The sequence below is a fragment of the Micrasema longulum genome, unplaced genomic scaffold (assembly GCF_059751315.1).
Source record: "Micrasema longulum isolate JH-2025_06_02 unplaced genomic scaffold, ASM5975131v1 h1tg000469l, whole genome shotgun sequence".
Taxonomy (NCBI): domain Eukaryota; kingdom Metazoa; phylum Arthropoda; class Insecta; order Trichoptera; family Brachycentridae; genus Micrasema; species Micrasema longulum.
This window is the reverse complement of record NW_028277667.1, coordinates 1,521,153-1,796,667: the sequence shown is the minus strand read 5'-3', so window position 1 is coordinate 1,796,667 and position 275,515 is coordinate 1,521,153. Positions and strand designations below refer to the sequence as shown.

Genomic DNA, 275,515 nt, shown 5'->3' with positions numbered 1-275,515 from the left:
TTAAAATTTTGAAATATTTGAAAAAATATTGTTAAACAAAAGACTCAAAAAGAATTTAAAAACATCTACTTAATTAATAATTTATAGTATTATTTTATTTGTTATTGTGTGCACTTGTTTATTTTCACCCATTTTACACAAAGTTTAATTATAGAAGAATAGTATATTATTTTGCATTACATATATAATATTTTTTATATTTCACTTTTAATTTGATATTAGAAAACCATGTTTATATGTAAGCATCGACCTATTATAGCTCTGAGCCCTCAAAAATGATGATATATGATATTGATGCCCAACGCATATTTATTTATTTTTTTATTTTTATTTTTATTTTTTTATTTTATTTTACTTTTGCACCACAACAGGCCAGGAGGCCCAATTACAGTGGTGAATTACATCACAGAACACCCAGGCTTGAGAATTTAGTTGTTCTTTGACCGCCAGCCGGGTGTGATGTGAGCTTGACATTTAGAATCGAAATCAAAATACCTGCTTGTGTCGTGAAAATGTGCACAATCCGTTCGGATAAACGTTGTTAAAATAATGGTGTTACTTTCATTGGGAAGTATTTGTTTATAAGTGATTGACAAAGCTTTTAATAATTCATATCCAAATAGAAGAATTATTTATTTTAATTGTCAAATTACGCCTAACAGCACAAAAACGACGCTCTTTTTTCTAACAGGGGTGCACTGGTAGGAATACAGTTTTAAAAATATAATAAATGTGAGTTAATATTATTTTAGAAATCCGAAAAAAATAAATAAATGGGTTAAAGGAATTTAAGTTTGTTTGGAAACATTCAATAAAAACTTTTTTATATTGTGAAAATGTGTATCCTCCCAGTTTTTGTAGGATATGCATTCTCGTGGAATGTAGCCCTGGTGTAAATAAACAAACTTGGTAACTATGGGTATGTTTTCGTGTCACTTCTTTTTAAAATATTTTATTCTTTATAGGGCATGTAGGTCGATGTATATAAGTCATTGAAAAAAATCTCGCATAGTTTGAAATACATTCTTTGAAAGACTTATGCACTTTGAATTGAATAATATCTTTAAATATTTTTATTGTTCTTAACTTATTTTATTGTTCTTAACTTATTTACTTATAATAAACTGACGGGCGGTGTAATTATCTAAATTAAAAAAAAATACATAACTTTAAACAATCATATACGATACATAAAAATTTGGCCTAGTTTGATAGTTTATTGACAAATAAAAAAAATGCAGAACTTCTTAATTGTCTATGAAAACATTTTATTCAATTTCTACCAGACTTAATTTTTAGCAAATTATTTTTAATGATTTATTTTGATCCATTAACTGTATGAAACAACCACACACTGAAACATATCGATACTCTAACAAATTATTTTATATGTTTTTTTTCTATTCCATATGATGTCATTTCTAATGTCTAATACATGAGGAGCAAACATTCAAAAAATGATTTGTTCAAATTTGAAAAAAAATTGGTTTATTTCAAATTTTATGATTCATATCTACGAGAAAACACACACTTCATTCAAAACACATTTTTTCCTATATAAAATATATTCAAACGAATAGTGCTGTTAAAAACAAGTTTTTTTTCATTTTTCAAGCTCTATATTTATGTGACAAATCACGTTTTAAATGTTTGCTCCTTACGTATAAATATGTTTGTATTTAACCGTAACATATTTCTAGCAGAAATTCCAAAGGCTGTTAGGGACAAAGTGTAAATCGTTCAAGGAAAAAAAAGAAAAATTATTGTAAAGTACAAAACGTTTTGAAATAAGCTGGACCGCGGGGCTAGTGTCAAAATGGGAGGAATACCTAGTGCTAGAATATTTTTTTTCTCTCCCTATTTTCAAGGATTTACTTAGATTTATTTGGTTATTTTAGAGATTCAAACAGTATTTATTAGTTGCAGATAATTGAAAATAAAAATATTTAATGGTAATATATTGAATATATTATCTGGAAGTTTATTCAACCCGTTATTTTATCAGTATTTTACAAAAATATACAACAAAATAAACATATCAACGCCCAATGGGCATTTTTAAGGACATAATTATACGTAGAAAATTATTATAAAGAAAAGTAGTAAGACACAATGGTATATAGTAGACTTGGTGGGAGTGGAAGCGGGAGAGAGGTGTTTATATTTTAATTTGATTCAGTGATCGTTTGAAAGAAGACAACTTGTTATCAAAGAAATAAAGACTGGTATGTTTGTTGGCAGACTTAAGAACTCTGGGCATAGGGTAATGAAAACCATAGTTAGTTCTATGGTTATCGGTATGAAAGAGTAAGTTTTTTTTGAGGTTTCTAGTTGGGATATTTAATTTTATCGAGCTCAGTAGTTCAGGCGCATCAAAGAGTGAGTTGAGAATTTTAAATAGGACTAGAAGGTCGGATTTATTTCGACGGTCTCGAAGAGAAGATATATTTAAGCTAGTTTCTAACTCATTATACATATACTGGTCTCTGGATAAGCCCAACCTCCAGCCTATCTTTCTTAAAAATCGATGTTGAACTGATTCAATATTTTTGATGTGAACATCATAATATGGAGACCAGATAACAGAGGAATACTCACTATATTACACTATGTAAAACACAGATAAAAAAACAAAAACCTAAAAGAGCCAAAACCTTTATCGATGTGGATTAGAGTTATTTGAGGCTGAATTATTTCACCTACTTAGCAACGCGAGAACTTATACTAGATGGTTTTACTATTTATATGACAAAGTGGTTTGTAAATATACCACCAGAATTGAGGTGTTTATTTTCTAATATTTTGTATTTATAATAAGTCTCATGTCACAAGAGTATCGTTATGACGTACACTGATAAATCAGTCTTCCACTCGGCTTTTTTAAATGAAATAAGTTTATTATCTTAAAAAGAACATACTTTTTTAGGTTTGCAAGATGTAAATCAACATAACTTATGTGTCCTATAAAGGGTTGATTGTCTTAATATTTGACAACCTTTGTATACAAACGTTTGGACGTACTAAAAATATTGTCAATTAACCCCTGTGCGAGCTTGGGTAACAGTGGACATTGTCACGGAACACTATTCTCACTACTGTTTTTAAGTAAATATGGTTGGGTTTCATCATCATCACCCAATAGTGCATAGGGCACTGAATTGGTACACCAATCGCAGTGTATCTTGATCATTTTTGTTACATGAAGATAAGATGATCAGCCTTACGTTTCAGGTACCAGTCCAGGGACTATTCTTATTCTTATTCTTAGAGGTGGGGGTCAGTGCTATTCAAGCTCCTCACGTCACTGCGACCTGTGAAGATCTATTGCGACAGGTCCCCGTGAGTCCAGGGACTATGAAATATTCTAGTGTAAAAACACCCTTTAAAATAAATATTTCATTTCAACCGTGTCGGGAATCGAATCTGATGGTTGCGTTTACTGTATTTTATCCCCGAAATATATGTTCTTCAGTATGTTGTCTGCTACAATGAAATAAACTGTGGTGAATTTTTCAGTTAAAAAATAGTTCATTTAAGACAAAGAAGGGTTAATTTATTAACAACAAACACAATTTATTTTTATTATTTTTTCCTCTCTGAGCGATTTGTACTTTTTTCATTATAGCATTTAAAATTTCTGCTGACAATATTATTTTTGACCAATTTATTTCTAATAGGGTTATGTTTTAATTTAATTTAGCTATACAAAATATTCTAGTTTTTGTTTGGATATTTGAGGCCCTCAGTATCAAAGATGGTCAAACAATCCCATACCTATTTTGGAGAAAATGACATAAATCTGCAATAGCAATTTAAATATTTACTAAAAATATTTTTTATTTGATGATATTTGGTGCCATTAACACTTTAAGCAATTGCTTATTAACCTAAAAATTAACATAACAAGAAACGCTATTTTTATTAAGTATTAAATTTGCTGTTGGCCGCTTTTGATACTATTTTTAGCGTTTGGCCATCTTTGATACTAAGGGCCTCATTTGCTGGTGGTAATTTTTTAACTTAAATATTTTATTATTACATGTTGTAAAACACTTTACACTTTACAAAAGTTATTCTTGCAGTACTAAATTGAAGTAAAACTTTCTAGTAAACAAATTATTTTGTCATTACAATACGTGCCAAGCATTTATTCAAACGTTTTCATGGAATATTTGCTCTGTATGTCCAAACCAACGCAGAACTCCTTTCTTGATTTTGTCAATAATACTTGTTCGATCTCGACATTTGTGCACCTGTCTTACATAATTGAGCAATTCTTATGACACATGCACAAATGCCTAAAAAGATTTACGGTGCGAATGTTGATGGATGCAGAAATCAAGGAAGACCTGCAAGACCGAATTCAACAAATACTCGAGGATGGACGTGTCGAAAGTTGGAATAATCGTTGTGTTAATTGTAATTAGATGGGCGTTTCAGTTATTTAAAAGAAGTACCAGTAACTGTGTCACGAATTAAACTGTTCTGTGAACGGTGTTTAGCAGCGTTGGTAAAAAATTTGGTACAATCAGCTCCTGAAACAGTTACTTGTAAAAAAAACTAGTCAGGATATGTGAAACTGTTTAAATTTTTTTTTTTGCCTGGTTTCGCCCATGGTACTTTAATTGTTCTTTTTTTGTCCAAATTTTTGTAGACAAGAACTGGATTCAACCCCTTAGGGAGCTGTTAATATCAACATATTAACTGGTGAATGTTACGCAAAAGTAGTTTAATTTATTTACAGTGACAGTTTAATTTTTTGTGAAACTGTTTTAGCAGTTTCAAGAGAAAAACTGTTTAATTTTTTTTACCGCTTCTAGTGTGTATGGCAGGTTATATGAATGTAGAGGAAGCGAGGTCTGTATGCAAAGATAGACTAAAGTGGCATTCTATCCTCGCTGTCTACCCGGACGGAAAATGGCATAGTGGTTTGTTTATTTTGTTTTTTGTGGAATATTCTAAAAATGTTATTTTTTGTTTTTAAATAACATGTTATTATAATATGAGCAATGATCAAATTTATGTTTATTTTTAAGCGTTGATAATATATACATACATTTTTTTTCTGGCTTAGTTTAATATTCCAATTAACAAATCTTTTTTATAAAAAAACCACTGAGTTTTCTTATTACCGATTATGAAAGGCATTTTTTTTTTTACTCTTGTTAAAAGTTAATTATATAGACATGGGACATTGTTATATAATGTGATATGTTGTCAATTTGTCGTTATATAATTTGACTCATTATAAAACATTAAAAATATTTACTGTGGTATTTTAAACTCTACACATTCTGATAACAGATATATAAATCTATATAAGCATAAAATCAACGCATAAATTGAGAATAACAATTTTAGGGGTATAAAATTAACCATATTTATGCAAATTAGTCAAATCTCCTTTAAGAATCGTAGATTATTTTGATTACATAAAATGTAAATGTACAAATTTATGTCAATATGAACAATGTTTTTCAAACCATGAACCCCATTTTTCCATATAAATTCTTGTATTTATGACCATTTACAAAAACAATCTGACCAAAACTGTCAAATTTAAAGAAAATGTCAAATTCTTTAAACTGTATAAAGAACTAAATTACAGAGAAATCTCCGCACAAAATACTACCAAATAAAGTTTACTATTTTTTATTCTAATATGCACAAATTTGATATGTACTCTTTTCTCATTTGTCTGAAAATACAAGTGTTTCCAGCAGAAAAAAATATGTAAATATCTAAATCTTAATTAGTCATTATTATTTGACAATAATTGAGGACCATTTTCACAAATATCTACAAAAAATAATATGCGTTTTTTTACAGAAATTGGGTTTTCTATATGAGATCTATCAATTGGTGAAATACAATTTTAGGAAAACGATATATGTGCGAAATTGCAGCAACAGAAATAACATACCTATACATCAGTGTTGAGCGGTGATTTTTTTTTATAGGTAATCTACAAAAAAATATTGTTAATTTGTACCATATAAGTAATACATTTATAAATGGCTATTTTTTCCGTGGTTCTGTGAAAATTACTCAAACAACATTTTTGTTAACTTAGCGATAAGCGCAGCTTTAATCTACAATATTTTATACAACTCTTGTACAAAAGTTTATTAAAAAATACCACAATGATGAAATACCTAGATAGGTATATTTCCATTATGATTGAAATATCAACACTGAGCACTGGCCGATCCCTTGCCGAGCCGCATGTTCTATGTGATACATAATATGTCAACGGTATCATATCAAATAAAAATAATGTTCGAAATTCTAGTTTCCAAATAGAGAATCTTCAAATAATATTTGTAGTACGAATAAACCACAACTGGGTTAGAGATGTAAAATATAATGTACTTTTTCACATGGAGGAATAATCTGAGGTAATCGTCTAGTTTCATCGTTCACTGAGAACGGGCTGGGCGCTGGGCGCACTTTTGAGAGTTTTTTGTTGGAAGATATTAAACGGTGGCAGTGATTTATAATAAAGAACAATTATTTTATTTATTTTCCCATTTACATAGTTACTATCGAAATTAAAATATAATGGTAAGCTGTGCATAATCGCTTATTTGGACGATTCTCCCCTGCTATACATAGGTATATGTAGGCATATAAAATCTGTACCTCAGAGGCAGACGGATGCAAATCCAGAATTTGATGAAATGACATTTCGATTTTCGTATCCAGTTTATGATCATGTCCATTGATTTTAAAGAAATGTAAGTCTTATAATGAAAGAACCAAAGTATCAAGATACTGAAAATACAAATTAATGTTCTGAATTATTAGAAATTACTTAGAGAAAGTAGATTCTTCAGGTTATTGTTGAACATTTGACGTTTGGATTTGCATCCGTGTGCTTCCGAGGTATGGAAATAAAACAAAAAAACAGTTAATACTGATTTTACGCAAAAGTAAACTCATGTTAACACAAATCAACTTTTCTATACATTCCTATCACAAAATATGTAGATATATCGTTTTTCTGAAAATTCGGACAATTCAGATTTTTTTAATGAACAGTTCCACTAATTCTATATTATTAATTTTCCAGTATATGAACTAGGATGTAAAATTTTTATTAAAAGTATCTTGTTTTTTTTTTTTAATCCTAGTAGTAATTTTTTTACTTTCTAGATATTTCGCTTTGTGAAAATGGTCCACAATTATTGTCATCTTACATATTTTATCCAGTTACAGATCAGTCTGAAGCAAATTGATACAAAAACTTTTTCACTCAATTCTTTAACTCAACCAATCTTTGAGATAAATATCTACTGAAGTTTGAAGTCTGCAATTATGTTTGTATTGTAATTATGTATTTTTTTAAAACTGAAGGTGGCAAAGTGACTTTTAAATAATCTCAAATTTATTGAAGTATTAATTGTGAACAATTGAACAATATTTGTGCTCAAAAATTGTATACTCAATTGAAATCTCGATAATGATAGAGATAATGTAGGCCAAAATTATTTGCAGGTATAAAAATAATAATTTGAAAAAAATATTATTTATAATTTCTTTGCATATTTATATATTTTCCATTTTACATGTATACATAATTCAATAATAAAACGGAAAAAAAAATAAGATTTGAATAATAGAGTGGTTTATATTCTGTTTAAAATGTTTTTTTTGCTAATGTAATATCTACTTACTTGATAGACTTTAGATTATGTTCAACTTTGTAGAAATATTTGTTTAGTCAATTAACGTTTTTGAATAAGCACCGGTTAAATCATGTTTAGGCAATTTTGATTGATTCTTTAAAAAACTGCTCAAAAAGAGTTGATTTTACTCTATATTGCGTGAGATTGTCTGAAGACTATGAACTTAAGTACAAAATATAATTGTTTTAAAAATTATCACAAGATGAATTCTAGAAATTTTATTTGTAACTAAAATTGTAATGTATTGTTGTCATATCTCATGAAAAAATTCCCCAATTTTTGGACCAAGAAAAGCTGCAAATGTCAAAAGAACTCTTTTTGTTTAAAGTTGTTCTTTTGAATTTTTTATTTCATAATATTGTCACCCTAATTTGTAAAACTCGTAAGTCCATAAATGGTCAAAAATTGTATTTTGTAATTTTTGTTGGGATCAAATAATCTACACATGTGTGTAAAACTTAAAAAAACACTTCACCACAAAACGCTACTGAAGTGGTTTCACTCTCCCCTGAACAAAAGTAGGTTTGGGATTTACGAGTTTTACTAGTAAGGCCGACAATTTGTAACTTTTTTCTCATATTTAAATAAATGAAATATACCTGGAAAGTATATAAAATATCTTGTGATTTTTTATAACCAATTAAAAAAAGATTGTGTCTAAGTTAATCTCTTTATAATGTTTACTGACATTATATACATGAATATATTATATGATCAAAATAAAGTATTTCTTTAACATTTAATAATAGTTATACACTTTTATACAATATTGCACAATTAAGGATAAGATTTTGCCAAACATTTAGCACCAATTCCTGTTTGTAATCTCAAAATTGTAGGATAATATATGCAGAATTAATCCCCTAATTAATTAATTAATGAGATAACAATTATCATATCTTGTGGAGCATGTTTGCTTATTTTTTATCTATGTTAAAATATTAATAATTATTCAAATCGCTTTATTTAAATTGAGAGTTTTCTGTGAAAATCGTTTGAAAACACTGCTAAAATTGTAAATTTGCATATACAGAAAAGTCATAGACAAATTATGTGAAGTGAAAAAATCAACTTTTTGAGGTTTTTGAATCCATTGAACTGTGATGATTTTTTCAATACCTTTAATAATTTAGAATGAGTTATCTTTTTTCAGATGTTAAATATACGAATATACACGTAATGATATATCGTAACGATTTCAAACTGCACACAACTGAGACTCTAGAGGCATTTGATTTAGTTGAATCAAATGCCTCTAGAGTCTCCACACACAACCGATATATCTGTCGATCGTCTGCTCTCTGCAAAAGCTCGCACGAGAAACATGTCATCCACAATTGAAGATAATGACGCACTTTCGATTTTTGGATTAATTTATGTGCTTAAAGATAAAAAAATTCTTAAACACTACCTCCCTAATTGGCATTTCGATCGATGTCTGTATTTTTTAACCAGCTTGTTGTAAGTGGCATCTTTTTTATTACGACTTTGATTTCATTTTTCAAAGGTGATTTTCGCGTCTGTTTCTTTCTTGTTGAAACGTGGCCTAATGCGCGTGGACGCATCCACCAACAGCAAGCTCCTCGATGAACTAAGCGATCGTCCAACGCCACCATCCACACGGTACGATAAAAGTGCACAAACGTAATCGACAATGATTTATCAAACAGAAAACACACCTGCCACCGTTGGATTGTGCAAACAAGATAATCTGCAACGATTTATCATACACACGATTGATAAACCTGCGCAAATCGCTGTGATATATCGCTTCATGTGTAGCCGCCTTTAGTGGTATAATTGAAATTTGATGTTTTAAAAAATAGGCTTCTTTCTTATAAACTTGCATTTTTACTTACCTGACAGCATACAAAATGTCCACCATGATTTACATTACAATATATTACAAAACATGTTTTTCTTCAATGATAAATAATATTTAATATTTAGGTTATAAATAATAATATATGGGTTATATTATAATAAATTAGTAATAGTGTTCACTTGTCAGTATTTTCCAAAGCCTCAATAAATGTAATCGTCACTTGTAAATATGTATTAGAATAAAGTAATAATCTAATTACTCAAAGTATGTTCATTTCAGGGTCTTCAAATTTCAAAAATCCGGGTTTAATAAAATTGTATTACGTTTTGAAACTGTGACTTTTATTTTACAGACAAGTATAGAGTATATATTGAAGTGACAGGGTTTGGATGCAGCCGGACGATTCTAGCTTTATGATTTGACCGCTACACGGCTTTATGCCATTCTCAAACAGAATTATTTTCACAATCAAGTTTTTTTTTGAAAAATTTTGAATTTTTTGAGAAAAATCGGAATGCATATAAATGTATTTGACATGGCTAAGTGTTGAAAAAAAGGTTGATTTAAGATAACATATTATTTAAGTTTTCGTGCTCTTACTGGAAATACCCCTTTTTTGAGTTATGAAAATTTTATTGGAGGAGTTCTTTGACTTTTATTTTTATAATCAGCATTTTTGTCCTTATCCCGCCCAATTTACAGTAACTTAATGTTCTTAAAATTAATATTTAAAAAATCTTTGATTATTGAGTACTTGAAAATAACATTTTTATATGTATAAATTGTATGTATTTATTTGATATGTAATATATATATTCTTTACTAACTTTGTATACTATGTGGAAATCTGTTATTGGTTCTGAGTTTATACACTATATCTGTTTGTTTACTAAAAATATGTATGTAGAACTGTTGATTTCCCTAATAAAATAAAAATAAAATAAAATAAAATAAAGATATTTAAGATTTGAAGCTAAACTACTCGTATAAACCTATTCAAATTGTTATACATATTATTATGCAGTTAAATCAAATAAATAAAAATAACAAAAAGGTTAAATCAGTAGTTCAGGTGCAGGTAAAACTGGCCAAATTCACGACTTAGGCAGTCTACACGAGGACGATATGATAGACAGGACATTAATGTCGTGTCCTGTCCTGCTGGCTCTGTTAACAGCCTTGACTGCGCAGGTCAGGACAGTGAGACAATACAACAGTACTACAAACACAGAACGCTGCAAATTTCCATATCCATTTGGATACACGCAACGACGCGCGTTATGAATGAGTTTGTTCCTACAAGTTAGGCAATCAATAAGCAGTCGTGGTCACTATATATGCTTATTATTGTTATCTTCCGGATTCCATAAAAAAAGGCCTTGGGAGGCACACACACGCTCGGAGCAAGTAGCAGTTGTCTCACTGTCCTGTACGTTCACACGAGGGAAGTGCGACCGCGCGCAGTGGTGGGTAGTGGGGATAGCTAGCCCTACCTCTAGGACAATGGCTCGGTCTATTGTACTGTCCTCTAAATTTCTGTTCACATCAGGAAAATAGGTCCGAAGCTGGGACGAGGCAGGGTCGTTCTTTCCTCGTAAGAACTACGCATTAGGCATTGGGCCCAATGATACATTATTAATATGGATAACTTATAAAGTGATTCTATGCGGTGTTCAATTCAATTTGTCTTAAAATTTAAGCAAAACAATTTAATTTGTTAACATGCTAAGAATATATTCAAATAATTTAGATGGGTTTAATTAATTTTTTGAAACATCACTTCTGCGTATGCTTATTTAGGTACATTTTTATATTCTTAAGCAGATAAAAAAATAAAAAGAAAGATCAAGTGTAAACGCATTTATTTCATCGAATGTGTGGAAAATAAAACACAAACATCAAAATGTCATTCCAAAATATGTGCATATTGTTTAACAACTGACATTCCTTCATTAAAACCTTAATAAATAATTCATAAAAATGGCATTACATTAACCTAACCGCTCTATACAATTAAAACTATGAAATAATGATAACTCCATTACCCTAAACAGAACATTACACAACTAATCTTTATCAGATAATTTGTCCAAAAAATAACAAATCAGTTCTTTTTCACTACTTACATTGAGACACACTGACTATTAATTTTAAATCTTCTATTATAGAGATCAATTGATAGTAAATTAACATCTCCAAAGCAATAATTACAATTTTATTAATTATTTACTATCTTCGATAATGTTGTTAAATAATTATTTTAAAATATGTGAAAATTATTCTGAATAAGTCACTGGGGATTTAAAAAATGCTATTTCCTCCGTTTGAATTGAGCATTTATAGTATAAAATAGATTTGCTGTTATAGCAGCGAGAGAAGATTTTTGAGAATGAAATATGGAACCTCTTTTTACGCGGTGGATAGGTTACACGCAGCAACCAAGTACATTAATTAAAGAACAATAGTTAGTAACTTTCCTCGTATAAATATCAAAAAATTGAAATTGTGTACTATTCGTACACAATTTAATGAAGGTTAATGAACCTTAATTTTATTCAGCGGGATAATTACCTCCACATAGTTCACGCCTGGGACTCTAATAAATGAGCAAAACTAGGCTTATGATCATTGATCGAGCTAATAACGTAGCGCCATTATCCTAGTTGCATAACTTAGAAAGAGTCGACAAATAGTTCTCGTCAGTGATGGTGGTGGGTGTGAAGGTGAAAAACGGCGACGTGTTGGTATTGCCAAAAGTGCTCCGAGATGGCTGATAAAGATTTGAAAGAATCACAGTATAACCATTAACAGGCGTCGTGGCGCAGTTGGTTAGACGGCTGACTGTGAAACTGGCGTCGTGGGTTCGATTCCCGCCAGTTGTAAGAAAATAATCCATGAAAGATTTTCTTCTCAATTGGTCTGGGTGTTGTGGTGAATTTTTCACTACCTCCTTCCATATCCCCTCTTTCCCATCTGCTGACAAGCCTCTAACACCAAAAAGAGATATACGAACTTTTATTTCGTTTTTTAATTATCACTTAAACTAGACTTCCATTGTCAAATAAAAAAAAATGTAAATAGGGGCTAGATTTCTTACTGTCCATGCGCTCTGTAGCTGCAAGACGTGCTGGGATATTTATTTATTGTACAGCACCCTTGAGGTGATTTTCACAAAAATGGCGCTACATAAATTATCCAAACATATATACCTCCAGGAACTGGACATAGGAGAAAAGAATCCTGCAGTTCTTTGGACATATTTCCAGGGGGAACTCTTGATAGTTTGAATAAAATTATTCTCCTGGGAAGTGTCGAAGGGACCAAGGGTCGCGTGGACGTCAACCGACAAGATGGAGCGGCCTAGTCACCGACGAATGTCTATAAAAGAGTGCAAGACCGTTCCAGATGGGGGGAGACTGTCCACAGACGAGCCATGTCTGGAGTCAGGCGTAATCAGACATGAGGCACGGATTGAAGAGAGAGAGAGAGAAGAGAGAATTTCAACTTTTTTAATTTGTAAAATAAGAAAAACAATGTACTTTTATTTTATGCGAAGGATTTATTCAAATACACAAATATCGGTTAATTTATACCGTCTCGATATCTACCGAAGAAGACAGCGTTCATAATTGTGGTGCAGATACATTATTTTAATATGTACTATTATTATTGAAAAAAAAAAATCTTTATAGGTTGTAATTATCTCATTTGGTTCAAAAGTTATGATGTTTTAGAAATTGCACAATCACAAAATCTTGCTTCCTGAACATTTCATTCAATGCGACTCCCGTGCATAAACATACAGATATTTGAATGCATCGAAACTTGTCCGTTTGTAGCATTCATAGACGATACAGAGATCTGCTTTAGTGGCTAACTCAAAAATCCCTATTTTGAAGTTATCTGGTTGTAGCAATTACCCTACGATATAATAAAATACTTTTAAAAATCGTAACAAAGATTTTTTACAATCACAACTATCACTCTCATATATTATGCCACGTAAGTAAAAGAGCGATGTAGAGAGTTCTAAAAACTAATAGTATTATTATATTACGCATCGTTAAACTAATGTTCCAAATTTTTTTAATGTAATTTTTGTACCATGTTATTTTAAAACTGCGTAAAAGAGGTTTCGGTGTATAGGCATTTACAGGGCTTATGTCTCAAAACCGTTTTCTATCTCTGTAGTAACTAACATCAAAATTAAGATAGAATATTGAGGTATGTATTAAAAATTATCAAACATCTTTTTTAAACAGTAGAGTAAAAGTAGACCAGATTCAACAGACATACTTTTTAAGTTCACGGAATGAATAACAGATAAAAAAATAGGAACCAAATCGTAACAGTAAAACAAGTAGAATTTCTGACAGCTGTTACATAATTTCAAGTTACACATATACGGTAGACAAAATAAAAGTTGTGAATTTATTTTTACAATCATCATAATAATTAGAGATTTAATTACCGATTGTAACTTGTTGATAATTGTAATCGAAGTTTCTCTATCAGTTAATCAATTTATTAAAAATGTTATCTTCAATTCTTAAAAAAAATATAGCAATTAGATTTTTTTGTTTAGCGTTTTCAAGGCAGAAGAAGTGTCCAGTCAATTCTTAAAATTTTCTAATTAAAATTATTTTATAAAATGGTAAAGAATATAATACATTCGTTACATAAAAATATTTTTTAAATGCAACAAACAAATCCAGTCCGTGTCTGCAAAAATTTGGCCTAACTCAAAATATCATTACTTTAACCAACTAGTCTAAGAGGTATAAAACTTGAAAAATATTTTCAAGCGTTGCGCTAGCAGGTGAAATAATTCAGGCAGATGAATCTCACCCGCATAAGTAAAGGTTTCAGGTCTTTAACTTCGAAAAACTCAACAGATGGAAGCATTGAAGGAATATGGATGTTTAAACTTAGGCAGAATGGTGAACTTTACACAGCGTTTACCCACATTTAAAACCAGCTACTGGATTTCCCTTGGGGGGAGATATTTAAGCAATTTTTCAATTATTGGAGTAGGTCGTTTCACGTAAATCAAATGTTTGTCTTTGTTTGTTCTTTTCATATTACAATTGATGTATTATTTTTTAATGATGCTCTTGTTAAACTATAATAATATTGTAGTTTATTTTTCATATTTGTTTTGTGTCTCAATAAATGCAAATTTGCGACTTTATAAATGACAGGTCACAAGCCCCGTAAATGCCCGGACTCTCGTATTCCCTTCTCTAAAATGTTCTGCATCTCTGTTGTAATACATTAAACATTATTTATGCAATTATTTACAAAAACAGTGTTATAAATAAATTAAATTTATACAAATTTGTTTCTCTATATGTCCGGGCGGATTAAGAACACAGTTCTTCTTGTCAAATAGAACCAGAATCCCGGATTGCTTTCCGCTCGATGGCTACTCTCGGGTGGAAATCCTAAATAAGGAAATCGAGTGGAGATAAGTTCGTCTCATAGTGTGGCTGTTCATGCATTCGCCTACCGAGTTCGAGGTGCCCGGTTGATTCTCGAGATGGTCAACATGAACTATTGAATTGAAAGGCGGATTTACATTGCAATATTTCATGTTCCTGGACTGGAACCTGAAGTGTAAGGATGATGTTAGATATGATTCATTCTAATGAAAATCATCTAATGGATTTGAAATTAGTAATCAAATGAATTAATGAATTAGTAATCAAATGAATGAATGAATTAATAATGGAATGAATAAATTAGTAATCGAATTAATGAATTAGTAATCGAATGAATTAATTATAATCAAATGAATGAATTAGTAGTGGAATGAATTAATTAATAAGTAATGGAATGAATGAACGAATGAGTAATGGAATGAATGAACGAATAAGTAATGGAATGAATGAATGAATCAGTAAATGAATGGTCGAATGAATAAGTAATAGAATAAATAAGTAAATAGATGAATGCACTAGTGAATCGAACTTAATATTTGAAACATCTTTTTGCCATGGGAAGGTTTGATATTTGTTTAAACTTGTTATCTTGGAGGGAAGGGGCAAATCCCAGATCTTGACCCTCCTAAATTTAGAAATTTTGAAGAATCTAAAAATATGGAACACCAGAAATGAATGTATTAGATTAATAAATTCATTAGATTATTTTTATCTTTAGTAAGGCTTTTCCTTTAGACCTTACCTTCATGTAACAGTGCCCTATGCACAGACGGTATGATGTATCAATGCTGCATAATTAGTGCCTTTTGCACAACATATAATCACCGTTAAAATTATAGATTTTATTCAGTGACAAAATACTTGCTGGTAGTAAATTTCTGCTGAGACATTAAAGACAGTGTTTTGAGTATGTCCAAATGCTTGTAGACAGGCTGGAATTTCTCCCTAGGGAGTTATTTAGATGTGTATTTATTGCAAGAGAGGGAAACTATTTTTGAGAAGGGAATATGTGGAGGAAGCCCAGGCATTTGCTTATGCTTGAATATAGCTTGAAAAATAAAGAAAACATTTTTTTAACAACACTAGTTTTTTTAATGTACGATGTACATATTTTATATAGGAAAAAACGCATTTCGAATCAATTGTGTGGTTATTTCTCATAGATTTAGATATGAATTATAAAATCTAATATAAACCAATATTTTTTCCAAATTTGGACAAATTGCTTTTTTGATATTTGCTCCTCATATATTTTCAACAGTTATGGAAAAGTTAATGAAATTCGGATGTTAAAACATAGGCAGAATGGTAAATGTTACACAGTGATAGCCGATGACAGGTCATACGTCCTGTAAATGCCTGAACATTCGTATCCCTCCCGTAAAATGTTTTCCCTCTCAGTTGCAATAAATTTAAGTTTTATAACCATTAAATTCACTTAAAGATAACACGTGTTACCGAATAACAATGCAATTATTTCCGGTAATAGGACTAACTGACGAGGAAATACGTCCGCACACACTCGGCCACTCGGCCCCTCGTACTTTCACTCAATGCACACTAACTTATACAAAAATAATCATTTTTTACATTTACAAATTTAGTTATATTTACAGGCGTTTCCATTACCCAGCAAGATGTCAAATTTCCAGTAACGAGAAAGTTAAGCGCTCCGGGCTGACACGCACGCGGATTCTGAATATTTAAAAAATGCGATGGAGACAGTTTTTCCGATTTTAATATAGTACTCGCATGCGTACACAGAAATCTGAGCGAAAAATTGTATCAGAATTAGGATGTTTGATTAAATTTAGCATTCATATACCGTCGCAGCTCAAGCGAAAGTGACTAACCCTAAAACTGACAGTTGTGACTTGAATATGGCCATTCGAAGAGTAAAATTATGTCTTTTCAGAGGCAAACATCACCGAGGTAACTACGTTACAAAAAAGTTGCGTAAATCTAAATTATTTCTTTTTTACCACGTGACCTTGTGTGTTAAAACATATTTCTTTAAATAAAAATTCATTTTTGGTCAAATAAACCAAAGTAGGGAAGGAAACGCCGAACACTTCTCTAGTGGAACGGAAGGCCTGTTGACTACTGCCAACGGGCCGGCTTCTCTCGAAGAGTTTTAAGTGGTTTCCTCTCCACGTGAGCAAATGCCGATAGGTTCCTGATTAGCCCATCCCTGATCCCAATAGTTTAGATACATTTTAAGATATTTAATTGCAGAAAAATCCACTTTTTGAAATATAAACCTTGTATATTATAAGCAAGGTAAATAATAAAGCAACTCCCATATAAAAAAATATATTTCCTTCCTTTCACTAACTTTTATGGCTTGCATTGTCCAGATTATAAACAACAAAAGGCACTTAACCAAAGCCTCGAAGGAAAAAGTTGCCAATGGAGTTAATAAAAAAAGACATGAAACAAACATTAAACACAAAAATCAGATTTTTCATTGGTCTCCATCAAACTTTCAAATTGCGATTTTGCAAAATGATGTTTTTTGGGTTGGCGACTTTTGCCTGAACGGCGACGATACAATATTTCAACTGAACGCTGGAACCTCTTTTTACATGGGGGATACGTTCCTCACAATACAGTATAAAAATAAAAAAGAACAATGGTGGAAAGGTTTCCTTGTATAAAAATCGTTTCAGGGTTTCAAAAATATTAAATCGTTTAATATTTAACATCAAAATACTTAAAAATTCATGATAGAGATTATTCATCATCACAATCAAAGTAAAGGAGCGATGTTGGGCATTCCAATAATGCATACTATAATTCTGTATGGGAGAGCTAAACTACGATAACTCCAAATATGATTAAATTAAGTTATTACTATGTTGAAATAAAATTTTTCGTCCTCTTTTACAAGGTAACAGTAACTCATAATTTTTTAATAACAAAGATTATTTATTTATTTTTTATTGTGACTCCACACCACATTAGAGGTAAAGGACAATAAGAAAACACACAGTACAAAGAAAAAAAATTACAGCATTAATTATTTTTTTGTTTATAAAAAAAACAAAATAGAGTTTGCTATTTCCTAAAAAGAAGCTTTACTGTTGGTTTATCAAAAATCTTAAGTAATTTTATACGACAATAAATGCACGAAATTTAAATTCTATTGTTCATGTATAGGCACCCTTTTAACATTTTATTATTTTAAAATAGCATTATTATCCCTGCAAAAAACATTCTCATAAATAATAAATAACACCGATTTTCACTAATTATAAAGGAACGTTTTTTTTCTTTTCTGGATTTTTAAATATTTATCGTTGTTTTCCCATACGACCTTTGATATTGTACCATAAAAATATTTAGGAGTAAACAAATGTATCTCCATTTTAGGCATTAAAAAAAGTCTAAAAACAAAATTGTAAAAACACATAAAAATTAACATATTTTAGAAAACAAATTTACTTAAAATAATACCAGATGTTTAAAGTATAAAAAGATCACTAATTTGTCTTTCCTGAAAAGTTGGGTTTTTTTATATTCTGTAGTTTACCTCTCACATACAGATATAGCAAATAGACACATCCTCTCGCATACAGAATTATATTTCTATTACGCATTGTTAAATGAATGTTCAAAAAAAATTTTCAACAAATTTTTGCAGTGTGTCAATTTGAAACCGTGTAAAAAGAGGTTCCAGTGAACACAATACAACATTTTTAGAGTCAAAATCTGATCAGATTTCAGCTTTAAGACAGACATTTTTTCAGCGCTTACAAGTCTATGTGGCGTGAGTAAAAGTTTATAATTCCTCAGAATAAAAATTCACTCCCGCTTACAGAGATGCTTTTTCACTCCATTGCATAGAACAAAAGCGTTCCAAATTTTTGGTTTGGTTTAACAGCAAACATGTAACGGACGGCTTTGGTTTGCGCTTGCAATTCTTGACCCGAGTACCTTCGCCCCGTTGTATTTCTAACTTCGTGGTGGATAATCATAGAATAATGTTTGTCCGTACGAGCGAGTCTATAGCGGGTGGTGTATTATCACTCTGAGTATAATTTCAACATTTTTTAATTAGGGATATGAAAGTCTATGCATTTACAGTTCTTATGATCTGCCATTGGCCACCTTACACACTGTGTGTAACATTTTTTATTCCGCTTATGTTTGAATATCCATATTTAATTGATTCTTCCATCTGTCGATTTTTTCACAAAATGCGTCACAGCCAGAGGTGAAATTTTATTTATACGAGTGAGATTCATCCGACTCCCCGAAGACAAAAATAAATTAGCCACATAAACCAGTCAATGAGAGCTCATAGCCCTGTATATGCCGACGCTTTCATATTTCCTCTTTAAAAACATTTTTATATCTCTTGTAATACGTATATCCCTTTCCTTGTTGAGTCCTTGTCGGCAAATATCATTTCTGAGGATTCCAAATGTATACCTTTCTCTGAGAATTTCTTCACCTCTGTGGAAACATGTCAAAAATACTTTCGGCTTAGTTAGATAGTGATCCAGAGGAGGCGCTAGCACGAGTTCTTGGTGATGAGGTAGGCGATCTTGTCGACGGCATAGCGCAGGTTGTGCTGCAGGGCGGGAGAGCAGCCGTTGTCGCGGATGGTAGAGAAGCGGTAGGTGGAGAAGTTCTTCTCCACGTCGATGTACGTGACGGCCGCCATCAGCGGACACAGGATCACCTTAGAGTGGTCTTGGAAGTTTATCTGAAATCATTTGCATTTTAATATCATTACAATTTTAAGTACCTTTATAGCTTCCTCGTATGGGATCTTTTGCCATCCATACTAAATATACATTTTCCATAATATTCATTTCCAAATTCAAATTGATATTTTCGTGTATTTAAGATTAAGTGCGTACATATAGTCTACACACGTGCGTTTCCAGAAATTCTCCAGCAGCCAGTGAGCACATGGTGACGGTATCTACCTACTGTCTACAAAAGATTCTCTTCGGACATCTATCTCCCTTTGTTAACCATAAAGTTGATACAGTGCTTTGTTTATTTAGTTTTTTATTGCTTACTTCTTGGCATGAACACTTGACAAACTTACTACTACGCTCTATTTTTTGTAAATTTATTGATATCATTCTAACTTTGCTGGAATTCCACTCATCCATGCGCTTTGTAGCTGCACGATGATTGGTTATCTAGCTTTCATATATCAACTTTAAAATACCTAAATTTTGTAAATGGGGTCTAGAAGTCCAGTCTATGCGCTTAGTAGCTGCAAGATGTGTTGTAATCTTACTCCTTTTTATTATTCATATTATTTGTTTTTTTTTAGTATCATTAATACACTAAATTTAATTGTCAATTTTTAAAATGTGTAAATGGGGGCTAAATTTCTAACTGTCCATGCGCTCTGTAGCTGCAAGACGTACTGGGATATTTATTAATTGTACAGCGCCCTTGGCGCTATATAAATTATCCAACTATATATATATATATATATAAAATTATGTAAAAATGTTTTTTTAATTCAATAAAAAAACACGTTGAGGTATTGATTGAAAAAATACATATTCTTAAAATGAAATCATAGGTAAATATGAATAATCCGTAATTATGACTGTTTTTGCAATTTTTCTGCAGTTTTTTATTTCCTCACTTTAGCGTTTTCCTCAGTTAAATGCCTTTTTTTACTGCTAAAACAGGTGTTTTACTATATGTGTAATTATATTACTATTACGCATTGTTAAATTAATAATAAACATGTTGTTTCAAAACCGTATAAAAGAAACATTTTTTTTTTTTATAATAATTTAAGTAATATTTATGTACATATTTACAATAACACAATTTGTATGACATTACTAATTTAACATTATACATTATATTAATGTAACAATTTTAATGTATTTGTGTTTTAATGTTTTTTTTTTCGCCACAACAGGCCAGGAGGTCCAATTACAGTGGTGAATTACATTACAGAATACCCAGGCGCGAGAAAAATCACATTTGATTTTTGTGTTCTTACCGGGAATCGAACCCGGAACCTTCCGTGTGCGAGTCAAGCACCACGGAGGGAGGCGGCCAGAGGGATAATAATGGTATATTAACATAAAAATTTCTATAATCTACCACATTTTTGTGGTAATAGATTTACTAGATTGTGTGTACTCTGCCAATCTAGGTACAACCTGTTTCGAGGCAGGCATTCCTTTGTCCGTTAAACGTGAGGAAAGGGCCGATTATGTCTGTTTACCTGTACAGTGCCGTTAGTCAGCTGCATGACGACAGCCGTGCTGGTGCGGTACCACTCGTGCAAGTGGGGGATGCGGGAGAGGGTGTCCGACTCACGGACCGGGATCGAAGCGCCTGAAAAATGGAACAGGAGGCATAACTATCAGGTAAAGAAGGAAAGGGTCAAGGAAATTGATATTTGATTCGTCAGTGTGTTTTGAACGCAGCCAATAAGGTATCATATACAATTCGTTAATATTAGTGCCACTGCGCTCATAACCATAATACAGATACCTTTGAAATTGGATTATTTTACATTAATTTAAAACAATATTAATTCTACACGCTTGATGCTAGAAAAGGTTTTAGACTCACAGCCAAAAATACATTTTTTTGTAAAAGTTGTCGAGTCTTTATATAAGGGAAAAGGATCTATATCAGTCTTCTGAGTTCTGTCGGTAAACTGTATGGGAAAATTAGAATTTAGAGAGTAAGAAAGGTGACGAAAAATAAAGTGTGGGATGTGCAAGGAGCCTTCACGAGTGGACATGGATGCACGGATCAAATTTTTGCACAACAAATGCTGACAGAGAAGTGTTTGGAAATAAGTCAAAAACTATTCTGCGCATTTCTTGATTAGCGTATGATAAGAACACGCCGCAAGGACAAAGAAGACCGGGAAGGGCCTAAATACGATGGATAGACAGATTCGGGTTGTGGTCCCGTGTTGTGGACTCACTATCAGAGGGTCAAATTCCACTCTATACCAACTTGATTTCTATTTTTGAATAGTGCGTTATTTACTACTAACATAATACAACAGAGATGAAGAACATTTAAGAGAAGGTAATATAGAAGTCTAGGCATCTACAGGGCTTATGACCTGTCAATGGCTGGTTTAAGTGGCCACTTTACACACTGTGTAACATTCACAATTCTGCTCATATTTGAACATCAATATTCCTTCAATTCTTTCATCTGTTAATGTTTAAGAAATTAAAGAGTTGGAGCCTTTATTTATGCGGGTGAGATTCATCTGATTGAATTATTTCACCTACATACTAGGCAACGCCTGAAAATGTTATTTTTTCAATTTCTTTACTTCTTCATGGACATAATGTTCTTCATCTCTGTTGTAATATGTTAATATAAACAGCTCCCCAGGGAGTTGAATCCAGTCCTTGTTTACAAAAATTTAGACAAACTCAAAATATTGTTTATTTACTACTCGTTGAAAATGCCCCTATTTTTACTGTGCGTAGATTCGGACAATACATGAGAAATGGGCCATTCACTGTCAGAAATCACGCTTTTTGTTTATTTGGAATTTCTAGTAAATCAATTCTTTACCAAATTTAATTTTTTTAACTTACGTAGCCTGATTTTTTATTATAAATATTAGATTTTTTTCCAACTCTGCAACTCTGAACCAATAATTTTCGGCCCCTAGTTGACGAAGGGTCGTTTAGTTGCATATGACCTCTAGAATAACCCCTTTTAAAGAATAGGTCAAATTTCCAATCGCCCTGTATATTGCGCAAAAGATGAATGAATAAAATAAGCACACTGACCGGCCTTCATGAGATGCTCGCTCATGTACCTCCGGAAGTAGCTGAGCAGTTTCATCTTCTTGTCCAACTCCTGCGGGTACTCCCTCAGGGTCATATAACACTCCTGGCCTCTATGGTTGATGTAGTGCACATTTCTGTTAATTATGTCAATTTATGAAATAAATACATTAAAACTTTGTTTTAGGATTTAATTTCCTAAGGTTAATCATCTTATGATTTCATTCACAAAAAAAAACACAGAAATGCTAGTTGAAAATACATACATCGTACAATCGTTGTTTGAAACTAAATCCAAAATAGGTCGTGAAGTGTAATGAACATTTTTGATTTACTATTGAAATTTGTTAAAATGCTTATTGTGGGTTTCTTTTCCAAAACTGACTACACGCTGCCCTAGTTTTTGTACATATGTTTAATAAACCATTTAAAAAAAATTGAGTTATACTATTTGTGTATCTGGGAAGCATGTTTTCAAGAGATGGAAGAGTAGAAAAAAATGTTGAAAGAAGAGTGAATGCGGGCAAAAAAATGAACGGAGCACTAAGCACAGTAATTTCAAATAAAAAATATGTCAACCGAAGCTAAACTGGCAGTGCACAACGGAGTTTTAGTCCCAACACTTATGTATGGAAGTGGCAGAGGAAGGATGAAAGCCGAGTGAACGCGGTTGAAATGCGATCTCTTAGACGAATGTGTGGGAAATCAATGTATGACAGGGTTACGAATGATGAAATCAGACGAGAGTGTAAATCTGAGACAAGTATAATTGATAAGATTAAGAAAGGGTCTCCGAGATGGTTCGGTCACGTAGAACGAATGGACGACGAAAGAATTGTAAAACAAGTATACATGGCGAAAATGAACGGCAATGTGAGACGAGGACGACCGAGGAAGACGTGGCATGATCAGATAAACCAAAATCTTAAGTCTGGTCATGTCAAAAGCAGACAGAACCGAAGGGTATGTATGAAAAGATGTATGAATGTGGAAGAGGCTAGGATTGCATGCCGGGATAGACGTGTGTGGCGGTCCATTCTCTCTGCCTACCCCTACGGAGAAATGGCGTGATGGTAGTAGTAGTAGTAGAGTTATGAATGCCAATATGTTCATTATCTTATTACGCCTTCATGTAGCTAAAGAATTATTATTTTTTCCATTAATAAATAGTATTTTCAGCATTTTTTTAGTGCCAATCTTCACTTACTGATTTTACTTATTTGACTTTAAAAACAAATAAAATGTCTTTTGTACAATTTGCATAATGATCTATTAAACATACAAGAACTAGGGCAGCGTACAGTTAACCCCCTAATTTATTTTTTTAAGGGCCCGGTCAAAAAAATAAATTCAGCAAACATTTTTTACTTAAAAGTTTGAACCATCGATATCATATTTATAAATAATAAATATCTGTAAAACACAAAAAACTGTATTTTAAAATTAGGACTAAAACAAGAAAAAGGCACCAATAAATATCGGAAAAACACAATAAACTGTCTGATGATTTCTACGTTTTCTCTATTGATTTAATTTACCAACAAGTTAGTATAATGATTAGATTGATTATAAATGACTTACACGGTGTTGTGAGCTAAGCGAAGATACATCAATATCTATTATACATAAAAATACTCGTTTGTAATCCCCATGCAGATAATAGTGACTGTGATAACTTACACTCCATTGGCGAGCATAATCAGCTTAGTGGTGTCGTTGAAGGTGACGCCGACGCTCTCGTCGCAGAGCTGGTAGCCGAAGCCGTACTTGTCCGAGTAGTCCACCCACTTGCTGATCCAAACTAGTGGCTGGGCGGCCGGGTCTGATCCGTCCTCTCCTGTCGCCCCACGCTGCTCCCGGGCGGGCTGAATACGACGTAACGTTATTTACAATAATCAAAATAAATTATTATGATAACATTACAGTAAAAAAAAATCTGAATAAAAAAACAGATTTTATTTTTATAGACTGAATAAAAATGAGAATATTTGGGTAAATCATAAAATGCTATTGTCTCTTTTAAAAAAAAAATCTTCTATGTAATTATGTTTTTCATTCACATGCCACTCAAATATTTTTCAATGCTTTAGCCAACTTGAAATCATTATCTAAAAACATTTAAAAAAAAAAAAACAACTTTTAACTAATTAAAATTATTATGTTTGTACCAATGTTTATTTTAGTAAATGCTCCTTGAATGTGAATGCATAAAATAAAACTAATAAAAATATTTCAATTATTTGGGGAAGCATATTATATGCCTAAACAATTTGGCAGAGAAAAATCCACGACAGGCGCCGTGGCGTAGTTGGTTAGAATAAAAACTAACAAAATTACAATAAGTCGTAAAAAGACATAATTAGGATTTTACATTAAAACTAAAATATCTATGCGAAAATATTGTAGGTTACAACAAAAAGCTGGCGGCGACCCACGTTTTATACCCGTGACCAATGTTCTTGGTTTAAATGTGGCAACATTATTTACTATTCTTCCTATGCTTAAACATCCATATTTCTTCAACTCGTCCATTTGTTGATTTTCACAAAGTATAAAAGTTGTAACATTTACTGAATATGGGTAAGATGTTCCCAAAAATTTTACCTTTGATTCGAGTAGTGTGACCAACTGATCCTTGAGGTTCTGAAGGTGTTCTCTGTATTCCGCCGCCTGCTTCTTCAGCTGTGCCAAGGTCGGAACGTTGCACGGGTTAGGTGCCGAGCTTCCTTTCTTCATCGGGGAGTCCGCAGACATAATGCAATCTAAAAATTGAATTATTTGAAAAAAATCAACAATTTAAGTGGAAAAATTGATCAAATATCAGTAATTCATCTTCATTATCTCTAGTGATGGTATAATTGGCATTAGTTTAGGTGGGGAATTCTAAAATTACAAAACTTTAAAAAATCATAGTAATGATAATATAACTCCCACATAAAAAAATAAAAAAACTAAATTGGTTTAGTTTGATAGTCTATGAAATTAAATTTAAAAAAAAACACCGAACACAGGGGTGGGCTGCAGGGGGCTCGAGCAAGCCCCTTGTTAAATTTAACTTGGGCCGGTGAGCCCCTTGTTAAATTAAGAGGAATCAATATTCTTATATCAAATCAGTACATAAATGCAATTTAAGTAAGTTCCTTTACCGCAATTGGGCACAAATGATTACACATATAAATAACATTTAAGTTAATACTTAATATTTTAAGTAAATGCACAGCCCTGGCAGTCTTAATTATGAGAACGACTTCAACACATGGTCATAAAAATACCATTCGAAAATAGTGTTTTGGATGGTTAGAACAAAATTATACACCTCCCCTCTCCCCCTTCCGCCCATCCCACGAACTTCCCTCCCAAACACCTCCCCCCGCGAGCCCCTTGTTAAAAAAATTGGCAGCCCACCCCTGACTGAACATTCTCATTGTCACCATCAGACTGGTTAGAGACTAAACAAATCTTATTGTTATAGTATATAAGAGAAAATAGGGGTTGACAATCATGATTGAAATAACAAATTTTACTTTTTATTCTCGTTTAACATGGTTTCAAAATAACACGGTGCAAATAACAGTTTTTTTTAAACAAAAATTCAATCTTGCATATCAGTAATACAATGTAAATACGACATTGCTATTTACATGGTAATGTTATGTAAAACATAACCCCCGTGTAAAATAGGATACAGATTTTCGAAATTTTCTCCAAAATATGTATGTACAATGAATTGTACTGTACAATGTTTTGAGTATGTACAAATGTTTGTAGAAAGACTGGATTTCCCTCCTAGGAAGAGAAAATGTGTGATGAAATGAAAACATAGGAAAAATGGTGAATGTTACACAGTGGGCGAAGCAGCCTCTTAAACCAGCCCAATTTCAATTTATTTATTTTATATACGTTTATGTACATAACACAAATATTTCAATGCATACATAACACGAAAAAATTGATACTAAAATTTAAATATGCAAAGATGGTAAAATAAAAATACCCAGCAATTATAAAAAACGGATGCTATCCTTTCTGATCTTTTCTGAAGTAAAGATATAAGAAAATGAGAGGTCATAAGCCTTGTACGCCCTGAGCTTCCATATTCCCGTCTCGAAAGTATTTTCCCTCTCCTTGCAACAAGTTTAGAATTATTATGTAGTTTTAAGTTTGAGAAATGCTTTTGAAAAAAAAATCGCGCAAGTTTTAAAAAAAAAATTAATGTAGGCGTACCTCCGTTGACCTCGCTTAGGGGCCGTCGCGCGGAGTCGCTGGCTTCGAGCTGGTCCAGGCGGGGGGCCATGGTGAGGCAGGAGACGGGGAGTGCCGCCGGCAGAAACCCGCAGCTGAAGAACTCGTGCCTCTGCAGACGCTCCACGGGCGGCCGCAGCGCCGGGTTCTCCTGCAGGGTGAGCATGATCATGGACGCCGCCGCCCGGTTCACGTACGACGGCATTCTGAAACAGGCAAATTTTAAATGTCAGGCAAAACATTATGATTTCTATATTGTCGTGGTGAAAAATACCCAAGATCTCTACTCTGCCTGCCGCATTATTCTGGTTATTATTTGTTACAGGCAGGCCGCCTTTGCTGGTGCGCTTATATCTTCTTTCTTCAAAAAAGGATCCAAACGGTTTTTGAACTGGTTGACCAAAATGGAATGGACATCTAGGCTTGGCAATTTATTCCAGTCTGGAACTACCCTGCTGGAAAGGTTTTTCTCGGGATTGAGGTGGAATTGGACGATAGAGCTTCTAGTTGTGAGACCTTGTGATTGTTGGGATTTAACTGATGTATCTCGTGCCGGGGGCAGTCATGGGGGAAGGGTTAAAATGCAGTAGCGAGCCGTGATTTATTTTATAGGTAATCTACAAAAATTGGAACTAATATTTATTTATTCATATTTTTCGCTTACAAACTATAATTAATAATAAAAATAATGTGACCTCACTGGGGTTTCCCGTGCCGATGACACTTAACAATATACTTTTTTGAAATTACATTTGAGAATAAACAAAGAAGACTAATTTAAAAAACAAACATAATTAACAAATATTCAGACAGTTTTAAAATAAGGTATTTATATACATCTATATTATTTATACTACAAAACACATAATGAAAAAAATAACAAAAACCTAACATTTATTTATTTATTTATTTATTTATTTATTAACGGACATAGTCCATGTATACAATTTATAAGGTTTAAATATTACAATAAAAGAGTAGTTTAAAACATTTAAAGAAAAAAGAAAGAAGCATTGACAAACATAAGGGACATCGAGACAAGATCTGGACTATTTATTTAGTGCTCGTTTAAATCGTTGTAAACTTAAACCAAAAAAGTCCAGATCCTGTCTTGAGTTAACAATACGACAAAGGCGGGTCATTGGAGAATTTAGGCCATAGTTTGTTCTATGCTGATCGATGAACAGTACTTCACTGTTTCTCAATCTACGAGTCGGAATATTGAATTTTACTTGTCCCAGTAATGATGGAACATCGATTATACCATTTAGTATGCCGAACATATATATGGAGTCAATATTAGTTCTACGTTTTTGTAGACTAGAAATATTTAACATTGACTCTATTTCAGCATAAGAATAATTATCTCTCTCTAGTCCAAGCATCCACGCTATTTTTCGAAGCAAGCGATGTTGGACTGATTCAATGTGATTTATGCGATTGACATAGAATGGAGACCAGACCACTGAGGCATATTCAAGAAGAGGGCGAACAGTTGAGCAATAAAGAGTTTTGATTGTACGGACATTAGTAAAATCAGAGGATATTCTGTTTATGAAGCCAAGTAATTTCAGTGATTTATTTACTGTATTATCTATATGCTCGTTGTATGTCAGTTTATAGTCCAAAACAACTCCTAAATCTCTGATGGACTTGACTACATCAATTTTGGAGTTTTCTAATAGGTACTCGAAGGAAATTGGTTGCTTTGTTCTATGAAATGACATTATTTTGCATTTTTTAATATTTAGTTCTAATTTATTGACTTTACACCATCGGTTAAAAGAGTTAATGTCTGATTGAAGAAGAAAGCAGTCTTGTAAAGTTTGAATTATTTTGAGAATTTTGTTGTCGTCCGCGAAGAGCCAAAAACGAGAGTAAGAGAATGATTTAGCAACATCATTAATAAACAAATTGAAAAGCAGGGGTGCCAAATGAGCACCCTGAGGTACACCCGATGTAACATCAATACTGGTTGATAAATAGTTATTTATCCGAACATTTTGTGTCCTACTAGTTAGATACGATTTAATAAATGATAGTAATGGATCTCTTATTCCCAAGGCATGTAATTTATACATGAGAATTTTATGATCTACTTTGTCAAATGCCTTAGAAAAATCTGTATAAAGAACATCAATCTGCTGACCATTTTCGAGTGCTTTGACAATAACCTGGGTATAAGCTATATACTTGTGGAGCAGTTGATTCAATATTGGTATGGGCGAATGAGACAATCCATTTTACTTCTACCTAGCTCCACTATCCATTTTTTTATAGCCTTTTTAAACATTTTCTCGTTACTAATTGTTTTAATATAATGATAAATGACTATTTTTTTCGGTCGTTCTTTAAAAAAAATCTACTCAAACAACAACCATTATTAACCACGCGATATACGATGCTTTATTCTTCACTATTTTAATACTAGTACAAAAGCGTATTAGCAAATACCACCATGACATTCTGCAGTAACTGTTTACACTGAGCACTGGCCGATTCCTTTTAAAATGAATAATGCCAAAAACGGCCACTGCAAATGCCACATGTCTTTTGTGATACATAATATGTCAGTAAACGGTATCCTTTCAAAGAAAAATAGTCCTTCGGAAATAATGTTCGAAATACTAGTTTCCAAATAGAGAATTTTCAAATAATATTTGTAATCTGCAAGCTTGTTTTAGTACTAAAAAAGCTGACTTGGGAAAAAGATGTAAAATATAGTGTACTTTTTTGTATGGAGGAATAAGCTGAGGTAATCGGCTAGTTTCATCGTTCACTGAGAACGGGCTGGGCATATAGACATTTTTCTGTAGGAAGATATAAACGGTGGTGATGATTTAAAGTGACTAACGATTATTTTATTTATTTATTTTCGCATAAACATTTTTATTGAAGGTCAAATATAATTGTAAGCTGTGCTAAATCTTTTATTTTAACGATTTGCTCCCGTTAAAATATGAAGATACAGCCGTTTTTGTGTTTGTCGTTCCTCAGAAACTACAACAACATGACTGTAAATAGGATACAAAAAAATTGCAACTCATTTTATGTAAAACTGGAGATGCCACTTTCTTCACAAGGACATAAGGCCTTTAATTGAACAAGCGTTTCAATGATGGAATCCGTATTTCGGAAAGGTCATCGACATGCTGGAGAGACCGCAAAGACATTTTACCAAGACACCGCATGTTTTGTGTAGATTTCCATATGAGGAAAGGCTTCGGAGCTTGACCTGACCACACACTAGAACGGAGAAGAGTGAGAAAGACACGACCTTATTGGAATATATAAAATGCTGCATAGGTATTATGACATATTTTAAAAATATTTAACCGGAATGTGCAACCGAGGGGACATTTTATGAAATTAAAAACGTTGAAGTTTTGCTTAAATCCAGCTAAACATTTATCAATGGTAAATATGTAGACGTGTGGAACGGTGGAACGGTCCGCCTCATGAAATAGTCACTAGGGACTGATTGTGTTTATGTTTTACCTGTAATCGCAGGCCTTGATTTTTTTATATGTGTCCCTAAGTGTGGCAGTCTCAAATGGCGGCTTCCCGACAAGGAGTGTGAACATGATGCAGCCGATACTCCAAATATCTACTTCGAACGAGTGGCCCTTTTTACCCAGAATCTCGGGAGCGATATAGTTTGGCGTACCACATAACGTTTTCTTTCTCTCACCTGAAATTAAAAGATAAATTAACGGTAACACGGCAAGAACGCGCTCATTGACGAATAATGAATTTCGCAAAAATCAGATAGATAAAGGTTTCAGATTTCAGTAATATAGAAGTCTAGGCATCTACAGGACTTATGACCTGTCAATGGCTGGTTTAAGTGGCCAGAAACTCAAAATATTGTTGATAAATTACCTGGTCCATGAAGAAGTATAGAAATTGAAAAAATAACATTTTCAGGCGTTGCCTAGTAAGTAGGTGAAATAATTCAATTAGATGAATCTCACCAGCATAAATAAAGGTTTCAGCTCTTTTACTTCACAAACATCAACAGATCGAAGAATCGAAGGAATATAGATGTTAAAATATAGACAGAATGGTAAATGTTACAGTGTGTAAAGTGGCCACTTAAACCAGCCAATGACATGTCATAAGCCCTGTAGATGCGTAGAGTTCTGCAGTCCCTGTTGTAATATGTTACTATTATATTTGTGAAAAACTGATAATTGATTACCATACCTTCATATTCAATCTTAGCGGCAAGTCCAAAGTCCCCAATCTTCACATGCAAGTTATCATCGAGGAACAGGTTTCCCAATTTCAGGTCCCGGTGAATGATCCTATTGCTGTGCAGGTACTGTACTCCTGACAGGATGTGGCTCATGTAGAACCTGGTCTCCGGCTCTGTTATGGCTTTTCGCCGCTTGTGGAGCTCCATCATGGACTGGAAACAAAACACAATGATATCACATCTGAAGAAACGTCTCCTTCCTCATCCTCGGTCTATCCTTCTTTCCTCTATAATCGTTTTACCAATTGAGAAATAATATTTGTTCCGGGTGCGAAATAGATAAATAAATTACTGAATAAATAAATTACCGTAAATAAATAATGAATGAATAAATGTAGCTAGCTAGGTACCCCGATATTTAATGATGTTAATAATTTTTTCCAATTTCTTTTTTTCTTTTAGATTTAGATCATTGTTTGTTTTCTGTTTGATAATTTAATTTCAATTACTGTGGTGCTATTTGTAAAAACCTGTAATTGGCTTATTTTTTTTCATAAATGTAGCTGTTGGTTATCCGAATAAAGAATAATAATTTGTTGGCTGACTGCTAGGCTCTCAATAATGACAAATGGTTCACTTTCGAGCCCGGCCTCAGCGGTACTGGGGGCAATAAAGCCAAGAGAATACCCTTTTGTAAATATATTTCATGTATATTTTATCTTGTCTCTATTATTATAAAGAAATGCATTTACCATTGATAAATAGTTTAATAAACAGATTGATAAAAGTCCGTAAATAATTAATAATATCACTGCATCACCTTGCTTACTGATTATTTCAACTTTCGGCATGTCCTTCATTTATCCTTCCTCGTTTTCTGAGTCCATCAACATACACATGGTAATTCTTTTAAGTCATTCTTTCGTCGTCCATCCGCTCCGCATGTACAAATCAGAGCAGAACTCCTTTCATGATTTTGTGGATAATGCTTATCTCGGTCTTACATTACACAGTAAAATTGATATGATGTAATAACGTATATTTACATATAAGTTATTAATTTAAAAAATACTTGGCACACTTCCACTTATTTATTTTGACCAATTAGCGCTTTCACCCTCTAATGGGCATCTTCAGACTGGTGAATATTATACAGTGTATGGATAATTTAAGTTATTACATCATTACAATGGCATTCCTTACATTACAATGGAATTCCATCAAGAATTGTCAATAAATAATTTAAATGAAAAAATTTATATATTTAAATTCTTATACATGATATGAGAAATTGTCATTTGGCTAATTATGAAATAGCAACTTCTTCCAACCATTCAATAAAATAAAAGTGTTATTTGTGTAATTTATGTTTCAGAAAGTTTCGCTTACAAAAGAAAATAAAACAAAGTAGATACAAAAATTCAACACTCGTAAAATGCCAGTGCTCCTATATGGGTGTGAATCTTGGCACCTTACCAAACCTTTAAACACCAAACTTCTGAGTTTTGAGAGTAAAGTGCTTGAGAAGAATATTAGGTATAAGGTGGTTTGATTTTATAACTAACATTGAAGTCCGAGAGCGGACGCAGCAGCCTCCTATAACGAGTATCTTAAGGATGCAGCGGTGGTCTTGGCTTGGACACGTGCTGCGCATGCATCAGGAGAACCTAAATCCAAGTCGCCTCTTCTTTAAACTTACGGGCTCACGCTGTCCTGGAATGCAGTCGATGACGATCTTTTGACTTTATTCGGCGGAACTAAGGGCCGCTGGATTGACGTGGGAGTAGGCGAGAGTGCTGGCTGGCAATAGGGTCTACATGCTCCACTTAGGAGCGGATGTGGAAAAGAGAGAAGAGAGAGATACAAAAATAGAAAAGCAATATTTGTAAATAAATGGAACAAGGGAATAAAGAGAAAGGAAATTAGGAGGTTAAGAAAGAGGAGATGTTTCTTCAAGCGTGATTTAAACAGAGATATTGCAGAAATATCTTTGACAGAGGACAGGAGATGATTCTACAGTTGAGCTGCATGGACACTACATGAGTTAGAGAAGAGGAATTGTTTTAGCAACCTGATATAGGTGGAGGCAAGATGATCAGTCTCACACTTCAGGTGCCAGTGCGGGGACTGTGAAATATTGCAGTATTAAGAATTGAACCCGGGTCCCGGGCATGGCAGTATACACTAACTGGCATATCGTGAGGATTCTTTCGTGACAATAGCTACCGAATCAAAAACACTCGTCGGTTACTATTGAACAGAAAATGTTTCTTTCCAAACAGACCTACCCTTTTTTTACACAATTCCAGGACTATGTAGATGTTGAGGTTGTCCTCGAAGAAGCTGTGGAATCCGACCACGTGCTTGTGGCAGAGAGAGCGGTGGATGGCGATCTCCTGGGACATCTTGTCCTTCTGGTTCGCCTTCACCATCAGCTTCTTGGAGACGATCTTCCCCGCGTACACCTCTTTCGTCGTCGTGTGCACGATTTCGTAACATTTTGCAAACCCACCCTGAAATAAAATTGCATATTTATTTGACAAACCGATTTGTGGGGCAATGGAAAGGCCTTCCCGGTAAAGCGAAATTAAAAAACCGCCTGGACGAGCATGTAAGTTTATAATGTTTCCTATATTTATGTTTTCGATGTTTAAAACACAGCGAATTAGATGTACGCACTACGATCGTTTACAAATAAGAGCTAGATTACAACATAAACTGCAGATACAGAGCATATGGACGGTTGGAATTCTGGACTATATTTATTTACAAAATTTATTATTAATTTTTAATAAGAAACACCTGAAAATATTTTTCGGATTTTATACTTCTTTGACCAACAACCTTTCGAGTTTGTCATGACCAAATTTTTCTTGACAAGGACTGGATTCAACCCCTATAAAATTATTAAGATTAACAAATTCCATAAGGTCCCTTCCAGGACACTGCAGATTGAACAAACGCCTTGCTAGAATGAACCTTTCAGAAACTTCTAGATGTAGGTTCTGGAGTGCAGATGAGGGAACACCTATACACATTCTATGTTAATGTGATGCTTTATTAATGATCATAAAAGGAGTCTTATCCTGGGGGGACCAATGGTTAAACCTAAGGATGTTAACCTTTCCCTCACTAACCATCCAAAAATTACACATGATCCGAACGGGGGGACCAAACGACCCCAGCGCCTAATTGTATATGGCATCAGGAGAATAAAACATTGGAAGTGTTTATGATTGTGCAATAATTTATTCATGTTTTCGCATACACATATTTTACTCATGCATGTATTTTATTTATTTTTGTTAGTTTTCCGAATGCTTATGTACATAAAGTGAAATTAACCAAATCCGTACATAGGGGATTCGAATCCCCCCGTTAAAGAGCTCGCCCCCTTCCTAATAGCCCAATACTTGACGGATCTGGGCTTGGAGATGGAGATTTAGCAAAATGTAAACTCTCGCCTTCCACACAGAAGCCAGGCTCTTTATAGAGGCCGAGAACTATTCACGGGGACTCGTCACAATAGATCTTCATAGGTCGCAGTGACGTTAGGAGCTTGCATAACAGTTACCCCCACCGCTAAGAAAAAGAACATATTACATGAGAGACGGATACCATTTACAAAAGGGGGATATGGAAGTTTTAACATTTACCAACCAGGCAATGACAGCTCACAAGCCCTGTAAATCCTTCGTTTTAACATTTTTTCTTTCTATCTCTGTTAAGATATTAAAAACCATCAAACCGTATCCCGGGGCAGGCAGAAGATAGCCACACCGCTCTGCTTAAGACCTTGTTTCCTCTATATTCATTACATGTACTTTTTTGCCCTATAGATCAACCTGTGTAAATTGCAAATCCCTATTCCCCATAAGCCGTCACGGCGCGCGATGAATATCGCCAGTACATCAGATTTGAGCCCAACAGTGTGACCTGTGTCGTTCGGCTTACTGCCATAGCCGACAGAGCTCGCGGCATTAACGTGAAATAATGCCAGCTGATCTGCGAGCCGGATTTAAAACTCCAGCTCGAGTTCTCGAGAAGACTGGCAGCTCAACAAATAATCTCGAGTTACCCACGCCTGCTATAAAGTAATTATATTATGGTAGGAGATATTGTGACCCTATAAAAAACAGTGACAAAAGTGTCCAGATAAGGTTTACTTTTATTAACTGCGGTCCAATCGGAAGTGAAATATTACAAAAAATAAGAAATAAGGCCGTTAACCTAGCCGGACTGAAGGGGGGGATTCGAATCCCCCGTAGACCGATTTGGTCAATTACACTTTATGTACATAAGCATTATGTAACTATGACTGAATGTAAGATTGTAGTAAATGGAGATAGTTTGAAACAGGTCGAAGAATTTGTATATCTGGGTAGTATGTTTACTAGAGATGGAAATATGGACAAGGATATTGAAAGGAGGGTTAGTGCCGGTAACAGAGTTAATGGTGCCTTAAAGTCTGTCGTAGCAAATAAGTGTCTATCGCAAGAGGCTAAATTAGCAGTTCATAATGGAGTTCTGGTACCAACCCTAATGTATGGAAGCGAAGCATGGAGTTGGAAAAAAAGGGACGAAAGTAGACTGAATGCTGTTGAAATGCGATCCCTCAGGCGAATGTGCGGAAAAACAATGTATGATAGGTGCCCTAATGTCGAAATTAGAGCAGAATGCAAGGCTGAGTTAAGCATTATCGACAAAATTAAGAAAGGTCTTTTGCGATGGTTCGGTCATGTGGAGCGAATGAATGATGAAAGAACGGCTAAAAAGATTTATGATGCGAATGTGTCTGGTTGTAGAAGTCGAGGAAGGCCGAGAAAGACATGGCATGATCAAGTACAACAAATTCTTGAAAGTGGTCATGTGAAAAGTCGGAATAATCGACGTGCGTGCATGAGAAGATGTATGAGTGTGAAGGAAGCAAAGGAAGTGTGCCAGGACAGAGTGTTGTGGCGTTCTATCCTCTCTGCCTACCCCTCCGGGGAAATGGCGTGATGGTTAGTTAGTTAGTTAGTTAGTTAGTTAGTTAGCATTCGGCAAACTAACAAAAATGAATAAAATACACAAATGAGTAAAATATGTGTACGCGAAAACATGAATAAATTATTGCACGGTCATAAACACTTCCAATGTTTTATTCTCCTGATGCCATATACAAGTAGGCGCTGGGGTCGTTTAGTCCCCCCGTTTGGATCATGTATAATTTTTGGATGCTTAGTGAGGGAAAGGTAAAACCCAACGTAACGCAGACTGTAAATATAAGTCAGAAGTTAGTGAATAGAAAGCAGATAGCTGCTAAACTGCCGATATGTACAGAGAAATAGATCCATCTTATCCGCAGAAGCTGTATTCAACAAGCAAATTGCCATATTAATGGGTGAATTCCGACTTGCATTTGTACGGCTCCTGGATGCGTAAAACAGTGCACGAGATCTCGCTCTAATATAATTATTGGGAACATACAAACTGAGCTCTTGATTATTTATACTTCCAGAAATCAGCTTATAGAAATGTTTCCCGAGAAGAATTTGACGACGAGATTTGAGGGTGTCGTAATCCAGCATACCTGCTAGAAATAGTGATGGATACAAGAATGGATAATTAATATTTTCTTTGAGAAATGAGCATCGCAAAAATCGCCTTTGAACCTTTTCTATTTCAAGGATGTGGTTTGATTCAGAAGGGTCCCAAATGATGGAACAGTATTCTAGTATGCTGCGGACTAGTGTATCATACAATGTGCCCAGATGAGCGGATCCTACGAGAAAAAAGTGCCTGCAAACGAATTAAGAATATATTCTTAGGTCTGCCAACAAACATACCAGTGTTGATTTCTTTGATAACAAGTTGTCTTCTTTCAAACGATCACTGAATCAAATTCAATTATAAACACCTCTCTCTCGCTTCCACTCCCACCGAGTCTACTATATACCAGAGGTGGTTCCTTACTATGTGCATAAGTGCAGTGCACTGCCAAGTAAAAATATGTGTGGATAAATTAGTCATTTTATTGATAGCAAAAATATGTTACAGGCACAAAAAAACAGGGATTCATTGTTATATTATACTCGTTAACATTATAATATTCAATACTAGCGCCAAAAGATCTAGCGAGATCGACTCTAGCGGACGATTTTCTCATCTTGTCTACGCATGCGCAATCGTCCCCGTGCATGTTCTGTTTTGCACAATGCTTTACTCTGAATTTGTATGAAATGTAACATATCTCCTAAAATCGTCATTTGAGCGAGATAGACAACGCTTCATACCGGTGAATCGTGCGTTAGAGGGAGAAGATAATATACATACTCCGGGCATTGCCGACGCATGCGCAGATTTGAAGTTCGTTTGTAATGTCACTTTGAACATGCGTAATGACATGATATTAGAACGAATTTAGTTGACTTAGTTATCTATAACGTGCGTATAATGTTAGGCAAATTTAGCGTTCCTGGCTCCGATGCGCGGACTGTCTGACTGTTGATATACAAGTTGACAAAATGTAAAAATGCACTGCCAATGTTTTCGGTCAGGAGCCGTTAGTGCTATATACCATTGTCTTTCTACTTCCCTTTTTAATAATTTTCTATGTATAAATATGTCCTTAAAAATGCCCATTGGGCGTATATATAAATAAATAGTTCAAAAGAATAAACGCAATAAGTATTTTTGACAATGTTTTAAGCTTGTCCAAATCTTTTTAGACGAGTATGGGATTTAACCCTCATGGGATTTCATCGAAGAAAACAGTCATCTTAGAACTACTTTTTAATAAAAGACTGTTATTATTATTTTGTACTAAAAATATACTAAATTTATTTCAGTTTTATTAAAGTGTGGTTGAGATATCTTAATTAATCTGAGATCTATTTAATGAAGACTGTTGAATGTATAAGCCATTTTTTATTCGTTTCCTGAGAATGCTAAGATTCCCGAAATCTAAGCTAACAATAATAATAATAATAGGTTATGGAAAACTTTTATAGCGCCATTTTGTTACAAAATAAGGGCGCTTCACGTAACTTAAACTTTGTAATAACTTTTAACTTTGACCAAATTAATATACCAAAAGCCAATTAGCGTGAGAAGTAACGATATTATTTGAAAGTTTACGAGAACAGTTGAGTTTTTTATTGGCCTAATATAAGAAAAATGTGGTTTTGATTACACCCGAGATATGTGACGGTTCTTTGTACGTGCATTTTGACAGCAAACATTTTTTTAACTGGGAGAAGAGTAGGAGATGATAATATGCAGTAAAACAACTCGAAATTATGACAAATGTTAGTATTGATCCTTTTCGTGCGCATAAATGCCAAATGCCAAGGTGTACAAGTATTCATATCGTAAGACTTATCCGCGCATCGCGCCGTAATACTTACGGATCATTTGCTCAAATTTGCAAACAAACAGTTATCAATTACTTCCCCACAAATCTTATCGTAAAAGTAAGATATTGATGGTTTAAATGAACGAAAGGTTGGCAGCGGTGGCAAGAAATGACAAAAACATGACTTAAAACTCATGTCGCAAAGTTTGTAAATAGCTTCTGCAATGGTATAGTCATTATTTCTATAAAGTTGAGAGTAAAATATTCAGGCAAACGCACAATTTAACACATTAATAACTGCAGAACACCACGGTTTACTCACTTTTCCAAAAAACCTGTTACGTTCGTACGTGGAGCGAGTTTGGCAGTCATAAATGATTTGAGGTATTTCCTTTTTATCGTCCGTTGTAGACGAAGACATCGCGAGTATAAATATATAAAATTAATAACACAGGTAAGAAATACACAACACCAAAAACTTAGCAATAGCAACAAATGGCAAAATATAATAACGGAAAATACACAGTGCACCCGCAGTACGTCCGGGCTTTCGGCAGTTTGAAAATTTTTAAAATTCATTTAAATTCAAACATCGACCAATCAAAAGCGTTGGTAGGGCAAGCTGTACCACGAAAAAAGGCTGCTCAGTATAAAATTTTGTGGTCATTTGTAGTAAAAAAATTGCAGCAATTATTTTAAGAAAATCGGCGATAGTTGTGAATATTTAGAAAAATGTAAACATTTTCTTAGTCATTCTGTATTTTTATTAAAAAAAAACAGTAAAGGTTATATAAAGCTTTTCTCATGATGAGATTATTTAGTACAAAATCAAAATAAAAAAATGTTCTGATTGGATCTGTTGGAAATTTAAAATTAAATGTATGTAATAGATATTAGTTTCTTTATTTTATTGATAAAATATATCAGACTTAATAAAATTTTTCGACATAAAAATGATATTCTTGGATCAATTAACAAATTTTTAGAAAGATACCAAAATCTCGACACATTCCGCCAATAACTTTTCACTCTCGGGTATAAAAAAAAAGTTAAATTTCAGTATAAGTCTATAAATTTTTGGATATACTAAAAATGTTTTCAAGTTTACGAAATGTCCCAAGGAAAATTAATAAGTTCACGATAAAAACAAACGGAAGTATTTTTACGATTTTCCTGCATATTTAAATTTAAGGCACCATTGTAAATAATCCAATTTTGAAAAAGGGAAGCAATTTGAGGTAGAGCAAATTTTAAATCTCAGACAACAATTTCAGGTCTGTGATACCACAAAACTACAGTTCGATTCTGAACGCTCTCTAGGGAGTAGGTAAAGCACTGATGGCCTGAATTTATTTATTTAAATTCTTTATATACATATACAGCATAAAAGCGAAAAACTTTTTAAGGTAGTTTCTTCCTACCTAACTAATTTGCCATGTTATATTTTTTATAAACAATTTTTTTTAAATCCTCAAATGATTTTTATACAAGGAAACCCATTTATTCACCTTCTTCTTTTAGTTTACTTTTTTTACAAGTTATTGTGTGGAACGTATCCCCTGTATAAAAAGAGATTCCTATGTGAGGGGGCTAAATGCAAAACTGCCACTGTCCATGATCACTGTTTTTGGGAAGACCAACAAAACCAGTAGCCAAATTACCATTTCTTTGTGGTTCAATGTGCACATTCAACTTAAATAGAATTGTCCTTTTGCTATCTGCTATACCATGCACAAGTTGCACATTTAACTTAAAATAGATATTTATATTTTTTTGCTGCTGGTTTTGTTGGTCTTCCCAAAAACATTGATTATAGACAGTGGCGGTTTTGCATTTAGACCCCTCATGGACTTATATCCAGTAATGTATTTAAAAAATAAATAAATAGAAATTTGCATTTTTGTGATTTACCCTAAATTTCAATAAATAATAGGTAATACAGTGAGTTCTGCTAGAAAATGAAAATGAGCAAGTTCGGTGTTTTTTAAATATATTTTTGTTATTTGTTAATAGACCATCAAAATAAGCGTAAATTATTAAAAAAGAATGTGGATCGTATTATCAGTGCTATGATCTTTCTCCACCAGTGGCGTCTGCTGATTGTTTAGTTGGCTTCTCGGTGACTGAAAATCAATCACAACATTCTATCATTGGCTGATTCAGAAGAACTTGTGAAGTAATTCAAAGTAGTTAGTTTTTATTGATTTTTTCATACATTTTTGAGCTAGTTCACTGTATAATTGAATGTTCTAATTTTTACCACGTCTAAGAAATCATTTTTTATATAAAAAATCTCCTGCAGAACTGAACTTCCTCATTAGGGGGAGCACTGTTCGATCCTTGGATCTCTAATCTGTGAGTGAGCAACACTATAATCATTAATGACCGTATTAAGCTCTCGAGGACAAAAACTACTTGCAAGAGAGTAGTTAAGGACTGGATTTTTCCTAGCAGGTGGGATTCGAGTGGGAAACTCGTCAATGATTTTCCGGATATATGACCACCCTTTTTCCTCTCTCTTTTTTTAAAAATGTAAACCAAATGTTTGAGTTTGCTGTTTACATATTGATGTGCCATATATTTATTTGAAAAAAAATATTATTATGTTTCTGATCCTATGTAATTTGTGGTGATATACTCGTATGTATGTGCCAAATAATTGTTCGTCCCAACTAAACACAAGACTTTTGGTCCCATGGAGTTAGGACTTACGTCTCAAAAAATGCGTAATAAACTGTTTATAAGTAAATAAATAAATGACAGCCAGAATGGTGTAATAGCTATGATACATGACTCACGCACGGAAGGTTCGGAGTTCGATTCCCAGTGAGAACACAAACATTTAATGTGATTTTTCTCAAGTCTTAATACTCTGGGTATTCAAAAATAATACTGGGTGGGGCAAAAAAAGAATAAAATTAACCTGGCTGAATGGACGGCGTACTAAGATGGAAAGCTGATTTTTTTTTCAACTGAAAATTAAGTTCTTTACATATTAGGCTTTGTTTTTGTTTTTAATTGACAAAAATATCATCAATGGCTATTAAACTGTCCTTTTTTTCTTTTTCAGTCTTGTTCCCTCCACTGCTGGATATAGGCCTCTCCCAAACGTTTCCACTCTTTTCTGTCCCCCGCTTTTTCCATCCAGGCTCTTCCTGCTGCAATATCGGGCCTTTTTTTTGCGGCATTCCAACACCTCTTTTATTTGCCCACAGTCTAAAATGTATTATTTTGGGTGTCCACCTGTTTTCATTTTGTCTTCGCCGAGTGTCCTGCCAGCTGCCATTTCAATTGTGCTGCACGATTAATATATATGACTCTCGTGACATATAAAAGATTTAAAATAAAGGACAGAAATTTTAAAAATATATTTTATTTCTATTACACACTTATTTACACAATTTGAATACCGAATACATTAAACTCAGTGCAGTTTCTCTACAAAAGGCACCACAAGATGATTACATACAGAATAAAATCATAATGCAAATTTACATGCTTGTTAATTTATGAAATACTTACAAAATACACACTTTGGAATTGGAAGTGACTATTATAAATAACTTTGGAACACAGTAAAATAATTGTAAAGTGAGACAAATCTGATCATTAACCTTTCATAGGACACATATTTTGTGGTGTTGATTTATGTCTTGAAAACCTTTTAAGATAATAAACCTATTACATTTGAAAAATCTGAGTGGAAGACTGATTTACCAGTGTACATCATTACGATACTACTGTGAAATAAAACTTATTATTAATACAAAATATTAGAAAATAAATACCACAATTCTGGTGGCATATTTATTACCACATTGTTTTAGGTATCCTATAAAGGGTCAGTATTGACTTCTTTTCACAACGCTTCAAGAACGGCGAAAGGGTGACCTGATAGAGACATACAAGATACTCAGTCACTATGGTTGCCCAAATTTGGATACCATGTTCAAACTTAAACAAGATGCTCATTTACGAGGCCACAGTCTCAGGCTGGAGAAAATGAGATTCAATCTAAATCCACGGAAGCATTTCCTGAGCAATAGGGTTGTTGATGGTTGGAATAAGCTCCCATAGGAGCTGATCTCAATATAAAGTCTCAATAGGTTCAAAAATGAACTAGATTTGTTTGGGAAAAATTCAAGTGCGCCAATAACTAACTTTCGTTAAAATAGATTTAAGCGTATCAGCTTTAAGTTGCTTGCTTAGAATTAATGTAATAATATCCTTAACAATAAAAAATAACATTTAAAAAAATAGGCTTGTGTGAATTTTAAACTTTTAACGGGTGGTATAATACGTTTTCGACGATACATTTCACAGATAATAATAATACAACAATTGTAACTTTAAATTTTAGTGACAATAAATACTTAGGCAATTTAAATAATCTACTTAAATGTGTTTTGTTTTTAGTATAGTGACTAGAAAGATATAGGAGTTATTAGCAATCCGATATTAAAAAGACTTTAGGAAAGACATAGGAAGAGGATATTATTTTGTCAGTTCCCAAATAAATACATTTGTATATTCACGAATCAAGATTCAACCAGTTTAAAATAGGAAGTATGTTTATCAAAAGTTAAATACAGAATAGGTATAACAATGTTATCAAAAATTATTACATCAAAAATAATAACATTCAGTTTGCATCATAAGGAAGACCTAGATGTAGCAGTGAAATGACAGTCAGAAATGAATATTATCTCATTTATTGTAAATAATTAATAGATTGCCTAAAGAGATCGATTGAAGAATTGACTAAATAAACAGTCATTCAAAACAAATAGAATTATACTACGATTATTTGAGCAATGCCATGTTTAAAAATAGCAAGTCGTGTTATTGGATTGAATTAAACAAACGAGTTGAATTTTTAAAAAGACAAATTGGTTTTTGGTATATGTTTGGTTATTGAATTTAATCACAGATTTCGTTCAAATTGTGTATTATACGACACAATATTTCTTGGGTCAAATCATCCACAAGAATTTGTGCCATTTTCCGACCAATGTGGTTTCCAAAGTAAATAAATTAACTCTTACGAAGACCATTTTTAGCCTCTTATGAAGCCAAAATATAAACTTTTCCACTTTGACTACTTTCACTTTTAAAAGAAACAACTTATATAATATGTAAATATTATATCCAGACACCGTGAACAGTTGAAATGCGTATGTAAAACTTCAATAAAAGTTAATCTTACCAAAATTTTTTTGAATGGACTAAATATATTTAAGAGCAAAAAAATAGACTAAAATCAGTACAAAAATGAACAAAACTATGTAATAATCATTACTAAAATTAATAAGAACAAAATAATAATAAGGCTAGCAGAAATATCGATAATATTTCTAATGACAAGAAAGGTAATAATGTAATATTAAATACATAATTTATTTCCACTTTCCATTATGTTGAATCCCAACTCAACACAGGGCTCTCGGCCTCGTAGAGTTTGGGATATGTTGTAAGTAAATTTAAAACCTTTATCACAGAATATAAGGTTGTTTTCTATTTAATAAAAACAAATACAGTAGAATCCGAATATTAGAATCGCAGTTAATGTTATCAATCGGTTATTGTTATCATAGTCGGTCCTCAAACCATCTATATATAAATAATCACTTATAAACATAGTCCTGCTTAGAACAGGTTCCCCTAGTGAGGAGGACTCTTAAATTAATTTTGTATAATTTTTTTTTTTGATAAAAGAGGAAAATTTAAGCGCTTCAATAAGTTGTCTAAAATGCGCCAACGGAATGTAGCTGTCCTTAACAATTTTGCACTCTCTTTCATGCAAAACTTAAAAAAATAAAGCAGTTTTTTTAATTTCCAATGATCGAGTTAAGACAAGGAAGTTGAGTCGGCATTAATATTTTGGTTTAGCAATATTTGTGAATATATATTTTGGTTCAGCAAGGTTTGTGAATATGTATATATTTTCAATCCTCGGCTTAATGTTATGAAACAGTTAAGCTATGGTTTCCTAAGAAAGCGGTGCTGTTATCTAGTAGCCGTGATATGCCGTGATGCGGTGGGCGTAACAAGATGGCTGTCATAACCGTGACCGGAGATGTTAACTTAAAGAGAGCGGTGCATCTAGCTACCATGATCAACTAATTTTACTATCTTATTTTCATAAAACTGAGATGTACTGCGGTGGAAAATGGGCAAGCATTATTGGAAGACATATTTGGAAGATGAGAAGTCATTGGAAGTTGAAAACTATCGTTTGGAGGAAAGCGAGATGTTTAAAAAATGATGTTACAGAGTGTGGATTTTAAGATTTAGGGGAAATTTCAAAATTTTCTTGAATATCTTACAAAATTAATAAAAGTTTCGTCATTTTTGATAGTCCAAATTACGTTTGCATTCATTTACAGACCCAAAAACATTCACTGCTACATGAGAAAAAACGTTTTGAAACTGTGACGACACTGCTGTTTGACATTCTCTCTAGGAAACCTGCGCTATCTGATTTGTACAGACGTTTTAATGGCATCATCCACCGCTGGATGACGGCACCACCCCCTTAGGAAACCATAGCTTTATTGTTATCAAAAGTAATATATTCTATAGTGATCACAATAAGTGGATTATACTGTATTTCTAATAAGAAAGTAAATAATATAAGTTTAAACACATGCGTATTTAAAACCTCAATCACTGTTGATGCATTGCCCCTTTTTTAGTTTACAGAGAAAGCAACTGGAGGCGCGAAGTCTAAATGAAGATTTACACGATGTTCATGTGGTGAGTAGTCACAAGGACTTGTCAAGAGAGGTAATATTATACATGATAGATATAGTAAAGGCAATAAAAGGTATCAATGATAACAGGACACCAAATGCCCAACACTCTTCGAGTGGATCGGAAGGTGTTTTGGGAAATGAAAACAGCCGCCTTCTTCTAATGAGTTTTCTGTGGTTTCCTCGTCACTAGAGCAAATGAGGAGAAGCTCCTAAAACAGGCCACAGCCGAAACATCCCAGCAGATTCTTACATATTATAAACATATCAAAAAAATAAATATCCCTTTGAAGTAAATATAAACCGTGTACATTATAAGGTAAAAAAATGCAACTCCCATACAAAAAAAAACATAGTTTAATAAGATTGTTTTCTTTGCGATAAAAACAAATATTAGCATTACCATGGCATACCCAAATATTGAAATTTGGCAGTCATTTTTCTATATTGAAATACTAATTGACTAAAATAACAATGTGGATGCAGTGTCTTGTGCAAATAAGGTAAATCTTAGTTGGTATAATTCACAGCAGTCAATGTGTTTTCGTTTAAAACAAGCACACGAAAAAAAAAAAATTCATTTCAGCATAGCTAATCTTGAGGTACACTAATTTTAAAAGTTATAAATTATAAATACAGAACTAAAAATATGGCACATTTGTACAAATTAAATTACCAATTAAAACAAACTGCGCTTAATTTTAACACAAGTAAAAGATATCAGTTTTAATGTTTTATTATAGATATTAGTTTTGGTTATTTTGCAGAGGAAAATATCAGCTGGTAAATGTGTTTAAATGAATATTCATTAAATACAATATTTTTTACATCCCCCCTTAATATATTAAAAACTGACACCGCATTTTAGCATAGCATGTGCTATTCTACAAGACAGTATGACACGGTAGTATAACGCGGCAGAATAATATCTATACATTTTATAACTGTGCTTCTGTCAAAACTGTTTAAGAATGTGTTCATTTCTGACGAGCAAGTGTCTAAATTTAACTATCTAGAACAATATCTGTATAATAGTAACGCAAATACAATGTTTTCTTTTTTCTATGTCATACAAAATGACAAAAATATCAAATCTATTACAAAATTTTATCTAATATCAATGTGAAATGATTAGAATCAGAAATTTTGAGCGGTGTAGATGGTGTTACACTCAGCAGTATGGTCAACGACAGAAACAGTACAGTCTCAGTGTCTCGTGGCCTATGCAGTCGGGCTGACTGCCATATTTGTTGATCCTATTTATATCACCTGCAAAAGAAATATGTACAATATTTTAAAAAGTAAAAAACACTTTTACTATATTTATATTGCATTGATAATTAGGTGCGAAGGTTTTCACGGTCATTGTTATCAATATTATGTATCTTTTTTGGGTGATACCGTGTATGTTGGATTTGATCCGCCGTTTCGCAACCAGACAAATCCGCAATAGCGGAACACTATATAGACACAGGACATTTTTTTGCCTTTGAACCAAAAATTCTACATAAACCTAGTAATTATAGTACACAAATAATAAAAGAGGCAATTACAGAAATACACAGACATCCAAATAATATAAACAAAGACGACGGGCTTAAATTAAATTCAACATGGTTCCCAGCACTACATATGACAAAAACGAATAGAAATGTGCCTACTGCCGGCTGCGACACAGTACAAATTACTAGTACATAAACATAATTATTCTTTCCTACAAAACTAGAAATGTGCCTACTGCTGACTGTGACACGGTACAAATTACTAGTACATAAACACATACATTTTTCTATAAAACACACAGTTTTCCCTGAAGATGGCTCCTGCAATGGTAGCCGAAACGTCGGATCAAATCCAACATACACGGTATCACCCAAAAAAGATACATAATATTGCATTGATAATGATTTCAATTTTGTTGCTGCGCAAATAATAATCAAGCACCATATAAAAGGCTTTTAATAAAACCCTTACAGTAGTTTATTTAATTAATAAAAAAAACATGGGGGGTACTTTCACTTCATTCTAATTTCCCTGTATGAGAGAGAAAAAATGAGGTGTTATTACAAGATTTGAATTAGAGACATTTGAAACATGATGGTAGTGCAGAAAAACCTTATTTAGACGTCATTATGTTCCTCAATTGTACATTTTCTCGGTTTTTACCCCGAAATGTTCAGGTCCCATTTTTCTTCATACATTCTCATACAAATGCTCCCCCCAATAGGGAAATATCACATACTACGATTACCGATAAAAATATGGGAAATGGATTTAGAATAATTAATTGTGTTTTCAAAATCAATATGGATATTGTAGAGAAATGTTTTCATACATAAAAATGTAAAGAAGAAATTCAATAAAAATATGTTAGAAGAAAAACTAGATTCAAGAAATTGTTCTACACAAATTTCAATGGCAGTAACAAATAAACAAGAATCGTGATGTGTTAGGGGCGTGGCCAATGAAATGACCGTTTTTGCGGGAATTCAAAATTACAAATTTAAAAGTATTTTTTATGCTACTAATAATTAGCGATTTTTTTTTTTACTGGACAGTATTTTATAGACCTTTATTACTTTGAAAGTGTAAAAAAAAAAGAAGATATTTCCCTATTAAGGTTTTTTACATTTTTCTCCGCCCCAGTTTTACGTTTAAAAAATTTCAGTATTTAAAAAAAAAAAATTAAAAAGGAATAACCCGCTAAGTCTCTATTTTAGAGGCTTGTCAGCAGGTGGGAAAGAGGGGATATGGAAGGAGGTAGTGAAAAATTCACCACAACACCCAGACCAATTGAGAAGAAAATCTTGCATGGATTTTTTTCTTACAACTGGCGGGAATCGAGCCTGCGACGCCAGTTTCACAGTCGGCCGTCTTACCAACTGCGCCACGACGCCTGTCATTTTATATGTTGAAAACATATGGTTGAAAAGCATTGACATGTTGAAAAGCCAAAATATCCTAAAAACAGTGCCGCAGCCGGCGTGCATTCTAAATGCCACGCCTAGCTGGCGGTCGAAGAATGGCTAAATACGCATTGGGCGTTTGGGCATGAGTTAAGTGTCATCATTTTTGAGGGCTCAGAACATGTCTATGTCCTTGAGGATTAGTTTTCATTCGAACAAAAACGTCATATTGACATGTTAGAAATCATGACACGCTGTAAAGCACAATACAGTCTTCATATCAATAAATTGCCACGATGCATAAAGTTTAAAAATGTAACAATATTAAAAAATAAAAGTTATGAATCATAAGCAATAAAAGAAAAATATATATTTAAAAAAAAAAGTATAATAATAAAGTAATAAAAGTATGATATATAATATTAAAAGTTATAAAAAAGGTGGTTTAAAAAGTTGACACAAAAGTGCGAAACAGTTGCCGCGACCTTATATGACAGTTGTTTTTAGTGATGCAATAGAAAAGTGATACCATTTTTATTTTCGTTTTTTAAATTAACTGTTCAAGTTTACAACCATTGTTGATAGACTGTTCAACTTTACGACTTTTGTTAATCAACTGTTAAATTTTGCAATTTTAGTTTATCGACTGTTCAAGTTTACAACTTACAACCATTGCTGATCTACTGTTTAACTTTACGGCCTTTGTTGATCAACTGTTGAACTTTACAATTTTAGTTTACCGACTGTTCAAGACTACAACCATTGATGATCAACTGTTTGACTTCACGGCCACAATCTGCGATTGGTTTTAGTGCCTGCACTAAACATGACCATAGCACTCCAAGCGTTTTTTAAGCCCTTCTGAGTTGTAAACAAAGATCAAAATGTGAATATCTCAACTTACCAAGAAAAAAAGATAGATAAAAAAAAACAGAGAATCCCGATAAATGAAACTGATTAAAACTGACAAACTTAAAAAAGAAACCATTGGATTGCAAAAGTTGACTTACGACGTGTTTATCGAAACAGACGATTACGATCGTAAGTCGACGACTATCTGTTTTTGTAAAAGCAATAGAGAAATAGTTTATCTCACCTAAGACGACGGCGGGGACTTGATAGCCAAATTCCACCGCGGCCTCAAACATCCCCCCGCTGGGGGAGACCTTGAACATCACTCTGATGAGCAGCGCACTCTTGTCTGCGGAGAAGTTTCTTATGGACATGGAGGCCGAGGATATTTTCTCCAGAGTGAGTGTAGCGCATCTACGTTTCTCTCCATTTCTCAAATGATGTACGGCTGAAATGAAATAGATAGATTATTTATTGATGGATATATATTTTACAAAGACAGAGAACTTTTTGAGAATGGAATATGTAAGTCGAACCATTCACATGGCTTTCTATCTGTCATGCACAAATATAATTTATATGGATAAATTTTTATTATGTGTTTTGTATATTGATATGTCATAATATTTATGAATGTAATGATTTAAGTCGGGACATAAAAATGGTGGTCCTGTGGCTAGTGTCTTGGACTCACAAATCAAGGGTCCGTGGTTCAAACCCCACTAACATAGGAGGAAAAAATCTTACATTCTTCTAACAGTAGGTTGATATGTTGCACGGCGAGCTCTGCGGAGAATCTAGCCTTGTCGGAGTCTGGCGGAATCTGGGCTTCCCTGTCACACATGCAGTACTCTGGTAGGATGCCAATCTGAGAACACCTGCGGAGAGTGAGAAAAAACGCATTTATTTACACGGAAATCTGATTACCAAAAATCGTTGATAAAATGAGCTATCTTGTGAGGACACAACTACTGACAACTAAAAATATATTATTCTGCGATCACTATTAAAACATAGACAGCGGCCTCCGTGGTGTAGTGGTCAAGATGCTTGACTTACACACGGAAGGTTCCGGATTCGATTCCCGGTGAGAACACAAAAATTAAAATGGTTGGGTGTTCTGTGATGTAATTCACCACTATAATTGGGCCTCCTGGCCTGTTGTGGTGCAAAAAAAAAAATTCACGCCCTATGGAGTAAAATATTTTAAAGGTAGTGACATTAAAACGTACCCATAGTTACCGAGTTTGTTTATTTACACCAGGGCTGCATTCAACGAGCATGCATATGCTACCAAAAGTTGGGGGATACTCATTATTGGTATGTAAAAAAGTTTGTATTTTAATGTTAACAATAAACATTAGTTTTTGGTGGATCTCAATCAGATTCTTTCCCTAAATTCCTTATAATTTTGACCTATTTATTTCTTTTCACTGGATTTTGGGAATGCAAAAATAATATTAACTCACATTTATTATATTTTAAAAACGTATTACTATCAATGCAGTCCTGTAACCAAGAGGAGCTTCGTAATTGTGCCGCTAGGCGTAGTTTGACGTTTAGTAATAATAATATTATCCTCAAGTCGAGCCATTTTTGGCATCTTCATAAGACTAGATGTGCTGCTCGGGCAGGCCAGGAGTCATCGATCGGAACAAGTGGTAATCAGAAGGAGCAATGTCCTGCGAATACGGCGGGTGAGGTATGACTACTTTCCGTTTGAGCGTTTCCAAGTACGTTTTGATTTTTTTATATATTTTTTTTACATTTTTTTTTTGCACCACAACAGGCCAGGAGGCCTAATTACAGTGGTGAATTACATCACAGAGCACCCAGGCTTGAGAAAAATTTATTGATTGACCTTGCAACATGCGGCCGAGCGTTGTCATGCTGCAAAATTACTTTGTCGTGTCTCTCCTCGTATTACAGCAGTTTTCCCTTCAATGCTCCACTTAACTAATAAATTGTAGTCGATAGTGATCTCCCGTGGTGGTTTCGTTGGGTTTGAGGAGCTCATAACACACTACACCGAGCTGATAAGGATGCAGAGCAAAAATTATGATGATAATGTTCGGTGATGTTCCGACAGAGCATGGCCATCGTAAAACTCCGCAAGAATTGTATGTGCTTTAGCTGCAGATTTTTTTTGAAAAAAAGTAATGTAGTAAAATTCCCTGCGTACTCTTTTCTTGGGCACAAAATTGAAAAAGGTTTAATTCTATGAAAAAGTGAGATATTTTTACTTCGGTGGAACAATATATTATTATATATGAAACAGGAAGAACTTATTCAAGTCACTATTATAATAATGATTCCACTAATGACACATATTTAAATGATTAAGATGACATAAACTTACGTTCTGTTATCATCGAACGGTCTGAGGATGGATTTTCCGACAGCCGGTGGTCGCAATTTGTTGGGCGTTTCTTCTAAGTTGTCTTCAGCAAGATCTACCAGAGTCTCATGTATATCGTACCAGCTGAGGAGTCTCTCTGTGTGATAGTCAAGTCCTACCTAGAACGGTAGTAATAAAAAACATTTTAAACACAGGTATAAACTAGAGATAAAACGGATACCAGATATTAGCTTTATTTATTTATTTATTTATTCATATTTTTTGCTTACAAACTATAATTAATAATAAAAATAATGTGACATCACTGGGGTTTCCTGTGCCGAGGACACTTAACAATATACTTTTTTAAAATTACATTTGAGAATAAACAAAGAAGACTAACTTAAAAAAACGAAGATAATTAACAAATATTCAGACAGTTTTAAAAACAAGGTATTTATGTATGTACATCTTTATTATGTATATTACAAAACACACAATGAAAATAACAAAAACCCAACATAAGCTATACACTTGTGGAGCAGTTGATTCAATATTGGTATGGGCGAATGAGACAATCCATTTTACTTCTACCTAGCTCCACTATCCATTTTTTATAGCCTTTTTAAACATTTTCTCGTTACTAATTGTTTTAATAGATAGTGGTAGTAGGTTATAGATTTTAATTGAATAATACTCAAAATCTCTTTGTTTTGAAAGTGGTTTTAGTTTGTATTTGTTTAAGTTGTCTATGTGTTGAGGATCTAGTGATTATATTATTTGTATGTGATGTATTGTGGGGGTTATGTCTTTCATTTGAGTAAGAGTAGTTTTTGAATCTATAAGTGAGTATTGTTTTAGCGTATAATTGTTTTGGTGTCATAAGTTGTGATTTATGGAATATTTCTTCAGTAGATGTCTGTATCGGGACTCTGAGTATTATTTTAATTATGGATTTTTGTGCAACAAATACACTATTTAAAACTGTGATACTAAAATAAAACTGTGATACTAAAATAAAACTATTTAATTGAAAATTAAACTGCGATAATGAGCCAGATATCCGGTGGCTGGATACCCGGTTTTCCGGCTTCGGGGCGCGCCGAATATCATGTCTTCGGTGAAACCACTATCCATTTCCTCACTAGCATAAACTCATTAGAGGCAATATTTTTTTTATTCATTACAATAGGGTATTTTCACAAATTGGGAATAACTTTGGATATTTGTTTATTTATTTATTTATTTATTTATTTATTTATTTATTAACATATACGGCATAATTGCCTTTTACAAATTTATAATATAAACATATAAGGTTTGATATTTTTTAAACTACATATTTGCACTCAAAACTGAGGAACAATAATCAAGCCTAAAAATTATATAACATAATATTTAAAAAAAAAAAAGTTTAAATAAAACAAAAGTTTGAAATAAAAAGTATACGAGAACTTTAAAAATTAATATAAAAAGTAAATCAAATTTTAAACATAATAAGGTTTATAATAAAAATATATATAAAAAAAAAAAAACAGAAAATCATATATGAAGTAACTACATTAAATATGATTACTGCTCATCTTTGAAAAAATTTATAAGGTTTGTTCTATAAGAACAATACCCCACATTAAATATATCCGATATGTGGGAACAACTATTGCCCAGTTCATGAAGTTGGCTCAATACGGCATTACAATCATACACTGTGCGTGAGTTACTACTGCAAAACGGTGGCACCCGCCTAGTTATCCTTCCAGGCACCCTGAAGTTGACGAGTGACAAAAGTTCTGGGCAATCCCATATAGAATGCACAATTTTATACAAATTTAACAGGTCTATAATTTTTCTTCTATCGTTAAGTTTAAGCAAATTTAATGTTTTTAATAAAAAATCGTAATTTAAAAATTCATGACTAATTCCAAGTTTAAAATTTATGTATCTTAAGAATTTTTTTTGGACCCTTTCCAGAGAATTTTGATGACAATTGTAGTAAGGAGTCCAAATTGTCGAGTTGTACTCTAACTGACTTCTCACTAAAGAAGTATACATCAACTTCAAAGTGCCTATGTTTTTGAATTCATTAGTCACACGTAACACGAATCCCAACATTTTCAGAGATTTACTAGTTATGTTGTTAATGTGACTAATGAAGGATAATTTTTGGTCGAAAATGACGCCTAAGTCGCGCACCTCAGAAGTTGAGATTAATTGAGTATTTCCCATCAGATAATCGAATAATATGGGATTTTTTATTCTAAAAAATCTCATTACCTGGCATTTTTTAATATTCAATTGCAGTTTATTAGCAGAGCACCACTGAAACATTTTATCTAAATTACGCTGCAGAATATTACAATCATTTACAGTATTGATTATTTTAAAAATCTTCATGTCATCGGCAAACAGCAATATCTCCACATCATCAAATACATCCATTACATCATTAACAAAGATGATGAAAAGTATTGGGCCCAAATGGGAGCCCTGTGGAACTCCACTAGTAGCACAGAAAGTTTGGGACAAAGTGTCACAAATTTTTACCGTTAATGTTCTATCAGTCAAGTAGCTTTGAAACCATTTAATCATAGGACCACTTATTCCTAGTTTAGATAGTTTGGCGATAAGAATTTTTAAACACACTTTGTCAAAGGCCTTACTGAAATCAGTGTAAATAGAGTCTACTTGTTTTCTTAATGTAAATGAATTAGTTATGACATTTTCGTATAATATTAAATTAGTTAGCGTAGATCTAGCAGACATAAATCCATGCTGAGAAGTGGTTATTATATGCTATTATATGACATATTTAAAGAGGATTTTTACAATTCTAATGATATAACATATAACTATAGGGTGAAATCTGCCTTGGCAAACGAATATTTGTCGCAGGAGGCAAAACGAGCAGTTCACGATGGAGTTCTAATGCCGATCCTAATGTATGGGAACGAAGTATGGAATTGGAAAAATAATGATGAAAGTAGGTTAAATGCTGTCGAAATGCGGTCTCTCAGGCGAATGTGTGATAAAACGATTTACGATAGGTGCAGTGAGTGTCCTGACGAAGAGAAGGGTACGTCTCGAAACTGGTAGATATAAAAAGTCGATAAGTGGTTAAAAACTAATATTCACTAACATTAATTAAAATGTTTGGCCACAAAGTTAATGCTTTGAACATAAATATTATAATTGTACTGGTGTTCAAAACTTTAGCCCCAGTTATTACATAATACCTTTATCCACTCGTGTCTTCAATTATGTATTTAAATTCTAAATTAAAATATCACATATTGCATTTTTTTATCGAACCTCGTTAAAAAGAGTAAAATTGTACCTGCAAATGTGGGTAAGCCCTCTTTAGTTTTTCAGGCAGAGATATCCCCAAAAATGGCATCCTCTCTTCGATTCTCCCGATGAACGTACTGCGGATCTCATCGAACCGGTGGCCGTGGTCTCCCATGACGAAGATCACAGTATTGCTCAGTTTACCACCTTCGTGGAGCCTCTTGAAGAAGTCCAACAAATCATCGTCCATATTCTGAAATAATATAAGAAGTTATTTCGGGTTAGGTTTAAAAAAAACGGAAAGAAAATGGCTTTCAGTTGGCATCACGTCATTTTGACGTCATGCGTTATGGCTGCCGACTGCACTTATAATGCACGCCTAAGCAAACGTCATATGTGCCGATTGTCCCACGGGGTACAAACGTCTCGTTTTCAGGTCATTCAAAATATGCTTATCTGAAACCTTTGTAGAAAATTTATCAGACGTCGCACGAAAAAAATATTAATACCGTTACTATCGTGCTTTTTTTGCTCATATAAAAATAAAAATAAATAATAAGAATATTGAAAAATGTGAAAAGACCTCAGAGTAATAATGCACTAGCTATAGAGGAGCCCTATCGTTATTTTTCATAGGTTTTTTTACTGCCTTTTACTATGTAGGTATTAACTACCCTTTTCTAAAAATATGGTTTTTAATTTGTTTTTTTATGTATCAGTTTTTATATTTTGACTAGTTAGACAGTCAAAGCAACTTTATATTAATGTATAATTATGTATATATGGTATTAAATTAGCTTTCCGCAAAAGTTTATGTTTTCAGCATTAAAGAAATCTTATTATTTATAAAAAAATAATTATGTGTATTGAATAATGTAGATATATATAACTTAGTATATAGTTGAAATAATTGTAAATATTAGTTGAAATACTAAAAATGTAATATTGACTAACTTAAGGAAATAAATAAAAACATAGGACTGTTAACAAAGCTGATAAAGATTTGTACAAATGTTTACCTTAACATCCGTTAGATACTCGTGGCTCATTTCAACGAAGAAACTGAGAGCGAAGTATTTAAGGTCGGCCATCTCGATGAGAAATTCCTCCGTGTAGTTGAGCATGTGTTTGTAGGATGGCTCGTTGCCCACGCAGTAACGAAACTTGGGCCTGTCCCAGAAGCGGAGCTTGTTGAAGTTCACGTTGGCGAGGGTCTGCTTGAGGCTGACGTAGGAGCTGCGGTAGTAGTAGTCCACGGGGTCGTGCAGGAAACCCACGTCCAAGAGGCTAAATGTTGCGTCCAAGTATTCTTCGGCATACCTGCAACGGTTTTATTTTGTTGTTCAACAGCAACAAACCACCACGCCGTTTCCCCGTGAGTAGGCAGAGAGGATAGAACGCCACGCCACTCTATCTTTGCATACATATCTCGCTTCCTCTACATACATACATCTTCTCATGCACGCACGCCGATTATTCTGACTTTTGACATGTCCGTCTTCAAGTATTTGTTGGATTTGGTCATGCCATGTCTTTCTCAGTCTTCATTTGAATTGCAAACATTTTTAGCCGTTCTTTCGCTGTCCATTCGCTCTACATGTCCGAAGCAACGAAGAGCTTCTTTCTTGATTTTATCGATAATGCCTATCTAAGCCTTACATAATGTACGGATCTCGATATTTGTGCGTATATCATACATAGTTTTACCACATGTTTGCATGAGAGTTTGCATTTCGACAGCATTCAGTCTACTTTTATCCCCATTTATGCAAGTCCATACATCGCTCTCATACATCAGGGTCGGGACCAGGATTCAATTGTAAATTGCTAATTTTGCCTCTTGCGACAAACACTTATTTGCCAAGGTTGATTTAAGTGCACAGTTCACTCTGTTCCCGGCACTCACCCTCCTTTCAATATCTTTCTCAGTCATTACATCCTGAGTAAACATACTTCCCAGATATACAAATTCCTCTACCTGTTTTAGTATAACCCCATTCACAGTGATTTCACATTTAGTCATATTTTCATTTCTTTCAAAAACCATTACATTTGATTTATCCACATTCATCAGCAAATCTCTTCCCTTGCATACATCGTAGACCTTTGTTATCAAGAGTTGCAGTTCCTCTTTGTTGTTAGCAAGAACCACGGCATCATCAGCATACAAATGACAGTTGACATTTAGATCACCCATTTCTTAAACCTTTCCTTTTATATTTCATAAAAACCAAAACACATTTGATTTGTGAGTTAACATAGAGTACAAGACTTGATTCATGTATCTTATTTTTTTAAATAATCAATTTATATTTTGATATGACAGGCCTAAATTAAATTATTATTTTTATAAATTATGGGAAAAAGATTATTAAATAGTACACCATATATGCGAGTTCAATGCCGCATATGAGCCAAAAAAATCAAAATACATTTTTTTGGCATTTTCAATGAGGAAGTTTAGCGTGTTTTTTTTATTTTTTTATTTGTTAATGAACAAACTCAGCCAAAAAATATTTTTTTATTTATTTATATATCGTATTATCAGCGCTATGATTTTTTAAAGTTTCATATATCTGAAATAACTCCGTGTGTGATGTCAGAGATTCTTCTCTGTTAGTCTCTGTTAAATATTATATTAATAATAATATATGAAGGGTACATGACAAAAATTGGCTCATTAATATTTTTATACCATTTTTTGATTATTTTTTTAAAAATCAAAAACTTTGTTCCAAAAATATCAGAAAAATATCATATGCAACCTTTCTCAAACGAGACAAGGACAGTTGAGACTAATACACCAGGGACTGAAATTATACAATAAACTACCAGACAAAACTAAGGAAAAGACTCAGGCAAACTTTTCAAGAGTTGTAAAAAATATTATCATCAACAACAGAGCATGAATAAAATATTACATATTATTTTTGTAAAATGAATGTAATAATCAGTAAGGATCAATAAATAAATTTTAAAATAAAAAAAAAAAATAATAATAAATCCTGAATGAGTTCAATAGCATAAAATATTTAAAACTTACAAAATGTGGCTCCTTATCTGACAAATTGAAAGAATCAAAAATATTGATAGAATCTTAGAAGGCAGCCTTCAAGTACATTTTATTTAGTTTGTAAATGTCATAAAATTGATAAGAGTTGTATTTTTTGTATATTCTAAGCTGCTGTTTTCTCGAATGAAATAAATAAACTTAATGCTTACATGGTGATGTACCCAGACTCCTGGAACGTCTTCCACACGATGGGCATATCATCATATCGCTTTATGGAGGAGTTTACTTTTACATCCCATATTGGAACATTGGTCAACCCATCCCTTTTGTGGGCCATGAGCCCAGACAGCAGAGCTACCATATTTGGGAACGTGTTGTCAGCCACCTAATTTAAATAGTAAAATTACATTAATAATCATTCGCTTTATTCCAGCTCGCCTGGGCGGGTAGCGCAATACCCAATCAGTACAAAGTATAAAGCAATCAGAGAAAAAATATAAAGAACAAGAACAACATAAATAACACAATGCACATGTAACTTTATAAAAATTGTGAAAAATGAAAGATATTTAGGAATCGAAATCGATTGTACCTTGGGCTGGACAATTCACATAGATAATGTTTCAGGAAAAGTAAAAAAAACCTGTTTATACAGGGTGTTCTTTAAGCCCTGTTACATCCGAAACCACGATGATCAGTATGGGCAAGAAGACATATTAGCATATCTAAAAAAATATTTAGAACGCAGAAAATTAAAAAAAATAAATATTAAAAAAACAAATGGTTGCTTATTTCTGCAGGGGAGAAGCGAGGGGGGCGCGGCCGCACGGTTGATGGTGTATCAGACTCCCCCCTCCTCGTTTCTCCCCTGCAGAAGTAAGCAACCATTTGTTTTTTTTAATATTTTATTTTTGTAAATTTTATTCGTTCTAAAAATTTATTTTAATGTGCGAATATGTCCTCTTGGATACCTTGGAAATAGCACAAAAGTATGCACTCAAGGCTCTGCTCGGGGTCCCTATCAGAACACCCACAATGGAGGTGTTTGAACGTGTAGGTTCTCTGGACGTCAGGCAACTGTACGCTAGGGCACTTCTCGTTCACACATATAAAAATGGTGAGAGTAAACATAATACAGTCTATGAAACAAGATAAAAAAGAGGCAACTATACGTGACACCTAAAATGGCAACATCGTTTGGTTAGAGGAGTCATATGTACCTTGCTCCCAAAATTTACAACACCATACCTCTTGATTCAAAATTAAATATAAGTTAACAGAAATTCAAATTATTTGTTAAAAAATGGCTTCTGGATTTGGGTCCCGAGAACTCCCTTGAGATGGTCACCCCACCAAAACAGTAGTCTATTTGAACTCGTCTGCTGTTTATGATTTATGTTTATTTATATATACAGTGTTATTTATTAAATTATATTTATTTATTATGTACTAGAACATCATATCAAAATAATGTAAATGAATGCCTCGACACGGGTTATGCCCAGTGAAGTGTTCATATATAAAAGAAAAAAAAAGAAAGTTTGTAAAAAATAAAAAGTCAAAAAATAAAGTTTATTTGCTTTACTGGTCCGTTTTTATTGGATGAAGATTTTTTTTACCTGACATGTCAAAGTGATTTTAGACTCGAGCCATGCAATCAGATCAATTAAATACACTTGGTAATTTTCCATCATCAAAATGCTTGTTAAAATAAGGATATTTAAGGGAATTTTGAAGAAAATGTGGACTTACAAAGCTTTATAGTATCGACTTAGCGACAGTGGACAAATTTTCTAGCTTACAATGGCATTTTTACTTTGAAATTCATAAATTTTGACATAGGACTGTTTAAAAAATTACTCTTCAATGTTAAATTACCAACATAAATCATTTACCTTATTAAGTCCTTTGAATACTGTAATATTCATGGTTTTTATCAGGAAATCATAGAGTTTCGGCAGGCTTCGGATAAAGTTCCCTCTAGACATTGAGTCTATGGTCAGAATCAGGACGCTCGGCCTGACTGGTGATATCTTTCTATTCCATTCTATTCTCTCTGGTTTCGGTGTGATGATCTGGCTGTGTATCATACTGTAGATTTCGAAGCCTCCATTGAAGCATACAACTTTGATGACCGGGGATTGGATCTTCAGTGGGAAACGAATTATGATCTTATCGCCATAGCTAACTTTGTAGTCATCTTCATAATCTCCGATGACTGTCTGATAGTGGCACATCAAATCTGAAAATAAAAAAATATATAGTTAAACTTTTTTTGTTCCTTTAAAAATAACCCAAATATTTTAATTATATTTATTTATTTAATAGTTTACTAGAATACATTATGTGGTTGAATTAACAATGTATTTCTCAAAGGGACATTTGTAACAAATGAACGAAATTTGTTTAAAACTGCCCTAAAAGGCGAAACAATTGTCGGATTTTTTTGTTTTTGTTGTAAATAAATAAACTAAATTAGTAGACGAAGACCTAAAACTAAAAAAAAATGTAGTAGATTTAGACGCAATACGTGAATATCAGAACAATAACATATTCAACATTCTAAAATGAGACAAAGACGAGACTAATAAACCAGGGACTGAAATTATACAATAAACTACCAGACAAATCTAAACAAAAGACTCAGACAACCTTTTCAAAAAAATGTTAAAAATATTATCACTAATAGAATATGAATTTAAAAAGAAAAATTGTTTTTTTAAATGAATGTAATCCGTAAAGGTTTATAAATAAATTTCAAATAATGAAAAATTAAAAAATAATATTATAATTTTTTTTTTTTCATCGATATGATATCTTCAAGTATCGGCATGTTGGTGGAGCCGGCTTCGTAATACCGTCTCGCATGTGTCTGGGCGGATGATAATACAGATCTGTGTGTTAAATCGGGTTGTGGTCCTGTGGCTAGTGTCTCGGACTTACACACCAATGGTCCGTAGTTCGAATCCCACTCTACTCCAACTTTACCATTTTCTAATAGTGAGTTATTTACAACTCGTTGAAAATGGCCCTAACAATGAAATATTTGGGTAAATTACAAGAATGCAATTAATTCTTTTAAAAAAAAAAAATAAATAAATAAAATAAAACTAGAATCCTGGACGAGTGAGTGTTTTTGACTCGATGAATAAATGATGAAGACAGATAAGAAATATTAATAGTGCTTAAACATTGAACAGATTTTTTTTTAAACTGTAAATCACATCATGTTATCTAGGTAAAATACTCAATATGAGAATTGTAGGAACAGATTAAATCATAAATCATTATCACACGAGCTACGTACCCATTATAAAAAACTAGACTTGGTTACCTAAATACATAATATTAAGATAAAACTGGCATGTGACTAGGTAAATTGAATGCGTTTGGAGCTACTGTTGAAAATGCTGGTTTTACGCAATCAAAAAAAGTTCAAACAAACAAGCCATAGGCTGAGAGGATAGAGCGCCATATCGCCATTTTTGCATACAGACAACGCTGTCTTTACATTCATACATCTTCTCATGCAAGGGCGCCGATTATTCCACCTTTTGGCATGTCCATCTTCTTCTTCTTTATTTATTTATTGGCTCTTTCAACTCCTTACTGGGGTGTTCTAGCCAGTGTCGAGTTTTTTGATAAATTTACACTTGTGTTGGTACTATATACGAGTTAGTGTGTTAGTATTTAATATTAAGCACACTATACATATGGATATTTCAATTTATTTATATTATAAACGTTTATGTACATTACAAAAAAGTTCTATGCATATATAAAACGAAAAAATTAATACTAAAATTTAAATATACAAAAATGGTAAAATAAAAATACCCAGCAATTATAGAGAAAGAATGCTATCCTCTCTGAACTTTTTTTCACTAATATGAAAGATGTCAATATCCGAAGAGATACGGTTGAGTAAAGACATTGCTCTTCCAACTGGCATTACCATCGGCAGGTTGGTTCTGCAAGCAGGAAGATAAAACAGTTTAAGCCGTCTATGTCTAAGGTAGTCATTAGGAACATAAAGAAAAATACTCTCCGTTACACCTATGTTGATCGTAATACCACAGATCAATCGGAAAAAATACATTATCAAGTATGCATTTCTTCTTTTCTCCAAACTATTGTAGCCAGGCATTCCCAGTATGAAGTCAGACGGGTACAACCGCGGATAATCCGCACTCCCTTAAGTAAAGATACCTCAGAAATTTCTTCTGAACCATCTCCAGCATAAGAGAGTACTTCAATTCGTGGGGTGCCTAGATCAGAGATCCACACTCAAGTCTGCTTCGCACCAATGAGTTATAAAGAAGCCTTAGAACACGAGTATTCAAGAACACCTTAGCTGTTCGGATATAGAACATATTTACCATTTGATACCATTTGGAACAAGATATTTATATAACATTTTTAATACATGTTTATTGGGTGGGGACAGGAGAGTTAGACTATGAGTAGGGAATGGGATGTTGATATCGGAGAGGTCGGATAGGAACTCAGGATAACAATAGTTTATGGGGCATTAAAAAAAACATGTTTTAAATTTTCCTCCTCAAGCTGACATTCATACGCGGCAGAGTCCCGGACATGGATTCTGAATAGGTGTGAACCATTACAGCAGTGCCCAATGCCCAGTTTTGCATATGGAGGATGTCTTAAACTTGTTCGGAATCACTTTGGAAAACCAAGGCTTTATTTTATATTTGGTTTTAGTAGGAAAATATGTTTTCCCTTGGATTGGGAGGAGGCTACCCAATATTCTTGCCGAGTGCGAAGTTGCTTGTCTTTCATCATAACCAGGAGATCACCCAGTGGTAGTAAATTACTTTGTTCTTGTTACTCTTTGTTATTATTTTTAATACAAAATTTTGTGACTTAAAAAAAAACGTAAAATGAAACATTTATCAGTGTGTAATAAGTTTATGTTCCTTTAATTAAGTTCATGTTATTATCATTTCAAAATTTTGAATCAGTCAACTTTATTATAAAAATCCCTCTCCTCCACTCTATTTCTTCATCCCATAACCTTCTAACGTGCTCTTTTGTTCTCTTGACTTATATAATATACGAGCTGAACCTGGCAATGCTCTGCTATTGCTAGATTTTAGTATATACTCGTTTATATAAATTAAATTAACACAATCGAAAGTTTAATGTCAATTATTGTATTTAGTTAAAATTAGATATGTATATAAACATCATAGAATTAAGAATAGTCCAGACACCGTAAAGTAGGTTTACGTTTTGACCCATTAGTTTCTTTGTAGACGTCGCTCAGTACACAACTCCTGATTTGAATTCGACTATGCCGTGTTGTGTCCTTTTAAAGTGTAGAAATACTGCTAGGATCTTAAAGAAACAGGATGCAATCACATTTCATGCGTAATTAGCAAATGCATGTGTAAGTAGCAAATGCATTACTTAAAAATTTAATTATTTTTCCATCTGTCAGATTGTCGAAGAAACAAAATGGTCATTTCGTTAGTGTTGCCAGGATAGTAAATTTTTTTATCCTTCTTTGCTCATCTAATGAGAGAACTAATGAAAATTGGACCTCGGATCAAACGACTCTGTGGTGGACATTTGACTGACATTATTTTTAAAACATCAAATATTATTTAACATGATATAAAAATATCAGTTTTATGTAAAATAAAATTTGTTTTATATTTTAAGTGTGAAGTTCATTGATTCAATTACTCTTATTAAATGACCCTTTACTTATACTGTTGTGTCAATCAATATTTCCGCGTGTACAATAAAATTTTAGAGAAATTAACAAATGGCTTTTTTTTTACATTACATTTGTGTTATGATTATATTTTTTCCCATCGTTCAACATTACGCGGCGACATCACGAATGCGCGCGATGAAAGTGGAGCATAGTGGGGGGATTTTTGGACACAGTCCGATGTTAAACATAATTATTTTTGTGTATCGGATTACATAAATTGTGAGGATATGTGGTGACAGGGAATTTTGATAAATAGGTATTTGAACATTGTTTTCTTGTTACTGTCTTGAAGATGCCGCCGTGATGCTATGCAAAAAAGACAACTGCATTTTGTATCTTTTATGCCTAGCCCAACTAAAGTAGACAAAATCGATGTTTTGTTGTCATGAAAAAAGATGGTGTAACTTTTCATTGATAAGTAGAAACCTTGGTACTTGTTTACGATTGAATTCCAAATCTAAAATTAATTAAAATCCAAAATTTGAATTTAAGTAGGTAACTAAGAACTTGTTTATGTTTGAATTCCAAAACATAAAATAATTCATTTTCAAATATAAAACTCTTTTTGCAAATGTCAAGCTCTGCTCTTCTCATCAACAGGGGTGCACTCTATTCAGGAATGTGATTTTCAAAAATGTATCGAATGTCAGTCAATAATATTTTAGTATTACCAAAATCCAGTAAAAAGATATCAATGGGTATAAATTATTCGGAATTTAAGTAAATATTCTGATTAGGGTTGTTAAAAAAACAATTTTGTTTTTATACATTCAAAAACAAAAAAAATTTATGCACTAAAAAATAACATCTTCATATTTTTTTATTATTTGCATTCTCGTCAAATGCAACCCTGGTGATGGATAAAAAAACATTTACGCTCCTAGTTTTTTTCTACTTGATAAATTGAAGATTTTAATAGCTATAAACACGCTCGTGGCAAAGATCTACATTTCGCATAAAACCACGCGTAAATCGGCCCAGTAGTCCATCGCGGACTTACAAACGAACATTGCTTTATATATATATTTACATTATTTTTTCTCTTTACTTTGTTACATGTTCTCTAATTATAATTTGTGAAAATTTTTAACTGGATGTATGTACTATTTTTTTATATTCTTATTGTAGTGAGATGGAAGAGTTGAGGAAATGTGGATATTTAAACATAGGATACATGAATGTGTATAAATTATAAAAATTCAGAGCGCGATTTACCCTGAGCCCTTTAAAATTATGGCACTCAACCCATGCCCAACGCGAATTTAGTCATTCTTTAATCGTCAGCCGTGTTTCGACGTGACCTTGACATTTAATTCGAAACTAAAAGAAAAGAAAGAACTAAGATAGACCAGATCTATTTTTTTATATATTTTTTTTGTCCTAGCTTTAATTTTATTTCGTTATATTTTATTTCATTTGTACCTGTATTTAGTATAAAAAAAAATGTTTACCATTGTTGGAATGGACTGTATAAGTCCGTTATAAATAAATATTAATAAAAGAAAAATTACTGTTTCGTGAAAGCGTGCAAAAACTTTCCGGATAAAAGAAAAAATACTTTTCATTGATATGTAGGTATCTAAGTACTTTTTAATGATTGAATTCCAAAACTAAACATTTTTATTTTAAAATATTGAATTTAATTACAAAGGCAGGTACCTTGGTACTTGTTTGTGGTTGAATTCCAAAACATGAAATAATAATTTTTCAAATAAAGAATTCTTTTTGCAAATGTCAAACTCTACGCTATTTACCGGCAGTGGTGCATTTTGTGTAAGAATCCGTTTTTCAAAAATGTCTCGAATGTCGGTTAATTTTTTTTAAACATTACTAAAAATTCATTAAAAATATGCTAACATGTAGAAATTAAGAAATTGTTAGGAAATTAATCAATTCAGTATCAATTGAAAATAATTGATGTTTGTAAACGTTGAAATACAAACTTTTTTAATTTACAAAAAAATTACATTCTCCAATTTTTTTGGAATATACATTTCAGTCGAATGCAACCCTGGAATATCGACGAAAACACACATATGCTTCTAACTTTTTTCTACGCAATATTTTGAAGATGTTATTATTTCTAAACCTTGAGTAAGTGAATTAGAAAAATTTGCAAAAAATGGCACGAAAATCTGTCAAGCCATTTTCGAGTTTTTGCGAGACAACACGGCGATTCATTTTTATATATATAGATAGATAGATAGATATAAGGAGAGGGAATATTTATTTAAAAATGGAATGCGCGATTTCGATCGGAATGCGCGCACGGCAGAAAAGCGATCTGTGATCTCTGAACTCGCTAATAAAACCAATGTAAAAAGACGTGATAAAAATCTTCACTTACAAAACGCCCAGTACCTACTCGATCTTTTTTATCTTCAGTAAATTTAGATATTACCGATAAAAATGATATGCTGGTGTTGTGAAAAAACTCTTCCTTGTCTAATCCGATTTTTTAAATAAAGATATTATAGTTCTTAAAATGTAACATGATTAGAATGACAGTTGTCAGAAAAGGTGACGACATAACTTTGTAGTAACGTCAAAGGAGTTATTTATATTGACACACGAAAAATCATTTGTATCTGGCGTGTTAATTAATTTTTTTATTACAATGCTTGAAACATAAATCAACATTAATATATAAAATCAGTTTTAAAACAAAACAAAAACTAAAATAAACCTAATTATTCACAACGTTCTTACAAGGTTACATTATTTTGCAAAAATGTTAGAGATAGGACAAATTGATCGAATAAAAAAAATATTCTTTTGATGTTGTTCATGAAAAAAGTATAAATGTATCATATTTTGGTGAACAGTTATGTTAAACGCACTATAAACTATAATAGGCTTTTTAAATTTATTTCAACAGAGAGGGAAAAAGTTTTCGAGAAGGGAATATGGAAGTCTAGGCATTTACAGGAAAACTTGGAAAATTGTTTCCAGGCGTTGCCTAGTAGGTGATTTGGTTCAGCCGGATGAATCTCACCCACGTGATAAAGGTTTCAGCTCTTGTACTTCACAAAAGTCAACAGATGGAAGAGTTGAGGAAACGTGGATGTTCAAACATGGGCAGAATGGTGAATGTCACACAGTGTGTAAAGTGGCCACTTAAACCAGCCAATGACAGGTCATAAGCCCTGTAAATGCCTAGACTTCCATATTCCCTTCTCGAAAACTTTTTCCCTCTCTGTTGAAATAAGTTTAAATACGAACAACTCCCTAGGGAGGAAATCCAGCCAGTCTGCAAGCATTTGGACATAATCAAACATTGTATATTAGGCTTGTTTTTTTCGTTTTTTATATCAATTTTCGGAAACAGAGTTTCATGATTGCATGAAATAACAGATAAAATCGATTTGATCTGCGATCAGTAATTTCCCATTACTAATGCAATTAGTTTGACAGCTGTTATTCTAATCAAGCTGCATTTTAAGGACTATGGGCATTGAATTTCTACAAAAAATATTTGTAGTGGTTGTGCACCCCTACAAAGGAATCAAAAAGGGGTATGTAATGTCTCCAAGGTAGTTCAACAGTCTACGATGTATGGAAGAAAAGCGATTTGCTTATAAATGTTGATAAATCGAAAGTGATGGTTTTTGAAAAAGGTGAAAATATATCTAAATGTGAGAACGGAGATATTCTGAATCAGGTAGAAGAATTTGTGTATTTGGGAAGTATGTTTACTAGGAATGGAAAGACAGAAAGATATTGAAAGAAGGGTGAGTGCCGGGAACAGGGTGAACGGTGCACTAAAATCTACTTTGGCAAACAAATGTTTATCGCAGGAGGCTAAACTAGCAGTTCACATTGGAGTTCTAGTGCCAACTCTAATGTATGGGAGTGAAGAATGGAATTAGAAAAATAATTATGAAAGTTGGTTCAATGCTGTCGAAATGCGATCCCTCAGGCAAATGTGTGGTAAAACAGTGTACGATAGGTGCACAAATGTCGAGATCCGTGAACTGTGTAAAGCTGAGACATGCATTATCGAGAGAATCAAGGGGTGCTGCGTGGGTTTGGACATGTAGAGCGAATGGACAGCGGAAGAATGGCTAAAAGGATCTACGATGAGATGTTGATGGATGCAGAAAACGAGGAAGACCGAGAAAGACATGGCACGATCAAGTCCATCAAATACTTGAATATGGGCATGTCGAGAGTAAGAATAATCGGCGTGCGTGCATGATAAGATGTATGAATGTAGAGGAAGCGAGGTTTGTGTGCAAAGACAGAGTGATATGGCGTTCTATCCTCTCTGCCTACCCCTATGGTGAAACAATGTGATGGTTTGTTTTTGTTGTTGGGCACCCTCTTAACTCATTTGGATATCGGATACGATAGTAAAGTCACAGAATTTAACTTAACAAATTACAACAGGGATGGAAAATACCTTAAAGAAGGGAATATGGAAGTCTAGGCATTTACAGGGCTTATGACCTGTCAATGGCTGGCTTAAGTGGCCACTTTACACACTGTGTAACATTCACCATTTTGCCTATATTTGAACATCTATATTCCTTCAATTCCTTCATCTGTTGATGTTTGTGAAGTTAAAGAGCTGAAACCTTTATTTATGCGGGTGAGATTCATCTAATTGAATTATTTCATTTAAACCAGCCATTGACGGGTCATAAGCCCTGTAGATGCCTATACTTCTATATTACCTTCTCTTAAATGTTCTTCATCTCTGTTGTAATATGTTTAGAAGAAAAAAAAAATGTTTATTCTGCTTTTCATACAGAAAACTTAATTTTACTTTGTAGATACAACTGAAGATAAATGTAAATTCCCCATTGTAATCGGGGCCCAGGACAACATGTTACGAGTACATGTTAATTCAAATATTCATTCCTGTTTTTTTTTAATTTTTTGACCTGATTTTTAATATTAATTCATGTTTGGCCCAAAGATTTTTTATTATAAAACGAAACAAAAATATATTTTTTTAACACTTGTTTTATTTTATTGCTAGTATTTCCAATATAATTAAATTTTACCCACTTTTTATTCTCATTATTATCGATATGTGCTTCCATCTATAGATGTTTTTATTCTCATTATTATACATAGATACTTATATCCTGGGGTGCTATTCTAAACCACTTTCGCGGCCCGAGAAAACAGTTTTTCTCGTGTATTTTGTATGTAAATAATACGGCCGATACTTCTGTACTATCTGTATCTTACCTCGGTATGTTCTACTTACTTGTCATATCGACATCATATGATCGAAACAAGCCAAAGGAATGACCGCAAACAATTAGTCCGCGTTCCTTACGCCATTAACATTTAAAATAGTTCTCATTTATAGTTTAAATAGGCTTCTGTAATAAAAAGTGCTTACTTCAAAGCAATTATAAACACCGATAAATCCCAATTCTAGCAAAAAATGCTCGCTTGAACATGAATTTTGCATGACTTTTGGAAATCACCCTGACAGTACGCTTAACGATCGTCTGTACGTATCTACCGATCGACTACAAAGCCGGCTCCTTTAACGTATCGATACATACACTCGGAAAGATAGTAAAACATATGGAAAAAATATAATAACTAAATTATTTTTTTAGAGTGGTAACTTTCTGATGCATATAATCTGTGTCTGACGTCTAGATACTCTTATTTGTTAATAGGACAGAACCTAGCGACATTATTTTCACATCTAGGCGATCGTTTTATTAAAGTGACAGTTATGTCGGAATTTAATTCGACTTTAAAACTTACTTGTTTCTCTCTCATATTTTTAATAGGATTTTAAGAAAAAAAAGTGCCGACCTCAAAACGATTAAAATTTTTAATAAACCATAAGTAAAGGGAAAATTGCTCGGTGGAACAAAATTTTTGAAACTTTTAATGCGTAGATAAACGTATCGAGGAGTTCTAGACCCGTCGGTATAAAATGATGTACTTACATCAAAACTTGATGGTGGGAGTATCGGTACTATACCTTTGTAGTCGGTCGGGAGAATTTTATCTACAACTATGACGTCATGCTGAAGCTATGTCATTTTAGAGCGTAGATATTTGTACCGTGACGTACGCTTCCCTTTGATTTATATCGATGTACATACCCAAAACTTTGCTAGAGGGAATTTATCTTCAACTATACCGTCAAGGTGAAGGTGTGACGTCTTTATCTTCCCATCGTAATCGAGGCCCAGGGCCCGTATTACAAGGGGAAACGTCGGCGTCGTGATGGTTGATTAAAATACAGGATCAATAAGAAGTTTTCGTTTTCTTATTTTATTTTATTTATTTGCATAACCAACAGCTATAACTATCTTATATATATATATATATTTATATATATATATATATATATATATATATATATATATATATATATATATATATATATATAACAAAACAAATAACAAATAAGCCAATTACAGGTTTTCACAAGTAGCATCACAGTAAGTTAAAAAAGATTCTCGAACATAAAATGAATAGTAATTTAATGTAAATTCAAAAGAAAAGAAAAAATACTACGAATTATTTCGAAAGCAAACGCCGTACGTCAATAAAATTATTTGCAAATAAATCTATGTTAAATGATTTATTTATTACATTAAAATTATTAAAAATCGCTATAAATATGAATTTTGCCTATAATTAGATGAAACACGAGGTATGTGAAGAAGAGGGTTATTTCTTAAAACTTTGGAAGGAACATTGATAGAAAGTTTGCATAGTAGTTCAGGACAGTCGATTGAACCTGGGGCAATTTTTAGTAAATAAATTATATCCGCTATTTCACGACGTTTTTGCAGATGTGGTGGTTTTTACGTATATGAATATACTGGTCGGATTTAAACTTAAGTTTCAACCGAAAACACATGAACTTTACGTTCTTTAAAAAATATTTTCAATGCGTGATATCTGCACATTGTACATAGGATTCCATATTTGTGATGCATATTCTAAGTTGCTTCGCACTAATGTGCAGTAAAGGATTTTAAGTGTCTTTGCCATAGTGAACGACGCGAGGTAGAGCTACGCATAACAAAGCCAAGCGCACGCGATGACTTTTTTATGATGCTGTCAACATGGGCGTCGAAAAGTTATTTACTATCATGGAAGACACCTAGATCCTTTACACATAATGAGCGTTGGAGATTTTGACCCTTAAGCACATAGTTAGTACGGAAAAAAATTACTTTGCGACTAAATGTAATAACTGAACACTTCGAAGGATTAAGGTCCAAGCAGTCTTACCTCTGTATCCATTCGTCTCCACCTCCGTCTGGTTCAAGTACAGGGTCCCGTCCCAATCCTGGTACGTGAGGTACGGCTGAACATATCCGCAAACAATGGGCGTCGGCGGCTTCTCTATGTACTTCCTGATCTTCGGGTCGTAAAGATCATACTGCGGGAGGGTGCAAGCCGTGGCGTTCAAGGCGTCGAAGAACTTCACATTTTCCTTGAAGAAGGAGAGGCTCTTCGCCGGAGCGCCGCCCCTCAGATGCACGAAGCAAAACAACACCGACGTCATTAGAAAGACACATAGTATTTTTAATTTATTGTTTATGTTCCGAAATACGCCGGTCCTCATTTTTTAACTTCACTAATGCATTGGAGCTGGTAAAAAAAGCAATTATTTTAAAACCGCCACCCGCCCGAAACAGTTTCACGAAAATAAATTAAACTGAAAGAATTGGAGGAATACAGATATTCAAACATAGGCAGAATGTTTAATGTTGCATAGGGTGTAAAGTGGCCACTTAAACCAGCCAATGACAGGCCATAAGCTGTCAAGGCTGGATAGGCCGGATACCGGATAGTTATCGAACAAATCTACTGAACAAAATTATTTTTTTACCCTTGAAAAAATACGCATTATGTCTGAATTATGCTATTTATATAAATTATTAAATAATAAAGCAGACTCTTTAAACCTACTCTCCAAAATTAGTTTTAATGTCCGCTTTCGCGTGACGAGAAATAAATATTTATTCCATCTGCCAGTCTGTAGCACTAACTATGCACATAACTCTTTCTCTCTCAATTATTTTTTTCCATCTATTGATATATTTAACATGCCCCTAAATTTATTAAAAATAAATTAAGACTCGTTCTATCTGGCTGCGATACACTCCTACTTGCTTTTTAACGATGCACACGCTTACTATTATTATTATGGATAACTTATATAGCGTCATTTTCGTAATAAAATACCTCAAGGGCGCTTTACATGGTGATTCTATTGTTAAGTTAATTTAATTGAAGCTTTTAAATTTGTAATTTAATTAAAATAATTTATTTTGTTATCACGTGCTACTGAACACTTCCTCTCACGCAAATACGCAAACACACCTATATATTTACACAAATACAAACAAACACACACTTTTACATATATATATATATATATATATATATATATATATATATATATACGCGTGCACACATATAAGAATGTACCATAATTGATTTTTATTTGGAAACTTCGCTGGTCTGTCTTTAAACCTTATCTTTATATGTAATTTAACTATTGTTGACTGTATGTTTCTGTAAAATAAATAATCTCTAATAAAAGTTACCTAGACTTCTATAAAGTGTTCTAAATGTATGTTGTAATGTTTCTAAATTACACTGTTTTAAAAACTAATATTAACTTAACTTAATAAACTTCAACTACATAATTGTTCAGTGATGGTAAATTGCAACTGCAAAAAACTGAGTAGTGTTCAAAGTATAAAATATCTTGGAATAATTATAGACCAGTATTTGAGATGGAATGAACAAATTGACACTATAACTGCAAAAATTAAGCGCTTAATACATTTTTTCATCCCACTTAGAAATATACTTAAAGTCCCGGACTTGAAACACCTATACCATGCACTGGCAAATTCTGTGTTGACTTACGGTCTAATTGGTTGGGGAGCTTGCACAAAAACCGCCCTTGAACCTGTAGCAATTGCACAGAAATCTTTAATCCGAGTCATCTTAAAAAAAACATTTCGCTATCCAAGTGACTTGCTCTTCAAAGAATTCAGAGTACTGAATATTATTCAACAGTATATATTGAGAACGGTAGTGGTTACACACATAAAGAGAGACATTTACCCAAGCGTCAACCACAACCATAATACAAGATACTCTAATAGGGATCTGATACAAAGTGAAGGGGTCAACACTGTTCTGGCATCGAGACAACACTATAACGTAGGCAAAAAGGTCCATAACCTTTTGCCAGAATCGTGGAAAGACGGGAGTGTTGTCAAGTTACGGAAGGTGTTGACCTCGCTCTTTCATGACATTGGTCGTAGGGAGTCAGAAAAGTTGATGCATGCCACGGATTGGAGAACCTTACTGGATGTCAAAAATAAAATATAAAAAATAAAGAATAATTTAAAAAATATATATTTATAGATGACAACCATGAAGTTTCGCATAAATAAATTGTCTATGTTTTTATGAATGTATGTATGTGTATGCGCATGGGTGTATGTACGTGTGTGTGTATGTACATGTGTATATATGTGTATATTTATATATACATGTGTGTATATATGTGTATGTCTGTATGTATATGAATCAAAATGTGTATCCGAATAAGTTTATATTTTGTTTGTCTGTGCTCTATATTAATTTGTTAAGTATTATAATATATTAAAATGTAATTGCCTAGCTTGGAACGGGGTATGTACCCTTGTTAGCTGGGCAAAGTGAATATGGAATTGTATTTTGATAAAGAGTGTGAATAAATAAATAAATAAATTAATTAATTAATCGCTAATGTGATGCATAATTCGCTCCACATTTGAGTTATTTGATCGGTATAAATAGAGCATTATCTGACGTGTTAAAGCATAGTAACGTATTACAGAACGGAGAATAATAAAATTATTGATGTTTTACTAATTTCAAGATACTGTTATAAAAATATATTTAATTATAAAGTCATACCCCATTATTTCCTGTTACTCACTATTTTATTGAGAGCACCAAACTGGCAAGTTCCAGAAGGAATCATGAAAGCCGCAAATAATAAGCTTAGTCAATATGACAATGTTTGAGTATGTCAAAATGCTTGCAGACTGGCTGGATTTTCTCCCTAGAGAGTTATTCATATTTAAATTTATTTCAACAGAGAGGGCGAACATTTTTTTATTTGCGGGTTAAATTATTTTTCTAGAGTATATACTGACCACAGACGAAAGTTTTTATGCAAATAAGTCCATTTTTAAAATAATGAAAATTACGTTCTTTTTATTAAACATGGTCGATATCAATAAATCAATTTAGTGACGTCGATTTCATGAAATTTTCGCTGTAATGAATACTAGGTATCCGCCGGATATTGAGCTACTATCAGGCTTCCGGCCGGATAATAAAATCAGGCTGGATAGGCAAGATTGCTAACTCTTTCGAGAATAAACTCAAAATTGAAAGAGTGGCTTTTAAGAATCAAAAGCCTGCTAGAAGAGTTGCATACTATATTGCTTTTTATTTTACATTTATTTTTTCAATTTGTAATTTCCCTTCAAATCTAATTTTAATATTTTTTAGATTAGATTTGTTTTTTTTTACATATTTTTTAGTGATTTAATATGTAACTTTAGAACAGGTATTTTTGTACCTAGTGACGCTGCTATGAATATTTCCTTGCAATTTCACACGTCAAATAGATTTTACTAACTACCTACTTTAACTATTACTTAATAGTTTATCGGGACAAAATATATTTTAATACTTTGTTTTCTTTATTTATTTTATTAATTTTTTATTTTCTTTTATTGAGGAAACATACAGTACAGTTACAAAGTTTAATATTTTACACAATTAGACTTAATTCAATGGACTAGTGAAGTTTCCATATTATAAAGCAATTATATGTAAGGTTAATTATGAAAGTATAAAAAAGAGAAGGAAAAAGAAAAACATAAATGAAAGTTGTTTAAAAATTAAAATTTAAGTGAAAAAAAAATATTTTAAAGTTTGTAGTTTGTAGTGAGTATTTACAAATGGAAATAATATTAAAAATGAACAAAATTTGTAAGAGTAATTAAAAATTAAGAATTGAAATAAAGAATGAAAAACATGCTCAGATGTAAAAATAAAATAAAATAGTAATAATTTTTTTAAAAAAAAAGGAAAAACATAAATATACAAATATTTATTTTAAGGGATTCAAAGAAACGATGAGAAGAATCTTTAGGTGAAATATAAGACAATAAATTTAAGTCAATTTTTTATTTTTTATTTATAATGTATTAATATTGTAATAATGTGTATATTTTATTGAATAAAGATCTATGAAAAAAAATACACACACCTGGACACAAAACTTATTTTCAACACTCAAATAGAAGCTATTTTATCAAAATCATTTTAAAAGTTAGGCTTTCAAATAAGAGTATGTAAACCATTCAAAAATTCAAGCACTGCCATGGTACTGTATACCTCATTAGTCAGAAGTAACTTAGAATAGGCATCCTGTATCTGGAATCTCAAAAGTAAACATTTACATAAACTTGATGGATAAAGTACAAAATAAATTTCTATATAAATTCTCTAGCTTCAACAATCTAAACTTACCTTGCCTTCACAAAAGGCGCATGATTGCGGATCAATTGTTTATCTATAATTTACTTAATAATCAGATCGATTGTGCTTATACAACGTTACCTAACAACAAAAACACAACACCAGAGCAACTCAGAATATTGTATTAAGAAGACCAATTAGTAATTTTTCAAAATTTGAGAAGATGTACAATCTTGACTTATTTAACGACTTAGGTCTCCGCTACAAACGGAAGCTGAGTCTTATTTACAATAATTATATTTAGCCTCTTTTAGAAAAAAAATAAATTGATATAAAACAACCATCACATTTACACAAATCACTTCATAAACCATAATCCTTATTCAAAACTATGGAGATACCAACACGAATGGAGTCACGTGTTATAGTATGTTACACATTTTCGTTACATTTTGTTGTCCTGTTCAGAAATTGTATTATATTGTGTTGTGTACGCAATTTAATGGTGCTGTGTTAGGTTTATGTTTTTTTAGTAGTAATTAATAAGCACTGTGTGCACAACAATAAACTCAAATAAATAATAAATACCATAAGCACTCATTAAAAAAAAAATAGTATTGCAAGTAAATTATAAGTATGAATTATTTATTTGCCAATAAACACCGTATTTTGGCACTGAAACTGAACTCACCCAAAACAATGTAAGAAATCTGTGGATTATTTTATAATATGTTTAAATGAGCGTTACTCTGTATAATGACGACATAAGAAACAAACTAGTCTGTAAATAATGACGACATAAGAAACAAACTAGTCTGTAAATAATGACGACATAAGAAACAAACTAGTCTGTAAATAATGACAGCATAAGAAACAAACTAATATGTGAATAATGACGACATAAGATAAAAACTAATATGTGAATAATGACGACATAAGATAAACACTGATATGTGAATAATTACGACATAAGAAACAAACTGATCTGTAAATAATGAAGACATAAGAAACGAACTAATCTGTGAATAATGACAGCATAAGAAACAAACTAGTCTGTAAATAATGACAGCATAAGAAACAAACTAATATGTGAATAATGACAACATAAGAAACAAACTAGTCTGTAAATAATGACGACATAAGAAACAAACTAGTCTGTAAATAATGACGACATAAGAAACAAACTAGTCTGTAAATAATGACGACATAAGAAACAAACTAGTCTGTAAATAATGACGACATAAGAAACAAACTAGTCTGTAAATAATGACGACATAAGAAACAAACTAGTCTGTAAATAATGACGACATAAGAAACAAACTAATCTGTGAATAATGACGACATAAGAAACAAACTAATATGCCGCAGTATGCCGCGCGGCGCGCAACATATAAGAATGCATAGAAATAAACACGTATTTATACAAAATTAATATCTAATATTTTACATACATAATACAAATTAAATTTCCTTTTACAACTATATTTTATCCTCGGTATTTATCAAGGCCGAATCCGAAAGTAAAAAAAACTTGTCTTTATTGGGGATTCGGCACTTGACTTTGATTACATATACCGAGGCCCTATACAAGTTAAATCTTTATTAAAACATACAATTCAATAATATTTACAATTCTCGGCGGTCTTGTTCTTCAGCCCGCGCGACCGGAACACTAAATACAATATATGGACGTAAAGTGAAATTACGATACGTTCGACATTCTGATAAGTATTTATCCAGACCGTCGCGTAACTTTTTAAACGTTTCGTAAATATTGATTTACAGAACAAGGTTGATTAAAACAATTGAAAGCTAAAGCGCGTCAATCAATGTATTATATGAACACATAACAATATTGAGTATCTCAAATACTCGAGACTGTCCGATGCTATGGCACGATAATAAGCTAGAATACTTTTCCAATCTACTTATCTCCTATTCCTATACAACAATACACATTATATACAAATTGATTATACCCGTGTCCAAGATTAAAATTAAGAATAAAATGAGAAAATTCAGTGCTACAAGAAATTGGATACAAATTGTTTTCTTACGCGCGGTAAAAAATATTTATTTATGTTTAATGTTATGCACACTGTGGCATATTGTTTTAATTGAGTATGTCTAAATTTTTGTAGAAGGAGTGGATTCAACTCCCTGGGAAGCTATTAATATTAACATATTACAACGGAGATGAAGAACATTTTAGAGAAGGTGATATACAAGTCCTGCAGATGCATATACTTCTATATTAATGTTTTTTTTTCTTAGGATTCGGTTAACACCTCAACCATGCAATTACGAGTACTATCAAATGGCGATTACGACGGTTAATTATGCGGGCTATTCAATAGCATTTTATTATTTGAAATAATTGTATGTTCCCATAAATGTAACGAAATTAATTATTTTTTGTTTATTTTCTTGCAGTTAGCTTTAAAGGCAAGTATTGTAAAAGTTAAATAAAACAAAAAATTAGGTTGCAAATTTATAGTGCATTTTATTACTTATTTATTGTTTAATAATTTACTTAAATAAATGTAAACTTGTATTTTATAAAAATGATAATTTTGTAATATGCCGGAATTCGTGTGTGTGTTTTTTTTACTAACAATTGTTTACTAATAACGATATATTTTTTGTAAAAATATTGTAAACTGTATAAATGTGTGAGTTTTGTGCTCTGATCCCTGACTTTATTTTTTAACAATTGCAAACTACTTTGCTTCATTATTATTTATTTTTAAAATCATTTTTTGAAATGTTGCATTTTACTAATTAAATCCCTTCCAAGAACTAGGGGCACATTAAATTTGAAAAATTGATTTTTTTTATCAATGTTTGATTATGTCCAAATGCTTGCAGACTGGCTGGATTTTCTCCCCAGGGAGTTGTTCACATTTAAATTTATTTCAACAGAGAGGGAAAAAATCTTTTGAGAAGGGAATATGGAAGTCTAGGCATTTACAGGGCTTATGACCTGTCATTGGCTGGTTTAAGTGGCCACTTTACACACTGTGTAACATTCACCATTCTGCCCACGTTTGAACTCACAAAAGTCAACAGATGGAAGAGTTGAGGAAATGTGGATGTTCAAACATGGGCAGAATGGTGAATGTTACACAGTGTGTAAAGTGGCCACTTAAACCAGCCAATGACAGGTCATAAGCCCTTTATATTCCCTTCTCAAAAGATTTTTTTTTCTCTCTGTTGAAATAAATTTAAGTATTTATATAAATAGCAAGATTTATTGTTTATCAATAAGTGCGTATACATATTTTCTCCGATATAATTTTTACTGTGCATTTTAATTACAGTCTGTTAATTATTATTGTAATGAACACAAAGAATTGAATAAAAAACATGCTTGTTTAAAAATAAATACTCGTAAATATATGACATTTTCTTAAGTATTTTTTTTTTTTTTGCTCTAATCCAAAAGAGATTTTTAAAAACATTTAATATTGTAACACGCTACCAGCTGTAGTTGCTGCCATCTAGAATGTGTACAAGACATAAAATATTAAGGATTTTTTATTGACTGGAGAACACATATTAACTATTTAGTAGGTAGAGTTAGGAAACTAATCTATATCTTTATAACACTGCGTAATATATTGTCCATTGTAGATACTAAACGTATATACTATGGTTTGTGCAACTCTGTTTTGGCCTACGGTTGTATTTGTTGGGGAGGAGCTGCCAAGACTATTCTTGATCCCTTGGTTAAATAAAATCAATATTAAGGATAATATTGCGAAAACCGTACAATCATCCGAGTGAAGGCCTTTTCAAATCCTTAGACGTCCTTGGGTTAAGGCAAATCTACATAAGGAAAGTAATACTCATATTATAATAATTGTGAGTCATGCGCACTCAACCAGGAGTACAGTAAGAAACGATTTGGCGATTCCAATAGCACGTACAGCGGTATTCCAAAAATCATTTCTATATAACGGGCCTAAACTATACAACCTGATACCGTGTTTTTGGAAATCTGATAAACTATCAGTACTGAAAAAAAGAATAACAATTTGGTTGACAGACATTGGAAGTAAGGAATCTGAGAATCTGAGCTTATAAAAATCCACCAGTACGTCACGGTACACATATCTACGCAATAAAATGACATAGGTTCAGTATGACGTCATAGTTGAAGATAAAATTCTCCCGACCAAATACGAAGAGACACTACCGATCCCGTTCCCGGTTCCGGAGAGGATACCGGGAATACCTCAGGTAAAATGCTATAAACACGACTCTAAAAAAAATAATTGTCATTTTTACTGTCGTGGTAGTGTTTATAAAACTGTTTTATAACATTTCGAGGTTTCTGCGAAATTCATAATTTTTTTCATAAAATACCGTCGCGAAATGATGCTATATAACAACGCACTCCTCGCTGCTACACGTTGAGTAACACTGATCTAAAGTCACTCACTCCGTTAGCTGGGAGAGGGGATGCAAGTCTAACGCAATAAATCCTGATTTTTCTGGTTATTGCTAGAAACAAGCAACCAAAAAGCAAGAAGCACACGTGCAAACTGACCAACGTATCGAATATCATTAAACTGTAGAGCGGATGAATGAGCAACTTTAGCCCTACGGGAAATTGGATACGAAAATGTTTTCTTGCGCGCGGTAAAAATTCGAGAATTAAATTGTACTGTAAAGTTTCCTTCCTTCCTGAAGAAGAACTTCCTCATCGTATTGTTTGCTGTTTGCAAAGAGGAAAAGCAGCGACAAATGTGAAGTATTATTGAAAGGATTTGGCAGAAAAATATTTTCATAATGTTGATACATTCTTAAACATTATAGGGTAGGATTAATCGAAAAAGTAATTGAAAAATAAATAATATGCTACCTAGGGGACCCTAGATACCCCTTAGACCCGGGGGGTTAAAAGCAAAAAGCAAAAAGCAAAAAGGGGGCAATGAGATAATAATATTTTATCTTTTATCCATATCTATTTATATATAAATAAATCGCCGCGTTGTCTCGCAAAAACTCGATATGGCTCGACAGATTTACGTGTGGTTTTTTGCAAAATTTTCTAATTTACGTCAAGGTTTATAAATAATAACTTCTTCAATATGTAGAGTGAAAAAAAGCTAGAAGCATTTTCAGCACATTAAAACAGTTTGTATTTTGACGTTTACAAACAACAATTATTTTTAATGGATACTAAATTGAATTATATCCTTACGATTTCTTAATTTGTACATACTAACTTACTTTTAATAAATTTTTGGTAGTGCTAAAATAATTTTAACTGACATTTTTTACATAAAAAAAACGGATTCTTACACAAAATGCACCACTCTTGGTAAGTAGAGTAGAGTTTGACATTTGCAAAAAGAATTCTATATTTGAAAATGAATTATTCAAACTTTTGGAATTCAACCATAAACAAGTACCTAGGTACCTACTTACCAATGAAAATCTACACCATATTGTTTACGTTTATCCGAATGGTTTTTACACGCTTTCACGACACAACCAAGCATTTCGGTTCCCAATTAAATGTCAAGCTCACGTCGAAACCCGACTGGCGGTTAAAGAACGACTAAATACACGTAGGGCAGGACTGAGCGTTTGGGCATGAGTAGTGTCATAATTTTAGAGGGTTCGGGTGCGTCTTTGTGTATTAATAAGTATATGGTTTTAATTAAGAAGACCGAACCTGTTTCTAAGGTTACATAAAAGCATTATGAAGTAAAGTTTTAAAAGTAAACTTAATTATGTTTAGTCGTAAGAGGAAATGCGGTCTGACTTTTCTTCATACAAACGTACTCCGTATTTTCTCTCTGGATTATGACACTAGACCAGTGAATTTTTTACACACTATAGATATTTACTTTTGGCGTGTCCCTATTGTTTCGTTTTTACAAAAATTATTTATTATGGGAACTAGACACAGTTTTATCTGTTGTCTTTGAGCGCATGGTATAAAAACTATTTTTGAAAATCGAAAAACGTATTGATACAGAAAATTTTATTCTGATATTCTGTCTAAAAACAATAACAAAATCGGTTTACTATTGAGGTGCGGAAAACGGGACAACGAAACGTATATAAATTTATGAAATATCCCGCAGCAGTCTCCTGCAATGGTCTCTTCCCTTAGACAAAATCCAGACTTGTACACTCTTTCTGAAAATGGCTTTCGTTTGGGAGAACTTAATATGCTCATCCAGGACTTTAAACACTCTCGGAGCCACAAAAGAAAAAATCCTTCGAGCAACCGCGCACGTGTTTTTGGAATCAAATAATTCAAATTACAGGAACACCTCGTACGAGCATTCTACTGGGATCTACTCTTGCAGCCGCATGGCCAGAAACGTGCCAATTACTCTTTGTCAATGACGACTTGACGTCAATGACGACTTGACGTCAATGACGACATGACGTCAATGACGACTTGACTTCATTGACGACTTGACGTCAATGACGACTTGACGTCATTGACGACTTGACGTCAATAGCGACTTGACGTCAATGACGACTTGACGTCATAAATGATGTTAAGCAGTAAATATGTTGTATTATTTTATGTATATATTATATTAAATACTAACTTGCTAATTTGTATATATTATATTACTAACACATGTGTAAATATGTAAAAAAAAAACAAAAAATCGACACTGGCTAGAACACCAGAGTTGAGAGGGGAAAAGGCCATGAAAAACGAAGAAGAAGAAGAACACGCGGTAAACATTATGCGTTTAAGTGGTTTTTTTTTATTATTTGTTATTCAGTCAACACATTTTTTTTATGTAATGTATTATCAGAGCTATGATTTTTAAACTTTAGTAATTTTGAAATTACTCCGCATGTGGTGTCACAAGTTTGCGACGGTGAGTTCTGCTGATTGGTGAATTGGCTTCCTGTAAGCCGGAAATCTATCACAGCACCCTATCACTGGTTGATTCGGAAGAACTAGAGACGTAATTCTTCATATTTATTAAAACCACTTTTATCATTTTTTTATACATTTTCAAGAAACTTTGCCTTACTAATAAATTCTCTAATTTTTAACGCGTATAAGATAAAATATTTAGCATCCAATTTTCCGTAGCATTGAATCTCCTCATTTACGAAGTTTACGGCGTACCGGCAAGTATTAACTAAATATAAATATATGTATAACTTAAAAACCGTATCGAAGATTTTCACAAGTATGGTTACATAAAGCTACGTTTATGTATTTATAGTACACGCATTCACTCACTTTATATTAAACTATTAGTAACCATAATTCACAGATGTATTTTACATATTATTTTCTTTGCTTTTCATATCGATTTTTAGACGCGCGCGTTGTAAATGTCAAACTACCGCTGTCAAAAATAATGAACTGAAATTTTTAAACTTTATCCCACAACTCTTGTTTTCTGCCATAAACAAATCATAGTCTATGGACAGTATTTTAGGCGCGTTTCGTAATGATGTATAGAACTTGTGCAGGACGTATGAATCGAACGTTGTTCTAAAGTAAATTATAAAAATGTAAAATATATAAGCTTGGTACTTCTTTTATCATATTTTTGTAGATACCGAATCATATAATTTATGTACCGTATAATTGGCAGGAGTGCTGTATTGTACATTTAAATAAATCACATTTTTTAATAACGTTTCGCAATGTCGGCCTCGTGGTGTAATGGTCAGCTCGTTTGCCTACCATTCAAGAGGTCTCGGGTTTGATTCCCGGCATGGTTGATATGAAATATTTATTTAAAAGGTGTTTTCACACTAGAATATTTTATCGTTCCTGGACTGGTACCTCAACCGTAAGACTGATCATCTTACCTTCATGTAACAAAAATTATCAATATACGCTGCGATTGGTGTACCAAAGCAGTGTCCTATGTACCATTAGGTTCGGAAAGGGAATGATGATGATGATTTCACAATAAAAAAAGGTTGATTGAGTTCTTTGTATCGCATTTCTCGCGTAAATATCAAACCAATAAATAAAAAATTACTAACTTTGCCGAATTATTTTACTGAAAATAATATCATACATCCCGAAAATAAAATATTCTCTTACTATTGGACGATATAAAAAAATTAAATGATTAGATAGAAGTAAAAAAAACATATATATATATTTCATTTGTCATAAAAAATAACTAAATATAATTATTTATTTATAAGAGGTTAATACAATGCAACACAGATGTTACAAATTATTAAAATACCGTAAAATAAAATACGGTTGGCCTGGCTATGTGCTAAGGATGCCTCCTGAAAGTCTTAACCACCTTTGTCTGCTTTACAAGGCATCAGGTTCTCGATGTCCTGGACGTCGATTGCAGACTGTTCGTAGGCAGTTCGTGTTAGAACTACGGGACGCGAACCTGACTTGCAAGAATGCACAGGAGCTGGCAGCTGACAGAGATGCTTGGAGGATCTTTGTAGACACCACCAACTAGGGAGCAGATATGGAATAAATAATAATAATAAAATATACTCGCAAAGACGAAGTGTTTGTTCATGCGTTGGCAAACTAATTATTTTGTAAATTCTTTAAGCAATAACAAAATATGAATCGGGTTGTGATCCCGTGGCTAGTGTTGTGGACTCACGGATCAGAGGTCCGAAGTTCGAATCCCACTCTACCCCAATTTGATTTCCATGTTCTAATAGTGAGTTATTTACGTTAAAAATGGACACCAAAATTGAAATATTTAGGTAAATTGAGAGAACGCTAACTTCTTTTTATTTAAAAAAATACATATGATATTTTACTTTGCACGTATAACAATTGCGTTGTTTGGTGTGACTTTCTTTTTTTTTTACTTCTTTTCAGCCGTATTTTTATCATAACAATCGAGCTATATGTTTTGTTCTAATTTTAGTAATATTTAGACAACATTTTTGTTTAAGCATTATTGCTTTATATTCACACAAAATATGTTTAAGGGTTTTTAATTCCATACTTAAATAATATTATTTGTATTTTTTAAAAAGAGGAATAACCGAACGACGCCAAATCCCTGACCCAGACCATAAACAGCAGCCGGGGTCTATCTTGTAGGTAGCGTCATCTATATTTCAAAATAATTATTGGCATGTTGCATAAAAATACAACAGATGGCGGCAGAGATAAGGACAACGTACAACTATAACAAGTCGAAGGCAGTCAAAACACTAAAAGCTTTTTTTCTTTATTTAGGGCATACATAGATTTAGGCCGTATTTTTATTTTTACTTTTACCAATAAATGCTGACTTCAAATAATATTTTTAAGAACCGGCTTTGAGTTTTAACTTACGGGTTTCTTTTCCGGCTGATATTATTGTATTAAATTTGGAATATTCTTAGTAGGTAGTGGTATTTCGGTAATCCGGCAGATATCGGTTAGATATCGATACAGATTACTGAAAACGCCGGAATACAGGAAATCACTAATAAAGACGCATTTACAGCAGACGCATCAACAGCAGAATCTAAGTAATATTGTATATGTATATGTAATACTGTATATTATACTACACACACGCAATTGAAGTGCGAAAAAAATAAACTTACAATGCAGTATCTATTACCGTAGTTTTGTATCAATAGTCTACATTATTGAATTGAAGTGAAAAGCCTCTAAAAAAACACCAGATTACTACTGGCAGGGCTGGAAAAGTGAAGTTCCGGATTATAAAGGAAGCACTGTATTACTTTTTTTCTTCTGTCTTCTCTATTACGGTTGAGTTTTGCATTCGCGTATTGAATATACATTTTTTTTATTAGAAATTTATTTACGAAAATAATATATCATTTTTTATTTATATTACGAGTATGTTGTTGATAATTATATTTTTAACGCCTTTCGAAAAGTTTGTTAAAGTCTTTTGTTTAGTTTTGTCTAGTAATTTATTGTATAATTTCAGTCCCTGATATATTAGTCTAGATTTTCCTTGTCATGTTTTGGAATGTTGTATGTGTTATAGTTTTGATATTTTTGTATTATGTCCATGTTTATTACAATATTTTTCCAATTTTAGTTCTTTGTCTACAATAATATCAGTGGCTAACTTATGAATAAATTTTAAAGGAAACGTAAAGTTTAGTTTTTTTAAAGAGTTCTTTAGTTGGTGTTAGATAAGGGAGGTCATATACTAGCTTCAATATTTCATTTTGCTGTCGTTGTAGTCTGTTTATGTCATTTTGGTGTCCTGTTCCCCATAGTTGTTGCATATAACATATTTTAGATTTGACATAGGCTTCATACATAAGATTTTTTTCCGTTTTCGGATCAAAATGTTTGATCTTTGAAAAAATTCTCGATAATGTTGCTATTTTGCTAATTAATTTATTGATGTGAGCTTTCCGTGTCAATTGTCTGTCTATTGTTAGGCCCTAAATATTTAACATGTTCAATTTCAATTAGCCGTTCTTCGTTTATGTAAGCATCTATTTTTTGACATTTTTATCTAGATTCAAAATTTTTGATATTACATTTTTTTTCGTGTAAGTAAGTTTGTATTTGTCTATTTAGACAACAAAGTTAGGTCATCGTTCACGTGTATTTGTTGGTAAATGCGTCAGTTTGATTTTTGTAAAATAATCCTACGTTAAACATACATCAGAATGATAATAACAAATTATTGATAAAAATAAATATTGTCAATTGTCACCTCTACTTGAAATCAAATGATCAGTCTTACGCTTCGTGTGCCATTCCAAGAGAATTAAATACTGTATTTCAATACAGTATTTTCAAATACATGTTTTTTAATCAATATTTCATATCAACCTCGTCAGTAATGGAATTTGTAAATGCATGGTAGCAAAATCCTTTAATCTTTACTTTAAGAAAAGAACCTTCATATTATAATATTGTTATGTGTTTGATAATCCAATTTGGTATGTAAGTACTTGGAATTATTTCGGCAAAAGCATTGGTAATAGAATAACACTAGAAACTATATAGGTACTATGACAGGACCAGATCACGTAGGCAATAAAAACTAAAATATTTATTAAAATATTGTGACTTACCTAGGACTCACAATGGACAGACAATTAAAATGGACAAAACACATAGACGGACTCACTAAAGTAATGGCATCACTACATAGCCTTTTCTACAAAATTAAAGATTTTATATCAAGAAAGGAAAAAATTATGATGTACGAAGCCTATGTCAAAAGTAAATTGAGTTACATGATCGCCTTCTGGGGAACTGGTAACAAGACAGACATAACAAGAATACAAAGACAACAAAATAAAATTCTTAAACTAACATACAACCTACCCTACCTGACCTCTACGACTGAACTGTACAAAAAAACACACCAGTTTGACATAAACTACTTGACTAAAATTGAGACCTTAAAAATTGTGCACAAAATAACACTGGGAAACATACAAGACGACGACATAATATTAGTCAAAAATGCTGACATACATAAATATAACACCAGACAACAAAAACACTATCATATTGAAAAAGCAAAGACAAACACAGGACAGTCAAAAATACTACATAATGGACTTAAACACTACAACGACCTACCTTACTACTTGAAAACTTTTAATGGAGACAAATTTAAAATCAATCTGAAAAAGCACATGATGACTGAACTAACTAGACTAGACGAGACATAAAATGACTAGACAATATTAAATTTCTAATGTAACCCTAACGGGTTTTTTAAAATTGTAAATAAATAAAAAAAAAAATTACTTATTTAATTTAGTTTGTTTTGATTTCACGTGATTGCAGAGTTAATTTCGCTTATTTTTTTTTTCAAAATGATAACTGTAGATGAATGATAGATAGATAGATTTGTCTTTTTATATACTTCTACTTTTAGACAGCCAGAATCTAAGCGCATCAAAATGAAGCCTACTAAAACTACTCGAAATGAGTAGTTTTACGTTTTTGCCATTAGTTACTCTGTAGAGTCTGTAGACGTCGCTTAGTACGCAACTGCCGATTCAAATTCAATTACGCTGTGTTGCGTCGTTTTTTAAGTGCTAAAATACTGTTGGAATTAATAGGGAAAAGGGTAGGAACACATTTCATGTGTAAGTAGCGAATCATATTATTAAACAAATAATATTATTTAAGAATTCGATTATTTTTCCATCTGTCAGATTGTTAAATAAAACAAGGCGTACATTTTGTTAGTATTGAAAGTGTAGTAGTATTTTTACCCGGCTTTCATTTCATAAGCCTAAGTATAATATTATAATGTATTAACCAATTACAATAGGGATGGAGAATACTTAATACTAATAAGGAGAGAAGGGAATATGGAAGTCCAGGAATTTACAGGGCTTATGACCTGTCATTGGCTGGTTTAAGTGGCCACTTTACACACTGTGTTATATTCACCATTCACAGTTTCAACATCCATATTTCTTCAATTCTTCCATCCGTTGATTTTAGGGAAGTTAAAGAGCTGAAACCTTTATTGCTGTGAAGAGATTCATCTTAATAAATTATTTCACATACTAGGCAACGCCTGAAAATAATTTTCCAATTTTTAAACTATTTCTTGGACCAGTTTGATTTATCAACAATATTTTGAGTTTGTCCAAATTTTTGTAGACAAGGACTGGATTCAACTCCCTAGGAAGCTGTTTATATTTACATATTACAATAGAGATGAAGAATATTTTTGAGAAGGTAATAAGAAGGTAATGACCCGTCATTGGCTGGTTTAAGTGGTCACTTTACACACACTGTAACATTCACCATTCTGCCCATATTCAAACATCGATATCCCTTTAGTTCTTTCATCTGTTGATGTTTGTGAAGTTAAAGAGCTGAAACCTTTATTCATGCGGGTGAGGTTCATCTGATTGAATTATTTCACCTACATACTAGGCAACGCCTGAAAATATATTTTCAATTTCCATACTAATAAAATATAATGTTTTTATGTTTTTTTCATTATGTATAATTTATTTTAGTACGTACTATTATTTGGCATGTGATTTATTGCTCCTATTTCTTACTATAGTATTGAGTGAGTTTTTATAAAACATATCTCAATTATCATTTCAATTATGCTTTTATATATATATATATTCTTTTTCTGTTCATTTAAATGATACTCTTATTTTGTTTTTTTTAATACTACTATATTTTACTATTATTTTGTCGATTTTAATGATACCACTATTTTGTATATTTGATTATGTGTGATTCTTAATTTGTGTAATTTATATTTTAAAAATTATTTCTGATTATCATATTTGCATGGTTTTCTTTGGAATTGGATTATTTATTACATTTACCTTTTTTTCTAGATTGTTATTCTATGTCATTATAATTTGATCTAATTAATTTTACTATGTATTTTTATTGTTATTTATTGTGGCTTGACACGGGCATAGCGTAAAAAGCCTTAATAAGTTCATAAATATTTAAACCAGTGTGGTTTTGAATGAATAAATAAATAAATGTATAAATGACGTACTTTTATCGAGTTAACGGAATAAATTCATAAAAATTATTTTTTTTAACACTCACCGGTCTAAGCTCGCACTGACACCAGTTCGGCTGGCCCAGCGACGAGGCTTTAATTGAAAAAATTGATATAATATGTACGGTTGTGTATTCTTTGCAACGGTTGTTTGGCTTCTTCTTCATTGGCAAATATTTTATATATTTTTTAAAAACTTTGAATCGTGTTATAAATTTATTTATTACTTGGAAAACGGCTTAAATACTGTAGTACGGCGGCCCCCGTGATGTCGCGGTTAAGACGCTTGACTCACATACAAAAGGTTCCGGGTTCGATTCCTATTGAAGACATAAAAATTAAAGATGATTTTTCTCAAGCCTGAATGTAATCCACTGGTCTGTTGTGGTGCGTAAAAAAACAAAAATTTAAGTACTAAGTACAACAAAAATGTTACGGGACGGTATGGTTCCTACTTTCAATTTTCTCCTGAAATACAAGTTCATATCTTGTCCCCAACAGGACAAGACTCCATTTAAAACTACACTTAATTTGCCGATACCCTGGACAAATTCAAGAAATAATATTTTTTTCTATAGAGCATGTCATTATTACAATACCGTTCTCTCCTGTCACGCAGACGATGAAAAACATCTCTTCTGTTAGTACAGAAAGAGTAATATTATTATTTAGTAATAGAGAAGATTCCTCATAGGCGTTGATAATACGCCATTAAAAATGTATATTCATGTTTATGTTTTGTACCTTCTTCAATATTTTTAAATAAGTTGTTCCTTTTTCTTATTTTTGAAATATATTTATAAATAAAGTACTTATTGATTATACAAGTGTTCTTTAAACCCTGTCACATCCGAGGCAAGAAGACATATTAGCATGTTAAAAAATATATTTAGAACAAAGATTTTTTTTTAAAATAAAATATTATTTAAATATTTTATTTTTAAAATTTTCTTGGTTCTAAATATTTTTTTAAATACGCTTATATGTCTTCTTGCCCATACTGATCATCGTGGTTTCGGATGTGACAGGGTTTGAAGAACAACCTGTATATACACATATTTTATTTGCAGTTTCTGAATTACTAACATTTCTTAATTTTATTTTATTTCTGGGTTATTATAATTTGTACATTGTTTAATAATTAACATAGCCGTGGAAAATGATTGTCGACTGTTTTTACAGTTTAAGTTCCAATGTTTTATCTCCCATATGAATTATCCATTTTAAAATACTCTGAAATGCACTGTTCAAAACTAATTTTTAATGTCGTAATGAAACTTTCTTTTTCAAACAATTTTTTTCTGTTTTTGATGTATTATCCTATCTTTTTCTGAAATTAATGTATCAAATAAATTTGTGTACCAGATATTATATTATTATCTCATGACAATAATTTGTTAATACCATTTTTTTTATCCGTATGAATATTTTTTTTTGTTTAAATTCTTTACAAGTTATTTACAATTTGCTTTTTAATTCAATTACTTTTCTTATATCTATATATTTTTTCTTTTTTACTATGTAAAGTTTCACTTTTTATTTTGCATGGCAGTATGCTTTTTATTGTTTCTACATGTATACAAAAAAGCGTTGTTTATTTTTAAAATTATTACTTAGTATCTTTGTATTTACCTGTATATTTTTTGTAACTGCCCCTTGGGCGTATTGTAAAATTAAATTAAATAAAAAAATAAAATGAAACACTTACAAACTTTTTTTCCAAATAAATAAATCCGTAGGTTTTAGTCGAGAGTCGGAAAAACAAGGAACATTCTGATTCTTGTAGTCAAACCGTGACTAAATTTGCCGGTTAATCTAAAGTGGATGTGCTTATTAATATGGATGGAGTGTCCCTACGTTACAAAATAAAAAACTCACGCATTCGTAGAAGCATGAGTGTCACAGATATAAACGGTAAGATGGAGGAAAGGCAATGGGGAAGTTCAGTGCAACGGAAAATTGGATACAAAAATGTTTTCTTTCGCGCGGTAAAAAATAGAGCATTTAATTGTACGAAATTTTTTATTTTTTACATTTTTTTTGCACCACAACAGGCCAGGAGGCCTAATTACAGTGGTGAATTACATCATAGAGCCCAGGCTTAAGAAAAATCACATTTTAATTTTTGTTCTCACCGGGAATCGAACCCGGAACCTTCCGTGCGTGAGTCAAGCGTCTTGACCACTACACCACGGAGGCCGCCAACATGACAGAATGACAGAGTGTTGCGATACATTTCTGGTTACCGGGAAGCCAACCCACCGATCAGGACAACTCACCGTAGAGAACTTGCGACGTCAGGATAGACAGGGAGAATGACGCTCACTGGGTAATGGCGCTCACCCCTGTAACTTTGTCAAAATGGAATATAGCAACACCGTGCGTAGCGTGAAGCGCGGGGGGCGGGGGTCCCTAATAGGCAGCGATATGTACAGGCGGTCAGCTCATGGCACGCGATCGCGAAATACATTTCTCCGTATACGACTGCGCTGATCTAATTTTTGGCTCGGTATTTTCGTCGGTAGGTCCAGACTTTTAATACTTATTTAATTATTGATGTAACTTTTCTGAATACAAAACTATTCTATTCTACGATGATTTAACCAATTTTAAAGAATTGCATGTGAATATTTTTAAATTTCAAGTTAAATACAAAACGACCATTCGGGGTTAAACCGCTCACCTGAACGCCATTAACTCTTATAGTGACTTTTTTTCTCTTCTTATAGATATGCCCAGAAATCGTCAAAAAACCACCGCGAAAGCGGCTTGGAACGAAAAAGACCTTCAATCTGCTAAAACTGCGATTGAAGAAGGGATGTCCAAAAGAAAAGCCGCAAAACAATTTAACATATCACTTACTACTTTAAAGGATCGACTAAAAAATGAAAATATGAGCAACTCAAGACTAGGTCAGAAGCCCATTTTCACCCCACAGCAAGAAAATTACATTACTGAACAAGTTAAGTTGCTGGGTTCACTATACTATGGACTCAGTGTCACAGATTTACGTAAACATGTTTATAAATATGCTGAACTAAACAATATTAAAAATAATTTTGATCGAAGCAGTAAAACAGCTGGTTTGGATTAGGTACACGGCTTTATGAGACGCAACCCTTCAGTTTCTGTACGCAAAGCTGAATATTAATGGTATAAAAATGATCTCACGCATACTAGTGATACGAAAATGGATCTTACTAGATATATTTCCAAAAACATGTTTGAGCGTCATTACCCCTTAGCATGAGCGGCATTACCCAAAGTCACGGGCAATGGCACTCAAAGCTGATATTTTATAATATTTTTCTATTTCTAATAAGTTAAAGATAAATACGTTAAGTGTTAAAATGTTGATTAATGAATAGTTAAAGAAATTGTAATTCTTTTAAATTTTGAAGTAAAATTAATATTTTGAAAAATACAGCGTATTTTCCTTAAGTGAACGCCATTCCCCATGTCTCTCCTAATCTCAAAACCACAAAACTTACACAAAACATTCACAAAAATATTGTAAAAAAATATTTGGCTTAGTTTGATACTTTATTAAAATAAAAAGAACCACTTAACTTTTTTTGCGTTCTGATGATTTACCCAAATATTTCATTTTGAGTGACTTTTTTAACGAGTTGTAAATAACTTACTATTAGAAAATGGGAATCAAGTTGGGGTAAAGTGGGATTCGAACCACGGACCTTGGATCCGTGAGTCCGAGACAATAGCCACGGGACCACAAATCGATTTTGATATGATTGTTGCAATTATACAGTTGAACACGCCTTGTCACTCTCACAGATACTTCAAAATTAATAAGCGATAAAAGTTGAGGGCCGTCTAATATTAAGTGTCTAGATAAGCTGCAATTTTTTGGATATTTTTATTTATTAATTAATTTATTAATATACACGGCACGCAGTGCCTTTTACCTTAAAAAGATACATATTAAAAATAATATAAACATTTCAATATAATCTAAAAAATTTAAAAATTAAATATAAAAGTATTATTTTACATAAATACTAAATATATAACACAGCAGTTTTGTATAAAAAACATATTTATAAATAAAAAAAATTAAACAATATGTGCAGATAAAATTTTAAAAGGAAAATTGTTTGTATATATTTTTCTTTAAAGGGTAAAAATTATAAGTATATTAAATACAATAAAAATCTTTTGTCTCAAAAAAAATAAAATTTGAAAAATGGTAATAATAATGACAATTAAAGTAATTTAAAAAATAAGTATACACGTAAATATGGTACACAATAGTACCCATACAAAAGTAAACATAGAAAGCACTATAATCTAAAAAATGTAAATTACCGTTCATCATCTTTGAAATGATTACATAGAGTTGATTTATATAAGCTATACTTTAAGAGAAAAATATTAGCAACGTCGGAATAGTTATTGCCGAGAACATGGAGTCGATTCAGAATAGCATTATATGAGTATACTGTTAGCAAATTGTTGCAACTAAACGGAGGTACTTGACGAGTCATTCGTCCAGGTACCTTGAAGTTAATAAGCGCTAATAGATTTGGGCAGTTGCATGTAAAGTTGACAATCTTAAATAAATTCAATAAATCTATATTTTTTCTACTCTCAGTTAGTTTTAACAAGTTCAAAGTATTTAATAGGAAATCATAGTTAATCCATTCACATCTGTCCTTACTCAATCTGGTAGGTACTATTTCATAAACAGAACTGTATTTATTTCATCCGGACGAAGGAACCGTTAATTAATATATTTATCGTAACTCATTAACATCGTATGGTCACGTTGGACGCAGGGCAGCCGATCACATTGAGAACCAAGCGATCTCAATGGATCTTCCTCGAATAACAACCAAAGGAAGACTAAATAATTTATGGGTAGTGCAAAAAGTTACCCAGATCCAGAGGAACGGCTTCGACATCGTCCAGGACAGAAGGAGTTACAGCCTGAGAACGGGGAGAGCTGAACCCTGCAGAGAAGAGGGTTGGGCTCGTAAAATATAGGGAAATATCACATTATTAAGAATTCCGATATAAATATACGAAATGGATTTAGAATAATCAATTGTATTTTCAAAATTGGTTGATACGAAATATTTATTTTAAAGGGTGTTTATACTCTAGAATATTTCATAGTCCCTGCACTGGTACTTGAAGCGTAAGCGCAAAATTAAATTCTTAAACTAACATACAACCTACCCTACCTGACCTCTACGACTGAACTGTACAAAAAAACACACCAGTTTGACATAAACTACTTGACTAAAATTGAGACCTTAAAAATTGTGCACAAAATAACACTGGGAAACATACAAGACGACGACATAATATTAGTTAAAAATGCTGACATACACAAATATAACACCAGACAACAACAACACTATCATATTGAAAAAGCAAAGACAAACACAGGACAGTCAAAAATACTACATAATGGACTTAACCCTTATACTGCTAAACAACGATATATCGTTGTTGTTAATCCCTATCATAAAGTTCTAACTAGACTGATGCTGACGTCATAATCCCCAAAAGGGTAAATGAATTCGGGAACTGCTTGTTGCACTTAACCGTCAGTGGTATAAAACATTTTCAAAGCATAAAAATTACTTATTCGACGGGTTATTATTTAGTTTCGTACCTATTTCAGCCCTACGGAAAATGTTATACAAAAATGTTTTCTTACGCGCAGTAAAAATTTAAGCATTAAATTGTACGGCAAATTTTCTTGAAAATGAATAAAAAATCATTAAAAATATTTCAATGAAAACGAACAACTTTGAACGAAGTCACTTGTTCATATGAATCAATCAATGATAAGAGGGTTGTGTAAGATTTCCGGTTCGCTAATCGTCAATGGACCAATCAACAGAACTAACCGAGAAGAAGCGGAAGAGAACTTGCGACGTCACACGCGGATTAATGTCAGAAATACAAAACTTTATAAGATCGTAGCGCTGATAGTACGATACATAAAATTTAAAAAAAAATCTTTGTCTATTAACAATTTATTTTTTTGAAAACCACTAAACATCCTCATTATAAATTTACTTAGGATGTTTAAATTAGCAGTGCTTTTAAGAAAAGATAAACGACTTAACACTGGAAACTTCTAGCTAGTCGGGACCTGAAACAGTGAACTTTTTTACATTCCAAAAACAGTGAAATAAAAAATAAATCAATGTTAATAGTTAGATTTTTAATCACCTATATGATATTTGAGGAAAATAATTATATTTGCTGTTTTCCCCGCTATTAAACCCGATTCAGTGATTACGAAAATATTGATTTACTTCCGAAATGAATAACTAATTGAATACTTTACCTTTAATATAATAACTCTTATCTAGTGAGGTCCCTATATCACCGGAAAACCCCATAATTAAGAATATAAACAAATACGTAAAGAGCCATAAAACATAAAAATAATTCACCATGGAACCTAATGATTGTCAATTAGGACGTTTGAATATTAAAAAAATCATTTGTTAATTTATTATAATGGGTACCCACAGTAATGGGAAATCAAAATGTTTTAGCTGTTCATTGGGTAGTAATTATTACTCTACTAACAAAACGTAATTATTACTGTACAAACTCTATTCTACAAACAAAACGTAAATGAGGTATGTATATCAGCTCGATATTGATCCAAAAATACTTCAGAAAAAGCTTCTTCGATTTTGTGATCTTCGTAAGAGTCATATTTTTAATTATTATCACTATCACTTAAAAAAATATCGTTACTGTCTAATTCACTTTCGGAATAGGTTGAGCTGCTAAGCCTCCGAGTTTCTCGGCGAGGTACTATTATTTCTTTATCACTTTCACTATCCGTTATCATTTGGAATGATATATTTTGTAAATTTTATTCAAAATAAAAAGGACGCTTTGCAGAGTTAAATTGTTAGTTAGAGTAACAAAGTAAGATTAAAAATATATATAAATGTAAACAATATGTAATTTACCTCAGCTGTTTGTAATTTCGGCAACTGTTGTCTATCTCGCTCAATCCATTATGCGTGAACTAGCTATTAGTGTAACGGAATATTTTTCTTAGAAGAGATATCAATTTGTGAGATAGTTGTACAAAAACATTATTTTTTAAAATTAAAATTATATTATAACAACTACCAAGAAATAATATCACTTCTTAGTACATTTACCGGTTACCTTTAAGTTTCAATCTAAATAACTCCCTACAAACATTTGGACATACTCAAAATATTGTTGATTAAAATAACTTGCATAAAAATAGTATTTTTAGGCATTACCTAGGAGGTAAAATAATTTATCCAGATGAAACTCACCGACATCAATAAAAGCTTCAGCTCTTTTAGTTTGCAAAAGTCAACAGATGGAAGAGTTGAGGTAATGTAAAAATAATCATGAATGTGGATGTGTAAACATACCCAGAATAGTGAATATTTCGCAGTGTGTAAAGTGGTCATTTGAACCAGCAAATGACAGATTATAAGTCCTGTAAATGCCTAGACTTCCATATTCCCTTGGCAAAAATGTTTTCCCTCTCTATTGCAACAAATTTCAAGATATATTTTACTCAATTTTTGTTTAGCATGCATTGATGGAAGTGGTAGGTTTGATAATATATAACAGAGCACTTTGCCCCGCAATCAACAAAAAAACTATCATAATTATTTCGTTTCAATAATAACAATGCGCCTTGAGATTGCAGTACGAGATCAGTTTTGTTTGTTTTTATTTTCAATTTAGAAAGGGTTTACAACCGCTGTACGAAAATTGTCTATTTACGGCACGAGTTGTCCATCTTGCTCACTCCATTGGGTTTGAATTAGATATTTATGGAATGGAAGATTTTTCTTGGAATTTCTATTAATTGATAAAACAGTAGTGTGTTTGGAAAACAACGTATTCGATAAAATATTTTTGAAATGTATAAATAAGAGGATTTCTGATTAGATTCTTGAAAAACTGCGTAGCAGCGTAAGGGTTAACCCTTACGCTGCTACGCAGTTTTTCAAGAATCTAATCAGAAATCCTCTTATTTATACATTTCAAAAATATTTTATCGAATACGTTGTTTTCCAAACACACTACTGTTTTATCAATTAATAGCAATTCCAAGAAAAATCTTCCATTTCATAAATATCTAATTCAAGCCTAATGGAGTGAGCAAGATGGACAACTCGTGCCGTAAATAGACAATTTTCGTACAGCGGTTGTAAACCCTTTCTTAATTGAAAATAAAAACAAACAAAACTGATCTCGTACTGCAATCTCAAGGCGCATTGTTATTATTGAAACGAAATAATTATGATAGTTTTTTTGTTGATTGCGGGGCAAAGTGCTCTGTTATATATTATCAAACCTACCACTTCCATCAATGCATGCTAAACAAAAATTGAGTAAAATATATCTTGAAATTTGTTGCAATAGAGAGGGAAAACATTTTTGCCAAGGGAATATGGAAGTCTAGGCATTTATAGGACTTATGATCTGTCATTGGCTGGTTTAAATTACCATTTTACACACTGCGAGATATTCACTATTCTGGGTATGTCTACACATACATATTCATGATTATTTTTACATTACCTCAACTCTTCCATCTGTTGACTTTTGCAAACTAAAAGAGCTGAAACCTTTATTGATGTCGGTAAGTTTCATCTGGATAAATTATTTCACCTCCTAGGTAATGCCTAAAATTACTTTAAATTTTTTATGCAAGTTATTTTAATCAACAATATTTTGAGTATGTCTAAATGTTTGTAGGGAGTTATTTAGATTGAAACCTAAAGGTAACCGGTAAATGTACAAAGAAGTGATATTATTTCTTGGTAGTTGTTATAGTATAATTTAAATTTAAAAAAAATATGTTTTTGTACAACTGTCTCACAAATTGATATTTCTTCTAAGAAAAATATTCCGTTTCGATAATAGCTAGTTCACGCATAATGGACTGAGCGAGATAGACAACAGTTGCCGAAATTACAAACAGCTGAGGTAAATTACATATTTTTTACATTTATATATATTTTTAATCTTACTTTGTTACTCTAATTAACAATTTAACTCTGCAAAGCGTCCTTTTTATTATGAATAAATTTACAAAATATATAATTCAATATGATAACGGATAGTGAAAGTGATAAAGAAATAATTGTACCTCGCCGAGAAACTCGGAGGCTTAGCAGCTCAACCTATTCCGAAAGTGAATATGACAATAACGATATTTTTTTAAGTGGTTGTGATAATAATTTATAATATGACTCTTACGAAGAGCACAAAATCGAAGAAGCTTTTTCTGAAGTATTTTTGGATCAATATCGAGCTGATATACCTCATTTACGTTTTGTTTGTAGAATAGAGTTTGTATGGTAATAATTACGTTTTGTTAGTAGAGTAATAATTACTACCTAATGAACAGCTAAAACATTTTGATTTCCCATTACTGTGGGTACCCATTATAATAAATTAGCAAATGATTTTTTTTATATTCAAACGTCCTAATTGACAATCATTAGGTTCCATGGTGAATTATTTTTATGTTTTATGGCTCTTTACTTATTTGTTTATATTCTTAATTATGGGGTTTTCCGGTGATATAGGGACCTCACTAGATAAGAGTTATTATATTAAAGGTAAAGTATTCAATTAGTTATTCATTACGGAAGTACATCAATATTTTCGTAATCACTGACTCGGGTTTAATAGCGGGGAAAACACCAAATATAATTATTTTCCTCAAATATCATATAAGTGATTAAAAATCTAACTATTAACATTGATTTATTTTTTATTTCACTGTTTTTGGAATGTAAAAAAGTTCAGTTTCAGGTCCCGACTAGCTAGAAGTTTCCCGTGTTTAGTCGTTTCTCTTTTCTTAAAAGCACTGCGAATTTAAACAACATAAGTAAATTTATAATGAGGATGTTTAGAGGTTTTAAAAAAAAAAAATTAATAGACAAAGCTTTTTTTTTCAATTTTTATGTATCGTATTATCAGCGCTACGATATTTTAAAGTTTTGTATTTCTGACATTAATCCGCGTGTGACGTCGCAAGTTCTCTTCCGCTTTTTCTCGGTTAGTTCTGTTGATTGGTCCATTGACGATTAGCAAACCGGAAATCTTACACAACCCTCTTATCATTGATTGATTCATATGAACAAGTGACGTCGTTCAAAGTTGTTCGTTTTCATTAAAATATTTTTAATGATTTTTTATTTATTTTCAAGAAACTTTGCCGTACAATTTAATGCTTAAATTTTTACAGCGCGTAAGAAAACATTTTTTGTATAAAATTTTCCGTAGGGCTGAAATAGGTACGAAACTAAATAATAACCCGTCGAATAAGTCATTTTTATGTTTTGAAAATGTTTTATACCACTGACGGTTAAGTGCAACAAGCAGTTCCCGAATTCATTTACCCTTTTGGGGATTATGACGTCAGCATCAGTCTAGTTAGAACTTTATGATAGGGATTAACAACAACGATATATCGTTGTTTAGCAGTATAAGGGTTAAACACTACAACGACCTACCTTACTACTTGAAAACTTTTACTGGAGACAAATTTAAAATCAATCTGAAAAAGCACATGATGACTGAACTAACTAGACTAGACGAGACATAAAATGACTAGACAATATTAAATTTCTAATGTAACCCTAACGGGTTTTTTTAAATTAAATAAAAAATAAAAAATATTTTTTTTTTTCAATGTGGTTTTATGAGTAAGAAAGGAAATTAAATCAATTTCAAAAATTGAAAAAAAAAAATCTTTCACAGAGCCCATCAACTTCCACTCTATCGAGGCAAGATGGGCTTCAATGATTTATTTTTTTAAATGCACCAATTGCTGGAAGCACTTGCAACCATTATTACACATTGATTGTCAGTACGGCCATAGAAGATTTATGTTGATTAACAGCATTGTACTGTGTAATTCTAAATCGGGACATTATAGGTTTCATCGGGACGTCGGGACAGAGGACTCAATAACGGTGACAGCCCCGATATTTCGGGACGGATGGCAACCCTACTGTATACGCACTTAAGATTCCCTTCTCGTACGAAGCTATCGTTTTAAATATTGACCAGTATGTATTTATAATTTCGTGAGTACCCGAATAGTAATAAAATTACTTTGACATTTTTTCTCGCTGTACAGTTTTTAATTTATAATATTGTAAGCCTTACTCATAAACTCGGTATAAAGTTACGCCTAGGCGCGATAGAACACGGATGGGAATATCGCCCTTATTCTACCACTATGCCTAGGCGTAACAATATAATAAGTTTATAGTAAGGCCCTGTATCTTGTCTGTACACATAATGAAGTTCGGCGGTATTTTTAATTTATGAATATACTATTAAACTAACCCAAAGTTTAAAAAAATATATGTATCGTATTATCAGCGCCAGAATTTTTTAAAGTTTTGTATTTTTGAAATTACACCGCTTGTGACGTCGTTCTGTTGCTTGGTCTCAGTCAGTTCTGCCGATTGGTCCGTTAACTAACCGTAAACCGGAAATCTTTCAAAACTTTTATCATTGGTTGATTCATAAGAACTAGTGACGTCGTTCAAAGTAGTTCGTTTTAGTAAAAATATTTTTGAAGATTTTTTCATACAACTTCAAGAAACTTCGTTGTACATTTTAATGTTTTAATTTTTACCGCGCGTAAGAATACATTTTTTGTATTCAATTTCCCGTAGGGCTGAACTTCCTCATTACGACACGGTTAGTTCGTACATATTTATATTGTTTTTCAATTAAATATTACCTACCGACATTGCAATAAGAAGAGATCTATGCAAAATGTCCGTACAAGGTTTTCCCAGAGCACGAATTATGTCATCCCCAAAGCCCATACGACTTTTGTTTGGAGACATCTCTCATGTCTCATTTATCGCACTGAGAGTGTTCAATATTTTGGAAGAGCGTATTAAGCTCTCAAGGACAAAAACTATTTTCAAGAGAGGAGTTAAGGACTGGATTTTCCTTAGTGGGAGGGATTTGAGTGGGAAACTCCTTGATAATTTTCCGAATGTTTGAGTTTACTGTTTACCATATTGGTGTGCCATATATGTGTTTCGTTGAATTATTGTTTGTGTTTCTGATACTATATTTGTGATGATATACTCATCTGTCTGTGTCAACTATTTGCTCGTCCCATTTCAACACTTTTAGTCCCATGGCGCCGTGGCGCAGACAGGCGCCGTGGCGCAGTTGGTTAGACGGCTATCTGTGAAACTGGCGTCGCGGGTTCGATTCCCGCCAGTTGCAAGAAAAAAATCCATGAAAGATTTTTTTTCTCAATTGGTCTGGGTGTATTTTTCATTACCTTCTTCCATATCCCCTCTATCCCACCTGCTGACAAGCCTCAAAATAGAGGCTTAGCGGGTTATTCCTTTAAAAAAAAAAAAAAAATGGAGATTGAACTTATGTCTCAAATAATGTGCAATAAACTAATGCATGTAAATAAATAAAATTGCAGGAGGCTGCTAAGAGAAATTCCATTATTTTACTTATTATTAATCATAAAATGGTGCACCCACAGTTCTTCTGAGCTGCGTGTTCTTTGAAGGAGATATGAAATGGATAATTGATATTATAATTTTTGTATTTCTTTAAATAAAAATACACTTTCCATTACGTTCGCACTTATGTTATTTTTATAAATGCTCCTTGTGCAAATGTATGCAGGGCATGCGTAAAGTAAATTAAAACAATTAGTAACGAAAAAATGTTCAAAAAGGCTATAAAAAATGTGTGGTGGAGCTAGGTGCATAGAAGTAAAATGGATGGTCTCAGTCACCCAAACCAATATTGAATCAACTGCTTCACAAATGTTTAGCTTATGGTTATGTTTTTGTTTTATTTTACTTTATTTGTGCGTTTTGTAATATAAATAATATAGATTTAAATAAATTAATTATAAACATAAATACGTAGTGTTTAAAACTGTCTAAACATTTGTTCATTATTATTGTGAGGTATTCATATTTAAAAAAAAAGTTTTGTGTAAAACGCGAAATAATAAATAAATAAATTACCTAGGTTTACACTATGAGCACCGGTCAAATACACATAAAATTTACCCCGTGCCCGGCCCATTTTTGTTAAAATATATGTTTTGTGAAGGTTTTTTTAAAAGTGTCATAATTATGAAAATACTGGATTAAATCAATTGAAACATCTCATATTTATTTAAAACTATTTAATAAATCATTTTTATATGATAATGAGGAAGTTCAGTGGTTTTTTAAAAAAATTTTATTTGTTAATAGACTGTTAAACTAAGTCAAAAAAAAATTTAAATTTTTTTTATGTATCGTATTATCGGCGCTACGATTTTTCAAAGTTTTGTATTTCTGAAATAACTCCGCGTGTAACGTCAGAGGTTCATTTCCGCTTATTCTCATTCAGTTCTTCCCATTGGTCCAGAAACGACAAGCAGACCGGAAATCTTCCATAGCTCTTAGATTATAGGTTGATTCACATGAACCAGTGACGTCATTTAAAGTAGTGCGTTTTTATCAAAATATTTATTATTATTTTTTCTGTACATTTTCAAGAAACTTTGCGATTCAATTTAATTCTTTAATTTTTACCCCGCGTAAGAAAACATTTTTTGTATCCAATTTCCCGTAGGGCTGAAGTTCCTCATTTTGCCAACATTGGCCTTTATGGAGAGCCACATTGCAATGTTTGCACATATACCGGGTCTCACCCACTTTTTGTGCTTTTCACACACCTTGCAGGTTCGACAGGGTTTGTCTTTTTTTTCTGTGGCAGGTATAGCTATTAAAACATGCTTGGACATATCCCCTGACAACCTGTTCGGTGGATCCTGCAAGTTTCGCACTCGGAGTGGATCCGGTGACTGCAAAATGTGGTCTCCAGAAGGCGAAAAATGATTACTTAAAACTGAAGAACCTACATAATCTAACAAATAAACTCATTTTTTTTTCTTATTACTAATATTATTTTTCTTATATAATATAAAAGAATTAAACAGAGCACACATAACAAGGGGAAAAATACATTTTTCGACCACTTAATGGTCTTCCTGTGGATATTGTAATAGGACAAGAACTGGTCCGAGATGTCCACTTATTATATTCCAACACACTTTCAGGTGTGTAAAATATTCCTCGTAAACAATCTTCAAAATCAAACGTCAACTGCAAGCGAAACTGGGTGAAATCGTAATGGTCAATGGCGGCCACAAGTAGCCGTGAAATAAACATGTGATATCAACCGATAAAAGAGATCCTTTCATTTACCGATATTGCAAATCAGATGACAGCTTTGGAATGGTTTAAGTATTAACTATTCATAAAACTACGAAAAAGTACTAATAAAAGTCACTATATGTGAATAAAATGCGCATTTTTAGATAGCTGGTACACCACGTGAAAACACGGGACCGGGACCCAACGCTCGGATACGCAATCACGTGTTTACACGGCTCCGGGATACAATGTGTTAAGTCTTCTTTGTTTATTCACAAATGTAAAAATATTTATACTTAAAAGTATATTGTTAAGTGTCCTCAGCACGGGTAACCCCAGTGAGGTCACATTATTTTTATATTAATCATAGTTTATAATGGAAAAAAATATGAATAAATATATATTATATTATTTACTTTAATTGTACTGTAAATACACGCCCATGAGTTTCATGACCCATGAATGATATCCCCTGTCCTACGAGTATGATTCAGAAGTACTCAGGAATGACTAGGAAAACTTTCCAAGGAATGTTTAGCTTTTCCTTTTATTAAGCACAATAATTTCCTTTGTCGTCTGCGTTACCAATATGTGAACTCGGTTATTTCACTCCTTTCCTTTTTATTGCTAACAGCGCGAATTCGAAGTGTCGAATTTTACGTTTTAATATTGAATTCCCAAAGAAAGAGAAAAGAACACAGTTCTATATGTTCTAAATTGCAATGAAAAGTTAAAGTTTATCGTTAACTTTAACTACAAAGTAAAATTAAGTTTTCTGTATAAAAAAATGAATATTCTTCTTCTTCTTCTAGTGCCTTGCCGGGTTTCACGACGCGCGACGTTGGCGATCACTACAGCGAAAGCATCTCTGACAAGGTCTTGCGCTACTCCGAGGCCAGGACAACTACTTGTTAGATGCACTCGCTATTGTAATTCTTGGGAAAAGAAGACCAGAGTGGTTTCCCGTTGCCTTCTCTAGTGGATTTTTCTGTCGGGGTTACCTTCCCTTAACTGGTTGGTTTTGGTTTTGAGGCGCTAAACACCCGCCTTTCATCCTCTCGCTATCTGCTGTGATCACACCGTTATAAGTGTGATCCCATTGCCCAGGGTTCGCGACGTGGACGCTAACGAGTTGGACTAGTCAGTAGTCAGTAGTGTTGCCAGTGGAATGCAGCTAAGCGTTCGCAGCATTTTATAGGATCACATCATCCAGGAAGATGTGAGTCACTGCGACCCTACTAACAGTTCGAACCCCGAAAAAATATGCTTACAATTTTTAATTTATAACATTGCATAGTTTAAAAAAAAAAAACAAAACATAATTTATAATACAGAATGAGTTATGTCATAAAAATAGAAGGTACATTATTGTATATTTATTTAAAATACAAACAGATGTATAGGTTAAATGATTATCAATTGAAACTATAAAAAAATGAATATGTTTATAAAAATTGTAGGGCTTTCCATCCATGTACTCACTTAATTATACTAAAATAAAGCGACGGTGGTTTAAACTATATAAAAAATAAATATACTAGAAATCAAAATAAAAGAAAAGCATAAGAATAAGATGATAAAATAAATATGGACAAAACAAGGAGATTTGAGTAGTGGTAGGATTAAAGAAAAAGTAGGAGGGGAAAATTGTATTTGATTTGATGACGAGAAATAAAGAGCAATAAAAAGACAAAACGTCTATTCTCTGTTATTCTGAATCAAGCTTGTTAGTTTTCTTCTGTAGGTACCTATTATATTGAGTGTTAAATATATCCAGACTGTTACCTAAAATTCTTGCTGAATGTAGAATATTTCCGATGATTAGATTCAACGTTAGGAAGATAGAAAATATCAGACAGTCTAGACTCTAGTTGGTCTGGAGGGGACACGGCAAGCAAGTAGATTAACGGTATTCTGTTAATATAAAAACGGAAAATTGGTAACATTTCAGAACAAGTACCTAATGTAATAATAATAGAAAACACATTATGTTAACAAACAGTAGCAACATTAGCTCAGTAAGAACGTAGTAAGATTGATTATACACTGAAATGTTTTATAAGTAATTGAGGACCCTCAACTACTTATAAAAAAATCGACAACGACAAAGTCGGATAATCGCCATTTTTACAAAATGGGTTTTTTGATTGGCTATAATAGAAAAAGAGATTTTCTCAACACTTTGAGCACCGGCGAAATACACATAGAATTTACCCTGTGCCCGGCTCATTTTTGTGAAATTTTATGCCATGTAAAGGGTTTCTTAAAAGTGTCATAATTATAAAAATACTAAATTAAATCAATTGAAACTTCTAATATTTATTTGAAATGATTTAATAAGTCATTTTTGTGTGATAGTTTTGCCAACATTGGCCTTTATGGCCACATTGCAATGTTCGCACATATACAGGGTCTCACTCCTTTTTTGTATCCCGGAGCCATGTAAACCCCTAAATCTAATAATAACCATGCGTTGTGTCCCGGTCCCGTGTTTTCACGTAGTTTACCAGCTGCGAAAAAGTACTAATAAAAGTCACTAGATGTCAATGAAATGCATTTTTAGACAGCTGGTAAACCACGTGAAAACACGGGACCGGGACACAACGCGTGGTTTTATAATCACGTGTTTACATGACTCTGGGATGCGTTTGCTCAAAACAGGCCATTCTACACTTTATGGGCCCTAAAGTGTCATGGACGCCTTATTTTGACATCTTTTGACAGTTCAAAATGAACCGCCAGAGATACAATATCCTTGTCATTTTTAGAGTTTAGAGAGAGTATTATAATATGCAAGTAAAAGCATAAAATAATGTATTTCCATACATTCAATATAAACCCCCCTTTTTCAGTGCTCTACGAATCTGGGCAATAGTAAACACTCCTTTTAAAAACAGGCACTCGCAGTTCTATAATAGTTTAACATTACCTCTGGTTCCATAGGTTTCCTAAACGGACAATAGGGAAATATCCATAGAAATTTCACAAACTACAAATACCAATAAAAATACATGAAATGGATTTAGAAAAATTAATAGTATTTTTAAAATAAATATGGATATTGTGGAACCACGTGAAAACACGAGACCGAGACACAACGCATGGTTATTATAATCACGTGTTTACACGGCTCCGGGATACAAAGCACAAAAAATGAGTGAGGCCCTGCATATGTGCGAACATTGCAATGCGTAATGTGGCTCTCCATAAAAGCCAATGTTGGCAAAACTATCATACAAAAATGACTTACTTAATTATTTCAAATAAATCTATTATTATTGATTTAACCTAGCATTTTCATAATTATGACACTTTGAAGAAACCCTTTATAAAGCATGAAATTTCACGTTAACGGGCCGGGCACAGGGTAAATTCTATGTGTGTCGGTGTTAAAAATGTTAATACATATTTAAAAAAAATAAATCATAAAAAATATGTCCCAGAGAAAACGCGACATGTTTGGCTTGGCATTGATTATAATGAGGAACTTCAGCCCTACGGCAAATGTTTTCTTGCGCGCGGTAACAATTGGAGCATTAAATTATGGGCAAAGTTTCCTGAAAATACACGAAAAAAAGAATAAAAAACATTTTAACAAATACGAACTACTTTAAACGACGTCACTGGTTTAAATGAATCAACCATAATCATAAGAGACTTATGAAAGATTTCCGGTATGCCCACCGTCAATGAACTAATGGGAAGAATTGATCGAGAATAAGCGGAAGAGAACCTCTGACGTCACACGCGGAGTTATTTCAGAAAAAAAAAACTTCAAAAAATCATAGCGCTGATAATACGATTCATAAAATTTTTAAAAAACTCACCCACACAATAAAGGTTTTAGCACTTTTACTCCACACATTTAGAAGAGTTGAGGAAATGTGGATGTTTAAATATAGGCAGAATAGTAAATGTTGCACAGTGTGTAAAGTTGCCACTTAAACCAGCCAAAGACAGGTCATAAGCCCAGTAAATGCCTTCCAAAGACTTCCATATTCCCTTCTCAAAAATGTTTTTCCTCTGTTGCAACAAATTTAGATCTGAATAACTCCCTAGGGAGGAAATCCAGGTAGTCTGCAAACATTTGGACAAACTCAAAACATTGTCACATAAGAATATGTTTATGAGTGCCCTACTTCAAGATAAGATTCAAAATAAATACTTAAATATAATACATTATAAGATTTTTGCCTTTAACGTTGATTGGCATAAAACAATAATTTATCATATTATTCCACAAGAAAAACGCCGAAAAAATTAACAGTATTTTCGGAAAAGATAAAAGTTAGTGTTTCACAAAGGATTAAAAAACTAAATACCAACATAATATTAAAATTCGCAAAATATTCAAAATGGCTGTTGTGTCTGACGCGGTGCCTACACACTGCGTGACGTCATCCGTCTCGGCGTAATCGTATCGATCCGGCGTCTGTGATGACGTCATCCCCGTCTCCTATGCCCCCACTCCCACCCTAGACCTTCCCCTTCCACGAGCAGCGGTCTTGTCACGCCAGCCGGTCCTTAACTGGTAACTTTGATTATTGTAATATGAATGACTTAATTGTATACGATTTTAGTAATTATTAAAAATGACACTATATTATCGCGTTAACACATTATCAGGTTATCGCGTAAACACTTTATCACGTTATTAAGTTACCGCGCTATCACTCGCCCATCGCGTGAATTGAAATATAAATATTGAACTATAAATATTGAAATAAAAATATTGAAATATAAATATTGAAATATAAATATTGAAATATAAGTATTGAAATATAAATATTTAAATATGTCCCTGGACTGGTGCCTGAAGCGTAAGACTGGTCATCTTACCTTCACGTAACAAAAAAAATATCAAGATACGCTGCAATTAGTGTACCAATGCAGTGCCCTATGCACTATTAGATGCGGAGAGGGAATGATGACGATGATTAAATTTATTGCAACAGAGAGGGAAATCATTTTTGAAAAGAGAATATGGAAGTCTAGGCATTTACAGGGCTTATGGACCCTGTCATTGATGGTTTAAGTGGCCACCTAAAATTGAAATTTACTGCAACAGAAAGGGTGTATTGTGTAACAGTCACCATTTTGCCTATGTTTATTCCATCTATTGACTGAACAGCTGAGGAAATGTAAATAATACATGATTAACTGCATTGTCACCGTTCGTTTTAACTTTGATTCAACAAAATATTAAATTATTTTTTATTTTGCCTTTAAACCTTTTCAACCATCAAATGTGTAAAAAAATACTTTTTCGTTCTGCCAAGAGAAGGATTAATTACCAAGCTATATTTTAAAACTGGCTCAAAAAATATTAAAATAACTAGAGATGACTTAATTGTACTATTCGGCCGGATTCCGTATAGGAACGGAAACTGAGTATCCGGCCGGATACCGGATAGTAGCTCAATATTCGACGGATATCTAATGGCTGGACAGGCGCCGTGGCGCAGTTGGTTAGACGGCTAACTGTAAAACTGGCGTCGCAGGTTCGATTCCGCCAGTTGCAAGAAAAAAATTCAAGAAAGTTTTTTTTCTTAATTGGTGTTGTGGTGTACTTTCATAACCTCCTTCCATATCTCCTCTTTCCCAACTGCTGACAAGCCTCTAGATTCTAGAGCATCTATCTAGATAGAGGCTTAGAGGGTTAATCCTTTCAAAAAATATATGAAAAAAATACATTGAACCGGGAAAATCTCATAAAATCAACACCATTAAATTGATTACGAGTATTTAATATCGACCATGTTTAAGAAAAAGAAAGAAACCTTTATTATGTTAAAAATAGTCTTCTTTGCATAAAAACCTTCGTCAGTCTTCATTATACACTCGAAGAATTAAACTTGCAAATAAAAAAATAATAAAAAAAATAAAATACAAGGGGTGAAACTATTGTAAAGATTTAATAAATAAATTTATAAACCATATTGATGTATAATTGAACGTAGTTATGCAGAAAGCAGCCCGCCATATAAAAATGAAACTGAAATATTAGCACTTTTGTGAAATGAGTAAATCATCAAATCTAAACAACAATAGGAATGTTTTTGACTTTAACAAATGATAAACAATGAAAACATAATTTTTGTTTTATATTACAAACAAGAATCTAATTATGTATTTTACCAGTTTTAATGATTTTTAAAAAACCATAAGATTTTTCTAGAGATGTGGGTGTTTTTTGCAAATTAAGAAATGCTTTTTTTGTGATCGACACCATTTTCAGAAGGTGATTAATACAGTTTTTTGTACGAAAGCGGTCTGGCTGTTCTTAGCAGAACATAGAATTGACCTTACTGCACCCGATAACATCAATATCTCATTTTTTCAAAATTGTTGACTGGCTGCTTTCTGCATAGCTACGTTCAATTCATTGATGGATAAGTGATCACTAAAAATACTTTTTTTATTTAACTTTTTGTACATAATGTTAATTGTACATTAGTGGACTTATTGCCAAATGGCAATATCTTCCAACTAACTAATAAAAAAAGTTTAGTTTTTATAATTCAAGTTACAAAACATATTCTATAGAAAATAAAAAGCTAAAGATATATAAAAATATAAATAACTGTATTTGTAAATAAATTACCTAAAATAAATACTATTACTCAATGGGAAAAGGAAAAAAGAGGAAAGAGGAAAAGAGGAGAGATCAAGGAAGAGAAAGAAGATGTTTCTTCAGACGTGATTTGAATTTATAGGCTTTAAAAGTTTCGTTTTAAACTATGAGATAAAGTCGAGTACCGGGGTGTGTTTACTGTTTTTTCAGACAATATGCCAGATGTAGGCCAGGCTTAGGGGGGCGCCAGATATCCGGTATCTGGCCAAACCACTATCTTTATCAACATTAATAGTCACAAATAACAAAAATATATTTTATGGTAGTTTATCTCACACACTAAAAGACCATTCATAAAAGAAATGTTTAAATTAGGTAAAGAAGAAATAATATTAATTTCAAAGATCACATATTATTTAAACAAGCCAATGACAAGTCCTAAGTCTTGTACATGCCCACATTCCTTCTCCACGTTTTCCATCTCTATTGTACCTAATATGTAAAAATGAAATAATTTTGCTTGGGCAAATCGTATTGCTTTTTGTGTACTAATCAAGTACAGTAGAACTCCAACTATCCGAATCAATTGGGCCCGACCCCATTCAGATAGTCAAAAATTCTAAGAGTTGTATTTTTTTCCGAAAAAGGGTATATTTTAATTAATTACTATAGTATGATGGAAATTGGAGAAAAAACAATTTTTAAAGAAAAAGAGATTTTAATTAATTTAATGAAACACACACTAAGCACTTTTACATGTTAAGCGTAGTTACAAGTGCTGTATGTACGTTCCGTTCTGTAAATGAAAATAATTGCTTGCTGAACACCTAGGTCAAAGTAAGCTGTTTGACTGTCATTATCCGTTTTTGGGCAGCCAAATCGCGCATCCTATCAATCAAAACGAACAGTGAAGGAAGGGAGGACAATTTGCGGAGGGAAGGACAATAGCGCGCGTTGACAGAATCATTATTTTGCGGATCACAGTACGTTTCCGTCTTAATTTATTTTTTCTGAAATTCGGATAATCAGGGATTTGGGTAGTGGGACTGGGATAATTAGAGTTTTACTCTTCTCGTAAAAATGGAGTAGTTTCATACTATTAATTTATTGTTTACTTTAGTAAAATGTTTTACGTAACTCCGTTGTACATACGTCATGAAAATAAGAAGAAAATAAAATGTAAACCGTGTTACATAAAACATTTATAGAGTACCTACAATAAATATTCCGTGAAAATTTGCACCAATTTTTGCGTGGGACTAAATTCGGATCTACTGTGTGGGCGGAACTTACTAGGATACAAGTAAAGAGTAGGTATAGACAGGGAAATGTATATGTGAAATGTAGATATAGCACATTTACGAGTAGTATAGGTACTCGTTGCGTCTCTATATAGGAGAGCGTCGAGACGCCGAAAGAAGCCTTCAGTTGCCGTATGGAAAGCTTCCTAGAACGACGCGCTTACAACAGCGCGGTAACAAGCGGATACACACGTAAAAATAAACAAACCGAAAGTCGCGATCAAATTAATGCAACGGAACTAAATTCGAACGCACCCAACACTTGCTTTTTGAGAAGCAGTATTTTAAAAACTGGCAACACATAAATTTAAACAAAAGTGTTATTCGTTATTCAAAAATATTCGCGTAATATTTTTCGTGTCCATGTTTTTGAATCGCTGTCAGAAAGGCGAGACGCGGGTTCCCGAGCAGGAAGCGTTTATTTGTATCAAAAGTGTGGTCGTTTTGATTCGACGATCGTTGCACAGGGTATTTATAGAAGCCGAGGGCAGAGCGACGTCTCGAACTGTTTGCCGGTCTAAAATTATCTAACCACCGGCTACATCCCAACCGTCTCTCTCTGTCACCATCCTTCCTCGTCCCAGACAAGGACAGGGATACCATGCGAAAACAAAAATAAACGAACAATTTTTGACATTCGATGAAATTGAAATTCTCCGCGGTTTTGATTGGTCGGTCGAACAGAGAAAGTTCTTTTTAGTGACACCATTTGTTGTAAAAGCGATCGACTTAAAATTTTGATTTCCTCGACTGTGATTTAATACTTATAAAGTTCATATCAAATATCGTGCTTTTGATAAGAATAGTGTTGTGATTTTGAGATTATGAAACATAATTAACTATCTAAATATTTATGTGCTGTAAGTCTACTCATCTAAAATAGATTTTATCTCGCTAAAATTGTTTATGGCATCCCACCGGTTTGAACTGCTTTGAGATAAATTTAAGTATCTACACAAGTCAAACAACTAATAAATGCTCCTAGAAAATTGTCCTGTGGCAAAGGAAATTGGAACACATAAATAAAAGGAAACTTTCATAGGAGGTATGTTTAATCTATTTACAAATATTTATTAATTAATCTGATTCAATTCTCCATATTGTTGCGATCAGTCCATTGCGCCATACATGTGTTTTCAGGCTTGATTTCCGGTTGGATCAAGACAAAAATAAATGTTTTTTCTTGTAAATCTGGATTCCGGACTCACCTGACTTTTTACGATCAAATTTTTTATGCCGCACATTAAACTTTCCAAATAATTTGATTACCATTGGGAAAAAAAGTGAGACAAAATAAATGTTTGTAATTAGTTTATCGGCCTCGTGGAGCACTGGTCGGCGCGTTTGCCTACCATGCAAGAGGTCTCGGGCTCGATTCCCGACATGGTTGACATGAAATATTTATTTAAAATGGTGTTTTTACACTAGAATATTTCATAGTCCCTGGACTGGTACCTGAAGCGTAAGACTGATCATCTTACCTTAATGTAACAAAAATGATCAGAATACACTGCGATTGGGGTACCAATGCAGTGCCCTATGCGCCACTAGGTGCGGAAAAGGAATGATGACTTGTGATGTCTTGTGAATTATTCTGTACGTGTAATATCACTGAACTCCTCCTAAACGGCTTAATCGTAAACGTGCGGTTTTCAGCAAAATGTAGATCTTTACGCTGCGCGTGTTCGTAGATATTAAAATCAATCGAATCTGTAAAAAAAAGTTGGAATCATAAATCTTTTCTTTATCAACGTACCAACCAGGGTTGCATTCGACGAGAAAAAAGTTTTGTTTTTTAATGTTTACAAACAACATTAGTTTTTTATGGAATCCAATCAGATACTTTCTTTACATTCCTTATAATTTCTTCCCATTTATTACTTTTCACCGGATTTATGGTAATACTAAAATAATATTAACTGACATTGAATACATTTTTGAAAATGGCATTCATGAACAAAGTGCATCCCTGTTGATGAGAAGAGCCGAGTTTGACATTTGCAAAAAGAATTCTATATTTGAAAACGAATTATTTTATGTTATGGAATTCAACAATAAAAAAGTACCTAGGTACCTACTTAAATTCAACAACAACAACATTTCCTTTCCGGACCTAATGGTGCATAGGGCACTGCATTGGTACACCAATTGCAGCGTATCTTGATCATTTTTTTGTCACATGAAGGTAAGATGATCAGTCTTACGCTTCAGGAATCAGTCCAGGGACTATGAGATATTCTAGTGTGAAAACACTTTTTCAAATAAATATTTAAAATCAACTATGTCGGGAATCGAACCCGGGACCTCTTGCATGGTAGGCAAACGCGCTGACCATTACATCACGAGGCCGACAACTTAAATTCATTATTTGAATATTAATAATTTTTAGTTTTTGAATTTAATCGTAAACAAGTACCTAGGTACCTACTTATCAATGAAAAGTATTTTTCCAAGGTAATAGCAGGCAAGCCGACGCCGACGTTCGGGCAGGACAACGTCTGTCAGGTCTCTAGTAAAATATTAATCAAAACACTTGATACACTTTCACTTATTTATTCGACCAATGAGGAAGTTGAGTGCTACGGGAAATTATGTGCAAAAAAGTTTTCTTACATGCGGTAAAAATTAAAGTGTTTAATGAGAACGTTCAGCGTTTTTTTGTATGTTTAATTTGTGAATAGACTATTAAACTAAGTCAATCAAAAATAAATATTTTTTTATGTCTCGTATTAAAAGCGCTATGATTTTTATAAGTTTTGTAATTTTGAGATAAATCCTCGTGTGACGTCACAAGTTCCCTTCGCTGAGTACCTACTGCTGATTGGTGTTCTATCTCAAGACTCTACCATTGGTTGATTCGAAAGAACTAGTGATGTCGTCCAAAGAAGGTTGTTTAATCGGATTGTGGTCCCGTGGCTAGTGCCTCGGACTCACGGACCAAAGGTCCGTTGTTCGAATCCCACTCTACCCCAACTTGATTCCATTTCCTAATAGTGAGTTATTTACAACTCGTTGAAAACGGCACTCAAAATTAAATATTTGGGTAAATCATAAGAAAGCAAATATTTATTTAAAACCGCATTCAGCAACTTACAAATCCATACAGTGATGATTTAGATTTATTTTATACCACGCCGCTGATGATCAAGTCCTGTGTTTTGATTAGTCAATTCATTTAATGATTAGTTCTTCACTTTTGTTTAAACTCTTTGCTCTTGTGTGTGTAATTGTTTTTTAAATTTATTATTTTTTAGTGTTAATATTTATATAAACTAAGAAGTAAACTCTTTAACTACATTTTAAAGCACTTTATTTTTCTTTTTTTTTCACTATTTTTTCCTTCTTTTTCTCTTTTTTAAAACTGCTATTTTCTTTAATTTACCTTTCTTTTATATAGATAAATATTTATATTTGTTACAGGTGTAACAAATTTCGATATCTATACAGAAAAATAATGAAAAATAAAAGTAATTCACGTTGCGTTATTAAGCAAGTCATATTTTTCAACAAAACGAGGAAGGACGCTATGGAATAGCAACATAATTAACTTCATAGTCATTTAAAAATAATATTTACGGCAAAGATTCATGCATCTGAGTATTTTACTTAATAATGGAATATCATTTTAGGAATATTCAGAAGATGAACTTAATACTATACACGGTTTTCAGAACCAGACTGCGAAACTTCAGAGGAACATTTCTCATGGTAAGCTTTAAAAAAAATCCGAATACTTTTTTTCCAAAAGTCATTAAAAAAAAAAAGTATGATATCAAAATGGAGAAAATCTTTAATTTGTCGGACTAGCATCCCTTCCGCAAAACCCTACTCCTCCACGACAAAAAAAAAAGCGATTTAAACGTATTTGACCAACGAAGCTATACGCACCAGACGCGGAGAAGGGAAACGGCTGGGTAGGAGAGGGGTAGGGGTTTGTGGAGAGACTGCTGGTCCGAGAAATTAAGGATTTACTGCATTTTGAGAATACATTTTTTCTTAAAAATGACTTTTTGGAAATTTTGATTTAGGATTTAAAAAAAAAATTTTCCTTTGAAGTTTCGTGGTTTGGCACTGAAAACTCGTCTATAATTTTGCACCACTACAGGCCAGGAGGCCCAATTACAGCGGTGAATGAAAGCACAGAACATCCAGGCTTGAGAAAAATCACATTTCATTTTTTGTTTTCTCATCGGGAATCGAACCCTGAACCCCCCGTGCGTGATTCAAGCATTCTAATAAGCATCTTCAGTAAGAAAAATTAGTTACCTTTGGGTGCGCATGAAGTTTTAATTGAAAAAAAGGTTTTTATCAAATATATGTCGCATTTTAATGAAAACACCTGTACGAAAAATACGTTATATGGAAACTGCGCTATAGGAGGGTTGTTCACAATTTTAGCTTCGCATTACATGGAAACCGCGTTATAGGAGGGTCGACTGTATTAAGGGGGAAAAAATAAGTAAATATGCTAGTAAATTTAGCGTTTTCGGCCATATTTAGGTATGATTATCAGTGTTCACATATTTACTACATATAGAAATAATATTTTGTTTATACTTGACTTGACTTAATTTTCTTAGCGTACATATTTTGTAAATTTATTTATTTTATTTTATAAATTTATTGCAAAAAATAGTATACATACTTAATAACAGGGAATCTATTTACTTATAAATGTAAAATGAAAACGGAGCGTTCTCTGTTTATGATAATCTCCATCTAACATGGCCCAGCCTGTTCTAAGATGGAGATTTTTTATCTTTAGAGCATAAGTAGTCCTATACTAATAAAACAATAACATAAAAAATAAAAACTAATACTATTTAATTATAAATGCCTAGCTAATCAAATGTAAGAAATTAAAAATCGTTATTATACTAAATAAAGTATATATATATGTGCCAAGAATACATGTTACTTAAACATAAATAATATAAGGAAGGATGAAAGCCGAGTGAACGCGGTTGAAATGCGATCTCTTAGACGAATGTGTGGGAAATCAATGTATGACAGGGTTACGAATGATGAAATCAGGCGAGCGTGTAAATCTGAGACAAGTATAATTAATAAGATTAAAAAAGAGTCTCTGAGATGGTTTGATCACGTAGAACGAATGGACGACGAGAGAATGGTAAAACAAGTATATATGGCAAAAATGAACGGCAACGTTAGACGAGGACGACCAAGGAAGACGTGGCATGATCAGATAAACCAAAATCTTAAGTCTGGTCATGTCAAAAGCAGACAGAACCGAAGGGCACGTATGACAAGATGTATGAATGTGGAAGAGGCTAGGATTGTATGCCAGGATAGACGTGTGTGGCGGTCCATTCTCTCTGCCTACCCCTACGGGGAAATGGCGTGATGGTAGTAGTAGTAGTAGTATAGTATAATGTATAATTTAAAAAATATATAAAGCAATGAAATATATTAAAATATAAATAATATGTGTACCAATTATATAAAGTACTACGTTTTATGATTTACATATATATTTTTTTTAAATCTCTCGCTATACATATACAAATATTTTAATACTTTACTTTATGCCACTAGTAAACAAGTTACGCCCCAGTATACCTCGATTGCCCATTTCGCGTCCTTGAGCATTACTACCCTTTACTAAAGTTTGTTCATTATAACAAGAATTTCCAAATACACAAACCAGCCGCGTGATATTGGACGGAGAATAATAGCGTATTTCACACATATCATCTTATCATTGCAGGAGACTGTCGCGAGATATTGCATAGCTTTATATATTTTTAAGCGTGTTGTCCAGATGCCCTTTGAAATAAATGTATTTTTATGCAATAATATTTCATTTTGATTTTGGCTATTATTTAATTTTGTACGTGCTTCCACTTTCCATTATGTTGTATCTCAACTCAACACAGGGTCCTTGGCCTCATAGAGTTTGGCATACGTTATTATTGTATTTTTTTGTTATATTTTATTAACATAAACGGCACATCTGCCTTTTACAAACATTTATAATATTAACATATTTGGCTTAGTATTTTTTTTTTAAAAACATGAATTTCCCTATACCCAAGATTTATAAAATAAATAAAAAAAATAAATTATACAAGATTTATATTTAAAAAATTAACCTAAAAATTATACAGCATATTCAGTAGAAAGTTTAAATAATAAAACACTACAGTAAAACAACAAGAAAATCATAAGTACTGTTTCACACAGCTAGGCAAAGTGAAAAAAAAACTGTATGTGTATATTATGAAATGCATGAATAAATAAATATAATTACCATTCACCATCTTTGAAAAAGTTCAAAAGGTTTGTTCAATAGGAACAATACCCTACACTAAATATATCAGATACGTGGGAATAACTATTGCCGAGTTCATGAAGTCTATTTAATACGGCATTACAAGTATACACTGTCCGTGAATTATTGCTACAAAACGGTGGCTCCTGTCTAGTCATTCTTCCAGGCACCCTGAAGTTGATGAGAGATAATAGTTCAGGGCAATCCCATATTTAAAAGGTGCATGTATTTGTATGAATAAATAAATCAAATAAAATAAATAAATAATCTACGGTAAAATTATTGTGGTTTGACATTTGATAGATTCGTTTGTACCCATTTAAATTTGATAATCTTTATATTTTTCGTTTTTTTTAAATGTAAAACTGCGGAGTTAATGATTTAATAAAAATATCAATAAAAACGCCTTGGTTATATATTTTTTTAAATTTTAAATAGCGTTCTTATAATTTACCAGAATATTTCAATTTTGAGGACCATTTTCAACGAGTTGTAAATGACTCACTATGAGAAAATGGAAATCAAGTTGGGGTAGAGTGGGTATCAAAACTCGGACCCCTGATCCGTGAGTCCGCAACACTAGCCACGGGACCACAAACCGATTCAAACAATATAGTAAAACTTAACAAAAGAGATTTTAATGATAATTTTTAAAAATCAATATTTAAATTTAGCGAGTACTCTCGGGAAAAAATCCTGCAAAAGGAAATCGACTGGAAATAAGTTGGTATCATAATGTACTGGTTATTGCGTTTGCCAGCCATTAAATAAATCAATAGTTATAAAACAGTAAATGAGGGTACTACTTGCAAACCCGGCAAAATCCATCTTTCTTTATTTTGAGCAAATCCAAAAAAAACTGAAACAATACTTAACTTCAACTTTTTTGAAACTTTTTTTATTTTATTATGATCAGTAAATATTTTATACGTAAGCAGTGATGACATAATCATAATTATGTTTTCGTTTCGTTATGTGTTCATGTTTTTTAATCAAAATAAAAAATAGAAAGACTGACTTTACGATGATCTACATCGCGTCGCAAACTGTTTTGCAAATATTAATTAAACTTTATGTCGTTGAATAATCTTTCAAAGTTCTGTTGTTTTTTTTGTTTCGTTTCTTAGGGAAAACCCGCACAAAACCGGGTACTTTACACTTTGAGCACCAGCGAAATACACATAGAATTTACCCTGTGCCCGGCCCACTTTTGTGAAATTTCATGCTTTGCGAAGGGTTTCTTAAAAGTGTCATAATTATGAAAATACTGGGTTAAATCAATTGAAACTTCTCATATTTATTTGAAATGATTTAATAGGTCATTTTGTATGATGGTTTTGCCAACATTGGCCTTTATGGAGAGCCACATTGCAATGTTCGCACATATACAGGCCTCACTCCTTTTTTGTGCTTTGTATCCCGGAGCCGTGTAAACACGTGATTATAATAACCACGCGTTGTGTCCCGGTTCCGTGTTTTCACGTGGTTTACCAGCAGCAAAAAAGTACTAATAAAAGTCACTAGATGTCAATAAAATGCACTATTTTAGACAGCTGATATACCACGTGAAAACACCGGACCGGAACACAACGAGTGGTTATACAATCACGTGTTTACACGGCTCCGGGATACAAAGTGTTAAGATAGAATTTCTGCAGAACTCACATTCATAAGTATGGATAATAATTTTTGAAAAGGGTTATTAGAATGGTATCTTAGGGATTAAAAAAAATTCAAAATATATTATGCAATGATAAAATCATTTTGTCGGCCTTGTGGTGTCAGCGCGTTTGCCTACCATGCGAGAGGTCTCGGGTTCGATTCCCGATATGTTTAGTATGAAATATTTATTTAAAAGGGTGTTTTCACACCAGAATATTTCATAGTCCCTGGACTGGTGCCTGGATTGTAAGACTGATCATCTTACCTTCATGTAAGAAAACTGATCAAGATACGCTGCGATTGGTGTAGCAATGCCGTGCCCTATGCACCATTAGGTGTGGAGAGGGAATGATGATAATAATGACATGACCGGTTTCGACGTTCTATGACCACTTGCAAATTCAATAATGGCTTTCTTATTTTTTACCTTCTGTGACCGTCTGTCGGTAGTCCTTTTGTAATTATTACGAGGCTGTATTCTTCTGAAAATAAAAGAAATACACCAATTACTTAAGAGATATTAGTTATTATCGAGTAAAATTCTAAAATACACCACAGTATTACAGGCTGCGACCCGGTTTTATCCCAAAAAGTTTTGCCTATGCCAGTGGTCGGCAAACTTATTAGTCAAAAGAGCCAAAGATCAGCATTACGACGATTAAGATTTCTTTTGAGAGCCAAATTTCTTTTCGTTTAACTCTTTCTTCTTCAAAGCCAACGACCCTTACTATACAGTGAAGATCTCCGTATTGACTCTCTGTTATTGAGTAAAACATTATTTAAATTAGTGATTTAAAGGAGATTTAATGACAACTGTGTTGACAATCTTGACCGCCAAATCCATGACGTTTGAAATTTTTCGCCTCTTAATGAACGATGCAATAGTAAAAAAGCATCTCGTGATAATTTTTTGCTTCGAAAATAGAAAAAAAAACCGTTTCCACGTCGGTCATAATTTTAGCTCCATATGTTGAAATTGAAATAATTTTATCAAGTTTCATATGATGCTTCTCCATGCATTCGATTACAGTATTTGCAATATCCTCATTAGTTCAAAAGGCAATAATAATCCTAGAAGTCCTTCTATAGAACCTGTAGACTAAATGGTTTGAACAAAAAGTGTAATTTGGTATAGTACCCTGTTTTACCCAGGTACCCGGTTTTGAACGGATTCCCCCATTATTTGTAAATTCAACTTTATTGGAAATGTATCTAGGTTACCTTTACAAAAGATAAAAGGTCCGTTTATTTATTTGATTATGCTTTATCAAGTAAGTTCATAACATCTTAAGGAATAATATAAACTTTTTTATCAAAATATCTTAAGAACGTGTTTTTCTAATTAATTTGAAATATTTCAATGCTTTTTATTTCATTTATTTCTTCGGGTAACTCATTGTACAGCTTCAATCCCTTGTACAATGAGTTTTGAGACGCTGTTTTTCTCCTCATTTGTAATCTAAATTCTTATTTCTTATTATTCTCAACTTTATTTTGTTATATTTATATTTAGATTATATTTTATTTAGAGATGTAATGTTTCTTTTTTATTTTTTGCTGCTGTTTTTATATTTTATTTTCACTAAATTGTTTGGTTTAAATTATTCTATTATATTTCATAGTATGTATTATATAGTGAATGAGGAACTTCAGCCCAACGGGAAATTAGGTACAAAAATGTTTTCTTGCGCGCGGTAAAAATTAGAGCATTAAATGGTACGGCAAAGTTTCTTGAAAATGTACGAAAATAATAAAAACGCATTACTTTGATTGACGTCACTGGTTCATATGAACCAACCAATGATGTGACAGCTGAGAAGGATATCCGGTTAGCTTACCGTAAACGGACCAATAGGAAGAACTAGCAGTGAACAACCTCTGACGTCACATGCGGAGTTATTTCAGAAATGCAAAACTTTAAAAAATCATGGCGCTGATAATACATTATATAAAAATAAATATATTTGAATTGGCTTAGTTTAATAGTCTAATAACAAATAAAAAATAAAAAAAAGACACTGAACTTCTTCATTGTTCACCGTTGTAATTATTTCTGTAAACATTTTTATTATAAGGTTCTTTGAACAGTTGATTTATAAATAAATAAATCTTATCGTTTTTATCCCTAGTTTCATATGTACGACATTGTTGATTATATTTTTTATTTTATTTATCCCCTTAATTATTATTGTATTAATTATTATTATTGTGTCCGTCAATTAATAATAAATAAATAATTATCATAAATTCAGAACTGCTAAGTAATAATAACCGTTTATAAAAAAATTCATTCTAGAAGATAATAAGTGCTGGATTGATAATATGATTATTGAAAAGCTTTTTATTTATTCTGGCCAATTTTCAAAAGCGCCATTTTTGTGAAAATCACCTCAAGGTCACTGTAAAATAAACATCGTAATACATCTCTCAGCTACAAGATGCAGGGACGCGTAGAAAACTAGTACCGATTATCATTTCACAAAACTTTCTGAAAATAGACGCCATTTTGAATTGCTCAGCCGTCAAAGTTAAAATTGGAATATTTTACTTTTGACTTAAAAAAAAGGAAAAATATTTTAAAAATTGACAATACGAAAAAACAGCGATGTTATGGTGTATTGTTGTCGTCTTTCGCTAAAAGTTCGTATCAAATTTGGTGACTAGAGACTAGAGACATCTCAGAGTAATAAAAATAAAAAAGTTTTCTGTGAATCCGAGTCGTGGGTAATCAGATCGAAAAGTTTTCAGACGTCTTTTAGTAAATAAAATCGTCAGAGGTGGAAAATGAATTTTTTACTTCACCATCAAGTTTAAAATATTGAAACAGATTGAGGTATAAGCGTAATGCTTTTTTAAAAAATGCTCATCTGTTTTTAAGAAATAATACGCCATAGGTACATGATGTGGTGGTAAAATTACGAAGTTCAATGCTACGGGAAATTGAATCTAAAAAATGTTTTTTTTAAAAGTAAATATTTACATGCTTATAATTTTCCTAAATGTTTCATTTTGAGGCCTATTTTCAACGAGTCGTAAATAAATCAGTAGGTCGAGTGGGATTCGAACCGCGGACCTTCGATCCGTGAGTCCGAGACACTAGCCACAGGACCATAGCCCTATGTAAATGTTTTCGATGTTTTCTTACACGTCGTGGTAAAATTAGAGCATTTGATTGTACGACGAAGCTTCTTGAAAATATATGAAAAACTTCATAAAAATTAACTGAAAATGTATGAAAATCATCATAAAAATGAACTGAAAATGTATGAAAAACATCATAAAAATGTATGAAAAACATCATAAAAATGAACTGAAAATGTATGAAAAACATCATAAAAATGAACTGAAAATGTATGAAAATCATCATAAAAATTAACTGAAAATGTATGAAAATCATCATAAAAATTAACTGAAAATGTACGAAAAACATCATAAAAATGAACTATAGTACTTTAACACGTCACAAATTCTAGTAGACAGTAGAGCTGTTTAGAATAGTCAATAATTTATGTATTTTTGGTTACCGGGACGCCATGTTTAGAGTGTTTTCATATTTACGGGGTTCACTTTTTAAATGTCAGGACAACTCACAGATGACAATTAGTGGTGACGTCACGGACGGAGTAATTTCAAAATTACAAAACTTAACAAAATCACAAACATAGTCTATTAACAAATATATCATATATTTTTAAAAATCGCTGAACTTCTTCATTCGTGCAACTATCGAACGACGCCTAAATATAGGCAACGTGTTTGTCACACAAGTACAATCTGTTGCATGTCATTCTTAATAGGGAAATATCACACGCTACAAATATCAATGACAATATCGCCACCCCAAAGCAACAGTGAGAGATCTCTGAAGAACATATTCTGAGATGATCGGACTTTGAGGTGTACAAAGAGTCTGACTAAATTGAATTATTTGGAGTAGATTATGAACACCATATTTTATTTATTTATTTATTTATTTATTAACGGACATTGTCCATGTATACAATTTATAAGGTTTAAATATTACAATAAAAGAGTAGTTTAAAACATTTAAAGAAAAAAGAAAGAAGCATTGACAAACATAAGGGACATCGAGACAAGATCTGGACTGTTTATTTAGTGCTCGTTTAAATCGTTGTAAACTTAAACCAAAAAAGTCCAGATCCTGTCTTGAGTTAACAATACGACAAAGGCGGGTCATTGGAGAATTTAGGCCATAGTTTGTTCTATGCTGATCGATGAACAGTACTTCATTGTTTCTCAATCTACGAGTCGGAATATTGAATTTTACTTGTCCCAGTAATGATGGAACATCGATTATACCATTTAGTATGCCGAACATATATATGGAGTCAATATTAGTTCTACGTTTTTGTAGACTAGAAATATTTAACATTGACTCTATTTCAGCATAAGAATAATTATCTCTCTCTAGTCCAAGCATCCACGCTATTTTTCGAAGCAAGCGATGTTGGACTGATTTTTGTCATAGGTTAACCATCTAACTTCAATATTTTATTATTTGAAAACATTCATTTATTTAATTCATTAACATATCTGCACGTGCATCTCAGTATCGGAAATTTCGAATTTATTTTGTTGCTTTCGACTAGCGATACGTGAAATGGATTGAAATTTTTTGAATTGGTTGTATTTCCAAAATCAATATGGATATTGCGGAGAAATGTTTTAGGACTAAGGGAGATAAGGTCGTTAATATCACATGCTACGTAGACGATCAGAAGATGATTTGCAACGCATGTTACACAAGTTTCATCTAGCATCTCAGAAATTTAACAAGAGCATTTATCTCTTTAAGTTTTCTTACAATATTATTCATAGTGATGCTATTTTAATGCTAGTTCAAATATTTTTGTAATATTTAGGCTTTAAAATCTCGAGCCATAGTCTCATACACTTTTAATTTTAATTTAATTCACGAGGAAAACAAAAAACAAACCGACACGAGCGTTGACTTAAAGATAACACACGCGTTGACTTATGACTGCGACAACTTAAGCATGTTCATCGTTGTTCATTGTGATCGCTCAAATGCTTAGCATGTCTACTGGTCGACTTTGCGAACGATTCTAAAAAAGAAATTTTAATTCACCCCTGCAACGTTAAAATTGTGCAGAAGTGACAAGATAATGATTATGAATCAAGAAAATCGTATGCCGAACAGATATTGGAGATATTTTCGATTGATTATCGAGTGTGGAACATTTTCTTTAGCAATGAAACACATTTACATCTCACAAAACTGTCGCTACTGAGGTCCAGACGATCCGAGAGAAATGCATGAGATGCTACTGCACAGTAAAAAAAGTCATTGTTTGGTGTGCCGTTTCATCTAGATGCATTATAGGGCCTTACTTTTTTTTAAAACGACCGAGGCGCAGCCGTAGCCGTCAATTCCGAAAGATACCGTAAAAGCATACAACATGAGACTTGAATGTAATTTGAGACGAAACTTCCGCGGCACATACTATTACTACTCAGCTACCCTGGCAGTGTCCTTCCAAAGCTTTTGCTTGTGAACGTATAATTGCTGTCAAGAGGAAATTTAAACAAAGTAAGTAGTATTTATTGCGATAAATATTTTTCATTAAATAAATACAAAATATATTTTGTACCAGTTTACAAATTAAAGAAGATTGGCAAAAGGGGGTTCTTGTTTTGTGCATGTCCCACTGTCTCACTAGATACCATAATTAATCACAGCATTGAACTATTGGCCCATTGATTAAGAATGTTGGCAATGTCTTTATTGTCACATTCCCACATCCCAATTGATTCATCAAGGTTATAGTATAATAGATACATGCGTTTAGTTTAAATGCTAAAATCATCTTGAGTAGAAATTCACCCGTATTTAATCTAATATTTCTTTCATGTTTGTAGAAATATTTTCCTATTTAAATATAAATGTTTATTTACTATGCACAACCCATCTAAACCATAATTGAATAAGTTGTTTTTTCTTTTATTTGTTACTTGAATATGCCATGTAAAAAATGAAAAATCTGTTAACAAAAGAAAATAAAATATTTATGAAATGTATATTTGAAGCACTACCTTTGTGGTTATTCATTATAATAAAATAAATATAAAACCACTTTGTTTTGAACCACTTTTTTTTCTGCCAACTGATTTCAAAGCTATACAAACGTCTTTATCAAATGAATCTTATCCTATTTTATTTTAACAGTGCTTAAATCTAAACATATGGAGCTAATATTTATCTAGTTTTAAAAATCGGATCCATTTCACTCCGCACATTTTTTACAAGAACAACACGACAAAAAGACTTGAATAATTAGCTCCATTTGTTTAGATTATTAAATTTAGATTATAAAATATTAATTATAAATAAAATATGATAAGACTCGTCATTAGTGAATTTCACATTGATAAAAAAGCTTGTGCAGCTTTGAAAACGGTCGGTAGAAAAAATATATAATAAATGACTAAAAACAAAGTTGTTTTATATTTATTTTCTCAAATATTTATGTTATCAAATATTTATGTTTAAATTCATTTCCCCAAAAAGATGAAACGTTATAGCTAATAAACTATCCGTTTTAAAAAGAAAATATCTTTGTTCTGAGTAGAAGCCATATGTTTAATAGCATGTGAATTGCAATATTAATGGAATAATTCTGACTTGCATTAGTACGGCTTCCATGTGTAAAGATAGGTAATTTATTATATGATTAAAAGATGACAGGAGGGAGAGAGAAAGTGTCACCCTGAATTTTGGGACATAAAGGTTAATCCCCTTCAATATATTTGTCTTGTACATATTTATATAGAAGTAATATTAAAAAAAACATATTTTATAATAAAAATAATACAATATTCAAAAGAAGTTTTGCTAAAAATCTCATTTTGGTGGGTACAGGCAAATTAAAACGACCTTAGCGGGCTTTTACATTTTCAAAACATTAATACATCAGTCGTATTTGTAAACTTTGAATCATGAAACGTAAATCGTAAATTATGAAATTTTTAAATGTAAAATCTTTTTATTTTTACAAAAAATAAGCAAATTGTTACCTGTTTCTATTCAACTTGATACTTCTTTTGAGTATAAGCAATTTGTCCAAATTTTGGCAGACATGCTAAATTTCCTCTCTGGGGAGTTATTTAGATCTAAATTTGTTACAACAGAGAGGGAAACATTTTGAGAAGGGAAAATGGAAGTCTAGTACTTTCTAGTAATTCCCTAGGAAGGAAGTCTCCAGCCTGCCTGCACACATTTGGACATACTCAAAACCTTGTTGAATTAACCAACTGGTATAAGAAGTATAAAAATTGGCAAATAGTTTTCACGCGTTGCCAAGTAGGCCGGATGAATCTCACCCACATGATAAAAGTTTCCGCTCTTTAACTTCACAAAAGTCAACAGATGGAAGAGTTAAGGAAAAGTGGATGTTTAAACATATGCAGAATGGTGAATGTTACACAGTGTGTAATGTGGCCACTAAAACCCTGTGGGCTTTATGCCTGTTTTCCCGATCATGCTGGAAAAAAAAAAAAAAACAGCCAATGACAGGTCATCAAATTTCCCTCTCTGTTGCAATAAAATTTAGATGAGCAGTGTGAATTAAAACACACATAAATTGTTTTAAAAAAGCTAATTACATTTAAGTTTGTAAGTGAAAATTCTTGATGGAAGTTCATTGTAATTTATTATATAAATAAAAGACGAGAAATTTGGAATATCCAGTGACCGGTTTCATCTCTTTCACGACATCTTCGAGACTGGTATTTTTATTAAGGAGTTCAATGTATTTATACAAAACAGAGTAAGGATAGATAATTCAAAATTATATGAAAGTAAATTAAATAAAGTTATTTTTATCTTAAGGATCATTATTAATTTTTTTTTGGGTTAACTAATGAGTTGATATAATGCGGTTTTAATGAGTTTAAGTATTTTATTTTTAGTGCCCCATCCTTCGTGAGTGTGATTTTTGTCAATTATGATTTCTGAAACACAAAGGGTAAAAAGTCACCCATTGTAGTATATTTTTACTAATGAATTAAAAAATTTAATAAAGACACTGAATTAAAAGTTCTTCATGTTGAAAATAAAATATTAAAATTAGACAACCTGGAAATATTTTTAAAAAGCGGTTCATAATAAGAAAAAATAATAAATAACCAAATAAACAACATTTCCTTTAGTCCACTCCTGTGTAGTTTTGAACGAATATATCTCACATTACAAGACAAAAATACTTGATTTATTACTTCCATACACACTAACTGATAGAATAAAATAGGATAGAATTCATTAGTTAAGTATACCTTGAAAAAGAAGATTGTGTAGCTTTGAAACCGGTCGGTTGAAAATAAAAAATAAGTGGTTAAAAACAAAGTTGTTTTATTTATTTTATCAAAGTAATTTTATTTATATATCTCTAAAATATAACAATGATCCACAAAGTTAGTGCTACAAAAATATCCAAAATATAATTACATTAAAATAAAAACATCTGTATTTGTGAAAATATATTTATTTTTCTAGTAAAAACTAAAATCAAATACATATAACTAAGTCAATAATTAGTAAATTGTAAAATATATGTATTATGTATATGGTTGCATTAGATCAATTGTCTTTATTAAGTATAGATTATGTGGTAAAGTAAATATACACGTTGGGAATAATTTTAACAAAAGAAACAGACGGACAAAGCGTCTAATCTTAATATAGACGAGACGAGGATGCATTCAACTGATAGAATGGTTTAATTCTATAAATATACCCAAGCAAGGATGTACTTTGAATGTAAATTGTAATGCTTTAAAAACCGCGGCTCGCACAGCGCAAGTCTCACTTTTTGTTCGATTGCTTTAGTCTACGGGTCATATACAAGAACTTCTAGGACTATTGCCTTCAGGATTATTGAGGCTATTGCAAATGATGTCATTAAATACATGGAGAAACATCATATACACTCCATAAAATTGTTTCAATTTCAACACACGGGTCTAAAAGTATGACCGAAGAGAGAAAGGTTTTGTTTCAATTTTTAAGGGCAAAATTACTATCACGAGATACTTGTTAACAATATCATCAACAACATCATCCATGTCCGTGCCCTAGTTGGAGCATACGGTATCCACAAAGAGTCTCCACGCGTCTCTATCGGCTGCCGAATCCTTTGCGTCCTCTCAAGTCAGGTTCTCGTCCTGAAGTTCTGCCATAAACTGCCGACGAACAGTCGGCAGTGGACGTCCAGGACGTCGAGAACCTGATGCCATGTTGAGTAGACATGCGTGGTTAAGGCTCTCAGGATTCTTCTGAGACACCTATTCTCAAAACTCAGCATTTTTATATTTTGGGCCCTAATCAGGTGCCACGATTGGCATCCGTAGAGGAGAATAGGTGTTATGCAGGCGTTAGGTAGGCGGCATTTGGTTTTCAGTATAATAAATGATAAACTTTTTTCTTCTAAATCCCAAAATAATTTTTTCACACAGAAACCTTTCACCATCGTTCTTTTTTTAGTACATATGCCTTTTTTTTACATGTCAGTGCATGAAATGTATCCTCTGTGTAAAAGGGGGTTCCAGTGTACTCGTTTCACATGGTATTGTGTGGCACATATCCCCCATGTAAAACGGGTCAAGTGCAAATTGTTCAAGAAAAGAATTTTGAAAATAAATGATTTAAAAACTTAGTATTTTTATTAGCCCCAGTGGCGGTATTTCCATAGAAGCCTATAGGCCGGGCTTGCCTATTAAGACTATTCTTAATTCTATGCCTATTAATTTTATTTCCAAAGTACCAAATCTGGACCAAACGCTTAAAAATAATTCATTTCGTTGTTTAAATTTCGCGCCGCATAAGAATTAGAGAGCTGTTCGACGTCGGTACTGTTCGCATCCCGAGATCTGAACCGTATGAAATCCACGTGCGCGAACGACACTATGACTGTGCGGATGTATGTTATCCAGATGCTAACTCTGAATTACTTGATAAGTTAGAACGATTGCAGAATATTTGTATTTGTTATATCTTTGATCTTCGCAAATTTGACCTCATAACCGAGTATCGCACGCAACTACACTGGCTCATTATCAGGCATAGAAGAAACATTCACATTCTATCACTTCTTCACAATATTTTAAATAATCCCACTTCGCCTGTTTATCTGAGAGAGCTCATCCAACCTCTTTCACAACACGACTATCTCTTCGTTCTAGTAATGAGAGAACCCTTTTAATACCCTGTCATAGCTCAGATTTTCTTGCCTCCTCTTTCACAGTAGTAGCCGCTCAATTGTGGAATAATCTACCCACTAATGTTAGAGACGCCCCTTCTTTATTTACATTTAAGTCAAGATTGAAATGTCACTATCTAAATTTTTAAATTGTTCCTTTATCCTTCTTCTTTCCTTCCCATCCCCTCTATAGTAAATAATATGTCTTCTTATCTCGCTCACACACGTGGGGTTCTTATAGAGCTTTTTTCACGGTGCAATTCGCATGTGATGCAAACAGTAAACTCATAAAATGTTTGTCGGTATATGTTGAGTTTTGTATGGGAATCTGAAGTTAGCTTTTTTAGGGTAAAGTTAACAGAGAGCGCCTCTCGTATTTTGTATCAAACAAACTTTACGATTGTTTATTATGCTCTTTTTTACGGAATTTGATAATTTGAAACTGTTATTTTTATCTAAATTGATTAAAGACCCGTACTGGTTAGGAATTATAATATTCACTAGCATTTTTGTGCAAACGTCATATACAAAATGAGTTCGGAGATGGCCGACATTCCCTTTTTATTTGCCTATCTACAATGAACCTTTTCCAATATCCGATATCTATAATAATTTATCTTTATGATATTTATGTATCTATGGGTTCCGATGACTATTATTAAACTCTACGCATGCTATATTATATTGATGTTACTTATTGGTAATGGTTGATATCTGAGGAATAACTTTATAAAAAATAATATTGTGTTTTTTTTTAATTTCGTTTATTTAAACAAACTCAGAAAGATTATCCTATGCATATTTTTATAAGATATTGTTATTTGTCATAATATGCCTTCTGGATGCTCTGTAGACTGGACATTGTACAAGTGTAGTGAAGAAAGCATACATCATGTTTTCACACAAGTAAATTCATCACCATTCCCTTTCCGCACCTAATAGTGCATAGAGCACTGCATTGGTACACCAATCGCAGTGTATCTTAATCATTTTTACTACATAAAGGTAAGATGATCAGTCTTAGGCTTCAGGTGCCAGTCCAAGAACAATGAAATATTGCAATGAAGGCACTCCCTTCACATACCCAAAAACCATTTTAAAGAATGAGGGTCTTCCTACCGGTTTCGCTCATATTTAAACAGTATTTTTTTGTCAAAAATCAAGTTACCTTTTTTTTCAATTTGATTTTATTAACCGCGATTTTTATTAAATTTAACTCTAAATATATATAGAGGGCGTATTTCTGAACACCAAACAGTAGCAAAAACTGTTTGATACATCTGTAAATTCAGTTACAAAAATCCGTTTCTGTTATGGTATTTTATGACAATTTAACAACATCAATTTAGATTATTATCATTATTTCGAAAGATTAATTAACTGTATGGACCCCCACCCACATCATCAAAAGATTAATTCCATAACCACGCAATTAACACCTCTTGTTTCAAATTTCTTAATTACTTTCATTTAATCTTGTCACAGTGAAAGGATTGTTACTTAATTAAACTATATTGATTATTGTGCATCGTAACTTTTTATTGATTGTGCATCTTTATTGGTGTTAATTTGTATTTTTTAAATGTAATAACAGCACTAACCTTCCGTAAATTCTTATCAAGATGTGCCTACTTATAATTATAAGATATTAATTTTTAGAAATTGCCGCAAAAAAAGTTATATTGTAACAATTCTAATTGTGTTGCAATGCTCATTATTCAAATACTTGTAAGTACATACTTTCTAAAACTAAAATATGGAAGTTTAAACATTTTTATGTTTTTTTAATTATTTATAAACAAGGAATAAAACATGGCTTTGATTAGACATAAAACAAACTAAGATAAAAAAGATTATTTGCAAGATTAAATCTACTATCAAGAGATTAAAAATAATGTGCATTTTTTCATCACTACTGGTAACTTCACATGTACCTAATATTGATTGTAGATTTCAATATTTAAATTTGAAAAGCACCAATTTATCAATAAAAACTAATTAAATTCAGCTATCAAAAGTTTGGCGGATAATAAATACTTGATAATTATGTTCTTTCCGCCGGGTTTTCTATAAGTGCGTATTTTATAATTACTATAAAGCACCTTTCGCATCACAGATGTATTTAAATCTTCGTATCTAAATATTGCGCAACTTTGGGCCATATTTCGTCGGAAGTTTTCCCACTAAACTCCCGCAGGATACCTTTGGATTTGTAGAAGTCTATCACGGGCGTTATCATTTCTTTGTAAATGTTCAGTCTCTTCAGCACGGCCTCCGGTTTGTCGTCTGGCCTTTGAGCGAGCGCTTCCCCGGTGACGTCATCTTTCCCCGCCACTTTGGGGGCGTTGAAGTCAGTGTTGTAAACTCGGCCGGAGGCCAAATGCACCCAGCGGCCCTTGACTCGTTCGATAATGACTTCGAAAGGAACATTGAGGTTCATGGCGAAGTCCACGGGCCGGGCTTGCCACAGACGGTCAGCCTGCGACGCCGTGCGCGGAAAACCATCCAATAACCACGATTCCCGAACATTCCCGATCTCCGCCATCATAAACTTGACTATAACGTCGTCCGGTACGAGAGCCCCCGAATCTAGATACTTCTTAACCTCTAAACCCAGCGGCGTCTTATTTTCTATGTTCCACCGCAGCTTGTCGCCGCTGGATATGTGCTGCATGTTGTAGTTTTTCACAATTCGAGACGAAATCGTCCCCTTCCCGGACGCGGGGGCTCCGAGAATCAACGACCTCACGATTTTCCCGGAAGACATGGCGAAGGCCGGGACACACGCGCGACGACCGAACACAGAGAGGAATGACTTACTGGTTAATGGCACTGGCACTCTGGCCTCACACTGAAACAATCGATACGACGACCGAGATACGGAGGTGATTTATCGCGAGACGCGCACTTTGCCCCCCCGACATGTGTGCGGCAAACAAACTAAACACAAACAAAATAAAAATACCGCTGTCACCGCGCGTATTCCATCATACCGGCACTTAAGCGAATAAAATAAGATCACCAGCAATGAAGAAAATTTAATTTTGAAAATCTTTTCAGTTATAAGTTATATAATCATCTCTATCCAGCGGTCCAAGTTTGACAGACGTCAAATGGGCGAAATTCGAAATTGGTTGGCGCCATACGACAGGCGGCATGTTCGCGAGACATTCAAGATCAATAATATGAACAGTAGAACACTTTGTAAAAAGAAACAAACACACGGAACTACAAGAAGTGTAATTTTTCAAGTTTTTTACTCTAAATTAAAAATCATACGCTTCTGTATTGTTCGATATTGGACAGAAAAAATATTTTTTTTAAATAAAAAATACGGCAACCGAATAGATATTTTTAACGGTTTTATCGTCTACAGTTCTTAGTTATTTATGTATCTTTATTTTGATGCATGGGAGCGAAGTATTGGAAAAACAGGGATGAAAGTAGGCCGAATGCTGTCGAAATGCTATCTCTCAGGCGAATGTGTGGTAAAACTATGTACGATAGATGCACAAATGTTGAGATCCGTACCTTATGTAAGGCTGAGACAAGCATTATCGACAAAATCAAGAAAGGAGCTCTGCGCTGGTTTGGACATGTAGAACGAATGGACAGCGAAAGAACAGATAAGAATATTTACAATGCGAATGTTGATGGATGCAGAAATAGAGGTAGACCGAGAAAGACATGGCATGACCAAATCCAACAAATACTTGAAGATGGGCATGTCAAAAGTCGGAATAATCGGCGCGCGTGTATGAGAAGATGTATGAATGTAGAAGAAGCGAGATCTGTATGCAAAGATAGAGTGATGTGGCGTTCTATCCTCTCTGCCTACCCTTACGGGGAAACGGCGTGATGGTTTGTTGTTGTTGTTTATTTTTTTATTGCCGATGGGTGATTTCAGCAAAAAAAAATCCTATTTCTTATTTCGAAAATTTCTCACTCCGCAAAAATAATTACAACTCTCATTTTCTTCTTCGTTTTTTCATGGCCTTTTCACATCTCAACTCGGGTTTTCTGGCCAGTGTCGAGTATTTTTGTAAAAACATATTAAATTATTGTGTAATATTTCTTTATTTTTCTCACCCCTGTCAGTACCTAACGGTGCATAGAGCACTTAGGTTCTCTTAATCATTAATGTACATAATATAATGAAATGTTTTGTTGTGGTAGAATTTTTGATCCCTTCAGGGGGTTCATTGATTTACTCGGTGAAAGATATTGGGACAATAAGTAATGCGTGTTACAAGGTATTATGACAAAAATAATTATATAAAAAATTGCAGGTTGCCGAAAAAAAATATAAGGATACTTTTTTTTCCCCACTGAGTGGAAAATTTCAAGATTTAATCTTCAAGTAGCGTAAGGACCAATCGACGATTTAAAAAAAAAAAAAATTTGAAAAACGCGGTGTAATTTAATTACTATCTTAATAAAAAAAAATACAATAAAATTTTCTGAAAAAAATAATATAAGTACATATTTTTATAAGTATCAAATTATCAAAAATTCTTTTAATTTTGCAAATGTATAAATTGACTGAGTCATCAAAGCAAACGCGATATTATAAAGATTAGATATTTTTTAATGAAAGTATTTCTTTGTTGTAGATGAAAGATGGCGCTAGTGATGTTACCATGCGAGCTCCCATGGTGGACCTCCCTCCAAAGGCACTTAAAACACCTTTTGTTAGCCTCTTCCACACAAAAACTGGTAGAAGGAATGTACAAAATACACGAAATGTGCAAGTTAGTATATTCATTTATTTTTACTAGTAATACAACTGAAGTGATTTAAAACAATTAGTTAAGATAATATTTAGTTGGTAAAAATACAAATACAAGAGTTACTCCTTCCTGATGCTGCAAAAAAATAAAATAATAAATACAACCTTCGGTCAAAGAGGATTGGCCTACTACTCGGTTCAAGTGTACAATCTACTTCCATTATCCATAAGGACAGTTAGTAAGTTCTCACAATATAAAATTGCTATTAAGAAATGGATAGTGGAGGTGGGTTGCACACGGATCGATGAGTGGATCAAGCCAAATAGGTAAAATGTGTGCACTGTTTATTAAATTTTTTCTATTGGTCTATATAAATTGGTTATGTTTTTTATGAATATTTTAGTTTTTTATTGTTTATTATGTTAATTATAATTAGGTTAATTGGATTAATTACGTTTTTTTTATTGTTATTATTATGTTAACTTTGTTAAATAGCTAATCTTAGGGATGTTTCACATTTTATAAAATGTTTTCCTCGGCACGGGACACCCCACGGGAACATTATTATGCATAAAAAAAGAATACAAACAATGTGAAAGTATAAATAAATAAATAAAAGAAAGGTACCTATTTATTTACAAAAATTTTAATAGATTAGAAAATGGTAATACCGTACCTAATAATTGATTCCGCTAATGATTGACAAATGAGTCTTAATGTTTTCATGACGATGTTCTATTTAAATTTAAACAGTCAGAAACAAAGTTCAAAATTTAACGGAATCGTGATGTATTAGTGGCGTGGCCACTGCAATGAACCACTTTCCCCAGAATTTAAAAATATTTTTTATGCCACTAATAAGTTCTTACTGAAATTTATTTTTATTTTTTTGCAGCCCTGTAGCTCAATCACAAAAAAACTATCGACTTGCTTAAAAACATGCTAAGCATTTGAGCGATCACAATGAACAATAATGAACATGCTTAAGTTATTGCAGTCATAAGTCAATGCGTGTGTAATCTCCAAGTCAACTCTCTTGTCGGTTTGTTTTTTGTTTTTTCGTAAATAAACACAGTTCACTGGCGAAAAATCGGCGTTTACTATAAAAAAAATAATACAATACATCGCATTTGCAAAATAGTAAGGAGTATCTAAACAAAAAAGTAAAAATTAAATTACAATTACTATGGCGGCTGCTTTATATAAAATAGCAGTTTTGGAATATTTTCCATATTTACAGCGGTGAAATTCAAATATGTAATTGCGCAGCAGGATTATACGTCGCGAAACGTAAATATTTTGACATTTAATATTAGGTGTTCACGGATGTTCCATTGTGATCGCGAATACGATAAACAACCATGGTGAGAAATTGTTATCACGTCGCTTATTCGCAGGTCGATAGTTATTTGTGATTGAGCCACATTGTTTTATCAACTGGTTTGTTTTAGTATAAGCTTGGATCCCGAAGAAGATGAGAAGGATCCTAACTTGATGCAAGGTTTAGCAAATTTTTTGGACAATGATTTCACTCCGGAAGAAAGGACCCACTTTATGGACCACACATTGCCCAGCATTATACACAGAGCACTTCAACTAAAGCATTGGAAACCCACTGGGGGATATGTATTTAGTTTACAACAGCAAGGTCAGTACAGTCCTAAAATCAGTTTAGGTTAGAAATGAATGGTAGCTGAAACAATTTTCACAACTATGTTTGTAGTATGTCTAAATATTTGAAGAAAAGCAGTTGATTTAACTTCCTATGGTACATTTTTTCAAAGAACACCCGAATTCATTCTAAGGAATGTACAGACTCCAAAATCGAATCCAAAGAATGTCGATCTTAATGTCGCCTAGGGAGGAAATTCAGCCTGTCTACAAACATATGGACATGCTTCAAACATTGTTCGTATTCTTGTGTTTATGTAAATGTTTTATTTCCATGTGAATCTTCGAACTAATAAAATATATGCGTTGGTTTCAGCTGATCTTACTGAGCTGAGTTACGACTTTGTATCATCCTTACTGGCGCACGCATTTTTCTCAACATATCCCAAAAGAACTTTAAAAACACACCCCACTCTACAAGACTTTAATTTTACATATTTTTACAAGAATTTACACAGGTAAATAACACACACTGATTTAGAATAAAGAAAATATTTTTGATGAATACATTACATACTGAGAACGATTGTTTCAGGCCATGCCAAAAGGCGAAACTTAGAAGTATTTTACATTATTTTGACTGGTTGGAAAAGAATAATAATGAAGGGTCGCTCAAAATATCAAGACAGGTAAGATTATTAAACTAATAGAATGGTAAAGCTCTTAGAAAATTATTTGATTTTGTCATTTTTTCAAGTAGTAACTTTTTGAAGTATTTCTTTTAAAAAATACACTTAAAAGTGTTATATAATCAAAATATAATTAAGATTTACAAATTACATCAAAGATAAGGAACATTTTAGAGAAAAACATTTGACTGACAGATCCCACTCTTGATATTTAGCAATGACATATATTCCTATACTAGCTGGATCAATCCGTCAACGCTTAAAATCTGTTCCCTGATCCCTGATCACTGGACTACGCAGTTTTTATCAGATCATGGTAAATTTATTAAAAATCTGTTTGTTTTTAATACTGTTGATACCCCTTCAATCAATCTTCAGAACACATCCTGTGGTCTTGTCCCTTTCCCCCTCTCTATGATTACCAAATGCAGCTTCTCGCTACTACCCATGGCCCTGTCGTAGGTCCTGTCGAATATACTTTTTACGTTACTATATTACAAGTTATTAAACGCATTATTTCCCTTAATTTCTTCCTTCATATTTTCCATTCTTCATTTGATTGAATTCTTTGAACAACTTTGTATGCGACATTTTCCTGTTTCTGAAGTTCACGCAGGGGTTATTGTATACCATTGTTGGTTAGTTTTCTTAAATATAACTTTTTTAGTAGGCATGATATTGTCAATTACTTTCATCACAAAACAATATTCTCTATCATTTGCTTCACATATAGATATTTCATTATTCTAACTTTCTTTTTGATGATCTGTACTTATTTTTTTTTTGCTGTAATTTTGTTTTTGCCTCTTTATTGCATATTTTTTTACACCAATCTTCAAAGAAATCCAATCAAAATTTACGGTCTTGATTTGGAATATGACTCACCTCATATGTTCCTGTTATAAATTTATTCTTGACTTGTGTAGCAAGGATCGTGAGTTTTGTTTTTTGCAGAATCTCATTTGAAATTATCTTGAAAGAAATTTTGATAGTTATAAAAGTGATAGCAAATCAGTCTTGTACGAAAGATATATAAATGAATGCCTCGACACGGGTTATGCTCAGTGAAGTGTTCATATAGAAAAGAAAAAATTTAATGTTTTATGTGAAATAAAAAAATAAAATAATTAAAAATTCCTCAGCTCATATTTATTTCTGCGTAACTCATTGCCATAGATACGACACTAGTATGCATTTGTTTTTAATTTTCCAGGTGATGAGTGCGAAACAATGGCTCACAATAGAAGACTGGTTAGAGTGTAGTCTCCCCCTCTGTAGGTTGCAGATTAAACACGATGGAAGGATGGAGAGGTGTAATATCGAGGGGATGGAAGTCTCCTTCAGCTCACCCCGACTGGGCGGGGACGTTCTGGCTGACGGATGTTCTCAGGTAACCCCTCCCAACCTAACCTGACCGTGACATAACCACGCTTGTCTACTTAACAAGGCATCAGGTCCTCTGGTTCTGGATGCTCACTGCCGACTGTTTATCCACAATAATAATCATAAGATATTGCTTTAAGACAATTTCTTCCTGCCTACCCAAACCGTTCAATTTAAGAAAATAGACACCTGTATTTCATATCCAGCCTACCAGGAACGGATCCTAGAATAACCTCAACAACCATGCCATTGAGAGGGGAACTTATCATGTTCACTTGATTTGATTTTCAGGATTTTTATTTGATAGTCATCTAGTCGAAAAACGTCGAGTTTCTCATGAAGGGTTCTGGTTTTATGTCACTTTTATTCTTATTCTGAAAAATGAGGGTAAGTGCTATATAAACTCCTGACGTCACAGCAACCTGGGTAGATCTATTGTGACTGGTCTCTGTAAATTAGTTCTTACCGCTCAAGCCTAGGTCTTAAAGGAGGGGGCGAGTGGCCTCATATTGCTAAATCTCCCTCTCAAAAGTATCGGGCTATTAGGTAGGAGGCGAGCACTCTAATATCCTTAGGTTTAACCAGTGGTCCTCCAAGGACCTGACTTCTTCTGATATATAAAACACCACATTTACATACAATGTGTATAGATATTTCATCATCTGCACTGCAGAAATTTAAAAAAAGTAAATTCTAGCAAGATGTTTATTCAATATGTAGTACCCTGAAACCTTCATTTCACTCACAGAATTGTGTTCTTCTTACGCTTAGACACAGAAAAAAAGTATTTCACTCATATAGCTATTTCAGTTTGCAACTATTTTCTCATTTATTTTCTGGAATCCATCAATCAATGCCACCTAAAAATTCTAATAGGCAATTCAAGATTAATGAACTCGTATTAGGTCAAGTCCAACCACAAGACAGATGGAATGTCACAAGTCAGTCTCAGTGTGTGAGCACTGGGGATTGGGGACGTGTATCGTGTATAGTGATATCTTGTAGGAAAGTAAACAGTAAAATGTCTGTGTTTCATCAAAATTATTTCATGGCCAACTTTCCAACTATTTGGTGAAATGCCAAACTTGATATTATTAAAGCTCACACGTGATTCTTTTTCCACATTGAAAAGTATTTTTAAAATACTTGTCCTATTTACATTACTACAACGACTCATTTTCAATGACAACAAAAATGTTGTCACTCAAATACTTGCAAGTAGAAATGATTTGATGAAATGTTTGGAAAAAACATGAAATACTAATAAAATACTTATTTAATAACTAAAATTGAAATTAGGAAGGTATTTTTTTTTAAAACAGAGGGAAGAGAGAGATGATTAATTTATTTGACTTTGATTGTGTATAAATTTTTGCCGAGCGCCTGCAATTAATTTGAGAATAACAATTTAGTACTGCGTTCAGTCTAACTACTAATGCGGTGGGGTTTAATTATAAAATAAAGGTTTTTTATTATTGAAATAAATGACGAGTAATACTTTAATCCACAAATTTGGAATATCCAGTGACCGGTTTCATCGCTTTCGAGACTGGTGATGGTGATGATGACTCGAAGATGTCGCGAAAGCGATGAAACCGGTCACTGGATATTCCAAATTTGTGGATTAAAGTATCACTCATCTTTTATTTATATAATACATAACAATGAACTTCCATCAAGAATTTTCACTAACAAACTCAAATGTTTTTATAAAATAAATGCTTTGGTGAAAATATTAGTGCACATACCAAAAAAGTTGTTTATACTGAAACAAATGAAATAGATGTATATAATAATAATTATTAATTAAATATGTGCTTCTCTCAATATTTCTGACTTTTGACTTAAATTTACATTCGTTGTCATGAAAAATATCAACCTTGGTAAATCTATAGTTATATTGTTCGCATTTTTAGATATTGTAGATTGTTTTATATAGTTTGTTTATGTAAAACAGAAGATTTTGTCTTGTTGGTCTAGGATAGCACACGGAATGGAAGTCTTTCAAGTAGATAGTAGACAAATTTGAATTAAATTGTTCTGAATCGGAATTCAAAAGATAGAATTCTCTGTGGTTGCCTAAACATCGGGTGATCATTCTTAGAAAAATCATTGTGCCGGTAAGAATTACGGAAGGTTATAGTTGCTAAAACTATATTATTATTGTTCTATTCTAGGAAGCGGTGACCATGTGTACAGTCCCCGACTTGCTGGTCATGCTTCTGTCGGTAGAGGCTCTGGAGGATAATGAGATAGTCCGGATAGAAGGAGCGAGACGGTTTGCCAAAATTATAGACTCTAAACACAAGTGCCAATTGGAGTTCATAGATAATCCTAAAAAAGTAAGTAGCACTGTATGAAATATACTCCTGGAACAAACCTGATCACCAGAACATATTTTTATTATTTTAAGGAAACGTACGGTTAACAATAATTAATAGTGGGAAAACATTTTTAAGAAGGGAATATGGAAGTCTAGGCATTTACAGAGCTTGTGACCTGTCATTGGCTGGTTTAAAAGGCCACTTTACACACTGCGTAACATTCACCGCTTTGCCTGTGTTTTTTTTATAATTTTTTTTTTGTTTTTTTACAATAAACATAAGTGATAAAACAAAGTATTAAAAAAATAAAGCATAATTACATAGCAATGAAATACATATTAATAGTAAAAATAGTAAACAAAAAATCCCACAAAGGCATGGCCTGTTCGTGGGTATACAAGAAAATGTTAATGAATTTTTGCTTCTATAATAAATAATGGACAGTTATAATATTTTTGTGTAGCATAAGAAAGAGAAAATAAAATATTCTGTAAAATATTATATGTTTTTTTTTTATAGTAATTAAAAACGAAAAAAAAAATATTTTTAAAAAACACAAAAATATTCCTTATTATTAAAGGGCAACAAAATATATCATAGAAAAAAACAACATATTTCTTCAATTCTTCCATCTGTTGATTTTTGCGACATTAAAGAGTTTGAAACCTTTATTGGTGTGGGTGATTAGAAAAATAAATAACAAAATTTGTAGAAGACATTGTGAAATCCAAATACATATCAACAGTGTTCAGGTCAAAGCTTCAAACCACAATAGGAAAATATAAGGTTTTTTTATTTATTCATATAAAGATATATATTTAAAAAAAAAACTTATCCATAACTCTATGCGGCCAAGAGCCCTCTGTGTGAGTTGGGATACAACATAATAGAAAGTGAAAGCATGCATACTATCAAAGAATACTAAAAATAAACAATATTACATAAAAATACATTTTAATAAACATCTGGAAAACTTGCTTAATGGTATATAATTCTATGCAATGTCTTGCAGCAGTCTCCTGCAATGGTCTCTTCCCTTGGACAAAATCCAAACTTGTACACTTCTCCTGAAAATGGCTTTCGTTTTGGAGAACGGTATATATTTAATTGCGGAGCATCTGTACTTAAGTTGTTCTCGTATTTTTACATAGCATGTGAAACAATTACTCATTTATCCATAATTTCAGCAAATATGTTACTTTATAATAATAGTATAATAATAATTTATAGAAAAAAATGTAATTAAATTTATAGTAAATATAATAGAAAATATGTTACTTTATAGAAATATGGAGGTTCAAGCTCCTCCCAAGCCAAGGGTAGACATCTTTTCCAACTGAAGCCAAATGTAACAGAAAAGCCTTGGTTTTCCAAAGTGATTCTGAACAAGTATGAGACATCCTCCATATGTAGATTGGAGACAGAGGGCACTGCTGCAATGGTTCTCACCTAATCAGAATCCATGTCCGGGACTCTGCCATTTGGGAATGTCGGCTTGATGAGGAAGATTTAAACCATGTTTTTTTTATGCCCCATAAATGATTGTTATCCTAATTTCCTATCCGACCTCTCTGATATTAATATCCCATTCCCCATTCATATTCTAACTCTCATGTCCACACCCAATAAACATGTATTTCAAATTCTATGTAAATATCTAGTTATATATGTGATTCCAGGTTTCAGTGTGTTGTATTGATCCGGAGAATTATAGCGCCCTTCCCATTGGCCAGTACGAGGAGGACAATGTATTGAGAGAACTGAACAAGTGTCTATTAGGTTTCCAACAAAAGCCCATGAAGCCACCAGAAGTTCACCAGAAGAATCTTGAAAGAAGGCTTTCTCCGATCGGTAATGGAAATATATCTATACAATAATTAAGACTAATGTTAGAAAATATTGTCCGGGTGGATTGAGAATGCAGTTCTGTGTATGCAATAGAATCAGAATATGGAACGAGTGCTTTTAAACCGATGGCTGCTCTCTGGTAAAAATCCAGAAAAGAGTAATCGAGCGGAGAAAGGTCCCCCCATCGTGTAGTCGTGGGCGCGTTCCGCCCATACATACTGTGGATGCGGCACATCCCTTGAATATTTGAAAATAATAACATGTATTTTATTATTAAAAATTATGAATATAAAAATAAAAAAATCTATAAATATTCCTAAAATTATCGCAGAAAATGTTCAAGCCCACGCGATTTACAAATTTAATTAATATTTTCAATATACATACTTCCATATATGTATGCGTATTTCCCATATCAATGTAGTGAATATCAAGGTACCTTGTCCTTGAAAGTATTTGTTATATACGTTGGAATCTGAATACCATTCTTCATTTTGAGTCCAGTCCTAGAACAAATGTTCGAATTTCCGCGCAGGCGTAGTAAGGTTCATAATGTTTTCGTGTTGTTCGACGACTCATAAAGATAAGAGCATCCAACTCGTGAAATGCACAGAAAAAAATACTCTAATAATGTCTTGATAAAGTTTTTAATAACATACTATTGTAATTTGGCCAAAATTTAAGAACATATCGAGTTTTAGGTACTGTTATAATGTTTGCAGCTTCACCGCTTATTCCAGTGCTCCGTTAATTTATAAAAAATCAACTATTAATTATTTTATACCATTATATTTGTAATATAAAACCTCGAACACACATTCCAAAAGTGATTCTATGATATTGATTTTTTATTAGATATCTACCTAAATCTATTATAATACCTATTAAAAATAAGATCATGATTATTTGTGGTCAGCATCATACCGTGCTCGAGGTCCCGGGTTCAATTCCAGGAAACTCGGCGTGAAATTTTTGTTTATAATATTGATTTACACCGAAATATTTTACTGTCCCTGCGCTGATACCTGAAGTGTAAGACTGATCAATTTACCTCCGTGTAACAGATGATACGCTGCATTTTATTAGAACAATGTAGTGCTCTATGTACCATCATGTGATGGTGAAATATTTGTAAATAACCACTAGTGACCGACGTTTTGAATGATCTCTGATGATGCTTATTCCAGGAGAGTCCTTCAGCCACACTCCTCCAGAGGTGGAGGCCACAGTGGTCATTAAGCAACTATCGGCCAGCACAGCCAACAGTCTGAGCAGCAGATCTCCATCTCCCGATGCCTACTGTGCGGCCACCATCAACTTGAATGACCCAAGTAATTACTGCATCTGACTAAACATATACAGAATATTTTTTATTGGTTATTGAATAAAAACATTATAAAAAACCAATTAACCCATTAATAGACTATCCAAGCCAAAATTTAAAAAAAGTTTTGTAATTTTGAATTTACTCTTCGTGTGACGTCACGAGTTCTCTTGATTGGTGAGTTGGCTTCCTGTAATCCGGAAATCTATCACAAAACTCTATCAATAGTTGATTTTTAAGAACTAGTGACGTCGTTCAAAGTAATTTGTTTTTATTAAAATATATTTTTTCATAAAATAAGAAACTGCACCGTACAATTGAATGTTATAATTTTTAACGCACGTTTGAAAACATGTTAAAAAGAACGAAAGGAGTTTTGCGTCGGTTTTGACATGTAACGCTTAAGAGATTTATGATGAGGAAAACGAGGAAGACAGTGATGTGGTGTTCTATCTGCTTTGCCTACGCCTATGAGGCAACGGTATGCTGGTTTGTTTGTTTTGAAATAATTGATTAATGACTTGTATTTTTTCTCTAGGTCTAGAGCTCTCGAAACGCAAATGCTACCTTAGTCCAGAGATGAATACCCTTAACAACAGAAGAGGGAGGTTCATAGTCCTGGGGTCGTCGGGAGAATGCTTGCCTGTGAAGAGACCCACCGTAGAGTCCTGCGACAGTCTGTACTCCAGTTGCCATTCCAGCTTTGATGAGTTCCATAGTGCCAATACAAGTGTAGATGAAGGTAATCATTATTATTATAGCACCATTTTTGTGATAATCACCTCAAGAGCGCAGTAAAGTAAATATTATTGTTTGATGGATGAATCTATAATTGTTTGTTCCAGGTAGCGATGAAGAGGGTAACAAGGTGAGGAAGTACAGTATGGAGCTCAACACGGCAGAGAGACGAGCGAGCTTCGCACAGAGGCTACGCGACGCTTTGAGGAGGGAGATTGAGAACTCCCTATCTGATACGGTGTCCACGGACTCTAGTTACGCCGTGGGGATCAGTGTGGCCGGCTCCGGGCTTCAAGACAGAGACATTAGGTACTTTTTCTTCTTCTTCAGCCTTATTCTCTCCACTGCTGGATAAAAGCCTCTTCCAAACATCTCCATTCCTTCCTTTCTTCCGCTTTCGTCATCCATGTTTTACCGGCACTAGAGGCGATGTCGTCGATCGATCTTTTCTGTGGCCTTCCAACACTTCTTTTGTTTGCCCATGGTCTCCACCAATTGTGCAGGGTGTCTACCTGCCATAATTTTCGCTGCATGTTCCATGATATCCACGACTCCGGTTCGGTGCCTTATTTCTTTATTACTCACTCTGTCTCTTAGACATACATCGATCATCTGTCTTTCCATGGATCGCTGGCTTCTTTTTTGTGTTACAGACATGGTTTCTAGTCCGTATGTTGTCACCTGCAATATGCACGATTCATATACTTTTTAGTTTACCGAAAGCAGCCCAACTTAACCCTATTCTTCTTGGTAACTCCGCTGTCTGGTTATCCTTACCAAGTTTGACTTTGTGTCCTAGATGTATGTATTCATATACATTAGGTACAAATATTATTATACATGTAATTGCATTAGATACACGAGCAGTATATGGGTTGCAGGCAAGTATACTTGCCATTCGTCTTTTCGGTGGAATATTACACTTGCTTGTTGATGCAGGGAATTGTTTCCGATCCCAGTTGGAGATGACGGAAGAAAAGTGTGTTGATGCTTCGATGTGTATTTATTACATTACATTCTATATTGAATAATATAGAATCAGTAATGAAGCACGAGAGTAAGACGGCGAGAACTGCAAACTGAACTGAACCGATCTACTTAACTGAATATCTATAGGCTTGTTGTTAGGGCTTTGCAGCTTTTATTATTCTCTTTTCTGCCGAGTGGAGAATTGAGGTCATCTTCTATTTCCCTAACTGTCAGCAATTTGACATCCGTGCTAGGTAATTGGTAATTTTGATGTTTTCATCATTTATTGTTTACAGCTTTTTGTCTAGTGGGTTGACAGCGCTATAAAACTGATTAAAACATAAAACATTTTAAAAATCAATAATATCGCATTTCAACTTTCATAATTTATTTTATATGCCAGATTACGCAGAGGGGGTTCTGGTGGCTTTGTGCTGGCCGAAGATTCTCTCGATGAAGACTTTCTGATGGATTCCCTGCAGCACGAGCAGGAGTGGATCACCAGGTTTAGAAACCGAAGAAGTCCCGGACTTGTGGGGAAGGACACAAATGATAGCTCGAAATACAGCTTTAGTACTGAATACAGGTGAGACATCTTTCTAGTTTGAACCGGCGGCGTTCACAGGGTTTTTATCAGGGTAGGTAGGGTGGAATAAAAATATATGACCTAACTGAAATAAAAGATCACAAATTAAACCCAGGACGATAATTGTTATTAGCAATCGTAATGACGGAGGGCTAAGTGAGCGATGCACCACTATAGCCAAAATTGAGTTATATTTAACTTGTTACCCCTTACTGTCCTAAAAATACCCGCGCATTACGGTGCTGTGTAGTCACTACACATTAAAAAAAATTGAGATTTAAAAAGGGAAAAATTGAATATTTATAGAGAATGGCTTTGATTAACCATAATTTAATTTAAAAAAGATAATATTTCAAATCTAACTGCTGAAAACATGAAAAAATCATTGGGTATCTCTAACGACTCGGGCGAAACGTGCACCCGCGCCAACTTCCCGAGAGCTACTAAGTATAAGTAGCTAGTACTGGACTACGTGACTGACTGCGACGGGCGTAAATTCTTTACTCTTTTCTTCATACGCAACAATGCGAAACATTGGTATACTGTGAGTATAATTTATCCCCGATTTCCGATAAAATGCTTTTTTTGTGCCTAATAAGTACTTAATATTTAATAACGTATTATTTCAGTCGATATGTAAATATGTAATGGAGGAATACTGAAAATATAAACCCAATATTGGTTATATTTATAAAGATATTATAGTTATTAGACGCAGTGTGTACTGGCTACACATCACCGCGCACCGGGGAGGGAGGGTTAAAAATAGTGAGTTAAATTCAGGAGTGAGATGTATGCTCAAATTATGGCTAATGGAAAAAAGATTTTTGTATTAATGATAATTTTTCTAAATATAATATATATGTATATATATATGATAATCTTTAATAATGTTAGAATGTGCCTTATATTTGTTTTTTTATTGTTATTATTATTGTTGTTTTTCTGATCCTGTAAAATATTTGTTATGATGTACTCGTGTGTCTGTGTCAACTAATTTCTCGTCCCAAATCAACACAGGACTTTTAGCCCCATGGAGTTGGGACTTACGTCTCAAATAATGTGTAATAAACTGTCATTAAGTAAATAAATAAATAAAAAATGGTATAGTATGTAATGTTTTTAAAATAAAATTATGATTAATGAAAGTTAAGTATAAAAAATCTAAGCGATATATAAGAACCTGCTGACGAGTTGTATGCTTACAATTCATGAGAACTTTAATTTTAAGACTATTGTGTAAAGATTTTGAAAAAAAAAAAAAACATCAATTACTTTCTCGGTAGGCTGTTCGATTGCTCCACAGCTCAGTTCGCCAGGAAGTTTTTTTCTGAGGTTCCAGTAAAGAAGAAAGTGGTAATCTCCGGCATTGATTTCAACTCCTATTACGTCCTCAGTTCTGAGCTGGAGGAGGTCTACGAGCAGTTCAGCCAGTGGCTCGACGACCCGATCATGGAAAACGGCGGCGAGAGAAAAAGGGACCGCGAGCTCGACTCCCGAGACCTGGCCGTGGTCAGGTTCGCCAGCTCCCTTCTGAAGAGGACCCTCAGCGAGTCGTTTGCGGGCGTGCCCCTCACGGACGGGCTGGACAACCGGGTGGTGAACAAGAACAGACTGTTTATGAGTGTGCGATCCTTGAGTCTGGAGTTGGCGAGGCACAAACACAAGCTGGCGGCACAGTTGGTGAGTTTATTAATTTGACATATACGGCATAAATTTCCTTTAACATATACATCCCGGTGGTCCTTGAAACATGTATTTAAATCTATCCAGGGCACCCTCTTATTTTGTTCTATGATATTAAAAAAGGCTCCTAAAAATTTCAGATTTAAAAAAAAATGTTTTAGGGGTCGCTACTGAGCTTTGAACTTTTAAAATAATTGAGTATTTTTGTTTTTTTATTATATAAAAAAACAAATGATAATTAATATTAAAAACAAAGATATTTCTATATAATGAAATTATACATATAAATATTTTTAATTGAATCGGCATTCACTTCGTGTAACACTTCATTATAAATTATTATGAAAATAAAACTTTGTTACTGATAACAATTAATTGTGTAACACTGATGTTACACAATTTTATTATTTTACAAGAACACAACTATAGTTTCGGGAGAGCACTCCTCCCATCGACGGGTGATATATAACATTGTCCAGAACCAAATATGTCAACCTTATCCTCATACTGACTACCATAGTTGGTTCTAGAACTTGCAGAGTATAGAGGCGTTGTGTTGACTAGGTACATGGATACTCTGTAAAGGAAGGAGTTAATTTCTCTGTCAAGGATTAATACATGGGTTAGAATTCTTTTATCAGAATGTTACATTAATTTGACAAGGATAATAATTGAATAAAGCTGCCGGCATGTTTAAAGTTGATTGGGAAATTACTTTAATGTGCATATCTCGACTCTTGTGTGGCTGTGATGTCACACTAGTCTACGTACGATACAAGACTTGATATATCTCTCTTATTTTTTTGAAATAATGAAGTTGTATTTTTTGTAATCTTCAAATGGACATTTTCACACCGGATTTGGAAAGTAAAATTTGTATGCGAAGAATGAAAGTCCGCCAATACAGCAATAAATCTGTACAAGAGAGAGCACGAAGATAGAACTCATAACAAGGAAGACGGAGACGCTGCTCTGTGGCCGGTGTTGCGTGAAACAGATTCAGTCGGTCATTGACAGTGATGGGAGACGAACGCATGTAATATGAGCGGCATATTTATGATTTAAAATTTATTTTGCTATAACAGGGCTAAATTATATGTTTATTTTTATAAATTATAGAAAAGGAATTATTAAGCAGTATGTCTGTGTTTTTTTAAAAATATTTTTTCAAATGTCTGAACTATTGAATATTCCGTATTTTGCTTGTGGTAACACGATGTTACATCACCGCGAGTAAAGGAATTATTTACCACAGTCTTTTAAGAGTAAAGGGATAATAGAAATGCATTTTAAAGAATTCATAAGCTGGTTTAAGTGATCACTATGCTTAAACTTTCTACATCTTTACATTTTTAAAAATGATTTTTTAGTTTTATTCTTTTTAAGCAACTCTCCGGTTATAATGATAATTATTATCATATCACATATAATGTATGCATATATTTATTTATTATGTATATATATATTTTTGATAATATGTATGGAAATAAATAATGGCTGAAACAAGTGAAACCTCTTGTTGAAGTTTTTAAGTAGATTTTATAATTGTAAAACACACTTGAAAAAACTTGGAATATTACTCCAAAATGTCAAATAAAGTTAGTTCTTGCACTTTCCTGTAAATGCCTACATTTTTTGTTTAGATGAAAAATAAACTTACCACATATAACAGTGTCGTGTGAGATTTGTTTTGCAAATTCAGTTTGGGATCAACAATAAATATGTTTGTACATAAATAATGAAAATCACGCTTAAAAAATTACTAATTATAACATTTTTTTTTTGTTTTCTCGCTTCTGGTATAAATACACTTCGCTTAACATATCTATAAAATAAATTTATATTTATAGGGTCTATTAGAAGTAAGATTTACATTCGCAAAGTTTTCTTTATTCATCCAACAAAAACTGGTTTGCACCATAGATCAGTCGTAAAAAATGCAAAATATCAATCTATGCTTTTTTGTCTGTGGCTTTTTTTTACATTTCCCGCTTTTCATTTATTTGAGGTTATAGAAATATGTTTTCTTTTTGTATTCACCGATTCATAATGACATCATAATATTTCGTTCGCTTTTGACAACTGGAGGTGTGATTACAATCATTATTATTATCTAATTTATCATAAATAAATCATATTTATTTATTTATACTCAAATTAATATCATTTTATATTTATGTATGTATATATTACTAATCAATTTAAACTAATTTTTATCCTAATAAGTATACAGGTGTTCATTAAACCCTGTCACATCGGAAACCACGATGATCAGTATGAAGCAAGAAGACATATTGCCACATTAAAATATTTTTTTGAACGGATAAAATGTATAAAAATAAAATATCAGAGAAACAAGGGGGGGAGGGGGGAGTCTGATACACAGACAACCTAGCTCCCTTCACTTCTCCCTTGCAGAAGTAAGCAACCATTTGTTTTTTTAAATATTTTATTTAAAAAAAATTCTTTGTTCCAAATTTTTTTTTTAATATGCTTAAATATCTTCTTGTCTATACTGATCATCGTGGTTTCGGATGTAACAGGGTTTAAAGAACATCCTGTATATGCTATATGGCGAGGGGTGATGCACGATGATCCATTGTCATTCGGACAAAAAAAAATTAATCTAGTGATAATAGATTGCTTTGCTGTCGCCTCTTGCTGTGTTGTCTATGGGTGCCATACCCTACCTATAATTCCCCACCATACACATACAAGTTGCATCTATCTTGGAACGGGTTTACCTACTTAGATAGATGCAATGAAAACAAACATGAGAAAACATTTTGCATTGAATACTATTTAAAGCAATATTACCTTTTTTGTACCTAATAAAGATAAAGACAAAAAAAGGAAATAATACAATATACAGTCGAACTCGGTTATAACGATCACGGAACTAGCGAGATCTCGGATGTAACGAGTAAACGTTAGTTGACATTTTAGTTCATGGTATTCTCCATACAATTATTCACTGTTATAACGAGCTACTTCTCGGACATACCAAACAAAAACATTGTCAAAAATTACACAAAAAATCTTCAATTGTTAAAAACATCATTCTGAAAATAAGAATCTAAGTAATAAATTCTAAACGGTCGGCTAACGTAAAGGATAAATACCGCCGGGCGTTGGGATCGGATTATGTTTATGATAGCTATGTAAGGGTCTAAGTACCTAATTGGATTTTTCGCCGACAATATTGAAAAAAGAACACACATGGTTTTTTAAAAATCCAAGCTTTGTGAACATAGTAAGTGCCGGTTCGGCACATTGCTACAACTTACAGCTGCTTTTGTAGTTTATGAATGACATGCTTGTTTCGGGGGTTTTTACGGTGTTTCTTTAGATTTTTTATATTCTAGGCTTATTTCAATACACAATAAACATTACAAGTGGGTGATATCAAATGAGTTCTAGACCAGATCAGTCAAAACCTATCCCCTGTACAAAATTCTGTATAAATTATATGTACTTGTTTACTTAGTGACAATGTGCAATAGCGATTGTATAAAAAAACTTTTCTCCGGTATAACGAGTAACGCTTATAACGAGCAAATTCAAGTGGTCCCGTCTTCCTCGTAAAAACCAAGCTCGACTGTAATATACTTTAAATGGCATAAAAGTTGCTTTAAAAGTTCCTTAAAAGTAATTGAAAATCCAATACAATTCAATACTAATGATTTTATTATTTTTTACTCTTTTTACAAATCATAGAGCTTGCAATTGCCTAGCACAAACGATGTTGAAAAAAATAACCAAGAAAAGACATTAGAGAAAATACCCGAACAGTTGAAAAGATGTCCTCAAATTGTTTTGAACCCAACTGAGACCCAAGCCAATGGCAACGGTAAAAGCGAAAAATCCGAAGAAGTGAATATCAGTCGAAGATCGAGCAGGAAGTCGAGAACTTCGCGACAGAGTTCCGAGTCGAAGGAGACGAGGAAATCAATTAGGAAAAACAAACTGGCTTGGGTTATAGAATGCATAACGGATGTTATCGAGCAAACAATCGAATGCGAACCAATCACACTAAAGATACAAAAGTCCCAGGTAGAATATTACAGTCTTAAGTATCTTAAAAGAATAACAAAACTCACAGCTATATTCTTTCAATAACAAATATTTTCTTGTTTGTTCACTTAACTTGCGGCGTACGAGATTGATCAGAGGTGATCAAAGATGTATGCCTCAGTTTCCTACAAGCGGTATTGTCCAGTCTGCACATTCATAAATACACGACGCGTTATCTGTTCGGGATATTTCGGAATCCATCCGAAGTGGCTTTGTAAGTAGAAATACAGGTTGGTTATCCACCCTAGTAATAATCGAACATACCAAATTATTTTATAAGACATTCATGACGTACAAAAGACTGGAATTTATCCCCTAAGGAGTCATTAAGATGAACAAATCAAAAACAGGGATGGAGAACATTTTAGAGAAGGGAATATGGAAGTCTAGGCATTTAAAGGGCTTATGACCTGTCACTATCTGGTTTAAGTGGCCACTTTACACACTGTGTAACATTCACCATTTTGCCTATTTTTGAACATCCATATTTCAATTCTTTCATCTGTTGATTTTAGTGAAATAAAAGAGCCGGGCCGCGATTATAAACGGCTATATTCATCGGTATATCATCATCATCATTCCCTTTCCGCACCTAATGGTGCATAGGGCACTGCATTGGTACAGAAATCGCAGCGTATCTTGATCATTTTTGTTACATGAATGTAAGATGATCGGTCTTACGCTTCAGTTACCAGTAATAAACCAATACTTTAACCCCAGAGGATCTTATACTTGACAAAAGTTAACAGATGGAAGAGTTGATGAAATGTCGATGTTTAAACATAGGTGAATGGTGAATGTTACGCAGTGTGGCCACTTAAACCAGCCAATGACAGGTCATAAGCCCTGTAAATGCCTAAAATTCCATATTCCCTTCTCTAAAATGTTCTCCATCCCTGTTTTTGAAAATGTTTATGTTGAGTGATGTTAATGGGCGCCACTCAGGGGCCATTTGATTGTTTGACGATAATAAGCGCCTGAGTGATTCCAAAACATCCTGAACGGGAAACGCATTTTCGAGTGATGCCGAAGCATCCTGAATGGATAACGCGTCAGGTATTTTAGAACATGCGTCTCGGGACAACACCCTTGTTAAACTACTGACTCAATATCGCTAGATCACCGCAATTTATATGTGAATAGGCACCGGCTTTCGTAAACCCTTTAATTTCAAAGGATTAACAAAATAAATACATAGATGTTCAAACATTCACTCATCATTAAAAGCTTTTTATGTTCCACCATTTTTAATTACCTGAAAACGAGACGGTTTGAGTCCTATGGGACAAAGAGCACATATTTATTACATTCTTCTTCTTCAGCCTTCTGTCCTCCACTGCTGGACATAGGCCTCTTTCATATCCTTCCATTTCTTTCGGTCGGTTGCTGCTCGCAGCCAATTTTTACCCCCACAGTGGCTATGTCATCGATCCATCTTTTTTGAGGTCTTCCGACGCCTCTCTTATTCTCCTGAGGTCTCTGTTTTCTAATTTTAGGGGTCCATCTTGTGATATCTTGTCTCGCAACACGTCCTGCCCATTGCCACTTCGGTCTTGATTACTATTTCTCTAAATTTGTACACAATTTTTATTAGAAGCGCACTCGGCGGGCATGACGTGTAATGTCAAATGACATTTTGTATGTGCTCATTTATTAACCCGAAAATGATGTTTTTTATGCATTGATAGCTATATCATTATAATTGTAAAAATATGCTCTATATATTTAATACAAATACAACGTTATTCCTGATTTGTGAAAATAACTTATTGTTGTGTTCAAGACTACTTGATGGAAATTTCAATAAAGAGAATGTGGAATTACCAATAAGAAATCATTCATTGAAGGTGTTAAAAAATATTACTCGGTATTTTAATATAACGATGACCAATTTTGAAAAATTTACGTATTGTAATTATTTAGCACCTCCAGTTGCCGATGCATTCATTAAAAAATAACAACTGCCATTTTAAATTAATGTAAATAATACTATTTTCTATTTTTCTGCCAGCGCACAACTCAATTGAATGTACATTTTGTTTTTTACTTATTGTAAGCATGTCTTGTGTTTTACATATTTAACTCGCATGATTTGTGCATATTTTTTTTAAAAGATTATTTACTAAATCATATTACTTGGGTACTACTTGAGGGTACTACTTGCAAACCTGGAAAAATCTAAAAAAACTGAGATATTAATTGAAACTCAGAATACAATTTTTTACAATAATTATAACATTGGCAGTTAAAAATATGACTTTATTTGTTAGAACTTGACTTTTAAATTATCGGGTTTTTTGCAAACATGGCAACCTCTACTTGATGTAAAGTTGGAATGCATAAAATTAAATTTATTATTTTGCTACTGTTTCTTAACCTAATCATGCTTATGTCGTCACTGCTTACGTATAAAATATTTACTGATTATAATAAAAAATTTTAGTTCAAAAAAAGTTGAAGTTAAGTATTGTATCAGTTTTTTGTGATTTGCTCAAAATAAAGAAAGATGGATTTTGCCGGGGTTGCAAATAGTACCCTCATATATATTTTCTGGCCTATTAGCATTAAGTGAATTAACCACAATATATCTATGGGTGGGGGGAACAATCAAAGTCAAAATGCCTTACTTTTCAGGAGACAGTTTTTTGTGTCTTAAACATTGCGTGAAAGAATGGAATCTTTTTCTGCATATTTTTAGGAATTAGACTATTGCTAATAATTGTGAATACATAGCTAGGTGATAGCTCTTCAATATTAATAGTTTAAGGCATAATTTATTTATTTTGTCCTAGCTTTAATTTTATTTGATTAGTACCTGTATTTATTATAAGAAATTGTATTTACCATTGTCAGAATGGAATGCATAAGTCCATCAATAAATAAAAGGTTTTTCTTTGAGAAAACTTTTTTTGTAGCCGATAACTAATAAATTTATTTTGTGTAATGAAAGTACATTGATAATATAATTTTTAATAACTTTATTTGACTCACGGGTTTTGGAACACGTGTGTACATAGTTGCATACTAAAAGATGAGAAAATAAAAAATAATTAAAAAGTTGGCTTGTGTGATTATTACCCATAGATATATTCGGTGATTTTAGCAAACCTAGTCAAATGGACCAGTTTTAGTATAATTAATAATAGTTAAATATCAGAATTAAAAATAACAATTTTAAAAAATTTATAATTTTAATTTGTAAAACAATATTGAGGAATACTAAAAATGAAACCATTGATCATTTTAGTTTATTTTATTTATTATTTACTTATTTTGTTTCGCACCACAACAGGCCAGGAAGCCCAATTACAGTGGTGAATACAGCACAGAACACCTAGGCATTAGAAAAATCATATTAAATTTTGTGTTGTTACCGGGAATCGAACCCGGAACATTCCGTGCGTGAGTCAAGTGTCTTTGCCATTACACCATTCGTGGCCTCCGGGCCGCCAATAGATAGTAGTTAATAATAACAGAGTTATATTTTCTCCCCTTAAAACTATTTTGAAAATAATACGATAACTCATCTTGTCCATAAAACAGTTACATAAGTCATCATGTCTATGATATATCTTTAATTGATAAAAAAAAACATTTATCGTATTTTTCATAAACGCTATTTAATTCAACTTTAATTAGAGTTTTTTTAAATTTTATTTTTTAATACAGAGGTCTATACACATTTTTTATGAATATATCTTTAATTAATAAAAAAACTATCTGTTGTATTTTAGAAATATTGTATTTTTCATAAAAGCTATTTAATTCAATTTTTTTTAATTTTATTTTTTAATACAGAGGTCTGTACACATTTTTTGTGAATATTTCAAAACAAAGCTAGATGGAAAAGATGAACTTTAGAAATGGGAGACTCAAATATTTTCTGCTCTTTTTCGACAAACCATACGTTAATGATTTATTTCCTGATATTTTAAGCACGGTCAAGGATGAAATAATTTAGTAAACTTGTTTGTAGCTGTCTCAGTTGGCGAACAAAACGTCCAACGGCAGTTGCCTGAAGGCTGTCATCACCGGGAACTGGGGCTGCGGCAAGTCCAGGGGGGCAGATCCCCAGCTGAAGCTCATTGTGCAGTGGCTCGCGGCCAGTGTTGCCGGGGCACCTTCCGTAGTCTACTACACATCGGGAAACTCGCAACTATTTAAGGTACTTTTATATTTCTATTTGACACATTCCTTTTTTTTATTTAGAATCCATGTACAGGTTATAATGCTTATACTTAGGAGAAATAAAAAGAAAAAAGAATACACAGCTGGGCCTACCATCCAACTATATGTATTGACCAGAATTTTAATACAAAAAATAAAATTATAAGTACGTAATTAAAACAATATTAATGTTAGTAAATATTAAACCACTTACCAAATTTTTTATGTCTACCGGTTTCGAGACGTACCTGTCTCTTTGTCAGGACTCACTACACCACCATGCAAATACTAAAATTCACTCATCATCCTCTTGCCCCACCTAATGGTGCATAGGACACTGCATTGATTAACCAATCTTTATAATTTTTGTTACACGAAGGTAAGATGATCAGTCTTACGCTTTAGGAGTCAGTCCAGGGCCATAAAATATTCTAGTGTAGTTTTTTTTAATATTTCATGCTGACTATGTTGGGAATCAAACGCTAAACCTCTTGCATGGATAGGCAAATGCGCGGACCATTACACTACGAGGCGGACAATTAACTGGTTGTGAGATATTGCACTTTTAAAGTTCAAAAAAAGCTCATCCCAAATCAACGATTTAAATAAAACTGCAAGTTGAATATTATAAAATATTATTTTTTGTATTTAAAAAAAGTTTTTTTAAATTTAATTTTTAAACAAAGATTATTCGATGCAATTTATAAAAACATCTCATTTTTAGAAAATTTGTAGCTACCGACTTACTTACCGAATGTTATGATTATATTGCTGGTTCTAGATACTTTCTGTCATCATCGTTCAGCTCTTTTAAGATGAAAATATTAGTTTCATAGTAGACTTTAAAAAAAATAACTAAATTTCCTTATCATAAATATATTGTAATATAATTTATGACTTGTTTTCCAGTTGGATACGGTGTCCCGAATCCTGATGGATCGCAAATGGACGGTGGGTAAACTAGCCACAGCCGCCCTGAGATTCGCTCGTCAGACAATACACGAGCCCCACGTCATACCGGAGAACAATACTCTCTTCGACGAGCTCATAGGAATCGACAAACACGGGAACGGCGAATGATATAGAATACGTAAAGCAAAATGAGCTGCCATTCCTAACTTAGAAGGATTCGTGTTGACTAAGAACATGCCAAAGTTTATTTTCTTAAGGTAGAGATAGTATCTTGAAGATATAAAGCATTTTTTATGAAAGATGCACTTGGAAATAGAATACCCAGCCAAGGTTGCCCATCAAAAAGGCATTATTAAGACCGAGTTGGATCACATAAAGTTCAGTTGAATAAAAGTTAAATAATAATTGTGTTTTTATCAAAATGGACAAACGAGTCGCATGAAAAAACTAAGATCAAACGACCCATTTTATTTATTTATTAAATATGAATACGGCCTAAGCTAATTGCAACAGTTACGTGAAGAAACATGAATACAAGAAACTGAACAAAAAGAACATAAAACGATGTAGCAAAGACAAACGAGGGCAATACAATAATGGTATACAAACGAAAGTCAAAAGACTCGAGCTAAACCATGGCAATCCAACTTCATCCCACACTGTTTTAGTGGCAAAGGGATCTACAAAAAGCTGGAAGTTCTATCCTAAAAAATTCCAAATTCCAAGTCAAGTGATGAATTGACTAATGTACACATTCTGGACATAGGGGCATAAAAACAAAAGTTGCTCTTAGAAGATTTAATAAATAGCAGATTTTGACTTCTGACACGGTTGGGAACATGAAAAGAAATCGATTTCAACGGAGATGGGACATCACTTATGGCATTAAGTATTTTGAAAATGCATATAAGGTCCATTCTCAGCTCAAAATTTCTCTAATGAAGACAGATTAAGAGATTGCTCTATTTCAAAATAGGAAGAATTACCACTTTGTAATCCGAACAACCATGCCACTTTTCTTGGGAAACGGTGTTGGACAGACTCGATATGGTCAATATGAGTCCTGTAGAATGGAGACCAAATAGGAGAAACATATTCTAGATGGGGTCGAACTACTGAGCAATAAAGAGTTTTGATGGTATTAATATTTTTGAAGTCTGTCGTCATTCTATTGATAAAACCGAGAAGTTTGAGAGATTTGTTTAGAATATTATCTATTTTGGTGAAAACACAACGTTATTTGAAGTGGGTTGAAATAAAAAACACCACTGTCCATGATCACTGTTTTTGGGAAGACCAACAAAACCGGCAGTGATAAGACTATTTCTTTTAAATTCAATGTTCAACTTGTGCATGGTATAAATTTTATGTTAACTTTTTAAGTTCTTTTGAAGTCTTCTTTTTTGAAGACTTCTTTTGAAGTCTTTCCAAAAGCCGTGATCATGTACAGCGGCGTTTCTGCTATATTTTTTTTCAGCTATGACTCTATTTTATCGGATATGCGATGTTATGAGATACATTGTGATGCGTACTGTTATTCAACGATTGTTATAATTTGTAAGTAAAGTTGAGCTGTCAAACGTGTTATTCTAAAATAGTTTTGTACATATCTACAAATAATGTCTATAAAATGGAAGTCAGTGCTATATGAGCTCCTGATGTCACTACGACCTACGTGGATCTATTGTGATGGGTCCCTCTAGATATATGGATTGTAATTTGTATTTAATTATTCTGCCATCTTGTAAAGGAAATGAAAAACACGAGTAATATTTATTTGTAATCATTTCCCTTGGGTATTTTAAAATAGAATTTCTTACATTGTTAATAATAAAACTGTTATTAAATATTCTAATAATGAACTGGAAATACGAGTAAATTATACAACTGATGACTCAATTTATCATAAATAAGCTAAGTTTTCTAATGATAATAAATATATTTTAAATATTATTTGCAAACATCGAAGGATTTGAACTGTCAAGCAACTACCACTGCCGTATAATAAATAGATACGTTATTTCTATACTAGCTCCATCTAAAATATAGCAAATGAAAAAATTGCCCTCAAAAATTTTAAAAACAAAAGCTATAGCATATCACAAGACACATGCAATCGTTGACATATTCTAAGCCCTCAAAAATGACGACACTTAACTCATACCCAAGGGGTATTAAGTCGTTCTTCGCCCGCCAGCCAGGCGTGACGTTAAAATCGAAACCAAAATACCTGCTTGTTATTATTTACCCAAATATTTCGATTTTGGGGCCATTTTCAACGAGTTGTAAGTTGTATCAAGTTGGGGAAGAGTGGGGTCTGAACCTCGGACCTCTGATCCGTGAGTCCGCAACACTAACCACGGGATCTCAACCCGATATTGTGTCATGAAAGCGTGTAAAAAAACCTTTCGGATAAACATTGTAAAAAATTGTGTAACTTTTCATTGGTAAATATTAATTTGTTCATGAGTGATAAACAAACCTTAAAACAATTCATGTTTCAATATAAACATTATTTTTTGTAAACTTCAAACTACGCCTAGCGGCGGAATAGCGAAGCTCTTTTTTCTTATAGAGCTGCACTGATAGGAATGCGTTTTTAAAATATGATAAATGCGAGTTAATATTATTTTTGCATTCCCCAAAATCCAGTGAAAAGAAATAAATGAGTCAAAATTGTAAGAATCTGATTGGGATCCACCAAAAACAAATGTTGATTGTTAACTTTAAAATACAAACTTTTTTATACAGGGTGTTCTTTAAACCCCCCCCCCCTCCTCGTTTCTCCCCTGCAGAAGTAAGCAACCATTTGTTTTTTTAAATATTTTATTTTTTAAGATTTTAGTCGTTCTAAAAAAATATTTTATTGTGCCAATATGTCTTCTTACTTACACTGATCATTTGGTAGATATGCATGATCCTTGAATGCAGCCCTGGTGTAAATAAACAAACTATGGGTAACTTTTTTAATTATTTTTTTTAGTAATTATGGGTACATTTTTTAAATACATATTTCACTCTATAAGGCACGCGTCTATGTACTAATATGTCAACGCATGCAATCATTTGTGTAAAAAAGAGAAAAACACATTTCTGTATGTATAATTCGTTACCATAGATATGACACTTACTGGTAGCTGTCAAAATTGTGAAAAATTTTCTTTAAAATATAACTATTTAAACTACTTATTTGATAAATTGGATTATATTTATAAATCTATTGTTTTTCACAGTTGTATACAATTAAAACTTTTTTTTTCTTTATACACAACGGCATAATAGTCCGTTAGATAATGCAGGCACAGGAAGTCAACTAACCACAAATTTAAATACTTTTTTCTTTGCGTTTCTACTCGTCTATTTAATTATACGTCATTGGGCACCTACCGTATTAACTTTCTTATATCACATTTACGTAATTAGATTTTTTATTCAATGTAAATGTGTATTTTTTTTTTAAAATTCACCATTACAGGCTCGACAAACATAACATTTAATTATTGTGATCAAGGATCAAACCCGGAATTCTCTGTACTCAAAGCAATTGAATAGGTATTTATGTATTGATTTTTTTCCACTATAAACAATGATTTATAATAAAAATATTGTAAAATGTAATGTATTACACCATGGAGGCCTGTAATTCTTTTAAAAATAAAAGATCTGAAAAAAAAAACTGTATAGTACCCCTCTACATATTTGAGAAGAACATTAAGATTTCTTAAAACTATATTATACAAGCACAATAAGTTTTTCTGGGTTATTATGCCGTGTGTCGTTCGTACTCTCTACCGACGTTTCGGTATATATATTATATCTGTATATATATTATACAAATCAGGAAACTGGTTGAAAAATTGACTCAGAAAATTTTGTGTCAAATTGGTGTATAGTAATACAAAATTTTTGAACACGTCCTAATTTTCACAAGTTATTGTGCTTAAAATGCAGTTTCACCAAGAAATGTCAGTAGAAAAATTTTATCTCCTAATTTTTATCTTATTTTTCTGTCAGATTCTTTGATACAAATACTATGAAAAATTAAGGGTACAGGGCAGGGCTAAAACGGGCTCATGGATGTTTTTTTAATATTTGAGATGTTACATTTTTTCATATTATTCAAAATGAACAAAATCTGGCTCCTCGTCTTACAAATTGTAGGGAGTTTTGAAAAAAAAAAATAAAGTGGTCATTTTTGTTTGATTTTTCTGTGATTGAATGAACAAACTATATTTTACATTAATTGAAAACATATTTTATTGAATATGTGAACCCAGTAGACCACATTGATTTTTAGTATTCTTTTTGCTCACATTTTTTGTTGATGGGCCTATTTTTGCCGTGTACCCTACAAATTGGAGAGCTACCCGCCATTTTATTTTTATGTCGATGGAATCGAGCAAGAATTAACCCTATTTCTGATTCCTGTTTTTATTCGAGAAGCTAACACTGAAGATATATTTTCAAGCCAATCAAAATGCAGAATATTTTGCTGTTGATCACTATGATACGAATTCACTCCCATCTTGTGTCAAATGTTTTATTCAAATTGAAATTTTAACAATAATTTATTGTGTATGATGTTGTAAATACTTTTTTAATAATAAATAAGCTTCCATTTTGTTGACTTTTGTCAGCGTAACTAGATTGATAAAAGACATTACAGGTAAATTTTCTACTACTTTTTTCACACTATCTCGCATAACTTGCTATATTAATCTCATGTAATTATATTATATCACAGAGTTCTTACTCAAAAATATATTATTCCATAGAGAAGGGAAACCACGGATGGATGAATGAAGTAGATAATATACAGTGAAACCTTTGTCTATTGTTTCTTTAAATGACATATTTAAATAAGTCATAAATGCGGGAATATGTACAGGAATATTTAAGACGTTTTTTATGACATGTGTTTGTTTTAAGCCAGGAAATTATTAATGAAAACTTGTTTTTTATACATTGATAGTTATGTCGTTAGTATTATAAAAAGCTACTCTAAATATTTAATATACTTTAAATGTTATTCCTAATTTGCAAAAATACCCTATTATTTAAGCAATGATAGATATGTAGGACTCACCCGGAAATCTACATCCACTGTCATCTGATCTACTATCGTCTTAAGGACAGTACAAAAATTGAACAATACATTTCCTGTGTGTAAACAATAGATTATCTGAACATCCAATTTACTGGTGACAACACACAGGTATCAAATTGCTGACAACCAGGGAAATAGCATACAACCTCAACTTCACTTCCCTACTGGGAAGTGAAGGGCATTTACATGTGGACAATGCAATAGATATGACAATTTTGTCATGTCCCAGCTCCTTGAACAGTCTCAACTGCGCAGGACAGAACGCTGGGACAATACGAAAATTCGGCCGCAGTTCACACGCGAGCGCTGCGAAAATGAACGGCGTTTATTACGAGCAAATTCAGGGAAAATATTATTCATTTTATACCAAGATGTATCGAAATTGTTAAAAGACAGACAAAATAATAAAAATGATTGTTGACAAAATTTTTTTTTAGGAGTCACGTTGGTCACGCTCGATGGTGGGGGTAATCATTGTTCTACGGAAAGCCTCCCCATCTACCTCGGTGGCGATGTATCGGGACAATATTTTGTACGGGACAAATTGCTGTTTACAGTCAGTTACAATATGTAGTTCAGTACACAGTCGGTCATTAGTCAGGTCAGTTCCTACAGATCAGTCAGTAGTTAGTTCAGCATTTAAACAAGTTAGTTACCAACATAAAATGTTTACATAGTTACTCTGTTTATTCGACATGTAATAAATACGCAATCAAAGCATACTTTAACGTCATCTTATTCTGTCCAACTGGGTAGGAGCTCCCATGCTTTCCACAAGCATAATTCCAACAGATATGTAGAGGCTTCACTGTATTTTAAAGAAGTTATATGTAATGGTGATTGTAAAGGTTTTTATAGCATATCATAGATAACATTCTTATTATAAAGCATTTTGTAATCAGATAATGGTTTTTTCCTTACCCAAAACTCATACTCCGAACGAAGACAATAAAACTCAATTATTTAGCTAAATATACCCAATAAACAAATATTCACATATGAATTAGCATTCACTCAAACGGAAAACCGTGTATTACATTACAAAAATAGGAGAAATATGAAAGTTTAAATGTAAATAAGTCATGTAAGCCAATGTCATTAATAATGGTCATTAATCTTAATTAATAATGGTAAATGTATAATAGACTTACATAATATTCCCTTCTCCGTTGGGATACTTTTTTTATAATACTATATTATGTGATAAGAGATTTTCAATATTTGGTAAAGCAATACTTTTTCGATGCAATTTGTTGTTTGTAAAATATTACAATAATGTTTATGTTAAGATAATAAATTATTTATTCATAAATTTCTGTGTTTTTATTTTTCTTTACTTTTGCAATCAACTCAACTCAAGCACTAGCTTTGTGATAATTAATTATTTATTTATTTAATACATGGCCTAGGCCAATGAGGAAGTTCAGCCCTATGGGAAATTGCATATAAAAAATGTTTTCTTACACATGGTAAAAATTAGAGAATTAAAAATGTACGGCAAAGTTTCTTTAAAATGTATGAATTTAAAAAATAAAATAAAAACAAACTACTTTGAACAACGTCACTAGTTCATATGAATCAACCAATGATAAGAGAGTTGCGGAAGATTTCTGGTTAACTGACCGTCAACGGACCAATCGGCAGAACTGAACAGGAAGAAGGGGAAGAGAGCTCGAGATGTCACACGCAGAGTAATTTAAAAAATACAAAACTTTCAAAAATCATAGCGCTAATAAAGTGATATAAAAAAAATATTTTTGGCTTAGTTTAATAGTCTATTAACAAATAAAAAAACCACTGAACTTCCTCATTACAACACTTGTAAACAACATTACTGAAACTTAGATATACATAATTATCAAACTCCAATATAAAAAGACAACCCTGCTTCTCAAATGGTGTTATCAATCATATTTTTGTAGTAGCAAGAAAATATAGGAGTATTTTTTTATATTTTTTATTTATTAATAAATGCTTAATGTAATTACATACATAAATATTTACATTCCTTAATGGCCGGTTGCTTGACCAGAAGAAAATGGAAAATCAGAAGTAGGAATAGAAGCCAACCAAAATAGACTGTTTGATAAGTTCACTTCTCGAATGGTAATTTTACCACTGCAATTATATAAAAAGTGCAAAGTGTGTCAACAGATTTCTTATGGCATAATACGGTTTCTGGTATTCATTGAGTAGTTTTCAATGCTGTTTTCAACCCTTTATAGGACACTTATTTTGTGTTGATTTACGTCTTACGAACCGGAAGACTGCTCTGCTCTACTACTAGTGTACTTATTATTCATATGAAATATTAGAAAATAAAAACCTCGATTCTGGTGGTATTTGTACCACTTTGTTCTATATGTCCTATAAATGGTTAAACAGTAACTATAAAAAACATATTTTTTATCAATGAGGATCTTTTCTTCCGAATAAGCAACTGACTCTTAGAGAGACAGATAATTCGACATTCGAACTCGAGACAAAAACATTCCAATTAGTAACAGAACACAATCGACAAATGAGAAAATTCAGAGTAGGTATTAAAAAGACTGTATTTTTAACTTGGCAAAAACAATTTTTGTGATATTTTGAGACCTCTGTGATTTTTTAAATCTTCGCGTTCATTTTTGCTTTTGACACTGAACGACTTTGGACCCAGATATGTAAGGGAAAATTGAGCTACAAAAGTTAAAGTACGCTTTAAGCTTCGTCTTGATTTCGCAAGCACGCTAATTTAATTTAATAAATTTCAGAAAGCGGAGGTAAATATGTCCACATCCAGCCAATGACAGATCATTAGCCTTGTACATAAATGCTTAGACTTCCATATTGCTTTATCTAAAACATTCTCTATTTGTTTTAATATGATAATGGAAATATTCTCTCTACAAAAAGTTGATGAGAAGATTATACGTCTTTTTTCTCTTAAAAACCAATCGGTAATCCTTGTTTCAGTAGTCTATAGTTTTTTCTATCATAATTCCTCCTCGGAAAAAGAATAATGATCCTATTTTTAGTCTTCACACCCGAATTGAAAACTTCTGTGTAAATAATAACTTTTAATCATTTAGCAGTAAACACATAGATACAATTTTTCGTTATACTTACATATTAGAGGGACCATAAAGAAATTGTGTATTTTATGACCCGCTGTTCAAGTACAGTTTGTATCCAGACACGGTGAAGTGAAGTAAACATGTCTGTTAGTTTTTTTTGCATTGAACATTGGCATTTTTTACAAGTAATAAAATCTATATTATTGTCAAGGGTAAAATGTCCAAACCAGAAATTGGCAAAAGACACATCAGACACTATATGTTGCTAGGGCTCGAGTGTCAGCAAGACCACTAACCCGATTAAAGAAGTTTCTGGTGAAATTAAAAAGATGCATGTTAATCTGAACGGCATTCAAAATTTTATGATGACATATTAAATCCCCGGTCAAATCAGAACCTCGATTAACGATTGACGAATTATCGCAAAGACTCAAATCCCCGCTGTCAACTGTGCAGTTACATTCACAACGCATTGGCGAAACAAATAGAATGAGAATTGGTGCTTTTGCATGAATTTTTACATTCGCATACAAATTTATTATCCTTTCATTAAATATAGCAATTTTAATTAGCATTTGTTAAAGCTAATGATATTTCGACTTGCAAACTTTACTATGCACAGAATCATTGATTATGAATAAGAATTTTCCTTATTATGTCTGTTAAAAAATTGAAATGAGTTTTTAGTTTGAACACGTACGAATAAAAATTATGTCTCACGTTGCGTGTATGGGTGAGAGGGGTGTAGTGTGCCTGAGAAGCACGCGTTCAGAAAAAGAGTCCTCTCATCCGCCTGCCCATGGCTTGCCTGTCGTACAGAACGTTGAACTTATTGACAAATTGGTTGATGTCATTACAGCCCTTGGTGACACTGCCTAGGTAGGTCATCAAACCAACGTCGTTACATTGCTGGAAAGAAACAAATACGTAATTTAAATCAGTTGTATGGAAAAGGCAATATCATTGTTCCCTTTCTGCACCTAATGGTGCATAGGGCATTGCATCAGTACACCAATCGCGGCGGATATTACATGTATTTCTAAAGTGACAATAAAAAAATCACCTTTTTAAGAAAAGGGCAAAAAAACGGCAAGCTTGATAAAAAAATATTTGCAAAACCTAAAGGATTTTACAAGATAAAAAGTAATTAATATATGATTTATATTATGATTCTTGAACATCAGCGTTCTCTTTTTATTTTTGAGAATTTTTAAAGTGACATACACCGCAAGACAAAAAAAATTACGAGTTTACCTGCTACCGCGCCCCTTGACTTTACTGAACCCTTTTTCTAAGAAATCCTTTATCGATACCTCTTTCTTTTGTTTAGTAAATTAAGGACACTATGTGTCACCTTTCTACAATATTTACATTTTAAAATGTCTCAACAGTCTTGTTTTACCCGCGTTTGAGTGAACATAACACAACAATCATGGAAAGTGCAAAGCAAATGTCGATTGCGATAAAATCCAAAATAATCACATTGTCGCAAGAAAACATATCTAATTGTGAAATATCTCGTCGAGTTGGGTATTCAGAAGGTGCAGTGAGGTTTTTATTTAAAAAAATCCATACAACGGAAAAAAGGAAGCGGACGGGGGCGCGTGACATCTGCCCGAGATGATCGCTTAATAAAAAAAATTGTTATGCGCGATCGATTTTTAACGGCACCTGAAATACACGCAGAGGTGCAGTCTACCAGCACAACAACATTTTCAGTAAAAACAGTGTCCAGGAGGCTGTTGGAGCATGGTTTCCAAGCACGGAGTCCCGCAAAGAAACCATTACTCACGGACAAAATGAAGAAGGCTAGACTGGATTGGGCGAAAGAGCACCAGAATTGGACCTTGGAGGATTGGCAAAATGTTGTTTTCTCTGATGAATCAAAATTCAACCTTTTTGGTCCAGACGGCAGAAAGATAGTTCGACGAAAACGTGGGGAAAGATATCATCCGTCGTGCGTCACTCGAACCGTTAAACATTCACCCTACGTGATGATTTGGGGGTGCATGACAGCATACGGTTTAGGACCTCTAAATTTTGTACAGGGTACGATGAATGCCATTCAGTACAAAAAAGTGTTAAAAAAACATATTATTCCAACAATCGAGGACATTACGCAGTATACCGCGGACCCAATTTTTCAGGACGATTCTGCGCCGTGCCATAGAGCCCGCACTGTGAGTACAAATATATATATTTTTAAATGCATTTTGTGACCACATGATAAATAATTTATTGTTTTTTTATAGATCAATGAATTCAAGGAGAAAATTGGCTTAAAATCGTTGACGTGGCCCGGGAATAGCCCTGATTTGAACCCGATAGAAAATTTATGGGCGATTATGAAAAAAAAAGTCGGGAAAAAAAAATCAAAAAACATTGAGGAATTAAAAAAAAACTTAATTCAAGTTTGGGAAGAAGAAATAACATCAGAAATTTTAGATTCGCTTTACGCTTCTCTAAATAATAGAATTTTACATGTTATAAAAAATAAAGGTGAATTCACTAAGTACTAAATATTTTTAAATGTTATAAATATGTTTAAATGTAAAATACTTTAATTTAAAATAAAGCGATAAGAACCTACTTCTTAAATATGAATTAAAAAATAACATGTCTTTTATTATTCCATCACAAACACTCGACCATAAATGAACCGTTATGGGTCTCTAAGGTTCGGGTAATCTGATACCTGATATATAATGGCAATTTCTAAGTACAATTCATGAGTAAGATTTTTTATTTTAACCTTGAAATAACGAGTAGTCATCACATATGTCAAACAATATAAAAAAAACTAATTAAATATCAAGAATAATTCATTATATGTCAATTTTAGTTTTTTTTGAGAACTCGTAAATTTATTTGTCTTGCGGTGTAATTCTAAATAATAATAAACTTTCTACTAACCGTGATCGGCTAAGCTGGCACAACTCAAAATAAAACTTTTTTTAAAAAATTCTATAAAAAAAATGTCATGAATGTTACACAAAAAATTCAACATTTCACTATCATAAATGACATAACCCAAAATAAATTTTGAACAAAACCAACACACTTAGTTGAAGTGAGGCAAAACAAAAAAGATACATTAGCGCCTTTAGTCCGATGATTTTTGAAGCTAAGTTACTATGTTTATGACTCACAGAGGTATATTTTTTAATCTTCTATATTTATAGCGATAACTTGAAAAAAAACAGATCCTCTGGTTATCACTTTAGAAAAATACATGCGCGGTATCTTGATCATTTTTATTTTCAAACAACATTTAACTCACGGTGTAGAAATGGTGCGTGAAGGAGGGGTCGTCGACGAGCGGCAGACGGTGCGCGAGCGCGCGCGCCTCCCGCAGCAGCGCCGCGCTGTACGGGAGCTCGCCGGAGCGCAGCGCCGCCACCGCGCGCGCCACGAGCCTCACGCGCCCCGCCACCATGCGGATGGCCGAGCGCTGAGCTGTCAGGTGCTCCGCCACTGAAAACGGAATTTATTTTTTAAAAACATATCATACGCAATGAGGAAGTTCAGTGCTATGGAAATTGGATATAAAAATGTTTTCTTACATGCGGTAAAAATTAGATCATTTAATTGTAAGTGAAATTTCTACAAAATGTATGAAACAATAAAAAAAAAAACTAATGTGAACACAGGTTTGATCGCTTATTGATGCTTTTTGTTGTTTAGCATGTTTTGACGGGCACGGGGTTCTACTTTTAAATGTCAGGAAAACTCACTAACTTAAACTTATTTTAATTTCGAAATTCGTAGTGATGATAATACGATACGTAATATATATGTATATATTTTTTTAAAGTCTGTTTTAAATATAAAAAACCACTGAATATCCTCATTGAATGAAAATATTTAAAAAAACTTGTATAATGTATTTATATAAAGTGATAATAATCTTATGTTAAATTATTTTATATTTATGTGAAATTGTAAAAGTTAGAAATGTATACACTATTTAAGAAAGAAAAAAAAAAGAAAATAGCTTTATATATTATAAAGGGTTAAAATTGTATGAAAAAGGAAAGAAAGTTTTTAATCAGCTCTCCTAAAAAATAGTGGCGCCGATATGCTCCTACTCCTCAGGCGCCATGTATCTCGATAGAAATCTCATTGCTGCAAACTTCAGCCTTACCTAAACTGCTCTCTCCCGCGTCGCTAGCCGACACTCGCGCCACATGATCCACGCCAACACGCTCCGCCTCCTCAGCCGCCAGCGTGTAGCGCAGTGGGGCCAGCAGCAGGGCTGTACCTCCCCCTCCCACTAGTTCTACCACCGACTCGTATAGACACAAGGGAAGTTGCTGAAATAATTCAAATTAAATATATCAAATGATAAAAATAAACCAGTACTAGCACTCAAATATTAATCCAAGAAGGGCAATAAAAAAACACAAAAATTCCTATTATTTTAATAGGAATTTTTATGTTTTTTTAGCTTAACCCTTATAAAATACTCTTGTCTTGCAAACCTTATAAAATATATTATAAACCTATAAAAAAGCCTATGGAGAAATGCCATGATAGTAGTAGTACATTATGTAGCAATATCACTTACGTCTCCACTCCTCCCATTGGGGTTGAGCTGTAGCAGGATAGGTGACTCGTTGATCTCACAAATCTGGCGGTGGACAGCGATGTCCTTCTCTGTGGGAGATTCACCCGTTGTATACCAACCCAGGAAATCCATCTCTGAGAATACCTGTTTAACTGAAAAACACAATGACCACAGTTTAACGATCAAATATACTGGGGGGACTTTAAGTTCACCTGGAAATGAATGCCCTCTATCAGCTGACCTACAATCGTATTAAGGACAATGCAGAAACTAAATCACACATTTCCTATGAGTAAAAAATTTATTACCAAAACACCTAAATTACTGTTGACAAATTGCTGACATGAGCGGATATCAGCCATATAGATAAAATCACTGACAGCCAAGGAGGTGGTACACGAAATCACACCTTTAGTTAGACAGTCAATCTGCTATAACATACTGTTATTTAATGACATAAATAATCAAACTTCTTACCGAGCTCTTTCCTGTACTCTTTTCAATATAATAACAAGCTTAAAATTGTTATTTTTTTATACTTACGCACCCACACACACGCACCCTCTCCCTATTCATTTACACATGCACACTCTCCCTCATTCATTCACACACATGAATACAAACGTCACACACATACAATTACGTAAACTCTTTTCTTATATATTATGTATTATTAAATTTACAGTGGATTTTTTTAATTGGCTCTAGTATTGTTAATGTATTTCTACTTATTTTTTTATGTAATAGCTGTCAAAATCCCAAATAAAATGAAATAAATAAGATCGCACCTAAACAATAATAATGGCACAACTTCAAAATTGTCATTTTTTAGTAAAGTATGGAGAAATGTTTGATGAATATGCTGTATGAATACACAATGGTTGAATGCTCCACCCTCGACCTGCTTCGAGTTGACCAGTCAAGCTGATGTGTATACATTATGCAGCCTAAATGGCTTAGTTCAAGCACTGCCCGGTCACCTCGATGAACGTGGAACGTTCATTTTCAATTTATAAACATAATATTTCGACTGATAGAAGGCACAACCGCACAACAGAAAATTTAGAAAGATACCTTACATGAATAAAAACAGATATTTTTATATTTTATGTTGCATATTTTCACTCTACTAGCATATTTTAAGCATTTTTCATGCAGTTGCATTTAATTTGGTCTCATTATATTACAGTATACCTATTTATTTCACATGAAACTTTATATTTTTTCTTTTCTATATGAACACCTCACTGGGCATAACCCGTGTCAAGGAATTCATTTACATTTTTTTAATATAATGTTGGTATTTATAATAATATTTGCGCATGCCACCATCGAGGGCTATTTAGCTCCTCTACACTCCTCTAACATCCGCACAGATATCTATACGGAATTTTTTTATATGATAATCAAAACACTGTATGGATATAAACGTAAATTATAAATAATATTAATAATGCATAATATAATATTTATATTATTTGATATATCTAAAATATTTGTGTACAGATATTTAGATGTAAAAATAAAACTCTGATCACATATTATTACAACTTATAAAATCAATGAGATTTATATACATTTAAATTTAACTTGCAAGATTTTTTTAAATATCAGCTCGCATTTTTGAAGTATTCAGATAGCATTGCATCTAAATGTGAATCTGACAACCGGAAAGTGTTTGTTTTTTCGGTAACACAGAATTGAAAAAGTAATTTACAAATACATGTACTAGCAAACCTTTTAAACTCCTTAAATCCACCAAGTCAGTTTTTCCCTAAAGCCACTTGAAGTGTGGCAAATCGCTTGGTACATTATCGATATCCACTGTGAAGCGCGATAATCTCGCGGGCCGCTGGCTGCCGACCGCTGCTCTACCTAATAATAAATGATATATTTTGATTACTTACATTGTTCTTCCTTCATATTATAATACTCCCGATCTATTACAATGTCTCCGGCTATAAGGTTAAAAACGAGCTCGAAAGAGTTCATAACTTCTATATTTCTTCCTTTTTGTTTTCCGATAATGGCTCCAATTACTAAAAAAATTCAAACACAGTACATATTTAGTGTATGCTTTTAAAAAAGACTAATTACACGCACGGATAGTGGAGATAGGTAGAAGTAAAACGTAATGTCTCATTCAGCCAAACCAAATTTGAAACATCTGCTTCACTACAACACTGAAGTTGATGTAGAATTATGCCCACGTAGAAGGGTATACATATATTTTTAAAGAGTAATAAAACAAAAACTTTTAGGCCAAGCTTCTATTAAGTCAATTTTATTGTTTTTTTCTTATTAAACAATCCTTATTTCACAAAATTCAACGATTGTCAATGGTACCTCGTTGCTCTTTATAGCATTTTATGATAAAATAAATAAAACGGTTTTTTGTTTTTTTTTTAGTTTGTATGGTTTATGTCAGTGAGTGGTCGGCAAACTCATTAGTCAAAAGAGCCAAAGATCAGCATTACGATGATTAAGATTTCTTTTGAGAGCCAAATTTCTTTTAGTTAAACTGTTTCCTCTTCAAAGCCAACGAACCTTATTATACAGTGAAGATCTCCGTATTTACTCTCTGTTATTGAGTAGACATTCTTTAAATTAGCGATGTAAAGGAGATTTAACGACAATTGTGTTGACAACCTTGATCACTAAATCCATAAGGGAGATTGGTAGTTATCCGTGGCTCTATCCCACTGGGTTCCTCTTGGGTATTCTTGGGACCAATAGTTTACAACTTAGAAGAGATGGGTCTACACTGACCCATTTTTTCAGACTGTTAAGGGGTTTCATCGATAACTCGGCCATTTTAGAGAGTATCAATTTTTATGTTCCTGATGGCTATCTCCGACAGCGTCAGCACAGACTGTTTTACCTCCCGGTTTCCAGAACCAACCTGCCTCTGGTCATGCCGATTGGAAGAGCAGTCAAGCAGCTGAACATTATCACTTTGGAGATCGACATCTTTCACATTAGTGAAACTATGTTTAAGAGGCAAATACTCTTGCTATTAGAGAGTATTATACCTTAATAATGTCGAACCATTGCTCAAGGGTTCTTGGTTTGATATAAAGTTCCAATTTAACGTCTTAAATCCTTTGTTATTTGTTATGTTACTTTGTGAATAAATAATTTGAATTTGAATAACATTTTAAATTTTTCGCCTCTTGACGAATGGTGCAATAATAAAAAGGCATCTGGTGATTATTTTTCGCTTCGTCCGCGCATGGACGAGCGGAATTCTAGCAAATTAAAATTATACCAATCGATTTACAATAAATAAACATTGAGCAGAGTAGATAATTTGTCAAGTGTTCATGCTAAAAAATAAACAATAAAAAATAAATGAATAGAGCACTGTTTCAACATTATAGTTAACGAAATAAAGAAAGATATCCGATGGGTAGCTTTTGTAGATTGTAGGTAACATGTGGCTAACGGGCGGCCCGATTCTTGAAAGTGCCATTACCGAGGGATGGTGTGTATTGTTCCAATGACTCGGCGTCCGTTTTGGTCTGAATTGTTTCGGTTTATGATAGGTACGCAACATTCCCGCTCAATTTGTTTATTTACGTTCATACTAGACAAATGCATGCATGAGAGTGGTATGAGGATTGATTTATCATTTTGTATATTATAAGAACGTGGGTATTTAATGGTCAATAGAGGTCAGTGCGGTCACGCGTCTCAACAGGGAAAAATACGCAACGGTTTGTCATGCTCATAATACTAGACACTCCAATAAGGATCTGATTCTACAGAGAGGAGTAAATACTTTTTTGGCTCAAAGGCAGCAATACTATATAGGACCGAGGATATATAACCTTATCCCAGATTCGTGGAAGTGTGGTGGGATTGCCAGGCTGAGGAAGGTGTTGACTGCATTTTTAATGTATATTGGTCGGAGAAAGTCAGAGAAATTGTTGTCCGATGTAGAAGGATGCAAGCTGATTTCTAGTTTTACTGGTAATGACTTAGGATTTAGGATAGAGATTTTCGTATTATTTAGGTGTTCATTGTATATTTATTATTTACTTTTAAAACTAAAAGTTGGGCACACATTATTATAAAATACATTATTTACTGCCTTAGAACAGGGAAGCTATCCCTAGTTAGGCAGTTTAGATGAACCACCAGCAAAAATAAAAAATATGTATGTATACTTTAACTACTCAATTAATTTGTTGTATAAATAATTCATTATAAATTGCTGTAGTAATGAAGTAGTAATAAATTATATATTTAACAAAAAAACATAAGTTCACTTTCAGTAGCACTGTTGTAATTTATTATGGGGAGTAGTGTTCCAGATAGTTAATTTCGAGTCACAAATGAAAACATTCTTAAATGGTTTTAATGATTTCATACACTTTTTTGCAATTTTTAAGTAACAGGTACTGTTGTACTAATGTGTGAAAGTTTCCGTTGTTCACTACTTTTCACATATTTTGGTAGGAATAAAGTGTAAAATTTATTTTCGAATTTTAAGTTACGATTGGAAAGAGGAACTATATTTCACGCCCAGCCGGTACGGTGGCTGAGCGCAATTTATAATGATAACAGCGCTGTAATGCGATCCAAAACGTTTGAAAAGAGTGTGTGGGACACACGGCATAATAACCCCGAAAAATCATTGTGCTAAGAATTTTAGTGTTTTAATAGTTCACATAAACAAGTCAATGACAGTAAAATTAATGATGCTTGTAAACGATGCATATAGTATATTTATTGAATTTCCTTCTCGAAGAGATTACCTACATTATTCAATGTTTTTTGTTCAGTCTTCCGAATGTACACAATAGATAAACAAAAACACCTAACCTATTTGTGGTGATCCTTCCTGAGCTCTTAATCTGGTCCAGTGCTCCGAGACATTCATAATTACTAGAGGATGTAAGGACACGGAGACTGATCCGGCCGTGCCAGTTGTGACTATCACATTTTTATTGGCGGCTGATGAGGTACTGGCGCTGGGAGACGTAGGAGCAGGTTCCGACGTGAACCCTGACGACGCGCTCTCTACTTCCACTTCCATCTCGACTTGAGCGTCCGCCATGCTTTTATCAGCAATCGAAAATTGCAAAATAATTCAAATAATTATTATTTATTAAGTATTCAACAATAACACACGAAGATGACAACCGCGAACAGGACAAAATATTTTTGACTTTGACAATTTTTCAGTTCGCAAATATATATTTTATCTATGGGTTCGCAACAGCAACCAGAGATTATTAACCATAAAGTTATAAAATTACCTCGTCTTAAAGGGTGCGTTCATTTACTTAAAACGGTCATTTTTATTTGTTTCTCATGTTTTGTGGTTTTTGATATTAACAATAGAATTAGAATAGAATTAAAAAAACAATAGAATTAAATATAACCAGGCTACCATTTTTGTTTAAAATATTTAATTTTTATTTCTATCTTGGTGGATCATTAAATTATTTCGTATACCTGAAACAGTGAAAATCATAACAAATTTTATAGTTTTTACTCATTTTGTAGGAAAGTGATTTTTTCCTTCCTAGAATAATAAAAATCAAAATGGTCTTATATTGACTAAAAACTTTTATTTATTTGTATTTTTATAAAACATTTTGATTTAATTTTTACGTAAAATAAATGACGCCTTTAAATGCTTTACGTACCCGAAAACAATATTAAATTGTCAAAATTTAAAATCTATTTCAAGGAATTAATTTCTTTAAAAAATTGGCTAATGAAATAAAAAATATAAGTATGTTTCCAAAATTCAAAAGTTGCTTTTCTAATATAAGTAATAAAGTATTAACTTCTTGTATCAAGTTTAAGTGGTTATTTTTTATTTTAATCGCAATTTCTTGATGTAGGTGAGAAAATAAAACGCTATGGCGTGTCTATATGTCTATAGAATTAAATACCTGATAAACAAAAAAGAAAACTGATGCTTTTGCTTCTGAGATTGCCCCACATTTACAATTGATACCTTTTCATTTTCATCAAACTCTACAGCTGAATTTCCCGTTCTAACAGCTGATGCTACAATGCCCCATCTACATCATGTACGGATGTTGTTTATCCGCCGAATATTATTTGTAACTCATTTGTGCCATCTATTTCATTAGTCATTTAGTATGCGCACTCCGATAATATAATTTATCGATTTAGCAGTTCCATCTACTTCTTCAATCGCGATTTCACTAATAATGAACTGAGCTATGTTTGTCAAAATATTTTTATACACTTCCTGAATATATTTAGCGCCATTATTTTTTTTAAAATTATATATTCATAGAATACAAAAAAAATAACTTTTAGTATTATTTCCTTTTTAACCATGTTACAATCATCACATGCCTTGTTATTACCATCGTACCATCCCTACGGATCGGGTTGGTTGTAACAAATGCTATCTTTCGCATTATTTGATTTTTTCAAAAACATTCAAAATTTAAAAAATCATAAATATAGCGGAAGAACTAATAAATTTGTGTTCATAATATATAATAAACAATCACTCATAACTGTTAGTAAACGAAAGATATTAACACAAAATTAAAATTGTTACTTTCATCCGGGTCTCCCCTATTACTTTAGATTGAATGTTCAGCGAAAAAAGTAAGGTTGGCAAAAATGTACCCAAGTTGGTAACTTAACAGTATTACAATTCACTGCCCTGTGACATTTACATAATTTTTGAAAGACGTCAAAATGGTAATAAAAGCATTTAAATTTTATAAAAACCCTTTAAAATTTCTTTCTTGTGTGGAAAATTCTTACTTATGTACGATTTTCGTCATGTTCGAATAATTTTCCGGGCCGAAATTTATAGAAATAATATGGTAAATTGTTAAAAAACAAGTGTATATTTGATTTCTAATTTTTAATATAATTTTAAAATGTATGTAATTCCTTGAAATAGATCTTCAAAGGATTAGACGATAAATTCATCCCTGGTTATTTTGATTCCGAGAATTTAGTAATAATTATGCGTTTTTTCATTTAATGTTACTGATTTTAAAATTATGATTTTTAGAACCAAACTAACCTTAGTTGTATAAAAATGTGTATCTTGAGTTACTCTCCATTCTATCTAAAATTTTATTTAAATGTGTGCAACATAGAATTAAGAGACTATTCTTAATTCTATGGTGTACAAGTTAGAATTTATTATTGGGTTTTATTTTATTGTTGGAAATTTGCGTTTTCACCCCAACAAAGTATTGCTGGCCAAACTACACTGGTGAATTACGAAATAGAAGACACAAACGTGAAACCATCTAGTTTTTTTATCTCGCATCTTCGGCATTACCCCATGGGAACCATAATATGCGAATCCAGTGATTGAATGGTGAAATATTGTCTTCTGCGTCTCAGCGGTGGTTTTGGTATAAAAAATTTAGTGAGGCTACAATATCATTTTACACTCCAATACTCTAGACTTTAATAATTAATATTAATTCGTACTTTACCATATTAAAAAAAATACTGTTATATGAATAAGCCTGGGTACGTCTTTTTGAGTTTTACAGAGTTATTAATTACTTAGTATATACGCACTCAATGCCAAAACGCGCGGTAGCAACTGCGACTTAAGGGGGCTAACACAAGAGTAGTTATTTTGCTTCCTCTTACTTCATATACAAGGTGCCATAAAAATCAGACTCATCGTTTGAATGAATTATGGTCAAAACATTCTACCGAGGTCAAAACTTACGCTTTGACGTCCGGCGAGTATGTTGTTTCTTAACTTTTGAGGCTCGTTTACTTTCCGCCTAACCGATAAGAATGTACGCTAAATTCAATCTTTTGTAAATGGAAATAAAGACATTTTTTGCTTGCAACACGTGTTGTCAGTAGGAATGCGACTAAATTAATAGACTTTTAGAAGTTGTGTGCATTGCCTGTGCATTTAAAAAAACTGTCTTTTGGACAAGAAGGAATAGGATTGGTTTTACGTTGACATATTTTTATATTAAAGCTTTTTAACCTAATCCCCCATAGACCGATTTGGTCAATTTCACTTTATGTACATAAGCATTCGGCAAACTAACAAAAATGAATAAAATACACGAATGAGTAAAATTGTGTACGCGAAAACATGAATAAATTGTTGCAAAGTCATAAACACTTCTAACATAACATCCAACAATCGTAACAGCTTGATTAAAAATTAAAGTTTGGCCAAAATTTAATTTTGATACGTTTCATTTTTAAATAAAATTTTGTTGTGTTGCCATGCGTTTCAGTTTATCCGCAGAGTACTTGTGGGATCAAGTGGTTTCTTGCTAGCGGCAACACCGGTAGTAGTGCCCGCCGTTCAGAAAAAAGAAAGTGGCGCTTCGGAGACCGCCAAAGTATGTCGACCTTCAGAATTACCCATTTACCCACCCCCTACGTAAGTGTGAACCCTTAAGAAATCTTATTTATATTTAAAGTAAGACATTTGTGACCAAACGTTTTATTTAATGTTAGTAAATTTTAGTATGTAACCACTTACTGACTTTTTACTGTTTACCAGTTTCGAGACACACCCGTCTCTTCATTAGGACTCACTAAATTCATGTAAATACAGTGCAATCCAAATTTGTTGCAACAGAGAGGGAAAACATTTTAGAGAACTGTATATGGAAGTCTAGGCATTTACCGGGCTTATAACCTGGCATTTTAAATAATAAAAATCTTTATTAGGCATTTTAAGAAAAAAATAATCTCATTTACATTTCAAAATAATATTAATACAATTTTGTAAAAAAAAAAAATATTTATACATAATCCCTAATAGTAGAGTGCAATATGCTATTTATATTTCCAGTATTATTTTCATTGGCTTGCTTAAGTAGCCACTTTACACACTGTGTAACATTTACCATTCTGCCCATGTTTAAACAGCCACATTTCCTCAACTCTTCAATCTGTTGACTTTTGTGAAGTAAAGGAGCTGAAACCATGTGGAGATTCTTCCGGCTGAACCAATTTACCCACTTATTCTTCTTTAAATAGTTTATTTATACCTTGTGTTTACCCATTGCAACACAAAGCCGGCGAATCGCCGGCCATGGTCAATTTGTCACTGACACACAAAGCCGGCATTCACCAGTTTATCTTTGAAGTGATTTTTTTTACATTAAGGCTGATTGACAATAACTTATTCATAAAAATGACATAAATAAGTATATTTCGGTTACTGATTTCATAATAAAATGTAATAATTACAATTTATTTCACATTATTTATTACAAAATATTGATTTAGTCCTAATGTTATTGTAATAAAAAATATGTCCAAATTGAATAGTGTGTTGTATGAACAAATTATGTCATCTTTATTAGTGGAGCAATGGGTTAAAAAGACTGTATGATTTCCACAATAAATAAATATGTCGTACATAAATCACACTATATGTACGTTTAAAAACTATCCCAAATAATCAACTCCATAAAAAAAAAAATTGTATAAATTCAATGGCAATTTCAAATTCCTACATCAATACCGAGTTCATTACAATTATGTATGTAAATATTGTATTTTGCAGCTCTCATATGGTGACAAAAGTAGACTTAGATGAGGCCAGCGACTTTGAGAAGGCTCTTCTGGAACCGGTTGGCATGGTGAGGTCTTCCGTAGTGTCAACCGTCCACCAAGTCAGCAATGTCACTTCGCAAGTCACCAGAACCTTTACCGAAACAACCGACCAGTTTTCCTGTAATATTTTTTTATATTTATGATTTTTCCAAGAACCGTTACTTAATTGTTCTATCTAATTTTAAAAAAAAACTTTCAGTTAAAATAAAAGATGCAAATAATATCAATTTTTCTCTGTGTTTGGGCGGATTAAGAGAGTATTTCACCATCTTATAAATCTTGATTAGCTTATTATGTCCTGCTAAGTTTAAAAATTGATTTCACAATCTCTGATTATTGCATAAAAATTGTAAATCTCATTTAAATCGTCGCTAAAGTTAACTAGAGGTATTTCTTCCGTTTAAATCACATTACTTGCGTGATACCTGTTACATCACATACATTGAATGTATAAAATATAGTCTTAGCTACAGGTTTTGTTGGTCTTCCCAAAAACAGTGATCATGAACAGTAGCATTTTTTCTTTTAACCGCCTCATGTGTATTTTAAAGTTTAAAATCGTATCGATCGTGCCATCGCATCGTGTCGATCAATTATAGCACTTAATTAGTTATAAGTTACAATATATGGAAAATAAACACTGGATAGTTTGGTCTAACTGCTTCAGTAGGAGTTCCAAAGATATTATCCAACAATGTCATAAAATGGACACTTTTATAACCATGTCATTGTTATTGAAATAAATTATGCTTAATAAAAAAAAATCTATGAATGGGAATCAGTAAATCTTAATCAACAGAAGCACAACTGACTTCTAAAATATCAAAACCCTTAAAACTCTCTTCTGTTCCCTAGTTCGCCCGCACCTAGAGTATTCCTCTGTTATCTGGTCTCCATATTATGATGTTCACATCAAGAATATTGAATCAGTTCAACATCGATTTTTGAGAAAGATAGGCTGGAGGTAGTGCTTATCCAGAGACCAATATACGTATAATGAGTTAGAAACTAGCTTAAATATATCTTATCTTCAAGACCGTCGAAATAAATCCTACCTTCTAGTCCTATTTAAAATTCTCAACTCGCTTTTTGATGTGCCTGAACTACTGAGCCTGATAAAATTAAATATCCCAACTAGAAACCTCAGACAAAACCTACTCTTTCATACCGATAACCATAGAACTAACTATGGTTTTCATTCCCCTATTCCCAGAATTCTGAGGTCTGCCAACAAACATACCAGTCTTGATTTCTTTAATAATAAGTTGTCTTCTTTCAAACGATCACTGAATCAAATTCAATTATAATTACCTTTCTCCCGCTTCCACTCTCACCAAGTCTACTATATACCATTGTGTCTTTCTACTTTCCTTTATAATAATTTTCTATGCATAAATATGTCCTTGAAAATTCCCATTGGGCGTATATATATATATATAAATAAATCAATTATGTAAAAATCACTAAATGCTGTCCACTATCGATACATTAAAATATAAAAAATGTATTATCTAATGAAATAATGAGTTATTTTGTGATCTAATTAATTTAAATTCTTGTTTATTATTGCCCTTCATCTGGAAATTGGAAAACAACAAATTTTGGCTGCCACAGCGGGTAAACATTCTAAATTTTGTCTTTGTACTCATCTCATCAAAACTCTAGCTATTCATTCAATACTACATACATACTTTTGTTTTAATCATCATTTATTTAGAAAATAAATTCAGAAAAAAATACATATTTGTGGTTTCAAAAATATGTATGTCACTTCCTTCAGAATGTTTAACTATGTGGACCCAAGGATATCGAACGTAAATTTTGGTGTTTCCTTCACACAAAAATAAATAACATAACACAAATTTTATTTCTCTATTCTAACTGATTTTGTATAATTTTTAATAATTAAATGAATATCAACAAAAACTGTCACTAGTTATTCAAAATTGGTGGCTTTAAATTTGACTCGTCTTTTATTTCCATAATAAATTCTGGTGAACTTTCATTATACGGAGTATTTTCACTAACAAATTTGAATGTTTTATTTTAGTTATAATTGCATACCTTCGGGAGGAAGACCATGAAGCCCAAAGGATTGGAGCTACTGCTGTGGGTACCATAACCGGTCTTATCTTTGGACTCCGGGGAGGTATCTTTAAGGTATGGTTTTTTGGTTGATGTTGGCTGGAAGATATTGTTTTTAGCAATCAGCCCACAAAAATGCATATATTTTTGTCCTTGAAGTTTAATAAATAAACAAATATGTCTAAATTTGTAGAAAATCACATACGGTTTGTTGGGAACATTGGGTATGGGAAGTATTTGCTACCCAGAGGAAGCCCATAACTACATGAATGATGGAATCGCTGAGGGAAAGCATTTGGCTCATGTTGCCTACAACTTCGTAATGGGAGGTATGTTAAGTTTGCTGTTTTATTTCATATGTATTATACCGTTCACTATATTCCTGGTACTCACCCTCCTTTCAATATCTTTCTCTGTATTTCCATCGTCGAATTGTTCATAAATTATTATTTCAGTACCTACTAGTTGAAGTATGAATAAATCTTTTGCCTGGTTTTGACTGAACCATAAATTCAACCAATTTAAATGTATTATATCTTTGTTTTCAGTGAAGCCGGGGGACCCCGAAGCGGAGGAATTTCTGCCCAACCTGAAGATTCCCACTTCCTTCTCAGAACTTACACAGATGATATTGCCAGCCAAGAAAGAACCGCAGGTCGCTGAAGCGGCGGAGAAGAAACAACTTGAGAAATAAACTGTGTCGACTTCATATTGAAATAGACGCAACGGTGAGATTCCTAAATATGAAAAGGCCTTTATTCACATAAGTAATATTCGAAGCCCCATGATGCCCACGAAGCCCCATGAAGATTTTTCATGATAAAACTACGTATTTACTTTTTGTAAAATCACTAAAATTAATTTAATATCCCGACCGGTTGACTGTTCTTTTATCAAGGCTTAAAAATAACGAACACTAAATATTTTCAATCTTACCAAATAACGAGTACATTGATACCTATATTTGTTAACATGTATTCAATGTTTTACATCCTGGTTTATGCTCTGTCCAAGAGTTTAAATCACACACACATCTACAAAAAGTTATACTATTCCATCATATCTTTATTCATTGCAAACCATTAAAGATCGTTGTTGAAATACAACTTTATATAATTGATGTTTTTAATGAACCTGTGACCTTTTAGTGAAGCCTGCACAAAATGTGAGTCGCCCATTCCCAAAATTCATCTTGTCTAGTTTTTATTACAAATGAACTGAGTATGCCACTTATGTCTTTTTAATGGAAACACAAAATCTTCAACAAAAAATTCAAAAATTGTATTTTCAGTCAATATGAAGATAAAAAACACCGCCCAATTCCAAAATGCCAAAATCTTGTCCGTCTGCTACCCATTTCCAAATAATAAAATATTGTCCATGAATGATGTGACATGAAATAATTTTTAAAAACTATTTGTCGTATTTTAGAAATGTTGTTTTTTTTTCAATTTAATTTGCGTTTTTTTAAAATAAAACACACATCATTGGTGAATATCTGACTAACTCCATAATATTTTCCCTAAAATATTCTGTTGATTCCAACATCTTTGCCATAAATATTAGCAATTTCTGCAGCGAAGGATTAATAAGCACAATAAGTTTTTCTGGGTTATTATGCCGTGTGTCGTTCGTACTCTCTACCGACGTTTCGGATCGTGTTACAGCGTCCATCATCAGGGTTGATGTTATTTGTGTATGAATATGTGTTACGTTAGGTACTTAGAATTTTTACCGTGTCGTAGTCGTTTTTGTGTGATGTTATGTATTTGGGACTTGTACCGTGTCGTAGTCGTTTAGATTAATGTGTACCATTATGTACTTAGGATCTATACCGTATCACAAATCTGTGTTACATTGCAATCTTTATGCGATTTCTTTATGACTGGGTACCAGGATGTTTTTAATCGCATCCCATCATCTCTGTTTATGTTGTCGGGATGTTTGTAAATCTCAATTGCTTCTTTTACTAGTCGTGTTTGGTGGTTCTTTGGCCTCCCTGATGATGGACGCTGTAACGCGATCCGAAACGTCGGTAGAGAGTACGAACGACACACGGCATAATAACCCAGAAAAACTTATTGTGCATCTTAACGGCCGTGAAAATCTAAGAAGTTTAATCAGGGATTAATAACTTTTATTTTTACAAGTATCAACTAACCAATTAAATATTTGCAGGTCGGATCGCTCAGTATTCTCACCGGGCAGTGTGATGTCACCATGCAGCATAAATTATTGGGTAGTTTTTAAAAAAATATCTAGATATAAAATTTTCCTAATTATTTAATCCATCTTGGATTAATAATAGATCTACTTAAAATTAATTCTACAGAAATTTGTACTGTAAATGAAATGTCCACACTAAAATGTGCTGTTAAATTGTATATAATGTTAAATAAAAATAATAATTTAAGAGTTTTCTTTTAATTTGCTAAAACAATCTATCAGGTGGTATAGATTTACATCAGATAGAATCCATCAAATAATGCGATAAAAATGGTGCGAGGGGGCAGCCTCGCCTCACTCGAGTGTAGACTCCGAAGCAATCAGTCGAAGAGCTGCCGATTCTCATGCGACAATTGCTATCTAGGTGAAGCGCCTTTGTAACAGCAATGATCTTGGAAGGAATTCTTTACGCCCTCGATGCGTATTCACCAGAGAGATGGTCGATGCGGACTATCAGATAAAAGTATTAAGTAAGAAAGCTTGTAGTTGATGAAACATCACACAAGAATTTAATTAATTTCATTGCTCTGTTGAAGAATATATCTGACATTATGGATATGGTCTGCACATGACTTACTCAGAATAAAATCATTTTGGTTGACTCAGAATTTGCAGAAGAAGAGTTCTTATTCTACTCGAGACTATGTGTGCAAGAATCTTTCCTGGAATGCTCAGCAGAGTTAATCGTAACATTAATCCAATCCCACAGACAGTATTTTCATCCCAGACATAATATTATAAAATAAATCAACCTACTTTAGGGGACACCAAAAGGACAATTTAAATGCACCTTGCGTGATTTGAATCTACCAATAAAGTAATGTTAGCCAGCATGATTGCAGAACTCTGATATCGGACATGCACCCAGAGAAAAAGAATAGTCTTACATTGGGGAAAGCGAAATCATTAATAAATTAATGTTACAGCGTCACGAAACACCTGATTAGCTTCAATAAACATATTGTCGGTGATAACTAAAACATCGCATAACCTGTTTTTTTTTATGAAAATGTTTTACTGCAATAAATTCAACAATATTTTGAGTTTGTCCAAATTTTTGTAGACATGGACTGGATTCAACTCCCTGGGGAGCTGTTTATATTAACATATTACAACAGAGATGAAGAACATTTAAGAGAAGGTAATATAGATCAAAATATTGTTGATAAATTACCTGGTGCATGAAGAAGTATAGAAATTGAAAAAATAATATTTCCAGGCGTTGCCTAGTATGTAGGTGAAATAATTCAATTAGATGAATCTCACCCGCATAAATAAAGGTTTCAGCTCTTTAACTTCACAAACATCAACAGATGAAAGAATTGAAGGAATATAGATGTTCAAATATAGGCAAAATGGTGAATGTTACACAGTGTGTAAAGTGGCCACTTAAACCAGCCATTGACAGGTCATAAGCCCTGTAGATGCCTAGACTTCTATATTACCTTATCTTAAATGTTCTTCATCTCTGTTGTAATATGTGCAATAAATTCACTAAACGAACTGAGCCAAAACGGCTTCTATAATTATTGCTATTTTTGCTCTAAATAATGATAGTTTTTCTGATACTCCAGAGGTATTTTTGGTTGATTAAATCGTAAGTAATATATTAACATAAGGCTTTCTTGGTTCCCCTGCCATTTTTTTTATTGATAGTTATGCGGTATTGCAGATTGCAGTATCACTGACGATATATAAAAGTGTTATGCATTAATTCAATTCATTTCTTGATATGATATTTTAATAACAGAATTCATTGTTTTAACATAATTATTGAATAAATTTAATCATACAATTTGAATGTACAGCATTAAATGAAAATACGGTGAGTTATTTACAAGGGGCTTATGCAAATATCATTTCTTCTCGTCGTTTCTTGGTCACGACCGTTCCTGGCTTGTGTTGGGCATCCGGGTGATTCATCAACTCCGGAGGGCAAGTAGACACAGAGCTCGATATTAAAACTTGCTTCAGATCGTAAAACACGACAGAGTCTTCTTTGGTAATGAACGTTACCGCTTTCCCTGTTTTGCCAGCTCTCCCGGTCCTACCAATTCTGTGAGTGTAATCTTCTATAGATTTGGCCATGTCGTAATTAATGACTACGCTGACGTCTTTGATATCGATACCTCTTCCGGCTACGTCCGTAGCCACCAGAATGTCTTTGGATCCGTTTTTAAGACTCGCGAGGGCAAAGTCTCTCTGTTCTTGTCCCTTACCTCCGTGAAGCGTACAGGCGTTGAAGCCCAACTTCTCGAGGCCGCGAGCCAAAACGTCGGCTCCTTTCTTTTGATTGACGAATATAATGATCGGAGGTTCGACACCGCGCTGCAGAATTTCTGTGAGCTTTCTTCGTTTTTCATTTTCACCAATCATATGGATTACTTGTTCCGTTCTGTCGACGGGTTTGCCAATGGATCCGATGTATACTATGGCCGGCCTTCTCAGGTAGTTCCTGGCCAATCTCTCCACAGCCGCGGGCATAGTTGCGGTGAACATCACGGTTTGCCTGTACTTCTTTTTGCTGTGGTAGTTTGCGAGAAGAACAGTGGCGTCCTCAGCCGCATCTGTGTCTGGTTTGAGATTGGTGACGGGCATGTATTCCAAGATCTTTTGTACGTCAGGTTCAAAGCCCATGTCTATCATACGATCCGCTTCGTCCAGTACGACATACGTACATCTATTTAGAACTAAGTATCTGTTTTCTAGGACGTCTATGAGACGACCGGGAGTGGCGATTACGATTTCGCAACCGAGTCGCAGTTTGAAACCTTGATCTTCCCTGGAGAGACCACCGACGACGACTACAGACGTAATGTCGAGAGGGACGCCAAATTTGTTGGTTTCTTCTTCTATCTGCTGCGCCAATTCTCTCGTCGGAGCGAGGATAATAGCGTAAGGTCCCTGATCAGCGTCTTCTTGGCGAACTCCCTTGGGAAGAGACTGTATCCACATAAGGAGCGGGATGAGGAAGGCGAGTGTTTTACCAGAGCCCGTTTCGGCAACACCGATGATGTCCCTGTTCTGGAGACCTATAGGGATGGCCTGGCGCTGGATAGGGGTAGGACTCTTGTAGCCGACCTTGGTGATGATCTCCATGATCTCATCGGGGAAGCTGACCTCCTTCCAGTTGCGGATGGGGTCGGGGATCCTGCCTCCCTTGATGGTGATGTTGTAGTCCTCGCGGAATATTCTCCAATCTCGCTCCGTCATCTCATCGCGTTCCTTCTCGGACCAGTGGCGGTCGTCCCACTTCTGTTTATCTTCCTTCTTCTTGACCTTCTTGAGCCGCAGCTTCTCCTGCTCCTTCTCCAGCTCCGTCCGCCGCTTCTCCAGGAGGTTTCCGTAGAACTTGCAGTGGTCCCTCTTCTGGGCCTTGATGTCTATGCCGGCGATGTGGCCGCGCCCGAAGAACTGCACCTGGTGGCGGTCCTTGTAGAGGACGTTGTAGTCGTTGGAGGTGTCCTCGGAGGCGTCCCAGTCGAACACGAACTTGCGGTCGTTCAGGCGCCGCACTCGGCGCTTCTTTTTCACCAGCCCGAGGTAGCGAGCCTTGATGGCATCCTCCTCCCGCTCTTTGTCCTTATTCTTGGAGAAATCTTCGTTCCCGCGACCGTCCCTCTTCTTGTCCGAAGCGTCCCCCTTGCGGTCGGAGGCGGACGGCTTCCTGTCGTCCATCTTGCGATCCCTCCTGTCCCTATCGGACTCCTTGTCCTGCCTCTCGGTGGGTTTTTTCCTGTCGTCGTCCTCTTTCCTTGTTTCTTGGGGCTTGGAATCCGACATCGTGAGGTCGACAGTGTTCATGGGCCTATTTAAGCTATTTCTTATCGCCATGACCTGTTGTTCCCGTTTTTGAAGAGCGAGAGCCGCTCTCTGTTCTTTGGTCATGAAGACGGGTTTACTTCTGGCTTCCTCCTCGGCCTTTTTCTTGGCTAAAAGCTCCTCGAGAGAAAGAGGCTCTTTTTTGGGAGTTTTTGAAATTTCTTCTTTAACCTCGTCTTCCTGTGTATCGTCGGACGTGAGTTTCTTCTTCGTATCGTCATCTTTTGAGCTCCTAGGCCTGTCCTTGTTATCTGATCGTTTAGAGTCTTTCTCGTACTCTTTATCCCGGTAGTCTCGCTTTCGAGCTGGACTTTTAGAACGCTCCCGATCTTTTCTTTTTGACTTATCGCGGTGACTTTCGCGATCGTCTACGTGCCTGCCGGAATCTCGTTCTTTTTCTCTATCACGTCTATCTCTGGAACGCGATCGCGAGCGTCTTTTTTTATCATTTCCCATTCCGTAACTTTATTTGGTTTTGATTTATTTATACCAAAATAGCGCGTACAGCAAACAAACGTAACTTAAGACTTAAACGTCAAACACAATCCACAGAGAAACACAGATTAATAGTCAGAGAAAACCATAGCCCATTCACAAATTCTTCGTAGAAAATTGTTCAAAATCCATGATAGTTTGTAGTGATATTTGGCGGTAATTTGAAAAGCACCGACCTTGGCAACCTACAAACCTAATGTGCTTTGATGAAAATTCATCAGAATTTAAAGAAATATTCTGATATAATTTGTTTAATGCCCTTCTTATTATATGTTCCATTATTTCCGTGGAAAATTTTAGAAAAAAAAACTGCTACAACTATTGTAAACACAACTAATATTTTTAATGTCTTATGCATCCATATCCATATGCAAAAAAAACCTACCTAAATTCATAGAACTATAATTTTGAAAGTAGATTTTTTATAGTTACATTAAAATGATTATTATTACTATTCTGGATAGTTTTTATAGCGCTCTTTCTGTGAAAATTACCTTAAGGGCTATTTGCCAGTCCAAAGGACTAGTGGAACTCAAAAGAGAAGTTTTGTCAGCATTGTGTCAATATTTATGGTGATTTGACAACATATGTCCTATCTCAAAAATTATATTTTATAGGATTGAATTTGTTAATTCATTCGAGTTTAAGAGGATAGGGGGTGCCAGAGAAATTTGATGAATAGGTATTCAAATATAGTTTGTCTGTCACTCTCTTGCAGATGCTTCCCTTATGTTGCACGAAAAAGACAAGTGCATGTCCGACTGCAAATGCCTAACTAAAATCGAGATTTCGCTGTCTCATTTCCGCACCCCAAAATTGAACCTATTTGGTTTTTTTTTAGGAAAGAGTATCGAAATGAAATTTTCTGTGTCGGTACCTTCTTCATTTGTTAAAATTATTTATTATATTTTTATACCGTACATCCAAAGACAGCAGATAAAACTAGGCGCTTTTATGGGTTTTTGGATAATCCTAGCTCCACAAGAAACTATATACAGGGTGTTCTTTAAACCCTGTCACATCCGAAACCACGATGATCAGAATGGGCAAGAGGACATATTAGCATATTCAAAAAAATATTTAGAAGGCAGAATTAAAAAAAAATATATTAAAAAAAACAAATGGTTGCTTACTTCTGCAGGGGAGAAGCTAGGGGGGCGTGGCCATGTGGTTGACGGTATATCAGACTCCCCCTTCCCCTCTCCTCGCTTCAACTTTGCAGAAGTAAGCAACTATTTGTTTTTTTAAATATTTTTATAAATTTTATTCGTTTTAAAAATTAATTTTAATATGCCAATATGTCTTCTTGCTCATACTGATCATCGTGGTTTCAGATGTGACAGGGTTTAAAGAACACCTGTATGTATATATTTCAAGGTAAAATTAAACATATTATTGAATCGGGTTATGGTCTTTTGACTAATTTTGTGGACTCGCAGATCAGAGGTCCAAGGTTCGAACCCCACTCTACTCCAACTTGATTTCCAATTTAAAAAAAAATAAAAAAATAATAAAAATAAAAACTTTTGATAAAAATGCGAAACGATGAAGACGCGCGCGCCTATGGTAAATATCTAGAGTGTGTTAAAGAAATTGCTCTAGTGCCATAATCTAGGGTGAAAATACAAGAATATAACATCGCAATTTAAACTTTCCCGTACTCTTAGGTATTTAATTAATTATTTCAGGGATAGGGTACTAAAATTATAATAACTTTTTTTACTGCGGAAATAAAAGCGAATAATACTTAACCTTACAATTTTGATTTCATCCCTTTCGCGAGATCTTCGAGACAGGTACCTTTACTGTAAAATTAAACATGTTAAATACAAAAACAGTAAGGATATACTGATTACAACAGTTTATATAATGTTATTTAAACTTATTGACATTATATAAACTATATATTCACAACGGAGTCCTGGTCCCGACCCTGATGTATGGGAGCAAAGTATGGACTTGGAAAAACAGGGATGAATGTAGGCTGAATGCTGTCGAAATGCGATCTCTCAGGCGAATGTGTGGTAAAACTATGTACGATAGATGCACAAATGTTGAGATCCGTACCTTATGTAAGGCTGAGACAAGCATTGTCGACAAAATCAAGAAAGGAGCTCTGCGCTAGTTTGGACATGTAGAACGAATGGACAGTGAAAGAACGGCTAAGAATATTTACAATGCGAATGTTGATGGATGTAGAAATAGAGGTAGACTGAGAAAGACATGGCATGACCAAATCCAACAAATACTTGAAGATGGGCATGTCAAAAGTCGGAATAATCGGCGCGCGTGCATGAGAAGATGTATGAATGTAGAAGAAGCGAGATCTGTATGCAAAGATAGAGTGATGTGGCGTTCTATCCTCTCTGCCTACCCTCACGGAGAAAAAGCGTGATGGTTTGTTGTTGTCGTTGTTGTTGTATGAATGAACTTCCACTAAGAATGTTCAATAACAAACATTAATGTTTTAAATAATAAAAATTAATAGTTAGATAATTTCATTTATTTCTGTCTTTGAATTTTTTAAAATAAAACACATTGTTTAGCCATAGTGCATTTATTTAAAAACCATGTAATATTGACTAAAAACATTTTATATACAAAACATACATAAATATGTATCACTCACGATGAAACAATACCTTATATCTCATATTTTGTTCTGTTGAGAAAAAAAAACTTAATTGAATTGTGTTCTTAAACTGTCACAGCTGGTCAGATAAGTTTCTGATTCAAATCATCAATATTTGTAGTGCTTTATAATCTGGGCTTAACAGAGTTTCATAGTTTAAACCCGGATGCACATTAAATTTTTCCGGGTATATTGTACCATGTGTCGGTCACACTTTTTGCTGATGTTCCTAAAAATTCATAAAATGTAAACAATAGCAGATAGAAACCTGTAGCCTTTTCAAAATTAATTTAGTCATTGAACGTTGCAAAGTAAATATGGAGTGGGATGATAAATAAAGCCTGTTAAAGCAAAATACGACTTTTTTTTTACATAAGACAGATATATCAAGGCTTGTATTTTACGTAGACTCGTGTGACATTATAGCCACACAAGGGTTAATTAATGGATGGGACATCAGGTATTGTTTTATATGGACGATATTATAACTTTGTTCACATTTCATAACGCATAAAATATATCCAATATTCTAGTAAATATATCACCAACATAATTATTATCATATAAAATGGAAATATATTTAAATCTCTTACTGTGTAACTTACGATCTAAAATTAAATAGCAAATTATATTATATAATCTAAGAGAGAAAAGTTTTAAGATCCGTGCAGTATGCAAGGCGAGTATTATAGACAAAATCAAGAAAGGCGTGCTGAATTGGTTTGGACATGTAGAGCTAATGGACAGCGAAAGAACGGCTCAAAAGATTTACAATGCAAATGATGATGGATTCAGAAAACGAGAAACACATGGTATGATTAAATCCAACAAATACTTGAAGATGGACATGTCGAAAATCTGAATAATCACCGTGCGTGCGTAAGATGTTAATGTAGAGGAAGCGAGGTCTGTATGAAAGGACAGGGTAGTGTGGCGTTCTACTTTCGCTGTTTGCTCGTATAGGCATACGGTGTAATGGTTTTTCTGTTAAAATATGTTAAGAAAATTAATTAAAAATGTTTCGTTCACTTCCAAACCTCGCTGTAATTAATTTTCAACAAAACCCAGAAATCGCAAAAAACATTAGATCAGGATTCTGGTTCTATTTAACACACAGAACTGTATTCTTCAACCATCAGACATGGAAAAATTGGTATTTATATAAACAAAAACAGTAAACAGGATTTTCGTTAAATTAGAATTTCTCTAATTGTTCCTTGTTGAATTTCCGTCGAAAATATGGAATAAATTATTCGGTACAAACAAATACCAAACGATAGAAAAGCGAAGAGGATTATCTATTATAAAACTAATAAATAAATACTATGATAATTTAGGTGTGATGTAGAAATAGTTATTCAGTCGTTGGTTAAAAGTGGGGCTAAGAGAGCTGACTCGGGGGCGCGGGAGGAGCATCATGAGGGGGGAGCCTTGGAGCTTCGACGCATCTTCAGTCTCTTGTGTATGAACTTGAGGATGTAGAGGGGAAGGCAGGACACGAGGGTGATGACAACCACTTTCCACATGAAATTGTAGGTCTTGATAAAATCGGTATCTGGAAAGATAAGAGTGTTACAGAATATGACATGTGTTAAAACAAAGACGGCATTCTTCAATTTTTTTATCTTGAGTAATATGCAACAAGTGTTTTTTTAGTTCTTTTCCCAGACTACGAGGATAATTTATTGTTTTAGTTGATAATTGTTGCCAGAAGTTACTCTCCATGTATATTTTATTTTTTGTTTTTGTTCTGTAACATAAAGAAGACTGCCGTTGTTGTTGCGGAACTAAATAAACCAGGTCAAAAGTTACTAGTCACCACTGGCGGCTCCTGACCGAAAACATTGGCAGTGCATTTTTTTATATGTTGTCAACTTGTATATTATTAAGTTCAATAATATTATAATAATATGATAGGTCTGACGTGATAAACGAGCACTAGTATGACAGCCCGCGCATCGGAACTAGAAACGCTAAATGCGCCCAACATAATACGCACGTTATAGTTAACTAAATTTGTACTAATATCATGTCATTGTGTGTATGAAGAAAAATGGATCCTGAACGTTTCGGTGCAAAAACTGGGAAAACGTAGAATTGAGGAACGTAAAAACGAGGTTTTACTGTGACTGTTTAGTAATAATTTGTTTTAAATACTATATTTTACTTATAATTCCACTTACATGTATATACTGCTATCAAAAATAATACATAATCAAATAAACAATATTTCCCATAACAACTCCTGTCTGATTTGCTGAGACCAAGTATAAATGATTGAATTTCCACCCCCTTCATTACATGCCTCCACAAACACAAAGAACTTGATATGTTATCTACTATTTATATGAAATCAGTTAGGATAAAAACTGACTTTTACCATTCTGCCTATGCTGTGTCAAAATCCATAATCGCATAATGTCAGCTCATTCATCAGCCTTCTCTATCTCTGTATAAATATCTATGAACTTCTTATAGTTACCGAAGTAGTCGTGGAAGACAAAAAGAGCCAAGATGTAGACCAGCAGGCTGAAGATTTCGGCCAGCACGATGAAGAGGTGCCAGGTCTGGATGGTCACAGCCACCATGATGAGCTCCGTGAAGATGAGTGCCGAGAAGCTGATGGCCACAATGTGGATGAACTCCCCCTCGAACATCACAAGGGCCCCGTACATGATCACACCCCCTTGGACAGTTGTTAACAATTATGTTTAATTAATTATTTTTTTTACAAACTATTTATTTATTTTATTTTATAAACGCCCAGAGGGCTCTTACAATAAATAGTTAAAAGGTACATAAAGTATTACAGCAATTGACATAAAATAGAATCATTAATTTGTTGATGTTGAGTTGTTTATTTATTTAAAGAAATGGCAATTTTTTCCAATCAACAATGAAATAAAAGGTGTTATTTATATCATTTAAGTTTTAAAACATATGTTTTGTACGTTTTAAAACATACGTTAGGAAAAAAAAAACAAAATAGATACAAAAATAGAACTAACAATGTTAATGATATAATTTAATTCATATCAATATTAGTCTTCAATAGAAACAGGGAGTAAAGAGAGAGGAAAAGAGGAGAGATTAAGGAAGAGAAAGGAGATGCTTCTTCAGATGTGATTTAAACAGAGCTACTGTAGAAACATCTTTGATAGTCAACGGTGAATGATTCCACAATCAAGCCACATGGACACTATATGAGCAAGAGAAGAAAGAATATTTGTAACTAGAAGTTCGTTTTAAGTTAAGACTTACAATATTCATCACACTGATACAAAATGTTACTAAACCAGTCAAGGAACTATTGATGTTAGATGCAAGTAACTCGTACGAGGTTTTCCTGTAATTTGAATTATTTTACACCAAAAGCACGTACGACTTTTGCTCGGAGAAATTTCTCTTTTGTGGCCCCAAGAGTGTTCAATGTCCTGAATGAACATATAAAGTTCTCCAAAACGAAAGCTATTTTCAGAAGTGTACAAGTTTGAATTTTGTCTAAGGGAAGACACCATTTTAGGAGACTGTATTATTCATACATAAATATTGATGTTAGTTTACAATATCTCGATATCTACTAATATGGATACTGTTTGTTATCGTAGTCCAGGGCCTGTGTTACAATGGGAAGTTCTACAATTCACATTCAAATAACTTGAAAGATATACAAAACATATACGCACTTGAGAAACAACTTTAAAAAACTGTTCTTACAGCCCATGTGACGAGTTATATGGGATGTTATTTTATTGAAATTTAATAGTGTCATAATATATTATATCACTTTTGCTGATTGGGAATATTTTGTACAAATAAAATGTGTAATGTAATGTAATTTAATAAGTAAAGTAAAATTATGTATTTTGTAATAAATAAATAAATTGAGCGCGTTGTTCAAACGTTTATTAAAATATATGTTTATGTAATAATTTTAAATTTAAATATTGTTTAATAATGGGCATGCTTCCACTTTCCACTAAGTTGTATCCCAACTCAATACAGGGCTCTTGGCCTAGTAGAGTTAGGGATACGTTATTATTTTTTTGTAATATATACATTTGTATGAATAAATAAATTTAAAAAAAAGTGCTGTTTCAAGTTAGACGAAAGCTTACCTTGGTATACTGAAATGCCGACCCATATGAAGAACATCTTGTAGCTGAAATCTCTTCCCTTCACTAAGATTCTGTACAGCTTTGGGTTCAGTAAGGCATCTGTACTGCTTAGATCTTTATCCAATACCTTGAAAATATAATACATACATAAATGCATCATATTTTTTTTTTTTCGATTTTTATGCTGACAAAACGTGGCTAGTTTTGCTTTTACGTTATAGAACGCAATATTCTCAAAACTACATTTTCAAAGACGCTGACCGCATATTTTCAAAACAACTCGAGGAGTTATAATTAAATTTAAACAGTATATTATAGGCATTAATAACTAGTGAATTGAAAGATTTTTTTTGAGCTAAACTTGTATTTTTTTTAACGAGCATTTTTTTTCTCAAAAGCAGTAAGTATACTTTCGCACATATACATAAGAGTAAATAATCAAATCTACACAACAGTTGGAACTGGGTGTAAAATTAGCACAATTAGAGATATTGGATCGTTGTCCATTCAAATAATTAGTTATAGTATTGCCATTGTCTAACATAAAAAATAGACTGATTTTGTGATTTTTTTTACTATAATCAGTAGTTCTAAGATCTTTCATATGAATATTTTTGTAGTTCCTTTATAGTTTATAAGTTAAAATTCCTACAATGTGCATTGAAGAACTGTTGCGTATAATTTATTTTGTTTAACATAACAACAAATCAAAAAGTGCTAAAAATTAACTAATTTAATAATGAAATTTATGCCTTAGTTTTCAGTATTTCAGTGTGTATTTTATTTAATATTTATTTTAATGAAAGCGTGAGGTTTAACAACAAAAATGCCTAATTTTTTAATGACTTATAAATTATTCAAATTACTACTACTACCATCACGCCATTTCCCCATAGGGATAGGCAAAGAGAATGGACCGCCACACACGTCTATCCTGGCATACATTCCTAGCTTCTTCCACATTCATACATGCCCTTCGGTTCTGTCTGCTTTTGACATGACCAGACTTAAGATTTTGGTTTATCTGATCATGCCACGTCTTCCTTGGCCGTCCTCGTCTCACGTTACCGTTCATTTTCGCCATATATACTTGTTTTATCATTCTTTCGTTGTCCATTCGTTCTACGTGACCAAACCATCTCAGAGATCCTTTCTTAATCTTATCAATTATACTTGACTCAGATTTACACTCTCGCTTGATTTCATCATTCGTAACCCTGTCATACATTGATTTCCCCAAATAAGTTTTGGTTTTGCCCAAAACTAGAACAGAAGCAGAAATTCGGCTTTGGTTTTGGCTGAAAATCTCGTTTCGGTCAATTGCTAGTAAAATTTTGGTATTACGTATGAAATAAAAAACATTAAATTTAATAATGTCTGTTTCTGAAGTTGATACATCTATCTATATCAGTGACGATACAGGATCTTGTATGTCTCAATCGAGTCTCAACGATACGTAAGCACTCACCAATGAAAATACAGGAATGCTGGTGAAGACAGTTCCATAGCCGACCATAAGAAAACCTTGGTAGAGAGACACAGAAGAGAGGTAGAACACAGTTGAAAATATCGCCTGGAAAAGAAAATAATATATATCAGGCTAACAGTGCATGAAGAATGAATACTGCATCATTCCATTACCCGCAACTATAAGGTATTGCGAATTATATGTATTGTTAAACCAATTATAGGCTATAAAATTTTACCAGCGGCAGAGCTAAGGGAAGTTATCTCCATAACTTATAATAGAGTTCAATAGGTATAGGGTGACTATGGTTAAATTGGTGTTCTGACGAAGAGACGGGTACGTCTCGAAACTGGTGGACATAGAAAAGTCGGTAAGTGGTTGTATACAAATTTGTAATAACATTTAGTGAACACATATAAATTACAGCATACATTAATCATTTGCTACGCAAAGGTATTTTATGTTTCAGATTCTGGCCCAAGGAAACAAAATATTGAAGTAAAGAATACATGTTTAAATAGACATTTCGGTAGTCAGATGGCAGAAGGGACCATCTGTAATTTTCAAAAATGTTCAGGAGAGCTGAAATAAGAATAAATTTGAAGATTTCAATCCACAAACTAAAATATTTTAGTGTTCTTTTTAAATAACAAATTACTATTCTAAATAATGCTGTTTTTTTTTTTTTTTTCTATGTGTATTTACCGAAATATTTATTAAAACTTTTGAAAACTAAAACACAGAAAAAATACAAATGGTTCCTTCTGCCATCTGACTACCGATTTATTTTCGATTTTGTAAAAATGAAAATTATTAGAGAAAAAAAAAGGTTTATGAATGTGTGAGAGTAAAATAGGGCATATTATAAGGAATGATGAGAATAGGGAAATATCACGTTTTTTATTTTATTTTTAAAGAAATAAAAGTCTGTGAAATACTGTCCAGCAAAAAAATCATTATTAGTAGCATAAAAAATACTTATATAAATATAAATAAATTTGTAATTTTGAATTCCCGCAAAAACGGTCATTCCATTGGCCACGCCCCTAATACGTCACGATTCATGTTTATTTGTTCCTGAAAATTGAAATTTGTGTAGAACAATTTCACGAATCTTGACGTCACGACCAAGGCCAAACATGTCGCATTTTTCTACTAACATATTTTTATTGAACAATGTTTGAGTATGTCCAAATTCTTGCAAATATGAATATCTCCCTAGGGAAGAAATTCAGCCAGTCTGCTCCAACATTGTTGAATTAACTATCTGGTAAAAGAAATTTAAAAATTGGAAAATTGTTTTCAGCCGTTGCCTAGTAGGTGATTTGGTTCAGCCGGATGAATCTCACCCGCATGATAAAGGTTTCAGCTCCTTTACTTCACAAAAGTTGACAGATGGAAGATTTGAGAAAATGTGGATGTTTAAACTTAGGCAGAATAATGAATGTTACACAGTGTCATAAGCCCCGTAAATGCCTAGACTTCCATATTCCCTTCTCAATAATGTTTTCCCTCTCTGTTGTAATAAGTATTTTTATTAAATTTATTTTTTACATTTATGTATGAAAACATTTCTCTACAATATTGATTTTGAAAATACAATTAATTATTCTTAATGAATTTCATATATTTTTATCGGTAATCGTGTATGTGATATTTCCCTATTCAAAGTTAGGATAGGATTTGATTTAGAACTTAACAGGTTGATAGAAAGAAATTGTAAATAATATATCATCGGACCTGCATGGTGGATATGATGAGTCCCCGGTGGACGACAAACAGGCTGAGGGTGGCGGAGCGCAGGCGCGATCTGCGGCCGTGCACGAGCAGCAGGCGGCTCAGGCAGCGGAACTCGCGAGCGCTCACATCCCCCGCCAAAGCGGCCGCCCGCCCTTCCTTGCCTTCCAGGCCTATACCTAGAGACAAAGCATTATGTGGTTTTGGTAACTGCAGAATTGGCTTGGTTGCGGATAGGAGCTCCTACGCCAGTTGGAGACGACAGAAGAGAAATGCAACTGTAAAAGAATTCATCAAAGCCAATACCAGAGAAAGGGTAAAAATCAGACTTCCATTTAGAAAGAAGTTGAAGTCACAAAATTAAATTTTATATAAGGCTGTAAAAAATATTATATGGGAAAAAAACAGAAATTAAAATAATCTACTAAATTTACTAATCGAATGATTAGTAATTAAATAGTTATTGAACAAAATTATTGAATAAATTATTAATTTCCAGTATACCATGGACAATAGACATTTATTCAGAGACAAACATTGTTTTTCGAGAGATATATCCGTGCTTTAGGAATAGGTAGGTACCTATATTACATGAAATTTTTAAGATAGTGACATTCTAAAAATAAATTTTGTTTTTTTTCAAAATTGATTGTTTTTTAAAACATGTTGGTATGCAAATTTTGGAAAATTTATTTGACCAAAACAAACAATATTATATGAAAAACAGAAGCCACTTTCTAACACGGATTTTATTTCTAGCAAGCAGGGACGTGAATATGAAAAATGTGGTGTGTTTATTATAAGTAACCCTAATGAATAAAAAATAATTAAAAAAAAATAATTTTGTAAAAACTATTTATTTTTATTTTTTGATGAAATATTTGCATTCTTACGATTTACCCAAATATTTAATTTTAAGGGCCATTTTGTAAATAACACACTTTAAGAAAATGGGAATCAAGTTGGGGCAGAGTGGGATTCGAACCACGGACCTTTAATCCGTGAGTCCGAGACACTAGGTCTCTGGCGCTCTGTAGCGGCCTGACGTGTTTTTACTCGCTCCTCAAAAAACAATATTTTTTCTAAAGAAATCTGACTTTCTAAAATCCGTATTCTGTATCAAATAATTTATTAGCATTATTACCTCAGTTTAAGTGAATAAAATAGTTTATTTTGTTTGTACATCCGCGTATTTTGACTAAATTATAAAGTAATTTTCTATCGCTAGTGTTAGTTCAGTTGAGTTTTGTGCGTACTAAACCATCGGACTCGTGAGCCACCGGAACCTAAGACGAGCACGTGGACGGGGATAGCGGACAGAGAACTGCCACATGTTCATCACTCCGCCACTCCGTACCCTTGAGGGAAGTTACAAATACCCTTACTTGATTTATGATATGTCGACAAAATTGTTAACAATTTGTCGATTCTCTAAAGTTAAGGCATGTGCAAAGGAGTCTCTTCATTACCTTACATTACCTACACAACAGACTCATTGCTTCAGTTTAAAAATGTAAAAGAACGCTTAGATCAGCATGTTATCGATATAGTATATAAATATAATTTAATTTCTTCAGGACAAGTTTCAAATCTATTTAAGAAATATAGAGGATGTCGTGGGGGAAGAAAAATAAAAAATAAAAATAAAACAAACACAGTTGATAACACAAATAACACTTTTATTAATCAGATTTCTAAGTCACAAGTCACATATTTAAATAAAGATAAAAATCAACCAAAAACAATTAAACACGTAAAAATAAATAGAAACGCAAACACACCTTGTCCTCTTTCACTTGGTACATGGAATGTACGTTCAATCAGAAATAAAATTGATGATATCCCCAACATAATTAACGATAATAATCTAGACGTTCTTGCATTAACGGAAACTTGGCATGAAGACCATAATTCTGTTACCATTAATCTACTTCGTAGTAAGGGTTTCAATGTTATTGAAGAGGCACGGAAACCATCCATTGAAACCGTTCATAAGAAAAATAATATAACATGGACGAACCACGGTGGAATTATTGTACTAACAAAAAATCAGCTTAAATTAACAAAAATTAAAATACCACTCTACACAACTTTTGAATGCATTGGCTGTAGGGTTAGCGCAGGCAGCAACCATTTTACCTTAATCACAATCTATAGACCAGGTTCTAAAGCACCACCTCGGAAATTTTATTCGGAAATAAAATCTTTACTTGAATGGGCCATCACTCGTACAGAAGTAACATACGTAACTGGAGATCTGAACATTCGTTTCGACCGCAAGACGGATTCAGAATCGGTTCGTTTTAATGCACTTTTAAGTGATTTCGATTGTTCACAAGAAGTAAATACCCCTACACATGATGCGGGAGGTACACTTGATGTTATAATACGACGGAATTGTGATAAAAAAATCACAGTTTTTGTAACAGACATCGGACTTTCAGACCACAGATTAGTGCACTGTAAAATTAATATCCAAAAACCAACACCAACTTACAAAACACTCGCATCAAGGCCATGGAGAAAATTAAATTTAGAACATTTTAAATCCGAACTTCTGACATCGTTGATTGGTCCGGACATTGACCGTCGCTCAAACAACGTCGATCAATTGGTTGGGTTGTACAATGAGGTACTATCTAACCTGATAGACAAACATGCACCATTTACTACGAAAACTATTCGAAAAAGGAAATCTGATGCATGGTTTGACGAAAATTGTCGACTCAAAAAGAAAGAGCTAAGACGTCTAGAACGCAAATACAGAAACACACTGTCAACTTTGGACCGATCAATATGGTTAGATATGCAAGCCTCTTATAGGACATTTATAAAAGAAATAAAATCTAGTTTCTGGTGTACAAAAATCACTGAACAGAAAAAGTCTCCAAAACAACTCTGGCGAAGCCTTCAATCTGTTCGTGGTGACTGTATAGCAGAGACATCTAACACAAGCGCTACTGCCACTGATTTTGCCGACTTTTTTACAAATAAAGTCGAAAAAATCAGACTGGCGTGTAGTTCAGCGAAAAAACCTGTAATTTTAGATAATGCCCTTCAAAAATTCAGTAAATTTGAACCAACGTCTATAAATGAGGTTAAAAAAATTGTTGCGGCATTACCCAACAAACAATGTATATTAGATCCGATGCCAACATGGCTTTTGAAAAAATGCATTAACGTATTAGCTCCATTTTTCACAGATTTATTTAATACATCCATGGAGCGCAGCATTGTTCCGAGAGCCATAAAAAAAGCAAATGTAACTCCACTTTTAAAAAATTCCCAACTAGATGTGGAAGATCTTTCCAGTTTTCGCCCTATTTCAAATCTTCCCATCGTATCAAAAATACTAGAAAAAATAGTTTCTCACAGGCTCGTTAACTATATCGAGCGGAATTCTTTATTTTCGGTAAGGCAATCGGCATACCGACGTTTTCATTCCACGGAGACGGGAGTGATAAGAGTACTGTCTGACATTATAACGTCGGTGGACTCTGGTAATCTGGTGTTGATGGCTCTTCTGGACATGAGTGCTGCATTTGATACTGTAGACCATAATATTTTGCTTGAACGTCTGGAGAAAACTTATGGTATCCGTGATCAGGCACATATGTGGTTCAGTTCATATCTTAATAAAAGAGAATATGCAGTCGTGTTCCAGGGTAAAAGCTCAACCAACTTTCGGGTGTCTACAGGAGTGCCTCAAGGGTCAGTACTCGGACCACTTCTCTATCTCCTTTACACTAAAGATATAGAGAACATTATCAAAGAATGTGGATTGTGGTCGCACTGCTATGCAGGTGATACGCAGATTTATTTTTATTGCAAACCAGGCGAGAGAAGTGTGCTTGTCAATTTAATTGATGGATGCATCAAGAAAATAGGAAACTGGATGGCTGAAAACAGACTAACATTAAACCCATCAAAAACTGAACAACTGTGGGTGGCTTCAGCCAGACGACAGAATTTGATCCAGGATACGGCTCTACCCAATGTAGGGAGTGCCGTTTTACCCACCGTTAAACTACTGGGAGTTTTACTCAATTCTGACCTATCTCTTGACGCTCAAATTAGTAGAACGATAAGTTCATGCTTCTACCAGCTGAGACAAATTAAATGCATACGCAAAAATTTGCCGGTTGATGCCGCCCGTCAATTAATAAATGCGTTTGTAGTGTCTAGAGTCGATTATTGTAATGGTATCTATGCAGGTCTACCAATGAACAAAATGACTCGCCTACAATCTGTATTGAATGCCGCAGCGAGACTTATTTTCGGAATCTCTAAGTTCAGTCATATCACTCCACTACTTCGGGAACTACACTGGCTACGTTTTCCACAGAGGGTCGAATACAAACTCTGTTGGCTTATGTATAAGTCACTGCACAACTCGGCTCCGGAATATCTAAGGGAACTATGCATTCCAGATGAACTAGCTGACAGGCGTCTCACGCTTAGATCAGCTACGTCTACGGCGAGAGGAAAAGTTATTATACCTCTACGCAAACAGCGCACTAAATTTGGTGAGCGCGCATTTGCGGTCGCAGGCCCTATGGCATGGAATGCTCTCCCAGCAGAGGTGCGAGGCTGTGAAAGTGAAGTGATGTTTCGGAAAAAACTTAAAACCCACTTGTTCTCTAAATCATTTGAATAAATCCGTAGCACGTGACAACAAAATAAATTATTTTAATCAAATTACAAATTTAAAGCTTCAATTAAATTAACTTAACAGTAGAATCACCATGTAAAGCGCCCTTGAGGTATTTTATTACGAAAATGGCGCTATATAAGTTATCCACAATAAAAGGACCACAACCCGATTAAATTAATACTGATTTTTATAAGGTTATGTTATATAAGGTTCAGACCAGCCCTAATCGTTTTCGGTAATCCTGGTCTGAAGGTCATAAAAAAGTCAATAAGATATTGTTTTAAATTGAATATTACAACCAGAATTATCTTCTTTTTTCAAAAAAGGAGAAAATAATTCTATAAAAAAAGGTTTCAACTAAAGTATTTCAATAAATTTTATTTCTTTAAAGTATTACCGAAGGCATAATTTTAAGTAGAAAAAAAGAAAAATGTCACAAAAACGTATGTGATTTAAAATGCTTGTATTTCTTTTCAGAAACAAAAAAATAAAATTTGGCTGCGGCCACTTTCATGTTCAATTTATTATCTTCAAATTATTACAACAAATTTTAGTTCAATACTTAGTCTTTATTGAGATCCCAGATACCTAAGTTTGTTTTTTAATTTTTTATTATTGCGCGATTAAGAAAAAAACATTCATTTTAAAATGGCAAAATTGTATTAATTCTTAATTTTGCGTTCGTTTGACCAAACTACAGCCTTATAAGACATTCAAAATATAGTACACTTATTTGTACAAAAAAATAAGCTGGAATAGTCGGCTAGTTTCTTGGCTCATCGCAGGCGCTGGGGGCACTTTATTAATATTAATATTTGTATTAGGATAAAAATACAAGCAGTGGAAATGTTTTAAAATAAATTGTAATGTTTGAATAATTAATGATACACTAAGTTATCCCATGTTGGGTCATTATCAAGTACTCTTTATTATTGTTGTAAAAACACTTTGACTTTACACTTATGCACAGATCATATTTATCCAGACAAGTACCTACTCAGTGTTGCTATAATACATAACATAAATAGTAAGTATTTATTTGTTTTTCTGTAAATAAAGTTACAATAAAACATTATTATGGTTTGTCAAATACATATAATGGCAAGCTGCGCATAATCACTTCTTTCCACGGTTCGCCCCTGGCTAAAACACATCTCAATCTTCATTTTACTTACTGGCAGTTTGTACTAACCATCCGTAGAATTCTCTCATGATGTGTACGTTTTGGAATTATAATTTAAAATTAAAATAATAAATAAAAGATATAATCCAGTAGTGGCTTACCTATATCCGCACGTTGGATCATAGGCACGTCGTTGCCACCATCGCCCACGGCGCAGGTCGAGCCCTTCGTGTGGCGCCCGAGCAGCTCGACGACGCGCCCCTTCTGCGTAGGCGAGCAGCGCGCCACCACGACAGCGGAGCAGCGCAGCGCCAAAAGGGCCAGCTCCGCGTAGTACCAGCGGAGGCAGCACTGGGCGACAGACACAGTTATTGATTGAGCCGATACAGAGATTAACGTATATTTAAAAATTCATTAATTATAGGCGGATATTTAAAATGCTATAAGGGACGAATGATAAAATGTTAAAATCAGGGGAATTTTATTTTACCATGCACGAGTTGCACATTGAACTTAAAATAAAGTTAAACTTTTAGATATAAGACAAATATATTGTTTTCAATGTTTAAAATTTATATTTCAGAACCAAAAAACAAGGAATTCTAATAGATCAAGTCAAAGAAGGAATCATGTGTTAGAAACGCCACATTGTAAAACAAGGCTAGCACAGAGTTATCTATATTTTATAGGCCCAAAAATGTTTAATTCTTTTTTACTGATAATATTTCATTGATCACAAACTTTCAAAATTTTCTCTCTTTTAAAAAACACGCACTTTCCTGGATTCAAACTAAACACATTAACTCTTTTTTTCTATGATACATTGTGTTGCCCTTTAATAATTACTATAAAATAAAAAAGTACCTTATAATCTTATACAGAATATTTTCTTTTCTCTTTCTTATATTACACGACAATATTATGCCTGTCTATTTTTTATAGGAGCGAAAATTCGTAAACATTTCTTGTATACCCACGAACAGGCCATGACTTTGTGAGATTTTTTGTTTTACTATTTTTACTGTTAATATGTATTTCATTGCTATGTAATTATCCTTTATTTTTTTAATACTATGTTTTACCTCTTGTGTATATTGTAAAAAAACAAAAAAATTAAGCCTTTTCGCTACTAGTTTTTTTAGTTTATCCAAAAACAGTGAACAGTGTTCTTGATATCTCTCTTAAAAATTTCCCCTCTCGCTAAGGGAGAAATATGTCCAAGTAACTCGTCGAACTTCGCAGCCAAAACACTAGATAGAGTAGCACTTACGTCCAGGCTGTCTCCGCCTATGATGAGCGCCTCGCCGGGGCCCGCCGAGTGCAGCCGTTGTAGCTCGGCATGCGCACCCACTCGGCTGCTGCAGCTCCCGAACAGGAAGACAGCTCCGCCTGGTCGCACGAGGCGAAGTGATTTGGCTATACACAGCGCTGTCTCTGGCTTGTCTCCCGTCAGCATCCAGATCTATTATCAAAATAATAGTTAGTAATATCATATAAAATTTAGGCCAGTTATAGCAAAATACAAATTCATTATTTAACCCTTCCCTTAGTGTCCTAAATACGCCCGCGCGTTACGGTGCTGTGTAGTCACTACACATTAAAAAAATAAGAGATTTAAAAATGGAATATTTATAGGGAACGACTTTAATTGACCATAATTTAATTCAAAGATGATAATATTTCAAATCTAACTGCTGAAAACATGAAAAAAACATTGGGTATCGCTAACGACTCGGGCGAAACGTGCACCCGCGCCAACTTCCCAAGAGCTACTGAGTAGCTATATAGTACTGGACTACGTGAGTGACTGAGAGTATACTTTTGATATTTGTAATTTATCCCTGATTTCCGATAAAATGCTTTTTTTGCGCCTAATAAGTACTTATTATTTAATAACAAATTATTTCAGTCGATACGTTAATGTGTAATGGAGGAATACTGAAAATCTTAACCCAATATTTATTATAATTATAAAGATAATATAGTTATTAGACGCAATGTGTACTAGCTACACATCACCGCGCACCGGGGAGGGAGGGTTAATATATCGTCTTGAATTATACGTGGTATCCTGAAACTCAATGAGTATTCCCTTCGAGAGCTGATATGCCAGTTCATGACTTGCCAGAATGTGTACATATGACCTGAGTAAAAAATCACTAGATTGAAAGATATTGTCAATTTTGGGAAAATCTAAGCCTCGGGTCAGTTTCACATTCGAAATATTAATTAATAAATAACTTCACAAAGAGATCCTTTTGCAGTTAACCAGCAGCATCTTAAAAAAAAGTAAAATACAGTAAATGTTACACCATTTTACAAACTCTTTATATAAAAAAAAAGTTGTATGAATTTGTACTGTTGGGGAATTGCAATTTAAAAAGTTCTTATCTTTCCAATACGATATATTTACAAAAATAAATTAAAAACCCACATTACAATCTAACTACAAAAATAACTTACTCGCTATCATAATTATAACATTGAGGTTTGTAAAGGAGTCACAATGGGTGACAGCTCTCTGCAAAACTGATCCCCGGGAGTCATTTTTGGAACTAATAATTTCAAAATGGCCGTAACCACTCAAACATGTACCGACAGTGATTAGTTTCATCAAATGCCCAAACCACGATCTAATTAATTTTACATGAAAAACAAAAGCCAGAAATAATGAGGAAGGTCAGCAGTTTTTTTTATCAGCGCTATTTATTTATTTATCAAGTATTTTTTAATTACTTTGAGTGTGACATCTCAAGTTCTCTTCTTCACGATGAGTTCTGCTGATTCGTCAGTCGACTTACCGTAAACCGTAAATCTACGACAACTCTCTTGTCATTGGCTGATTCAGAAGAACTAGTGACATCATGCGTAGGAGTTCATTTTTATTAAAATCAACTTTGCCGTACAATTTAATGCTATAATTTTTTCCGGGCATACATTTTTTATATCCATTTTCCCCATACGGCTAAACTTCCTCATTGAAAGCCATTTTGAGAAAATTGATCAAATTGTTAAAGTTCTTCGGACTCTCGGTGCAATCTAATTTCAAAAGTGACCTTAATGCCAGCTTTCGTCAGCAGCTCGATAGTGGCGGCTGCATCGTCCGCCAGCTTATCCTCAACCCCCGTGACGGCCAATATCTGCAGGCCGCGCTGTAAGCTCTGCATGGCGCTCTGGATCTTTTCGTTCCGCTGGTGATTACTACCGAGGGCACTGTTGTAATCCTCCTAAATAAGCAAATATAAATTTATTAGTCTAAATAAATAAAAATTAATGCATATCTCTAGCATTGCTTGATTCCCATTTTTCCGGCACGATGTATTTATGACATTTAGGAAATTGTCTGAAAGTTGAAATATTTGAGTTGTAGTGTGATGGTCCAGCGTGTATTCTGACTAATTAAATGACTCGGGATTGGAAAGACGAACGCAGATTTACGAAATATTTTTTATAAAATGTTAAACACTAGATCAGTGATGACGAACCTTTTTGAGAAGTGTGTCAAATTTTGTGACAAACTCGTGAGTCACTACTTCAGTGGCATCACTTGGAAAGGTGGAGGGAAGATGGTTAAAAGCTACTTTTTTTAGTTTTCACTTTTACAATTCTCTAAAAAGTTTTAGTTTCCATTTTATTATTATTATTAATTGTAGGCAGGCAGCCTTTGCTGATGCGCCTATATCTCGTATACTGCTTTTTGTCCAAGTTCTTCCTTTAAACAAGCATCCGAACGGTTTTTAAACTGATTGACCGAAATGGAATGGACAACTATAGTCCTTAAAATATAGCTTGATTAGAATAACAGTTGTCAGCAAAAGTGATGACATAACTTTGTAGTAACGTCTAAGGAGTGATTTATATTGACACACGAAAAATCATTCGTACCTGGTATGTTAATTTATTTTTTTAATACAATGCTTGACATATAAATCAACATAAATATATAAAATCGGCTTTAAAACTAAAATAAACCTTATTATTAACGATGTTCTTACAAGGTTAAATCATTTTGCAAAAACAAATGTAAATTGATCGAATAAAAAAATAATTCATTTGATGATGTTCACAAAAAAGTATAAATGTCTTATTTTTTGGTGAATAATTGTATTAAACAAACTATAATAGGCTTGTTTTGCGTTTTTTAATCAATTTTCAGAAACAGAGTTTCATGTTTGCATGAAAAAACTGATAAAATCGATTTGATCGGTACATGATCAGTGATCAGTAATTTCCATCACTATTGACATTAGTTTGACAGCTGTCACTTTAATCAAGCTATATTTTAAGGACTAGAGGCTTGGCAATTTATGCCAGTCTAAAACTACCCAGCTAGAAAGGAAGTTTTTCTTGAGAATGAGTCGTAATTGGGGACGAAAGAGCTTCCAGTTATGACCCCATTAATTTGTGTTTGGATTTAATTGATACATCCCATGCAGGGGGCAGACATAGTAATTATTGAGTATCTAATAAACTCCATTTCAGTTTTTTATATTATTGAACTAATATGTATGTTACATCAATTTTATGATATAAAAAAAAGCTTGATTTAAAATGTCATTTAAAAACGCTGCGTGGGTCAGTGTCTGACCCGCGGGTCATAGGTTCGCCATCACTGCACTAGATCACACAACATTAATCAAAAGAAATTCACTATAATTGAAGCAGGATGAGAGCCCCATGTGGATGTGAACGATGGACCGGAAGAAATGCGACGAGCTATAATAGGTCATGTATGAAGTAGAAAATCATATAGTGTGAAGTTAGGTGCGCACCAGCATTGCAAACTGAAGAGCGCTTCAGTGCTGGCAATCTGACAATTCCTCCATAGAGTAAATACAATAGTGTAAATAAAAGTAAAATATTTATTTTTATATTTTAAGAGGATATGCAGTGGAAGAGCGATTTGATGATATAAGAGTAAAACCTCGTTTTTAAGTTCCTCAATTTTAAAAAGAAATACAAGCATTTTAAACCACACAAATTTTGTGATATTTAAAAAAAATTATATGCTAAATTATAACTTTGAATATTTATAAATTACAAAAAGGAAAATTAGTTTTACAAGATTCTGCACAAACCATAAAGGTTCTGTAGTCTTCGATGGAAAGCTTCTTCTTGGCGAAGATCAGTGTCCTGAGCCCGTCATTGGCCAGCAAGTCACTCTGTTTCCTCAGCCAATCGGGAGAGCCGACCATGGGAGCGAGCACAACATCAGCTCCTTTCAGATAGTAATTTATCTCAGAGCTGTCACTATCCTGAAATAATACATAATAATATATTACAGCGGCCTTGAGGTGATTTTCACACAAATGGCGCTATGTAAATTATTCAAATATTCATTGCCAAATTCCAACCAACTGATATATAAAGGTGTTATTAAGATTATGTAAGCTTTCACATTGATCCAAAAAACGTATTATTTATAAAATCTTATTGTAGCATTATTTTTCTTTTTCATTATAACCTAGCTAAATACTAGTCACTTTATGTTTATGATAAATTATTCTTAATTTGCTATATTTATATTTAGAACGGGTTAAGGTTTTCTCACTTCAATTTGTTATCTTTTATTAGTCATCTTATATTTGTATGTTTCTTTTTTACTTTTTTGCAGTTTTAAAAATATAAATAAATTACTAATTTGTTTAGTTTGAATTATTTAGTTGAATTATATAATTATATTTCATATTGTATATTACACAATGAATTGTTCACTGCTGTGATTATTTCTGAAAAACTTTTTATTGTAAAAAGTTCTTTGAACCGTTGATATATAAATAAATAAATACAAATATATATATTAAACATTCGCACTCGAATGCCGCAATAGAAGCGTCACGCATAGTTTGTGTATAGTCTTATTTGTGAATAATTTTAATACACAAGTTTTCAATACTCTTTAACCCTTTATAGGGCAAATGAATTATTTGAGAATTTGAATATCAAATGTTATAATATTTTTTATATTTTCAGAAAAACTAAATTTTTCATCGGTCAATATATTGACCAATGATTGATCAGAGTCATGTTAGATTTTTTTTTACATAATATAAACAATTACAAATACAAGTATAAATATCGCTAATTACATTTTCTTACAACCATTTTGAAAATGGCATAAACACATGGATTTCTAGGCAACCGCGCCAACTTCACGCAGTTAGAACAATAACTTAACCAATGACCGTTCTGGACAACGTATTGAAGTAATATAGTTGAAATTTCTATGGGCGGTATTGGAAATATGACACTTACAGTACAAATAATTAATAATAAATTACGGACGTGAAGACAAAAAATAAGTCATTCAAATTCGATATATCATTACCTTAATGGAGAAGTATTCTGGCAGAAATTAATATTACAATGTTCAGCCTAATTTATGAAAAATTGTAAAATATGAAATTATTTTTAGTATCAGGATTGGTAACAGACCGAAGATTCGGTTTTCGCTTTGGCCAGTTTCGGCTGTTTTTTCAGTTTCAGACGAAACTTCTGCTCAGCCGAAACCTGCTATTGGGATGTGTCAGATTACTCATCCATGGTAGGAATGAAGTCAATGTACTCCAGGACATTGCTTTTATGTGGACAGATGTCTTATGTGTAATACTGTTGGTCTTGCAAAATATAATGTATTGTATCCAATAGAATACGCTGAGTTTCTTCTTGAATCATTGTACGTCTGTGTGTCATCGATCAATTGAACAGGTGCTCTCTTGTGGCTGTTTTAAAACAATCTTCTTCATGTGTTTTGCTAGGTCACCCCAACGTTGACTATCACTCTGGAATATACATCTCCGTCCTGGGCAGTAAGGAATAGCTATTCCACGCTTCCTATTGCCGTCCATTCGAGAATATTGCCTTCGGCCCGCATCGCGTCGACGGTCTTTTTTACCCTTGATGATTGGATGCAATAGCTCATATTTTTCACCTCTAGGAACATGACATAAACAGGACACCTTTCAGACTTTGATGTTTGTCAGCAACTCCCTATAAACTCTAGCTCTCCGAAGAACGTTTGTGTTGCTGATCATATCCATCCACGGTATGTGTAACATTATACGGTGTACCCACATACGTACGTACTTCGAGGGTCCATGATTCAATTTAATTAATTTATTTAAATATAACATATACATTACAAACATATATTCAATACGTACATATTATAAAAAATAAAAAAATACATGAAAGAGACTCATGTCAAAGTAGTAGGAGAATCCTGCTCCGGAAAACCCGTTCGGATACATGGAACAGATCAATATCCAGAGCGATGTTGTTCAGCATAGCGGTAGCCTTTCCAACAGGCATAACCATAGGCAGGTTAGTCCTGTATATTGGAATATGAAACAACCTATGCTGACGCTGTCTTAGGTAATTATCAGGAACATACAAACCAATGTTCATAATCTCAGAATTATTGATCATACAGCGCAGCAATCGATAAAAATGTGTAGTCAAGTACACATTCATTTTAGTCTCTAAACAGTTATAGCCAAGCATACCCTGGAGAAACTCGGTCGGGTAGAGCTGAGGATAATACCCGCACTCTCTCATGTAGAGATATCTCAGAAACTTCTTATGGATTTTCTTTATCATAAGAGAGTACTTCAGTTCATGTGACCCTCAAATCATCCAATGATTTGGGGGCCACATGAATGAAAATCCAATGATTCCACTCCATTTAAGAGTACAGACCACACATAAGCATCTGACCATTCTCTGACGGAGATACCTAAGCTTAAAAATTGTGGTTCTTTTACCAATGTCTTATATATATTTTTAGTTTGCGAGCCTTAAAAAATATATCTAGATTTCCTTATTTTTGTATCAAGGACAGTTTATAGAGTAAGAGTGAACACTCACCTGTACTATAATACCCATACACTTGGATTCGCTGGTAAACGGAAACATGTGGAGGATTTGGAAGTTCAATATTTCATTAGTGGCGCGGATCTTCAGCGAAATGCTCCAGAGATCGCGCTGGAACAGCGATACACCCATCTGACAAAGATAAAAATTCATATCTTCACACTTCTGATCGAAAAATAGCTAGCTAAGTTTTTTATTTCTTTTATTTTATTGTGTACACGGCACAAATGCCTGTAATAAACATGAACATAAATACATTAAAAATAACAGCCTTCTATTACAAACTTATGAAATAATACAAAAAGAATCCTATCTGTATGGCAACCGTCCGTCTTCGAAAGACAATGGTGATGTATACTTAACTTGAAGACTGGGAAAAACAGCTTTTCTGGTGACTGTGTAGTCCTATACGGGACCAGCACAGTCGGCCACATTTATCACATTTTCAGGTTGTGGGGGGGGCTCCAGTAGGTAGCTGCCTTCCTCGCAGTCTTTTAAGCTTTAGACTTTCCAGCCAGAGGTCGTCGTGCTCCGCTTTTCCCTCCTTTACGGCTCCTCTCTACAAATCTCTATCCCTGGCAAGATCTTCCCAATGATCAGCGTCAATGCAAAAAGTCTTCATGTTACGTTTACAGACATCTTTAAATTGCAAAGCTCTCCATCCATAAAATCTTTCGGTATTCGGCCATCCTCCATTCAACTCACATGACCGAGCCATGGCAGGCGTCTTTCTTTTAAGATGGCCATCGCCGAAGACATCTGAGTACGGGTTAGTATATCTGCATTTGTCACTTTGTTCTGACACGTCACGCCAAGACTACGCCGCAAACATCGCAAATGAAAAGCGTTGATTTTCCTTTCTTGGTATCTGTAAGTTGGGCAGGTTTCACCGCTGTATAGGAGCGCGCTGAGTACACAGGCTTGATAAATTTGGTAAATATGGTAAGTATATAATTTTTCCAAACTCTGTCTTGGAGCTTCCCAAATGTGGTAGCAGCTTTTCCTATTCTATAGTTGATCTCCTGGTCTAACGAACAGTCTCCAGACACTGTTGAACCGAGGTAACAAAGCTTTGAACAGACTTGCAGTATTTGACCATCAACTTTAATTTCTGGCCTCTGATCTGTGTCTTGTCGTAAAACAACAGTTTTTTTCAAACTTATTTCCATAGAATTTTTTTTACACGCTGTTGAAAACAGATCCATCAAAAGTTGTAGATCTTTCCTCGTGGAGTGCGCAATAAAAGCAGCATCATCCGCAAATGGCAAATCTTTGATGAGTATCTGACTTCTTTTAGTGATGGCTTGCGATGTTTTATAGCCTTCCATCTGACCTAGTGTGGAGGTACACCCCGGTTTCACAATCTTTAAATGCTGAGTGTAGCAGCACCGAAAAATAAATACCAAAGAGAGTAGGTACCAACACACATCCTTGTCTCACTCCACATTCCGCATTGAAGGCGGTTGACCTTTTACCCTCAAATTGAACAGTACAATTCATATACATTAGACAGTTATGCGCTTCGTCCATTTTAATTGTCTGTCCATGGTGAGTCTTAGGTATGTCAAATGTTCTAGTTCTTTGAGGGTTTGTTTTTTTTTTTTATGTTATGTGCTTTGTTAAGAGTGCCGTCAAACATTTTGTCAAAATGTAAAAAAGATGTAAATAAGGCAGCGTAATTCAAATGATTAATGCGATTAAATGGTAGATAGAGAAATGATTGATTTGTTTTTGTGTGATTTGTATGAATTTCATTCGGAGTTGGAAGAAATAAAAGGCACATCCGGGAAAACGATTATTCAAGGAGCAATATATTTAACTGTATGTGAAATCTTTATTTTTCACTTCCTCGTGTGCTTTGTAACATATGCCTATAGACTATACTTACATTGTCGGTCCATTTGACCAAAGCTACTTCATCAGGACTAGCTGCCTGGTAATCGCACAGCTGCTGTTGTGGCACAGCACCACCGCGACTCTCCGATACTACGGAACTTGTTGTATCTGTGAAAAATATAAAAGATATACATTTACCTAACTTGTCTGGTAATGGCTGTAATGTAATGGTATGTAGAGTGTGGTAGCTGAGCACAGATATCAACAGTAAGATGGAGGAAAGGCAATTGAGATGGAGAATCAAGCGATTCTCGAATAACAACCAGAGATTTGGTCGGTAGTGTAGAGATAACCAGATGCGAGGCACAGCTTGGGGGATGTCGTCCAGGACAGAAGGACCTACAGCCTGAGGACGAGTAGAGCTGACCCCAACAGTCTATGCAGACAATGAGTTGTGATGGAGGCAGGGTGAAGAAGGTATGTCTAGCGTGGTAGTTATTTTGATTAAATTATGTAAGCATGCAAAATTAATACGATATCCTTGTTTGCTGAAAACTTAAAAGCGAACTCTTTTTTTATGAGGAACAGTTATTTCATTGAAAATAAGAACTTTTTCAATATTATTTATTTGTTCAACAGCTGATGCCTTTAACGAAATATATTTTAAAAAATCATATAAGCAAAATGAAAAACGTTTTTGTACATAACAACTTTTTCTCTGGGTGCATGACTGTTATTGGCCATCTGCAATCATGTTAGCCAAAATTATTTTATTTATGGCTGACCGGAAAAGACCTACTGAAGATTTGGCATACCACTGCCGCAAGTTCTTCAGCCAGGAAGTTCTTCTCCTCCCAGGCCCCCTTCTGCTCACGATTTTGCCTCGTACAATGAGATGTAGGATCTCATATTTCTCTGGGTGTCTTATGATGCATCCGAAATACTGCAACTTTCAGATTTTTATTGATTTTGTTTTTATGCATTCTGCTTATCACGTCTTCATTTCAGACTCTATCTACCCATCGAATTTTGAGGATCCTTCTGTACACCCACATCCCAGGAAGCAGAGCGTAATGCTCTAGCAAAAAATACCCGGCCAGAACCATGCGAAGGAACTGATTAAAGGGTGCTCAGAAAGTTTTGCTTATGACCTAATAAAGCTCAGTCGAAATCAAGTGAGGGTTATCACTAGAGCCCGCCCAGGGCACTGCAGATTGAACAAACACCTTGCTAGAATGAACCTTTCCGATTCTAGAAGTAGGTTCTGCAGTGCAGATGAGGAAACACCTATACACATTCTATGTGAATGTGATGCTTTACATCATAAAAGGTGCCTCATCCTCAGAGGACCACTGGTTAAAACTGAGGATGTCAAAGAGCTCGCCCCCTACCTAATAGCCCGACACTTTACGGATCTGGGCTTAGAGGGGGAGATTTAGCAAAATGTAAACTCTCCCCTTCCAGACAGTAGCCAGGCTCTTTATAGACCTGGGCTTGGAGGACGAGAACTATTCACGGGAACCCGTCACAATAGATCTTCACGGGTCACAGCGACGCCAGGAGCTTGCATAGCATTGACCCCCACCTCTATGAATAAAAATAAGAATAATACACCCAAATCTCAAAGGTTTTAAATTTTTTTTTATGTCCTTTTCGCTGAGAAACCAAGCCTGATGTTTCAATTAATCTTCGATTGTCTCTCCTGTAAAATTTACTTTTGGTGCATCAGTCATTACCCTTTTCCTTGTCGATATAATTATAGTTTGTAAATAAAACAAAATGCAATTGAAAAAAAAATACCCCCGTCATTCCAAGATGTACCAGCTCCGTAGTCAACGGAATCCTTCTCGTACACGGGTGTGACATTGTGGCAGAGCGCCATGCCGAGTACCGTGTCCCACACCTGGCGGCCGGATACCGGGCTGGACATGGCAGAGGTGGACAAGTCCAGGGTGTCTGCGTGGAAGGATTCGGTCGGAGTAGCCGGGACGGATGTGCCCTCCTTAGTCACGTGCTGGGTGAGAAGAGATTGCACCTGTAAAAAAACATAAAAATATATTTTATAATGTGGGTGAGATTCATCGAGCTCAACCAATGGCAAAGCCTGAATGCAATTTTTTAATTTTTATGTTTCTTTTTATACCAGTTGGTTTAATCAACAATGTTTTGAGTATGTCCAAATGTTTGTAGACAGTCTGGATTTCCTCCCTAGTTAGACCTAATTTTGTTTTTAATTGTATGTATTTCCTTACAATAGATTAAATAGGTTTTTACTGGACCGGGATTGCAGATATTTATCTTCTTCTTCTTCTAGTGCCTTGCCGGGTCCTTCCGACGTAGGCGATCACTACAGCGAAAGCATATGTAATGTCCTGCGCTAATTTTACATTTCGCAGCCAGGACAACTGCTTATTGATGTACCAGAGTGGTTTCCCGTTGCCTTCTCTCGTGGATTTTCTGTCGGGTTACCTTCCCTTAGCTGGTTGGTTTTGGTTTTGAGGCGCCAAAAACTCGCCTTTCATCCTCTCGTTATCTGCTGTGATCACACCGTTATGAGTGTGATCCCATTGCCCGGGGTTCGCAACGTGGACGCTGACGAGTTGGACTAGTCAGTAGTGTTGCCGGTTGAATGCAACTGGGCGTTCGCAGCATTTTATAGAATCACATCCTCCAGCAAGATGTGACTCACTGCGACCCTACTGACAGTTCGAATCAAGAAACAATTCGTATCAAGAAAATTATTTCAATCCAGAGCGCATCGTCTCATTTTAATTATTATTATTTAAAAAATTTAAAAAAAAATTATTTGCGATCTTATGGTTTCCCAAATATTTAATTTTGAGGGCCATTTTCAACGAGTTGTAAATAACTCACTATTAGAAAATAGAATCAAGTTGGGGTAGAGTAATATTATGATTTAATTGCAGTGATTTATTTTTATACGGTGTTCGCTGACTACTAGAACTTACACATGTTCTGTATATGTGGGTGGTTATTTTGATATTCCCGTCCGCAACTCGGGGAAATTTGGCAATCTGACCCAGACTAGGAAAATGGTGCCCATGCCTGCTATATGAACTTATTCGATACGATATCAAAAGCCTCACCTCGTGAAAGTTGGAGTCGTCGTACTGCGCAGTGGCGAAGCTCAACTTCTTGAAGACCATCTCATTCTTAGTCAGGGTGCCCGTCTTGTCAGCGAGTAGGTACGTGACTCGACCCATCTCCTCGGGAATGGTGGTGGACCTCATGACCGTGCCCTCTATCTTCTTGTCTCTCTTGATGGACCAGGCGTAGAAGGTTTTACCGACGTCCAAGTTTACACGAAGACTGAAAATAATAATCAATATTAACACATTTTTATTTGTTCACACAATTCTTTTTTTTTAAATTCCATTTAAATTATGTAATGACTTTCATTTTATTTACAGTTAAACCCTCAGAGTAATAATGCGTAACCTAGAGAGGAGCCCAAATGTAGGAAAACCATTCTATGACTATTGGGTATTAAGTTAGCTACAGTTCGCAGCAAAACAATGGGCCATACTTAGGTCGAGAATTGCCAAATGGATATTAATTTGCATTGTAATTACTTTTAAATATGTACCTGTGTATTTATCATTGCAGGGTTATTCCAATCTATTTTTCTATAATTCGCCTATATTTATTTTATAAAACTGAAGATACACATTTATGTTTATTTTTTTATTTATTTTATTCACAATATATTTATGTTATATTTATTGAGACATAAATCCCAACTCCATTGAACCAAAGTCCTGTGTTGAGTTTGTTTGTTTGTCCGTCACATCTCCAAAATGGCGAGTCATAGCGGCCTGAAATTTGGACACGTCATTTTAGATGCGATTTCAAACTTTATATGGATGCCTAGTGCGGCCCTGACATATTGCCCATAATCAACTGTTATTATCAACAGTAAACATACTTTAATTCACAAATTTATCCCCTAAATTGAGAAAAAATAGTATTTGAAGTAAATATGTTGATATAAGGAAAGTTTTTAAGCAACTTAATACACGTTGTTGGATGCTCGATACCTTCGACCTCGGGACTGTAAAACAAGGCCTGCCCTCTCGCGATGCGCGTGTTCGAAGAAAACAGGGAACGTTTTATTTTAGGTAAACTAATTGACGTTATGGTTTTCAGTGTCAATCCTGGAATTAATGAAAGGAGTAAGGACTTACGGTTTCCTCCCTTTGGCACTGGTCCAGAAAGACACCGTTATCGTTTGCACTGGTCACTTTGCACGTTTTCTTATATGTTGGTGATTCGAAATCACTGTCACGCTCGCGGTACGGTTTTCGTTGTTGTTCGCGGTACGGTTTTTTTGGTTGTGTGTCACGCGTTGCTTTCTTGACTCGCCGTCAGGGAGAAGTAGGTATATTAGGATTCAAAACAAGGACTACCGGAATCAAAGGAAGGATGGCTTGACACTTGAATAAAAGAAAATGAATCCGAAACATACTCCCCCGCGCTGCGGAATATGACGGCATATTCCCAGTAAATGGTTCTGTTTTGGTTAACGGTTAAAGAAATATGCCGACCGATGTGATGTATGATATGATAAAGGTTTGAATAATACGATTGTCACTACGTGAATATGGATAATAAGTGATGATGGGTGATTATAAACAATGTCTTATGAGGGATGATTATGAATGAGAACCCGATACTCATTCATCCGGAATAGGGCATAACTTTACAAGTGGTCTTTTGATTAAACCACTTGCTGTTTGCACTGATACAATTCGAATTATCCCGTCAGTTCCTGCATACGTCTCGATTACTCGACCTAAACACCAACGTAAAGGTGGTACTGAGTCGTCTTTAATGACGACCATCTGACCGACGTCGATGGGTTTCGAAGGTTGCATCCATTTGGATCTCTGCATCAATGTGGTCAAATATTCGCGATGCCAACGTGACCAAAAGTCATTATGCATCTGTTGGATAAGTTGCCACCGGCGCAGCTTGTTGACCGGAGCAGTTACTGAAGCAGGAACTACGGTTAATGGTGTCAACGTCAAAAAGTGCCCCGGTGTCAGAGCTGTTAAATCGTTAGGATCGGAACTCAGGGGACATAATGGCCGCGAGTTTAGTACTGCTTCGATTTGTACTAAGAGTGTATTGAGTTCCTCGTAAGTAAGGATCTGTGCTCCAATAACTCGATATATATGGGTCTTAACGCTTTTAACCCCGGCTTCCCAAAGTCCGCCAAAGTGTGGAGCACTGGGTGGGTTGAATTTGAACTCAATGCGTTCTGCTTCGCTGGCGTCACGCATCAAATTTGACAAGATCTTGTAAGCACCTTTAAAATTAGTGCCGCAATCCGAATGTATGCGATTACATCTTCCTCTGCGGCTCACAAAACGACGCAGAGCCGCTAAGAAGGCATCCGATGACAAGTCTGAAGCCAACTCAAGGTGTACGGCTTTGGTTGCAAAACAAACAAAAAGGCATAGATAAGCCTTCGTGGTACGAGCACCTCGATATCTATGCATCGTGATGTTAAACGGGCCTGCGTAGTCAACGCCAACAGTTTGAAACGGTTTAAGTTGTGTGACTCGCAGCCGTGGCAAATCAGCCATTTTGGGTTGCAATGACTGAGGATTGGCCCGGAAGCACTTGAAGCATTTCGATAAGATGTGCCGAATAGCACGTTTTGCAGATAAAATCCAAAAATTTTGAATAACCAGATATTGTACCGACTGTAAACCTGGATGCAGATTCTCGCTGTGCACGCACTGAATTATAAGATCAGTCAATCTATGTTTTCGAGGCAATAAAGCTGGGTGTTTTGCGTCGTATGATAAATCTGAAGATTTTAGTCTCCCACCGACCCGTAATATACCTTCACTGTCAATAAAGGGATTTAATTTTCTCATTGATTTCGGTAAATCTTTTCCCAGTTTCAGATTCTGAATTTCCCCAATGAAGGCGGTGTTTTGAACAGATTTTACAAGATACATCAAAGCCTTATGCATTTCCTGATCTGTAGGTTGACGAAGTGCTTTATCTTTTATAAGGGAAGAATTTATGAAACGTAATATGTATACTACGATACGTTGTATTTTTCTAAGTGAAGAATAACGTGTGATTAGCACTTCTAATGGACGCTGACATGAGTCGTTAACAAGAACGTTAGGTCGTTTTTCTAATTCAATATTTCTTGCTACGTCATTAGATTTACCAATTATCAAATTCGGCCAGTCGTTAAGTTCCAATTTCAGCCATGAGGGGCCCATCCACCAAAGTGGATGATGTATCAGGTCATCGGGCAACAAGCCTCGACTAGCACAATCAGCTGGGTTTTGACTGGTTGGCACGTGCCTCCATTCAGCACACGGCAGCTTACGTTGAATGTTGGAAATTCGATTTCCAACAAAAACCTTATATCGGGTTGATTGTGATTGAATCCAAGATAATACGATAGTTGAATCTGACCATGCATATACTTTTGTTATATTGCTGATTTCTGAATGTGTTTTAAGAATGTAATGCATGAGATCAGCTAATAATGAAGCTGCACTGAGTTCTAAACGCGGTAACGTCATGCGTTTTACGGGTGATACTCGAGATTTGGCGCATACAAGTGCCACCTGGTGATGATGATTGGCTGTCGAACTGCGTAAGTAAACAACTGCGGCATAACCAGATTCACTGGCATCACAGAATCCATGAACTTGATATTCATGAGATCCGTTGTTAGTTATACGTCGGTTTACTTTAATTTGTGTAAGATTAGGTAATTGCGTTGTGTACCTTACCCATAGGTTATGTATGTCACTTGGGACGGGGTTATCCCAAGAGACCCCGAGCAGCCAAAGTCGTTGTATTAATAACTTGGCCAAGAATGTTAGAGGCGATAAAAATCCTAGGGGGTCGAATATACGGGCTAGCTCTGAAAGCATAGTCCTTTTTGTGCATGATCGGTTAAGCGGATTGATGTGATAAATAAATTGATCTTCTGCAGAATTCCATTCAAGTCCTAAAATTTTGACAAAATCACGATTAGAATCGAATTGTAGTGACGAAGCTCTGTGTTCTTTGGGTATAGCATTCAGAAACTGTGGTTCATTACTCGACCATTTTCTCAACTCAAATCCTCCAGAAGACATGATACCGTTTAATTGTGTCTGGAGACTCCGAGCTGATTCTAGCGAATCACAGCCCGATACTACGTCATCAACATACAGGTCTCTCATTATTACGCTAGATGCAAGGGGAAACGAATTTCTCTCATCTTGTGCTAATTGATGCATAGTTCTAATAGCAAGAAAAGGAGCCGAAGAAATTCCAAAAACAATTCGGTTGAGTCGATATTCTCGAATGGGTTCATTAGAAGAGCAACGGAATAGAATACGTTGATAATCTTGATGACCTTTAGTCATTTTTATTTGGCGATACATTTGACGTATGTCCGCCGTAAAGACGATTGCATGAAGACGAAATCTCAAAAGAATTTCTACGATATCTGTTTGTAGTTTACACCCTGTCAACAAGGTGTTGTTTAATGAAGAACCTCGCTCATCCTTGGCAGAAGCATCAAAAACGACGCGAAGTTTTGTCGTAAGACTTTCGGGTTTCACGACTGCGTGGTGAGGAATATAATATGCAGATGAGGATTGACATTCACCGGGAGGAATGGGCTCCATATGATTGCTTGATAAATATTCCATGATATGATCATTGTATTCCTTATAAAAAATATGATTTTTTAATAGGCGCTTTTCAAGATGATAGAATCGCCGCAGGGCAATTGAATAAGAATTGACAAACGATGGTGTCTCTGAATTGCGGAAAGGTAAATTCACTACATAACGCCCATCGGATTCTCTGGAGTGAGTGTTCTGGTACATCTCTTCACATCGTTGATCGTCCGCAGAGATATTTGATGGCTCAGTGTTAGGTATATTTTCAATCTCCCAAAGTTGTTGAACAGCACAACCCAGTCGGGTGTCATCAATTACAGACAATGAATGTGACAGTAAATTGATTTGATTGCTCGAGTTAGCAGACAAGACTCTTCCCATTAAAATCCAACCGAATACGGTATTTACGGCTGTCGGAGCCATTTCATCTCCTTCTAATTTGCCTGAAAGAAGAAGCTTGGGAAACAACTCACCGCCTATTAAAATATCAATGGGATGAGGTTGGTTATAACGATTATCAGCTAACACAATATTTGATAGGTGACGATATTGACTAGTGATTTGGTGGGTTGGCATGTCACCGCAAATACGCTCTAGTGTGACAGCTTCGGTAAAATATACTGGATCTGGTTTACCTACTGGACGTAGCTCAATGCTCACTTTATGAGAAGAGGTAGTAGGTACCTGACCAATGCCTGACATCGGGGTATCTACCTTACAACGTTTTAAACCTAATCTGTTTACGCAGCGATTTGAAATTATATTGATTTGACTACCAGGATCGAGTAAAATACGAACGACTTGATAATTGCCATAATAATCCCTTACTTCAACTTCAGCTGTCGCTAAGAGAACAAAAGAAGGTGTAGGGCGTGATGCCGAATACATATTGCTAAGAGTAGTAGCTGGAATGATATAATTATTTTTAGAAGTGGAAGCGATAACTTCTGGTGAATTATGAACTTCAGAGACGTTTGAAGAACACAAGTTTGTATTATGACGAGAATTGCATTTCTTGCAATTGAAAGTTGATTTGCAATTTGATAAGTTATGATTTGATCTCAGGCAGTTTACGCACAGTTTTAGTTGCTTAACGACATTCCAACGTTCTTTTGTGGGTTTCTCCTTAAACCGTTCGCATGAATATATGGAGTGATTTTCTGAACACAAAGGACACGTTTGTGTATTCGCCAATAAGGTTGATGAGTATTTCGGTTTGTTAAACAGAGTCTTCTTGGCGATGACGTCAGGAGAACGATCTCTAGAAAGACGGGATCTCTCCAAAGCCTGACATCTTTCTACAAGAAACTCTTGTAATGTTGAAAACACTGGAAAATCTACCCCTTTAATGGATAATTCAAATGCTTCGCGTGAATTTTTATCGAGTTTAGTCAAAAGAGTGTGAAAGAGAATAAAATCCCAGTCAGATGTCGGAAGTCCTAATCCCTTTAGGATAGAAATATTTTCCATAAAAATGTCTAGAATTTTTCTTAACGCCTGAGGAGTATTAGTAGTAATTTGTTTATTGTATAAAATCTCTTCCCAACATAAAAATGCAAGATGTCGTTTATTATTATATCGCGCTATTAACGCATCAAATGCGTCACGATAATTATTAGCCGTGATTGGATATGCTCGCATAATGTTTACAGGCTCCCCTGATAGTGACGATATTAAATATTGGAACTTTTCCACGTTCGATAAGTCGTTCCTACTGTGCACTAAACTTAAAAATAAATCATAAAACGCAGGAAACTCTTTTATTTGACCTGTAAATAAAGGTAATTTTATTAGCGGCAATTTTGCGTAGTGCTTCTTTTCACACGTTTCGGACTGGACTTCTTTCTTCAATGGTGGTAAAACCAGTCGCTTGATGCTAAAAATCTCACACACGATTTCATCCATTTGTTCCTGAATCTCATTGTTCTCCCTTACGGCAGCTTCATCTTCAGAAATTTCGGACAAAATTTTTATTTGCGTTTCGTTAAACATATCCATTATAGGATCTAGCCGCTCGCACCACGATAAAAAACGTGGAATGTTTTCTGGATCGGACATAGCGTTTTTTCCCGATCGTAAAGCATCCTTCAATCTTTTTAGCGCGTGATTTCGCCTAGTTGTATAAACATTTACGCTCACACTCATGATTCTAAGTTAAAATAAGTGAAAATGATTTATAAGTTGCTAATGCTAAATGCTAAATGCTACTGCTAAAAATTATCGTTTGCTTTGCGGGACAGTACACGCGCTTATTATTGACGCGCGAAGAAGGTAGTTTAAAAGTTTTGATGCAAATAAGAAAAAAAATATGACAAAAAGGCTCACAGAAATTTATGTAAATGAATGTTGTTAATGTTTTTATGATGATTATAGGTTAATAATATATTATATATAAATATAAATTAATGATATGTTATGATATGATGAGAATTTAATCGTTAACCAATGCAGGTTTATTTTCATCGACAAAGTGTCGCGAAAGGGCAAAATGTCCGAATATATTAATTATCCGGTTCGCAAGATAGACCAAATGTTGGATGCTCGATACCTTCGACCTCGGGACTGTAAAACAAGGCCTGCCCTCTCGCGATACGCGTGTTCGAAGAAAACAGGGAACGTTTTATTTTAGGTAAACTAATTGACGTTATGGTTTTCAGTGTCAATCCTGGAATTAATGAAAGGAGTAAGGACTTACGGTTTCCTCCCTTTGGCACTGGTCCAGAAAGACACCGTTATCGTTTGCACTGGTCACTTTGCACGTTTTCTTATATGTTGGTGATTCGAAATCACTGTCACGCTCGCGGTACGGTTTTCGTTGTTGTTCGCGGTACGGTTTTTTTGGTTGTGTGTCACGCGTTGCTTTCTTGACTCGCCGTCAGGGAGAAGTAGGTATATTAGGATTCAAAACAAGGACTACCGGAATCAAAGGAAGGATGGCTTGACACTTGAATAAAAGAAAATGAATCCGAAACACACGTGTTGGGACAATAAATGCCAAAAATCAATGTAAATCATGGGAAAATATTCGGAATCAATTACTTGTGAAAACTGACTCCTTTAACACCTTTGACGCTCCTACTGCTGCAACCAAACATACTGCAATTCACCATAGTCGATTTTTATTTATTATAATGTAAATATCCAAGTTATTTACAAACAAAGCCAAGCACAGCTACAAAAGCATCCGATCGAACCGTTATGTTTATGTTGTCAAATAAAACAAAATGGCCACCAATTGGTTGCTAGCCAACAGACCAACATCGCTTGCGTTCTATGAAACATAGTGTTATGGCTTCTCTCTAGGTTACGCATTATTTCTCTGAAGTTAAATCTCATTTTTGTAATCTTTACGCAGAAATGTTCAGGTCCCATTTTCCATCAAATATTTTCCCCAATGAATGTTTTTCGTCACCCTGATTTTACGTTTAAAAATGTTTGAAACTCATTCGATGTGTCGAAAACGCAGAGTGTCGAAACGTGTCCCCAAACTGGAGAATAAAAGCAGAGAAACTAAAAAAGGTTAAATTATTGCCTCAAACTAAATTCAAAGTAGATGCAGTTTGATTGACCTTTTTGTTTAAGTGCGTCAATTTTCTTCGAGGAATGTTGATACACCAAAATTTTTAAAGCAAATAAAATATAAGTGATGTTTCAATGTTTAATAATATCTGATTTCGATGTTTTTTGTGGTTAGTTTTCAATTTTATGTGGTTAATAACGATGTAAAAAGTTTACAAATGTGGCAATAGTTATAAATATTATTTAAGTTATAAACATAATGTGAAAAAAAGATGGTTAAACACTTGACATAAAAAAAAACAGTTTTGGGGAAAACAGGGGTCATATTTGGAATTAGGAGATTATTTTACATGGGAATCAGCAGGAAAGGTGTCAGGGCCGATTTTTATGAAGACCTGTGTTATTTTACTGTGACAAAGACAATTTTACTATGCATTCTTTACAGATTTGGATATACATTTGTTTTCGAGTATTATTATCATTGTCTTATTCTGTAGACTTTGATCCTTTTTATTACATAAAAAAAAAGTATCGATAAACAGTCATGTATGTTCCATGTCCAGGTGGAATAAAGAATACTGTTTTGGGTGTGAAATAGAACCAGAACCCTGGAAGAGCGTTAGCTCATCTCATGTAAAAATCTTGAAAAGAGAAATCAATTGAAGGTTAGTTCAACTCATGGTGTATTAGTTAGCGAATCAAAGGGTTTTCACTTATTTCATAGTCGCAGGACTGGCACGTGAAGCATAAAATTAATAATTTTAAAGTAAGTAAAGTAAAGTTACCTAATGGGAATGATGTAGGAGAACAACAAGAAGAAGCGACATAGATAGCGCAGCCACGGACCGGAGAATCCCTTGAGTGTGATCATGAGAAGAGATAGCAGGAACACGGCAACAAACAGAACTTTGATCATGTTATTCACTTTAAGGTCAAACTGACCGATCTTGGAGTGCGGAGTGGAGTTGTTCATCACACTACGTGTCTCCGAACCTAAAGACAAATAACACTCATTGCAGACTAGAAGTTAATTAACTCAATTGTGCCCACTCCAAACAGGTGGACATAGTTACATAAAAGATCATTATAAAAAAATGAGGGTCCCAAATGAGATCCCTGGGGTATTCCTGAGGTCAAATGTAACAATATTAGAGTCATGAATTAAAACAGGATATTTTTAGTTGGTCAAAAACAAACCACCTATGTAAAATAAAACTGCATACGTTGTTTGATAAAAATATATAGAATTTGTGTATATTTAAAAAAAATAAATTATTTATTCCTCTTTATCAAAATTGAATCGAACCGAGGCCTATTGAATGGTAGGCAAACGTGCCGACTATTACACCACCAGATGGATGGGAACATGTATATATATAAATACTATAAGAACCCAAAAAAAATAAAATAGACCTGTGTATAGAATCATTCCCGTGGCGTGAGATGATTTTAGGACACACCCCGCCCATATGGTGTGCTTCACGTCGAGTTCCAGCACCTCTCCGATATCGTGGCCGGTCCATGTGCCGATGAAGGTGTGTATGTCCGACTGGGGCTTCTCCGCATACACCGTCACATCCATGTTGAGAAGTTGGTAATCCGAGGTTGACTTCTGACTGGACGGTACTGAAATCCTGCCCAAGAAAATGATAACAATTTATTGATTTATTTATCATATGCATTCTAATAGATTGAGTTTTTCTACTGACATTTCTTGGTGGAACTGTATTTTAATTATAATAAATTATTTAATTCAAACAAAACTTAAATTCATACAATTGTTATTACTTTATACTTAAATTATTTTAATTTAAACTCTTTTATTCCCAAAATTTTATAAAACCATGATTTACAACCCCTGCTTGCACTTGAATATAACATAGAAATTTATTTAGTCTCCCACCTGTCTGACGATGTCGGTCACGAGTCACAACGAAAACCCGGTCACTGGTAAAATATTATAAATAAAAGTGGAATAGAACTATAAACGTATTATGTATTACATGGCGAACCTCGGATTATGTGTCATAGCTGATAATGAGACGGCGAATGGCAAATGTCTAGCGCCATATAACAGAACCCACCCAGCTAAGGGAAGGCGACCCGGAGAAGAGGAAACCACTCTGATTGTCGTGTCATGTTCCATGTGGGAGACAATGTCCATAGATCGATGACACATACATGCACCAAGCGATTTTACTATAAATCTAGAGCGTCGACCCAAGAAGCAAGTCAGCATTTATTTATTAATTAAATAAAATCAATCAATCAATCAATCAATTATTGGATACAATACATTATGTTCTGCAAGAACAACAGTATTGCACAACCTCCATAACGAAATTGAGTGACATATACAGAGCGACATTCTGTAGAATATTAACTTCATCGCCGCCATGGAGACATGAAGAACTAAGTACTACATCAGCCAGTCAGTTCAATGAGGAACTTCAGCCTTACGGGAAATTGGATACAAAAATGATTTATTACCGCGGTAAAAATTAGAGCATTCAATTATATGGTAGTTTCTTGAAAATGTACAAAAAATATAGTTTAATAAAAACAAACTCTTTGAACGGCGTCTTATTCTTTTTCATAGTGGTGGGGGTCAGTGCTATGCAAGCTCCTGACGTCACTGCGACCTGCGAAGATCTATTGTGACGGGTCCCCGTGAACAGTTCTCACCCTCCAAGTCCAGGGCTGGTATTCCAAATGCTCTCGTGGCTGTATTATCTCGTGTATTTTGTATATAAATACTGTTTTCCCTGGGCGCTATCCTGAATCACGAGAGTGATTCAGGATAGCGCCCAGGTCTATAAAGAGCCTGGCTACTGTGTGGAAGGCGAGAGTTTACATTTTGCTAAATCTCCCCCTCCAAGCCCAGATCCGTAAAGTAACGGGCTATTAGGTAGAGGGCGAGCTCTTTAACATCCTCAGGTTTAACCAGTGGTCCCCGAGGATGAGGCTCTTGAACGACGTCACTAGTTCATATGAATCAACCAATGATAAGAGAGTTGTGGAAGATTTCCAGTTTACTTACCGTAAATGGACCAATCGGCAGAATCAACCGAGAAGAAAGGGAAGAGAACTTGAGACATTACACGCGGATTAATTGCAGAAATACAAAAATTTGAAAAAACAGCACTGATAGTACAATAAATAAAAAAAATTAGGCTTAATTTAAGTCTAATAACAAATATATAAATACCACTGAACTTCCTCATTAAATTGTTACTCTCGTGATTCATAACAAAGTGATGCATCTTACTCACTATGTAATAAATACGCATTTGAACCACAACATCGTTTCTTTTGTCCATCTCCAACTGGGGTAGGAGCTTTACAACCCCCAACAACCATCACAATCCTAAAACAAATTCCCAGGATATCACTATAAAGAAGTGATTGCTAATGTCGGAGACTCCCGATAGGGCACAAGAAGAATAGATATTGTTTTACCTGACTTTCCAGTCCGTCTCTCCGTCGAGCTGATCGGTGGCGACAAACACAGAGCCAGTAGAGTCGGATGTGCGTAGTAAGAGCATGTCGGCGGGGGCGCGCTCCCCCCTATGGAGAGATATGATGTCGCCGACGCGTAAACTGCTCGCGTTCACAGACTCCGCTCGGCCGCGCAGGAGGCCGTCGAGTACCAAACGAGAGTATTTTTGGTTGTTTACTAGTCTATCACGCCTGTAAATGAAAGAAAATCATCATTGACCCTTGTTAAAATTTAGAGTTTTTGCTTTTTATTACAATATTTATTCGTTAATTATTCACTTTAAACTTCGGGTACATAAGTGCATGCACTTTGCCGGACTTCTTCCAGCCAACCAAAAAGTAGACTGGTAAAAATTTGTAGTTTAATTTTTTTTAATGTCTTCACTGTCATTCCTTTTTCGCAACTAATGGTGCATAGGGCACTGCATCGGCACACCGATCGCAGCGTATCCTGATCAATTTTGTTACATGAAGGTAAGATACTCAGTCTTACGCCTCAGGTGTCGATGCAGGGACTAAGAAATATTCCAGTGTAAAAATACCTTTTTTAATCAATATATTATATCAACCATGTCGGAAATCGAACCCGAGACATCTTGCATGGTACGGAAACGCGCTGACCACTACACCACGAAGCCGAAAATATAAATATATATTGCATCTGCGGTAACACACGGTCATAGGTCACTAAAAATTAATGATTTTCCAGTTAAACTTGCAGAATAAATTATGAAAAAAAAAAACTTATATGCAAAAAAAGGCATAATTAACCACCTAATGAGGAAGTTCAGTGGTTTTTTTCAAATTTTTTATTTGTTAATAGACTGTTAAACTAAGTCAAAATTTTATTTTTTTATTTTTTACATATCGTATTATCGGCGCTACGATTTTTTTAAGTTTTGTATTTCTGAAATAACTCCGTGTGACGTCAGAGGTTCATTTCCGCTTATTCTCATTCAGTTCTTCCTATTGGTCCAGAAGCGACAAGCAGACCGGAAATCTTCCATAGCTCTCAGATTATAGGTTGATTCACATGAACCAGTGACGTCATTTAAAGTAGTGCGTTTTTATCAAAATAATTTTTATTATTTTTTCTGTACATTTTCAAGAAACTTTGCCTTACAATTTAATGCTCTAATTTTTACCCCGCGTAAGAAAACATTTTTTGTATCCAATTTCCCGTAGGGCTGAAGTTCCTCATTGTCTTTATGGCACACTTGAATAAAAACTTCTTTTTTTTTTACTAATAAATTTCATAAATGGTACATATTTTATTTTTTATTCTAAACAAATCTACTTTTATAAATACATCTTGTAAATGTTATAACTGTAACTCTCCAAAAAAAAGAGACTAACTCTTGTGCTTGGAGAGTGACTTGCACTGTTATAGTTCAACAATATTTTGAGTTTGTCCAAATTTTTGTAGACAAGGACTGGATTCAACTCCCTGGGGAGCTGTTAACATGAACATATTACAACAGAGACGAAGAACATTTTAGAGGAGGTAATATAGAAGTCTAGGTAATATGTTAATGTTAACAGCTCCCCAGGGAGTTGAATCCAGTCCTTGTCTACAAAAATTTGGACAAACTCAAAATATTGTTGATAAATCTGCCTGGTCCATGAAGAAGTATAGAAATTGAAAAAAATATAATTTTTCAAGAATTGCCTAGTGTGTAGGTGAACTAATTCAATTAGATGAATCTCACCCGCATAAATAAAGGTTTCAGCTCTTTAACTTCACAAACATCAACAGATAAAAGAATAGAAGGAATATAGATGTTCAAATATGGGCAGAATGGTGAATGTTACACAGCGTGTACAGTGGCCACTTAAACCAGCCAATGACAGGTCATAAGCCCTGTAGATGCCTAGACTTCTATATTACCTTCTCTAAAATGTTCTTCATCTCTGTTACTGTTATAGTTGTTTATTTATTAGAATTGATATAATTTTGTGTTGCTAAACTGTGTAATTTTAAGCCGGGACGGAGGGCTCAATAACGGTGACAGTCCCGATATATCGGGACGGGTGGCAGCCCTACCCACGAGGGATACACTTTGTTAACTCAACCGTATAATGTATTCCGATAAAATAAAAACATCAGTGTTATTTTTTTCTTACCTATATCTCCCCAAATCATCGATAGCTTCTCGGAACAAGGTGACCGAGATAACGAAGCAGAGAGGCCCCCAGTAGGTATACAGGTAGCCGATCCTAATATCCGGGATGAACTGACTGAGAGCCATCACGAGGAAGTACAGGTTTAAGAATAAACTAAACTGTTCATACAAAACCAATGGCAGGAACGATAAGACACTGTATTTCTGAAAACAAACAAAATGTGTTCGGGGAAAGACACTCATTTTTCATAGCTCCAAAACTGTTAGATGCATTTCATAAGGACAACATGATAAAGATTTATTATTTGAATTTAGTTTTCGATTTTAATTTTGGTTGAAATAACGAAAAAAAAAAAAGGGAGATTTAAATAGCTTCTTTTTTTAATGAATAGCATATACAGTTAAGGGTTACTAGCTCCCGTTGTGTGATTTAGAGGACTTGATATGATAAAATAAAGGACCAAGAATGAAAAAAAGGACATTGTACCTTTTTCTATTTAAATTCTTTTATGGTTTCGGTAGCAACATTTATTAATAAAAAATATCAATTTTAATACGCAACAAATAGTAATCGCTAATTAGGTCCAAAAAAAAATTAAAATGACTTTTTAATTAACATGCAAATCTGAGCGTTTACAGAGCTTATGGAATGACTTACTTGATTTCTAATTTTATTAGGGGGGAATTTCTCATCTGGTAACAGCCCCATCTTGATGACACGAGAACTCAACTTTTTTTTCCTCCCTATGTAAGGCCATAGACAACAGCGAAACCTGCAATAATTTTTATTGTTTAATAAATATAATATTATACTTGTTTATACCGTCAGTAGGGTCGCAGTGAGTCACATCTTGCTGGGGGGTGTGATTCTATTAAATGCTGCGAACGCTCAGTTGCATTCCACCGGCAACACTACTGACTAGTCCTACTCGCTAACATCTACATCGCGAACCCTGGGCAATGGGATCACACTCACAACGGTTTGATCACAGCAGATAACGAGAGGATGAAAGGCGAGTTTCCAGCGCCTCCAAACCAGAACCAACCAGCTAAGGGAAAGTAACCCCGACAGAAAAATCCACCAGAGTAGGCAACGGCTAACCACTCTGGTCATCTTTTCCCCGGAATCACTATGGCGAGTACATCCAACTAGCAGTTGTCCTGGCCTCGGAGTAGCGCAAGACCGCGATGCTTTCGCTGTAGTGATTGTCAACATAGTTAAGTCCATCAGAGATTTAGGAGTTGTTTTGGACTCTAAACTGACATACAACGAGCATATAGATAATACAGTAAATAAATCACTGAAATTACTTGGCTTCATTAACAGAATATCCTCTGATTTTACTAATGTTCGTACAATCAAAACTCTTTATTGCTCAACTGATCGCCCTCTTCTAGAATATGCCTCCGTGGTCTGGTCTCCATTCTATGTCAATCGCATAAATCACATTGAATCAGTCCAATATCGCTTGCTTCGAAAAATAGCGTGGATGCTCGGACTAGAGAGAGATAATTATTCTTATGCTGAAATAGTCAATGTTAAATATTTCTAGTCTACAAAAACGTAGAACTAATATTGACTCCATATATATGTTCGGCATACTAAATGGTATAATCGATATTCCATCATTACTGGGACAAGTAAAATTCAATATTCCGACTCGTAGATTGAGAAACAATGAAGTACTGTTCATCGATCAGCATAGAACAAACTATGGCCTTAATTCTCCAATGACCCGCCTTTGTCGTATTGTTAACTCAAGACAAGATCTGGACTTTTTTGGTTTAAGTTTACAACTAGTTTAAATAGTCCAGATCTTGTCTCGATATCCCTTATGTTTGTCAATGCTTCTTTTCTTTGTTTTTAATGTTTTAAACTATTATTTTATTGTAATATTTAAACGTTATAAATTGTATACATGGACAATGTCCGTTAATAAATAAATAAATAAATTAACATAAGGCACCGCAAGAAGAAGAATAAATATAACATATGTAGCTCTGAAAATACATGTCACACGAAACTACTTCGGGATATTCCACATTAAGGGTTGTTGTTGGAAAGTAAAAATTTGAATCGCAATGTTTGAATTCAAACTTTAAATATGTTCAAGTTCGTTCCCGTATTTTTTTAGTGAGTATGTTTTACAGATCACCATCCATACACATTTAATTTTATTTTTTGTTTTCAATTTGATATTTTATTCATTTTTTTACGAACATTGTCCATTTATACAATTCGTATTACAATATAAGGACAGTTACCAACACTTTTTTTTTTATTTACGATTTTTTTCGTTTCCATTTTTTTTTTTAATAAAAAGAAATATTTGCGTTCTTATGATTTACCCAAATATTTCATTTTGAGGGCCATTTTCAACGAGTAGTTAATAACTCACTTTTAGAAAATGGGAATCAAGTTGGGGTAGAGTAGCAAGTAGGATAGGTTGGTAGGTAGGTAGAGGTTTTATTACATAACAACAACAACAACAAACCATCACGCCGTTTCTCCGTAGGGGTAGGCAGAGAGGATAGAACACCATAACACTCTATCTTGACATACAGACCTCGCTTCCTCTACATTCATACATCTTCTCATGCACGCACGCCGATTATTCCTACTTTTGACATGTCCATCTTCAAGTATTTGATGGACTCGATCGTGCCATGTCTTTCTCGGTCTTCCTCGTTTTCTGCATCCATCAACATTTAGATCGTAGATCCTTTTAGCAGTCCATTCGCTCTACATGTCCAAACCAACAAAGCACCCCTTTCTTGATTCTGTCAATAATGCATGTCTCAGCCTTACACACTTCACGGATCTCGACATTTGTGCACCTATCATACATCGTTTTACCACACATTCGCCTGAGGGATCGCATTTCGACAGCATTCAACTTATTACATAATATTATATAACTTTACATGAAAACAAAAAAAAAAACCCCACATAGGCATAGCCTGTGCTATACTAGATTTAGAATACATAAATCTATGGTATGGATGCATAATACATATTTTTAAAAAAAAATCTATAATATATTTTTTTTAAATAAAAAAAACAGATTAGTAAAAATTGAATGTTACATTCAGGTTGTTTTTTTATTTATTTGAGTAAGAGTAAAGAGTAAAGAAATAGAAAAGATAAAGAATATTAAATTTCAGTTGATAATTAAATTAGGAAAAAATACGAGAGCAAATTAAAAGTTTATCAGGAAAAGAAAAGAAACACTGACAAACATAACCATACCATATATTATATTACCATTATTGTCTTATATATACTTACTGTAAACTAATTTTTAGTATTTGTTTTTAACATTAATTTAATACTATTTTTTTATACATATATTTGCATTTTTTTATTTTATTAATAAGTTAATTACTTTTTTTTATTTGCTTTTTAATTCTAAGGTTTTTCTTATATAAGTGCATATGCACATTTTTTTCTTTTTTTACATTCTTTTTATTTTGCATTGCAGCATGCTTTTTTTGTTTCTAAATGTATACAAAAAAAATAGTAGTGTTTACTTTCTAAATTATTACTTACTATGTTTGTACTTACATGCATAATTTTTGAAAATGCCCCTTGGGCGTTTTGTAAAGTTAAATTAAAAAAATATATCTAAGGGACATTGAAACAAGATCTGCACTATTTATTTAGTGCTCGTTAAAATTGTTGTAAACTTAAACCATAAAAGTCCAGATCTTATCTTGAGTTAACAATATGACGAAGACGGGTCATTGGAGAATGATTATTATTTGTGATTGTTATTTGTCTCTTTGTTAGAATTCTTTTAACTGCATGCTGTGAAGAGTTATAGAGGATTACTGTCAAAGCCATGTTTGTTTTGCATATGTTCATGAAAGTGGTATTATGTTATTGTTTCTAAATAAATCCTGTACTCTTAGTTCATTTGTACTGTAAAATGAGCGCATAGAGTTAGTTACACAAAATGTTTTGATAGATTTGTTTTTTATGATTACCCATAATATATATATATATATATATATATATATATATATATATATATATATATATATATATTACGGATATATAATCTTGACTTAAGACGAATTAAAAAATATATATTTCGAAAAATTCGGGTCATTGTTTCAAGCCATACGCATATCTAATTTTCTTATCAATTCCAAAATAAAGACGATTAGAAATGCGATAAAATTCGCGAACTGTTTTGAGTTTTGAAGTGCTTACCACGACCATATTGATTTTCTTTGAGGCTTTGGAATTAATGGTGTTGATTCCATGTTTATTTTTAATGCTCGTTATTTTTATCTTATATTATGATAAATATTATTGCAAAATGCCACTGACATAAACACTCGATCAGATGACAACAAAAAGAAAACTTCACCGAGCCATAGACTAAAGGTACAATGAACCATAGACATAATATAAATAAACTAAGAACCGTGGAAAAATAAAAGTTTCTGCACTTTTGAAAAATATAATGCATCAAATCCATTTTCATCATTTAGCGCAAATTTAAATGTTGGTAGACAAATAATCCCTACTGGATTATAACATGACGAAATGCCTACTGGTGTTGGTTTACCAAAACGAAAAATATAAAAATACAGCATTCGCCACAGTGATCATCAACCTTGGGAAGAACCTAACAAAGCGCACAAAGATGAAAAATAATTAATAATACAAGAACAAAGATGTAGAAAAGAATGTGAATGAAATTTGGAGGGCATTTATGAGACTTTTCATTAGCTGTGATGTTCTGCATTTTCGTTTTAATATAATATATACGAAATCCAAAATGATTTCCTAACAAGTTAGAAATAAATATTCCATATTACACAACACTGTCGGTATCTTATGCGCTAAGAGCTAGTTGCAGAACAAAAAGTTTTTTTTTTTGAAGACTTATGTGTATGAAAAAAAAATCTACTAAATCGCCTAGTCGGTACAATTTTTTTTTATTTTATAAAGAGAGATCTTAAAAAAAAACAAAAAAATAATAAAATGGACATTAAGCTGATGAAACAATAGAAACCAACCTTTAGTAAGAACAAGCATCTACATCTACCAGAAATAAATCAGTAACCAGCTTTGCAGCCCCAGCTGTAAGCAACATGTTGACAGTAACCACAGGCAGAGTATACTGGACATGAAACTACTTGCAATAGCCATCCTTTGGAAATTAAAACAGGCTTACTTTCAAAAATTTATTATTTTTGCCATAAACTTACTATTCTGCTCGTTGTATGTTGCATATTTATTTGCAAATTTATCAAAATCATTAATTGTATTTATTCATGTATTTCGTTCTTTAAACTAGCTTCTATATATACATATCAAATTTCCTATACTGAAATTTCATGAATAGTTGAATAGTTGAATGAATAGTTGAATGAATTTTAATTATTAATGCACTCTGTAGCTGCAGTACGTATTGTAATCTAGCTTTTATGTGTAAATGATTTTTTTCGAATTATGCGTGCTATTCAAAACTGAAAAAAATAAAACAAAACTTTTTTATATTCGGAATAGGAAAAAAAAAAGAAAACTTATCAAACTTGATTCTGTCTAGTTCTAGAAGAACCAAGTAGGGATTTGAAAAGCCATAAAACAATGAAGAAGAAGAATTATGAAAACTTTTGTTTGTGGTTCAATTTAGTAGAAATTCTTGAAGAAAAATTGTCTGTGGTAAAATGATTTGTCTTGTCAAAAACGAAAAAATCTGGAAAAAGATACAGCTGTTTACCAGGCTCGCGGTTTTTCTCTACTTTCTAGTGATAATACTGTTGGATTTTTCGTGTTATAAGGTAATATTATAATAAACCATTCGTAAATTAATGCATTTTTCATTATTTGAACGTTAACGTTTATTTAATCGTCAATAAAAAGGTAAAATCATATTATATCACTAAGTAGAAAGTAATGTAAACACGGAAAAAATGCCAATAGTATTTTTGCTCGATTTTGCCAGCGTCTTGCTTGTAGGTCAAAAATTTAAGTGATATTCTTATCTCTACAGCTATTAAAAATCCAAGCGAACTGTCATCTCGAATATCTTGAGAAAATATACTAAAAACTTATTTAGATCAACCTTGTAAATAAAAATTTGCGACATTGTCATTTTTCATGACGTTTCGTGATATTTACTCAATGAGTCAAGCTATTGTTTTTCTCTTACCCAATTGTTTTTCATCATTATTAAATAACGATGTGTCGATTATAATAAAAAATGGCAGACTCCGATTAATACAATTTGTAGGAACATCCATTTTCTTCTTTCCACCGCTTGCACGGATCGAATTGTTTGACATTTTCAAATGGATAATGAATGTGTTATCACTAAATTAATACATCTCATTGGGTTTATAGCAAATGGCCAGTATGGGCAAAAAACTGCCAAGTAAAAAAATGTAAGCGAAATTAAGGCATTGACAGCGACAACACCTTTTAAACCGATCTCCAATTTCAATCACAGATTGTGATCTTACCCCTAGTGTAAATGATTATTTATAATTCATACATTTTATAAATACAATTTTATGTTCACTTTTCCCAGCTAAAAAGGGTACATACCCCGGTCCAAGCTAGGCAATTACATTTTAATACATAATAATAGTTTACTAGTTAATATAAAGCACAGACTAATAAAATATAAACTTACTCATGTACACATTTTGATACATATACATACACATATATGCACATATATATACACATATACAGTCAAACTCGGTTTTAACGATCACGGAAATAGCGAGATCTCGGATGTAACGAGGAAACATTAGTTGACATTTTAGTTCATGGTTTTCTCCATACAATTATTCACTATTATAACGAGCTACTTCTCGGACATACAGAACAAAAATACTGTTAAAAATTACACAAAAAATCTTCAACTGTTAAAAACATCATTTTCGAAATAAGAACCCAAGTAATAAAATCCAAACGGTCAGCTAACGTAAAGGATAAATACCGCCGGGCGTTGGGATCGGATTATGTTTATGATAGCTATGTAAGTTTTTAGGTACCTAATTGGATTTTTCACCGACAATATTGAAAAATGAACACCCATGGTTTTTAAAAAATCCAAGTTTTGTGAGCTTAGTAAGTGCCGGTCCGGCACATTGTTACAATTTACAGCTGCTTTTGTAGTTTATGAATGACATGCTTGTTTCGGGGGTTTTTACGGGGTTTTTTTAAGACTATTTAAAATGTTCTATGCTTATTTCAATACACAATAAACACTACAAGTGGGTGATTTCAAATGAGTTCTAATCCAGATCAGTTAAAACCTAACCCTTTAATTATAAACATGTCTACTAACAAGAGGAAGTGTCTCTCAATTTTCAACATCCAGTAAGCATCTCCAATCCGCGGCATGCATAATCTTTCTTACTCCCTACGACCAATGTCATGAACTAGCGAGGTCAACACCTTCCGCAACTTGACAGCACTCCCGCTTTTCCACGATTCTGGCAAAAAGTATGGACTTTCTTGCCAACGCAATAGTGTTGTCTCGATGCAAGAACAGTGTTGACCTGGTGGTTTAATGGTCAGCGTATCTTAACACACTTCGGGCGGGAAAGGTATTTCTGCCCGTGCAGTGGATTGATGCTTAACGGCGGGAAGGGTAGAAATACCCTTTGCCCCGGCCTCATTTCAAAGGCAAAAAAGGAGGAATTATCCCATGTTTTTATATGAATATTATAAACCAATATCTCTGGTAAGGTCTTTACTATATGTACATAATTTTCAAATAGCAATGCAAATCTCCTTTTTTTATACAAAATATAAAAGAAAATACGAAATATGTAATGTTATAAAATAGAAATCAAGTTTTACTTAAAAAATTGAACCATAATTATGTTGAATTACAAATAATAATAGGTTTTGGTTTGCAATTTTATAGCTTGAATATGCTGAGTTAGTATGTAGAATTTTTTATTGAAATATTTTTATCATTTTCGAAGATATAGCGATTTCAAATAAATTAAAGAAATTTGCGCGGGACCTTTATTTTCGCCCATCGCCAGCGGTCCGCAGGCGCAATACCTTTCCCGCCTGAAGTGTGTTAATCATTATTGTTACCTGAAGGTAAGATAATCAGTCTTGCGCTTCAATGCCCAGATTACAATGGGAAGTAAATAGAGTTGTCAGTATTTAGTGAACATAATAGAAATAAAATAAAAAGGAATCGATTCATTAGTTACGTAAACCTTGACAAAGAAGCTTGTTTGCTTTGAAACCGGTCGGTGAAAAATAAAAATTAGTGGTTAAAAAAAAAGTTGTTTTATTTATTTTATTATAATGAATAACCACAAAGTTAGTGCTTCAAATATAAACTTTATATATAGAGTTATCATCGACTGTCTATAAAGTAAAATTTAAATTTATGTCCGAAAATGTGCATATTTGTATGAAAATTTCAAGTATCTTCGCCGCTAACCTGAAATTGAACATGTTTAAAAAAAAAAACGTGTGCATATTCTCTGCTTTTCATACAGAAAACTTAATTTTACTGTGTAGATAAAATTGAAGATAAATGTTAACTTCCCATTGTCATCGGGGCCCGGGTACCAGTCCAGGGACTATGAAATATTCTAGTGTAAAAACGCCCTTCCATATAAATATTTCATATCAACCATGTCGGGAATCGAACCCGAGACTACTTGCCTACTTTGCACTACGAGGCAGACGTGGTACCGATATTAATAAACCATTGTCTTATTAATACACATAGACATGCCCTGAGCCCTAAAAAATGTTGACACCTAACTCATGCCCAACGCATAATAATGAGAAAGTTCAGTGTCTTTTTTTCTTTTTTTATTTGTTAATAGAATATTAAACTAAGCCATTTTTTTTTTAATATTTCATTTTTATATATCGTACTATCAGCGCTATGATTTTTTAAAGTTAGGTGTTTCTGAAATAACTCCTTAATTTATTATATTTATGGACTTTGTATTTGTGATTTTTGAACAATGTTCCCATATTATTAGTTGTGTAGAATGCAGGTTTAATGTTTGATGGTAAGGAATTAGATAAATGTTTAGAAAAATTGTCATTTAATAAAAATAAAAAAATAATTAAACCTTTATTTATTTCGTATGGGATTTTAAAAATTTCAATTTGAGATTTTAATTAGATATTTACCTTACTATCCGTATAGAATGAACAGTTCAATCGTCAGCAATATTTCTTACATCTGACCCTTAAATAGTAAATCATTAAAAAAATATATTATTTATTACCTACAGTTGAATTTCCGAATCGTTTCCCTAACTTAACATTAGCATTTAAATCATATTTAAGTTGTTTATTTTAAAATTAAGGAAATATGTTTTTTTTCTTTCTTTCAATTTTTTTTTTCTACAGTACTTGAAGTTCTTTTGTTAAGTAACTTGAAAACCTTATTTTATAATTTTCTTCACCATCTTATATTATGTATGTGGGTGAATTTGTATGTGCGTGTGAGTGAGTGTGCGTGTATAATTATACACGCATGCTCATTTGCATGCATATGTATATGCACTTATTTATAAAAAAATGTTTTACATACCTTCATTTATTTTTTGAAATATACAGGGTGTTCATTAAACCCTGTCACATCCGAAATCGCGATGATCAGTATGAGCAAGAAGACATATTGGCATATTAAAATAACTTTTTAGAACGAATAAAATTTAAAAAAATAAAATATCAAAAAAAGCAAATGGTTGCTTACTTCTGCAGGAAAGAAACGAGGAGGGGGGAGTCTGATACTGCGCCGGGCTCCCCTCACTTCTCCCCTGCAGAAGTAAACAACCATTTGTTTTTTTTAATTTTCTTTGTTCTAAATATTTTTTTAAATATGCTAATACATGTCTTCTTGACCATTCTGATCATTGTAGTTTCGGATGTAACAGGGTTTAAAGAACACCTGTATGTGTATTTTGTAATTCAATTATTGATATTGTAATCCCACAGCAAGCACAAGAGGTTGCTTCTTTTTTGGTGTGGTATTCCGTTTCGTTTTTTTGTTTCTGTACTTTTTTGCTTTATTATGTATTTCTTTTCATTAACATGCTGTAACTTTATATTATATTAAATAAAAAAAATATTTTTTAAAAACTTCCTAATGTTTTCAAGGAATTTAATTGAATATAACATTATAAGAAATATGTATACTTTTTTCTTTTACTAAATAAATAAAATAAATGCATAAAATAGTCTTCATTGTATATACTAATAAAATATTTTGTTTGATTGTTTAGGAAATTAAAGTGATAAATACTTATTCCCGAACGTTGTCATCATGGGGTCGTCAACTCCATTCCTTCTGTTGGAGGAAGATTGTGAACAGGGAGGCAAAAGGGGTATCGAGGTGAGTGCTATTTATTATTGAACACATATTTATTTATTGCATATACGGGCTAAGCCAATTACAACAAGAAACATGTGTACAAGAAACTAAACAAAAATAACATAAAACTATGTAGCAAAGACAAACAAGGGCAATAAAACATACAACATATTTATAAACACGATAAGTATATAAGACTTTGAGCTAACACACGCCAATTCAGAAGGATTTTGGCTGGTTTGATATTCTTGCACAAATTAATATCGAACTGTATGGATGCCCATGATATCCTCGCTCAGATAAACCTTAATGTACCTCGCCTTAACTTGCGTACCAATCCAGTCTTTGCTGTGAGAAATTATAAAACTAACATTGGATTTTTTTCTCAGGATCCTCAGAACAGTGAACGAAATCTCACTAAACGGTACTGTCGATGTGTTTCTACAGCAAGGGCAGGCATTTAAGAAGCAAGCAGTGTTGTCTCTCCTGACTCGCGATGTTACACTTGCCATTTCCGCCTAGATTATGCTATATACATACCTTTTGTTAATTATACACTTTGTTAATTTAAGTAGATTTTAAGAATGTTTAAATTAAGTATTACTCATTAATGCCAATCTATTAGGGCTTACTTAAGCCCGTTGATTGGCTTAAAAAAAAATAAAAAATCATCCTACACTGTGTTAATGGCGAAGTGATCTACGACAAGCCGAAAGATCTATCCCAAAAGATTCCAAGTTGTATGACGAATTGACTAATCTACACATTCCGGACATTGGGGCAAAAAAACAAAAGTTGCTGCTAGAAGTTATGAATAGCAGATTTTGACTTCTGGTGACATGGTTAGGTTAGGTTAGTATAATAGGGTTTTCACACAAATTACCATTCTCTTAGTTTTGCTTATGCGTTGTAAATTTAACTGCACAGTTGACCATGAGGATTTGACTGTCTATGATAATTCCTATGGTTGATCGAAGATCTGTTCGACCAGGGATTTTAATATGCCCTCACAAAATTATGAAGGCCGTCCAGATTTAGGTGCATCTTTTAGATTTCTATTGCCCAAATTGAATTTTTTTTGACTGGTCTGACTGGACCAGTCTGAAGATGCCCATTAGAGTGTGAAAGCGCTAATTGGGCGGAAAAATAAGTAACTTATATGTAAATATAAGTTATTAAGTTATTCCATCAAGAATTGTCAATGAATAATTTAAATCAAAAATGATACATTTTTTACAAACTCTGGTATACATTAACAGTGCAAACAAAATCCAAATTACAACCAAGTAAAATGTTACCCGTTACCCCTATCTATGTAAATTAATAAAGAATTTCATATTTTAAATTATACCTCCTAGTTACCAGGGGCGTATCGTTCAATAAGCGATTATGCATTATATTTGACTATCCATAATAATGTTTTATATGTAACTTTATTTATAGAAAATCAAACAAATATGTAATTGTCATTTCTTATGAATCATTGTCTCTGTTTGTATTTTCCTCTAAAAAAGAAAAATGTCAATAATCGTGCCCAGTGCCAGTAGTGGGTCAAGAAACTAGCCAATTATTCCAGCTTATTTCTTCACAAAAAAAGTATAATAATAATAATTATTATGGATAACTTATATAGCGCTATTTTCGTAATATAATACCTCAAGGGCGCTTTACAAAGTGATTATATAAAGATATAAATTTAATTTTAACTTTTTAATTTAAGAAAAATAATGTACTTTTTCATATTACTTTTTCACCACATGCTAAGAATTTATTCAAATGATTTAGAGAACAAGTGGGTTTTAAGTTTCTTCCGAAACATCACTACACTCTCACAGTTTCGGACTTCTGCTGGGAGAGCATTCCATGCCGTAGGGCCTGCGACTGCAAATGCACGTTCGTCGAATATTTTTCAACATCTTAAAACCAGTTGCGGCTATTTCCTCCTAAAGTAAGCTGTGGATACATATTGTTTGAAGATTCTCGATTTGGAAAACAGTATTTCGAACATTGTTTCCTTAGGACTATTTTTCTTTGAGATGATACAGTTCGAGCAGTCATATCGCAAGACATGTGGCACTTTAAGTGGCCGTTTTTTAATAAATCGGCTAGTGCACAATGTTGACATTTCAATCGTAATGGGAAATATCTGCTGAATTCATCGTGGGTTTTTGTTTTATAAAATTTTGTATGATTTTGTACTAAAATGATGGAGAATATAGTTACATATAATATATCGCAAAGTTAATAATAATTGTTGTTTGAGTTGATTTCATAGATGAGAGATGTTGTATCGCACAGAACCACAGAAAAATAGCTATTTATATATTACTTATTGTATATATTATGTAGGTACAAATTTATGAACACTTTTTGTAGCTTACCTGTAAAAAAACACCGTTTGCCACTGCCAGTTACAGGTATATAAAATTTTGAATCCCATGCGATTTCTGTGACCGCTACTGTACATCGCCTGATGTGCCTTTTGAGTGTATGTGTCCCGAGTCAAGATAGGACTTGTACTTTTGATGATTTGGTATATGCGACATAATTTATGTACTATGTAATTAATAAATCCGGGCAGGGAAACGATGCTGGTGTGTTACATAAAAAATAATAGCAACTTTGTGTCTGGCTTTAGGATGATTTTGCGTTCAAGAATAACGTGCTGAATGCGAGCATAGAAATAAGACTGGGCTTCATCAGGAAGGTGTATTCCCTACTCACTATACAGCTGCTGACTACGGTCCTTGTCGGAGCCACCTGTATGGCTGTTGAGCCCATCAAACTCTTCATCCACGAAAAGTGAGTACTTACTTGCATTAAACATTTATTTACAAAAACATAGTCAGAACCAACGTTTTCAAACAGGAACCATAGAGCTAATTACAGTTTTCACTCCCCTGCACCAAGAATCATCCGCCTTGTTAACACAAACCACAATCTTGACTTCTTCGGAAATAAATTGTTTTATTTTATGCAATCACTGAATGTCATTCAACTATTACCATTTCACTCTTTCTATTTATATTTTAGTCAAGTTTACATTTGCATGACAGAATGAACGGCAATCTGATTCGGGCTATCGCATCTCTGTAGGACAACACAGCATGTATTTGGATAAATGGATCATACACATCGTGATTTAACATTCCTTAAGAAGTCACACAGGAATGTATGATGACACCATGGCTGTTCAACGTATATATCGATAACTGTATGAAAGAATTGAAGGCTGAGCAAAAATGGGTTATTTAACTGTCAATTGTCTTGTATATGACGAAAGGTGCAAAAATGTCGACATCGGTGCATTTTGTATGGCGATAAGAATTATCAACGACATCAAGAAAGGAGTTGTGCGTTAATTTGGACATCTCGAAAGAACCACTAAAAATATTTGCTACCCGAATGTTGATGAATGCGGAAAACGAGGCACGATCAAATCTGACAAATACTTGAAGATGGACATGTCGAAAGTCAGAATAATCGGCGTGCGTGCATGAGAAGTTGTATGAATGTAGAGGAAGCGAGGTTACCCCTAGAAATGGGGAAATGGTTTATTTGTTTGTTTATTTTCTATATTTCTGTTTCTATCATATTTTCTTTCTCCGCATATTAATTGTATTATTTGAATGTGTATGCAGAAAGCCAGCCATAAAAAAGTGAAACTGAGACAATAGCACATTTGTGAAATTAACGAATAATCAAATCTACACAATAGTTGGACTGTTCTTTACTTTGTCAAATTATAAATAATGCATACATTTGTTTTTTTTTTTTTAGAAAACAGCCCTAGTAAAACACTGACGTATGTTGTGTCATTATCTATTGAACACATATATTATTTTATATTTATATTAGGGTACTTAATTGTAAAGAATCGCTTAGTTAATTTGTTATAATAACTTTAAAAAGAATTTTATTGAGTGTTAGAGGAATTTTGGTAATTTTTTTATCTGGCTGACCACACAACCTAAACCATGTATTTCGCATAAAACAGCAGCCAGATCTAATATTTAATGACACCTCATTCAAATTTTTAATGTATGAGGTGACATTCGGTATTAAAACATGTTTATTTTTACTATAGGTATTTTCAAATAAATGAATTTATAAGATTAAAATACTTATATATAGGGTGTTCATTAAACCCTGTCACATCCAAAATCACGATGATCAGTATGAGCAAGAAGACATATTAGCATATTAAAATAATTTTTTAGAACAAAAAAAATTTAAAAAAATAAAATATTAAAAAAAGCAAATGGTTGCTTACTTCTGCAGGGGAGAAACGAGGAAGGGGAGGGGGGAGTCTGGCACTGCGCCGCGCTCCCCTCACTTCTCCCCTGCAGAAGTAAGCAACCATTGGTTTTTTAAAATATTTTATTTTTGAAAATTTTCTTTGTTCTAAATATTTTTTAAATATGCTAATATGTCTTATTGCCCATACTGATCATCGTGGTTTCGTATGTGACAGGGTTTAAAAAACACCTGTATATTTATCCATTTTAATTTATTTATTAAAATTAGATTTCTGGAGGCATTGATCTTCCCATCAGCATCTATGACGTTAGATTTTTCTAGTGTTGTGGGTGTTTTCTGAAAATTAAGAAATGCCGTTTTTGTGATCAACACTTTTTCAGAAGGTAATTATTACAGTTTTTTGTATGAAAGAGGCCTGGCTGTTTTTAGCAGAACATAAATTGACCTTACTGCACCCGATAACACCAATATCTCATTTTATCTGACTTGTTATTCTCTCTCCTGGCCTCCCTCTACAAGTCCTGCATCTCATTGAATGTTTGCAATCCTTAATTTAAAAAAAAAATCAAAGCTTTCAAAATGTGGTGTTGGCGGCGAATGCTGCGGATTCCGTGGATGGCCAGACGTACGAATGCATCTATGCTCCGGGAACTGGACATAGGAGAAATACTAACATCCATGTGCGAGAAAAGAATCCTGCAGTTCTTTGGACATATTTCCAGGGAGAATTCTGATAGTTTGGAGAAAACTATTCTCCTGGGAAGTGTTGAAGGGACATGTTCGCGTGGACGTCAACCGACAAGATGGAGCGTCCTAGTCACTGAATCATCGGAATTATCACCGAAGAATGCTTATAGAAGAGCACAAGACCGTTCCAGACGAAGGGAGACTGTCCACAGACGAGCCGTACCTGGAGTCAGGCGTCATCCCCATCCTCAGACATGAGCCACGGATTAAAGAGAGATTGAAAAAAATCCTTCAAGTAGATGCCAGATTTGTCTCAGGCATCACAGCGCATTGCGGGGTACCCATGTATTTCTGAATTGCATTTAATTTTTGTTTCAGTGACTGGATGGTGATGGTAGCCTTCATAATGAGCATCGTGATTCTGATCGCCCTGTTCGTCAAGCGGCGAGACAGTCCCGCTAACTTCATGCTTCTCGCTGCATTCGTAAGGAAATTTCTTTACATATTCATTAAGTTCTCTGTATGTATTAGGTGTTAGCTTAAGTTGTGTCCGTTTCTTTTCCAAATTTAAAAACATGCACCAAAAGTATAAAAAAATAGTAAAGGTACATCATTTGAAAGAAAATTTTCTAAATTTTTTTGCAACAAACAGAGAAAACATTTTTGAGAAGGGAATATGAAAGTCTAGGCATTTATAGGGCTTGTGACCTGTCATTGGCTGGTTTAAATAGCCACTTTACACATTGTGTACCATTCACCATTCTGCCCATTCTGTTTAAACATCCACATTATCATAGTTTATGAATGATACCCTTGTTTCGGGGGTTTTAACAATGTTTTTCAGTTTTTTCAATGTTCTGTGGTCAATGCATAATAAACATTATGAGTGGGTGATTAAAACCAACCCTTGAATTTCACACATGTCTATTAATAAGAGGAAATTTAGAAACTGGTATGTTTGTAATCGTGAGCAATTATTATTATTTTCCTTGACAGTTTTACTTAGTGACAATGTGCAATGGCGATTGGATTAAAATAAAACATGTCTCTGGTATAACGAGTAATGCTTATAACAAGCTAATTCAGTCAGTCTGATCTTCCTCATAATAACCAAGTTCGACTGTATTTTTATTTTTATGGATAACTTATATAGCTACACTTTCATCATATAATGCCTCAAGGGCGTTTTACAGAAGTGATTGTATGCAATATTGAATTGAATTTTTAAATTTATTTCAACAGAGAGGGAAAAAATTTTGAGAAGGGAATATGGAAGTCTAGGCATTTACAGGGCTTATGACCTGTTATTGGCTGGTTTAATGGCCACTTTACACACTGTGTAACATTCACCATTCTGCCCATGTTTGAACTTCCACATTTCCTCAACTCTTCCATCTGTTGACTTAAATAATATAAATTTAAATATGAACAACTCCCTAGGGAGGAAATCCAGCCAGTCTGCAAGCATTTGGACATAATCAAACATTGTTGAATTTAATTTTACTTAAAATTTAAGTGAAACTCATATTATGTATTTATAAAACTCGTAAACTCTTGATAATTTTTTTATATTTAAAAAAAAATTTCAGACCGTTGTCCAAGCGTACACGGTGGGTGTGCTGGTGTCGTTCTACAACCAGGCCATTGTGATCCAGGCTCTGTTCCTCACCCTCGCCGTTGTGGCCGGCATAACCATCTTCACCTTCAACACCAAGAGGGACTTCTCTTCCATGCACTCCTTGTAAGTACTCTATATTTTTTTATTCATATAAAGATACATATTTAAAATATATAAAAAAACAACGTATCCCTAACTCTATGAGGCCAAGAGCCCTGTGTTGAGTTGGGATTCAACACAATAGAATGAAAGCATACATATTATTAAAGAATACTACAGATAAAAATGATTACACAAAGACAAACTTTAATAAGCTTCTGGACAACACGTTTAATATATGTATCTTCCATATCCGAAGTTCATCTTGTCCATCTTGCTTTGTATTGACCCTTTGTATTAAAAAAATACTCTAATACCCGTATGCAGAGACAAAACTTAAGGTGAGGAAAGTACATTCTAATTTTATATGCAGAGAATAACCCCAAGGTGACGACAATGGAATGTACTCTCCTCACCTTAAGGTTTGTCTCTGCATACGAGCATAAGAATGTTTAGTGCTACTTGAAATTGGATACAAAAAATGATTTCTTACACCCGGTAAAAATTACAGCATTTAATTGTACGGTGAAGTTTCTCAAAAATGTATGGAAAAATTAAAAACATTTTTATCAAAAATTAACTACATAGTTTGAAACGTCACAGGTTCGGGTGAACACGTATTTTAGAATAGCCAATTAATTATTTGTTGCGACATATTACGGGGTAGCGTATTTTAAAGGGGTTCTCTTTTTAAAAGTCGGATAAACTCTCCGACACGAACTCGTGACGCTGTTGGCGGCGTAATTTCAAAATTACAAAACTTTAGCCTTCTTGAGTTTTTGAGATAAATTTTACTTCTCTATTATTTTTTCTATTATTTTTTTTATTATACCGATGTCTCTTTAATATATTTAACACAAAAATGTATTTTCTACCTAGTTAGTTTTCCAATGATAAACGCTCTCGATATTTTATTTTTAATATAACATATTTTTAAACATTTGAAACTACAGTACTGGCTTATTTAAAAATAAAAAAACATTTAAATGAGTTTTCCATTGAGTAAGTACCTATTTTACTAAACCTTAAATAATAATGTTCCATTTTGAAAGTTTTGTGTCGTTTCAAAACTGTCAAAATGATTCTTAAATTTATTGTGAACTGAAAAATGACTCAAATTTAATGTATATTATTAATTAAAGTTACTAAATATATATATAATTGTATAAAAAAAACAATAAAATGACTCTTAAAGAAACAACAAAAGCAAATCCAATACCAGGACAAAGACGGGTAGCATCAAATTTGTATGAGATATCATTATGATAATATAACTATTACAATTTTTTTTGACATGTTTTAATTTTTTTTTTAAAAGTTGAATGTGTCACAATAAGAATAACATTAATTTAGCCAACATAATAAAAAAAAAACAGTAAAATTCAAAATTCAAATTGTAATTTTGCTCACCCCGAGGTTGTCACAGTTACTATTTTCACATTGTAATTTAAAGGCATATGACGATTTTAATGTTTCCCAAGTTAATATAACAAATTTAAACAGTTAAATTTTAAAGTATAAACCGAAAATAAATAGTGATAATATTAACAAATACTCTGAATTGAAAATGTAATAATGGATTGTTCTCAAAAGCTGCTAAATTAATAATTCAATTTATATCAGATTATATCTAAACATGGATGATGAAAGCGTGTGATAGGAAGGAATGGAGACGTTTGGAAGAGGCCTCTATTCAGCTGTGGAGAGAATAAGGCTGAAGAAGATATCTAAACTGCAAATTAAATATTGGGTTATTTTCCAAACATTGCTAAATTGTTAATTAAATGTCGGGTTGTATCCAAACATTGCTTGGCTGTAAATTAAATATAAGGTTGTTTCTTAACATTGCTAAATTGTTAATTAAATATCGGGTTGTTTCCAAACATTGCCAATTTGTCAATTAAATATTGGGTTGTTTCCAAACATCGCTCGGTTGTAAATAAAATATCTGGTTGTTCCCAAACATTGCTAAATTGTTCATTAAACATCGGGTTGTTTCCAAACATTTCTAAACTGTAAATTATATATTGGATTCTTCCAAACATTGCTAAATTGTCAGTTAAATATTAGCTTGTTTCCAAACATTGCTAATTTGTCAAATAAATATTGGGTTGTTTCTAAACATCGCTCGGTTGTAAATAAAATATCGGATTGTTTCCAAACATTGCTAAATTGTTCATTAAACATTGGGTTGTTTCCAAACTGTAAATTAAATATTGGATTCTTTCTTAACATTGCTAAAATTCCGGTCGATGTCAATGTTTGTAATTAATTTAAACGTAGAAGTAGGTTAGTGTTTTTTTTTTTTTACTTAAAACTAATTTCCCTAAGTAAATGAACAATTTATTTACAGAGTTATCTATGGAATGAGTGCCACAATTTTCATTGCTCTTATATACTCGCTAGCAGAAGAGGTTCCATTTAAGACTCCATTTGAGACGGTGGTGTCGTACTGTGGGTCGTGTATTTTCTCCATCCTCACCATATACCAGTGGCGCTTGCTAGTATTGGGAGTAAACGCCGAGGAATTTGTTCAAGCTGTAACCACTTTGATGCTAGACCTTGTCCTAACTGCATTTTATATAACCAGAATTAAGATGTCTCAATCTTCCAATGATTCGGATGAAGATTCAGATGATGATTACTGATTTTTTTTTGTTAAAAACATCGTAAGTATGAATGCTGTTGAAATGCAATCTCTCAGGCGAATGTATGGTATTATTTAATACCAAAAACACATACGACTTTTGCTCAGAGAAATTTCTCTTTTGTGGCCCCAAGAGTGTTCCGAATGTCCCGGGTGAACATATTAAGTTCTCCGAAACGAAAGCCATTTTCTGGAGAAGTGTACAAGTTTGGATTTTGTCTAAGGGAAGTAAAAATTGCAGAAGACTGCTGCGAGATATTGCAAAGATTTATATACTATTAAGCGTGTTGTTCAGATGTTTATTGAAATACCGGTTGTCAGATGGCAGAAGGAACCATCTGTAATTTTTTTGGATTTTTAGTTGTCGAGTTTTAATAAATATTTCAGTAAATACACATAAATACATAAAAATAAAATAAACAAACAGCCTAATTTAAAATGGTAATTATTGAAATAAAAACATTTAAAATTGTTAGTTTATGGATCAAAGTCTTAAAATTGAGTCTTATTTCAGCTCTTCTGATTATTTTGGAAAATTATAGATGGTCCCTTCTGCCATCTGACTATCGATACATGTAACAATTTTTAATTTAAATTTTTGCTATTGTTTAATAATATGCATGCTTCCACTTTCCATTATGTTGTATCCCAACTCAACACAGGGCTCTTGGCCTCATAGTGTTAGGGATGCGTTTATATATGTATATATATTTTTTAATAATACAGTAAATCCCCCTATAATGTTGTGATAGGTACCACGTTATCGGGGAGAACTTTATAGGGGACTTGACTCACACGGGATGACGTAATCTTCTCGAAACTTGCGGGCAGGTAGTTCAACGCGACTGTTGATTTTCGACATTGTTTTTTGTTAATATGTATTATCTACATCGAGAGATAATGCTTATGACATCTACCGCACAAACGTTTGACCGGGTCCGAATGCCTCAGTGTAATGTTAACTGTAAAATAAAAAGTATGTATTTACTAGAGGCGGTTCCTTAGTATGTGCATAAGTGCAGTGCACTGCCAAGTAAAAATATGTGGAAATAAATTAGTCATTTTTTTAATAGTAAAAATATGTTATAGGTACAAAGAAACAGGGATTCGTTGCAATATTATACTCGTAAACATCATAATATTCAATAATAGCGCCAAAAGATCTAGCGAGATCGACTCTAGTGGACGATTTTCTCATCTTGTCTACGCATGCGCAATCGTCCCCGTTCATGTTCTGTTTTGCACAATTCTTTACACTGAATTTCTATGAAATATGTCATATCTCCTAAGATCGTCATTTGAGCGAGATAGACAACGGTTTATACCGGTGAATCGTGCGTTAGAGGGAGAAGATAATATACATACTCCGGGCATTGCCAACGCATGCGCAGATTTGAAGTTCGTTTGCAATGTCACTTTGAACATGCGTAATGACATGATATTAGTACGAATTTAGTTGATTTAGTATCCTATAACGTGTGTATAATGTTAGGCAAATTCAGCGTTCCTGGTTCCGATGCGCGGGCAGACAGTTTATCACGTCATATTGTTATAATATTATTAAACTTAATGTACAAGTTGACAAAATGTAAAGAAATGCACTGCCAATGCTTTCGGTCAGGAGCCGCCAGTGGTATTTACCTTACGTACTTGAAAGTGAGTAAGTTTGAGCACACCCCAAAACTGTCATAGTGCAGCACTAGGGTCATAATCAGGCAGTTGATTTTTTCTTTGCAAAAAATATGCATTTTTTATATCACAGTTTACGACCACTTCAAGAAGTTGATACCTAGTTGGTGCTAGTTAGTACTAATAATAATAATAGCTCGCTCGTCAAATAAAGTGATGCTGACGAAATATTTGTCAAACAATGGCACACACAGCTAATAAATTATAGGACACATTTTTACATGTTTTCATTTTTAAAAAATGTGCGTCGATTTACTTGATTATAATTTATTCCAAATAGAACATATGATGGCATTGGGAGCAAAGATAGCAACCTCCTTTTTATGTAAAATATTTTTTTGGTTATGATGTCATTCTGTAGTTTATCAACTTTATTTGTATAAAAATCCTGAGTTGAGTTGCAAATGTAGTTTAAAATCATACTTCTGATGGTTTGAAAATAGTGTTTGGAAGTAAACATAGCAATATCCACCAGCCATTTTATTCGACCAGTGACAGGCTTGAGATTTAAATTTTCAAAATGGCCGTGCCATAAAAGAAAGTTTTTTGAATTCAATGTCATTTCTTTTTTGAATTCAATGCCCTCATATTTACCTACTGTACCATGTGAATATCCCTGGGACAGAGCAGGGGTGTGGCGATGAGTCATCAAAGTTAGTTCCGCTGAACGCGTCTATCAAGGTCAAGGGACACGAACCTACTATGATATACAGGGGACCACCGTTATAGGAAAAAACTGACGTGAAAAGCAAACCTTATACGAGTGTACGTTATAGGGGTGTTTACTGTACATATATTATGTATCTGTATGAATAAATAAAAAATAACTATGTACGATAGTTGCACAAATATTAAGATCCGTGCATTATGTAAATCTGAGGTAGGCTATATTGACAAAATCAAGCAAGGAATTCTGCATTAGTAGAGTGAATGGACTGCGAAAGAATGGCTCATCTGATGTTGATGGATATAAACGCAGAAATCGAGGAAGACCGAGAAGACCAAATCCAACAAAATAAATAAGCATGTGAAAAATCTGATCAATCGTAAATGTAGAAGAAGCGAGGTGATATGGCGTTCTATCGCCTTTACCTACCCTTACGAAGAAATGGCGCGATGGTTTGTTTTTGTTATTCAATTATTATTTTTTCTCTCAGCCTCTTCGCCGGACTGTGCGTGCTGATCGTCGGCTCGATCATCGGGATGTTCTTCCAGAACAGCGTGTTCGAGCTGCTGATCTCCATCGGGGGCGCCCTGGTCTTCAGCCTCTTCATCATATACGACACCCAGATGATGATGACCAACCTGTCTCCCGAGGAGTACATCCTCGCCACCATCAACCTGTATATGGACATCATCAACCTGTTTATCTACATCCTCAGAATACTGCAGGCGGTCAACAAGAACTAGACTCGTTCCCTCCATTTTTTAAATATCATTTGTCCACACAAAAAGCGAGTCATTTATTTCCAAAACCGGCCATCTTCATCAAAATACAAACTTCTTTTACTATTTTATTGTTATTTTTAGATTATAGATAATAATCCTGTACAGGTGTACCTATATCGAATTTAAAAGAAATTATAATTACTATTTCTTATCAAAATTAATAAAACATGTATTATGGTTTGGCATAAAATTATTGTAAATGTATGTTTGTACGTTGTATATGCATCTCTCTCCGGTTTCAATCCTCTAAGGTGGATTGTCTTGCAGCAAAGTTCTGCATCTCCTATGCCACTCTGGTACGTCCTGTGCGACCCTTTTTCTGCACATCATGTTGTCACTTAAAACTTCGAGGCGTTCTCGGCAAGGGCTGTCCCTCTAGTTTGTCCCCTCAGACACCCCCTCTATTCCCCGTGTAGGAGACCCTCGTGACGCACACATACACAAACACAGTAATGTTATTAATAGTTCATCTATGAATTTAATAAATGCACATCCGTATTGTTTTTATGACAGCAAACGGGATTTGTTTTTAAAATCTGTTGAGTTGTCACTCAAAAGCTATGGTTTCCTAAGAGCGCGGTGCCGTCATTTTGCGATAGATGAGATCAAACGTCTGTACCAGCCAGGGAGTGAGGTTTACTAGATAGCGTTGATTGTGAGCAGAACGTCATTTACAGGACAGCCGCCGTAGCTTTACGAAATCATCAAAAATGACAACACCGATTGATTTTACCCTTAACCTTAAAATGCATACTGTATCATGATTGCTTAACATCTCATTTTCCTATAAATGATAGTTTTTGACTTCCAATGACTCCTTTTCCAAATCTCATCGCCATCATTATCCCCTTTCCGCTCCTAATGGTGCATAGGGCACTGCATTATTGGTACACCAATCGCTGCATACCTTGATAAAAAAAAATTGTTACGTGAAGATAAGATGATCATTCTTGCGCTTCTGGTGTGAAAACACCCTTTTAAATAAATATTTCATATCAACCATGTCGGGAATTGAACCCGAGACCTCTTGCTTGGTAGACAAACACACTGACTATTACACCACGCGGCCGACAAATCTTCATCTACCCATTCATACTGCTAAGTTTGTCTAGTGTCCATTTTTCGCCTCCGTACGTCTCAATTTTATTTTAAAGTCAATAAAATCAGGTGATCACGGCCGCTATATAGCGCACCGCTTTCTTCAAGTTGACATCTCTGGTCACCGTTACGCCCACCGCATCGGGCATGATAATAACGACCACCTCTTTCTTAGGAAACCGTGGCTTAATCTCAATACACATTAATCAAATTGATGACTTGTCATGTTATGACCTCTAAATGTCAATTTAGTATTTAGGCTAGCATCAGTTTGTATACTCAAAACTGTGTAGTATTACGTAGACAAAAGTTATCAACGCAAGTGAAAGGTATTTCCATCTTAAATATTCGCATTGATTTCAATTTAAAATACTGATAAAATTGTTTCATGAACGCAGTGATATAATATCAGCCTTTCTCAGTATATCCTGAGGGGTCCGTGAGCTCATTTTAATCGTAAGGTTCAAACGGTAATTTAAAAATAATCCTTAAATTTTTTTCTTGATCCTACCTGAAAACATACGATTAGAATTAAGGTTGGGAAAAGCTGGAATAGGTTATACTATAATGTGAATGGTGCTTTTTTTTCATTTGTATATAGCTAATATTATGGTATGAAAACGATGATAATCTATCAGGACTTTGTTATTTTATTATAATATAACTTTTTTTAGTTTGACATAAGAAATTGTTACTTGAGATGATAAAAATTGTAAATAAAATTGCAATAGAAAACAGAAGATAATGACATAAATACTGACCTATACAAATATAGTACCATACAACAATAACTCTACAACATTAAAAAAACAAGGTTAAACGCGGGACAGTCAAAAATACCATACAATGGACTTAAACACTTAAAAAAATATATTGGAGACAAATGGCACATAACTCTTCTAACCACACAACACATCATATGACCTTAACTGATTGTTAAAATTATAAATATTTGTTAAAAAATACTTTTTCCCTTTACTTACATCTCCATAAAAAAATCAAGCTGATTCCAGGTTTTTTTAGAATCATATTACCCTATTTTTCAAACATAAGATGCACTTTTTTACTCGGAAAATTCAACCAAACATTGAGGCGAGTCTTATGGTCCGATGCGTCTTAATGCTGCAAAATGCGGTACTCCGTAAATACAACAGTTCTGAGATCAAAATCGAGTTTTGGTCGAGTGGTAATGTTGCGGACCCACGGATCAGAGGTCCGAGGTTTGAACCCCGCTTTACCACAACTGAGCATTATTATTTCTTACTACTTTGAAATGGCCAAAAATTTATATTTAGGTAAATCATAAGAATGCATTTTTTTGTATAACAAAAGATAAATAGCATTCATTGCTGTTTTGACAACCATGTAAGACGAACTAATTTCTCTTGTGAAATAAAGGGACTTATCACAGTATTAACTTTATGCTACTTTAACTACAATATTGTCTCTTGGACTAAATTATTTATAAATACATTCCATTCAATTTCATATCTAGATGTATTAAATAAATGTTTTTAGAAAAACACATATGTGATACCTACATGTATTTCAGTCACGAATTTTCTGAAGGCACAGTTAACTACACTTTATAGTTATTCAATCACTGTATTTCTAAAAAGAAAGGTTTTTGAAAAATTTATTTTTGATCGAGTATTTTTAAATTAGCTATTTATGATTTTTTAAAGAAAATATATGTATAATATTGATGTTATTTCTGAATATTGATGTTGTGAAAAAAAACTTTGAATAAAGCAACCTATCACTATGGTTCAATTCTTGTTTTATTACTAACACTTTTCACATCACTATTTTTTTTTCTTTTTCCTTAATGAGAAAGTTCAGCGCTACGGGAAATTGGATATAAAAAAATTGAGAATTTAATTGTATAGCGAAGTTTCAAAAAAATGTATGAAAATTAATGAAAATGAACTGCGTCACAAGTTCTTCCAAATCAACGATTGATAGAGTGTTGTGATAGATTTCCGACTTCCGTTACTCACCAATCGGCAGAACTCACTGACTGGAACTTGTGAAATCATAGCGCTGATAACATGATACATTAAAATATATATTTTAGAATTTAACTTAGTTTGAGTCTATAAACAAATAAAAAAAATATTAATAATTACAATTAAAAAGAACCGCTGATCTTCCTCATTAGCAATATTTTGAGTTTGTCCGAATGTTTGTAGAAAGGCTGGATTTTCTTTTGAGGAAAAACATTTTTGAGAAAGGAATATGGAAAAAAACACAACTTCCTCATTGTTGTCATCTACTGCAGGTGGACATCGGAAGAATACATGATTTGGTTCACCGATGTCCTGACCACATTCGCCAAGTTGAGAGGTTACATATTTTATTTTAAAGAGACGGGCTTTGGGAGCGAATAATCGCCAGATCTCAAATGACAAATGATTGAAGTTGTATATGAATTTATGAAAAGGTGCCAGGTATCGAGGTTTGAGAGGGATGCCGACTTGAATTTCAATTTATTTATTTTATAAACGTTTATGTACATTACAAAATATTTCAATGCATACATAACACGAAAAAATTAATACTAAAATTTAAATATACAAAGATGGTAAAATAAAAATACCCAGCAATTATAGAGAAAGAATGCTATCCTCTGAACTTTTTTTTTCTAATCTGAAAAATGTCGATATCCGAAGAGATACGGTTGAGTAAAGACATTGCTCTTCCTACTGGCATTACCATCGGTAGGTTGGTTCTGCAAGCAGGAAGATAAAAAAGCTTAAGCTGTCTATGTTAGCATAAGCTCCACATTTTTTTAAGAATCTTCCGAATTATTTTTCCAGATCAGTCTGTTTTTAAAGTACAAAATACATCTGATTTTCCAAATTACCTATTCGTAGAGGAACCATTTTCACTTGCCTCTTTTGCCAAATTATCTACTATTCTAAATCTACTTTTTCATTGCCTTTAATCCCCATTTAACCTGAACTGGTATTCCGACCGCATTTATAGCGCAATATAACATATATTTAGTAAGTAAAAATGTGCTATAAGTGCGTTTGGAATACCAGCCCTGGAATCCAAACAAAAAAAATTCTTGATGATTTTTACTACATGTGAAATACAGAAATTTTGGTTGTAAATATTAATTAGATTTTGAATTTCATGTATGTACTTTAAATTAAGAACTTTCCAAGTATCTAAATGATAATGTTCTTTATTGAAATTGTAATTTTTTGTCAAAGCTGTCACAACGGACAGTCTAAAATTAACTGTATGTGTAACATGCCCTAAAATTTTGAGTATTATTTACAAAAGCAAAACAAATTTAAAAACAAAGTAAAAATGTCTAACAAAGTACATCCCTCACTTCCTACCACAAAACTTGAGCATTGTCGGGCCCCATCGCAAATGTATGCATTTCTAAATGGATGATTTTAAATAATAAAATTTTATTTGGTTTTATTTATTTTTTAAAAATATATTTTTTCAGAGTTGTCTCTGGAATGGCTGTGACGATTTTTGCAGGGCTTATTTACGCACTGTCAGAGGAGACTCCACTGGAGACCCTTGTGTCCTACTGTGGGGCATTCATATTCTTATTGCTCTCTGCGTACGATTGGCACACATTGATGCGGGGGGTTCCGGATGACCAGTTCGGAGAAGTGGTGGTCACCTTGCTTCTGGATCTCCTCACAGCCGCGATATATATTACCAGAGTCTTAATTACTTCCAAATTTTACTGAAAAACAGTGTACTTATATTAAAATATTGTCACCAATTTTACTGAATTTTAATTACATGTCATCATCATTACATGTCGTCTAGAGTCGATTATTGTAATGGTATCTACGCAGGTCTACCAATGAATAAAATGACTCGCCTACAGGCTGTACTAAATGCCGCAGCGAGACTTATTTTTGGAATCGCTAAATTCAGTCATATCACTCCATTACTTCGGGAATTCCACTGGCTACGTTTTCCACAGAGGGTGTAATACAAACTCTGTTGGCTTATGTATAAGTCACTGCACAACTCTGCTCCAGAATATCTAAGGGAACTCTGCATTCCAGATGAACTAGTTGACAGACGTCTTACGCTTAGATCAGCTACATCTACGTCGAAAGGAAAAGTTATTATACCTCTACGGAAACAGCGCACTAAATTCGGCGAACGTGCATTTGCGGTCGCAGGCCCTACGGCATGGAATGCTCTCCCAGCAGAAATCCGAAACTGTGAGAGTGAAGTGATGTTTCGGAAGAAACTTAAAACCCACTTGTTCTCTAAATCATTTGAATAAATTCTTAGCATGTGGTGGAAAAGTAATATGAAAAAGTACATTATTTTTCTTAAATTAAAAAGTTAAAATTAAATTTATATCTTTATATAATCACTTTGTAAAGCGCCCTTGAGGTATTATATTACGAAAATGGCGCTATATAAGTTATCCATAAATATTATTATTATTATCATGAAAATGTGAAATATGTACTTCACGTTTGTGGACACTTCTTAAAGGATCCACTCGTATTGACACATATCATAACGTTCTTATTATACATGGAATATTTAACTTCCAATTGAAGCGTAGTACATCATTGTAATTTGAAGAACCTCGCAAATGCGCCACTAGGCATAGTTTTACGTTTACAAAACACAATATTTTTATTTTTATGATAACTGTTTTCAGCTTTGTTAATCACTAGTGAACAAATATTTACATATTTACCAATGCAATCCTTTTTACAATGTTTATCCAAAGGTTTTTACACATTTTCACGACACAAGTATGCATTTTTGTTTAGATTCTAAGCGCCACACCTACCCGGCAGTCAAAGAACGGCTAAATATGCGTTGGGCATGACTGGGCATTTCACAATATTAGGCCCCAAGTTTTTTAACATGTTAGACCCTGACATAAAGGCTTCTGTCAATTGCAATCCATACTTTGCACTTTTTTTATCCTAGTTTTAATTTTTTTTATTTGTATTTAATTTCAATTGTGCCTGTATGTATTATAATGATTTGTGGTTACCATTTTTTTAATGGACCATGTCTGTTAATAAATAAATAATAATAATACTCTTAAATGGCAAACAGGTGGATAAAATGTAGACATTTTAACATCCTATAAATTGTTTCATTTACATAATATTTTGATTGTTTTAATTATATTTTGTAATTTCTAATTAAAATTCATTTAAAACCCATTGAAAAAACACATATTAACAGAACCTTCCTAGTTATTCAGGACCTGAAACAAAAAACCTCCGTATATTGCAAAAACTGTAAAATAAATAAATCATTAACAGCGAATTAGGAAGGAATGAAATTTCTTTTTTTTCAAATTTACAATATTTATTAAATTGGTAACAAAATATATTATAGAACACAATCACATAAAACTTTTAAAAAATTAAATATTTAACTGTCAACAATATTTTGTGTATGTTAAAATCTGTGCAGATATTTTGGATTTTATTAAGATTAATAGATACAGTACTCTCAGTAAAATAATAATTTTCTTATTACCTCTAAACTTGTGCTTTGGCGATGTCTTGCTAATTAGATGGACGATTGACATATTATATAACGATAGTAAAAAGGTTAAATAACTGATGCGCTACAAAGTGAATTTTTCAGGAGTCAATTAAAGATTTAAAAAATAAAAAATGAGCATAACTTTTTCATTTTTAATTAATCCCAAACAAATTTAGGTGAAGCAGGTGTTATCTAAAATTATGAGGGGGTATGGAGGACATATACCAAAAATGGACAAGAAAAAGACATATTAACGGTAGATTAAAAGCACCAGGACTTACATCATTGCAAGAACGGCAGAAGAGAAGGGACTTGATAGAAACTTTTAAGATCCTCAATAATTACTATGGCTGCCCCCTGCATGATATGTATCAATTAAATCCCAACATAAATTTACAGGTCCTAACTGGAAGCTCCATTGTCCCCAATTCAACGTCAATCCCAAGAAAAACTTCGCTTTCCAGCAGGGTAGTTTCAGACTGGAATAAATTGCTAAGCCTAGTTGTCCATTCCGTTTTGGTCAATCAGTTCAAAAACCGTTTGGTTGCTTTTTTGAAGGAAGAGGAACGCAGACAAAAAGCAGTACACGAGAAATAGGCGTATCAGCAAAGGCTGCCTGCCGTAACGAATAATAATAATAATATTGCCGGCCGAAAAAGGACATATTGTCGGCTCGTGGTGTAGAGGTCGGCGCATTTGCATACCGCACAAGAGGTCTCGGGTTCAATTCCCGACATGGTTGACATGAATTATTTTTTTAAAAAGGTGTTTTTACACTAGAACATTTCATAGTTCCCGAACGCACTTGAAACATAAGCTGATCGTCTTACCTTCATGTAACAAAAATGATCAAGATTCACTGTGATGTTTATGTCAATGCAACGCCCTATAGACTATTAGGTGCGGAAAGGGAATGATGATACCAAAAAAGATTTTAATGTAAACCTCTAATAGTTCGATACTTTATGGATCTGGGCTTGGAGGGGGAGATTAAGCAAAATTAAAACTCTCGCCTTCCACACAGCAGCCAGGATCTTAATAGAGCCGGGCTTGGAGGGCGGGAACTATTCACAGGGACGCGTCACAATAGATTTTCACAGGTCGCAGTGACGTCAGGAGCTCGCATAGCGCTGACCCGCACCTCTAAGAATAAGAATAAACCATAAACCAGAAATGTGACTTAAAATTTGTTGAACATCTTTTAAGAGGGATTTTGATGTTAACGCCAAAATTTATTTGAATTTGTTACAACAGAGGGGGAAAACATTTTTGAGAAGGGGATATGGGAGTCTAGGCATTTACAGGGCGTATGACCTGTCATTGGCTGGTTAAAGTGGCCACTTTACATACTGTGTAACATTAACCATTCTGCCTTGTTAAAACATCCACATTATCACAGTTTATGAATGATACCCTTGTTTCGGGGATTTTTACAATATTTTTCAGTTTTTTCAATGTCAATGCATACTAAACATTACGAGTGAGTGATTAAAACCAACTCTTGAATTTTACACATGTCTATTAACAAGAGGAAATTTAGAAACTGGTATGTTTGTAATCGTGAGCAATTATTATTATTTTCCTTGACAGTTTTACTTAGTGACAATGTGCAATGGCGATTGGATTAAAGTAAAACATGTCTCTGGTATAACGAGTAATGCTTATAACAAGCTAATTCAGTCAGTCTGATCTTCCTCATAATAACCAAGTTGGACTGTATTTTTATGGATAACTTATATAGCTCAAAAGTCAACAGATGGAAGAGTTGAGGAAATGCGGATGTTCAAACATAGGCAGATTGGTGAATGTTACACAGTGTGTAAAGTGAGCACTTAAACCAGCCAATGACAGGCCATAAGCCCTGTAAATGCCTAGACTCCCATATCCCCTTTTCAAAAATATTTTCCCTCTCTGTTGCAACAAATTTAAATATGAACAACTCCCTAGGGGGAAAATCCAGCCAGTCTGCAAGCATTTGGACATATTCAAAACATTGCCAAAATTTATGTCCTAAATCCATGCGTCCCGCTCATACGGCACAGCTTAAAATTCTGAGAAATATATAACTTAATTTAGGCTATAGTGGCACATTATTATTTACTAGCCTTTTTTCCCTAGATATATTTCTATATTTAAATATATATACATCTTTAGTAAATTACAACAGCCATGTTAGCACTCTCTGATTAGTCTTTCGTTTTTATGAATATATTGTATACCATTATTTTATTGCCCTTGTTTGTCTTTGCTACATAATTTTGTGTTCTTTTTGTTCAGTTTCTTGTACATATGTTTCTTCGTAGAACTGTTGTAATTGGCTTAGGCCGTATTTATAATATAAATAAATAAATAATGACAATATACGCATATTGCTAATTCTATTATACTTTTGTACGTATTGTTTTGATGTTTTTTCTCACATATGTTTTGACGCAAAATCTATATAAATAATAACACTAATTTTATCGGTTGGTTGGAAGAAATTGCCATTTGGCAATTAACCTGCCAATGTACAAATTTAAATGTACAAAAAGTTAAATAAATAAAAGACATGGCATGACCAAATAAGGTGTGCGTGCACAGAAAGATGTATGAATGTAGAGGAAACGAGACTCTGTTAAAAACAGAGTGGTGCGGCGTTCTATCCAACCAACCCCTACGGGAAAAAGGCTCAAGAGTTTATTTGTTTTCTCATTTTTTTTAATTGATATTAAAATCTGAAACTATTTATTTCGCAGTAACATATTGTTATTATTTTTTTTGAAAGAAATCTTTGGTGGCCATTTTCAACGAGTTGAAAATAACTCAATATTCGAAAATGGAAATCGAGTTGTGATAGATTGGGGTGCGAACATCGGACCTTTGATCCGTGAGTCCACGACACTAGCCACAGGACCACAATATTAAGGAATTATTTTGTTTTTAAAACATTTTTTTCCGAAGCGTGAGAGACTGATCACCTTGCCTTCGTGTATATTTTAAATGTTAGAGTATCAACGCAGTGCCAATAAGAAAATGGTGTACAATTATTCAATATTTGTGTAAAAATTTATTCTATGACGGATTCTTTTTTTAACAAATCATCTTCACTGCCAAATCCCGACAGTACCCTTACGTCTTCAGCAAGGCGCCCTTCGCTAAAACGAATTTCCAATCTAAAACAAAAGACGACATCAATGGCGGATATACAAACTATTGTCATGTATAAATACTAAATACTTACGAATTAAAGTCCTTAAAATATAGTTTGATTAGAATGACAGTTGTCAGCAAAAGTGGCGACATTACTTTGTAGTAATGTCTAAGTAGTGATTTATATTGACACACGAAAAGTCAATCGTATCTGGCATGTTAATTTATTTTTTTAATAAATCAACATAAATATATAAAATCAGCTTAAAACTAAAAAAAACTAAAATAAACCTATTGATTGATTTGGTGTTTATTTTGTAGAACTCCATATTTAAACTAATAATTAGAAATCAAACACTGATTTGAGTCTACTGAATACTTTATTTTATTTTTACAAATATAAACATAAAAACTTTGTGACAATTGTTTCGCCTTATTAGTAATATTTGTAAAAATAAAATAAAGTGTTCAGTAGACTCAAATCAGTGTTTGATTTCTAATTATAAATTTAAAATAAACCTAATTATTAACGACGTTTTTACAAGGTTACATCATTTTGTAAAAACGTTAAGAGATGGGACAAATTGATCAATGTAAATTGATCGAATAAAAAAAGAATTCATTTGATGTTGTTCGTGAAAAAAGTATAAATGTCTAATTTTTTGGTGAATAATTGTCTTAAACACACTATAATAGGATTGTTTTTGCCTTTTTATATCAATTTTCGGAAACGGAGTTTCATGTTTGCATGAAAAAACTGATAAAATCGATTTTATCGGTACATGATCAGTGACCAGTCACTATTGACATTAGTTTGGCAACGTCGTTTTAATCAAGCTATATTTTAAAGACTCAAGTATTTGATTTATTGGGTCCACGTGTAGTATTTAGTGAACACGATAAAAATAAAAAAAGGAATCAATTCATTAGTTAAGTTAATCATGACGAAGAAGCTTGTTTGCTTTGAAACCGGTCAGTGGAGGAAAAAAAAAATTGTGGTTAAAAACAAAGTTGTTTTATTTATTTTATTATAATGAATAACCACAAAGTTAGTGCTTCAAATATAAACTTTATATAAGACTTTCATTTAAAATTTAGGAAAAATACCTTAATTTTTTGTGATTTAAAATGCACAAATATGAAAATGTAAGATTTTGCTAGAATCACATTTTGGTTTAATCCATTATCTAAAATAATTATAATAAATTTTAATTCAATACTTAAATATAAAATATAAACATTAAAATATTCAAAAATAAGACTCTTTGCAGACGATGCCTTAATATATATATCGGGAGAAAATTATAAAACAATTATGGACAGACTAAATCATGATCTTAATAGTGTATCACTGTGGCTAAAAATTAATAAATTAAAATTAAATGTTAACAAAACTAAATATATGAATATAGGAAACAAAAGAATAGAAATTACACCATCAATTGTAATAGAAAATGAAAAACTTAATGAAGTCACTGAAATTAAATATTTAGGTGTAATGTTGGATTCAAAACTTACATTTCACCAAAACGCTAAGATGGTAATAAATAAGATTGCAAAAAAAATATCAATTTTGGGATGGATCAGAAGATTTATTGATAAGGACTCCTGCAAAACTATTTACAAAGCAATTATTGAACCACACGTTAACTACTGTAGTAGCATTTTATTTTTATCAAACAAAGAAAACATAGATAAACTAACTGTATTACAAAATAAAGCCTTTAGAATCATTTTGAAAAAAAACAGATATACGAGGGTAAAGTCGATGGTAGATGAAATGAAATTATTAACATATAAACAAAGAATATTTTACAATACAATGATATTTGTTCATAAAATTATAAACTCTAATAAAAAAACTGAATTTTGGAAAAAAATTGATCGGAACCAGCATGAACACGATCACAATACTAGAGAAAAGAACAAAATTAGACTTCCATTTGGGAAAAAGGCAAAATCACAAAATTCAATTTTATTTTATTTAAAGCAATTTAAAAGTATTACGGAATGGAAAAAAATATTTATGAAGAAAAAAACACATCAAAATTTAAAATAATGGTCAAGACATATGTGATAAACAATTTATAAATTAAATATATTTGCAATGTTATTATTAGAACACACATAACAATATGTATGATATGTGTGCCCTACTTTAAGATTTAAATAAAATAAAAAAAATACTTCGTCTTTATAGGAGTACCAATGTACCTATGTTTAGTCTACATTTCAAGAGGCGCAATCTTCCAGTCGAAAAGTAGTAATGAAATTTCAGTTTATAAAACATTTAAGTATATTTTTTATCAGAAATTGCTCTCCACCAGAAGGACAATTGCTGACCTCACTGATGCACAAAGCGATATGCACCATAATAGATTGCCCAAAATTACTGTCCCTGATGCACTTTTGTGTACCCACAAGGACCACCAGACTCCGACACATGTTCTAGTGTGAGTATAATTTTTTATTTATTTTATTTATCTATTTCACATATAACTTTATATTTTTTCTTTTCTATATGAACACATCACTGTGCATAATCCGTATCGAGGCATTCATGTACATTATTTTAATATCATGTTCTAGTACATAATAAATAAATATAATATAATAAATAACACTGTATGGATATAAACATAAAATGTAAATCGCAGACTTGCAATAATAATTCCGAGTTCAAATATGCTACGATTTTGGTGGGGTGACCATCTCAAGGCAGTTCTCGGACTTCACCCACCATTCTCCCCTGGCACGCATCCACAGAACAGCCAATAATCATGCTGAGCTGTTGGACTTGCTCCACACCACTCCTGCTGCAATTAAATTAGCTAACCTTTCCATTTAATGGCCATCCTCTCAATTCTCCTTCTTTAATTTCAATTCATCTTTACTTTATTTCATTTTTCTTTTTTATTAAAAATAATTATTGACATATTATTGAAATAATTATGATTCTATTTTATGTCAATTGCTATAATACTTTATGTACTTTTTTACCAAATATTGTAAGAGCCCTCTGGGTGTTTATAAATAAATACCTTAGAAAACAATTCAATTTATTTCATGTAATTTTTTTTTTAAAGTGCGATTTTGAAAAACACGGGGTTTTAAAATGGCAAAATTACACGATTTCTTTACTTTTTCCAGCCTTAATAAATTACTGAGTTGATAGATGAATAACCAATTTCATCACTCTCGCTACATCATCTGACTGAAAACAACGGAAAAAATCCTAGAGTATGATGAAGTGAGCATCTGTAAATAGGACTAAAAAATCTGTGTTTTCATTTGATATAAATATACTTAGTGTTGTGTATTTACCTTGACCTGTTGTGGTCGACGGACCAAAGCTCCGGCATGAACATCGGCCTCATGGAGTCCAGGAAGTGCTGGCGCCACTCCATCTCCAGCCGGAACAGGCCGCCTGGCTGCCGGGAGTAGTGCTGCACCACCAGTCTCCCGTGGGACTCGTAGTCCGGGTTCTCCTGTACCCAGTCCAGCCGGTAGGCTCCCAGGAGCAGGTCTTCAGTTAGCTCTGTGGCCTCAAAGTAGTGCAAGATCTCGTTCTTCAGTTGCTCCCTCCTCTCGGGCGGTATCACGTGCTTCTTGGTGGCTTCCAGTAAGGCCTTCGCCGCTGACGCGACCATCCTACAAATATACAACTTTATTTGTTGATATTTTCTCAGCAATCCACCACTTGATTCTCTGGCAACTGTTTTAATCCACCTTTATATTACTAGTTGAAAGCACAAAGTCGTAGTTCGTATGTCAAATTTAGTAATACACCTCATGCTTTTTAATTTTTTTTTAAATGGGGTTGCTTTATTATTTACCTTGCTTATGATATACAAGGTTTATATTTCAAATAAGTGGATTTTTCTGCAATTCTTTTACATTAAATTTAGCTAACTGTTGGGGATCAGGAAGGATATACTAAAGTGGGCCAATCAGGAACTTCTCAGCATTTCGTACTTATAGACTCGAGGACCAAGCTTTGTTTAATAGTTAATAAATATGTTTTTAAATGTTAGTTATGTATTTTAGTCAAGATTGGGTTAAATAATTAATAACATATGTATGTACTGATCTGCCATTTTCACTAATTGGACACTTGCCTGGTTTGTAAGGTGACGGATTACTGATCAAATATCTGTCTGTATTGTTTTACAGGTTTAACCAGTTTTACTACCAAAGATATGTTCTAATAATATTCATGATATATGATTCTAATAATATATGTTATATTTTTCCTAATTAATTAAATCTTCAAATAGATAAACCCCGTTCTGTTTTTAATGAAGCAGGTGATGCTTATTACGGGAGTAAAAAAATATTTCCACGTCTCACAACATCTTTGAGATTTTCCCAGAGAGAATAAAATACAAGTTTTGCTGGACAGTATTCAAATCCCTTCATGAAATGGCTCCAAGATACCTATCGGAACTTTGTATTAGGGAAAATACATGTCAAAGAAAATCTACTCTTAGGTCAGCATTTGATTCAGGCAGAGGAAAACTTGTCGAAACCCGGCACTGCCCAAACACTAGATTCGGAGATCGTGCTTTTGCCGTTGCCGGCCCCTCTGCCTGGAACCAATTGCCTTTAAACTTATGAATCATCGGCAGTCCCAGTCAGTTCAGATCTCAACTAATTAATATCTTACTTCTTTAGTTTATAATACCCTCAATTTTAAATCAGAAAATATAATATGCAACTTAAGCTTAGTTAGAATGTAAGTTTGCATATACAATTATAAAGCGCCCTTGAGGTGATTTTTCTCAAAAATGGCGCTATATAAATCAGCCAACTATTATTTATTATGATTATAAAGAGTTTACAGAAATTCTTCTCTGTCAGCGAAATTTTTTTTTTTTCATAGCCTATTTTAACATTTTATTGTTTCTTTCTGTCTTTGCTTTTCTTTAGTAAAATGAACAAGAAATTGTTAATATTCATGACTGGCTCCAATCATGCATGTTTACTTACTGCGTTTCGTGATTCTTGATGTATTTAGTTCCATTTCTATCATCACACGGAGCATTGCACAAATCCCCGAGACGCTGCCTCAACATCTGGTCCCTCGAGTTACTGAGCTGGTGGCATCCCGTACACAGAAGCAGCACGTCGTGAGAGGTGTGTGTCTTCATCACAACTTAACAATATGTTTAATTAAGAATCACATAAACATAACGTAATAATAATTTGGAACTAGCCTTTTTTAATTGACAGTCTTAAAATGAGAAAAATAAAATAGACCTCATTTGGCACTACCAAATCGTTAATTATTTTTATTTTTTTTGTTTCATGATTTTTTTGTTTTAATTTTTTAAAATTTTATTTTGAATCTTAAAATAGGGCTCACCTTAACATGTTACTCATTACCAATATTAACATAGACGATAATATAAGACTATGTAATCCTGACTTTTCCGGACTTTTCCTCGAATACAGGATATTATAATCCCCTCTCTCGCATGTGTAGATATATATATATATCTTTCGTAATTGCTCAAGGGAATAAAAACAGAGTGACCTTACAAGACAGAAGATTGACAAATATAGAAAATTTAGGTTTGGACCATTGTAAACAAAGTTTTTACTTTACAACAGATTGCAAAAATTATTCTTAAAATCATAGCGCGTCGTGGTTGTTATCATAAATCATTAAAATAATTCAAAGTGAACTTTCATCATCCAGTGAAGAACATCGCATTAATGGTAGGTCCATTCCCGTGCTCCTTTCCTTTGCTCAAATATTTCCAAGCCTGCACAAAACTGAATGATATTCATTTTTTCACTATAGTCCGCTTATCGTTTACAGTATGAATGTCCAGTGGTCTGTTATAGTTACTTAATTAAATAAATAAACTAACCGGGGAAAAGTTTTCTGTACTCTCTGGGTACGACATTTTTCCTCAGGTAGGAGTGCGTCTTCCCACATACAACACATTGGTTTGCCCGAGGCATCTGGTAATATTTGTCCACATCGACTACCCCTTCGCCGGCGGGCTTGAAGTTCAACCTGATTGTGAATGGGTCTTCGCAGACGACGGATGCTAGCTCTTTATCAACATACCTGAAATAAAAGAGAGACAAAAAAGAATTGAATAAAATATTTACCGAAGAAATCTGTCTATCGCCGTAAGTTATTTGAGTAACATTCGCAATTCTGCCTGATTCAACGTCCACATTTCATAGTTTCTTTCAAAACATACAAATGAATTAAAAATGAGGAAAGTCAACGATAGCTGACTGTTAGATGGTAGTTATTAACGAAATATAATAGATACTTTACAAGTGCGTAATATATAGTATATCAATTCTGTCAGAAACGGACTTTTGTTCAGTAACTAGTATTTTTGATAAAAATTAATTGATAAACTCTAAACTAATTTATGTACAATTATTATCCTATGAAAACAAATTCAGAACTTGAAAATAACAAGAACATTGCGATTAGTATGCAGACTGTTGTGATTAGTATGCTAAACTACATTAAGTTGAATTTATTTTACATGAAATGGATTTGTAAATATCTCAAGATTACTTAAAAATGTTAGTTAACATGTTCTTGCCACGGGGTGTTCAATTATAATTCCGAGAGCTGAAACATTTCAGGACCACTGTAGTGCCCTATGCACCACTAGGTGAAGACAGGAAAACAATATTCAAAAAATAAAACTAATTTGTGTGTGTTTTTTTATTTTAACCATGATCGCCAAAACTTCGTAACCGAGGAGAAATATTTTACGAGATTATATGTTTGTCTTAATTATTAAGGAATATACTTTGAGAACCAAGTTTTGTTTCAAATATATATTTTATTGATATCAATACATAAATAGTAGAAACAGAGTTTGACTCTCGAAGTGTATTCCTTGTTAATTGAGAGGAAGAATTGTCGGTTACGATGTTTTGGCGACATATGATTGTTCAAAAATAAGTAAAAAAAATAAAAATTTGTAAAAAAAAAGATTAGTTAATTACCATTTGGCTTTCTTCATGTCACACGTGCATAGAATGTCTCCATTTTGTTTTTGCATATAGCAGTTCTGATACAGGGGGCGGGATCGTGCCAAAGACTGGTAATTTCTTTTTGGTTGTTTAAAATTTGGCTGTCCCAAACTAAAACAAATACATACAAAAAGCATCAGAATGTTAACTGTTAAAAAATTAAATTGACGTTTCAAACTCTTTAAAGGGACTATTACCAGCTAAGGTTTTAATATGTGCTTAAAATATTAGTAATAAATTAGGAAGGTACCTTTCTTGTTGCTGGCTGCTTAAAATATTTTCGAATGTGCCTCCATTTGTCATTGGTAAAAATTTATTTTTTATTCCATTGTCAAACTTTTTTAGTTTGAATTTCAAATTAACGTAATCGCGACACAATTCGTCTATGCACATCCACTTTTCGTCTATGCATTTCCATGACCAACCGACACCGTGTTTTAAATTTAGAATCTTATTAGATAATATTTTGAATATTTCAACCCCCACGTGAGCGTCTGTGGCCGCGTAGTTAAGTTGCTGAGTGGTCAGCGATTCTGCTTCCCAATTGGAGCAGCGAATTCTCCAGTTCTTGTCCAGCTGAACGTTGAGGTGTGTTTTGGAAAGGGAAGAAAGCCCTTCCGGTTTTTCTGAAGCTTCAACGGCCAAGTGCCTAAGGTCCACAGCACCATTTAACTTCACATCGTAGTCTTGAAATAAATATTTAGCATCTTCGATTGGCGCTACGCCGACTTTTAAAATTGTGAGATCTTCTAAAATGTTCTAAAACAGAACAACAGCACAATAGAACATAACAGTGTTGGTTATTATAATATTCAATAGACTTGTACAACTGGTAACATAAATTTATAGCTGTTAGAAAAAACTCACCAAAAACCTAATTACTGAAATAGGTAATAGAACTTATTGTTTAAAAAATCATAGCAAAAAGTTGCCAGCATTAAATTCAGTTGTAGTTAAGATTTTTACTAAATGTACATACCTTCAATTCTTGTGGAATACATCGAATTTTACAAAGTCTGAATAGTGCGCAAAATCCATCGTGAGAAGCCAACTGTAGCAGTGCCACAGGGTGACGGTGGCCATCTTGTGTAACCCACTCACAGTCAAACCCCAGCACCCGGTAATGCAAGCACCCTCTATAAAAATAAGGAGGTTTAAGGGTCAGATATGAGAAACATTGCTTCACGTCATTCCAACAGAAGCAATATTGCTGATGATTACCAAACATATTAAACGATTAGAAACAGTTCAAAAATTTATCTTAAAAATAATGCTCCATGGAAATCGCACTTTTCCCTATTTCCAATCGTTCCAAAAAGCTAAACTTTTGGAAATAAGACAAATATATTGTTTTCAATGTTTAAAATTTATATATTTTAGAACCAAAATGTATTTACTAGTAATTCAAATAGATCGAGTCTAAGAAGGAATCGTGCGCTAGAAATACCATATTGTAAAACGAGGCTAGCATAGAACATACATATTTTTTATTATTTTTTAATGATAATATTTCGTTAATCCCAAAATTTAAAATTTTTCCTTCTTTTAAAAAACACACACTACTGGATTCAAACTAAAGATATTAACTCTTTTTTCTATGATATATTTTGTTCCCTTTTAATAATAAGGAATATTTTTATGGTTTTTTAAATATTTTTTATTTCCTTTTTTAATTACTATAAAATAATAAAGTACCTCCTAATCTTTTACATAATATTTTTTTTTCTCTTCCTTTTATTATAAAAAATATTTTTACCTGTCTATTTATTATAGGAGCAAAAAAAATCATAAACATTTCTTGTATACGAACAGGCCATGCCTTTGTGGGATTTTTCTTTACTTTTATCATTGTTAATTTGCATTTTTAATACTTTGTAATTATTCTTAATTTTTTTAAATACTCTGTTTTACCTCTTATGCATATTGTAAAAATAATGTAATAATAAATAAAAAAATAAAAAAATAATTGTTAAGTTTACATGCATTGTTTGGTAAATATAATTTACATTGAAATCTCAAATTAAAATGTTTGAAATCCCATGAGAAATAAATGCAGAAACTTACGCAAAAACCTGCTTAAGTTCCTTTTCTGTCATGCTCGGTGCACCTAGAGATAGGCGTTTGCCGCGTTTGACAGGCATTTTAGGGTCTAAACAGGCGTGCAGCCGGCATAGCTCTGATGGAAACATTAGAAAATTTTGCACAAGTTCCTAGTATATGATCACGCCCTGGCGCTTTGAGTAAACTGAGCTTCTCAAGTAGCCTTTGGGGATAGTGCAGTCCTCCTATTCAGGTCGTTGGGGTGGAGTATAATGAATCTTTGTCGGCCTGTGGTGTAGTGGTCAGCGCATAAGCTTACCACGCAAACGGTTTTGGGTTCGATTCCCGAAATGGTTGACATGAAATATTTATTTGAAAAGGTTATGGGCACACTCTTGTGCTACATTTCTACCACTGGCAACACTGCAAACAGACACCGGAAACAGGCCGACTGCTCTACGGCGCGATCGAAGCCAGCCAGAATCTGCGTGTCCTCGATCAGCTTTGGTTCAGTTTTTGCTTTTGCTCTCTCTTACTAAAACCTACAAATACCCACATCATGTAAATTTCGGGTCATGGTTAATTTCATTCAGTGTAGTATTTTTTTTTTTAAAAAGAAATATTTGCGTTCTTTTGATTTACCCAAATATTTAATTTTGAGGGCCATTTTCAACGAGTTGTAAATAACTCACTATTAGAAAATGGAATCGAGTTAGGGTAGAGTGGAATTCGAACCACGGACCTTTGGCCCGTGAGTCTGAGACAATAGTCACAGGACCACAATCCGATTAAATTTAATTAAATCACATCGTTGTATATACTGTATTCATTATATTATCTATTAAATCTCCAAACAATGTAAGTGAATCTTTCATTCAAACTTCACGCAACCTTGCAATGAAACTGTGGTAAGTCACAATCATTTCATTTCAACAAAAGATCCACTACAAGGTGTATATGTACTAGAGTATTTAGCGTAAGACTGATCACCTTACTTTCACGTAACAAAAAATGATCAAGATATGCTGTGATTGCAGTGCCCTATGCACCATTAGGTGCGGAAAGGGAATGATGATGATGATAATGTATCTAATGCTTTTTACCTACAACAGGCATTTTTTTGAAAAATTAGGCATTTGAGGCACCCTGCACAGGCATTTATTCATTTTGAAATGGTAACATAATACCAGATGAACTGAATGAAAAAAATACTCTAAATGCATTAAAACCACTTCAAAGATTAAATTTTCCAAATTTGCCGACCAGAATTGGAGTCGGGCTGGTCTTATAGCCAGAACCACAGACTCTACATGGACTAAAAAGGTCCTGAAATGGCGACTCAGAGCAGACAGAAGTGTCTGCAGGCCTTAGGCAAGGTTTTCTGATGACATAAGACGGGTTGCGGGAAGTGTTGGATGCGGTTGGCTCAGGTTAGGGAGATGTGGAGACCTAAGGGGAGGCCTATGTTCACCTTTGGAAGGCTGATGATGACGAATGCTAGATACTTATGCCTCAACAGATGATGGAATGAGGAACTTCAGCCATATGGGAAATTGAGTACAAAAATGTTTTCTTGCGCGGAGTAAAAATTAGAGCATTAAATTGTATAGCAAAGTTTCATGAAAATGTATGGAAAAAATAATAAAAATGCACTAATTTGAATGACGTCACTGGTTCATGTGAATCAACCTATGATCTGAGAGCTATGGAAGATTTCCAGTCTGCTTGTCGTTTCTGGACCAATGGGACTGAATGAGAATAAGCAGAAATGAACCACTGACGTTACATGCGGAGTTATTTCAGAAATACAAAACTTTAAAAAACCGTAGCACTGATAATACGTTATATAAAAATTAAAAAAAAATTTTTTTGCTTAGTTTAATAGTCTATTAACAATTTTTTTATTTTTTTTAAAAACCACTGAACTTCCTCATTGTCACCGATAGATAACTCAACCACAGGCGGTTTCTTAATTGCACTTGCACTGCCTAGTAAAAATTAAAATAAATCATTGAAAGTAAAAATAAGTAATAAGAAGAATATGGGATTCTTTGCAACAAACACTGAAAAATCGGAATTTTAGTTTACAGGCCGAATTCTAGTGTTCAAACAAAATGCTGAAAAATTTTAGTATATGATTTAAATCAATATGTTGAATTTATTAAGGTAGGTACACAATTGAGTAAAAAATGAAAAAGAAAATATTTATAAGGACACTTAATAATCACTAACAGTAAAAAAGATTTTTTAACTTTTTAACATTTATCTATGTTTTTTTCTTCGTGATTTTTGGGCTGTGCCCGTGTCAAGCCATAATTACTCACACGGAGAAAATAGTAATAGTGAGTATTTTGTATTTTTATAATTGCAGTCCAAAATGAAAACTTAATACTTCATGATAATAAAATAATAGATAATATAATAAAATTACAACAGGGATGGAGAATACCTTAGAAAAGGGAATATGGAAGTCCAGGCATTTACAGGGCTTATGACCTGTCATTGGCTGGTTTAAGTGGCCACTTTACACACTGTGTAACATTCACCATTTTGCCTATGTTTGAACAACCATATTTCTTCATTTCTTCCATTTGTTGATTTTAGTGAAGTTAAAGAGCTGAAACCTTTATTGTTGTGAAGAGATTCATCTGACTGAATAATTTCACATACTAGGCAACGCCTGAAAACAATTTTCCCATTTTTAAACTTCTTCTTGGACCAGTTGGTTTTATTACAATATTTGAGTTTGTCCAAACATTAAGATTAACAAATTACAACAGGGATGGAGAATACCTATACATAAGAAAGATGGATGTTTAAACATAGGCAAAATGGTGAATGTTACAGTGAGCAAAGTGGCCACTAAAACCAGCCAATGACAGGTCATAAACCTTGTAAATGCCTAGACTTCCATATTCCCTTTTCTAAGGTATTCTCCATCCCTGTTGTAATTTGTTAATCTTAATAACTCCCGAGGGGGTGAAATGCAGTCTTTTGTCTACAAACATTTGGACAAACTCAAATATTGTAATATAATAAAAGATTAGGTAGACATGTATTGGAGTGCTCACAGGCTAAACTTGCCCCAAGATTAGATATTATACAGAGTTACAAACATAATAAGTACACAAAACACTGCTGGGTACATAAAAATAATTCCCGTAACAATATCTTTCGTTAAATGAAGCAAACAACTTGGGTAATTATTTTTAATAATTATTAAATAATTCTTAATAATCATTAAATTAGTTTAGTGTAAGAAGTAAAGAAATAGAATGAAAGTATAATAAAAATTGTGTAAATATGACTCACAGTTGAATTTTCCTAACCGCATCATGGCATTGCTCTTTTGAATCGATAACTTCTATTTTCTGAGACTTCAATGGATTTTTGTAATGGAAAAAATTAACAATATTCTTAAAAATACTTTTCCTGTATTTCAATAAAACGAACGCTATCCCTACAACGCCGGCCGTCATAATGGAAGTTTCGAAAACTTTTGGTTTATCCGACTCTGTCGACATTTTCCAAAATGTTACAAATTAACACGGATTTAAATAAAGTGTAACAATTTCCCGAATTAGTTTCAAGTAATTTTCAAATAAAAATAATGACACGCTTTTTAACTTCACGTGCAATTCAGACGTTGACAGTTGACATTTGTTCACAGGTGACAGATTTTAATATTTTTTATTACTCATAGATAAAAGATAATATATAATACTTGTTGATATTTGACTCCACTGACGTTTGTTTTTTATTTATTGTCTTTGAATTTTCTATTTCGTCGTCGTCGTCGTGGTAGTCGAGACCAATCTTGTAGTCTGTGGTCGAGACCAAGTTGGACTGAGGAGGGATTTTGTGGAAACACATTTTTCGAAAAACGAGATTTTTGCGCTTTTAGTCATTTTTTGATAGTTTTAATATGGATTATCAACTAGGTTCCTTTCACACTTAAGTGAAATTCAGTATTGTAATAATAACTTTCGTCTCTTTACTATTATTTAGAATACATTTTTTGAATAAAATGGAGCAAAATACTCAATTTTAGAAATATGTAGGTTGGCTCTCTTCACCACCACGACGACGAATCCTGAAAATAATTTCTAGTTTTGCCTAAATATTATAAGTTTATCACGGGGGGTAAAATCAGGATATAAAAATATAGTGTGTTTTTATGGGGTAGGTTATGGTTTATTGAGGGAGTGGCTATGAGAGAAAGATTAAAGATGAGATTTGATCATCTCGGAGGCTGTGAAAATCAAGTTCCGCGTTCGCACGTATTAATAAACGGAAGCTGTCCGTCTCTCCGCCAACTGAGAGAAAGCGGGAACATGAGATGAATTCGAAGATCGCGTCTTCCTGGTGCCTTTTTTTGGGTATGTGGTGTAGAAAGTTATTTCGCTATGTGTTTCCATTTTTAATCCCCATCATGATAATATAATCCTTTTAAAACTAAATGAATTTAAAGCCCAAAAGAAAATAGAAAAAACTTAAATCTATTCTGAAAACGAGTAAATTGGAAGATAATTTTAAAAGCTTGAATGTTTAATGTACCTATGTTGATTTAACTAGAACATGATAATAATCTTAGAACTAGTTACAAACATGAGAGAAAGAAAAATACTTACTAGGTCCTTAACTAATGCAGTTCGTAATTGTCACTCATCACTAATATCTTAATTCTAACGCAATGGTGGTTTCACTAATGTGGAGAGATGACAGATGGTGGTCCGGATGCTGTGTTCGGACGAACACACGCTGGGCAATGTCCTGGGTGGAGATCTGCCATGGATAAAGCCTTGAGCGGCTCTCGAGATTCGGTCCCGTGGCGATGGTGACGGCGACAGCCAGCTGGAAGACTGGCCGGCCGTAGGCTGGGCATACGCGCTGGTGGTGCAGGAAACTGGCGTTCCTTTGGAGGACGATGGATGTCCTGGATGTGGAGGGACCTTCGCGGCTGGAAGGTGGCATCCGATGTCCCTCTTGGAGTAGTCAGATTCCACGAGGTTGCTACGTAGCACTGGCTACCCCGTAAACACACTACACTTAAACTCCCTAACTTCGACTTGCCCGCTG

The 275,515-nt window shown here is 33.5% G+C and overlaps 10 protein-coding genes and 1 long non-coding RNA gene across 15 annotated transcripts; 3 read left to right on the top strand and 8 right to left on the bottom strand.

The window, feature by feature from the left end:
* Positions 1–19,102: 19,102 nt before the first annotated feature.
* On the bottom strand, positions 19,103–39,080 carry polo (Serine/threonine-protein kinase polo). The gene is made up of 10 exons (XM_088226834.1): positions 38,816–39,080; positions 33,446–33,670; positions 31,166–31,370; positions 30,458–30,650; positions 26,942–27,165; positions 25,322–25,479; positions 24,398–24,582; positions 22,721–22,854; positions 21,172–21,284; positions 19,103–19,665 (listed from the first exon to the last, which is right to left on the bottom strand). Exons 1-10 carry the CDS (start codon positions 38,912–38,914, stop codon positions 19,471–19,473), a joined length of 1,731 nt encoding a protein of 576 aa, XP_088082960.1. The 5' UTR covers positions 38,915–39,080; the 3' UTR covers positions 19,103–19,470.
* Positions 39,081–46,296: 7,216 nt separating this feature from the next.
* LOC148281391 (uncharacterized) lies at positions 46,297–82,243 on the bottom strand. Of its 2 annotated transcripts, XM_088226885.1 has the most exons (10): positions 82,125–82,243; positions 70,610–70,972; positions 59,535–59,881; positions 57,849–58,024; positions 55,646–55,946; positions 54,676–54,879; positions 51,363–51,520; positions 49,751–49,881; positions 49,248–49,451; positions 46,297–46,514 (listed from the first exon to the last, which is right to left on the bottom strand). In XM_088226885.1, exons 2-10 carry the CDS (start codon positions 70,944–70,946, stop codon positions 46,429–46,431), a joined length of 1,944 nt encoding a protein of 647 aa, XP_088083011.1. In that variant the 5' UTR covers positions 70,947–70,972; positions 82,125–82,243; the 3' UTR covers positions 46,297–46,428. The 2 variants fall into 2 exon arrangements, with proteins under 2 accessions (XP_088083011.1, XP_088083012.1); XM_088226886.1 differs by lacking the exons at positions 70,610–70,972; positions 82,125–82,243 and adding an exon at positions 61,477–61,614.
* A 28,310-nt stretch (positions 82,244–110,553) lies between these two features.
* Positions 110,554–156,786, top strand: LOC148281388 (uncharacterized). 2 transcript variants are annotated; one of them, XM_088226883.1, is made up of 16 exons: positions 110,554–111,474; positions 133,232–133,369; positions 134,800–134,996; positions 135,336–135,477; positions 135,555–135,648; positions 136,862–137,038; positions 139,209–139,373; positions 141,035–141,206; positions 142,391–142,534; positions 143,066–143,269; positions 143,373–143,574; positions 144,638–144,820; positions 146,218–146,503; positions 150,224–150,559; positions 154,557–154,745; positions 155,657–156,786. In XM_088226883.1, the coding sequence occupies exons 2-16, from the start codon at positions 133,239–133,241 to the stop codon at positions 155,825–155,827; spliced, it is 2,793 nt and encodes a 930-aa protein (XP_088083009.1). In that variant the 5' UTR covers positions 110,554–111,474; positions 133,232–133,238; the 3' UTR covers positions 155,828–156,786. The 2 variants fall into 2 exon arrangements, with proteins under 2 accessions (XP_088083009.1, XP_088083010.1); XM_088226884.1 differs by lacking the exon at positions 150,224–150,559 and having other exon boundaries at positions 110,555–111,474.
* On the bottom strand, positions 126,886–130,016 carry LOC148281390 (uncharacterized). Its single transcript, XR_015822382.1, has 2 exons — positions 128,200–130,016; positions 126,886–128,132 (listed from the first exon to the last, which is right to left on the bottom strand). It is a non-coding gene; the product is annotated as an uncharacterized LOC148281390 (long non-coding RNA).
* Ak3 (Adenylate kinase 3) lies at positions 130,137–131,717 on the bottom strand. Its single transcript, XM_088226832.1, has one exon. It carries the CDS (start codon positions 131,383–131,385, stop codon positions 130,741–130,743), a length of 645 nt encoding a protein of 214 aa, XP_088082958.1. The 5' UTR covers positions 131,386–131,717; the 3' UTR covers positions 130,137–130,740.
* Positions 156,787–163,305: 6,519 nt separating the features above from the next.
* CSN6 (COP9 signalosome subunit 6) lies at positions 163,306–173,617 on the bottom strand. Its single transcript, XM_088226831.1, has 6 exons — positions 173,220–173,617; positions 170,300–170,431; positions 168,393–168,544; positions 167,970–168,138; positions 167,106–167,299; positions 163,306–164,734 (listed from the first exon to the last, which is right to left on the bottom strand). The coding sequence occupies exons 1-6, from the start codon at positions 173,452–173,454 to the stop codon at positions 164,594–164,596; spliced, it is 1,023 nt and encodes a 340-aa protein (XP_088082957.1). The 5' UTR covers positions 173,455–173,617; the 3' UTR covers positions 163,306–164,593.
* Positions 173,618–174,954: 1,337 nt separating this feature from the next.
* On the top strand, positions 174,955–182,452 carry Mic26-27 (MICOS complex subunit 26/27). Its single transcript, XM_088226830.1, has 7 exons — positions 174,955–175,094; positions 176,630–176,778; positions 177,916–178,085; positions 180,016–180,125; positions 180,244–180,379; positions 180,599–180,778; positions 182,229–182,452. The coding sequence occupies exons 1-6, from the start codon at positions 175,092–175,094 to the stop codon at positions 180,742–180,744; spliced, it is 714 nt and encodes a 237-aa protein (XP_088082956.1). The 5' UTR covers positions 174,955–175,091; the 3' UTR covers positions 180,745–180,778; positions 182,229–182,452.
* Positions 182,453–183,999: 1,547 nt separating this feature from the next.
* On the bottom strand, positions 184,000–186,628 carry LOC148281385 (putative ATP-dependent RNA helicase DDX23). The gene has a single exon (XM_088226829.1). It carries the CDS (start codon positions 186,552–186,554, stop codon positions 184,122–184,124), a length of 2,433 nt encoding a protein of 810 aa, XP_088082955.1. The 5' UTR covers positions 186,555–186,628; the 3' UTR covers positions 184,000–184,121.
* Positions 186,629–189,134: 2,506 nt separating this feature from the next.
* Positions 189,135–233,246, bottom strand: LOC148281384 (putative phospholipid-transporting ATPase IIB). The gene is made up of 19 exons (XM_088226882.1): positions 233,063–233,246; positions 229,505–229,619; positions 228,848–229,050; positions 226,685–226,915; positions 224,639–224,859; positions 224,011–224,218; positions 215,141–215,363; positions 213,834–214,068; positions 212,086–212,201; positions 210,192–210,329; positions 207,404–207,580; positions 205,382–205,552; positions 203,596–203,787; positions 202,487–202,676; positions 196,552–196,727; positions 194,812–194,916; positions 193,344–193,470; positions 191,708–191,911; positions 189,135–190,780 (listed from the first exon to the last, which is right to left on the bottom strand). Exons 1-19 carry the CDS (start codon positions 233,113–233,115, stop codon positions 190,641–190,643), a joined length of 3,225 nt encoding a protein of 1,074 aa, XP_088083008.1. The 5' UTR covers positions 233,116–233,246; the 3' UTR covers positions 189,135–190,640.
* A 1,316-nt stretch (positions 233,247–234,562) lies between these two features.
* Positions 234,563–254,503, top strand: LOC148281383 (protein lifeguard 4-like). Its single transcript, XM_088226881.1, has 6 exons — positions 234,563–234,645; positions 239,095–239,204; positions 241,822–241,985; positions 244,509–244,614; positions 245,720–245,871; positions 251,341–254,503. Exons 2-6 carry the CDS (start codon positions 239,136–239,138, stop codon positions 251,591–251,593), a joined length of 744 nt encoding a protein of 247 aa, XP_088083007.1. The 5' UTR covers positions 234,563–234,645; positions 239,095–239,135; the 3' UTR covers positions 251,594–254,503.
* Positions 254,504–259,225: 4,722 nt separating this feature from the next.
* Exd2 (Exonuclease 3'-5' domain-containing 2) lies at positions 259,226–274,162 on the bottom strand. Of its 3 annotated transcripts, XR_015822385.1 has the most exons (9): positions 273,749–274,162; positions 269,376–269,532; positions 268,647–269,155; positions 268,370–268,507; positions 267,256–267,458; positions 266,369–266,534; positions 264,704–265,030; positions 260,990–261,402; positions 260,492–260,888 (listed from the first exon to the last, which is right to left on the bottom strand). XR_015822385.1 is itself a non-coding variant. In XM_088226880.1 (8 exons), the coding sequence occupies exons 1-8, from the start codon at positions 273,958–273,960 to the stop codon at positions 259,360–259,362; spliced, it is 1,743 nt and encodes a 580-aa protein (XP_088083006.1). In that variant the 5' UTR covers positions 273,961–274,153; the 3' UTR covers positions 259,226–259,359. The 3 variants fall into 3 exon arrangements, 2 of the variants coding, with proteins under 2 accessions (XP_088083006.1, XP_088083005.1); XM_088226880.1 differs by lacking the exons at positions 260,492–260,888; positions 260,990–261,402 and adding an exon at positions 259,226–259,390 and having other exon boundaries at positions 273,749–274,153; XM_088226879.1 differs by having other exon boundaries at positions 260,492–261,402.
* Positions 274,163–275,515: the final 1,353 nt, after the last annotated feature.

What these genes read in the sequence shown, in the direction of transcription:
- CSN6 (XM_088226831.1), bottom strand. Translation starts at nt 173,454, where the DNA reads ATGGCGGACGCTCAAGTCGAGATGGAAGTGGAAGTAGAGAGCGCGTCG. An exon ending in GGAAGGATCACCACAAATAG is followed by an intron (nt 170,432 to 173,219) that starts GTTAGGTGTTTT and finishes GAATTTTTTTAG; the next exon opens with TAATTGGAGCCATTATCGGA. An exon ending in CGCGGGAGAGAGCAGTTTAG is followed by an intron (nt 167,300 to 167,969) that starts GTAAGGCTGAAG and finishes TTCCGTTTTCAG; the next exon opens with TGGCGGAGCACCTGACAGCT.
- LOC148281384 (XM_088226882.1), bottom strand. Translation starts at nt 233,115, where the DNA reads ATGGAATCAACACCATTAATTCCAAAGCCTCAAAGAAAATCAATATGG. An exon ending in GATCCAACGTGCGGATATAG is followed by an intron (nt 196,728 to 202,486) that starts GTAAGCCACTAC and finishes CTTTGTCTCTAG; the next exon opens with GTATAGGCCTGGAAGGCAAG. An exon ending in TCATCATATCCACCATGCAG is followed by an intron (nt 194,917 to 196,551) that starts GTCCGATGATAT and finishes TTTCTTTTCCAG; the next exon opens with GCGATATTTTCAACTGTGTT.
- Exd2 (XM_088226879.1), bottom strand. Translation starts at nt 273,960, where the DNA reads ATGTCGACAGAGTCGGATAAACCAAAAGTTTTCGAAACTTCCATTATG. An exon ending in GTATTCCACAAGAATTGAAG is followed by an intron (nt 269,156 to 269,375) that starts GTATGTACATTT and finishes GTTCTGTTTTAG; the next exon opens with AACATTTTAGAAGATCTCAC. An exon ending in GTCGACCACAACAGGTCAAG is followed by an intron (nt 261,403 to 264,703) that starts GTAAATACACAA and finishes CTTTTGTTTTAG; the next exon opens with ATTGGAAATTCGTTTTAGCG.
- Ak3 (XM_088226832.1), bottom strand. Translation starts at nt 131,385, where the DNA reads ATGTCTTCCGGGAAAATCGTGAGGTCGTTGATTCTCGGAGCCCCCGCG.
- LOC148281391 (XM_088226885.1), bottom strand. Translation starts at nt 70,946, where the DNA reads ATGAGGACCGGCGTATTTCGGAACATAAACAATAAATTAAAAATACTA. An exon ending in GGAGACGAATGGATACAGAG is followed by an intron (nt 59,882 to 70,609) that starts GTAAGACTGCTT and finishes TTTTATTTTCAG; the next exon opens with ATTTGATGTGCCACTATCAG. An exon ending in GGGCTTACCCACATTTGCAG is followed by an intron (nt 51,521 to 54,675) that starts GTACAATTTTAC and finishes CTACCGTTCTAG; the next exon opens with GTAGGACTTGACTATCACAC.
- LOC148281385 (XM_088226829.1), bottom strand. Translation starts at nt 186,554, where the DNA reads ATGGGAAATGATAAAAAAAGACGCTCGCGATCGCGTTCCAGAGATAGA.
- polo (XM_088226834.1), bottom strand. Translation starts at nt 38,914, where the DNA reads ATGTCTTCGTCTACAACGGACGATAAAAAGGAAATACCTCAAATCATT. An exon ending in CGCTAAGATTGAATATGAAG is followed by an intron (nt 30,651 to 31,165) that starts GTATGGTAATCA and finishes TTTTAATTTCAG; the next exon opens with GTGAGAGAAAGAAAACGTTA. An exon ending in TGACTAACGGCACTGTACAG is followed by an intron (nt 19,666 to 21,171) that starts GTAAACAGACAT and finishes AAATGATTTCAG; the next exon opens with ATAAACTTCCAAGACCACTC.
- Mic26-27 (XM_088226830.1), top strand. An exon ending in CCCATTTACCCACCCCCTAC is followed by an intron (nt 176,779 to 177,915) that starts GTAAGTGTGAAC and finishes TGTATTTTGCAG; the next exon opens with CTCTCATATGGTGACAAAAG. An exon ending in TCCGGGGAGGTATCTTTAAG is followed by an intron (nt 180,126 to 180,243) that starts GTATGGTTTTTT and finishes CTAAATTTGTAG; the next exon opens with AAAATCACATACGGTTTGTT.
- LOC148281383 (XM_088226881.1), top strand. Translation starts at nt 239,136, where the DNA reads ATGGGGTCGTCAACTCCATTCCTTCTGTTGGAGGAAGATTGTGAACAG. An exon ending in GAGGCAAAAGGGGTATCGAG is followed by an intron (nt 239,205 to 241,821) that starts GTGAGTGCTATT and finishes GTCTGGCTTTAG; the next exon opens with GATGATTTTGCGTTCAAGAA. An exon ending in AAACTCTTCATCCACGAAAA is followed by an intron (nt 241,986 to 244,508) that starts GTGAGTACTTAC and finishes TTTTTGTTTCAG; the next exon opens with TGACTGGATGGTGATGGTAG.
- LOC148281388 (XM_088226883.1), top strand. Translation starts at nt 133,239, where the DNA reads ATGGCGCTAGTGATGTTACCATGCGAGCTCCCATGGTGGACCTCCCTC. An exon ending in CGCTCAAAATATCAAGACAG is followed by an intron (nt 135,649 to 136,861) that starts GTAAGATTATTA and finishes TTAATTTTCCAG; the next exon opens with GTGATGAGTGCGAAACAATG. An exon ending in TGGCTGACGGATGTTCTCAG is followed by an intron (nt 137,039 to 139,208) that starts GTAACCCCTCCC and finishes GTTCTATTCTAG; the next exon opens with GAAGCGGTGACCATGTGTAC.